Source organism: Euwallacea fornicatus, chromosome 15 (assembly GCF_040115645.1).
Source record: "Euwallacea fornicatus isolate EFF26 chromosome 15, ASM4011564v1, whole genome shotgun sequence".
NCBI lineage: Eukaryota > Metazoa > Arthropoda > Insecta > Coleoptera > Curculionidae > Euwallacea > Euwallacea fornicatus.
This window is the reverse complement of record NC_089555.1, coordinates 1854038-2094174: the sequence shown is the minus strand read 5'-3', so window position 1 is coordinate 2094174 and position 240137 is coordinate 1854038. Positions and strand designations below refer to the sequence as shown.

Sequence of the window (240137 nt, the reverse complement as noted above, 5' to 3'; positions counted from 1 at the left end):
AAGGACATCTTCGATACTTAACGTCATAAAGATTTTATCTATTTAAATAGATTTGACAATTGTGGCATTACTCTGGGTCTTGCCCAATCTGGTGCAGCCTCGGCGGTGGGGGTAGGGGTAACAGTGGCGAACAACTATGGCAATTGCGCCATCTTGTATATTTCATGACTTTCATTTAATGCCAAAAAATCTCAAGTATAATAAGAAAACGCCAATCGAGAACGATAAACTATGAAAAATTCATGTGTGTATATATAAAGATCTCGTTATTTGAGAATACAGTGAGCCACATAACAAATATGTATTACATAGATAAGAGCTTATCGCATCCACATCACCACTTTGAATGAAACACGAACAAGTGTGTGTGTGGTTGTGTGTGTTCAATAACAAAACAATCTTATCAACACTAGTGCTTTTTACACGAAATCCACTCCTTATCCTAATAAAAATTAAAAGTTTCCGATACTACAATTTATTAATAATCGATCAACAAATAAAGTTGAAGACGTTAGGTTGTAAAAAGTAGTCAGATATGTCATACGCGGTGTCCCCAATAGTAGAAAAATTGTAGATAACTTTGCTCGTTGAGAGTCAATAACTGTCGCTTACGTAAGCGAGGATGATGTGAAGCACTCCAAACGTTTCCGTAATTTTTGTAAGTGCCTTCATGTTTGCTCTCGAATTATCTCTATGGCACATTTATTAATGTATAGTCATAAACAACAACTTTTACGTCGGTCTAGCTATTTATGTAATTATCGGTATTTTTGAATTTATTTTTTAAAGTCCAAAGTTCGTTTAGAACTGAAATTCATTGTAATTGCGGATGAAGTTTGAACTGTAAACTAGAAAATTTCTAAACTTGCTTGACAAGTGTTTTCTCAAAACGGCACTTCCTGGCAAGCACGTCGGTTAATATCTCGAGAACTGAGTGCTCTTGAAACGAGAAGTGGGTGAATAGATCGACAGACGGAGGAAGAGAATGGTTAAATGGAAATATGATGGGTTTGCCGTGGCAGCGAGGCAATAAATTTAATGGCGATGACTGTAAGCTGTGAGATTGCTTTACCTGACCTTTGACTATGGGATCATAAATCTAAAAAAAAAAAAAACGTACTGTCCATCATATTTTTGGCCTCATTTGAGTGGGGTGAGCTAAAATTAGACTGTTGAATTTTATTTTTAAGCACTGACCAGTGGGAAAATAAAACTCATACCGTCGAGCATATTTTTCGACTTAAAAACAAACGCCAACGTGTCAAATCACCTTCTCAATGAAAACGCAAATTACATTTCAGGAATTTATTCTAATTTTTAAATCAACTATTTAAACGTCATTAGTATTCAGCAAGGGACGTCCCTCAATGCTTTTGCAATTCAACGGCGCACAAGGTGTGAAAATGAAAATGAACCAGAGGTTATTTCCCAACATAAATACATAATTACAATCCAGTTAAACGCGGATATTAATAGAATGCATAAGTCGGAGTTTGTTGCGTTGACTTCTTGGAACTGTGCCAGGCTTGCATTGGCAATGTGCCAACGTGCATTTTTTCCGGTCCCGTCAACCCACAAACTTAATTTCGTTTAGCAGCACTTTGTTTATAGTTTTGAAAGAAATTCGAAAAGTTTCACCCACGTCCCAATACCGAGAAGTTCGAGCGTTATTTATTGGTTCAAATCGCGACTTATAAACCATTAATTCGCTCGTTTTTCATAGAACGAAAGCAGGGTCACTGCCGTATACCGGGTGATTCGAGATAAATGGGGACAGGCAAATATCTCGAAATCGAGAAGATCTACAAAAACAATTTTCGAATAAAGGCTGTTTTATTTTCGGGAGCTCGACTTTTTTCCCAAGGTCACCTTCGTCTGTCTTTTGGGGTCAAGTTCGTTTTTTCAAATGGAACACTCATTTTTTGGGGGATTCCCATTTTTTGTTGACAATAAAAATGTCATTACTTGAAACATTTATCACTGAAAGTGATAAAAATCACAATAATACTAGATAGAAAATAAACGCTTTATTAAGCTTCATTAAAGTATTTGAGCGATTTTATAGCAAATTTTACTTTATTATCAAAAAAATGGTTCAACAAATGTTCGAAGTGGCGCCTTTGCTGTTCCAGGCACTTTACAATTGTGTTTTGAAATGATTGTGTGGTATTTTCTAGCATTTCAGGTGTGATGTTTCGACAAGCGCGCATAGCGTAGGCTTAGCATAAGTATTCGTTACAATTTAATAATATCGAAAACTTCTTGATACAACAATTACGAGAAATTTGACGGAACTAAACGCGTCTTTGAATCTAAAATTTGAATTTGGATTTGTCTCTAGTAACAAAAATTTTAAGAAATTGAACTTGTATTACTACCTATGTAAGAGTTTATTTTTTATCTAGAATCATTACGAATTTTATCGCTTTTGGCAAGAATTGTTTCAAGTAAAAATATTTTTATTGTCAACAAAGAACACGCATTTCGAAAAAAAATTGAATGCTCAATTCGAAAAAACGAAGTTTACCCCAAAAGACAAGCGAAGGTGACCTTGGGAAAAAAATGGACAGAATAAAAAGTTGACCTCCCGAAAATAAAAGAAACTTTAGTTGAAGATATTTGTTTGTCCTATTTATCTAGAATCACCCGGTATAATATTAAATAATAATGTGCAATTCTACTGTTATTCCTATACGTAAACAAATCTGGCAACATTGAAATATTACTCTTTTTCTCTTCGCTTCGGACTCTCTGGCCGATACAAATAAACAGAGGCTTTGTTTTCTGTTTTGAAACGCAGCACGAGACACGCCACGAATTATCCGCATTAATAAATTTGGCCAACACATTATAAACAAATTATACTACTGTTTATATGGAAACCAAAAACAATAAAACTTTAACTTTGCGTAGAAATTTTCGGTTTCGCAGAAATCGACAATACGGTCATGCGTGTGGCTTACTTTCTTCTGATCGAGACCAAGATTTTGTTTCTACCGCATTTAGGCAACTCGCATACCCAATAAAGAGTAACTTTCACACACCCTTGTGAAAATAAGAATCTGTAAGTCCGCCATTTTATATTAGTATTTTCGTGCATTGTGTCCTGACCCTGATCAATAATACTGGTCAGGGTTAAGAGATGCAATACAACATCGGAGAGTATTTAGATGATACATGGCTCTATCTTAAATTTGGAAACGTGCACATTTTATCTTCAAAACGTCCTCGACCACATGAAAAATTTACTTTAAAATTTGCGTGTATTTCGTGACCCCAAGAGTTCTGTAGTGTGACGTAGAACTTTTAACGAATTTAAGTCCCTTTGAGTTCCGTAATACAGTCGAATGCGGTTATAAAGTGCACGAGGGAATCAAAGATTTTGTTCGCTATAGTCCAACGTTCGTTACATCCGATTCTAGTTGACATGTACTTATGTATATACAATGTGGTAACTTTAACTAGAACAAGTTCGATGTCTACGTGGCATTTGATTTTTAGCAAATTTGCTTAAACACCCCCAATTTTCACTTTACCCGATACATTTTTTGATGGTGTTATGATGCTACAAATACTGACCCCTTAGCTGGGACAACAATTAGCCTTAAGAGTTTAATTGGAAAGGGGGCTCAAGTGATACATCATTTCAAAGATCTTTGCAACTTGACTTCATGTGACATATTACTTTTCATCACAGAACAAGATAACACTAAAAATAATCAAAATTTTAAACAATAAACTTATTATTTCCTTTAACTTAGCAATTGTTCGAAGCGTTCACTGTTGGCTTCTTGACACAACCCTAAACGGTGATAAAACTCATCTCCCACATTTTCTAAAATATTTAAAGTGATTTGCCTAATTTCTTGTCTTATACGTTCTTTCAGCTCATCGGTATTATGTGATTTCGTATTTTAAACCTTCGATTTCAGGTATTCTCATAAAAAGGAATCGAGGGGAGTGAGATCGGAAGATCTCTCGGCGATCATTCTATTGAGCCTGTCCTTCCTATCCATCGATTTGGAAAAGTTTCATCTAGATATGAGCAAGCATTTCAAGCAAAATGTGGTGGTACTCCATCTTGCTGTAACCAAATTCGTTCGTCCGCCATGTCTGGATTTACATCACTAGGAAACACAAATTAGATAATGTAGGAACTAGTTCGTCTTCAAGAAATTCTAAACATCACTGACCATTTATATTTTTATCGAAAAATATTTGTCCAAACATTCGGTTTTCTATGATACTCGTCTAAACATGTGTTTTCGCAGGGTACTGCTTGTCATTTTCTCTGATACATTGAGGAATCGCTGCAGCGCGATATTGAAAATTTTGTTTATTGACATATGCAATTAATGTAAAAGTTGCCTTATCCGTAAAAAAATCAATTCCATAAATATTTTTAATTGCTGAACGGCATTCATAATACTTTCGCAAAATTCAATTCGTCGATCTCCATCATCCTCAAGCAATTCTTGATGTATTTGCATTTTATAAGACCGAACATTTGCATTTTTTAATATCTTTAAAACGGATTTATTACTGATTAAATTTTCACGAGCTATCTGCCGAGTCGGTGGAATCCAGTTTTTTTCTAATGCCAAAAATGCGCTAATTTTCGTATCGTCATCAATTTTTTGCTGTCTGTTGGGGCAATTCTCACATGACCACGATCTCTAGGTTTTTTTTCTATTTTACTTTAGCCCCTTTATTAATGGGTGGCAAATCAGGATACTTTTGTCGAAAAAATTGTACAACCTCATTTTATATTCGAACTCTGTCGCCATATTCGATCACTATTAAAATTTCGATTTTATAAAATTCAGTTAAGTAAGGCATTTTTCCGCAATTTTATAACTTACGTGATGTACTTCTTTTCTGTATTAAAAGAAATGAACTAAATTTTATATTGGAGGAATACTGAGATTAGTGTGGTATTTCAAAAATAATTCGTAAACAAAATTACAAGTAAATAAACAACATTTAAGTATGAAAGCAATTTATTTTTAGTATTATTTTGCTCTATGATGAAAAGTAATATGTCAGATAAAGTCAAGTTAAAAAGATCTTAAAAATGATGTCTCACTTGAACCCCCTTTCCATTTAAACTTTAAAGGGTAACTGTCACCTTAACTCGAGGGTTAACATTTGTAGCATCAGAATACTGCTAAAAAGTGGATCTAGTATAATAAAAATTGACGTGTTTAATCAACTTTGCTAAAAATCAAATGGCATGTAGATACCAAATTTACTCCAGTTAAAGATATCACAATCTATGTATACATATTATGTTCGCCTTAAAAATTCTTATATCATGAAAATAATTTTTGTTCGAAATTTGTATGTACATAATTAATATTTACACACAAGTTGAAAGGAAAGGAAAGACAAAAAGAGCACTTCTGTTTTATTTGTACTTGTCTAATACTGATGTGTAATAATATATCATGATACTACATACAAGCATACTATTTACACATGTCGTTCGGTAAAGTAGTCACTCATTTTATTTTGCACTTATTTTTAATAAGAAAATGTCTTTCAATACAGCCACATATTTTATCGAAAATCGGTTGTTAGCAAATCGTTATCCATTTGAGTGTATGTTCTTCTAGATCAACATTATTACGCTTTTTAGACCACTTTGACAGTGGACCGTTTTCTTCATAATCTTGATGTAAAAGTTCTTCCTGCTGGCCAAAATCCAAAATCGCCCTAAATCGACTACGATTCCCACGTATCGTCGATACGTGGGAATTCCCCGGTGTCCAGATCACCCTGACAAAAAAATACCCTAAAACTAGCCTGATAAATTCTTGAGGATGGTCTTCTCAATATACATTAGTTCGTTATAACCAATTGGACCTGCAATGTCAGCCTCGAAGCGGGTTCGCTAAAACCGATCGTTCGGTATAGAGGTGTTCGTGGCATCCAAACAAGAATTAAATAGTCATTTTGCACAATCCTGATATTTAATTCGTTAAAGACGACTATTCATTATGATCCAAATTCGCTCTAACGGAGTCTGAGCGTATTTGAAATCGCAGACCTCTTGCAAGCACCAATATGAGCAAGTAATTTCCCATCCTTAATAATACCAACATTATCAATTAATTTCAATAGCAAAAACCAACATTCTACAATTGTAAATTATCCAACGTAAACCTTTCTGAAGTTCCTGTAAACACCTCGTGAGTTTGGCATTTGTTCAACTTGTAGTGGTAAGGATAATTACTAATCTAACGGTTATTGTATAGTTGACCTTGTTACAGATCCGTGCGAACTATCTTGTAGTGATAATCAAACTTGTAGTTCGAGTTTGGTCACGAGTTTGTAGCTGCTACAAGCAGCCTTTAACGCGCATGGTCTACGCAGTTTCTTTTGAGTGTGTTTGTAATTTCTGTTCATGCTGGCAGTACAAAATGCTGAAGTAAAAGATTTCTCAAGCACCAAGTACTGTTTGTGCGTTCCTAATTTTCATGTCCTTAAACGCTTTGGCCCTTGATCCACGCAGAGAGAGAGCGCAAATTTTGATGATACGGAGAAAAAAACACTTCGGCTGCAGGATGCCAGGGAGGGTATTAAGTTAAATTAAATGCTTTGATGAATTATCTCTCTCAACATCATTAAGTAAGGTAAATAAATAACCCTCCAGCTAGAAGTGTAAATTGTTTCAGATTACGCTGGTTTATAAAATTCCACGAACGTGATTCGTGACTGCTATGTAAACAAACCTTTCATTATTTGCACTGCTGGCGAATGTGTGAAAAATAATCGGTTTACCGGAAGCGGGGAAAAAATAACGTATTTTTAACGGATTTTTCGCTTTCCTCACGGTTCCGCGAAAGAACCTTTAGAGGAGTTCATCTGCAGGGTAAACACACATGAAAGAATCCGCGTAAAAAAACCAGTTTCACCGTAATAAAATCGGCAATCGGAATGTTGCTCCTTTATACTTTGGTTCGCCTTTTTACAGCCTAAGCACATCTTGCAACAGAAACAAAGACAAAAAAGGTGAAAACTGTTTTAAGAACTGGTTTCGGGGCAGGAACGTCGTACTTAAGATATCATCGAGGCATTCGGAGATGTGGATCAATAAATGCCTTCTTTTTTTTCTGTGTAATTCTTCGGATTTAGGTGAGTGAACTTGAGAGAAAAACTAGGCAGAACAACATGCTGTTACCGTGAAAGATCTCTCTTCAGACCTGACAAAGGGAGCAGACCCTAATCAGCAGGTGCTCGAACGTAATTAATCGCCTAAATGGGGAACAAAGTTACCAGAATCGTTTAAGGGCCGGCACCGGGGTCAATAATAAGAAAGGCAGCTTCTTGTAGTTTCTAGGGAAACGCTTAACAATCACCACCAAAGTCAATTTTTCCTACAAGATCTTTTAACCTTATAAGATGGTATAATAACAAAGATGGCGTCAGCTGCCTGCCTCGCATGCACTCGTTTATTTTTACGAGAAGGTAAACAGATGTTTGAGTGGAATTGAACAGATGTTTTCTACGGTGCAGTGGTAAGAAAATAAATATGTAAAAACCGGAATTTTTATACCATCTCTGGCGTATATACAATTTTTTTATTGCCTCCTAGAACACAGCGAATTGCTCATTCGTCAGGCTTGAGTCTCAGAAAACTGTAATATAAGGTGCGTCCAAAAAGTACAAATCCCTCTTTAGTTTTTTTTTCTTAAGTCGAATAAAAAGTATTTTTAAGAAATATTATTCATTTGAGCAGACTTACAGACAAACGACCATATACAAATAATTAATAAATTTTGGGTCATTTCATAATTTAACATTTTTACAACGGCAAAATACCCTCACAATCGTATGATTTCCCCTTTCCTTTGTGTGACAGTAAATACACTTCGCACTTTTGATTGGTCTTTGACAATTTTCAGGGAGAATACCATACCGCTCTTCAGCAATACTTTTCTTCACATCCTTAATGCTAGTAAACTGGCACCATCCCTGATTGTAGTCTTAGCGAGACAAGTATCCCTATAAATTTTCCATCGACTTGAGATCTAGACTATTCGCGGGCCTCTTCATGACGCGACGCTGAGGTCGGAAAACCATTGTTTCGTTACACGAGCCATCTGAACTGAGGCATTACTCTGCTAATGGTAGTTAGGCCCCGTTAAAAAGTCACCAACGGGCAAAAATTGGTCTTTAAGGAGAAACACATAATTGTCGACGTTCATTTTACTCGATAGAAAAACGATATTCGTCGGACCATTGAAAGAAAATTGTCCAAGTCATAAAGGAGCTTCCATCGTGTTGGCGCTGGGAAAACTGTTTTTCTCTTTTCAAGTCGTGTCAGTAGTAAGCCCAACCATCTGGTCCGTCGAGATTGAACTTCTTTCATCTGAAGAAATGACCGAAAGCCACTCGTTGGACCAGGACATGATTGGTTTTGCAAAAGCCTCTCTCGCATTTTTACGGCACTCAGTAAGAGGTGATTTTCTTTGTTTTTCCTTGTAAATCAACAACTTGGAGCGCTTTAATATATTACAAATTGTTTTTTGCATACGTCTAACTGATATTCCAATGTACAGTCACAAAAGTATTCATATAGTCGGAAAAAACCGTAATTTTCGACTGATTTTGTTCTAATTTAGTACAATGAAAATTCAAACCTAAACTCAATTCACGTGTTTAAGAAACTTTCGAAAATTTAATTTTTTGGATGTTTTTCAGTGCTTTAAAAAACTCCGTTTTGGCGCTTTTTCGTGCGGTGAAAATTTTTCAGTATGATTTTAATAATCGTGTAAAGGGGATTTTTATACATATATCTTGAAAACGTGATCAAAGCCAAACCACAAATAAGGAAGTTGCGGCCTTGTAAAATCGCCAAAAAGTGACGCTTTTTGCGCAAAATAATGAAATTTAGAATTTTTTTTTATCTCGCTTAGATAGTTTTCTTGGGGGTCTTGTTTTTTCCCTTTTGACACTTCTACAAACTCTGTTAATAAAATTATGAGGGAATGTTTTCGAACGGCTTGCTTTCACAGCGATTTTTCTTTCTGCCACGTCAATGCGCGCAAAATTTTCATTTGTCCCTTTTCTTCAGGAGTTACCAAATTTCCGCGCGTCATTATGAACCGACAAAATTATTAAATGGGACGTATGGAATCGAAACCGGTACTGAAGAAGAAGCATAAGAACTAAACAAGTATACACAAAGGAGACAACTGAAGAAAGAACGTAACAAGTGGTATTATACTATTGGGCGAATAAAGTAATTAAGTTTTTGTTTATTTTTTTCTGCACGCATAAGCAAAATTGAATAAATAAACGGAATGGGAAACAACTTCCACGAATTCATGTTGTAGGCAAATGTATTAGATTTATGCCATTATTTCAACTTTGTGATCTTTTTAACGTTTCAAGGGAGATCCTATACCTTTTGGGCGCACCTTATTACGCAACAAATATAGTTTCTATGTGTACGACCGTTAGCGTCTGGCACCAAGTTAAAATTTCCTGTTAGCACAACACGGATGAGGAAACGTTTCGCTTGTAAAAACACATAATATATGATTAAATCGATGGTACCATGATGGTAATTGAAATGTTAGCGGTACGATTTCCTGCACAAGCGGCGCCTGAGCCGTCGGCGTATCGGGGCAACAAGATCAAAATTATTATTAAAACTATGCGGTAGCCATTAGCGAATTTAACTGTAATATTTTGAAACCGGCACTAAAACGCTTTCTATTTATTTTAAAAACAATTATCCTTAATGAATTCATTGCAAGACGAGTGAGAGAGAATGGAAAAAATGCATGCACCCAGATTAAAATTAAACATTCACGATCTTATTTAAAGTCAAACTGAGGCTTTGTTCTCATTCCAATAAAGCGAAAGCTCTACACCAAGCAGTCATCCGTTGAACCGGTTTCGTGCATGTAACCACATTTTAAACGCGATTAAGTGGTTTATTGTATGTTAAAAGATAACAGGGTCGTTGTTCAATGTTTTCGTAACCCGTTATCATTTATTACCGAGTCTCAAGTAGGTCAACAGTACCCGAACCGAACAATTCCACATAACATTGTAATTTGTATGACTAACGAACCGCACTTGAAGCGATTTTCAGATTAATTTCGTTACGCAAAAGCGATTAAAGTCGAGAGCATTTTGGACTAATGGTGCGAGAATCTCGCTTCCCGGCTTTGCTCCAAAGTCCCCTTATCACTCACAAGTATTAAATCCGACCGCAAATTCCAGTGACTTTCAAGTGACATTGAAGCGGATTTAATTAGTTTTGCAGGTGCTTCGGACGCGCATCTCTCCCTTTTCCCGAGCTCTAAGCCCAAGCACCTGCAAGCGCCCAGGGTCGCTTATGTCCAGGCAAGACCGAGCGCTCGGTAAAACGTTTAATGGAACCTAGTTCTTGGAGGTGTACCGAATAATTTCGAAGTTAATGGCCGAATTACAAGTAAGTAAGCCAGACAAATCGATGGCGAACTCGAATGCGAAACCACGAGGAGAGTTTCGCCTTCCATTTATCTCCTCCGGTCCTCATGACTTATTTATAGCGAATAATGTTTATCTAATGTACGGCCAGACCGTTGAACTCCGCGCAGTGTCAGAGAGGTTGTGTCCCAGTTAAAAGCGGACTGAAATTGCTTCGTAATTGCCAGCTTAAAAATTAACATGTCTGACTGCTTCGACTTATAATTAATGGAATGTTGTTACGAAACGACAATAAATAAACAGGTTTCGTTGTCGATCTGGAATTACAGGTTTTCGTGTAAATTTTGTTGATTTACGAGTCTGGTGAAGGCTGAAACGCGTTTCTTTGTTAACGTAAATACATGAAACAGCGAACTGTTTTTTTTTTGCTAACAAAAATTATCTTTTATTTTATTGCAATAACGCCTCACATACTAGTTGGGGTGGGAGCGCGCACTATTCACAGCTAAAACTAACTGAGAATGGCATTTACCCCCTACTACTAAGGGCTCGGATAAGCACCCTTACGAACGTTTCGGTAGACCCGAGGAAGCCCGGACGGACCCTGGAATTAAAAAAAAATCATTGGGAATTTGACCCAAACTAACCTGGCCACGCAATGTTGCCAAATCGATTAGAACATAACGGTTAATGAGTAGATGACGGGTCAAATAATAGAAATAAGCGTTTCCCGTTTCTAGCCCTGATACAGTTCCATCAGATTTTGCTCCGAGGGAACAGTTTTACGAATCCCGTAATGAATCTTTACGGTTGTTTTCGGTACCCATTACCTAACGGTACCTACTTTTACTTTCTAGTTAAACTGTGGTTTTAGCACAGTTAAGGGTCATCCTTGCCCGTTGATGTTTTCAGGCGGATTCTCTTGACTGAATCTTGTCTCGAGCCATCACCAATTTACAAAACACTGACGGGTCTCACACAAGATTTCTCTATCATTTTTTATCCATACCAAAATTTCACTCTCGAAACTTCACAGTAACCGAACTGACCTGGACCTTTTAAAAATGTGCGAGTCTTCAAAACTGACCTTTCATTCTTTTCACTGGGAGCTTCACAGCAATTCGGCCTGACTGTGTCTCCTTTAAAAATTTTCAGTAACCAGAACTGATTAATGAGACCAGATGGATTGAAATCGCATTAGAAAATTGACATTTGTAACCTAAACTGATCGGAATCTTTGTTGAAACTTGACGGTGATCCAGATTGACTTGAACTTCCTCAAAACTCTCTTAACAACCAGAACTAACGGTAATTTCTTTCATAATTTACACGCCGACGATTTGGTTCCAATACCAGTACACCACGTTTCCACTAAGCGTTTCTTTCTTTATGAGGGTCTTTTCTTAACATGAAGCTGCCTTCAGTCCTTTCCAGAGTGTAATTGATTAGTTCAGAGTTCTGCTTCTATTCGAAGTGACTCGTAAAGAAAGGTAATAATTCTAAAACACTTCCACAGAAAGAAGTTCAAACAAGTATTTCCCAGTTTTATTTTTCTTTGGAGTGTCTGTCGAGTTTTGTTATAGCTTTTCCAGATCAGCAACTGCGCCCCGAGCTGTGTTTGGCTGGAGGCCAAAGCAAATTAGAAAAAGAGATAAAAACAACTGGCATCGCAGATAACGGATAGGCATCCCCGCTGAGATGTCTGAAAATAAAAGTGAATATTCGTTTCGTGGTAGTCACGAATAACGGTTTATTCCGACCATAAATCTGCGTCCTGACCGGACTGTTTACGGTTTCGCGATTGTATCTTTTGCATTTATTTTTTAATTAGAAACCAGAAACCTGCTCGCGTTTATAATGCATCTTAATGAGAACTTCTATACGTTTGAAGCGAATTGTTCGCCGTTTTCATTTTTTTGGATATAACGCCTCACATGCTAGTAGGGATGCAGCTGCACACTATTCTAGACTAAAACTAAAAAAAAAAAAGAAAAAAGGAAGAAGAAAAAAGAAAAACAAAAAAAAGATCCCCTGCACCAGTGACCCCGTGACGTGATTTCGTCGTCAGCGATGCGCCATGCGCCGACGCACGTTTCCCTTCGATTTCGCCGCTATGGATTAGTGTTGCGTTTGCCGAAAACGGCCATCGAAAACTGTAAAAAAAAAAAATCCAGGTTCCAGATCTTCTAGATCACCGGGTTTGCTATATTCTGAAATGACGCTGCCACGGCATGGAATATCTGATGATGAACGCGTGCGATGATAACAAACGTGAGGAGGAGATGAGAGATTTGCACTTCTGATTGATACCCCTCGTATCTCAAGCCATTAATAGATGAGTCAATTCGCACTCAATTCCAGCAGAGCTCAATCCTCACATTTGCAACAGAATGACACCTCCTAAGCAAATACATTACGAACGTAGCCACCCACACGTAGAACATATGCGCCATTAGCGTTGAGATTAATGACAAAATAACTTTGAGAGAACAGGAACTAAGTACATAGACCTCAGGCTCGTTGTTGCTTTTGTAATGGCGACGAGCATGACTCACGGTTTCTCACTCACATAAACAATTGAATACATAATTAGTATTGTTGGTGTTCTATTGTGCATGTTTTATTATGCTTCCAACGTAAAGCGTGGGCATGTGGCATATCTATGCGCGACTTCGCGGAATTGATAAGGCGAATTAATTTTCCCTTTGCATAATCAAGATCTATCTACTTTCAAGGTTGGAGGATGATTAGCTAAACCCACTGTGGTTAAAAGTAATTCGCACCTGCCGGTTGTGCAGACGCTCAGGTAAAAACCTTCGCAACCACACACTGCCGGCGATATACGGGCAGGTATTCATGACTAATTCAGTCAATCAATTAAAATCGAGGTCGGCTTAAGGCAAAATTTATGCAAATGCGGCTATTAATGGGAAAAATCACCAAAAATACAGTAAACGAATTGCCAAGCCTTGGCATATTCAAGAATGGAAGTGAGAGAAACTTATTATGGAGATGCAGCACTTGTAGGTAGGGACAACTTATGCAACTACGGAGGTCAGAGTTCCACCTGTAATTCCAGGGAAACTGCACCTCACCTTGATTGCTGGCTAACGCAAGGAGATAAGAAAAAACATTATTAACGTAATCATGATTTCAAAACACTCGATCATTTATTTCTAGGAACTGACGTGACTAATTGCATTGGGATATTTATTATCAATCTCTGAATGGTCATCCAAGCGTGCAGTGAAACCAGCAGGCTGGTGAATTAGAATGCGACTGCTGAACATGATGATCTGGAGGTTTGATTCCTGACGAAACCCATCTTGTATTGAAAACTTGTTTGTATCATAAAAATGCAGTCAGCTGTTCCTCATATCCGCACTTGCCACTTTCGACCCTCATAGCACCCCAACAGCTGACTGTTTTATACTCCCAAAGCTGCAGCCCGTAAATGTAAGGGGGAAGCGCTACCCTTTTTCCCTATATCGATTAAAACTTCCTCCCTATATCGATGTTAGTGCGCCCGGAGTCCGCCCTACTGTGTCATGACGCGGCGGAATCACGGCGATCAATAACTTGCACTTTGAGGCAATTTGAGGAGGAAGTCATTTTCGGCTTTAATGGGGCGCCCTCGAAATGATCAAAACAGAGGCAGCGAGGTCGCCGTAGCAGGTAGTTTTTTATGAGGGCGACAGAAAAAAAGGTCTGAAGGGCGCAGAATTTCAAAATGATAAATATCTCGTGAACATGTGGGGACATAAAATGCCAGAAATTCAAGGAGGTAGATTAGAATCTGACCGTTTTAAGTTCTCGGAAGACCTCAAGGTGATATCAATGTCAACGGTTTTCTCCACGGAATTTTTGGCCATGATTCCATTACGAAGCACGAAAAACACTCCAATTTGATCTGGATCAATTTCTTTAACTCGAGTAGAGGTGTGCTTAAGAAAGGTGATTTTCAAGACGAATATGTGAGGCCGCATAATAACAGAAATTCAAGGAGATAGGATCTGACCGTTTTAAATCCTCGGCAGACTTCAAGGTGATTTGAATGTCAATGGTTTTTTACGGAGGTTTTGGCCGCAATTTTTGTTTCTATTACTAAAAACAAAAAAAAAACACATATGTATATGTGGTTCAGACCACTTTCTTTAACTTACATAACTGCGTGCTTAAAAGGACCGATCCTCAAGCCGAATTCTCTACTACCTGCTGGTGGAGGACAATAGTGGTAGGATTCCAAGAAGGACAATGGCAACCAAAATTTAATAGTTCAAACTGGGCCATAATATTATCATTTAAATATGCTTTCACAAAGAGGTGTTAGTCTTCGGAAATTGTATTCTTACGATTTTGGTTTGCGGTCAAGGTTGTTTAAAGGTCAAAAAAAAACCCAATCAACTCTTTTTCAACATTAATGGAATTATTGTATCGAGCAGCAACAAGGAAAAAAGTCGTTTGAATTTCTAGGACTAGACTCCTAATTAATCGCGTGTTGTAAATGAGCGCACCGGAGCTTGAAGCAACTGTTCAATCGGTTCTTAACAGTTAACAGTTGCTTCACCGCTTTTGAACAAAAACTGAATAAATTAGGTTGCGTATTAATGCACTTTGCATTGTGATATTGTCTGTGAAAGGAATTCCCAATTAGGCTTGTCTAACACGTATAGGAAATATTTTATTTAAGGTGAGTGAGTATCGCTTTCAAAATATCACTCCTCACTAGCCTTAACAACAATGGAAGGGAATGAAGTGTGAATACGTGATGCTCGAGCACCGATGCAAATCATTTTCGACCGGGTTCAAGGCCCAAATATGTAACGCAATAAAAAGGCGCATTAATTACCGATTGAAATGCGCTATTGGTCTGAACAACCGTAAAATAACAAAAAAATGAGATTTGAGCTGGGATTCGAGTCACGGAACGCGTCGTTTCCTAACCGCAGGCAGGAATACAAGTTTACTTATGCGATTACGCCTCTTGAATTTATACGGGGCCATTACGAATTTTCAATCAGTATTGGGAATATTGCCTTCACCGGCTGGATTGATTTCTAGCACGTAAAAAACGCATATCACGTAAATCAGAGCGTTAAAACCGAGAAACTCAAAGACATTAAAAACCGAGAAAATATACCTTTTTCTTTGACTGTCGGGGCATTGCGTTGTTACCGGCTGAAAAATAACATCGAAAAACTCTGAATTTTCGTATACCTTCATTTGATACGAGCTGCGCGCGCAAGTATAAGAAACTAACTTATTTCTCGTGGCTTTCACAGGGGCATGCGTAGCAACGAGCAAATGCAAACATCAAGATGCATCGAATTTTAAAGTTTTAAGTAGCAAATTTCGTTTATTATTCACAAATTGTTGTAAAAATATTGTCATATACAATACTGCAAAAATTATCAGTTTCGCTCATATGAGTCAGCGCACTGCTTTGCGTCTCATGCGCAAACGTATTCGATGACTAGCATTATCGTGCTCGTTGTATAATGCATTATTATTTTCTTATACGAGATAAAATTATGACCTCCATTATAATTTGTATGTTTTGAAAGTTTTTGAAGTACCTCCTATTCATAAAAAAAAACCATATAAATCAACATTAACTTAATTGGCACATAATACTATATAAACTTTACAATACCTGATAATACAATTTAAGCTTAAATTGACATCTACATTGTCTTTATTGTAAAGTGTGAACAATAGTTATTATCACACATGTGTTCCCTCTTTACTGGAGATCTCGGAACGGCTATGGTCATTTCTATATTTAGAATATCACTTTATTCTAATCATTTCGCCCACATTTTTGTGTCATTAATATTTCATAAACTATTCATTTCTTGCCACTCCAACGAGCAAGTTGCACCAAGTGAACCCATATAGGGCTCCATAGCTTGAACCAATTCGATGGACTCGATCTTTTGGACCGGTCCTATCAAGTACTTCAGAAAAATTAGTTAGAATTAAGAACTTTTTACACACAGGCCCCAATTTATGATGTTCGACGAATACATACTTCCTTCGTCATTCCAAAAAACTATACCGAGTGATTCGAAAAGGTAGCTCGCCTTTATAACTTTTTGGTTTTTAAACTTAAAAAGTTGAAATTTGGAGGGAAGCTATATGAGAATAGAGCCGATTGATTGCCATTAATGCCGTTTATCCAGCACTTCCGATTTAAACAGAAATGACATGAACTTTCGATTTTTAAACTTAATGCCGTATAAATTTTTACTTTTTTGGAATCTGGAGGTTTTTTTAGTCGAAAAATATATTATTAAAAAAAAATTGTGAACAAATTGATATGATGTCGGTACTTGAAGAATGTCGTTAACGGTCTTCCGATGCTGCGCGACTTTATGCGTAAAGGTTTTTCGCATAAAGTAAAGGAAGTTTTAGAAACTCTTTTTCGGCATTTAAATTGCTTATGAAAGAAAAAGTTCTCAGTAAAATGACAAAGTAGTATTTTTCCTCTAAATTTGGACCTAAAGTTTTACTTAATTCGTATGCCTCAGGGGCGTAGCTCGACATGAAATACACACAAAAAAACTTTTTTTTATTACATATCTTTAGACTAAAAATGAATACTAGAATCTAAAAGGGAAAAAATGTATAGGGCGTTACGTTTAAAATCGAAAGTTAAGGTTATTTTCGGTTAAATCAGAAGTGCTAGATACACCCCATTAATGTCAATCAATCGGTTCTATGCTCATATAGCTTCTGTCTAAATTTCAACTTTCTAAGTTTAAAAACAAAAAAGCTATAAAGGCGAGAATCTTCTTGAATCACCCGGTATTTTAGGTCAAGAAATTAAATCAATTTCATTTTTTTTAAATCATCAAAATCATTCGATATCGAATTCTAATAAAAATCTTCAATTTTGCGTGTTCATTCATTTAACACGTACCGTTTGTATCTCTGACTCCATCCATCCTTTTGCAATCGGCGCTTTCAGACGGAGCCAGAAGATTAACGTATGATTCATCCGCTTGCAAGGCATTAAAGCAAAGGTTAAGAGTCGACAAAAGCAGGTAAATAATAATAGAGTTGCGAAACTTATTTAACTAATGCTCGGTGACTTTCCAAAATCCCATTAAATCTCGACCCATTTTCGCAAAGTGCTGAATATTTGTCATGTTATTCGGGCGAAACTTTGTTCCGAACTCCCGAGAAAACAGTTTACGTACATAGAAAACTTCTTTAAGTTGGAGAAGTTTCAAGGGTTTTCTTCAGAATCTGGGAAAACAAAGTTTAGATGAAAGCCCCGACTCGAAGGAAATTATCCTATTTGCACGTGATAGTTTTCCAAGTTAAAAAACAAGAAATTAACCATCTGAGAGCTTAATTATTCGGCTTGAATTGGCCTGAAAGATATCGTATTAAATTTGAACTGAAACAACGTTCTGAAAATGAAAACATGAACATCTGGCCATCATCGTCATATCCGTCCTTCTATTGCAGTTTTTCGAACTTTCCCGCTGTATATAAAAGTTAGAAAGTTTATTAAAAAGTTTAAATTGGTTTTTACTCCTTTCGAAGTTGCCGAACTTTCGACCGCAAGCAAAGTTTTCATTCCATTTTAAATAAGCCGGGAGTGTAATGCGAAAAGTTCGCCCGGTGCAGTTAACTTTCGAAGTTCGCTCTTTGTTTCCGCGAAACTTTATATGAGTCGAGGAAACTGTGGAAGTTTCGAAGTTTGGTCTCATTCCGCCCGGGATAATGGAGAGTTCCTGAAACTGGTTATCTGCGGGGAGGCATTTAATAACTTCCGATTAATTTATATCAAAGCGCCAGTTTCGGGTGGGACTTCGCCCTAAGCTTACCCGGGCATTGTGTGAGTCGTTGGGTCAAGCACCTACCTGAAACAAAGAATACCTCAAGTTAATTACCAGGATTAAGTGAAAAAATATCAAGAGAAATAATGGCAAAGGAACCGAAACGAGTTAAGTGATGCTTCTAATGGCCGAGCCTGCAAATTGAACAATTTCCAACGCCTTTTCTGGTTAATTTCCATGAAAACCTGCATGTGTGCATTCGAAATTCATTGAAGCAAACTCGTTAAAAGTTGTAGCTTTGCCCCTTATAATTGTTGTCAGAAGTGCATGGTCCTTTTTTTTTGTTTATTTCGACAAATATTTAGGAAGTTTAATTGGGTTCAGACTCGGAGCAATAATATGAAAGTTCGATGTTCCGATCGGATAAATGGAGTTTCGCCGAAGGGAAATTGCGAAAAGTTTCTCTGCTGAAAGTTGAAAACTCGCTCGATGTTTCTGTTTAAACAGACGGCAATACAACAAAACGATATTTAGATATTTATAAAGAAAGATGAATGAGGAACGTTGATCCACATTTCAGTGTGTTCGCTCGACCCACGCCAAGTCAAATTACTGTATCTATTTATAATATGACGTCTCTGGCCTCTTGCTTTGTACACACAAAACATCTAAAAATACATGAAAAATCTATATTTCTCTGCGAAGCATCTCTAACTGGAAAGTTTCTCCAGCCACCCATTTAACTATCGAGTTGCATTCCACCCAAACACGCCCCATTAAAACGAGATTCATTCGCCGGATTGCCAGCTCGGTGCTGCCGCAAAAGCAGTTTCTATAGCAACAATGCGAGGATGCAGCAGACGTATTTATTTTAGGGTAATCGCCTCCCCTATTTCCCTCCCTGGAATCCACGAGACTCGCTTCCCTTTCCCCACCCCGGGTTGTCGCTTTCAACTACCCTCGGGGGGCGCCTTTTGATGAAATCATGTCATCGAGGGGGTAGAAGTTATGTGCACTGTTGCCAGTTGGGTTAGTTTGGGTTAATAAGTTGATTTACACAAGTCAGCGAGATGTAGTTCGCGGGACTCGCTCCGGTTTCCCCGTCTGGGGACTGTCGGCTCCAATTACCCCCCGGGGGCATATTTTGACGAAATCATGCCGCCGAGGGGAGAGAAATTATGCATTCTGCAGCCAGTTAGGTTAATAAGTTGACCTTCACAAGTTATTGAGGTGGAACTCACGAGACTCGATCTCCTATCCCCCCGGGTTGCCGCGTTCAACTGCCCCCGGGGGGGCCTTCCGGCGGAACCGTGTCATCGCGGGCGAGAAGTTATGCACACTGCAAGCAGCAAAGTTAGTTTGGGTTAATCGATTGACCTTCTCCAAGTCGTTGATGTGCACATTGCCAGGTAAAGGGAACTAGTGCTGCGATCCGCGTAAATCATCAAAAGCCGGTTAGTCCAACACAAAGGGAGAGTGGCACTCGGTCTAGACGCCCTCCGAAACAATTTATTGCGGAACTCCCTTATTCACGAAACGCCCTTTTAAGCCGTCCCCTCGAGTCACGAAGTTTCCATTATAAAGGGCCGAGGGAGGTAGATGAATTGCGGAATTTTTCACGTGACGTAAACAACACAACTAACCCAGAAATGTTGCCACGTTTAGAGAGAGGCAATGACCGTCAATTTACGTTAGTTATTAGCCTTTATCTGGATAATCTCGTTAATTAGGTTTACAAATCATGTGCGCTTCTGTAAACATTGGGCTGATTCATCTGCGCGCTCGCAATCGAGAGTGATTAACATATGCATGGTAATTAAGAAAGTTTCAGTCCTTGAACAAACAATGTTATCATGCATGTATGAGGCGGGTAAACAGTGCACAAATTAAAGTAATTAGATACTTGGAAATATATTAACGTTTATAAAGTATGTATTTACGAGCAGATACGACCCACGGAGCTCTATGTTCATGAACGTAATGACAATGGCAATTTATTGTTGCTGCGGCGATGTTACGCTTCAATGTCATTTGGAGGGCAAACAACGTTCATTGCTTATGGATTCTTTCATAATAAATTTAGCCTTGATATCCCCTGGTTAAATTTAAATTTACCATAACACACTCCTCATTATGCAGACCTCTAACGCTGCGTGAAAAATTCATACGGTTTCATTGGTTTCAGGGCCAGTTTTTCAATCGTTTGTTTATAGACAAAGCGAGATTTTCCATGCTTGGTGACGGTGTAAATTTTAGCTTATCGGTTGTGATTAACCTACAGGCAAATCTTATCAGGAGGTTGTAAACGCGGTTATTAATAAACGTGTAACGGGGGAGATTTGGCGGCAGCCCTCGGTTTCTACTGCCTCAAAGGGTATCTCCTCCCCTTTGGGAAATAGTACATTCCTAGCGAGGTTGCTCTTTGCCTCAATGTGCTTTAGATTAGCAAGGATTTGTCATCCGGCAGGATCCCTTCTTGGGGTAGAATTCCAGGGCCACTTTCCCAGAAGGACAATGGTTAAGCATCTTCACGTTTAGGCCTTTAGGATGGCAATTCCGTCATACCCGCAAATTCTAGTTGATTTCTCAGGAATTTTTTTTGGACAAAGTCAGTTAGAGGACACTGGGAAGATACTGCGAAATAAAACATTAATGCACAGACTAAAAGTGGAAAATGCAGTAGCGTTAAAATATAATTTATGTAAAATTTAATTATTTCACATTTCCCTTCTTATTAAAAAAAAAAAAAAGAGGAAAACTAGTCCATTATTCTAAAACAGTCGCTCGCTTTTAACAAAATTAAATTAGAATTCGAAGTTTACGTCTCGAAATGAATATTATTTTTGCGTTGCCTCAGTTTCGCCCCTAGGGGCGTCATCAAACGCAAAATATAAAATAAGCACAATTAAACAATGAAAATCTCGACACATAAACGAGTTAACGTCGGATTGGCAGATGATTGAAATACGCACGCAGTGAGTTACATATTAAAACTGAAAGGTCTCGTCATCGTTCTAAAAAATACAGGGTTCGGCCTTCGCTAATCATCTGTTATCCACTCGCCACTTTTCTCCAGGTAACAACAAAGCGGAGTTCATCCGCGAATATGGAAATATGTTCGAATCTCACTTGTCAATCAGTTCTTTAATTGACAACCGCATTTAATATTTTGCAAATTAAAGAATGATAGCATGTTTGAAATCAAAATAACATGAACATTCTCGGTATTGTTAGCCGCTTGATAATGACTAGACGTGTGTATTTTAACTACCTGCAAATCAGATTCTAATTTGTTTACATGTTCATGTTTTTATTGCACGATGTACATATGTCTAAATTCTAATATACGGGAGAAACTAGAGAAAACCATCCGATAGATTATTTTTAGAACTCATTTTTGTGATCAAATATTGAAATTATTAAACGACTTTTCTATTTGAGTTACGGACACATTGACTTTCTTCTCCTTCGTCCCCTCTGCACCACCAACTGCTCATGGACGGATAAAATTTCATCTACTCGCAAACAAAAACACAAATGCAGGATGCGGCAACGTCGCCTACCCCCCTCGATTACCGGGACAACCACCCACACAGTACACGTGCTGACGACGGGAATTTCGCCCGAATCCCCTGCGCCCCGGCCGTCCCGCAACCCCGATCTGTGACCTCGGGATCGCGCTGTGGAGCGCTAACTGTTGCCCGGGAAACCTGTTTAGCTGGCTGGCTGGCTGTTTGCCCTGCTCAGACCAGGGACGTCCTTGAAAATCGTTTAAATTTAATAAAGGGACTCCTTTGTGTGTGTTTTCGAAAGGTCTCGAGTTTTCCAGGTTTTGGATGCGCGTTTTTGTCTTTAGCGCGTCAGTCACAGGGACGTCGGTCGAATGGAACACGACGCACGAAGGTTCTTTGTCGTCAAAAAAGTGATTTATCACAAAAAGTGCACCCGACCTGACCTACTTAAATCATTGACATTCTTATGTGATAAAGGTTGAAATTTAACAAAATTCTGTAAATAGGTCATGCGACGTTGTTGAACGTTAAACAACTACTTTTCACTGCACACTTCAATTTAATTAAAGGGTGCGTACTAATAAAATTCGAGGGTTTAATCCTTTTCCACGCATTCAATTGACCCGCAGCGCAGCCCTCCGGCACTGGGTCTTTCAGCGACAAAAGAAACTCATGACTAAGCCAATTTGAATACAAAATTGAATCATAATTCATTTACACAACTTTGAATGTCACCGGAAGAAAAGAATGAAATCGATATTTTATATTGGCCGTAGTGAAAGCTGCTAATTATTCATGCTGTTTCTAAAAGTAGCAATGGTATCTAGTGGATAATCATAAAGAAACATCTGTGAGTATTACTGTATAATTTTCTTGAAAAAGTTAATTGGTTCGCATTATCAATCGAATTCAATTCTTCTTTGTAGTGTGACGGGGAATTTAATTAATTGTGCAGAAGCATCCATGCAATATACAACTTTATTACACGTAAACTATGTGACTTGATTGAAAATCGGGTTGGTGGAATATTCTTGAGGTGATTCACTAAATTAACGGCAGAATGGCCCACCCAATTTTTTTCGCAATCAGGAATCGATAAAAATTCTTGTGAAATAAATACAGGCAAGAAGCAGAAACATTTTCATGGAGGTAAAATCGGCAATAAAAGTAAATCTAAAGTGTCTTGTTTTGGAAAATGCACCGTTACAGTAGAAAGCCTGCCAGGCCATTGATGATTTTATAAGTTAATTAATTAGTTCCACCTACTATTACCGTCAAAACCCAAAGGCGTACCAGAAGATTTACCGTAAAATATATGCGCGAAAAGGAAAAAATTATACGAGGAAAGTTTTGAAGGCATTTCTGCAAAATTCCGTGAGCATTCGAGTATGAAGAAAGAGAATGTTGGGCAACCCGGAGACAAGTGTTTCTACTTATGGGTTTCATTAGGCTTTTTTCCCTATTTATTTCTTCATTCCTCATATATCCAATCATCCGCGAAAACACTTCCTTGTTAGATTATCGGAAACGACTCATTAAAACAGAATCGTATTAACTTCTGGGTTAACGTTCGTGCAGGGCAACCGCCGCTCTTATAGCGCCGTTACATAGAAGACATCGGTAAATTAGGCAGTTGAGACTCTTTAAAAAACAGCATCATAACTGATTTAGATATACAACAGAATTGCTTTATACCGGCGCTGATTCTGCGTTTGCAGCTAATAAGTTGTTTGTCGAAGGGTTGTGACCATCATGAGGACATCCCAAAGTCTCGCCCACGAGTACTGCCCGCTCTCAAAGAATAAAACTTTTGGCAGGTTTAAACCCACTTTACCATGTCTTTCTCTTTCACGAAGCGAGCTCCGTTAACGGGCAATGTCAAATGAAGGTGAACCGAGCTGCGGGCAAAATTGATGACTATGCACTATTATGCGCTGCTGCGATATGTCCCTCGCCTTGCAGATGTTCTTACGTTTTACGACCGCATGGCACGAAAGGAAACAATAACACCGAGATGGAGATAACAGTCTCATGAGGCACTTTAATGCGACCATATTTACCAGAGAACAATCTTTGCACTATTTTCGGGCTCAGAACGCCAAGCAAGCTGAGACTCAGGCCGTTTACCTATAGACCGCAGGAAACCACACTCGTGCGGTAAGTGTAATAATTTTACGATCCAACGGGCACTAAACAAAAGCACGAACGTCGCGTAGCGTAGCGTAACGTCGCATATTATTCGAACGCAGCTTTCGGTACGTCGGGAAACGGTCATAAATCCACGGTAATGGACGGCAATATACCGGGTCCGCCGACGTTTCTCCCGGAGTTATATCGGGCAATAAATAACCGGGGAGGTTCGCCCGGTTTTGGTTTCTTTTTTTGTTCGCGGCAGTGCTGCGCTGCCCTTTGAAAGGGAACATTGCCTGGAGACATGGATTGAAACAAAGTACATTGCACACGCATAAGAGTGAGATCACGCCGGTTAAAGTGTACATTTTGATGGCCTTAAATTGATGCGGCTCTGACTGCCCACCGGAAAAGAAAAACCAGCTCCCAATCTACATAATAGAATCCACGTAGAACCAGTTAAGTCGGTCCACGTACAACCAGAGGAGCTGTAACTTTCAAATGACCTCTACAACTTGAATGAACGTTTAACGGTACGACCAGTTTTCCCACTTGAAAAAGGCAGCTCTCGCATAAACTTGATGGCACTGATGCTTTTTATTCACTGTTGAAATTATTGTATCATAGCCATTTATATATCTATAATTAATTCCCAACGAAATTTACATTAAATGAAACAATAAATTTATACTCCTATTATTCGCGGTTTTGTGTCCATTCGCAGAATCAATTAAACCGTTGTTTTTGCGAACAAAGAAAACTAATTAAAAATGTGCGGCTAATTAAAACCGCTCAAGACGCCAATAATACATACGTCGATTTCATCGTTTAAAAGTTTCCAGCAATTAGGCAATCGCGTCTAATTGGACTTTTTCTAGCAACCGACCAGATGACGCAGATGCCAATAACAAAAATGGAAATTCCTTACTGTTAAATTAAAAACAGGTTGTGTAAGCCGTATACCCTTATATACCTAGGCTGGTAATGTCGTGAATAATTTACTGTAGGTATACATAATGGTTATTTATGCAGGCGACATTTAAAATGTAAAATAGCCGGTTTTACTGCGTTCTTTTTGTCGTTTCCTTTCCTTTCTTGTCGAATAATTAATGTCGGCGACCGTTGATAAAAGGAAGTTTGTTGGATGCGGGTTTGTTGTTGGTCATCAAGAGAAAAGTCCATTTTTTTACAATAAAACTGTGTCAGTGAACTCGGTAATTGGCGGCTTACACCTAAATTAGGAGCTTTCAAAGCCAACAAAGACATTTCGATACGAACATTGCCTGCATTCTTTGTTTGCGAAATGTTAATTTATCTAATTATGCGTACCTTCTATTTTCACGTTATCTCGTGTATTGAAATAACCTCGACTAAATATCTATGCCGATAACACTTTAAAATTTAATTAAACCGTCTACATATAGGATCACGTAGCGCAAACAACAAACAAACCATTTCGTGGATATACAAAATTTTGACGAACCTTATCGGGGCTCGGCTAATGGTATCAGGTGGCTGCAATAAGCCCGAAAAGTTCCATATTAGGAAACGATGTTGTAATTATTATTGGAAACACGTTAATAAATATGCGCCTCAAAAACATAATAAGAATGATTACTGCGCGATATCAACATGTTAGCAGAGTTGAGGAATATTTTATTGTCAATAAAAGTGCATAAAGGTTAACATTCATACATCAAAATGTGTAATATGTGTCTCTGTTGTTTGGATGAGATTTTATCTTATTTGTGTTAGGGATATTTTGCCCTCATTTGTGCGGCTCAAGTGCAATGAATCCGGATGAAATTTCGTTTTGATAACACAGAAATAACGATAATGCAACGGCGGACTCCAAACGAATTGCCTATATGGAACAAGAAATATTATTTTATTGTATTAATCATTTCATTGTGTTGAACGTGTTATTGTATTAATTTGTTGTTTTATTATAAAAAAAGACAATAAAACAACAAATAAGAAGTATTCAAATTCTTACTGTATTTTTTACCGTCGATCTCTCAGCAACAAACCCAATTCGATGCCAGATAGTCCCTCCAAATGATTGTGAAAATATGTACTTAACATCAGGCATTCCTTTCAGAGGAATCGAATCAAGCGGAATTAGTTGCATTAAAATTTGTGTCAGAATGTTCTTTCCATTGGAAGACTCCCTCGAATGCTGATTAACTGAGAAGAGACCCACGTACCTCTTTCTAGGTCCATAATAACCGCTCCTGCAGGTTTTGCATGGCAACTTTCAAGTCTTTGTTTTGTGTTACCGCTGAAACGCTCGTGGACAACCTCATTTCGAAAAGCAACAACGCTCAATTTCGGCCCCAATTATACCCTGCAGCAGCCTTAATTCAATAAACTAAAGCTTACATCTCGGGCGGTTTTGACGATCACATCTCTTCGCGTAATTAATTAGTCAACCTAAATTTAATCCAGACTCAGTACAAAGTAATAAAAGTGGTAAATTATCACGAGAGAGGATCCTGGAAACGATCCAACTTTCCCGTCTCAGAGGAAATTCCAGCGGTAGACTGCGAGGTATCGGTTTACATGCCCGAGAATACAGCAGTGCAGTTAAATTTAGAGCTCTAATGTTAGTTTTAGTAAAAACAAACACTTTTGATGTGTGCCAAATGGTTCGGATGCTTTTTCCTTCGAAAATAAACCGGCAGTGATTAATAGGCTAGATCTCGTTTGATTTGTTCCAATGGGGGTTCTTGTATAATAAGTTAATCAGTACGTGTGATGGACTTCTCTAGAGAACTCGCGAAATGGCTCAGAATTAAACAGGACATTTACTTGGTGCAAGATTCCAAATTGGCCTTTTCGACGTTCGATGCAGGAGCGTGGCCAACGTCAACCGAGGTAGAATTCACCTGTTTGTCCGGTCAACTCGTTTAGAGTCTGTCGAATCTAGTGTACAGTGTGTCCATCTTTGGAACGGGGGATTAATTAGAAAACCTCGCAGCGGGCGGTGAGACGTGAACGCAGGGCGCTGATTAAGCAATTTGCTATTTACCATTAAACTTCTGAGGTCCAGACAACCGCCGACAAATTTATCTCCGACATGCCCGCGATATTCCAATGCCTGCCCGGGATTTGACAACACATTTTTCCCATCATCAGCAGTAACAGCGACGAGGCCTAGATGCCGTCATCCTGTGTGCGCGAAAAAGCGATAAGCAACTAACGATACAACCGGTTTATTTTTGAAATTACGAAAATGAGAAACGACAAAACGCCTGGATATAAAAACGTGAAACTTTCCGCGTTAAGCAACAAAACGGTTGCGTCAATTCGATTGCTAAATATAGAATAGAATTATTTATTTATCAATTTATTTACTAACCGTGCCGCTTTAAGCGAACTGTAACCTTGACGAAATGCCAGCGTTAAGTAGGCAGGCAAAAATAATAATTAAAGCGAATTTATACAAATTGTATTAAGAAATTGTTGCATAGTTAGCAGGCTATTGACCGAGGTTACACATTTTTATAAACGGTTAACCAACTACTTTCTCGGTTAATCGGTTTTACTCGCGAAACATTTCTATCTTAACGATGCTATGCGGGCATCATTTATGAGGCTTGTAAATTAGTCAAGCCTAGATGATTTTTTTTTATTTTCATGTTCCGCAATCAAACGCGACCTTTCGGGTTATCGAGAAGGCTGATTCGGCGAATCGCTCTCGCAGTCATCAATTCGCGATTAAAAGCGCCGGGTAAGCAAAAGCAAACTCAGCGCTTCGATGCCGTATAAATAACTTAGCGTCGACGTTGCAAAAACCGTTCCGAGAGCGATTCATGGGAAAACTGAGAACGTAATCACGTATTACCGCGATTGTAGGGAACAGTAATTGGTTTTAAAGCAGACCTACCAGAACGAGAGCCGGCGTTAAAACCGATGGCTCGTTCCGATGGAAAGGTCTGACTTTCAAACGACCTCTATGGAAGCAGTTTGTGTGTGGTTTCGTATTTTTGTAGGCTCCGCTCGACGGGCAACTGCCGCTGGTACGACTACGAATCGCTTGTTATTATTTGTAGAATTCATTACATCGAACGCATGAATATTGATAGGTAGGCCTTTGGGTAATTTAATGAATTATTTATCGATTCCGTGGGTAATTTACATTTTTAATTATTGCCGAACACGAAAGCCATTTCCTACGTTATCATCTGGGTATCGGCGGCACATCTATACGATGACACTCGGTACAATTAATACGAACCAATAAAACTACATCGTGGAAATTTGCAGGCCTTGTCGGGGTCTGCCCTATTTTCCGATGGGAAAACTTTTCAGTCACGCATTAGTGTAAGAGTTTCGCAGTAAGCATTTCTCGCCGAAAATAAGCCTTCTACTCAATTAACGTTTTAAGTTATTACATGTTGGTTTCCGTGGCAACCGCCTAGCGGCTACCCAAGTTGAGTGGCACGAAGGACGAGAGAATGCAGCAGAGACGTCATTTGCAAAAAAAATTAGAGAAGGGATGGGCAGTCCGCCTCAAGCCCACGAAACATACAATCAATACCCAAAATGTTGGGGAGGACGTTAAACTATTGCAAAATAAGGCATTTCTTGATTAAAAGTTGTTAAACAAACACAGATTTTTTTATAATAACACCTTGAATCACCAACAATAAACACTTATAGTTAAAGTTTTCAAATATTTAACAACAAAAATTTACAATCAACAAATAAACAAAAGGTAACCTTTAAATAATCCAAAAATAGCGAAACGAGTCCGTTACATACCCTTAGAATGACTCATAATGCTCTTGATATCAACAATCTGATTTTAACAAATAAAAACTTGTTTCGTCTTATTCATGCTATGCCAGTTCGTGCTATTTAAATTTAAAATTAATTACAACATGAGCGCAGTAAAAATACAAGTTTTGATTTAACACAATTAGTGGTGAATCATTATACGAAAGGTTGTTCCTATAGTCAAATTACTTCCATATTAAAACTTAGTAAAAGTACAGTGGGAAATATTATTTTACGATTTATTTCACTGAACTTTATCCTAAAAAGGGTCCACTCAAAACTTTTGAATCAAAGGGACCAACGTCTTATTATGCGAAAAGTTAAAGAAGACCCAAAAATTCGTGCTCCAACTATCCAAATTTTCTTAGACCAACATACACAGAAAAAAGTATCTTTTCAAGCAAAACGCCGATGTATCTATTCTCATGATTATCATGGTAGAATAACACGAAAAAACCAATGGCTGAATGAAAAGAATAAGAAAATATGACTAGCATCTACATCTTAAAAGAAAATTACTACCGATCAGATGTAATTTTCTGCGATGAATCCAAATTTAACATCTTTGGCTATGTTGGGCATCCTAGAGTGTGGAAAAAGGCAAATGAAGCGTTGAAAACGGATAATCTACGTCCAACTCTCAAACAGGGTAGAAGGTTTGTTATGGTTTGGGGATGCATATTAAGTGCGGGAGTTGGAAAAATGGTTATCATAGAAGATATAATGGACAAAACTTTCTATCTCCATGTTGATGTAGTGCTGAAAATATGAACATTTTAAACACGTTCAAATGCTATCAAAACAACGACGCTGAACATAGCGGTCACTATGTTTACGGTTGTTGTCTATGTCGACTAGTACAAGAATAGCTACTGTGTAATTGTCCTAAGGTTAGCAAAACTTCTGCCCAATCCCCAGACTTAATCCCATTGAGAATGTATGGCATTTTCTTGAGACGCAAATAAGAAATTATCAAATTACTAATAAGAACACTAAAGCAAGCATTGCAAAAAGAACGAAATAAATTGAACAGGAATATTTTTTTTCAATGCTAAAGCAGTTGAAAAGTGTTATTGACCAAAAGATGGCCATACTAGATATTAAAAATATCTATGTTTCCCGTAGAAGGATAAAAACTATCGTTCCAATATTTTTGAATCATTAAAATGTTATCATTTGGAACATTTGTTCGTTGCATATTTTTGTTGTTAAATATTTCAAAGCTTCTAATGTAATTCTTCATTATTGGTGATTTAATATAATATTATTTTAAAAATCTCTGTTTATTTATTACTTTTTAACGGAGAAATATCTGATTTTATAAGCGTTTATCCTCCATCCCAAAATTGAGCGTGCACGAACATGTGCTAAATTGTTTCTTATTCTTTTGTTCATAGTAAGTATTTTCGCCAAATAATTTAAAGCAACTGTTATTATATAAATAAAAACGTCAACAACGTTTTAAATAAAGAAAAACATAGAAATAATATATGTATTTGAGTCAACAGGGCAAGGTAATTTAATCATTCTTGAATATTTCCACACACAATTGAGCATACATAACCAAACAATAACAAAAAATTAAAGAACACCAAAAAAAATTGATTGGAATGTTGATGATAAACAATTTGAATTTATCAGTACCCTATCGGCAATTCAGTTTCGGCACAGTTGTCAGAAGCCTAATGAAAATTTTGAAAATGAAAACTCAGCAATGTGAATCGGAAAGGAAAATAATTTTTAAACTTTTTTTACAAGGAAAGAGTATGCGAGAAATCAATAAAATTGCAGACAAAACGCATTCCAGAATTCAGAAAATTATAAATCAATTTCGATACGAAAGAACATTTAAGAATAATACCGGGAGAGGAAGAAAAATACTTTTTAGTACTAATGATGAACGTTTTATGGTGCGTCAAATTAAACAGGATCTCAAACACAGTGTTCCGAAATTGACTACGGAGGTGAGCTCAAGGATTGAACAATCAGAGTCCACAGAAACAGTTCGTAGAGTACTTAGAGAAAATAATCATAATGGATGAATAGCTCGGAAAAACCATACATCTCTAAAGTAAATAGAATCAAGCGTTTGAATTTTTTTTCGGAAATACATTAATAAGCCACTGGATTATTTTTCTGATAAAACAAAAATGAATTTTTTGGATCGGATGGAAAACAATTTGTATGGAAAAAATCGAATACAGAACTGAAAATGAAAAACACGGTTGCGATTGTTAAGCACGGTGGACAATCTGTGACGTTAAGGGGGTGTATGTCGGCCGGCGGTACCGGAAAATTGTGCTTAATGGACGAAATAATGGATAGATATGTTTTCATAAATATATACATACGAAAAATTTGAGAGCCTCAACTGAAAAAACGGACATGGCAAGGACATATTATTTTCAGCAAGATAATGATCCGAAACATACGGCATTAATAGTTCGCGAATGGCTCTTATATAATGTGCTGATATTGCTGAAAACACCCCTAAAGAGTCCGGATATATACCCCATTGAAAATCTACGGCATCTACTAAAAACTGAAGACTAAAATAAACACCCTCAAATTAAAAAAAATTAAAAAATGTAATTTCTTGCTGCATGGGCGGAAATATCACCCGATTACACACTTAAATTAATCTAATCCATGTCACGACGACTTCAAACCATTATTCACTCCTAGGGAAACTCCACAAAAATATTGAAGTTGAACTTTATATTTACTTTTAACTAAATTGTGTTTTTAATAATATGGCGTACGGTCAATTTTGTGTCACAATTTAACAATTTATAATGACAATTAGGTGCGTTAAATCTTCATTTTGAAAAATATGCAAATATTTTGTTATTTTTATGATTTAAAATATCACAAAAATCAATGTTGACAGTAAAAACTCGTTAATTTGTTCATCTCAGATGATTATTTAAGGAATAATATCATTTTGACATATGTATGCACAATTTTATGAGTAACTATATATTCATATGTATGTGTTCACTAAATATTCAACAACACGCATATACTAGCGCTAAAAAGTATTTGGACACCGATTATTTCATAGGAATTGATACTAAAAATAATGAAAAAGACATAATTACTTTTCGGTAATCTCGTACAAATGTTAATTAACTCAAAACATGTTAGAAAAAAGAAAAAATACTGCATATACAGTGACAAGCAGAAGTACGTGGGAGTTTTTTTTCCATTTGAATTTATCAGAAAATTTTATTTTTGGTAGAAATTTGTATATCTCATTTTATATGAGGGAGATTCGAAAATTGTGAAAGTGACCCATCAGTAAAGTACCTTAATTTTTAACTTTAGAGGAAATATATATTATGAAAACTTGCTTGGAATGAAACGAAAAAATAATATTATTTGTATTTTTTAATCTTATCTGAAACGAAATTGGCTTATCAAATAAATGTTTTATTTTCTCTAAGGGATCAATCATAAATAATTCGGAGAAATCGTTTTATGGAATAGAAACTTGAAATTTCATTGTTGGGCTTATCTTTCAATTCTAAACAACTTTTCATAATACATGTTTCCTGTAAAATAAAAAAATAAAGGTACTTACTCATGAGTTATTTTCATAATTTTCAAATCTGTCCAATATCAAATAAGACATACACATTTTGTAACTTGCGTTTTGAATTTGCGAAAATGCACGAACTTTTACCAATAATAAAATTTTCTGATAAATTCAAATAAAAGAAAGACCATATGGTGCGTACTTTCTACCGGTCATTCTATTTATTTACATGGACGCTTCATCAATACATCCCGCTCGTGATTGAATAATTGAACCGCATAATCGAGGCATCAGTGCCACAAATTTTTTGAAGATTTGAGGTGCTATTTCAACCGAAGCTGCTTCGAAATTGTTGTCTAAGTCATTGGTTGATGTGAAAGCCAAATGCCGAACCTTTCTGTTTGTTTTGTCTTGCAATAATTCAATCGCACTTTAAATCCGGACTCTCATGAGGCCAAGCCGTTAATTTAACACCTTCCTTTTCTACATCATGTAAATATTCTTTGAATAATTTAAGTTTGTGTTTTGGATCATTGTGTGATAACACGAAATTCTGACTCGTAAACATCAGTCCAGAAGCATGAATTTTTAAAATGTCGCAGTGTTCTTTTCAGAAAATCACTTCGATTCTCACGTTGCCACCCAAAGCCGTGTTAGTAAAACAGTTTTAAACCATGACTGAATCGTCTTCATGTTGAACAGTACGCAAGAGACACTCGTCTCTTGACATTCACACACCGCTTTACAAAAACACGCCTTTGTGAACTAAACAATTCAAATTTGGACTCGTCTCTTCATAGCAGTTTGTTCCAGTCTTCTATCGTTCAATGTTAGATGCTTTTATTTATTCCGATTGCGTAAGAAGGATTTCTTCATAGCTTTTCGCCCATGAAGGCCGTACTCCTGTAGGCAACGTTTTACTGTAGAAAGTCTAACTGCCTTTGATCGCCTAATATTTATTTCTATAGTAATTCCTAAAGCTGTTTTACGTCTATTTCTCTTACTGATCAATGCCATTGCGCGATCATATTCAGATGTAATCACTCTGGGTCTTCCACTCCGTTCTTTGTTCAGAAAATTAACAGTTTTTTCTCGTTTTTTTTTTACAATATAATCAAGAATGGAATGAACTAAATTCAATTCTCTGGCAAATTATCGGTTACTTTTGCCACTCTAAGCTCACGTGTTTCGATGTCTAGTTCTCTTCTTTTCGACATTATTTTTAATTTTTTAGCACTTCATTTCACACACGAACTTATGGCTGCGAAAACATATGCATACCAACTGAAATGTTGATGTTTTTTGCCAAATCGTCAACAATGCAACGTTATTATCAGGATCTAGAATGACAACAAAAAAAAACAAATCCGAATTTTCCCTCTGAATAATTTTAAGTTGTTACACCTGCATTGTTTTCAATGTCCCATAACCGTTTTATGTAAATTTATGATTTCGGAAATAATAACGTCCTCAAGCTGATGGTTTTTGTGAGAAAACACAGAGCTGGGTAAATGCATTCAAAGGGGATATTTACGCTATCTTCTTATTTAAACAATACAACAAAATAAGGATGTCTAAATACTTTCGTGCGATCGTGTATGTCGACGATAATTATTTCTCCATATATGCTCACTGACAGAGTAATAAATAGTTTCTAAAAAGGCGCTTTGGTCATACCCATGCGTAACACCTCCATCACTGACTATTACCTGTCCCTTGGAAAATACCCGATAATGACTAACGGTTTTCTCATTAATTCTCATCCGAAGAATTTATTTGACTACTGAGTACTGATTCTGTTAACATCAGACACAAACTAAAGTTGCGTGGGTATCCGTATATGTACACATGCCAACATATCGGTTTGCTTTTGTTACGAAAACCAGTCTGGAATTAAAGGAGATCATTAAAATGCTGCACTGCAAGACCTCCTCTCAATGCCAGTCCATTATTCATCGGCTCGAAATGTAATAGCTTCAGGGCCCAATGGCGTAGCAACTGATTTTTTTTTTCACATATCAGCCCCACGTCTACGCCCACATCCGAAGAACCGTTAAGGCCAAGATGAAAGCGGAGATAAATTGCGGCCCTTTTCTTCGATATTGTTGGTACTGTCCATTTCAGGTTTTTTCAGATTAAACGGCTCTCTGGGCCTCCGTGTTGTAAAAGCATTATTTCTGTGTGGGTAGTTACGCGAAACCATGTGATCATTTTGGGTCATCAGCAAACAAATTGCATACCTCTAGTGCAGAAATCCGTAAAGAATTAACTACTAGGCCACGGAAATTCCAACATCAAAGCAGTTTAGGATTCAAGGGTCGCAATGAAGGTTTCCAGCCCTAATTAATTTCGAAACATTAAGCCTCCCTGCCACCATTTGTCTTCATTAAAGTCGGACCCGTATCGATCACGTACACGTATAGACCTACAAAGGAGAGGAGGAATATGGCCGGTGGCGAGGAGGGAGAGGCCTTAATTGCCGAACGACCCAGGGAGACATCACAAACAGGGCTTAATGTAGGGTTTACAGTCCAGTGGAATAAAGGAAAGGTTATGTGTTCAAAAAAAGAAGTCATTTTTATAACATATGAATTCACAAACCATGGAAAAACATGCATTAACGCACACCTGTGTAATTATTGGGCATATTTTGATTTCGCAAGATCCGGGTTAAATTCTTTATCGACCGCAAGTTTGGAGCGTTGGCAGGCTTCCAAATCCCCCGCCATTTATTCGGCGCTGCTGCCGCCGTTCGGCATGAATATAAATAACGCCCCGTTAACCCGACAGGTAGCTGAGTGTTTTAATTTATTTTTGTAATTGGATTCTTTATAGTTTAACACAACGTTTTGAGTGGAATTTATTGCTTGGAGTTCCGCGGTGTTCGAGTACGCTCTGAACGTCACCCAAGGTGTTTAAAAAATGTAAACAACGGCTTGTGCCCGTTGCAAATCGTCGGCATTTTGTTTGTTTTTTTTTTTAATTTCGAATTTGATGACTATTATCACCTGTAAACTATGCACCGACTGACTTTACAGGCAAGCTCTTTCAGTAATGGCATTAACGATCGCTTTGTAACTGCCCTGAAGCCTCGGACAGCGTAAGGACTGCAAAGAATCGGGCTGAAATTTCAGAATAAACGTTTCACAGGTCTGAACGAAAACATGAAACGGGTCGACCGTAATTATGACGGGACCGGAAAGTCTCGACAGGGCCCGGTCACGAAACAAGGCCCGGTCATGCGAGAAAATGGAGTAAGATCGACGATCTTACCTCGATTATGTCTGCGTGCATGCATGGACATTTGATACGCAGAGGGTCAGGATCTGCCGCTTAAAATTATACCGTAAATCATAATGCGCATTCGAAGTGCAACTACCGCATAGAGGCCACCTAAAGAAAAAACTGAATCGATTTTTAATGATTTCAGTATTTCAGTATTTTCTCTCTTCGTTTTCAACATTAAGGCGAGGGTTTCGGACAGGTGATGTCCAGCCAGCGTTACCGAACCGAAAACATAAAACAGTAGATGAAAGAAACGAGTTTTTCGAGCAGGAAAGGAAGGAAACTATCAAGCTAGAAAACATGTTAAACACCATGGGTCACAGCAAACATTGATGTGATTTATTGCAAACAAGGTATACTGTTAGCTAGCTAGCACAATATCATCTGTTTTAGCTGAAAACGAACTTGCTTTTAAAATCGTGTAATCTAACACCTATGGACTTTTTGCTTGGGATTGATTGATTGACTGCTTGATCTGAGCTGTGTCCCATTAGCACACCATTAGGTGTATTTGGTTAACATAGCCTTCTTAACAATGCCAATGCGAAATGCAGGTCGTCACTGTACTGAACTTAACGCTTCAACTTTTCTATGCCAGAGATCATGGTTTATTGACTTCTTCCCGTGTGCATATTATCCAACTTTATCTGACTGATACCATATCAACCAAGGAGACATATTGCAACGGGTTTAAAGTCAAATTAATCTTATCTTTAATATATCGTAAACAAAGCAGTGCAAGCCGAGCTGTAAGCAAGGTCAGCAAGTCATATTACATCCACATTTTGAAACCGGTAATAAACCCATAACAGCGCATTATTTTTATTCGCGAAGTGCGGAATGCGCCCATGATATTACTACTTTCACCAAGCCCTGCATGATAATACTTCTGAGTCACGAACGCTCGCCACGGAATTAACAAGCCGATCTTCTCGGTTTTATGACTCTTTCTAATTTCTAAACACGAGATTAATGCGGATTAATGCTAATGCTAAATAAAATAACTGATCTGCTTCGCGCTTAAACTCCTCTAGTCTAAGTGCAAAACTTTCTCGCTTGAATAATCCTCTATCCCAACGAAACTTTGAAGTTGGAATTAAGCCACGAGACCACGGGACTCGATGAAATCGATAAACTTTCTTCGTACAATCTCATTTAGGCGTGGAAAAGTCGCGTTATAAATAACCCATCTAGTTACGTAAAGGCACGAACCAGCCCAAAAAAATAACAAACAAACCCATGACCGAGCCGAAACCGGTTCCCGTCCGACATGCGAAAAAATCGCAGCGATAACTATTAACAAATAAATAATGCTGTAATGGAGGCTTATCGCATTGTTGTGCTGACCTCGAAGAAGTTGAATAACTGTGGGTTTTACGCATTAATTATATTTGCTCCGGTTACGTACATTAATCATGTCTTTTGTGTTGTTTATGGTACGAAAAAAAACTGTAATGGAATTTACAATAATTTCATACACCAGTTGGCATGCGAGAAGGGACTCGATGAGTCATAACTGCGGCAAAAATAACTGAATTATGCAAAATAAATTTTGGGAAACAAGATTCTATTAGAAAAAACCTACCAAAACAAGATGAAACGTGCAAAAGAGAACAAAATGGCGCCTTCGTGCACTCAGCCAATCAGCAGCACTTGTTTTTTGTTTCTATTATACACACATGATGGTTATCCAAAATGGCAGAGGCACTTTCGGGGAAATTAATTAATTTTTACAGTTTCCAAAATTAAATAACGCCACATTGATAGAGGTGATGGATGGGGCGCAATACATAACAAATTACATCGGCGTTTAAATGCATCCACTAGTTCGCACTTACAGAAAAAAAAAACTTTCTATTTGTTTATATACTTGTGCAGTTGTATGAAATTTGAACACCTACCTGGTAATAACAGTGGCTCTTATGGAACTGCCATTCCTGTTCTTATATATTAAAAATCCTATTTAATCATATACCTATAAATAGAGGTGTTAAAAAGTCATTCCCTCTCGGACCCCAGATTTCACTTATGCGACAACCTACAACCCGCACACATTCAGTACAAAATTTCTCGTTGACACGCACATTTCAGTTCAAAATTGCACCTTAACTGTGTCTAACCTTTCTAGTTCAAACTTTCTAATTTCTAAATCCTTTTGGTTGAATTGTTAAAAATTTCACACAAGCACCGCACGGCCCAAAAACAAAGCCGTAATGGCGTCACGCGGCTTTGCGCTTTCAATTCTTGTGACGACGTTGCCACCGTCTCGATGCTACACGCTTCTGCTTCGCCTAAGAAATATTTACATTTTCGGTTGGAAACAGGGAAAACGACTGCGAGTTGACAACATCGCATTAAGGCCCGCAGTATTTAGCAATCCAGCTTCTGGGAAGTGGTGGTGTGGGTGAGGAGGGGAGCGAGGGAGGGTATCTCACTGTCTCGGAGAAGCGGCGAGTCAGGGCATCGCGACGGCGCACAAGCGGATTACATGACTGGTTTTAGTCTGCTTGAATGGGTAGTTACGGTGGCAAATGACAAATAGTAGTAATTTAATTGGTGTTTCGGTTCCTTTTCGAATTTCCGCACTAATTAATTCTTTGGAGCTCGTTTATAACTCGTTCGTTTGCTGCATTTTTACCAACACTATGACGTACCGATGTGCTGTAATTGGTCAATTGAAATTGCACTGCGGCCATTTTGAATGTATTTTTTTATATTAAGAATTTAATACTTTATTTATTAAAATTAAACATTTAATTGGTTTTTTATTACAATGATCAATAAATATGTACAAAAACCTCATAGTTGGCCGTGGAAACCTAGGGCTAATTCACTATTTGCCACCAAGCATCTGACTAACAGATAGAACGTTCCCTGACAAACGCCTCTCACGTTTCAACGCCGACTTGAGGTTTTTTTAATCATCCCCATTTACTTAATAACTAATTAACGTTGATTGTTTCTCACATTTAAATAACGCCATATAGTTATCCCCCCAATGATAGCAACTGCCAAACCAGTTGCAATAAGTTGGCCATTCGATGTCTGGTCTGTTTGAGTCGATCTCCTTTCCCTCTCATCTGAATCACGCTGTACATTAAGTAATCTCTGTACCTGAAACACGGTTTGATTGCCATTCACTTCACAAACGTTGTTTCTTTCGTTTCCATAGTCTTTCATAAACTGTAGGTACTCTTTACTCCCCTCCTTGAGGATTATCTTAGCGATCTCCAAAGGATTATCCATATTCTTCACAAAATGTTCTTTTTTTTGTTTAATCTCATTTTTATGGTTCTCTAAGGTAATCGGTTTAACTTCTTCAAGTAAATTGAGTTTTTTATTCCAGAAATATAGAGTTTCTTCGCGTCTACAGTCTTGGTACTTTTCCAGAAGTCCGAGAAACACTTCAGTCAAAGTACTAGACGTTTTCCAGGTTTCCAGGTTCCACAAAACTATAGTCTTCAAAGCGTAGCTGAAAATGGACACATGTCCCAGATTGTTCCTCATCTTCTTCAATAAGCGCAGTGCGGGCTTCAGTTTCTCTTTCCCAGATATTAACTCCCTTTCTTGGGCCTGAAAAGATGCCCGCCAGTATCTTTCTCCGTGTAGAATTAACTTTAATTTTTTGGGCACAATACAAAAATCCGTTTTAGTTGTGGTGTTTTCCCTATAATTTCCTTTGGGCCAATGTGTGGATCCGAACTTGAACGACGGTACCAAATCAATGTTTATTTGACCTATTTCACTGACAATTTCAAGGACCAGTGCCGGTCCAGACTGGGACTTTAAAATGGGCCTCCCAAATCTAAGACCTATATCCTCAACATTTAAAACTTTACACACTACGCTTTGCAGCCAGTTAATCACCAAGTCAGTTTGAACATAGTCGTCCTTAATAAATTTATTGAAAGGGCTGTAGAAATCCTTTTTCACCTTGAACCAAAAAAACCCAGGTTTATTGCTAGGGATCATTTCCACGCAACCACAGTCTTCGGATTGGTGAGTCTCGCAAACTTTTGGTAGGACTAGCAATAAGTCCATGTCAAATTCATTGGGCTTTTCTATCTTAAGACCATCGTAAACGCTTCCCCCGTAAAAAGTCTTCTCAAAAAGGGTTTTAAAGAGGGTATCTTTTTTCATGAAGAATATCATCTGGTCCAAACATTTCTCCAGGTCAGCCTTGGCCTTGGACACTTCTGGGTTTTTTAAACTCACATATTCCTTGTTTATTATTTGCAGGACATTCTCGACGTTAAGAGGCATATTTAATGTTTCGAAAAGTGTCTGGAAAGATCAAAAATTGGGACTAACCTGCGAGATCAGACTTCAGAGCACATATTTACCAACGACTTGTTCACTAATAGGTTAATGGAATAAATGTGTTACTAGGAAACGAACGAATATGCTTTTTATTCAATCGATAATTATTATAATTAAACAATTTGATCTATTTGATCCGATCTCCAAAACTTTATCTGACAGAAGGTCTGATAAGTTAATTTTACTGTATCAGCTCAGCAACAAGTGCTGATACTGATAATCCATTACCATCTGCAGTTCCTTTGTTTTGGTTTTTTACACAAAGAAAGTAAAACTTTTCAAATAGACCCATATGAAGGGGCACCTATAGGCCATAAATAAATCAACCTTCGACTCAAAAAAAGCCGACCTACTTGGAGAATGTAAAAGTAATGAATGGTTGACATAACAAAGTGCTTCGTGTAGGCGAGCTAAGGCAGGAACCTGGGCAATCAATAATAAATACATTTACGTAGGACGTGTAGGTAATCTTTTCTTTTCCAACATGCAACCGGTTAAGTTTGAAGCGTGTTTGTGTTTCATTATTACACGAAGACAGGTTTCACGAAAGGTCAGTGAGTCAGAAATTAGAATAACAGCAGTGCGAGGGGACATAAATTTTCAGGAGAGTTTCAGGAGAAGCGCCCCTGGGAATAGGCATGGGGTGTAATTAGAGTGAGGGCAATTTAGCACAAAGATTATTCAGCAACTGGGGTCATATAGGGCGTTATTTGAGCACCATTATTTATTGGCATTAATAAACGAGTTGTCTCGATTTCAGTTAGGCTAGGTCTGGAGGTCGGGAGCTCCAACAACTAAGTATTCGGGTGATACTGATATTTTTAACAAAGTTTAAGCTTCTAAAGTTGCAAAGAAATAATAAGAAAATAAATATAAGTTCATTAAAGTTGTACTAAATAATATATTAAATAATGTAAAAAATATCTCTTAATGCCAAGAAATCCTTACAATAAGGAATATCGACTGTTGTTACTTAACTCTTGAAACTTCATGATTAACGCGAATTAACCTTAACAACATACCCATTAAGGTCATAACCCCAACTCCTCTAAATAGCTTAGAGCAAAGCACTAAATGACCTTAATTGGTTCTTGCTCTCCGTTGGGAAGTCATTAGGACATAAAGATCAGAAATAGATCAATTCGTGTCAAAACTTCTGATGACCGTACGTACCAATACGTAACGTGCAAAGATAAAAGGAGGTACTTTACGAGATATTTAAACGAGGTGACATGTGGAATTGGCCACAAATGGGTCTGTCGACTATTACAGGCAGTGAATATGTGTAGTAAGATTTTTGTTCGGCAAACACAACGACGTTGAAGTAAATTCGCAAAATTTAGATACGTACAGCTTTCCATAAGTGAATATGCCTTATCATCGAATAAGGTCAGCACTCAGTATTTAGTTTTTTTTTCGGAATTTTAAAGAACAAATACTCTGTAATCACAGACAATAAAGTGTTGACCTGTTTATTTGTGTCTTCTAGTTTTAGCCAAGGCCAGCCTTCACTAATGAATTATTCAAAGCCGAGGCTTCGCTCGAATAAAGCTAATGGAATTTTAATTTGTTCTGGGAACTTTAAGTTTATTTTTAGTCAGTTTAGAATAGATAATCGTTACTAAAAAAATCAGCCTAGAAGGCTATCATCAAAGCATTATAAAAGAGACAATCAAGGCAGTTGGAAACTTTCCATTGCTAAACCTGCGTTTGTAGCACTATATTCTATCCAATTTAAAACAAATCTGAAGAAAATGGATGATCATCACTGAATGACACCAAGTAGACATCAGAGAATAATTAAGCATCAAGAAGAAACAATTTATTGTCATTGCTACGTACCCATGATCAACTTGACCAATTAAAAATGCGAATTTAATTAAGAAAACTGCAAGCCTTCTACTCATGCACAGGCTAGGCCGACTATAGTGACCAGTGGTCATGGCCACTGCCGACGACAGGTTTAATGTTTGGCCGCAAGAGACCGCCATAAATCAACCATCTTCACTGGTACGTAGCCAATTCAAAATGGTTTCCATAGTAGGCTCCACCTTCTATGGTGAAATCCCGCCTTCATACGACGAGGATTTTCCATGCGCGCCATCATTCATTTTTTCCGGGAATATGGAAGGTTGCCATAGTGACCCGTAGATGGATGTAAACAACTTGTGGTTTGGTGAAATTTAGTACCAAATAATAATGGGGGCAATAACAATGGAAAAGCACTACAGTGGTTTAATTTGTTTATTTTTAGACACTGGAGCTAATCTCCCGTTTTCATTTTCCAGTAAATTACTAACGACAAAACAACATCGAATGTTTAAGTTCTTCTTACTAATAAATATGTTACTCCAAAAACTGCTCGATTGCTTTTAAGCTTACTCCTTAAAAATGATGAAAGTAAGGTCGAATTTACATGGAATCTCTACAAGCTCCCTGTAAACGAACCTAAACATCAGACATTTACTGCGGTTTACGGAACGACTTTCCGGCGTATTTGGCAGCGGAACCCAACTCTTCTTCAATGCGCAGGATTTGATTGTATTTGGCCAATCGTTCCGACCGGCAAGGAGCCCCGGTCTTAATCTGACCAGTGGAAAGACCAACGACCAAATCCGCAATGAAGGTATCTTCAGTTTCACCAGATCTGTGTAACAAATAAATCTCAGCCAGTGAAGATATTTTATTAATATTTTCTTACCTATGGGAAACCATGGTTCCCCAACCATTCTGTTTCGCCAATTGATGGGCCCTGATTGATTCAGTGACACTGCCGATTTGATTCACTTTTAACAACAAACAGTTACAGGCCTTTTTTTCCACCGCAGTCTGTATACGTTTCGGGTTTGTTACTGTTAAGTCATCACCCACAATCTAGTGAAAACAATTACCATTTTTACTCTATGCAAAACTAGAATTAATATAATTACCTGGATATTGGTAGCAGCAGTAATTGATGTCCATGCATTCCAGTCGTCCTGATCAAAGGGATCCTCGATAGATACAATTGGGAAGTCCTTAATGAACTCCTGGTATAGTCCCTGCAATTTTTCAGAGCTAATCCATTTGCTCTTGTCAGAGTTGGGGTTCTTAAAGTCCAGATCATATTGTCCTAGAATGATTTTTGTTTAATTTTTTATTGACCGTTTGGTGGATTCGAACCTTCTCTGTAGAATTCAGAAGCAGCAACGTCCATTCCAATTTCAATCTTTCCAGTATAACCAGCCTTAGCAATTGCCTCATTGATCAAATCCAAGGCGTCTTTGTTATTCAAAATATTGGGAGCAAAACCACCTAAAATTTACTAACATAAAATTGCCTTCAAATTGCGCACAGCGGCATGCCCACCCTCATCTCCTACTGCAGTAGCATCTAATCCAAATTTGTCCTTAATGACCTTCTTCAAATGGTGATAAACTTCGCTACCCATCCTCATTGCTTCAGTGAAGTTAGTCGCCCCGGTAGGCAAAATCATGAACTCTTGCATAGCCAACTTATTGCCAGCATGCGATCCTCCATTAATCACATTGAACGCAGGAACTGGCAAAATAATATTTGTATTGCCAGCTAGATCTGCTAAATGCTTGTAAAGAGGAATGCCCTTTTTGGCGGCGCCTGCTTTAGCTACTGCCAAGGAAACACCTGTAAAACACAATAAACTCTAAATTAAAGTGGTGACAAAAGTTCCTGATCATACCCAAAATTGCATTGGCGCCGAATTTTGACTTATTCTCAGTTCCATCTAGTTTAATCATGAACTCATCAATTTCAGTTTGCTGAGTCACCTCAAGGGCAGTTTTAATTAACTCAGGTGCAATGATTTTGTTGATATTGTCAATGGCTTTTTGAACACTCTTGCCATGGTAGCGTGACTTGTCATTGTCTCGAAGCTCTAAGGCCTCATAAATTCCTAAAATAATGGAATATTGTTGCCGTGTTATGGAAAGAGAGGCAGGTGCTTAATTCTACTAACAATTTTTGCTTATGATCAATTTTAGTTTTTAAATTTAATATATGCATAGCATGACGTAAATTATTGCACCATTATCACTTGAAACCACAATAACTAAATTGACAATAATAAGATTTGCTAAATATATAATATTGCACAATTTTATTTTCTTAGATTTATAAACGTCTACAAATATAAATTTTTTTCTCGCAAAAGAAACCAATGTTGGGAAATCTGTTACAGCAAAAATTGCTTAAAATTGTATCCACTTACCAGTACTGGCACCTGAAGGAACAGCAGCACGAAACAAACCCAAATCACTGACAAGATCAACTTCTACTGTTGGATTACCTCTGGAGTCAAAGATGTTACGAGCAAGGATGCTTTTGATCGGCATTTTAACTGGCAAAAGACTAAGCATTACTTAGGGAAATTAAATTAGCAAAAATAATTATAAATATGGGTTTTTTAAGTATCATTAAAGGAAAAGTGGCTAAAGTATATCATTGTTTGGTATATTTCATTAACAAGATTTAAGAGCCACAACTAAAGATCCATCAAATTTAAAAAGGATATGAGTGATTAGTCCATATATGGTGGGTGTCACTTATTTTCAGATCTCAAATACTTCTTTACTATCATAGTAGGAGGTTCTAACAATAAAATATAATGAAAATCGATACTGCTGATTTTTTGGCACTCAATAAAGGATCTCTTGTGTAAATTTTCTTTTAACACCAAATTACTAGAGCATCCATGAATCCCTCTCCAACATAATAAGGCAGGGTTAAAGATGTAAACAATAAAAAATATAAACTGGCCTACACTTAAAAGGTTTTTAGAGTTTTAGTCTTCGTTTTAGATTAAAAATATCCAGTACTTTGGGGCTAAGCCCTACCACTGTACTTCTATTTTAGGAGATAAACTCAGACTCTCCTTAGATACCTGCAACTCTTAAACTTACCTGGAGAAGGTATATTACGTAATAGCTCAGAAATATAAGAAATTTTCACTAAATTGGGAAAATTCTGCAAAAATCCTTGGAATACCGGCAGAACAACGGGCGGTAATCTAAATCAAAGTCTCAATGGCATGTAAAATTGGGATTAAACAGTCATATTCACTAATTTCTGTATTTATAATAAATGTGATCATGTGACATGTAGTCTACAAATTTAATAATGGTCACGTGTGACGTAGGAAATTTTCAGAAAACTAGCCTTTCTTTGCCCTGAAAGTTTAACCTTTCCAAGGGCAAATGAAGGTCAAGTGAGCAAATGTCATTGTTAAACCATAAACGTCAAATTAAAGGATTTTCGTTAATCAATATCCGGCCCAGAGTACAGAGAGCTGTCTATCAAAGTCTACTCTGAACGTTCAAAGAACTCGAGAAAATTGATATCCCAATGGCAGTTAATTATGCAACGAAAAGTATAACCTCAATTTTTTCTCTAGGTTTATGATTTTTGGACATAAATCTAGCTAAAATTTCTTAAAGAGCTAGATTTTGGTATCAGAAGATGGGCAATTCTATGGGTAATGTTCCAACGAATACGTGGAATCGTTACACACATCCGGAAGTAACACCTGGCCCTGAGGAAGAACCTACATTTGATGCCTTATTGGGATTTCCTAACGGAAGAAAACTCAGAAGTACATTTCCCTTATAAGCCTTGTCCTTCTCCCTAACTTAATACTCTTATTTTCTTCCACTTTTTAGCACCTCCTGTCCGTGAAGCAGAATTAATATCAGCAAAAATTGCTTTGGACCGTCGAGATTATTGTGCAGATAAACTAATAGAATTTCACACATGTCGAGCCAACAACTATCCTTTTGTTGTTAAGTGTGCTCATGAGAAGCATGCTTATTTGACTTGCAAACATGAAGAGTAAGGATCAAAAATTTAACATAACTTACGTCGCAATAACTAAAATATTTACAGTTTTATAATAAGAATGAAGGAATATGAAAGGGAAAGGCGACTGCGAGTAAAAAAACAGGAGACTCTTAAAGAAATTGCTGCCCAAGGTGCTTGAAATGAATGTTTATTATGGTTTTCTAGATATATTTAATTAGGCCGTGGTAGAAATGCCTGTGTTCTGTAGCATAGAGTAAATAATATACAGTTTACACATTAAATTTTGTTTTTTTTTTCGACCAAAATTCGGGACAATTTTCTTAGAAACCTTAAAAGAAAGCTTTAGTATCGGTCAGATTCTGTGTTTATATGGAAATTGGTGAAATTAACCAATGCTCTGTTTCAGTTTTTTTAATTTTTGTATGCTGTGTGCAAACCACTTAATGTCAAATGATTTGCGTAGTATAATGCTCTAAAACTATGAAAAACACCTGCAATTTTACATACTACATTATTACATAAACTAGATATAAATAGGACCTTTGTATAAAGATTTTTAACCCAAACTAACCTGATAGAGATAATGATAGCATATATGCTTCATAGCAATTGAACAGCCACTCATAAAACTTATGGCTGTAATGATACTGGTGGCATCGTATTAAAAAAGCAATTTAAGAATATGACTTTTTTAAAGTTGCCCTTAATCCTTAAAAATCTTTTTGTGATATAAGATGGCACATTTAAAAACGTTAATGTAGCACGTGTTATTAATATTTTGTTATCTCCAGTTTAGAGTATACCCTGTATAAACATAATGAAAATCTATAAATGTATTGGTGGGGTCACAAAGGACTGATATAATTTTAGATGTGTTGAAAAACATGTATTGATAATGCCCAATACTCTAGTTATGTGAATCACGAAACAAAACGCTCCAACAAACTGCTTTTCATAATCGCGCAATGGCTACATTTCAGGTTAAAGGAAAAGCAGCCCTTGTAACTGGAGGTGCCTCAGGACTGGGCCTAACTTACGCCAAAAACCTGCTGCAAAGGGGAGCAAAGGTGACAAAGTTTGTGTGATTTGTTTGCAAAAAAGTTTAACTAAAACGTTGTAGGGTGTTACCTTGGCAGATGTGTCTCCAGACTTGGGAAAAGAGGCAGTTAGGCTACTGGAAAATGAATTTGGAAAAAATAAAGCCACATTTATTAAAACTGACGTCAGTAATTATCATCAGTTTGAAGGTAAGAATCTATTTTCATCTGCATGATTAATCTAATACCGGATTTCTTTACATAGAGGCCTTTAAGAGAACCATAGCAGAGTTCAACAACATCGACATTTTAATTAACAATGCGGGAATTTTGAACGATTCAGTATGGGAACGCGAAATTGAAATCAATGTGGTATTGCAAAATCACCTTGACGTGAATTATTTAAGAATTATTACCTATATTCCAGAATGGCACCATCAACGGCATGCTCCTGGGCTTAGAATCTTACATACCCAAGTACAAATCCGGCCCCGAAGGAGTTATACTAAATATATCTTCCGTGGTTGGCATTGCTCCTTTGGCATGTCTGCCCATATATGTGGGGAGCAAATTTGCAGTTCATGGAATGACCCTAAGTTGGGGCCTGAAGTCCCATTATGACAGAACTAAAGTACGGGTGATGGCTGTTTGTCCTGGGGTCACCATGACTCCTCTTATCACAGAGGCACATGGCAGAAATTTGGGGCCTGCCTATGAAGAGCTGACTAAAGAGATTGCGACCTTGCCCTCACAGACGTAGATTTCTGATTATTTCTGCCGAATAAACGAAAATGAATGCATGTGTTTTAGAACTGAAGATATTGGTCCTCATGTAATGACGGTGATTGAGAAAGCACCTAGCGGGACTATGTGGGTAATTGAAGGAGGAGACAGACCCTACCAGTACACGATCCCGAATAGATTTGATGGGATTGATAAAGTCTTCTTAGAATAACAAGTGTTGTACATATTGTCTAATGTTAGCCGTAGATTGTACAGGACGTAGTAGGCACTAAATATACCCCGTAAATGCAAATTTTAAAGCTATAGAGCTAATCAAATTATTGTAAGAGGTATCTAATAATTTATAAATAAACAACTTAATAGATCCATTTCACAAAGACACGACTTTATCGTAGAGAGGTCAAGTAATTTCTGATAAAATAATCAAAATCATTAATAATGCTAAAAGATTATACCAACGAGAAATCTTTGTTGCCTTTACAAGTTTTACTCAGTATTTATCTTTATTTCGAGCATTTAGGTTTAGTACCATGGAGTAAGTACCGTAACGTGTTATTCGAAGTATACAAAATATTGAAATAAGGATTACAGAGTGTTCAAAGAATCGCTGATAACGCTACTACAATTTCAAAATTTTCAGGGTCAAAGATCTGAAGCAAGGCAAAGGTCCGTTCATCAAACTATGCATGCTAGTAACAGGGATAGTATTAATTAGTAGCGGATTAACTTTCGCAACGTTCCTGGTTTCCGTATATGAGTATATTTTAAGGGATCGACTTACGTTTACGAAAAACTCTGGTGAGTACTTAAGAAGATTGAGAATTAGAAAGATTAAGAATAATTACCAATAAAACATATAAGGTATTTCGTAATAGTATGTCAAAAATCCAGGGGGTGACCCTGCGGGTGGTTTTGAGAAAAAATATTTATATAAATATGGATCTGTTCTCGCTTCTTGTCTGAAATACCGGTTGATAAAAAAATATAATATTATTAGTTTTTTTTTAATAGGTTCGTTCCGGTATTAAATAATTTTATGTAAATTGGGGAATATAAAATATATGCTGAGGCACACCTTTTCAGGAGAAAACAATGTTTTTAGCTTCACTAATGACATCGTCATGAATATGAGCCTGTACATTTTAAACGAAAAATACCATAAGCCACTATTTTTTCTGAAATGAAAATAATTTTCTAAATGTTTAATATTTCTGTGAAAAGAGTTCTCTGGAATATTTATCATAACATAATCGTTTTTATCGAAAAAATTAACCGCAATAATCAGCAACCGCAAAATTCCATAATTCATTAGTTTAACAAAATAAAAAATGCACCAGGGATTGTTCAAAAAGTGCGAGATGATGCAAAAAAGTGTCGAGGCATGCATTCTTGCAGATTAAGGGTATTTTGAGCACCTCATGTAATTGTTCTTTTATAGGTAACCTAATGTACTTAATTTAGCAGATTAGTTTTAACATTAGTTAAAAAATGATATTTTTTCTTCTTTACAACGGTCAACACACTGAAAAATATTCAAAAGATCTTTTTTCGCAGAAATATGTAGTATTTAGAAAATAATTTTTATTTAAAAATCAGTGGCGTATCATATTTTTCTTTAAAATGTACAAGGTCATATTACCGCGAATGCCACTTATAAAGGTAAAAACATTGTTTCCCTTTAAAAGATATGTCTCTACAACTATTTTCCGCTTCCCAATTCTCATAAAAATATTTAATGCCGATAAGGACTTGATAAGAAAACATTTTTTAAACGTTCTTTTATTACCCTATATTCCAGACAGGAAGGGAAAACAATCCGAAACTCATATCAACTTTTTTCCTTAAAATCATCCACAGATTCACTTTCGGAATTTTTGACATTATGACCTATTATGAGACATCCTGTAAATTATATTTGCTTTGCAGAACCATTTAAAGCATGGATAGCGAATGATCCCCCGCTGGATTTGAATTTATATTTGTTTAACTGGACGAATCCAAATGAGTTAAGACATAAGGGCGTTAAGCCCCGGTTCCAAGAGATAGGACCTTATCGGTAGGTTAATCGAAAACAACTGGAAAGGGGCTATAACGTTCCTTATTACTGCTTAGAATTAAAGAAGTAAAAGAAAAGGCCGACTTAGTTTGGAACAATAATGACACCATAAGCTATAAGGTTCGGAAACTTTATTACTTCGACCCGGGCTACAGCCCTCGAAATCTGGACGATGACCTAATTACTACAATCAATGCCGTACCATTGGTAAGCCAGAGAGAATTTTTAAGTGTCCTGTTTAATCATATACAATATATATCAGACGGTGGCATATCAGGCCAAAAACTTCAACTACTTCAGCAAAAGAGTGTTGTCCATGTCGATGTCCATTCTCTCCCCACTTTACGTAACCAAAACGGCACGCCAAATTCTCTTCGATGGATACCCTGATGGAATTCTCAATGTCCTGAGCAGGTTTCCCGGACTAAATGTCCAAGATAGGTTTGGAATGTTTTATGGTGTAGGTACCTGCTTTATAATACGTTAGCCTGCGATTTACGTTCAAATTATTTGAGTATTTGACTAAATTGCACTCGGAAATTTGAATGTATTCAATTTGAATTTTATATTCTTCTCTCTCCAACCTATTTCAAAGAGTATTCTCTTCCAGAGCAATGGGACTGTCCAGAATAGTGTCTTCAACATGTATACAAAAACCGATGATAACTTCGGTCGCTTATTGACGTGGAACTACAAAAATCACTCAGGCCTCTATCCGGGTAAATGCGGGGATATTAAAGGTTCCGCTATGGAATTTTACCCTTTGAATATCAAAAAGACAAAGTTGATATTTTTCTCTTCGGAATTGTGCAAATTTGCTGAGCTAAGGTTCGAAAAGGAGGAAGTTATTAAAGGGATCACGGGGTACAAATTCACAGGCGATAAGATTTTCGACAATGGTTTGAATATCATAAAATAGCCTAATTTAAACAGCAAAATATATTTTTATGTAGGGTCTACAATCCCAGAAAACCGCTGCTTCTGCGAAAACACTCAGTGCCTTCCTTCGGGGGTCATGGACGTGTCTAAGTGTAGGAAAAACTCCCCGACTTACTTATCTTTGCCCCATTTCTATGCTGCAGATCCATACTACTCAAATCTAATTGACGGAATGCACCCCCAACAGACCAAGCATCAACTATATATAATAATAGAACCAAAATCCGGCATTATAATGGATATTGGAGCCAACATGCAAATGAATATGCTGCTACAACCGCTTCAAGGCTTTCTCTTATACCAGGACGTCCCAAAAATTTTCTTCCCCATGTTTTACTTTACGCAACATTTGGAATTAAAAGACGAATTGGCTGAAAAGCTTCGCTTGATCCAGAGATTACCAAACTACTTCAATTACGCATCTATAGGGCTGATATGTTTTGGTCTTACTTTAGTAGTTTGGAGTGCTTATAGTATATTTTCAGTGTGTGTTTCAGATAAGAAGCAAGTGCGCGAGAATTGTTACGAAATTGTTCCACTGTCTGACAAAAACCTACAGAACACGTAATAAACTTACTTAAAATAGTCTTGGTGTTTGGAATATGCCAAATTGACTTCCAAAAACTTATATCTACAGGGGTTTATCACTTTACGTGGAAAGTGAGAAAATAAACACTTATTTAAATTATTTTCAAAATAAGCAAAGTCAAGCGAATTTAGTTGTGATGCAAACATCTTAAAAAAAAGGTTCTTAGCGTTTGAAGTTTTCTTCACTTTCGCCTGTGCATAACTATCTTCTTATCTAATATCCCTGCAACTTCTTAGATTACAGTTGGTACGCCGAAAGGGCTTCAAAAATCAAAACTGTCCCTCTAGCGATTAGCGGCGATGGGGTAACTATCCGCTATTAAAATTACAGTAAACCGTTATGTTCTTGGTTTAACTCCCCCTATTGTATAAAAGACTTTACGTTAATAAAACGTAAAATAACAGGGTAGGAAGCTTACCCGCAGCCTTTGTAAACCCTGTGAAATCCTGCGATACCGATGAACACAACACTGAAAGTTTCTATTACCACTCGAGCTGTAAACCAGAAGCGGAACCTCTAGATTCATTTGTGTTCCGACCAATAGCTTTGATCGTCAACTCGACCATTTCATATGGATTTGCTGCAGCCTATTTCATTGGAACAGTTTAGTTATATTTTAACACAATTTACTGCAAAAATTAACTTAGGTGGCAACGACACAAGCTGATGCTGCTTCTGCATGTTCTCTCGTTCCAAGGTCAATTGCAAGGCAAGTAACTCCTGATTCAGATCACCAACACTGGCGGCGACTTGACTCAAAATCAATTCGATTTATCTAACCCTGGGGATGAAGTGGGCCTTTATCTGATGTCATGTGCTGAGGAATAAGGTACTGAGTTCATTAGATGAGGTGAGTAATACAGAAGAATCAGTACTGAGTAGATACTGTATGTTTTGAGTTTTGTATTACTTCCTGCGATAATTATTCTAGGAGTGTGATGAATTGTCGCCTGTCCTGCAGCCAGGCTGCAAGTGGCGATGGGAGTTTATGGAGGGAGCACCAAACCCAAAATTAACTTTTGAGGAAGTTCTATGTCCACAAGAGTTGATTGATATTATTAGAATGTTTCAACAATTGGTAAATAAAATGAAAATCTTTTATTGAAAAGCATTTCATGAAATATTTTTACCTTAACAAATTAAAATGAAATATATTCAGTTGTTAATCAGCATTCATCTCCACATCATTTGCTTTGTAAGTCAACTTAAGTATCACAGATGTTGGGGTGGTGATATCAGCCACAATGATCTCCTGCCCATCTTTCAGCCCTAGTTCTAAAAGACTTTTATTTAAATTTGCTCTTGTGCGCATCTCTATGGCAGCAATAGTGGGAATATATAAAGTTTTGTTTTTCCCATCAATAGTGGTGGTAAGGCCTGGGTTTTTCATTTGAAACCTTTTGTCTTCACAAAGGTAACTAATTAAATCTTTTAGTTTCATTTTTGAGGGATCCTCCACAGAAATTTGTTGGGGTATATTGGAGCAAACACTGCAATTTTTTTTTTTTTCTGCCTCATAAGTATAAGTGTAAATACCATCAATATCATTGAAAATCATAAAGTTGTTTAATGGGTTGCAACAGCTGGTAGCTAGTTTGAAAACCTGAATAATAAAAGTTTGCAATCATATCATTTAAATAGGCAACATTTAACTCACTTCAGTAGCACAAATTGCAGCTATCACAGCATTAGTTGATGCAACTGCTGGTATTATATTCTTCACAACCCCCTGCACTAACCTAAATGTAACTCCTTGAATATTAAATTGACTAGCTCGATCTACAGATTTTTCATGAACCCACGCCAAATGTTGGGCATCATCGCCGTCTAATGGCACCCCAAAAGGGTTTTCTAAGAATAAGTGGTATAAAATAAATTGGATTTTTGGAGAAAGAACTTATTGGCACCTTTGTCCCACTGAACTACTTTAACATATTCAATGCAATGTTCTGGAAGTCTGGGAGTGTTGGCAATGGTACATAAAGGGAAAGTCATTTGTGGTGGGTATAGATCTAAAGTACATTCAACACAGGCAGTCATTCCTGGAAGTATGACTCTGGCATTTCCTTTGAAACCTTCTGTCCCTATTCAAATGATGCTGTGTATGTTTTTTTGCATTTAAGGTATAGTGAAGCAGACTTACCTCCATCCACCAAAGGTATTAGACTAGACTGATCCAAAACATCATTCTCATCATAATTCAACAATGACACAATCATGCCATTAATCCACCTCCTTGCTAATATGGAATCTAATCCACACGCTATAACATTAAATTGTCTATAAAAATCTTCATTTTTATCCTGTATAGCACAAAAGTGAGGTTCTACTTGACACCCTTGTATTCGGTTAATAACATATTTTGCAGCCACCTGTAACCTTCGTTGATCAATCAAATATCATCAGCCACAGCCCACCTCACCTCAGCTTTAGACATTCCAATGTCTTTATGCCGAAACAAGAATTGACGATTCAAGTTAGACAAATCAATGGTGTCCATGTCTATTATATGAATGTGCTTGAATCCCATCATTGCCAGATCCTTAAGGAGCTCACAGCCGAGGCCTCCAGCTCCTATTATTAGTATTTTGCAAGTGGAGAGTATAAAATCCAGGATATCTGGGGATGGTTCGAATTCTGGGTGGCTGAAGGGTCCCGGTCTTTCCAAGACTTTTCTTAGATGGGTCCATCTCTTTTGAGAGGATTCTTTGGCTGTTTCGTCCATATATAACTGAATATTTTGATTTTGTTCGGTTGAAATAGATATAACAAAATTAATTTTAAAAAACAACTCAGTAAAGGAAGATGGAGGTTATTCTTATTCCACCACAGGATAGAAAGAGGTGACAGAGATCACCCTCCTTTGTCTATCTAAAACAGCAAATAATGAGCACAGAAAAACAAATAGCATTTACTCCTAAAATATGAAACGAACGATTTAATTGGGTAAATTTTAAGTTAGGTTATGATCAGAATTTTCTTTTACAATGTCAATTTAACTTGAGTATTTTAATTTTTGTAATTTTTAAATTTTTAAGACATTTAAGATAAAAAAATGAGCTTAATTCGTATACAGCGAAGCCTTAGATTCAATTTACTACCAAAGTCAAGATGTTTTTCAACTCCAGTAATAAAAGAAGAGGAAGAGTACACAGCCACCCCACAGTATCCGCCAATTTTGGATTTATCTTATGAGAAAACGGTTGAACGGAGGAACGAAGCCCTATTTGAGCAAATCAGAAATGTTAAGACTGTCGAGGAAAAACAGATCAAACTCAATATGCCTCGGTAGTGTGGAATTTCATTCAATTATTTGATATAGAAAGTCCTTGCATATATAGGTTCTATAGATCATAACTGCATCTATTTAATATTACACTAGATAAAAAATACGCATTCTCTATATATTATAATTTTTTTAAAATGAAGTATATACAACATGAATTTGGATTAGGCAGGTTGCACTGTACATCAAATTTTATAGAAAGAAGGACCTTCTAGTATCAAAATATTCAAAATATTCTTTTTCCGTTCAAATTCTCATTTTAATTACTTGTAATTTATTCAGATATTATGGTTTCAAAATTTATACACTAAGAGAGGAATTAATTCCATATGATGATTTAACTTTTGCCCAACATGTAACCAGAACCCATTTAATTGAAGATAAAGAATTACCAAAGTTTTACCAAAATATTCCTGTCAAAGAAGATACCTTAGGATCCATTTTAAAAGCTGTTGAGGAACTGGTGTTGATGGAAATTGAGGGAATTAAGTGAGTGCTGTTTATAACTGCCTGAATATTTCAATAATTTCTGGTACAATGTTTTAGAAAATTTTATGATTTAAAGAGTACTAAGTTGTCAAATGTAGAGCGTGAAAACTTGCTAGCATCTAGCATAGTAAAAGGTTTAAATAGGGTTTTGACTACTACTTTAACTCATGAGGTTCCTCACATTAAAAACACTGAGGTTTGTATTTATTAAACCAAGTCCAGGCCATGGTAATGTAACAGGAAATTTATTAGGAACATAGAAAGATGTCAGGAAAAAATTTGTCAAGGATTGTAAATTTGCACAAATCTGTTAAGTACAATGATAGTTGTAACAGGATCTACTTTTTGGTACTATTTTAACTGAGAAAAATAAATGAAGGGTACGCCGCGCCTTGAATGAATCACAATATTAAAACGTAGAGTCAATAACAACAATGATCTAAAGAAATATGTAACTCACAGTTCGAATATTGACATAATAGATAATGCTCGAAGTTCCGTTCAAATGCAGGATTCATCTTATATTGCATGTTGTCTGGACTGGGTCTTCAACATTTATTTATCTACTGATGAATTCGTTACTACATTAAGGTTGATATTGATGCAAGACTAGAGTCCACTTGGGCAGTAGGAGGCATGAATCCGCCCCAGAATGTCAAGAAAAGTAAAGAAGGTCACGAATTCTTTAAGAAGTTTGCTAATGATCCTGTCGATCGCATTTTCTGTTACATTGGCTCACCTATACTAACTTTAAGGTATTAGTCCAACTTTGAATAAAAAAATTCATCATGCAAAGCTATCATTTCACAGGTCTGATTTACCACTTCCATATGTGATTTCTCCGTCTGAGGCTGAAAATCAGGATTTTAACGTCCCGTTTTTTCATTATGATCCCACAATCATTGGAGAGAAATATGAATATAGACGGATAACAAATATTCCTGGCAAGTTGTTACTTTTCATATAAATCCTGACAACACATATTATTCAATTTATCAATCCAGGTTTCTGGCCGGCAGATTCTCATACTTTCGGTTTAATCTCATATCTCAAAACTGGCCATATGATTGAGAGAAATAACTACTACACAGATCTAGAAGATATCAAAAACGCTACCCATAGGCAAGCAGTATTGTCTTCTTTTGCATGGTTACATGGACAGGCTAATTACTTAGGTAAAATGTAGTTTTTGTTATAAAAGTGAATAATTGTAATTCTTTATAGGTTTTACAACTTATAATGATATCACATATCCCTTAATAGCTCAAACGGTTCTCACTAATGGAAAAGAATTTCAGTTCTATGTTTATCAAATGAATACTATTCTTGTGCATGGTAAAAATTGCAAAGAAAACCCCAAGAGAAATGTCTGCTGGGCTAGCAATAAGATTAAATTATACGAGGAAGTAAATAATGGGAAAATAGTGGGACTTAATGAAGAAGTTTTGATTAATTTGATTAAAATGTATAAAATTGAACCTAAAGAACGATTAGGTGTAAATTTGAGGCCTTATTTAAATCAGGAAGAAAAAGTAGTAGCCGATTATCAGGTGATTTACTTAAGTCTTTAATATTTATCTTACCTGTTTATTAATACAAATATTTTCCCAGGATGATGATAAACGAAAATGGCTTGAAGATCAGTACAAGTTTCTTACGTCCAATAGGCCTAGGCATATTGAAATGGATGAATATTACTCTTGGGAGAAAATTTATAAAATTGACCATAATACCAGACAAATGGACAAAAAGATGCGATTCTTTGAATTCTTTGAGAAGCCCTGGAATAGGAAACTAAATGATATGCTTCCGGTATATATTCCTAGGGCTTTGAGACCAAATTTGCCCAGGCATAAAGGTCGGAGGGCTAAGACCTATTGGCCATGAGTTATTTACTTATAATTTGTTGTTTTAATAAATATAAATTTTTTGCGTTTCGATTTTTAAAATAAAAATCCACTATTGCCAAATTTGTTTATAATAAAAACAATTTCAAATAAGGAAAACAAAACTTTGCTTGCAAGAGCTTTCATATTTCAGAAAATATTCTTCTTTCTAACAAAAATAAAAATCACAGAAAGACTAATTTTCTCTATACAATTATATAAAACATTTTTTGTAGCTGTTACCCCGAATTTTCTGTCATATTGACCAAACTTGGTTCACTTTCACTTTTCTTTAAGCTTTCAGGCTCATTTTTTGTGCAAGTCTCTTGGTCCTTCAATTCTTTTTTGATATCAGGTACACTGCGGGTTACAATGTCCTCATTGGTTTGTTCCACTCTGACATCTTGACAATTGCTCTTTAACATTTCTTCATTTAAAGCAGCATCCTTTAAATCCACAGTACTGTTGGCGAATATAACTGAGGAGGCACCCAAATCATAGGGAAGAGACGCTATATCTAAGTCGCTTTCAGCGACTTCTATAAAGATAAATGTGTGAGGTCCACCAAGAGGATGAAATTTTATTTAAAGATTATGAAATTATTAGAGAAGGGTCATAGAGGATTATTTGTGTAATCAGTTTGTTTTAAAAATGATTATTAAAAGAGACAACCAACTATACCTAAAGGGACAAAACCATTTTTATGTTGAGGACTTGTGGCAAAGCTTCTAAATTTGGGTTCTCTTGACTGGTTTACTGGGCTATTTTGGGACATTTTTTCAAGTTTATGCTGATCGATAATACTGCAAGCTTTGCCGAAAATTACAACAGTAATCAGAATTTTCCAAGTCCATACCCAGATGTACCTAGGCAGTAATTAATAAGATCCAGAACCTATTACTCAGGTTACTTACCCAATTAGAAATATAAGTACGCTAGGAATGCTGCCTATATCAACAGAGGCGAAGAAAACCCTGGCAAAAAGTATACTTAGGGGTAAAGCTATGAAACCCATCCTTCTAGCTACTATGTCTGAATGACCGGAAAATGCTTGTTTTTGCAACATGTGAGTCAAATCATAAGCTATACTAGTTCGGTAATCTTTGTATACATCAATATTCAGTTCGTTAAACCTAGAGAATGATTTAATAGTCGACGTTAACTAAAGAATGGTAATCAAGAAACCTGGTAATAAAAGCATGTTTAATCCAGTCTACAAACACTTCTGCCACAAGCACCCAAATGGCATTAGAAACAAGTGGCCACAAAATATCAATATTATCCCATTTGTAGCCTTTCATTGTTTGCAATATAACAACAAACAGCAAAACCACAAGATGGAATCGTTCTCTGATATCACTGCAGGATACTTGGAACAGGTTGTTTTTATCAAACTTTTTGAATACACTGCCCTTCAGCTCTACAAACTGAAATAACTTTGCATAATTCACCAATAAAAGACGTAGTACTAGCGCAATCAGTGTGCAAATTCTTACTGTCTAATTTCACAATCATTAATGTTTTAATTCAATCCTGAATTCAGTTACATGCACAATTCAAGCAAATCCAAACTGGTTATTTGCCAAGTAACCATTTTTAAAAATGTGAGAAGCATATTTTTGGTTACCGCATCTTATAAAATCCACATACTTGTTACAATTGCAAGTTTCTTGGCCAGTCTAAGGCATTCATCAACAATTTTATACAATCAAATGCAATTGGACTGCAAGTTTTGACTACCTAGTGAAACCCCCTTTAAGAAATACTTACATTATTTGACATCATTATTGTCAATAAGGCCTTATTACTGGCATTTATAGCCACATTGAGGGTTGTTGCTTGGAACAGTAATAAAATACTGTGCATAACTATAAAGGAAAGTTAAGGGGACTTTTTTTCTGAATGTTTGGCTATGAGAGAAATCTGAAAAGGATACTGACATATACAATTCCAAGAAATAGATGAGGGATTACACCCAGGTGCTCCCGTTTCCTTCCTTTAGGCTCAGTAGCTGTCCATAATAAGGCATCTAATGTGTCTTGTCCCAAGGATATCAACAGTTTATCACCAATATCCAACATGTTATAGAAAATATAAAGCTTTATTACTGATTGGCTTTTTATGAGGTGGTAGAGCATGTTGGTGTCTAGCAACCATAAAACCATAATGCAGATTATTAAAATGAGGGTTTTCAGGAGATCACAAATTTCTGCAGCTGACAAGATTTTCTTTGATTTATCATCAGGAAAACTGTGAAATTTAATAATAACATAATTTGATATTCATTTAGATGGCTTCATTACCCAAAACATTTTGAAAATGACCTTATTATGAGTGCTACCAATGCTAGAACTACTCTGACAGGCAAATAGGTATAAACAAACAAGAAGCTGTCTACACAATGCAAAACTCCATAAAGCATGAACTTCTCCACTTCCTTTGGTATTTTCATAAATAAATAAAATTTTTCTCTGCCCACACTGAAGCGCTCCTCATCATTTTCCAGCAAATATTGTCTGGTTACTTCAGACTTTAGAAACGAGACTAAGGAAGGCCTTTTACCTTCGGATAGTAATATAGATTAGATTAGAATGTTATTTAATGAAAGAATTTTACCAATGGTTTTGAGATGATCATTATAATCACCATCTTTCCATAAGTCCTCCACATGATTGTCCTGGTTAAACAATTTTGTAGGTTGTCCGAATCGAATTTTCTTTTCTAAGGTGCTAGCCGTTTTCTGTTCCATTATCAAAGGTGACTATTTAATTGTAATATTTTAAAATATGGTCAAAGATCATTCTTGATAAAGTTGTTTTCATGATCAATTTAACAATTAGTAGGGCTGCTTTTGCCCCTTTGGGGAGTATTGATGATTATTTTAAATAACACAACAATAGAGTTAGTAAATATACTTTGGAGTTGTTAAAATTACGGCTGCTTTGGACAATTTTTTGCTTTTTTTGAGTATGATTAATCACACGTCTAGAATCATTATGGTCAGTCGTACACAAACGTCAAAAACATATGTTTTCTTGTTTGCCGGGTTCAATTAGACACAATGCCACCAGATGGAGACCCGTACATACAATTTGTTCTGCCAACGTATTATAGATCCTAAAAGTATCGACGTAAACCTTTTATATACAAAATCGTTAAACAATGGAGATGAAAATCCTGATATACCTATCCCTTCATAGTTATATTTTGAAATTGGCTGAATGCCAGTCGGTTAAAACCATTAGAGACGAAAGAAAATGAACTCTGTTATTTTATCCCATTTTTATTTAATAAACTCTTACATCGTTGAATTAACGGAAAAACTTCAGACTTATACAGAGAACTATTAACAGAATGCGTAATTTTCAAAATATCTGAAGCTTTTCTTAAGTGGGAGATGCCATCTACGGTTTTATCCTTGTACAGCAATAGTTTGCATAGCTTCAAGTGTAATAGTCCTGTAAGAGGATGAATGATTGGATAATATTTGCTGAAATTAATCGGTTTTGTAATCGTGTTGAGGTTTTACTTGAAAGTCTTACTTATAACTTTCCACCAGTTCTAAGCCATATTCCAGCGCACTATCAAAATCCTCCAAATCAATGGCAGCTTCAAAGGCCAAATCTAAAATTTTCATGTGCCTCACATGATACTTATTCAACAACCCTTTCTGCCTCTTCAAACAAATTTTACAGACATCTAAATCTACTGTGTTTGTTAAAAAACATTCTTAACATAACATTGCAATAGAAATAACAATAATAAAGGATACAACTTATGTTTTTCATACTGCGTAAATGCATTTCAGTAAATTCCACAACTGATTTAAACAGGTCTATAAATTCACTTGAAAATATGGAGTTACATTTTTGACATTTAAAGCCTTTAGTGTCATCATCAATATATACAACATTATCACATGTTGGATTTGAACAAACTGCTCCAAACACTTCCTTTTTATTTTCTGGGATCAAACACTTTGGGCAATCACACAGAAAATAGTAGGTTTCCAATAGTTCCTTCTGACGCTCCTCTATGGACGCCAAAACATCGATATAACTTATTCTAATCTGCAATAATTAAATCATCCACCACATTTATGTGCATCAACCTCAATCTCACCTTAAGCCAGTCTAAATATGGCAGCTTTTCTACCGTTCTAATTAATAAAGTAGTTCCCTCAAAGATTGCCAAGGCATTTGGCTGGCATGAATGGTCAATTATTGACGCTCCTATGTAAATGCCTGTTCCTAAACTTTGTAGTTCTTGGTTGCATATATTGAAGCTGTTGACACACATCTAGAGATCAAAGAGAAGAAATGTAAAGAAATAAGTAGCAAATGAAGCCTGCTCACTCTGCCATATAAACCCATAAATTCTGCAAAATTTGGCATGAGGTCTTCATTTAAGACATCTGAGAGTATTGCATATAAAGAACTAATATGATCCATTCTTCCCTTGTCATTTTTTAGTTCGGTGTAGTCTAAAATTGTTTCTTGACAAGAATTAATAAAGGGATTGTTACCAATACTTACGCGACATTAAATCTTTCCACATCCTATACTTCTTTTCAGAATAGTAGCCCTTATATGTCAATCCACCATTTTCTAATTTTTTTATCAGTCTGAAATTAGGCATTTCTAAGTATGTAGTGATTGAGGGTGTAAATTGGATTATACCTAAATAACATTCTAGCAGCATCAGGCAATATCCTTGGACTTATCTGTTTCAAAGTTTTGCATTCCTGCTTGTGTAGGGGCCATGCATGTTTCTGGCACAATTTATCACAATAATATGAATATTTGCAATTAGAACATTTCATCATTACCACATTCCTAAAATTTTAATGAAAATTTTACCCAGATGTCACTGATCCTTTTGAACTTACTTCTTAAAACAAAAATCACAGCACTCGGTACGAAACTTGCAACTCAACACATAAACAAAAGGTTTTTCCATAAGAATCGTAGTTCCCACAGGAACTGTCTCTTTTTTAACAGGCATTTCCGAGCTGTTAGTGCTGCTTTCAGCTAAAAATTAATAAATAAGGCTCAAGTACTGAGACTAATACAAAAATAGATTGCTGGTTTTTGCCAATATGACATAATATCTCAAAACATTGTATTAATAAACTGCAGCATTATTTTTAGTTTGAAATGTCTTTGTATGATGAATAGAGGTATTTTAAAGCGAAAACATGTTTTGATGAACGTTAATTGAGTAAACAAGTTGGTTTAACAAGATGTTATGAGAATGAAGATTATTCGGCAATATTGCTAGAACTAAACAGAGGAAGTACCTGATTCTTTTAACTCTTCCATAGTTAGAAATATTGCATTACTTTATTAATTAAACAATTCAAACGAAAACGGAAATAAAACATAGAAGAATTAAAATTTAAATATCGGGAATATTTAGATCTAACCTAACTTTCAGCAATGACACTTACTTTCAGTGGGAATTTTAAAATGAACAATTGAATAGACGACCTCCGTGTAAACAATGTAGAAAATATATATTTTCTTACAGCGCATGAATTGTTTTTGATTCAAATGACCTCGTCGGAAAATTTAAATTATATATTGAATACATTTTTATCAAATACAAAAATAAAGTTTACCACTTTTAACCAGCATTTCAAGACAACGGCATTAAACGTTGGCTTGGTTCACTAAAACATTGCAAATCTCATTAAAATTCGTCACAAACCACTTGGCCTTGGCCTTAACAGTAGCCCGAATAACATTGCCTCCATAACCAATAAAGGCGTCAGCTGGAGGTGCAGCCTCCAAGTCCGTGACCCCATCCCCAATCAGCACCACGTTTTTATAACCACAAGTCTGCTTCAAATGTTGTATTACTAAGCCCTTGCCCCCTGACTGAGATGTGGGCTGATCTTCATCGAAACCAGCATATTCTCCTGTGAAATAGAATTTCAGGCGATTGGCAAAAATATGATTGTGAGATATTTTAAGCTGGTCAGCTATAGGGATGATAATGCACCTAAACCCCCCTGAAATTAGGTAGACTGGGACTTTCCTCCTGTGTAGCACATCTACTAAAGTTTTAACTCCTGGAGTTAGGGTGGGTGGGTACATTCGAATGAAATCCTGCACTTGCCCAATGGTTGGCTGAATGATGTTAAGCCTTAGTTTCAAAGCCTCTTGGAACGTCATGGACCCGCTCATTGCCTGAGAAGTCAACTTGGCTACTTCCAAACCCTTTCCACAAAACTTGGCTAACTCATCAATGCCTTCTTCTCGAATAACTGTGGAGTCCACATCAAAACAGACACAGTCCACTCGTTTCAGGATTGCAAACACCTCTTCAAACATAATTGTAGCACTAAGCATGAATTGTTTTTGAATGATTTGTTATGTTTGTGGGTTAAATAATCTTTTGACCTATTGTAGTTAGTAAAGGGAGATAGTGTCAAGTCAACATGCTGTTGCGTTTGATGATAATGAGTTGATGAGAAGGCAACTGCATTTTATTGGTTTGCGTATTTATTCATAACTGTTTAATAGCCATGTTAATAGTGTTAAGAAAGTGGGGACCTATGGAGCCTTGATCAAAGCTTAAAAATGCTGATTCAAACATCCACGTATATTTAGCTGATTAGTAGAGTAGAGGGGAAAAAAGCCTTCTAAACTGTAGACAGGGCGTTTAAAATCTCAAACAAATTTTGTATTTTGAAAAGGATGAAGGAGACTAACTTGATTAAATGGAGAAGTTGCGCGTTTTTATGGTCTGTGGGATATGACACCGAAAGCTAAAGAGTTTTGAATACTTGGGAAAGTATTTGGGAAAAATCGAATTTATTTATCTCTCTTTTCTAATTAAGTTTTGGCAAACCACAGTAATTAATTTACATCTCTAATTTTAACTTTTCATTTCCTGGATATCTCTGAAAAATAAAGCGATTTAGACAAATTTTTTGCTTCAATTCGAAAATTGACAATTGCAGACCTATAATGTAGCAAAATTACGATTTAAAGCTCTTTTTTTGTTATTATTCTTAACCCAAACAATATGTCAACGATTCTCATGATAATAATAGATGGCGTGATATATGGTCAGCCATATTACCTAATTAAGTTTGTTTAGTTGCTCTTGTCAGGTGACAACTGTCGCTGTCCCTTGTCTATGTCACTTAATAGTTTGTTAATTTTTGGAATATTCTCCAATTTTCTAATTATTAAAAATTGATTTTCCTCTCAGATTTCCAGCAAATATTCCTAAAATGGGGGATGAAGGCGAAACACAGACGAATAATTTGCCTGAAAACAGCCAACAAACTGGCAACCAAGACGAACTTATTTTAGCTCAGCAGCGGCAAATTGAAAAAGAGGTAGATAAACGACCACACAGGTTAAAGGCTCATACTCTAAGAAGTTGTTGTCTCTGCACAGAGGTCCATGGTGGTTCAACAAATTAATGAACATATTTTCAAGCATCTTTGATATTTGTCTAATTTCATTGTCACTTTCATACACCAAAGTTTGTATTTACAATGCATGTAAGAATTGTTAGTTCTTAGGTTTTACCTAGGAAATGGAAACTGTTCTTTTTCTAACTTTCGCTTTCCACTTTTGCGGACCGCAGCACTTTCCAGCTGGGTGGATGCCAAAGATGCCATAAATACAAATTTGATTTGTAGATCTCAGAATCCATTCCTCTGGTGGGCGAACTGGATGCTATAACTTCCCTCAGATCTGAATACTCTGGAGATCAAGTCTACCTAGCCAAAGTAAAAGACTTAGCTTCGAAATACAGTTACGTTAGAAGAACTCGCCCAGATGGTAATTGCTTCTTCCGAGCATTTATTTATGCCACATTAGAACGATTGTTGGACAATAAAGAAGAGTTCAATACCTTTTATAAATTAGCAGAAAATAGTCGGAATGTTTTGGTGGAACTGGGATTTCAACAGTTCACTGTAGATGATTTTTATGAGACTGTAAGTTATGACATTGGTGTAAAATTGGCAATATAGCAAGTGAAATTTTAGTATATGGAAGTTTTGAAGAAATTAGCTGAAATAGAAAATGTTGATGATGCTAAGAAAGAGCTGAATAATATTTTTAATGAGCAAGGATACTCTGACTACATGGTGGTTTATTTAAGACTTTTAACCAGTGCTCAGTTGCAGAAAGACCAGGACTTTTATAGTTGCTTTATTGAGGGCGATCGAACAGTATGTTTTTAAATCAATCTATTGCACATGTTAAGAATTCTTTACCCAGGTAGCGGACTTTTGCCACCAAGAAGTGGAGCCCATGTATAAAGACAGTGATCACATCCACATTATGGCGGCCTGCTCGGCTTTCAATACTGGAGTTCGAATTGTTTACATGGACAGAGGAACAGGAAGTACCGTAACACAACACGACCTCCCAGAGGGCTCCACGCCTACCGTTCATCTGCTCTACCGTCCCAGTCATTATGACATTCTCTATATTTAACGCTAAACTCATTTATACTCTGTTTACTCGGTTGTTTATAATAAATTGTTATCAAGGCAACTTCTGGTAATAATCTTGTTTATGCAACTTTTATTGGGGGCTACAAAAGTAATTAATTACTTGCTGGAGGTATGGATAAGCAATGACATTTGTGGTTCTTTTAAATGAGTTCTTCACTTAGTTTTTATTTTTAATTATTGCGACTTTGCAGTTTTTTCTACTGTTTTGATGCTTTCTGGAATACTAGCGTCTGATCATTAAATATTTTTTAATCCTTAATATGAACAAACTGAATCAACCATGGTTTAAATGTTGGTTCGGTGGTGGTTCACATCTAAATGTTTTCTTGATGATAAATTTTGCAGTTCACGTTGAAATTATGAAGAACACTTAAAAATAGTGGGACCTATGGTATTCTAACAGGTAAGCTAGATATCTTAATGCTGAAGATTATTAAAATCTTAAATAATTAAAATGAAATAACCTTGGCTATCAGCCGCTTCTGAAATGTGGTAATTAAACGGCAATAATTGAGTCTAACGTGAGGAAGTTCTTATGTAGGTATTAGTAAGTAAATATAGGGTTCCCCATATTAAGCAATGCACTTTAAAAGTCAAATAAAAACTTTCTAATCAAAGTAAAAGAATCTTTTAAAATCTTTTATTGGATTAATATATAGCTAATTCTATGGTATTTATTATTAATTTAGATAAATAATCAATTTTTAAAAATCATGCCGTCTAAATGCCTTTCATCAATTTCGATGCAACTTTTATTTTTAAGTTCAAAATTTTGCATCACCTGGTAAAGTAAATTTCAAATTATTCTTGCAGTTTCATTTCGAATTCGCTCTTTTAGCTTCAGGATTGTTGCTACGTCGCACCAAACAATTACTTTTGGTCTGTGGAGTTTTTTGGTAAACAGTTCACGAGAATTTTCAAGTCAATGACGAATAAGTGGAGATAATTTTTTTTTTAATATTTGTTACAGAAAAAATATAAATCTTAAAAAAAATGATGAATGTTTCTATTACGGATCAAGGTCAAAAAGGAGATTCGCTTCGCTGAAATATGCAAAATTTATAATTTAAGATTGCATTGTAGTTGATGAAAGGCACATAGAAGACATGATTTTGAAAAACTGAATACGTATTTAAATTAATAGTATATCCTATAGAATTAGCTATGCAGGGTATTGTATTATCAGACCGACCGTAAGAAATCCCTTGTAAATTTTAATACCACTTAATATTATCTTCTTTGTTCGTTTAAGGGCAAAATTGTATTAGAATTTTTCTAAGGTCCTCTTAAGAGAGACATGTATGTAAAATATGAAAAATGTTCTTCACGCCATTTGTGAGATATTTTGAAAATAACTTCTCAAATCTGCAAACTTGTAATGCAGCTCTGATATTTTCCTCAATTAAACTGCCAATCGCAAAATAATGTATCATTTAATAGTATTGATAAACAATAAATAAACTTTACTAATTATGTTTCTAATATAGTAAATGTTTGAATAATTACAACTCTTTCCAATGTATTACTATTTAATCATAGTTACTTTGTCTGTTATTGTGCAAGACATTTTATTCTTGAGAAATTTTAATAGGTAGAACCGCTTTGACAAAATTAATATAAATAATGTAGTAGCAGATAATAAAGCGATAGTTGCTAGTGAAAATATCAGAAACAATATGAGAGCAGCATTATAAGTTTGGAGGTTTTAGAAAAGCTTTTTTAAAAATATATTGTAAATGGTGCGAACAACATTTTTCGTATTCTATAAGCCGGTTCTTTATAAAATGACCTTTAATAAAGTCTAATATATTTCTGCCCTTAAACGAACAGGGAAGATATTAGATGGTATCGAAATTTACGTGAATTTTTCTATGCTCGGTCTAGCGAAGCAATATCTTGTATATTAGTATACTAAAAGATTTTGCTATGTGGATTAAAACATTTTTAGTTTCGTTTTAAAGTGCATAATGTAATATGGGCAATCCTGCATTTCCCTGAGTAAAATTTATTATTTTGAAGCCTTTCTACTATGTTGGCTTAGTTTTGCGATTAAAGGATTGCGCTTTAAAAGAAATATCCTTTTCATTATAAAACATCAGGATTTTTATGCTTGAATTTTAAATGACGTTTTGGCTAGTATAATGCATAGTTAACATAGGCTAAGATAAGTTTACGATCATTACAATTACCATGTTATGCAGAAATTAGTTTAAATTCTGGATAATCTGGTGGCAGGTAATTTACGTAACTGACTGAAATTATATCTGGGGGTCACTTACCCTAAGCTTCTCCTAAAATGTAATAACTCCGAAGAAAAATTCACATTATACTGAATAGAATCAGGTTCTCTGGTTGAAAATACTCATTGTCTTTTTCGAAAGAGTATTCAAAGATCATAATTCTAACGAATTTCTCCATATTTCGAACATCTCCTTTAGTCTGTAACTAAAGATATTTTATTTTAGTCAAGATTATATACTTTAATATATCGGTTAGAAAGATAATTTGTTAAAACAGCTTGTTAAATAAAATTTTTTGATGTGATAGTGGTTTGATTAAGACCCTATTCGGCATTCCATGTTGAGTCGATCTCGTGCAGGTGCCATGCATTTGATTACATGGATATTTAATATTGGTAAGGTGAAATACAGGCACAAATAAGCAAGGTTATGACTTAGATAGGTTCCTTTGAACCAACCAGTTCCGAGTACGCATTCAAATTTGCAATAATATTTGTTAGATCAGTGATATTTATTATTATATTGTGTTGTTCAATTAAAACTTCTAAATAGAACCGCTTCGATGAAACAGCAAATTTTGGTTAAAATGAGGCGTTTAATTCCAAATAAATAAGTCACGAATTATATTAAGTATTACTCTGTATCAAGGATATTTCTCCTTTTATCTGTGTCTCGATAGCATGTGTGTTATATGTTTTATTACAGCAGTTTCCTGAATCTAGGATATTGATCCAGACATTTTCCAGCCAAACTGTCGCCCCCATACGGTGAATACTTGCGAAACAAACGCTCTCTTTTGGTATCCAGAAGCAGCTAAGTTGTTAATGTAACCTAAAAGAGAAAAAGAAGTTATATGCTTTAAGTAGGTCACACTGTATCTTACTCCATTTCCGTCGTTTATCACTGAGTGTTTATCTAAGATAAAATAAAGGTTTGATTACTAATTTATTATAGATTCATACAACCAACATACACGTTCTCTCGTTGGATTTCAAGTGCAGCGGGGCAGCGCAGGATGCTCGCAAGTCCCAAATTTGTGGAAACATGATGAAATTGAGATATGTCTCCCTTGTAATAACACTCTCTTTATTCTCCGTGTTCATTCTGTTGCTGACCCACATAGAAACTATCAGAATCGCCAACAATATAATCCAGGACACCAGAGGAACCCCTTTTCGCTCACCTGGAGGTAAAGGTTTTAACGTTTTTAATGCCAAAAGTTTCATTGGTTGGTTTATCAGCTTACTTGAGCGCTCTGAAGCCGGCGCAATCAGCGAAGGGCTATTGCCACCTGAATTTTGCTCTGCCAACAGAACTGATTTACAGTGAGAAGAACGTTTCAGGGACTCCAGAACTGGGACAGGAGAGCCCCTTTCGCGTTCTTTATAACGTCGTCGAAGGACGATTGGGAGATGCGGAGCCTCAAGTCACTTATGTGACTCATTTGACCAATGATTTTATCTTTTACCTGCCAGAAGTGGTGAGGTATGTAATTTTGTTTTCCTTGATTTGTCTATAGGTATTGACGTGTTAATTTTTAGTTATTGGGAGGGCCCAATTAGTGTGGCCGTTTACCTTCCAGATGGCGACCCCAATTTTATTCTGGAACATATTTTGCATTTCTGTTATTGTGTCCCTGGAATGTCCCGCCTGTCTTTACATTTGGTTTTTAGGTAGATACAAAACTTCAATTAATTTGAAAATTTACAAGTTTTTCATTCTAGGAAGGATTTTCGGCCCACTTACCACTCAAATAAAATAATGCCCCCTTTAACATGTGATACCAGGGGCTTGAACAAATTACAGAAATCTCTGAAAAACTCAAATCACAATGGTAATACCAATAAAGGCAAAAATGAAGGTTACTTGATATTTTTTTCAAACTTAAATTTTATTAATTTTTGTTGTTATTCAGCCTTAGATAATTGGTATCCAATCAACGTATGTCGCAATGCTGCCAGACAGAAAAGTTATACTGATTATGTGATGGTTTGTGATACAGAATTAATGCCCAGTCAAGGTAGAATTTACTTGACATCCATTAAGCAACATTACCTAACATTAGCCAACACCCTTTAAGCAAAACTATTCAACATTAGCCAATATCCTTTAAGCAACATTATCTAACACTCCTTAAGCAACATTAAACAAAGTATATCTTTGCTAGGCCTTGCTAGTCGGTTTATTGACATGACTGAAAGCTATAAATGCCAGGAAAGTCTTCAAGAGTGTAAGAAAAGGGCCTTTGTGATTCCAGTCTTCGAAGTTGAGAGCACTGAAGCGATCCCTAAGGTTAAGAATGAGCTGGTGCAGCTCATAATCTTAGAAAAAGCGGTGTATTTCCATCAGTTTATCTGCGGACACTGTCAAAAATTTCCAGGCTTAGAGCAATGGATAGAGAGTGACCCTGGGGATGTAATCAGGGTACTCACTAACCCTTCTAACCTTAACCTGAGCCTAATTCTCCCCATTTCAGCCTCTAATAGAAACCAAGAGGGAATTTCCATACCAACGCTGGGAGCCTATTTACATCGGCACTAAGCATGAACCCATGTACTTTGAGAAGCTCTCCTGGGAAGGCTTTCAGGATAAAATGCTTCAGGTTAGTCACCCATATGATGATTTTTTATTTGAGGTAGGAAATTTTTCAGATGTTGGAGATGTGCCTGGCAGGGTACAAACTTATAGTACTTGATGGGGCTTTCCTGGTGCATTGGCCTGGGATCAAAATGGCCAAGAGGAAGGACGAACCTTGGAGGCTGCCTTACGTGAAACAAAACCAGAAGTCATATAATAAGCTGTTAAATAACATTACCAAGAAGTATCATGAAAATTCTAAGTGCCATTCTAAATAATATTGGTCGAATTTGAGGATGTGGAAGTAGTCAATCCATCCAGCTTAATGCGAGTTAAATGATTGTGTTCGTTTGGTGTGATAAGTGAAATTTGTTGAAGGTTTGTACATATTCTATATAGCGGATAACCCGTTCATCGTTGACTAATAGTTGAGACTTGTTAATGCTGCTAATGAGCCAATGCGAATAGTGCTATATTTAAACATTTTTATCCGAATCAGTCGTTATTAAAAAAATTTATTGTAATAATTTGGTTTATTTGGGAGTGCTGAACTTTTGTAATCAACTGTAGTAAGGTAAGAATGAAAATCAACCTTCAGCAAGGTAGGTTTTAAGGCATTTTAACGAGAACTATCGTTTCCACTTTCTGAGAGTTTTACGTAATAATCCCTAAGGCGAAATTCGGAGATTAAGTGGAATATAATATTTTCGTATCTATAAAAATATTCAAAAATAGATAATCTCTACTGTCAATTTGCTCGTTTCCTTATCAATTTGCCTCGGTGTACTGTCTGACTTTGCACAAAACGAATTGATAGAAAAGATGTGACTAGCTACCGAATCACATTTCTAAAGATGTTTTTGAAGATCTGGGTAAATGGCGATTAAGAAAATGTTTTTCCACGGCTTCAGGGCCTAGAATGAGGTACCCAGGGTTAGCACAGGACTTTCGTTTTTTCGCACCTGTAAAATCGCAAAAAATAGGCATCAATGTGAACATGTATCTCGGGAAGCGAAAGAAATTTTGCATGTCTGCATAGGGTGATTGAGAGACATTATCCTTCCAAATTGAGCGATTTTCAAAGGCTTCACCTGTTCTCGAGATATCGGCGTATAATTTTACGGTGCAAAAATCAGTTCCTTTCTTAGCTCTTTTTTTATTAATTGGATTGGCTGAAGTTTACATACAGGATGTTCCAAAAAGGTTGTGCCAAACTTGAGGAGGTTATAAGGGCCATTACGGTGAACAGTTTTTGCATAGAAACCCCCTAGTCAAAAACGAGCCGTTTTAGCTGCAGAGTCGTTTTTGTTCAAAAGACTTCGATATTCAACTTAAGTGAATAGAGAAAAAACAACAAAATAAACACTTTTTGCCTCCTCAAATAACTTTATTAATCCCTTTCGTGAACTTCATATTTGCTGAAATTTGCCTTGATTTTAATCGTAATCGCAACATTGTTGTGTTAAATTGTGATAATGGTCTAGTTTATGTTTAAAAAGTGTGCAGACATGCATTTGGCTTATAGCGAAATAAGATGCAACACTACAGAAACTGAGCGAGCTTATGCTGAGTGGTTTCCGAACCGTTGATTACGAGAAATAGGCAGTTTTAGATCAAATCACAAAACAGGGTGGTAAGTATACAGTAAGGCAGCTCTTGCATCCTTATTATTTTTAAAAAGTGCAAGCACTAGGTCTGCAAGATTATCAGCCATTGGTACATTTTTGCCAATGATTTTTGCAACGCATCGCAAACCAACGGGGTTTTGATTCGATAATTTTATTTACCAATGAGACTTGTTTTACTAAGACATATCGGATGGAACGGAGCTCATCGAAACCAATTTGCCATTAGCATGTGGGCGGGTATTATTGGCAACTTTTTAATTGAACTGTTACTGCTTCCACGTTGGTTAACTGGTAATATCTACCTAAATTTTCTGCAATGCGCACTGTTTGAGCTATTGCACAATGCACACATTCATGTGGGTGTAGGGGATGGAATGTAGTTCTAACATGACTATCTAAATCGATCTTTTTATGGAGACGGATGAAAAAAAGTGGATTTATCCTGTGGACAGTGCGATGTCCCGATTTAAGGTCGTTGGATATTTTCCTTTGGCGTTACATCAAGTCGTTGGTGTATGAAACTCTTTGACCTCTCAAGAGAAACTATTGGGAAAAGTGTTCGCACCTCTCTTCATATAGTAAGATACGCACATTTTACAATGGATGCGCGATTCAATGATTCCAAGAACAAATTTATGTAACCAGAAGTGTTTATTATAATTTTTTTGCGACTTTTATCTTAAAAAAAATGAATTAAGTAGCGAAGTTTTTTGATGTCGACGAGCTAACATTACATTTTTGATGAAAATTGACTCTGAAGTCAAAAGGGTTAATTTTTGAGAACTTTCTATGTAATAATTGTTTATCGCAATATCGTCTATAACCTCCTCAAGTTTGACACAAGCTTTTTAGGACACCCTGTATATCACAAACACAGTGGACGTTGGCGTATGAACGTATATAAAAAAAATTAATCTGAAAATTCTAATAAATAACATGTTATTTTTAATATATCCGCTTTAGTTTTATTTGTAGCACTTAATATCATTGTTTTAATGGTAAAAACATTATTTTAATATTTTGTTTTATGGAAACCACATTTGGTACCAAAAAGGAACGGATTTATATCGTATAAACAAATGATGAGTACTCGATATTAAAGTCAATTTACGTGAATATTGAGCAGCATGGATTATTATTCGCAGTTTATATAAATCATAGATTTATAATACACACACAAAATGCATACAAATTGCGTGCACGAAAACTTCCAATGACGTATTCGGACGCCTGCACCATTGTGACGCATCCAATGCGGCAATATGGCCTACTTTTTTGACTGCCCCGGTTTTATAATGATGTATGGTATATCAGGGGGACATAGCCAGAATTCGTAGGCCATGTTTTAACACACTTTTTTTGAATTTTTTCATGCCCAAATGCGTCATTAACGCGAACACGTACTGCTGGAAAATTTCGCTTCATTTTGTGATATTTTTAAATATCGAGCGATACCTCCTCGGTTCCAGATTCTAAGCCTCACTGGTAACTACGTGCTAGGACTTTGGGATCTCAAAGGTGCCAGAAACCAGATAGATTGATTGATTTTCTTTAATCTCGTTTGTGTACACCTCCAGATCCCTTGTTTACACTTATAAATACCTGAATCTGTAGGGAATTCTCTGGGCTTGATAACACCAAACGTCTGTATTAAATAAATGCCATAACAAAAACGTATCAAGTTTAAAGCGACACACAGTACATTATGCTTCATATTCCTCAACAAAACCGCATATCTTCAAAATTTTCTTAAATCTTCGTACTACTGTCAAAGGAGTAAATTGTTTCAAAATGTAGGTTTATGCGTATATCTGGTTGCCTACACAAACTCATCTGTAAGTTGTCTGAAATGGAGACATGGGCCTGTACGAGGGCGTATTAAGAAGTTCCACTTTTTTACTTTTTACGTTTAATTTAAGTCATTTGTAAGTATTTACCACATTAGAATATTGGAGAAATTCCTGATTTGCTTTAAAAATTTTTTTGCGATTAATGATTGATTGATGTTTTTTGAGGGACATCTCCGTACTTGTAGCTTGTGAATCGGTAGAAAGGCGAAGCGCCACCAAAGGAAAACTAGCTCACATAGGGGAAGAAAGTCATAATTTTTGTGAGCAATATGATGTTGTCCAGTGACTCATTAGGTCATAAAGATAATAAAGCAAACAAAGCAAATCCTCACTTAAAGCGTTTAATTGGCAACATAATACCAGAAATATTAAATAGATTATCTTTATTTGAAGTATATAGTCGTGTAAATTTTCATGCATTTTCCAATTTCTTCACTGGTTGTACCTTGATTGGTGCTTTTCCAGCTTCCCGCGAAAAAGAAAATTGGCATTACTCCCTCCAAAACAATCACACAATCAAACCCACCTCTTTTCCCTATTAAAAACGCCAAACCCTGCACCAAAGGTGCCTCGAAGAGAATTGTGAATAAAAACCCTACAGCGACCATCAGGCACAAATCCGCCATTGCTGCATGAAGCTTATAAAGCCCCGATTTAAATGAAATTTTCTTTAATTATCATCAAACCTACTGAAAGAAAATCAGAGAAATATCCGGGTGTTTTAGCCGCCCCGCTCATCATATACTGGATACCCATGTGCAAGAGATACATTCCATAACTGATCCTGCCCAAAATTCGAAAGGCGTGGAGCGATAAAATATCGTTGATTAATCCTGAAAGTAAATATCAATTACGGGATTAAATTAATTGTTCCTGAGTTCATTTAAGACCGAAGATGATCTACACTGACCCCCATATCCATTTACGCAAGCCCACACAATCCAAGCAATGCCCAGAGTCCAGGTCGATCTGGATATGGCAAGGAAGAGCGAAGATTCCAATTGGTTGTATACATGGTCCTCTAAGAAAAATATGTGACACCCTGAAAAGACTTTTCACACATTTATCATCAAACGAATATATCACTATCACCGATTAATGAGGCTAATATTGCGATTATAGAAGCAATCCAGCCCGCTGCAGCCCATATTTTCCGAATTTTAACCCCCTCACGAGGCCTGCGATGCAAAATGTACCCAAGTCCCAGACCAATAATGTAGGTAGATGCCCTTACATGAGGGGCTATGTAGTGAAATTGGAAATACTTGGTCCCAAACAGCTGATTACTATTTTTCTGATCGTGAATGAGCTTGTGTGTGATATGAGCAACTTACGTTACGGGTACTGCACCATTATACTCATTAACCCAGGCAAGGTAGAAATTTACCATGACAGAAACGGCATAGATCAGCGCCAAGTTAATTAGACCCAGGGCCTTATGGTTCTTCAAAGGGATCAGGATTATGGGGGATAGGAAGTAGTACTGCATGTCACAGGTGAGATACCAAGTTTGAGTGAGGCACTTTAAAATTCGGTAGTGTAATAAATTGTAGAAAGCATTGATGGTACCTACCAAAGGGTAGGGGTGAATGTAGTTTTGAATATGTAGCACTGTAGCCCACCAGTACTCCTGGCAAGGTTTCTGCACGATGTCTAGCATATCATTCCATAAAGGGCCGGATCCAAAGTGCTGGATTACCATGCAGTGCCTTGTGACGGTGAAGCACATATTGCACAAAGTTCCATACAATATAGGAATTTACCATAAAACGACCACGGCTAAAGGTGGAGTAATTCGTAGGAATCGGTAAAAGTAAAACATGGCCCAATTAATGTCCCTCTTGGAGCTCTCGGTGAAGTAACCGGTGCTTACGAGCATGCCACTGATCATGAAGAAGGTGTCTACGCAAAGCGTCCCTCCAGTTATTGCTGTGCTCCTGTAGTACAAAATCCACTGAAATAAACACTGGAAATCAATATCCAGAAATTTGAGTGATTTCAATGGGTTTACGTCCATGATCTGCAAGCTGTTAACCACTGGGAAAAACATCATCATGAGGTAACGATGACCTATAATGACGTAACAAGTGCTAAGGACGCGCAGCCCGTGAATGCAGTCCAAGTCTCCTAAAATTACGATTTAGAGAAAAATAAGGGGGAAATTTCGGGGGAATATTCTACGACCTTTAGAGTAGTTTTGGGCGAGTATTTTCCTGACGCTGTTCCTCAGCGAGAAGATTTCCAGCACCCCCGACTGAAACTCTAACAAAAAAAAAAAATCAAACTTAGTTATCTTCTTTCTAGACCAAACCCTTACTGAGGGCGTCAGCAATAGTGAAAGCTCCAATTCCCGCCACGTAAAGCAACGATCCGAAGCTGAAAAGGCCTTGCAACCCTTCATTTCCCCAATGAACTCATAATTACTCACATAACCACGAGTTCTATGCTGCTAAAACTTTCTCTATCCTCAATGAGGCAGTCTGATTCCCTTAGACTGACACTTAGGTTCAATCCCTCCGTTAAGCCTTTGATTAGCTTCTGAAAATGGGGCAATACATCCGGGACTTCACAGGAGTCTGGGACGCAAATGGACCAACTTAAGGTGGAGTTTTGTACGAATACTTTAATCTTGCTCCATCTCTAAATATTCGTTAGCGGTAATGGGCGTGAAGGAGGAAAAAAGGGAAACTTGCTTTTGTTGAGACGCCCCTGAAGCTTAGCACTTTTTTTAGCAAAAATTCGTCTGGATGGAGTTTCAGGGTGCAATGCTTGCCCCGGAGGGGTCTCGATAAGTTTACTTGGGAGATTGAGATGCATTGCCTGTAGTCGCCAAAGTCAAATAGGTTTCCATGTAATATACCCGCCTGAAGTTTCGAGGACGAATCGAACACTGCAACAAAGCCCTTTTTGCACAAAACGCTTCATTTTTTTTTTAAATAGCCACTTTTTAAGGCCCATTCCTCCAAGTTCCTTAGGGCCATTGCGAGCTCTTGAGAGTGGTTCCTGCAAGGCTCCCCTAACGCGTCCTTGAGGGTATAAATTTCAACCACCTGATTCATGAGCAAATTTTGCTTTAAATTCAACTTCACGGCTGTTTTAGCTGTTTCAGGGGGCACCATCTCAAGTCCATTGTTTTTAGTAAAACAACACAAGCTGCCACCGGAAAAGAGCAGCACAACTAAAATGGAAATATCGCTTAAGTTATGCATTCTCAAATTAATGCAGATGTCCTTTGGCTGGGTTGCTTTATATGCCTTCGCTAAATTAGATCTTGCACCAGACGTCACCTTAAAAGTTCTAAATTGAGGGTTTTTTCTTTGCGAGTTTTTGAATATTTAATAGCGGTCGTTAGTTGAATGACTGGAGAAGTTTCTAAGTGGATTTGTATAGAGTGAAGGACATATTACCGGACAGTTCGGCGAGGGTGTTCGGGGACGTATTCACTCCATGATTCGCCGCTGACTACACGACCGCGCCAAAGGAAGAAAAAAAACCAACCAAGATCGTATCGAAGGTCGATGGAGGGAGTCGAGTAAACAGTCGAACTTGTGAAAATTACGATGTACGCCACTGACGTTCCTAAGTATTGGCCTCAGGGTCGACCTCTTCTGAGTACGAGCTTGATAAGAGGAGAAAAACTAGGTCGACGATATGACCATTTTCCTTCCATGATAACTGAAAATCAGGGAGAACGAGCGACTGTTCATATATAGGGAGTCCCAAAAGGTAGTAGGACAAAGGGGAACAGTAGATTTCTGCCATCGAAATATTAAGATCTAGCACAATTGTTATGTCCCGAAAGTTAATATGACCACAGATACAGAGCGTTAAAGTAAAATTTTTTTTTAGTTCAGTTCATACCTTCACAGCCTTCTGATCTATGGTACTAAAATTTGGTATCCGGGGGTTTTTGGATGTCTCCAACAAACTAGTCCTGTCGGCTTTATTCTAGCTAATAGGGGGCGCCACTTTAAACTGTCATGACTAGTTAAAAGAGCCCTCATTTTTTTCTATACAACTTAAGTAGTCCTATTAACAAAAAAATATCATTCTGTTCAACATTCTAGATGATAAAGGTACATATATACCTGTTAGTAGTCTCGACACTTGACAGTTTTCGAGGTATTCACATGATTTACAGGGTATCTCACTTTTGAGAGAATTATTAAGAAATCTCGCTTAGAAATAAAGATACTTAAAAAAGGTTTACGCAACACTGTGCTACTTTTTTTTGCAATAAATAATGTTATAAATAATTTTTCATAGACCTTTTCTTGCGATGGAGAGTGACATTGCAATTGTTACATTCGGGAACCCCTTCTGTAACATTTTTATTTGAAAGGATTTTGTAATTTTGAAAATGGATTCTCATAGATTTTTTTGCATAAAGTTCAGTGGTAATATGAGATTTTTGTATTCATCTAACCAAAATGCAACAATTTCTATTTTACTCTTTATTTAAAAAAATAGAAAACAAATAGACCTGTGAAAAAATTGTTTGCACTGTGATTTAGTTTTCGACAAAGTAGCACAGTATGGCTTACTTGGTTTAAATATGTTCATTTCTGAGCGAGATTTCTTAATAGTGCCATGAAAAATAGAACACCCTGGACATTATGTAAATATCTCGGTAACCGTCAAGTTTTGAGACTACTAACAGGTACACCTTTTTTTATTTAAAATATTAGACAGAATAATATTTCTTAATAATAGGACTGCTGAAGTTACGAAGAAACAAGGTAGGGCCCTTTTAATTAGTCAAGACGGTCTCAAGTGGCGGCCCCTATTAGCTGCAACATAATCGATAGTACCACTTTGTTTTCCACGTCTGAAAACGCCGCTGTACCAAATTTCAGTACCACAAGTCAAAAGATTTGGAACATATGGAATAATATCAAAAATACAATTTAGACTTTAACACTCTGTATCTTTGTTAATGTTAACTTTCGCAATAAAGCAGTTGCGCTGGATCTCAATATTGTGATGGCAGAAATTTGTCGTTGCTCTTTTCCTCATGGCTTTTTTTTTAAAATAGAAATTAATTTTTGGCTTTAGATAAATGCGGAGCCCCTAATGGTGCTGCATCTACTTTAAGCCCTTTACCACCTGGAGAGACAATAATATGGCAAAGTTTCACGCAGAGGTCTCGGAACGCCTTTCCTTTTAAGCAAGATTAATTGATTGTAACCGGGATTAAGGGCAAGACACAAAGCTTATATTATTTTAATTAAGGCTGATCCCAACTGAGACTCTCGATATAATTGTTCCACATATTTTAGTGTATTGCAATGGACATAGAAGGGCCGGACTTTAGCACGCAAATGCCGGTGGGTCGTATCCTATAAAATTATGAAAAATTGTTGCACCGCTCCCTCGGGAATAGTTAACGTCTTGCTCACGTCACAATATCCACGATTTAACGATGATAATATGGGTCATAACGAAGTCCATCGCGCAAATTTCCCATTCTACTCAAACAAACATTTGCTGGAATTCCCAAAATTGCTTTCCTGCACCGACATGGGGATGCCAAAATCATCCAAGCCTCTTTCGAAATTATAAGAAGCTGTATCGTTATCATCGCTGAAAAAGTTACCATATGGCAGTGGGTGTGATGCTGAAAACCGCATGCTCTCGGTACAGCTTTGGGCGTCCCTTAAGCGTCGCCTCGTCCACAGCCCTCGTCCTTCGTTCACTCGGCGTCCCGACGCTTAGTGCGCTTTCAGGCGTCTTCCATTGAAGACATGAAGATCGCTTGGCTCGTGTTGGTCTCTTGCGTGCTCGTCCTGGCACATGCAGCTGTGCCATATTTCGATGATGGTAAGTGAAATAAGACGCTTTTCATCACAGTTATTATTGTTCACATTTACTTTGGGCCACTTTAAAAGTCAACTTTTGGGCCAACTTGTGATACAACTTAATCTTAATGGGTGCTCATGTCTCAAATTGCGCTCAGTCGTCCGTTTTCAGCAGTCGATTTAATGTTCTATCATCCACGTTGGAAAACCGGGGATTTTCATTTTCGAACTCGAAGATTTTTCTGTAATTTTGCGTCTTTATATCCACACAGACGGAAGAAAAACTGAGGGGACGGATTAATTTGTCCCACTGGAAATCCTATTAAGCCTTGCTTGGTGGTGTCAATCGAAGCAAATGGAAACTCAATCTTTCAACTTTTCCATTTCGTTAATCTGCCATGGAGATCCATTCATCCGCGTTCAATTTAAGCAGAAGGGGCTTATTTAAATTCCTTCAAAAATTGACAAATGAACGATGCAAATTATTATTGTCGGGCTTAACCAAACGTGACACGACTCTCCATATGTTCTTCATCCATGAAATCAATTTTCCGGTTATATATGCATGTAATTGAGGAACGTCAACATTCCCATATTGTCCCGAGTGTTATTCCTGATATGTTATATCTCTAATGGCTTCAGTCAGGCTCTGAAAACGTGGCAAATAGATCATATTAAAATACTCAGAGAGCCCAAAAAATTGGGAAATCTTCTCTAAATATCAACAAGTATCGACTTGTTTCTGGCTCTTTTGGCAAACGTCCAAACTGTTGCTGCATCACCGGCTGCAGAAACTAAATCAGAGCACATCAGGACCAGAATGGCTTTTTGCTGCGCTGTGGAACCGACAAGGCAGGAACAGAGTTCAATGTGTAATATGAAACTTTCGTTCTAGATTAGGTAACAATCGATAAAGTTCGTGGTTGGTGAATGGATTTGTGCACAATGCACGAAAAGACATTTTCTGAAAGGGATAATGTGGAAAACAATTTGTTTAGCAAGTCTGTATGGCTACGGGGTTTTGTCCCTTTTGTAGGCTCGAAAGCAATTTTCCTCCATGCAACACCTTTTACTGTATTTTTTTGGCAGTGTACTGTCCCTGCAGAATATTTTGCTATTCGTTCCCTTGCAGGGATTTCTAATTTTTTTTTATTTTAACAAATCATTTTCCTTACATTTTGGGCGCTAAAGTTCTACTTTTCACATAGAACTTCCCGTATGTTGCGCGATTTTTTAATTTTGCTATCCATTAAGGTTAATTCTCCCATAGAAACCAGTATACATATTTTTGTTAGCTCTATAAGGGCATATTGTTAACGCTTTTTAAAGGGAGCCTTCAACATGATTCTTTTTAAGAATTTGGAACTCCATTTTTCCTACGCGACACTGTGTATATTGACGAATTTCTTAGTTTTCTAGCAATTTGACCCTTCATGAAGGTACTCTTTAAAATTTTGGGCAACATCTTCGGTAAAACTCGAGCACAAGAACTGCTGTTCGCATAAAACCCCCAGTATGTTGCGCGAGTTTTTTAATTTGCTGCTTATTAACGATAATTTCCCTTTGGAAATCCTTATTCCCATCTCTCTTCGTTTCTGAGTGCTGTAAGGACTAATAAGGGCACGTTGCCAAAACTTCGTAAAGGGAGTTTCCGACATGATTCTTTTTAAGTCTTGGGAATTCGATTTTTTTTCATGGGACATCTTGGAAATAAGCAAATTTTTCCAATCACCCAGTAATTTGACCCTGCACGAAGGTTTTCTTCAAAATTTTGGAAAATAGTTTTAGTGAAATTCAATGAGTGAATACTATACTCTTCACTTGTAACCCTCGGAACTTTTGTTTAATTCTGTGTCTTAATTAAGGTTAATTTACCCATTGAAATCCCTATTTTTCCAGCCCCCGAATCTTTGAGGAATATAGAAATTAATAAACGCACCTTTCCCCTGTTAGTTAAAGAAACTTTTTCGCATAAATCCTCTCAACCCCCTGTAGTTATTGTGTTAGAGCAGTGCTCGTAACCTTTTTTTACACCTCAGCACTTCATCGATGCTGCCGATTCGTGTGATCGGTCGGAAACCTTCGAACTAACCTGTACTAACCGAAACGAAGTACTGACTATGCATCTAAATTATTGCTGAAAATTCGCACTTCATGCGGTAATAAAGTTATTACCTTCACGATTGATATGGCAGAGTTACGAACGATTTTCTCTGGCTTCATTGATTAAATTGAACGAGGCGAAGAAAATAAACTCGCGCCTAATTATCGACACGAATTGGTACCCGACAGGGGCGCAAATTTCTCTAAATTGGCTCTATATTCCCGTTTGATTAACCAGTTAATAGCTGGTTGTCTAGAGTCATAAATAAAGAGCAATAAAAATTCAGCCTAAATTATCAGACCGAACAAATCTCATTAAAACTTCGTTCGTACAAATATTGAAGACACGTCTGAGAATAAAACAAAGTTATAAGTATCCCGACCCTCATCAGTCTGTTTAATACTTCTTGTTGGTGATTTGTGTATGTTACCAGTAATCCATTTCAAGACAGGAAAACGGGTTAAAAGGCAGCATATTTTCCAGGAAACTCTAAATTCCAGCAAAGCTGAAGGCGGACGAAGTGTAATTAATGAAAATTAGTTTTTGCATATTATATGTTTTCTGGAGGCATTTTCCCGCCTCAGGGTGACATTAATGAAATTTATGTCTGAAGATTAAAATTAATTTTACGAATTTCTGTTTTGCAATTTACCAGGAAAAATGATTTGCAACGTAGTGAGGATAGCAACATCTCGCCCAGCCCTACTTGAATACGGCAAATTAATAGGTCTTGACATGAAAAGTTAAATTAACGATTTCTCGTCGGAATTAATCACCATGGACCCTCTTGAAGTTTTGTTTTCGCGGTCGTTAACATGATAACGAGCCATTTTATTGAGGTTTAATGCGAAAGGAATGCCATTTTGTTGCCTCAAATAATTTTATTCAAAAGAGTATTGTTCATCTAGACCATTCGACTGCCTGCTTGAGACACTTGCTGAATTTTAATTTCAACTTTCAGACCAGGGATATCCATCGTCAGAAGATGATTATTCTGAAAATCCCGTCGACAGGCTGCTACCGCCTACGCAAAAGTAAGTTTGGAATGGTGCACACACGAATGAATCGAATTTCCCATTAGGTTTATACATAAGAAAATGGGAAATTCTAGCTGAATTTGTAGTTAATTATGTCTAGATTTTTTAGTTTAGTTTAAACTGAAACATTTAAACACTAAATGACTCTCTTGATATAAACTGCCTCAGTGAAATAGGGGAGACGCGGCGCTACGAGTAGACTCTTACTAGCTCTTTTTGCTCTGCGGTCTCCTACTTTTCGATAAAGACTTTTTTTCAAATTTTTGTATCACTTGATTTTCTGTGCGACTATTAAAAACAGCAACAGGTACTTCACGAGTAAGAAAGTTTGATCAGAGTGCTCTTGCTAATTTCCTTAAGCTCCTGAAGACTTTTTTTCGAAAGCGGCCAATCAGCGGCTTCAGTTCTTAAGGCGCTCATGATAGTGCCTGTATGGGCACTCAGATAAATATTAATAATTTTTGGACAAATCTGACTTGATCAAGTTCATCTCCCCCTCATAAGAAAACTGAAATCCATTATAACCACATCCACCACACTTATACCTTACATGAGCTTAGTAGATATATAGAGCGATGCACGTGTTTCATTCATGTTCTCTGTTAGTAATATAGTTAGATGTGGTTGTAAAAGTGATTTCTAATTTCCATTTTGCAGACGTCAGAGCTCTTCAATAATTTACCTTTTCAGACGAGCTTGTATCCGAAGAGGAGGAAATTGCGATCACAGAGGAAGCGATTGCTGTTATAACAGCTCATGCAGGTGCAATTTGTGGGGTTCCAACTGTCGGTGTCAACGAATGGGCCTCTTCCAAAAATGGGGCTAACTTTTCTCGTTAAAATTGTAGCTTTGAATGGCCTAGCTCACTGTCTAATTTCCCCTTATCTCTGCTCAGTTTGTCACTAAACCAATCGTTACATAGACTTCGATTCTGTTCACTATAGCTGGGTCATTCAAATGAACGGGACTTCTGAATCGGACCGCGGTTTCAACCCTTAATCGAGAGAAAAAAGTTATTTTTAATAATTTACTTTTGCAAGACTGACTTTTAGACTATTTTTAAGAAGCTCCTGGAGGGGGTTGAACGCGATGGTCCAGACCTCTTGCTTCGTATCTTGGCTGACGAGAATATCAGTATTTAATATAGCTATTTCCTTTGATTGTTATTCGTGTGAATTGCGAGCTATTGTCTAAATTGGACGATTAATTTTTTTCTTACTGATGCCGCCACGACAAATCTCATTTTGAATTGAACGGCTAAATTCGTGGCAACATCAGGATTAGCCGCCTTTCTACTAAGAGTTAATCCAGCCACATTCTCAGTAGATGAGGGCGTGTCTAATTTCCCTAATTTGCGGCCCTGGGGCTTAACACTCCTCAAAGCCGTTTCGAACATCTCGACAGCCCCCGCACCGCGAAGGAAATACGTATTAGTTAACAAATAAATGTATAGTTTATAGGGGCATTAAAACGTGGTGATGGGAGCCACAGGAGAAAATCTTGTCAGTAGCGATTAATAAAACATATTTTAACATAAATTAGAGACTATTACATAAGCATATTTATATGTGAGAAGGGTACAACGTTCAGGATTCTGTCAATATAATATATCAATTGGCCTAAATGTAAGTGTTTCATTTCCGTGTTCCTAAAACTCCCTTCATTAGACTTCAGCTCATAACATCATGAACATTCCCGATCTTCCCATTGAAAGTTTTCAAATCGGCACACTTGACACCTCGCATCTCACTGTGACCTTTCAGGTATCAATTTGAGCACATCAGACTGTAACTGCCTCTTCGTCTGGAGCATTGAAAATTGGGCAATCGCACGTCTATTCTTGATCAAACTCAAATAACCAGTTTAACGAGGTGCGAATCCTACAATATCAGACATACAAAGATTTCGACTACATAATATTTTGAATTGAGCAGTTAATTTGCAAATATCTACGAAGTCCACTCCTAATTCCCTTAAAAGCACTAAATCCTTTCTGGAAATCTATTCAAAGAGCTGGTGGCGTGACCTGGAAAAGAATCTCGACGAATGCGCTTTAATTATTCAGTATTAAATTATACATTTTGAACTATGGCTAATACAGGTGCTTAATATGCAGCTTTGAAAATTTCCAGAGCGAAGATTATTAATGATAAAGTATATACATCAATTCATTTAATGATCTGATGAGGGGGGGAAAGGATATTCAGAGACACATTGGGTCCCGGGTACAGTACTGAACTGTTCAGCTATGGAATATGTAGTACATCATTGGCATACTTCAATATTTCAGAACTCAAAAAATGTTCTGCTTTTTTTTCAAGTCCACCTGTGGTCAGTAACATAGGTGCATGGTCTCATAAAACTTTTTCTTTAGATTAATTTATCAATTTTGGTATGGCATGATTTTTTTTTGTTTTGGTTTAGTGAGAGTAATGCCTCCCCGTCAAGGGCAGATCGAGTGGTAAGAGGGCCATTAGGAACTGGCTTCAAGTGACGTACTGCGGATCTAAAAAAAATTATTTCTTATATTAGTACCATAAATATATAACTACATGGCAAAGTCATCTCGAGACGGACCTGCTCTTTCTAGCAATTAAATCTAAAACTATTGTAAATAATGGATTTTAATACGGCTTAAGAGAATCCCCAGAGATCTGAGTCAAAGGAAATTCTCTTCAGTATTGAATAAAGGACATATTTCTTTTTATAACACACAAATGGTTAGCCCTTTTCATGTTAAATCCAACATCTAAGTGCGCCGAGCCCTGGAAAAACTACAATTTCTTTCGGATGAGACGCGTGGGAAGTAAAAGAAAAACTTTCTAAAGAGCTCTCTACATGAAAGATTAAGGCGAATTTACGATATTTCTAGTTCACGCCATTTATTATATTATTGTGCGATTGTGTACGTGTATCGTGTAGGTATAACATAAATTGGAATATGAGAGAATCAACAACAACGGCAAACGTGTCATAATGGCGAAATGCAGAGTGAGAGTGGAGGGTGTCTTTGTCGTCATATCGTGAAAGGAATACTGTGTATTCTATCCATAAGAGATGTAAACTTAAAGCACTCTGAAAAGTATCTGACGGTACAAGGGAGCAGAAATTTTTGTGACAAATGATGAATCACTGAGAAATCTCCCCGTCTCTGGAGAAACAACAGAATTTAATTATTATCTCCGCTCTTTAAATGTCCCTACGGCAAATTTTCTCTGAGAACTTTTATTACAACATTTGAGCGTGATGAAGAAAGTTTGTCTAACAGTTTTAATTTTTTCTACGTTACCACTGGCAATTATTAAGCCTTAAAAAGCACTGGATACTGTATCGAAACCTGTGGCATAAATTAGTGTTTATTTTTCAACGGAGAAGGAAATAAATACAAATAAAGAAGTGCAAGAGGCGGAGGAGAATTTACAGAAACTGTAGATGGCAATCGAATCAACCTGGAAGCCTTTAGAATCCCTTATAGGGAGAGCAGAATTATTTACTCCCGAGCCTTTTAACATTTTATTTTCCCAGCTTATGAATATCAATTTGCTTTGAAAGTTTAATTGGGTTGTTGACGGAGAAATTGCTCAAAGAAACCCATGTAATGTTATTAAAACATCCCTCCTACTCGTATTACATACGTTACATTTTTATTAAAAACGAATAACATTCTTTTACTAATTCAAGAATCTCATATTGCTAGTTTAGCCAAAGGGACGACTCATCCAAAGACATTTTTTCTGTGACCTTTCAAGTTTCAATGAAAAATGGACGATCTTTTATCTCATTTTTCTTGATGCGATTTCGTTGTTACGCACGCAAATAAAGAAACAAAAAAGCAAGTTAAATTAGTTAAGTTTAATGTATATTACTTTATACTTTATAGCGAGCCTGAGCTTTTTAAAACTGATCAATGAACCGGTGTCACGCGAAAACTCTCCCATTTTAACACATCTAATCTAAAGACTTCGCGCTCTCTGTCTGACGCATTGACATCACCTTCGAAGATATCAAAACGTATTTCTAAGTCATAAATGTGTATTGAACGAGGTCTGAGAGCTTGAATTTCTTAGGCAACGAGTTCTAGGCACGGGATTATTTTTATGTAATTAATTACATATTGCTGGCCGATCAAAATATGCAGTGTCCAGGTGATACAACGTCATAGCACCTACTGCACCGAAACCAGTCGGCGTCGCCACGCTTACGTGGTTCTTCCGTACCGACGAGAAGGCGAACCCGAACGAACCATCATCGCGAACCCAGCAGCAGAACCGCAGTTATGTGAAGCCGACAATAGTTCCCCCCTCTCATGGGCACACCTTTCAAGGTAGAACCGACTTTACTAGTTGACTTTAGTCGGTTTAAATGCGGTCCTAGTTACCGTAATAGTTTTTTCAACTTCTTCGGGCCTGGGCGGGAATTGTTCGGTTTTCCATAGAAAAACTCCCGGAAACTCGAGTGCGAGAATCGGGAGTTTGAGCTGATGCTGCTTAAGAAAACAGCGAGTGCGCAAGTCCGTGTTAAACCCGATATTCGTGATGTATTCATGGGAATGCATTTGAATTAATTACTAATTATTAGCGTCAATTTTTTGTACTTTGATCCAAGCATATCACATGAAAATCTGTGATCAATGAGGCCTAACAGAAACTCACACATTTCTACTATTGGTCAATCCATTAATGGACCCACCTGTGTTCTCGCGTGCCCATTTCCCCATGGGGAACTTAGACGGCAAATTATTGATCCAGAACTGGCGTTTTTCCTGTAGTAACCAAACTCTTCGGCCGACCATGCGCCAGCCCTCAAGTGCAGTGTTGTTATTTGTTTAAAAACTTGTTGATGTTTTGTTTATGTTGATTGTTGTCCCGAAAGTGCAATAAAAGTCTCCAAGATGGTACCGTTGTGATAAAATGGCAGCTAGTGAGGTGAAGCCTTTGTATTCGACATGCGTCGCAGTTTTGGGGTTCATCTGCTTCGTAGTTGGGGCCACCGCCGTCGGAATACCCATGTGGGGGTACTTCGACACTCCAGGATGGGGTAAGTAATTGAGTAATCCACCTGCACAATAAACACGACACTCTTGACCCTATTTAGAGAAGTCACTAGGGCACTAATTGGCGCAAATTTGTTCTGACTCACATCGGATTGGATGGCACTTTACCGTAATTTTCATAGGCTTTGTTTGGTCATACAGCTAAATGAATTCCATTTGCTAATGGACAGATGGATAGTCAGTGTAAATTTAAACGTAACGCATTAGCATCGAGTATCTGAATTCCGTGAGCATTTATTAATGGAGCCCTTGAAATGTTACTTCTGTGGAAACCACCTTGAGCATAACAAATAAAAATTTCTCATAAGTATGTGCATATTATAACAATATGCAATAAAGAAAACCGCAATTGGCGATGAATCATTGTATTTCTGCACTGATGAAGAAGCGTTTTGATATTCCGATGAGGTTGAAAGTAAGAATGCCCATTGACTGCGAATAAAAGAAATTAGAAGGTCATTTAACGAGTGAAACATCCGACTAAAGATTTGAATTGACCTTTAAGAAAACTGCAAAACTCTCCCTAAAAAGGACTGTAATGAAATAACTGGCACTCCTCCTTTAATGAATAAGTGACGACTTAACTGGAGCAAACATCCTTTGTAAACGGCTTTGGCCTCAGTGGCAAAATAAAACTTTACAATTCGAAAGGCTTTTTCAGTCATTTCTTTTAACGAAAAATCAAGATCGTTCTAAGACGAAAGCGAATTTCCTTTCCTGCACGAAGAAATGACGACTTCTAAAGTCTTTTGTAGGTTATGGTGCCGGTCGCTCATTCGGCTCATTAGTAATCAAAGAGTAGTACGAAGTGTTATTTTCACTTCCTCCTTCTCATGTTATCAGTAGGACATGGAATTTCAATTGTGTTCGGAATTTTCATGGCAGATCCTTTTAATGTAATGATCAGCATCATGATGCGGCAAGAACTTGGGAAGTAGTCTTATATCAGTTTCCAAACGATGCTAAAAATTTCCATGAAACATGGCATGCATGAAGACCCTGGCATCGTAATTGCAATAGTCTTTATATACCTGCCATGGGTGTCGAAGAAGCTTCGTAATAGAGTCGTTTATTAAAGTGTGATAAAACAGAAACAGCTCAGACCTTAGAAAGTAAATATGTTCAGGTTTGCAAAATAATTACAATATCCAGAAGACAACGTTTATATTAAAAAATAAACAAATAAATGTGTTTATTTCATATTAGGAGAATCATTTTGGTGAAATTTCTCAAGTTGGCAACAGAGCGCTCTCATATCGGTGGGGGCCTTATTTGCTTGTCTCTGTCGCGCTTACGTGTCGGTCAAATGCGGTGGCTACCGTATTTTGACAAAAGAACGTCGCGACGTTGTCATTTACTGACTCTCCGTTGTGGAATTCTAAATTCTGGTTGATAGACCTGGGAATATAATTAATCGTAAATAGATATAAACTTAATAAGGAATTATCCTTAATTGACTGGTTTTATGGTTTAAAAGAGAAATATTTTGACTTAGATTGGACTGACCAATAGCCAAGATTGGATTAAAATCGATGTCCGGAGAAACCAATGGTGACGGATGTCGCTAAATATGAGCATGATATAAACAAGGTGGGAATCACGACGGGGATGATGAAAAGAGTTCATGTATATCAAGTAATGAAAAAAGTTGCGGAAGAATTTGCGCGATTTAATAGAGGCACAGGGTGTTTCTAAGTAGTCTGTGTGAAATACTCATTTCTGAGGTCGATACACGGCGACTTAGCCCAACTCGTCGTAGTCCGAAAGTTGATAGTTTTTGAACTACGCGTAGAAGAAGCAGAACTTGGAAAAATATTAACTAGAAAAATCGGCAATTGAACCCATAATACTCAATTCCTCAATTTGCTCTTCCTGCTAATATTACAGGATGAACTTTCCAACAACATGCTTGTAATAAAAAGCATCAGCAATTTCCGTTATTGATTTCCCTTGTTTCTACACACGAGGCAAGATCTCTTTCGCAAGAACATTCCGTGCTCTTAGCAGACAAAAACTCATTTGTCATTAGTAGCTAATTGTTTCTTAAAAATGAGTTTTCTCCTGTTATATTATTTACATCGACAATGACGAATGGACGCAGTCACAACCGGCGTTAGAAAAAGGCAAAATGAAAATTAACCCGCTCTTCAATGAGTTCGGTAACTTTAGCATTATTATTCAGGGCGACAGTTTGTTGAGTTAACACCAAATTATTGGTAAGCAACTCTGGTTTTATTTGCTTTTTCAATTATTTGGCTCTGGTCTAGGCAGGTAATTTAAAACTGCACTCCTGATGAAAGCCGAGGCCGAGCAATCTGTGTAGTTTTGATTTAAATTGGCCTCATTGAATGCCATAATTAATTAACGAAATCGATGCCGAGGTGAAGTGTTCCCATTTTGTCGATGGCACGTTTCCAATGGTGTCTCTTTTGCTAATTTTCAGATCAAAATTTGATTAGCAAGTGAACATTTCACGAGGAAAACCATTATGAATTCCGCCCATTTTGTGATCCTATCGATATTCTAAATATGATACAGGAACAAGTATTGATATCAACCTACACCTAATTAAAAATCGGAAGCGGACGATCTAAATAAAAAATGTTTTCTTTAATAGGGGTTTTCCTCATACTCAAAACTAATTTCCCCCGTACAAAAGCTAATAAATTATATCATGCCCAAGCCATTTTATCAGTCATTCACTGGAACCAACAACGTAATTACTCCGTCCTACAAACAGAGCTATGCGGCTTTAATCGCTCTGTGATATGCATTTCAATTGAAAGATTATTACAAAAACCACTTGAGATAACGTTTTATGGTGCATGTTTTCACAGCATATCAGCATTACACCTGAACCCATCTTTTCAATACATTAAGCGTTGAATATCAGCAAAAAAAACTGAGAGTGGCGATAAATCGCAAATGAAAGTTTAAGATTTGATGGATTCCACATAATTTTAGTAGGTGTGTAGGTACAGTGCTATTTTTCTTCACGCCCTGTATGTTATTGAGTGGGTATTTAGATCTATCAGTAACACGGAACATTTCGTTTGTACTCTCCCTTTCCCCTCTACGGGGTGGAATAATCTGCACGGAGATATTTTTAGGAGCGACAGTAATTTGCAAAATAATAAAAAAATGCTGACAAATCTATGGTGAAAAATGCATCGTTTCCGATATAGAGAGTGGCAAAGTTTCACATTTTTTCTCATATTTTGCATTTTTCGCTTTGCGTTATATTTTTGAAATTACAATCACAAGATTATTCTCTTGGTGTCACGGATTCTTTGAAAAATGACGGGTGTATTTCTAATACCTTGACAAGCATTTACAGTTTTTCAACGACGCACCACCTCACCGTTTTGTCATACCTTTAAGTCAACTAACGCAAATATGGTTAGACAGTTTTGCAAATACCTCTTAAACTATTGTTCGTAAGAAAACAAACTGAAGAGGCAAAAAAGTTCACAAAAGACATAAGAGATTGCACGAAGTTAATGGATAAAATCTAAAAATGTCTTGCAAAAAGCTCTGATGTAAAATTTTGAGAGCGACCGCGACAAAAGTAACTCTTTATAGAGTATTTTATCTAATTGTTATTTCAGTTTCTTCGTAATGCCAAAAATTATTCCTGCTGCCAATTTTTAGTTAATTTTCACTACAAATAACAGAGAATGAATGAAAATCAAAATGAGAAATGAAACTTCAACGCCCTGTAAAGCAAAAAGGAAGCAATTTAGAACATGCCTTAAGATGAAGTTTTTATCTTAATTTAATCGCATGATTCATGCATTTAATTTTTACCATCCATTAAGAAACACCCTGTATACAAGGTATTCTCTTTCTGGCTGATGTACTATTTTATATTCTGTATCGTTTTTCGAAATACCCTGGGCAAATTTTGATACCAAATTCAAAAGCTTTCTTCATTTTTTTGTTGTTTTTTGATCTATTGCAGTATTTTCGTGTCTTTTTCCGTTTGCGTGGAGTCCGCAAAAATACCTATTGATACAATTAAAGGACGTTCAGCGTAGATACCCCGGTCTGTGATCTAAGAAGCCATTGCTGAGGTTCAGCCATTTTAAAAATGTTTTGATTTTTGACGTTTTGCATTTTTTTAAATTTAACTCGATGCATACGCGAGGAAAACGCAAAATATGAGAGAAAATGTGAAATTTTACCACCCTGTATATAGAAACCCGTGCATTTTCCACGATAAGTTTATTAGTATTTTTCATTTATTTTGCCACGGTTCGTGGTCTCTTCCGTATCCGCACCCGACTTTAAACGAGCGAGTCTTCGGATTTTGACCAATGAATGTCGCGCTGTTGCCATTTACCAATTGTTGCCGTTACGAAACCAGGTAGTTTTTTTTTAATAGCGAACCTCTTTCGCCCTTCATGGGAGATCAAAAGATCGACACTTCCTCTCATTTAATACATATTCTAAACGATTTCCTGAGAGCAACTTCGAAATTGCCGCAATCTCATACTTCCAATGTCAAATGCTCCCGTATATTTGAGCCTTGTTCTTGAACTTTATCTAAATGTAAAATAATGCTCCCCACGCGCTTTCGCTGTGAATTTAGTGGGTTGGGGTGAAAATTAAATTCACACCCCTTCGCTTTGTCAGAACGAGCGCCACTTCCCTGTTCCAACTCGAATTCGTTTAAGTACTTGCACTATTTACCGTGATAAAATGCAAAATGTAAGCAAAACATTGTTATAATGAATTAAAGTTTCGGGAAATTTCATGGGCGTAGGCCCTCGTTGTTGTGACGGATTAGGATTGCTGCCCATGGCTGTAGTGAACCGCTCGGGACATGGACAGATAAGTTCTTGCAGAATCACCTTTCTCATTTTATGAATTTGTGTTCTTACATTGTCCGTTACTACTGATCTGCATCCATACAGGCGGAAAGCAACAATTGGCAAGACTTCCGCTCTATTACTATCGGATAATGGGAATCCGTTACATTCCACAGGAATTTTCTGCGTAATCATGGTCAATTCCTACTTAAATCTTGACAAGCCATAATGAAGATGGCATAACTAGATCCCCTTAACTGTATATCTTGCATACAACCGCTTCTATTGTGCAATACTGCACTTAATATTACGAAACGCGTATAGCGGTTGTTTGCATACATCAGTACCCAAACTTTGTTGGTTCCTCGCTTCTTGGACAACAACCTCTGATGGGAAATGGATGAGCTGGGGTACAACGAGTTTTCAAACATAGAACTTTAGTTCTTGGTCGAACTGGCCCGTAATGGTACTCTTTAAAATGTTCTAAAGCTCCAACCTCATGGCTGACGCTGGTAAAAGTCAGAGTTGGCGATATCAAACCTTGAAAATATCTGCAAAGGTTTATGACCCAAACTTTGCTGGTTTCATGTAGCGGTATAGCTATTTGCCGTATTAAATTCTTTGTGGTTTTTAAAAACAACGCTTTGGAAGATCCAAATCTCTTGGTGAATGCTGAATTTAGAAGAAGCCAAGTCTGCACTAAAGTCACAATGATGGACTGGAATAAATAAGTGGGATTTGTCAGGTTCCTGAAAGGCTTTCCATGTAGTGCGAATAAATTTATAGGGTAAAACAACTAATTCCCTCTAGGTGAAAAACCGTAATGCCCGTTACAAAGGCTTATTACGAAGTCCTCAAACCACATTTAAACTAACTTCAAAGCATAAGAGGATTTGGTGTTTTGTAAATGTCCTTGATGTCGGTCATCTTTGCCTTTACCCGAAACCTGTCCTACCTCGTCTTTAATATTGCCTCGTGGATCTCTCTACAGCAATAAGCTTATTAGTACTTTGTTAAGGAATCTTCCCAGGGACTTCTCAGATGGAGACAAACTGCCCTCAAATTTCCTCTAGATGCACACGTAATTTTTAGCTCCGACTCAATTTTTCCCACACTGATCAGGGATATAAAGGGATTTGAGTGGTAAAATATTCCTCCTTAGGGCACATCCGTCGACGTCCATTTGAATTAAGCACGCTCGAGATGCCGAGATTGAGAGAGTTTCGAATTAAATTCCCCCTGCACCTATCGGACCTCAAGACGGGGCTGCACGTTTGATGCCTCTTTTAGCCATTTTTTTAAATAAGTGTTTGGCCGATTTGATTTGGTTTTGCCCACTAAACCGTTTTCCCACGAGAGACTTTCTTTGAAATTTATACCGCAATTACGAAATTCAGTCGCATTGAATTTCATATCTTGAAACTCGAGACACACATTCCATTTGCTGGATTCTTAAACTCTCCAGAGAGGTTATTTTTGTTATCTTTATCGACCATTCTGCTGAAATGGAACTTCTGTTGCAAACCACGTTAATTTCACCTAACTACCTATCTATTGTAGTTAGGGAAATCGCTTCGGCTTACAAACCGCTGATCCGTGCGATTCTCACCCATCAGAACAATCAGAGGCACAAGTCTGATGTTTCTATTCGCATTGTTCGTCTAGAAAAAAATTCAGAGCGAGGCCAGAACCATCATTTGAAGTTGCAATAGCTACGAAAGTAACCTTACAAATGTTCTCTTACAGGAGTGGGTGACGACAAAGGCTATTTCGGACCTTGGAAGACTTGCAAACTGCTCCTATACAACAGGGAACGATGCGAGGAGGATGTATCTCGTTTTCGATCAAGTGGTAAGCTAATTAAGATCAACCCCGATCTCAATTCAGCACACGCTAAGATTAAGATGTAACCTTGAGTGCTAACCCTTGTTAAAGGCCCTTAAAAATATTGCCGTCCAGCTATCATCAGATTTAAGGGCAAGCCCTTTCGTTAATCCCTGAAATAAACTTCCCGGGAACGCTATAGCCACTGCGGATTATTGGTCAAGTCCCCAACAGCAACCGCAACAAACAAGGGAATGTTGTAGTTAGTTTGCAATTGCCGAGTAACGAAAAAATGCCTCGTGAACCGGAAAACGGGCTAATTATTACGACACTGTTTTGCCCGAGCGTTTGTGTTACAATGACCGCATCGGTAAAACAAATTTTTTCTATAAGAATGTGAATTGTACTTTAATTTTTTAACAAATTTTCTCTGCAAAGTGGTCCAAACAAGAAAGAGGAATTATATCTTGCCACTACTGTACTAAGTATATAGTAAAAATAATAAAAGTGAATAATAAAGTTTACATTATTTTGTTTAGTAAAGGCGCTTCAGTCTGTATATTGTAAACATACGTGTCCAAAATTGTAGGTCCAAATTACAAAGTTTGGCAACATATGACAGACAAACTTATAGCGGCCACATCTGGTCTTCTCTGTCGCACTTATTATCATTTAAATAGTTCTGAGGTTAAGGTTTGACAAAAGAATGTCGCGTTGTTGCCATTTACTTAAATTCACTAGTTCCATTTCTCAACAGGAGTAGCTCCACACGAATACTCATAATTTTGCGGTTGAGAAAGAGAATTTTTAATTTACGGTTTAGGAGTATTTGCTTCAATTTTTGCACTCTCTGATGAACCAACTCTCTCTTTTTTTAGTCGCTGTTTGGGTATCAGGGCTGGTAGCCTCCCTCTCAGTAGTGGTTTTAGGATTCTTCTGCCTTCTCAGCGTTTTACAGCTCGCCATGATCAGTTCCAAAGAGAAGGTGGTCATGAAATACAGCGTTACAGTTCTCAGTAAAGTGGTGCTGGCTTTCGTTTCAGGTATAGTTGAACTACATCCCTGTGAATACCGAAAATTACGGGGGTTTGTGCTTTTATTGCAGCTCTTCTTGCCATTGTGGCAGCTAGTCTTTTTGCCACTCAGATCGATGACGAGAGGAACGGATTCGAAATAACTAGAGGACCAGGGTTTTATATTGAGGTGAGGGTCTGAGAAACGAACGGTTTTTATGCATACACCAATTAATTCGTCACAAAAGGAAGGTACATATTACAAAAATTCGTTTTTGCACTTTTCCTTGATTATATGGGAAAATTGATAATTATTAGAAATATTTCAAAGAGATAAAAATGTGGTAAACAGTATGCACGAACACGTTATACGTAAACTCTATATGCAAAAACGAAACCAACTCTAATATTTGTTGCTGTATTTATAATTTTTTCTGTAACACTGGCTCACGGCCTTTTTTTGCTTAAATATGTTCAAGATAAGGTAAATAGTTTTCATAAATGCTTTCAGTATTTAATCATCAGAAAAAAATTTGCTTGGAATAAGTGTAAACATTTTTTCTTCATTTAACCTGTTTGAAAGAGTATGACCATGATAGCTTTACTAGTCATGGGGATATAGCTCAGTGGTAGAGCATTCGACTGCAGATCGAGAGGTCCCCGGTTCAAACCCGGGTGTCCCCTATTAACTTTTTTAATTACATTTTTTTTTTCAAAAATATATAAAACAAACTATTATTGTTTCTATTTTTTTAAATAGATTTTAAGCATAGTACTAAATTCCTGCCTCTTCGTAATGGCACTCTACGACATGTTTTTTGCCAAAAGAGAAGGAGGCGACCCAACCACAGCTGCAGTTCCTGTTGAGGCCACCACTTACGGGAACCCCGGATTTCGCGATCGAAGCACCAACGGTCAGCCCCCTTATAAATCTGGCCTTACAAAAAAAATGACATAAAAAACCTTGCAGGTATATCAATGACTGATGCCAGTGGCAAACCGTACACCGCCGCATCAAATGGTTCCATGGCTTCCATGAACACTGCTTCAACTACTTTGGGTTCCACGAACGGATCCACTGTAGCTTCTTCCATAGGCACTGCAAGGTATCTACCAGGCTCATAATCCAAATTAACATTAAATCAAACGAAATCCTTTAGGTCGCCATTGCGGAGCAGCCTGAAGAAGCCTAAACCCAAAGATGGGTTGGGCATCCAGAATCCAGGTTTCAGCGGGACCTCGCCTACGTTAAACCGCAATGGCAGTACCAAGAAAGTTCGGATACAGACTCATAGTACTGAGGTATAAATACCGTGTTTTGTGTGTGTCTTGATGAATGACCATATTTTTATCTATCTATGTAAGTACCTATGTGAATGTTTATATTATTGAGGACTTAGAAGAATCTCTTATTGTCGAGAAGGAAAAGTTCTGTTCTATAGTTGGTTCTAGTCCATTTTAAAATTTAACTTTACCGTTTTGGTGTTTTAGTAAGTTTTATAATATCTGCAAAATTTTTATTATTTTTGTATTATTTGATTTTTTTTATTATTTAAATTTTTTCATATTATTTCAAATGTTTGCTAAATTATTATAAATATTAAGAGCTATGAATAATATTACTAAGGTTGTACAGATTAAGTTTCTACATTCCTTACAGCACTCCGTCCATTTCCAATTTTAGCTTGAGGCTTGTTTTAATTAATGTTTAAATTACATTACCTAAACTAGGAAAAGTGAGATTTAAATTTCACAATAATCTTTAATAGGGGTCACTTGTGATATTTTTTGTCCTGGTTTAAACATGTTAATTTATTGTTGTTGACCTGTACGTTATTAATGTGAATGAAGTGATCAGTACAATTTATTAGGATAATTTTGTAACAACCTATAAGTGTGTACTATAATGAAATAACCTACAATAAGTGGCTTTTTCGTGTTCTAAATTATAAAATATTGTTGTTGTTGCTGTATTATTTCGGCGTTTCGAAAATCAATTAAACATTTATTATATTCGCTTATTTTAGTCCCTCCATTTTGCAATGTTTGCCTAATGTAAAACGTTTAACAAGTCGAGTCTATATTATATTGTTTATAAGCGTGTTATGTATGTATTTTATCATTATACATAAGAGATTTTTATAATTATACATATTGTGATACAAATGAAAATAAATATCATATTGATGCAGAGCTAAAACGAAATTGTCCAGTCAAACCTATAAAGCAACATGTTCTGTGAATATAACATCTATGTTATATTCACAGGTACAGGTCACAAGGTATAGGTGTTCCAAGAAGGTGCGCCAATTTAAGGAGGTTGCAGAGGACATTACGGTGAACAGCTTTTGCATAGAAATTCTTAGTCAAAAATGAAAATTTTTAGCTCCAGAGTTATTTTTCTTAAAAACACTTTGATATTCAACTTAAGTTCACAACAAAATAAACACTTTTTGTCCCCTAATACAAGTTTGTCTATCACATCCGTAAACTTGATTTTGTTCAAATTTTATTTCAATGGAAATCGCAGGAAAATTCGCTTTTCTGACAACTTTTGTGTTTGAACTGTGACAAGGATCCAATTTACGTTACGGAGCTGCGAGGTGGCCAGCGCGAATTCCCGATATAAGTCAGGTGGATTTTTTCCTCTGGGGTTATATTAATTCGTCGGTGCATGAAACTTCTGTAGCTAACCAAGGTGAACTGTTGGGGAGAGTGATGGCGGCTTCTCTATCCGTGCCGCAAGGTCCGCAAATCTTACAACGGAGATTCCATGATTCAAACAACAAATTTACGTAACCAGGTTTTGAGTCGTCATTTTAAGATTTTATTATATTTTTGTTTGTGTTGTCCCCTATAAGCTCCTTTAGTTTAGCATGACCTTTTTGAAGTATCCCGTATAATAAATGTTTGCTACGGCACGCCCTATGGATGTACCGTTAGGCATCGAGCAGCTTTCCAAAGGACACGAATGCAAATATTCACCAATATCCCTTTGGGGAATTTTCGAGAGACGCCCCTCAAGCGACCTCGGCATACGAGTTTACTCATAAATATATTGATTGGCTGCTGTTACATACCTCTAGTATTTCTATGACATCTTTTCTTTCGATAGAATCGGATTCTGGATTTCCTGGACCGGATTGTTTGGAAAACATTTAAGTAAGATTCTCCGTGATCCATTTTCGTCCGCTACCTGAAGCTTGAAATAACGCATTGCAAACATACAAAGCAGATGAATGAACTTTTTTAAATCACCTGGGAATGCACTACATATGAATATACAGGGTGGCCTAAAAATATACTTTCCACCTCAATTTTCAGGATATAACATAAAAATGTATGGAAACGTTCGGACCCGTCGATTTTTTATTCGAGGGGGACAATTTTTTATTGCAATTTCAACTTTTCAACTTCAACCCCTGAACAGGGGTGACAGCTACACCCCAAATGTTTAATGGGAAGGGGCGTCGAGTGATACCTCATTTCAACAGTAGTTGTTCTTTGATTATAATCTTCAATTTTAAAGTCATTACTTTTATCCCCGTTGATGTCACAGTCTGGGAGGATAATGACAGTGAATTCAAACTTAGAGGTTACAGTCAAGATAAAAATACCATTAAAATGGAGAATCGCTCGACGCTCCTTTCCATTAACAATTTTAAGGGTGATCGTCATCCGTGTTAAGGTGTTGAAGTTGAAGGGTTGAAAATACAATTAAAAAATTATGCCCCTGGGATGAAACATTGACCGGTCCGACTGTTTTCAAATAGTTTTATTTTATATCTTGAATATTGAGGTGCAAAGTTTTTGTTGGCCAACCCTGTATGAGGCTGCATGAGGCGATGCGGCACGCTTGCCTAAAATAAATTGTATTACAGAAAATGCCAATAAGGCATTCCTCATCTGCTTTCAAATCGCCGTGGTGGGTCGATGCAGCACTACCTTTGTAGAAGTACGTCCAGTGTTGCCATATGTCGGAATGAGCTGGAGGTTTGAGAAATTTTTTTGGGCTCATTTATTTTAGAAGTTTTTTCCTCGTCCCGCAAAGCTTCGTTATACGAGATGTGGCTTGCATGCGTTAACAAAACAACGAGATTATTATATGGAAATATTTACACAATAATTTATTTTTACATTAAAAGCCCTTTTTACAATACGACTTTTAAAAAATACCCATTGCTTACACGTAAAACATCAAAAAATACTTCTGACTAGAACTCAAAAAAAAAAATATATCGACCACAGCTCAATTTGAACTTTATCCATTGTCATTTCTATAAAACCTAACAACGATACAAGCGACTGTTACCTTCTAAAAACCGTTTTTTACAAAAATATACCATTATGTTATAAAATCAATTCACAGTTTATTTGTTGTGGACGCTTGAAATGAGCTCCCTTCGCTTATACACAGGACCGGCTGTAGCTCCTGCAGGGGCCACAATTTGCTCCTTCTTCTCCAAACTCTCCGAGTCCGGAATATGTCTCGTAGGGTGCCTAGTGTCCGTATATCGTCTCTTTGTATATTTTTTCTTGTCTGAGACAGTGCTGCTGACCTGCGGCGCTACCACTGCGGGCGTCACCTTGGGCTTGGTCTCCACATTGATAATCCTTTCAAAATCTGCAGTTTTTGATTTCAAAACAGCATTGCCGATGCTGGTAATACTGGGAGTGAACCTGGGTTCCCTTTCTTGGAAAGTGCCGGCGCTAGCGCTCTTCATTATCTCCGCCCCGGTTCCGTACATGGCCTTAAGGTCTCTCACTTTCTGTATAGTCTGAGGACTGGGACTTTGAGTGAAGGACACCTTTTGGATCATTGGAGCTTCTCTGAATATGCTTCGGTCTTTGGGGGCGGGTTTCAGCACGTTCACATCCTCAGGGATGTAGTTGACGGAGGTGTGGACGCTGTCCGGCGAGGTCGGAGGACTACTGGTCCAGCTGGGAGGGGAACTGAAATGACCTTGATCGGCTATGCTGGAGGAGACTGAAGTGGGAGTGTTCTGGAGAGGAGAGGAGTATGTAGTGGCTGCTGAGGAGCCTATCGCAGAGTCGTAACCTTGGCCTAGTAAGAGCAGAACATGAAAGATTTAGCGGATTACCTTTAGCGTATAGACAAACCTAAAGATAAGGATCCTGTGATTGGTTGAATGTTGGAGGCAACCGAGGAGTCGCTGCCAACGGAGGTGTTTCGTCGTCTAGGAGGTACTGCAGGGCCCTTTACCACCCCCACGGTCATATGTTGTCTACCATTCTCCACATCTTCAATATAAGGAATGTCGTCATCTAAAATCGATAAAAGTTATCAGTGAGGTTAATCACTGGGAAGTTTCCCACTGTACCAATGTTGTAAGAGACCCCCGGCTGGACTGGTATGGTCAAGCTGGCCGTCAGCACGCCACTGTCGTCCAAGATATATGGACTGGATTTTCGTCGCTGTTGAAGTTCGGCCTCGGACATTCGCAGGACTCTAGTGACGTCCTCATTTTGGACAGATCCACTACTTTCCAAGGAGGAAGACCTGGCTTTTGAATAATCATCATCTTTTTGAGAACCGTGGATCTTGGAGAGTAATCCATCTTCGTACTTTTCACGTTTGCGACGGAGGCTCCGCTCCCGAATTTTGTCTTTGTGTCTTGAGAAAAAAGGGCTTGATCAGAATGGAAGAGCTTAAGAGAGAACGAAATAATTTTTTCTGCAAAAACTCTCCGTTTTTGGTACTTTTCCATACAAATTTGAGATTTTGTCTGATCGATTGAAATTTGGAGGTATGGGGGCGTTTTTCCAAGGAACAAAAGTGCATTCAACGAGGTTTAAGAACTCTACTTTGTGATCACCTGCAACTGGCTCTTACCTAATCCTCATGCCAATATTTGGGCCACCAGTGGCCGCTGTTTCATGCAAACACTCCTCTCTCGAATAAGTCCTCTTGGGCTCACTATTTTGGGATTTAACATCAAAAGCGTATTCCGTGGATACCTCTGAAGTAGGATGAGTCGGAGTCCAAGGAGCTGAATTGGACTCCGAGTCCAGCTCATCAACAGACCTAATTTGCAATAAATTGAGATTCAGAATTTCCCCAAATGAAAAAAAACTCACTCATCGGCCGCTCCAAAGACGTCCCTTTTGTTCAAGAGCTGCTCCAGAGCCTCTGGATGCGAATCGACCATATGAGCGTAAACTTCGTCTAAAAGTTCAGCGGACAACGTGAACACCTCCTTGTAATGATCGATGAGGGTCCTCACTACATTAATAATGTCGATTCTGTCTTCGGTCCGGTCCTGGATTTCCTTGGATCCCGGCTTGATGCAATGCAGTATATTAGGAGCGAACACCGTGGCTAAATTATTAGAGTCCATCTTGTTGCCGACTACTTCTTCTCCGAGTGCGTTTTTGCCATCGTTAGCGTTCTTGGCCACAATTGCCAAAAAACTGAGCAGGACGTACAGAGTGTCCCTGTTGGAGGGCGGCAGCAGTTGCACCAAATGCTGAAGAGCCTCCAATTGTAGTCTTCGATTGCGTATCCCTGTTCATTCTGGCTTTAGGCAGAGATACAAAATTCGGAATTTTCGCTTACTTTGAGTCTGGATGAACGCGTGATACAATTCCCTGCACAACAACGGGTCTGGCAAGTCCCTGAGAAACTCTTTCAGCAGATTGGCCACGTCGTGGGGACACTGACTGTCGTCTATGGTGGTTTCTTTACCACAATCAAAATCGTCTCTCAACTGGAAATTGATTGTGAAATAGTGATGCTGATGATGTAAGTCGCTCGAGACTAACCTGCCTCAACCGCTTCTTTGAGGCGCTGACCCTAAAAATACCGAAGGTGTGCAGTCCGTGATGCTCCAAATGTCTTATGCACTCCCCAAGGATGTTCGGGACAGCTGTGTCCTCCTCGGACACTGTCCCAGGTATATCGGCGGCCGAAGAGCAGGATAGAGTGTCCAGCAGGCCGGGCACCGATCCAAGGATCCTCTCCCTGCCCATGAGGCTCTCGCAGGAATCAGTCTGGAAGCAAGCTCGTTTGTATATTGATGACGCCCGTGTCATGCCCGATAAAAATATCGTCAAGGTATTAACCTCGGTTATAATTGTTATGTCTTTCTTATTTTTAGATACATTTCAACTAGACAAACTGGCCACAAAAAAACCTGTTGCTAGAAGCTCACTGGTAGTGATGGTCACCGATGGGTCGCTCGAAGCGAGTCGAATTAGAAACCTATTAGAAACTCGTTTTCATTTTGCTCGCAGTTGCAAACAGCTGCCGCTAATCCAGTTCGCGGGCTCTAAAAGTCATAGAAGAACTTGCAACTATGCGTAATTTGATCAGTTTAAATATTTTCGTTTTGACGTAGAAGCGGTTAAATTCCTTCGCACTATTATCATTAGCCCAAATTCAAAATTGGAAATGTTTGAATAGAAGCCAAAACAATGAAACTGAATGAATTCGGAGCGCAAATGTACGCGGGGAAAGAATTCCTAATTTGCCGATTTATCCTGATTCTGAAGCAAAGGCCTCTCGCCGTAATGCTAAAATTTTCCTAATTGGCGCTGAAAGTGGCGCAAATGCACTAAAAGCCACGTCATCTACAATGTAGACAACGTTTTACGTAGTTTACATTGTAGAAATTACGTAATTGATTATGTGGAGGAAGAGCAGCGGAATTTCCCGGTCAGGGGTTTTTCTCACGGGTGGCGGGGCGACGGTTAAAGATTCCGTGCAGGGGCTAAGGCCGGCCCCGCTCGCAGGGGATCTATCGCAAAACCCTCATTGCCGTGCTCAAAAACGTGCATGTTCACTTTAGCGAGCTTCAGCGTAATATTCGCGAAAACCCATAATAATGTGAATTAACGCACATGAAGGCGACTATAAAGCTTCGTCTAGCGGAAATGGATATTTTCAATAGCAACGAAGCTACGGGCCTCTAGAGTAGAATTAAATTTTTCGCATTTCCTCCAATAATTCTCGATGGCGGCGGAGTATTCGATTGGATTCTATCAAACTGCAATAAAAATTTCTTTAAATAAAACGTTTTGAGGGGCGTCGATCCGTTTAGCCGAAAGCGAACATCAAAAACAACGTGCACGTCGCCACGGCTTTGCTCCCCGTCAAGATTGGGGCCCAAAGTGGCCACTTTAACTCTTTTGCTTAATACTTGGATAAGTTTCATTTAAATGTTAATATCCAGAACTTAAAGCAGGCGAAGTTTTCGGCGCTTCTACCAGACGCGCGCGAGAGAAATTCCGACTTTTTGCCTCGCTTAATGTGTCTTCAGGTAATCGCTTTAAAGCACGCGAATTTTGACGAGAATCCCAAAAAGTTCCTAAAAAAAATCCACAGAAGATTATGTGGAAAGATAGAGTTAATATAACAGGGATGAACTAGCTGAGCGTAGAGCGGGGGCCAAAAGTAGGGAAACTTATTATTTCTTAAGCAACATGACAACAACGTTATTATTTAAAATCTTGCTGTGCTCAAACTTCATACGGTATAGATCGAGAAAGTATTTCTTGAAAATATTCGTGGTACGTTGGCCATTTGGGCTTTTTTAGAAATAAGACGTAAATTGGGTCGGTCAAAAGTACGGAAACTAAAAGCAAAATGGGTTCTATTTCGTTTTACTTTGACTCGAATAGATCTGTTTGTGGCGAATGTCTTCGAGTGCTACGGGCAACAAAAAGTATTTTTCATCGGGCTTCAGAAATAAAATAATAGAGCTGCAAAAGGCAGGAGCAACGCAAATTTGCCCAAGTCGAAATTGAAACATTTTAAAGGGGTCTATTTCAAAAAAAAATTCAAAAACACAATCGAAGAGGCTCAACTGCGTTTGACTTGGAGCCAGGAAGACCTACAGTGTGAACTAAAAGAGCAGAAAAAAATTATGAAACGACTTCCGTTGGCAGATCCAAGGAAGTCTACTGAAATCGCTAGAGAAATGAGCGATATGGGCATTTTGGTATCGTCACAAACTGTCGAGCGACGTCGACATGCTCAGGGATTGTTTGGAAGAATTGCAGCAAAAAAATCTTTAATTTGATTAAAGAATCGAATGGCGCGACTTCAATTTGCACGTGAACATCTATCCTGGTCACCAGCCAAATGACACACTGTTCTTTTTAGTGTTGAAAGTAAGTTCCAGCCATTTGGAAGTGATGACAAAAAATATGCCAGAAGACCAAAAAGTGAAATATATGATTGTAAATATCACATACCTACTATAAAACGCGGAGGGGGCAGCGTAATAGTGTGGGGTTGCTTTCGAGACCTTCGGTACCGGGCCGATAATTCAAATCAAAGGTATTATACAGGGTGAGTCGGCAGGATCGTGCCAAACTTCAGGAGCGTGTTGTACATGAAAAATAAATATAAAAAAACTCAAATGTTGTTATCTGATTTTCGTTTGTTTACAAGTTATAGCGTAAATAAAATTAAAACATAAAATTGAAAACATTTATAAATTTCATAAGAAATTCCATAAATTAACGTTTGGATATCGTAGTAAATGTTCAAAAATATCGCCATTAACTTCTAAACATTTTCGGCTTCGTCTATGAAGAGCATTCGTTGCGCTCCTGATTGTTTCATGTCTTTCTTTGATAGCAGCTTCAGCATTTCTAATGCGTCGAATTAGTGCATCTTGAGTGTCCACTTTTACTCTGTACACTTCAGTTTTAAACCAACCCCACAAACAATAGTCTAGTGATGCGAGGTCTGGAGACCTTGGAGGCCAACTAATAGGGCCACCACGATCAATCCAACGTCCAGGAAAGGTACGTTTATGGTAAATAGAATCCTAGTTAAAAAAATGTATTTACGCTATAACTTGTAAACAAACGAAAATCGGATAACAACATTTGAGTTTTTTTACATTTATTTTTCAAGTACAACACGTTCCTGAAGTTTGGCACGATCCTCCCGACTCACCCTGTAGATCGTTTCGTCTGTCGAGACGTGTTGAAAAATAATATATACGTTGCCTTATGTTGAAGAAGAAATGCTGTTGCTATGGGTTTTTGCAGCAAGATAATGAGCCTTAGCACAATCCGTATTTAGTTAACAATTGGTTAAATCAAAATGCTGCCCCTCTAATGGATTGACCGTCCCAGTCACCAGATCTAAATCCCATAGAGAATTTCTCGGAGCATTTGGATCGACAAGTGCATCGAAACAAGGTTAGTAGCGTTAATGAAGTATTCAATAGTGTATATTAGATGAAAAATTGAAAAATATCTCTGTGCAATATTGAGCTTTTCTAGTGGATTCTATGTCACGACGATGTGCAACGGTCATTAAGGCAAAAGTTATTAAAAAAAAAAGAGTGCGACTATTTTAGTTTCCATACTTTTGATCGGCAGTTTTTCGTTGAAGAGTAATAGAGGCAATGTGGAGCGTTTTGTTATTTAGTATTGTTTGACATTGTCTTTTCCATCAAATGTTAATTGCTTTCTTTCGATGCGACAAAACTTGAAAATTTTAAAATAAGTAAAGTTTCCATACTTTTCGCCACCACTGTACATTTGGAATTTTTCTTATAACGAATATCATGTATATTTTGCGTATACCGGACGAACATTGGTGTCCCAGTTTCCCGTTACGCAATGACACTTCTGAAAATATCCCACATAGTCATGTAACCAACACTGTTAAAACCAGCACGTTTCGAAACGAAATCCAGTTTGATTTGACAAGTGGACTCAAGAATGACGTCAAAGCTACAAGATGAAGCAAGCAGCGACACGTCAGCAAATTAAGTAACCGAACATCATGGAGTTTTCTGGATGTCTAATTCGGTTACTTTTATTCAATTCTGCCATGCAAATGACAGGATTACGCGGATTCTTACGTAGCATAATGTTTCTCCATAATCGAGTGTTTGTCGGAGGGCTTGGGAAGTTTCCGCGTTGGGATCAGCGTGAATGAAGCCAAAATGAGTGGAGATAAATTCCTGCAAAAACTCTCCGTTTGTCGACGATTTCGAAATTCGAAAGCTCGGGACGAGAGAACATTTGGACCACTATAAAATACAAATTAAATTTTTAAACAGGCCACTAAAATTTCGGATCGTGTTTTTTCACAAAATAAATAAGACGTCCGATAATAGAACGAGAATTATTTTAAAATCCATGCAGGAATTTTTCCAGATTTTGGTCAGGAAGGAACGTCTTGCGCAGTAAAAACTCACCGACAAATCTTATGGCTCAGATTGCCTAAACTTTCAGCGAAATGGCAACCCCGCGACTGACGTTCTTTTTTATACGTGACACGTCATTCTTTGACAGCTTCGCTGGCAACTAAGGGAACAACGTTGCCGATGCAACGAGAGGAAATTGCGGCATGAGCACAACTAAGGGCTGCAGATGACGAGGACGGTACCTACCTCATCTCCTCTGAGCGAGTCAATAAACGAGTTGTAACTCGATCTAGATCGGTAACAACTCACCGACAAATCTTATGGCTCAAACCGTCTACACTGTCGATGAAATGGCAAACTCGCCATTGACGTTTTCTTATGTGACACATCACTCTTTGATAATTTTGTCGGCAGATAAGGCAACAACGTTGCCGATGCAACGAGAAAAAACTGAGACTTGGGGACAATTCGGGGTCGCAGCTGGCCCAGGGTAGTACCTACCTCATCTCCTCTGGTCGAATCAATAAGCGAACTAAAACTGGATCTAGATCCATGCCTGGCAATGTTCGTCCTCTCTTCTGGAGAACTGACCAAGTCCGTCCTGCCTGCACTTCGAAGCCTGTCATTTTCCACGCATTGCGTTAAAGGAATGCCGAACACTAGACCTCCACTTGGATTGTGGCCATCTGGAATTTCAGTTACATCTCAAGAACAATGTTTTAATGAAAGGGAACTTGTTGAGAAATATGTAACAAGCTGTGTGCCACAGCGCACTTCTTGCACACAGGCCGACCCGGATAACGATGCACTTTACAGGGATCTCGTAAACTATAAGAGATAAGGAGATGGTTAAATTGCAGAAAAATTGCGCCTTTCTGCGTTCCACCAAATCGTATTTTCAAATTTGAAAAATTCCGAATGGATCCGAAGACATTTGAGAAAAACCGATATATCGCGATTTTTATTGTTTTGCGATTTTATTAAAAAATATATTTTAGAATAAATTTAATACTCTCGTTGCCACTTTTTCGCATCTACAAGATGATGTTTTCATGTTTTCGATCCGACGTTTCGTTTCCTCGAAACCATCATTAATTTTGTTTTAATAGTCAACAAATTTTAGTTTACGCTCAGTAAATTCTACTTCTTTTCTGAATCCAACGATATATATGATACTTCCGGTTTATTGAATGGTTTAGTCCAAGAAATCTGATCTTCCGTTTTCTAACATAACCTAATTTTCATTTGACATCATGAGAGGGCTTTGAAGTAATTTGTCTAGATCTGTCACCTAGTTACCGTCAATACTTGTCAATTACGTATATTTAAGTATTGTTACTTAATAATCGTCCATTGTTGTCATATTTTCGTGCAGTAAAATTTAATGCACTGGAAGATTATTCCAAAAAAGGGGAATTTGATGTGCTTTGTCGTTATACTAAAAATCATAAAAAATTATTGCTAAACCGAGATGCAACATTTTCAAAAATATCCCGAACAACGTCAACTCAACTGGTTGATTTTTAAGCGATTAATTACAAATTTAAACAAATATGGTTCGTTTAATAAACCGTTATGGCCTCGCCAAAGAAAATTTTAAACTTGAACAGGAAACTGCTGTTTTGCTTGCGGCAGAAAAAAATAATAACGGAAGTTTTTGAAGTATTGAAAATGATCGTGCTGTTGCTAAAACGGTAGCAAAGAGAATTCCTCGTAAACAAAGATACCACACTTATAAGTATCAAAGCTCTCAAAGTTCGTTTCCTGGGGACTTTGAGCGTAGAAGAAACTTTTGCGAACGGTTTAGGTGACAATGTCACGAAGATTATCATTTCTCTTATCAAATTTTGTCGACGCACCAGGGTTATTGCTCAAAAAATGGCATTTTTAATGGAAAAAAATTATCAACATCGGGCAACGAAAAATTAAAATCACACTCGAACATCCAGATATCAACAGCGTTTGGGATTTAATGTGCGGCACGGTATTGGCGGAACACGAAATATTGGATCCATAATTCATGAGGTAACTATAAATTCGGAAAGGTATGGACAGTTTTTAGAAACTAAACAAAAAATAAAAAAGAAAAAGAGGATATTCTGAACGACCCTCCTTTAGCAGTAACCCGTAACATGTGGTTCCACCAAGATCGGACTCCCCATAACTCTAGACGTAGTAATAGTGAATATTTAAGAGGCCGGCTTCAAAATAATTTACTTTCTACTAAGGGTACCGTAAACCGGCCTCCGCGATGTCCCGATAATGCACCAATTGACTTTTTCTTCTGGGTATTGTCTAAAAATGAAATTTGCCGTAAGACGTTCGAAAACTATGTATTGGAGGTTGCAGGTCGACTTGCAATACAGAAAACAACTCCGGTAGATGCTAAACAGCGTTATGGAGGAAATTGTTTAGCGCTGTTATTTGCGTTTGCCTAATGAAAGCGGAATATTTGAACATAAAAAATATTCTTAAATGGTTTTTTTATGGTTTTTTGTCGTTCACCAAGTGGAAGATCTGAACAAGTTACTTTTAAAGCTACTCACAGTGCCGAATAAAAGCCATGCGATGTTGGAAAGTGGAAAATAAGATTTTGGGAATAAATTCTAAGTATGGCATATCGTTGGGTTCAGGAAAAAAATTCAATTTACCGAGCGTGAAGTAAAATTTGTCGACTAATAAAAAAAAAATAACAATAAAGTTGATGATGGTTTCGGAAACCTGAAAACAACGTCTTGAAGAGGGGAAAAAGTGACGATATCGGAATTGTTCGAATTGGAAAAACGTGATTTTGCCGGACACAGAAAGGCGCAACTTTTCCCCGATTTAATCACGTCACTACCTCGCGCCGCTTACGAGATCCATGGGGAACGCACTCTCATCCGGGACAGCCTGTATTTTCTGGATGCGATTGCACCCGTTGGAGTAACACGAGCCGACAGTCTGGAAAGTATTTGTCAGTTGCATGGACAAGGATAAAAATACAATGCATTCATACGTGTACGACCAATGCCAATAAAAATTGCGGAAAATAACACGCGGTTTTGTTTTAGGCAGCTATTTTGTTATATTTCGGACCGATGCTGGCAAATTAAATTGCTCGAATTTCTCTGGAGACGAAATTAATGTTACCTGCACAGTTTTTGATGCACACAATCGAGATATTCTAGGAATGCTAATAAATACATATTTAAATTGACGTCAAGAGCTCTCCCTCGAGCTAATTGATAGGTACACATGTTATGCTGTTTTGGAGGAAATTAAATTTATTCCGATAAGTGAAATTTTTCAATTCGTGCATCACGTTAGAGAGCTCTTTATTTTAGAGCCCTCACGAAGCTCCGACGGTCGCTAAGCGGAAATATGCCTCGCTCTTTCTAATGTTTTCGGAGCTTCTATGAATTGTGCTGCTATTAACCTGAGAGAAAGCTATTTGAAATATTTCCCGTCTAATCGCCAGGAAAACAAATAAACAGTGCGAATATTGGCAATTGAAAGGCCACGGTTTAATTATACATTACTAGCGTGGAGTACTCAATACTAACACGAAAATACTGGTAATTGTTTCTTTATGGTGTCACGGTCTGAGCGACCGCAAAAATATGCCGCGCTATTTTCGACCTGCAAAATATTTTCGCAGTCTACCTGCGAAAAGTCACATGTTGCACTCGTTCACGTTTGACAAGAATGACAGCACGAATTCCTACTCGCCCGATCAAGAAATACCCCCCCTCACCTTTATCCAAATCCTTCCTGCCGCTGTCGAAGATGCTGGTGGTAAAGGACTTCTTCTTCAGCCCGTAAGGCCGGCGCTTCTTCGCGGGGACCGAGCCGACGTTTTCTGCAAATTCACCGCTGATTTAGAAACTTCACGTAAATTTAGCTTAGGGTACCTGTAGGAACTTTAACGGTCACGCCCAGGTTCAGGGCCTGCAGCTTCGCAATGGCAACTTTCTGAAGGACCTTCCTCTCCACCTCGGTTAAATGCAATAAATTGGTGTCTTGGAGGATCACCTGTCGGCCCGAGACGCTGTTCCACACACAATTACCCTGGATCAGAGGAAAAGTTGCTGTAAAAGTTGAGACATATCTTTTCCGATCGAAATCTCCATAGACCCAACAAATGTTGATGGGGCCGTTTTGGGGCGTGGCGCTGTCTACGCGTGATATGTGATTAGAATAGGGACGTCGCTGGCATTTCTTAAAACTCGGAAGAGGAGATTTTTTACTTTGCTTGGGGGTTGTCTAAAGGGCTGAGGAGGGAAAGAGGTTTTACTCCTTAAATTTAAGGCCAAATTAATTAAAAAATAATTTATTTTATATTTTCGCGGCTCATTTTTGTTTGAAAAAAACTTTCTCTACAACCTATTTATATTATCCCGTAGAACCCACAAAAATCCCTCATTTCTCTCATTCAAAAGAAGCTAAGAACGAGTACATTTCACCTCAGGTGTCAGAAGAAATCAAATTTCAAATTTATGCGTGAAAGTTCCGCATTTTCCGTCAGATTTCAAACTTTCGAACCCTTCGCTTAGTTGCACCTCCATCTTTTACCTCCTCTTTCGCAGACGGATCCATCACTATCTCACGACATTTTCAATAATAGTCACTGCCACTGTTAGTAATTAAACAGAAATTAAAAATAAATCGTTTGTTTCCGAGAATACTGAAACTCAAGAGCCGACGACTATTTATATCTGAAACACATTGTACGTGTACCAGTTTCCCTTTTCTTTTTTTTAATTTCCAAAAATTATTCAGTATCAAACAATAAATAATCGCACAAGGGCATTAATGAGAGTGGTTAATTAACGAGACATAAATGTAGCGAACGCGTTAATAAAGTCAAGATTATTAATCGCCCATTAATATATCTGTAGGAAAAATGGCATTTGTCAACGTCAAAACTTTTGTGGGTATTTGACATTGACATGCATGAGATATAAAAATATTCTATCTACTACCGCACTTGATTGTTCATCGAACTGCGTTCGTTGACATTCGGTCCACCGCAATCATCGTGCGATGTAAAGCTTTATTTAACGCACTCGTTAGGTAAATGACTCTTGAATCTAATCCGCTCTAGTGCTATAACGAGGGCCTCACCCGATTGGTCCAACTGCAAGGTGTCTGAGCAGGCCTTGTCTGGCTCTTGGACCTCGACCGAAAGATCTTCTTCGCCAGACTCCCCTGTTGCATCACACTCGACGATGATTTACTCTTCTGCATGGCTGTGGCTGTTACCGCTGCAACAAAGAAACCCTCAATCAATGTATATATGCAACTCAGAAACATGCTGAAAAAGGACAAAATGTTGTTTAACGAACCTTTATCTTTGTTGCCGTGATGCAACAAGTGGCTCAAGAACCCGTGGCTCCCAGATTTAACACTGGGGGGGCTGCTGGGGCTACTTTTGGACTCGACAATCCCAATGTCAATGCTGCTTCTCGCACTGGACACTCTGCTATCATCGGAAACGTCGTAGACCTCAGTAAATTTGAGGTCTTTATACGTGAGTATCCACTCATCATTGGTTTGACAGCCCTTATTCAACCCATCATCATCCCCTGGCTTGGTTATCTCGCCCTTGGCCTTGATATTGCGCAAGTTTCGATCATAGTTCACCCTCTTGAAACCTACAGCCTTCTCTGAGTCAACGCTCTTTTTCCTGGCCATCCTCAAATACCTTTTGATCGTGTCAGAAACGCTTTGAGATACATCGTCATGGTCCACGCTAGATCTTCTCCTGAACCGAAAGTCCCCTTCTTTGTCTCTCTTCTCCTCCTCCTCCTCTGCCTGTTTTTTTTTAAATTCGCTTTCGCATTGTACCAAAACTATCTCAGGCACGGGAAGAGTCTGAATCCCCCAATCCCGATAAGTGATCTCTAAAGTCTCACTCTCAACCTCAATCAAAGGAGGAGGGTGCTTGGGGGTGTAACCCCCCTTTTCTCTAAATCCTCCTCCCAAAATTGACCGGGAATTGAAGCCTCTGGTAGGCGACGAGTGATAATCCCCAGTAGCATTATACCCGGTCCCCCCTCTTCTCCCTCTAAACCCTTTAGCCCTCCTGAGGTCAAAATATAGCTTCTCCAAAGCTTTCCTGTCAGTCAAGAGGTCAGAAATGACCTTATCTCTGTTGCTGTATTGACCAAAGTACCTGGACAAGGTGTCAGTTCTTTGAGCGCTATCTCCTTGGAAGGTCACGTGGGGATGCAGAGACTGGTAGCTGGAATGAGGAGAGACACTGGGGGAATAGTCCCGGCTCGAAGGAGAGTTGTTGCGGCTGGAAACTATGTTCAAATGAGTTTGAAGCTTGTTGAATAGTTCCTCGTAATTGAAGTCCCGAGAGCCGGTCTTGAGGGATGTGGGAGTGTTCGAAAGCTTCAAATACTGCTCCAGCATTGCTGCCAGTTCGTTTTCATCGGAATGTGCCCGGTCGAGAGAAGCTTCAGAGGTGGATGGTTCGGTGCACAAAAAGTCCTCCCTCATCTTCTTCAAGTCGAATTTCCCCTGGATTTTCGGCTCCAAGAACATTAGGTCCTTAGGACGTTCAGGCCGCAAAACATCCACCTCTCCCTCGGACGCCGCCTTCCTGCAACTGCCCCCCTTCCTCAAAGCGTGCTTGCGCTTCTTCCTGAACCCCATTGCTCCGGGATACGAGTTTTTCCTCCATAGCAGGAATTTCGTCTCCTTTTTGCACAGCTCTTGAAAATGAGCCTCGATCTTGGGGATGTCCTCGACGCAGTTCTTCGCACCGTCGGGTATCAGCTTCCTGCCAGCATCCGCCATATATTTCCAGGTTTTCCTGGTGAGCAACCATCGTTCTCTGGGCTTTTTCCTGCGCACAGATCGGCCCATCGTCACGGAATATTCGGTGCTCTCGGTGGAGGCGCTCCTGCCGAAACTCTTCCTTTTGGAGCTGGCCCTTTCTGCCATTACAGAGTTTGCCTAGAAGGTCTGGCAGAAATGCATCGTGACGGATTTGCATAAGGTTCGTTTTTATTATGGGCTCGTGTGTCACCGCCAGTGGCAAACAATCGGATCAGATAAAAAGTGGATAATTTTTGGCAACACTCTTTAGATAGACGGGCGTAGGTTTTTCAGTAAGATTTTGGGCCGGTCAGCTGACAACGTGCTCGTCCGAAAGTAAATAGGCTATGACAGGTCAACTCGCATTATGGACAGTGTTTAGATGGGAATTATTTAGTACAATTCCCATGAGTGAATTTTGTGAATAAAGTCGGAGCGCGGTGTGCGACTATTGAGGGAACATTCACCGATTCACTGCTAATTTGTCCGCACTAAAAGACACCTACGGGCACTTCTGCCCCCGCGAGCGGGGGTCGTTTGCTCCCCTGTTTTTCTCGGCGTGAAAATTTGCACGGCCGACCGCCCGGCTGACTCAAAAAACTGCGAGACACCAACTTGGAAAAGTGGAATTACTTCGAAACAAAAATATCAGATTTTGGCAAGAGATACAGAGTAGTTTTCGCAATGTTGCCACGTAAAAATAGACGGAAATATTCAGCTTCGTCTAGAGAGAGAAAACGGCGTTGCAACCTCCAATCAACCACCCGTTATTCGTTTACCGTTGCAAAGGTGACCATGAAAATTTTGAGATAACCATAACAGGACCAGAAGCTGCAAGAGAATCAGCAGCCCTTCAGAGTCCGTCACGAATTTACTTTGCGGCGGGCAATATCCAATCTTAATATTTTATAAAGCAAAATAGCTCCGTGCCTGTTCGCTTCAATCTGAAAACCATTTCTCACGTGTGACGCCTCTGATTTATAAAAAAATATCTGGAGAATGCGAAGTCGAACTTTCCATTTGGTGCGTAAGAAGCTCATTTCACGATCAAGCATTCCTCAGATATTGGATTGGTTCAATAGGAGAGGCACCGCACGTATGGCTTCCCAGCTCGCCCGACTTGAACCCTTCGGATTATTTGTGTAGGGTCCGCCGGCAAAAAAAAAACCAGGATATAATTTTTGTTTTAATGTCTGTTGCATCGTACCAAAATTTTTAAATTAATAAAAACACATAATAAATTTTTCCATTTTATTCCTTCTCAGTTTTCCTAACTTCCTTGTTCACACAAACCGCCCAACTTATCTATTTAAACAAAACGTTGTTGCTAAGATAGACCGCAATTAACATCATAGCGATTACATCGAGCATATAGTACTTGCACAAGGGTAGGTGCAGCTCTGCCACCCTCGAATGAGGTACCTCCTTATGCCTAGCCGCATAATTAATCCGCTTGTGCTGTGGGTTTAAATGGACGATCCCTAGGGAGGTTTCACCTCGCCTCGGCTCTCCCTTTGCGCCTAAAAACAGCTGTAAACATTATCTTGATAAAAAAAATGAATTAACTAGATCTCACTTTGCATCTTCCATAACGAGTTTGAGACCCTTAGTAAGTCGTGTCGCAACCGCCACCCCTTTAGCTACTACCCTAACAGCGTTCATCTTATATTTTCCTATTATCAGAAGGGCCAATATTGTTGCCCCAAAATGTACAGTTTCGGTAGTCTTCAGCAGTTCCCCGTGGGAACTAAAAAGCTTGAAATTTTTGTGAGCCAAAATGGTTTGTTGCGGAAACCACTTTGAGTCAGGAAATTACTCAGGTGATTCTCCAAAGTCTCTCGTCCGACTTCCCCAAAATCTTCTTTTTCCGCTCTCCTAAGGTCTTCAGCAAAGACACCTTCATTTTGTTCGACATTATCAAGGGTTATATGTTAGACCTCAGACAACGCTAAATAATCCCTTCAAACACATTGTCCAGCAAATGATTTAAATTTTTAGGCAAATATTTGGGAGGATTCACATGAAACCCTCCAAAGTCCATCATATTGGACACATGAGGGACTCTCTCATGACTATTGGTCAGCGCTAAGGGCACATTATGCAACTATTCAACCTCCGGAGCATCAGGGAAATATTTATTCAGTAAGGCATTCTCCTTGGGGCAAAATAATTTGTAAAGCACCAGGTCATGCACAGAGCTAAACACAGCATTGCAGAGCCTCTGAAAAAAGTCGTTCCCTCGTTGAAGTTGGGCCAAGCGTCTGGAATGCAGCTCGGATTCTCTGAATTGGCCACCACGTTGCTCACCCATTTTTTCAAACCAATGGTACTGGATACTATGAAATGGGGGTTGAAATGATGGGCAAACTCTTTCATGAAGTTGTTCTAGAATTGCTTCATTATCACTGCGTCGAAATGTTACTTGGGTTTGAGCGATAGCTGCGTTTTCTCTTGGGAAAAAGTGACCTCTCTGCAATAGTCCAGGACAGGGTCAATTATTCGATAGAGTTGAAAATACGGGGAGTGTGGGTGGAACTGAAAGGTTTTTTGCTTCCCTAAAGCTCTAAAAGTTTCTCTTAGGCCAGAAAGAAAACTCGCGAGTGGCACATAATCTCTATAACGGACAATTTCGTTTAGAGTTATGTGGAAGTAGTTTTTACGAGGACTCCCGGTAAGCGGAAAGCATAGTGTCTAGGACGGACCTGCCCTTTCCCCAGCTCATTACCAAGAAAATTGTGACCCTTTGCCGGGATTAGAAAAACCAACCACAGCTTCACAATTTTCCTTTGTCCCAACGTAAGACAGCCATAGACCAAAAGAACACCCAGTTTTCACATTTTAACAGGTAATCTTGATCAGAGGACGGTTGATAAGGAAACTCACGTATGAGATATCACCTAGTGATAATTGTGTACCAATAGTTGTATACCTAAGGCCATGATATGTTTAAATTGAAAAACCGTTGAAAATGTCTATTTGTTACAGTTTAAAAAGATTGCATAAGGATGGTTGCATAGAGAGATTCCTATATCAAAATGGAAAACAAAGATGCACATAATTTGTCGCAATGAGTTTGTTGTACTTAAGTAGGCTTAACAAACAATCTTCTAAATATTTGAGTTTAGTATTAATATTTGTGAGTAAACCAACCGGTTAGGCAACCCATAATACCCCCATTTTAGCAAGCGGAATCTGGCCATTGACTAGGTTTGTCAGGGACATTTCTGACGATTTGAAGTGGGAAATCATCACTAGGGTCTGGAGAGACAAAAGAAGATATCATTAGAGCTCCCCCATTAACGCGTGGAACAAAGATAAATAATCGCTTATATCAACACACACCAACATAAACTTTTCATAGAGAATATTTTATACTTTTGGTTTTTTATAATCAAAACATGCCCGAACATTATGAAAAATAATATTTTTCTTTCCGTTATTTTTAGAGGCGTTTATACTTCGGCCCGGTAATCGACATATTTCGCGATGGAACCGTCTGTTTTACGGCTTTTCGCTTTATACGAGTTTTGTTTGACTTATCCAGATGGTATGCCAGGGATTATGCAACACCGGTCTTCAAGAGGAAATCTTCAAAGCTCTTGTTTTTTTATATACACAAGAGAGTCGTTTATCTGCCGCATAGTTTAAGAGGAAACGCTTTCATTTCGGTAGGTAGTAAAATTTCCAGGTAGTCTTTTTTAAGTCCGATCTGCTAGTACATCGCATAAAGCTTATTACTAACAGGAAAAATAAACTCTTCCTGGTATTTTTATTTTCCAATGAACTTGAATTGTGTCGTTTTAAAGCTATTACTGCCTAACATTTCCAACATTCGTGTTTCGTGTTACTTTACAGCGTCTATGTCTTTGTTTACACAAACGTTCCTTTAATACGAAACAGGCTAAAAAGTGCACGTTAAAAAAAATGACGCACTACTTGTTTACAAATCGATTCTTTAAAAATTAATTTATTAACAACACCCATCAAAAACTGAGCACATCGTAACTCTTCGTACTTTGAAGAAATAAATGCTTTTGAGCATTAACAATACATACTTCAAAATAACTTACTGCTTGAGAGACATATTCAATGTCATTTTATGCGATATTTTGAAGGAAATAGCTCATAAATTTATTATAGATTTAGTGGCGAAAAATCCTGAGTATTTGGATATTTGTTACACCAATTCTTTTCTACACGCAATGTACGTCTATAATCAAGCCTCATCCATTCGGAAAATTAGCACTATGTGGATATAGCCAATTATGTGCTAGTTTACTCCTTAATACAGGCAACACGTAGTGCCCTTTCGTTTATCAATGGACATTGATGCACATGATATCCATGCACTTTGATATTTTGGTGAATACGCCGCGATGAACTGTCCGTTACATTCACCAGAATGTCAGAATGTATAAATTTTAAGATGCTTTTTCATAAAAAGCTCAGATAAAAGTAGGAAAATGTGTACAGAGTAATACAAGTTTCTCCATGACGTGGCGGAGAGGCGTCGCGCTCAAAACTCATTCTATTCGTTCGAAAAAAGAGACGCACCCTAAAATCCTCTATCCATTTTTCTACATCGCTTAATGTCCCTAAATTGACGATTCTTCAAGTAGAGAAATATTAGCGAGCATTTTTGAAAAAATCCCCATATCAACGCTATGTAACTTATCAAATTCATACGTTTCTCTCACAACCTATAGCAATGTCTGCACAGCGGTTTCTCATTCCAACAATATGTATTAGAACTTTCCGCGTGGTCTAAATCAATAAACGATCAATTTTATTGGTAGGTGTGTTGTAAACCACTGTTTACACAGTCTAGAGTAAACCGCCCTCAGTTTGAATAATCGTACAATCCTAAAATATCCGAAAGCGCGTGTAAAGGTACATGCCATGGTCACACTTACATGCTTAAGGCCGTTATAAATAAATTGGTTTGGGCTGAAATAAAAATTGCTCCGTAACCTTGATAGCAGATTACAATAAATAATCAAGATTCTATTTCGGTATCAATAAGTAAACGGGTATGTTTAAAACAGTCTTGCTAATAAAGATTTATTATACAAAAAAAATATATATATATATATGTATATGTGGACTCTGGCTGGTAGTGGGCACTACTTTTATACCTATGTCTGTAATTTTATTGACTTCAGTAACAGTATCACTTTCTCGTCTACTGGGAATTTTCGCGGCACTCGGCAACATCGCGCTTAACATGACAAACACTGACAGATCCACTTCAGGCGCAGCTTAAACTGAGACTAAAAAAAGTTGCGCAGTGTTGCCAGGTCCTCCTGAAATCCTCGCTTTATAATTGCGTACTGTAGCGTGAGAAAAAAGCAAATAAAAAGAGCTCCTAGTCATAACGTCATCAGACGCTTTCTCATAGTAATCTGCCGTGGAAATCAGTCTAATAAAAAGGCTTGGCCGTCTATTTAAAGCGCAAGCATGACGTAAGAGAATTTTTACACCAAAATTAATAAACCGGGCTAAATTTAGAGTCTGGATTGGTACCCCGTGTTTATATCGGACCGAGGCCTCTCAGACTCGAGATTTATTTTTAAGCTCGGTCAGATGGTGGCTGCCTGTCCAGCTGTGCATACGGGGGATAAATGTCGGAAAAAATCTTTCCTCAAATTCATGGCAGATCTTTCCATCATGATCTTCCAATTATACACTCGAACTTAATAAAAAATATAGATCAATCTTGTAAAGAGAAACATTGCATTTCTAAGTACGGCCCTGATGGAGTCCTGATGTACTCTCACCTTTGCTCCACTTTATCCAGGTCTATAAGGTCTCCGCTAGTTTTATTTCTGGATAGATGGGGGCACCACCTGCTTGCGAGCGAATCCACTTACTACAGATCGCGATTTCCAAACTTTTCAGAATATCAAGGATTTTCGCAATGTTTCCGGTAGAGGCCAGCAGGCATTACCGTTCCAGAAATAATGTGGTTGTGCTCTTTACAGTTGTCTATCCAGATGGTTATCTAAGGTGATAGATGGCGAAATACCCCTGGACTGGGAATTAAGCTGGATAAATTACGCATATTCACCGATTTTTATTTTTAGTTTTTGCATCATAATATTACCGTTACCTTTCCAAAGAGCTCTTGCCAACATTTCAAGGTGTAACGTCACCATGTAGTGTTTAGAACATTAGCCACGACAGATTGCAAAGCAACAATGCACCTTTTGAGGCAATAACGTCACGCTACGTTGTTGATCCAGAATCAAGTCCAAACTTGATAATTGACGGGGTTTTTGCGTAACGGAGTGGCGAAAAATCGCATTTCTGGATCAATAAACAATCCGAGAAATCTGAAAGATCCACATGCATCGGCAATTAACCTTTTTTAAATCGGGTATTGTTTATCAAATACGGTTGGAGAGAAATAAAGCATAAAAAGGCATGATCTAAGGCCGATTTGCGCGCACTTTTAGCACCTATTTCCATCAGAGTTTGTTCGTTTATCATGTAGAGAGAGACATTTAATTATAAACGTGCACATGTCGCTGCCATTTGGAAACGCATTTAACCAGGAAATAACCTATGGTAACCTGTGCGTATTGACGTCATCAAATTATCGCCAACACATTTATTTTCAGGATGGAGGCTGTAGCATAAATTGCCGGAAAATTCCCGAACAGTTCCAGAAGAGAAAATCTCATGGCTGGGGGAACACACCTGTTTGTGCAAATAATTTTATTTCAGCTCAAATGTTTTGACAAAGGAAAAATGAAATGATGCGAGTAATTTTTGGAAATTTGGCAATATGGACTGCACGATTGCAAACCATGACAGCGCTATTAAACAGGAAGTTTCCAAAAATGCGGGCAATATTCTGGAAATGAAAACTTTTTGGCTAAAAATTGTACTTATGCTTATAAATTGTTTTCGAATAACTTACCCTTACGAAAATACAGCTCTTCAAAATTTCATGGTGAAAGTGATGTTACCTAAACTTTTCTTCCAGTTGATGAAATTTAATGAATTTATTTCAGAGTAATAAATTTATTTTGCTTTATTTGAAAACAATTTGAATACAAGTATATTGTGGATTTGGTATCTAGGTGAGACAGTAAAGAATAAACGCTAAATTCCATTATTTCTGTAAAGCGTGTCGACAAAATGGCGTTTTCTGGTAAACGGTTTGGTTCCCGTACATTAACGCTGGGTACCTTTTTTTCTTAAATACTTCAAACATCTAATAAACCACATAACAGTTAAAAACTCCAAGACCTTAAAGGTTTACTGATAAAGGAAATGAGGCTAGCCTTCTCTCCGCCTCCCTGAAGATGTAGAAAGAAGTGTTAAGTCTTGTCTTATTAACCTTGGTATGATACACGAGCGCCCCAAAATTAATTCATTTTCTTCAACTGAAAAAAAGTTATTTAAAAAATACAATTATCGCTGTAAAATTTTGAAGAGCTGTATTTCCGTAAGGGTAAGTTTTTGGAAAACAATTTATAAGCATATATATAATCTTTTGATAAGAACTTTTCAATTCCGAGAAATTGTCCACGTTTTTGTAAACATCCTGCATATAAAATATTATACAGTCTGTCTGAGATGATGAAGAACGGCATGAGGATCTCAGAAATACTCATAGATGCAAAATCGATTAAATTAGGAAAAGATACGCAATTTAAAGCAAATTACTAATCTGTTTTTATACCGACTAAATTTCGAATGGTGACGAAAATATTCGGAAAAAAAACGAATTTGGCGGTTTTCGTCGTTCACATATTTCTTATACGAATACAGTCAGAGGAATTTTGCATTATTAAAACACTTTTTTGAAAACTTCATAGTAGTGTTGCTAATTTTCTTGTTACGTCCTTACTTTCAGAGATAAATTGTTAAATTTTTTATTTTCATATAGGCGCAATACCGAATACGTACATATTTACATTTTTAAAATCGTTACAAAATTAACTTTTTAGTCATGTATTGGATTTGGTATTTTTCTTAAAAATTCTAAAAGTTATAGTCATTAAAATATTTTTTAATATATCGGCTACGATTTTGACTTATAGGAGTGGTATACAATAAATAAATAAACGCTATGGAATTGAGAAAAAAAATTTAAATTGTAAAACCTTAAACTTCTTTGACATATGCATAATTATATTGGCTTAAATGTATTCCTGAAATTAGCATAAAATAAGAAAAAAAAGTTAATTTAATTATGTTTTTAATAATTACAACACGGCTAAATTTGAATAGAATAGAAGTTTAAAATTACAACTGCTCAAAGCAACCATCATTATATCATTGTCTAAACATAGGTAAACCCTTTTCACCGTTTTCATAGGGTTTATTTATTTGCTGCAATGTTTTAATCGCTCTAACTCAGTTTCTGAGAAAAATACGAAAAGTAATACATGACTGAAAAGAACAATTTTGATGATTTTAAAAATGTAAATAATTATTTTTTTATCTTCGAAAGTAAAGACTTAACAAGAATACTAGCGATACAGCTATGAAGTTCAAAAAGTATTGGCGTTTCCGAGATCTCCACGCTCTTCATACTTTTCTGGGACAGACCGCAAAAAAATAAAGTTTTCTAATCGAAAGGGTTAAAGCTTGAAGATAGTAATTGCGAATTATCGCGAAGCTTGGCAACATTGAAAGTTCCCTACGCTGAGTTAAGAAACTGAAGAGTAAATAATTAAAGGTCTGAAGCGAGGAGATGCTCGATAATTTGATACTCAAGACGTCAAAACTTGACACTTCTCTATGAATCAACACATAAAGAACAGCGCTCTGTTGCCAGTTGCTCGACTCTCACAAATTACGTTTAACGTTTTAAGTAAATATCAATCCTGCCGAACGAAAATGCTGCGAATGTTGCCTTGCAGCTCTTCTTCATTATTTACTTTCGCGCTTCCTTGTTAAAAAATCTATTCTAGAGAAAATCACTAAATTAAGATCCTGATCTAACAGCACTAGCACGTGACTAATATTTGATAATCCCTCGGGATATTCCAAATAGTAATCACGAAATGGCCGAACATCGCGGTGTGGATTTCGACGAGTGATGCACCCACGCAAATCGGGCCTGATGGCGGGTTATTTTGACCATTCGGTCGATCATTTTCCAGAGCTGGATGCGATTCCCTCGAGATTTAATTAATTTTTAGAGCAGACATAACAGCTAAAAGTTTCATCGATGTCGGTCGATTCATTCGGTTCGTGTTTGAAATTTTATTACTGAGTTTTGATGGCTCGGGCTTTGCACCGAAATGTTTGTTTCGATTCGGTCGATTTAATCGTCATTATTTATTTTAGATTCTAATTAGTTCCGATTTGCAAAAATTGGGATGAAATTGAAAACGTTCCAGACGCACACATTTCATAGATGATGAAATTCATAAAGCCAGAATGTTTGGGATAAAAACTGAGCGATAAAGAAGACAGGGGCGTCCATAAATCACTTGAAACCAGACTTTTTAGTCATAATCTAGGTGTCTGGTCGATTATCTTCGTTTAGTGGCACTGATATTTTTAGGATCTCAATTAGATTTTTGCGTATGTTTTTTCAAGATCAAATTTTACGATTCGCGATTTAATATGACGTTCGGCGTTTTGGTTAAATTTAGCGTTTTCAAGGAAAAAAGGAGGGAACGGTTTTAACAGAGTGACGATTCTTTGCGCCTTGGTAACATCCTGTAATGCGATAAGAGGTTCAGCGTCAATCTCCTTTGTGGAAAAAATTACGTTCTGGGGACGTAAAAGTATTTATAACAATAGTTAAATTGACGATCATTAATTAACTTGATGTACAGTCTTATTTTCAGGGTCATGTTCCTTTCAACGCGAGACATACTTACATGACAAAATAGTTGGCAACATTTCTAGGAAATTCCTGTTGTATCTGCGTATAGGATTAGATAAACTAGCTTGTTTTTATGATTTTATCCAGACATTAGAACTTTTTTTAATAGTTGCACATAATCACGATTAGTTTTCACACGAATTTCGGCTGAGATTTTGTAAAAAATTGCTAAGTTGGACGTAGCATCAGGCCAATTTCATAGAAACACAACGAGTGTTCGAGATCATTTCGAGCTGAAAATCGGTGAAAAACCATTATTTTGACAGTTATGGGAATTATTCTATAACCTTCGGGTCGGCCGAAGATACACGATGGTTGATTCGAAGACCTGTATAGGACATTTCTGGTGTACGTACGTATAGAATTAGGCAAACTGGTTCGTCTGCTTTCACGATTTTACCTAGGTATAAAATTTTTTTTTAAATAGGCACTCGCACTTAAACAATGTTGTTGAAATTGATCGTTTTCATTTCTTCCTGTTGAAAGAATTAAAGAATTTGGGTTAATTAAAAAAAAACAGGTAAATTTCAAGAAGAAATACATCTAAACTACTCAAAGTGTTTTTCAAGTTGTATTTAACACCAGGTATACCACGTCAGTCAAAATGACAGGCTTTAAAATTGTATTTTCAAATTCCTACTTTACTTCTTTTTAAAGCAATATCGTGGTATTTGTAGCGACAATTAACTAAATAACACCATATGGTAGTTTCACTTGTTTTTTGTTTAAAACCAAAAAGTTTTTGATCATTATTGGCTTTTTATACCTGATCAGTCGAAATGTCTGTTACATATTTCTAGGTGATGGAGTAAGTGTTGTGCAGTTATGATAAATACTGCGAAATTGCAACTGGACCAAAACGAATGATATTCGGGTTGATTAACTTTTGAGGGGTGGCGTTCGTAAAATTTTGTTGAGAATATTGGAAAGAAACATTTCTTTGAATACGAAAATACTCGAAATTAAATACCTTGGTAAGAAAATTAAACACAGAGAAAAATATTAACCTATTGTTAGTTTCAATTCGTGTTTATAATCATCGTCAGGTACCAAAAATGGCCAAACGAAAGGAATCTTCTATGTTTTCGAAAAATATAACCGACAGGCTTATTGAATGTTCGAATGTTAAAAATTAAAAGTGTTCTAAAAGCGAAGGCGAATTATCGGATAACCAAACTGATCCACTCATCAGAAACAATAAGAAAGCAACACAAAGCAAAATCTCCGCATGTAAGAATTGCGAAAAAATTAATGTAGTTTATCATTTTTTTAATTAATATGTAGACTAGCAACTCGATCAACCACTTTTTTTAACACTAGTCACTTTTCTATCGGTAGAAATAAGAATAGTGAAATTGTTAATATATCTAGAGTTGAAGGGGGAAATACATATACAGGGTGTTTCCTAACCACGTGTAAAAAATTTAAAGGCGTAATCCTCGACTGATTTTGAGTCAAAAATATCAAATAAACATATGTCCGCAAATGCCTTGTTTCCAAGATACAGGGTGTTGACTGAAAGACGTTGAAAAAGGTTTTAAATGTTTCTAAAGGTTTGGTGGTATTTACTAACTTGTTTATTGTTAGTTTTTTTTGCTACTTCCACTACTATAAACAAGATAGTCAGTGTTATTTTGGTGTTTTACTCTCTAAATTGAAAGAATTTAGTTCTGTGTCCCAAAAATCAGATTATACCTCAGTTTTGAAAATTTTTCAAATGCCTAATTACACTAATCAAGAAATGGCCGATATGGTTTTTGTTTACGGTCTTGCTGATGGTAAGTGTTTTTCTAAAATTCAAACACCCAAATTGAGTCATTTTGGAAATAAAATCTCTTTTTCTTGTCACATTTCAACACCCCGTTTCTTGGAAACAAGGCATTTGCGGACATATGTTTATTAGACATTTTTGACTCAAAATCAGTCGAGGATTACGCCTTTAAATTTTTTACACCTAGTTAGGAAACACCCTATAGATCGTTGGTTCTTACGAATATTTTTCTCCGAAACTTAATGGGTCGTCTAATTTGCAATTATATATACTTATTGTTGACTATAATAACCACAAAGTACTTTTTTTTGTTCATACTTATTAAACGTGAAACAATGGCGGATTAAAATATACATATCAAAAATCTGCGGTATATTGTGGAGATCGGTAAAATAATCTGTAACAGAGGTACCAAAAAAAAATCGTCAATTTATGGATGCGTACTTTTGATGAACCTAAAAATTATGAAAATTCCTAAAATTCCAAAAAAGGTAACTTTTAAAAAAAGGTCATGTTTCCCTTAGAAATTATTGTTGATCATTTTTTTAAAGCGTTAAACAAGAAATATTCGAGCGGTTCGCACAAAGATCAATAAGTTAGCAACATTCTTGCAAAATTTGAGAGAAACTGGTTGTGTAGTTTTTAAGTTATCGCGTACCGCGTGCCAAAATTCGGATTTCGAGAAAAACGCGTTTAAAGTTTTAGAAAGAGAAACGCCAAATGTAAGCGTTCAAACTTTCACTGGTGTTCTGCGAATAGCCTCCTACACACCTTTCAAGCATATCTTCCCTTGGCAAGTCCTCATATGTCGGCAAAACGTTAATTTACAGATCTTTTTGAAGAGGAAGCGGGTGGTTGCATTGTTCCAGTCCCAGCGTCTCCACCACCTGCAGGCTCCGCCCGACCCGACGTCACCGCACTTTTAACGAGAGATAATACAGAAGGAAACCTGACATCGGTTTCACGATTTTCCTAGAATATTCTAGAAATGTTTTCCTATTGTTTTACGGAAAAAAATTCAATTTTTTTCTACACGTATTTTCCCCTTTAAGAGAAAAAGCTGATTTCTCCATTAAAAAAAAACCACTTCTTCCATTAATTAAACATTTCAGTTGTACATCTGCCATCGGTTTTGTCAAGTAAACCTCGAAAACAAAACAATATCGGTTCCGTAATGACGACTCCGCGTCCCTATTAGTTTTGCTCGTGAAAAATATCATATTTCGGGCAAAATTTTGAAAAGTAATTGCTAGTTAAATCGGGTCAATTCACAGGAATCGAATGAGTGTTCGTCCGAAACAGTGCCAGACTAGAAACAGATAAAAAATCGCGATATCAAAACTCAGTTTAATGTGACAGTTCTGTGAATTGTTAGATCATCAATCGGGGGGCCGAAGATATACGACGGTTGCTCGGAGAGCATTTTTAGAACGTGTCTGCCATTCAGCGTGAGGATGAGATAAATTGACCAGAAAACTTGGTTTTCATGACTTCGTAGGTGCATGAGATTTTTTAAATAACTACACACATTCACACATATGGGAGACATGATAGTTTCCAATTTTCCCTGTTCCATAAATTGAAAAGCATGGGTTATTAGGTAAAACGAGAAAACTTGAGGAAAAATATCTCTAAAATGCTCGAACTCTCTTTCAAGTTGCGTTTAAGAAATGTAATAAATTGTTTTATTTTAAAGAAGTTTCATTTCCTCTCTAAATGAAACATTCTTGCCGTATATTTCATGACTATGACCCATCAAAATATTCGTTCGATACTACTTTTTCGTAGGGCCAATAGATGAAAGTTTGGGCGAAATTACTAAGAGGGCAATATCAATGGAAATCTTTAAATATAAAGACAAAGTATTTCCATGGAGTTTTCATGGAAATTATCTTCCAGGTAAACTTGCCGGTAAGTGGATCCAGTGGCTCTTGGGGGCTCGTTCTCGATTCAATACGATGATTTTTTTTCATGCTTCCTCAAACGCACATTTTCCTCCTTTCTAACCGATAACAAGGTGACTCATTACTTGAAACACTCGCGTGGAAACATAAACAAAACCGATTTCAAAACTCCACTGCAACCTGGTCCCTTCCTACCTCTTATAAAAATTCCTCCTATGGGAACATCATTTCTTCTAATTAGGCTTTAAAAACCAAAGAACATCGTTTCGTTAATTGTGAATCGGCGGATCAACGTGTTTTGGTTTAGTAAAACATTTAAACAAAAATTCTGGGAATCGTTATATTATCCCATTCGAGTGGTTTGAAACGAACGATGGTCAGTTGGGAAATAATCAGAACAGACCTGAATTATCAGTATCAATGTACAGGGTGTCATATTCGACTTTGAACATGGGGATCAGGAAAATCGTAGGAGATAGAAAGTATTGAGGAACTGAAACGTCATATCTCCGAGAGACTATTTTTATGTTGGAGCGCAGAAGAAAAAGCTTTAGGAAAGCATTCTCCATTTTCATAATTCTATGTAATTTGAAATCGAAAAAATAAGACGAAAATTGTAATTATCGTTATTTCCGGATATCTCCAGAAGTGATTGATCCTTTTTTTAATTCAAAAGGCAAAACACTTCTCGCATAAAACACAACTTTGCCTTCGTTTAACCGACTCTGCATCTGCTACGATTTCCGAGCACCCCATGTTGAGAGTCAAATATAGGACACCTTGTACCTGTAGTGTTATCAATTTAGCTTATGGCTTATAGCAGTTTTTGGGTTTACTGGGATATGAGAGTAAATAACATAGACACGGCTTGTAGTGGGTGATAAAAAAATTATTATTTTTTTAAAATTAAATGCTTGTGTATATTTGCAGCAACCAGTAGCAATTTTGAAATATGTTTTATTTATTTTTAAAAAGATACATTATGCCACATGTTAAGCTCTAAAGATGCCTTACATATAATCACATTTTCATGTAGTATTTAAATGGTTTTCCAGGATTGTTCCTCGTTTATGTTTCTGTGAGGAATTGATACAATTTAAACCTCGTTGAAGGGCATGATTGGACATTTAAACCGGTAAATTACCAGTGAGTTATGGACAATTTCAAATAATGTCATTCACAGGGATAATTTTACCCGTTTGGTTAGGCAAATATCTTAGAGATAATTTATCAAATTATCTTACAACCTCAACACTTTTTTGACATTTTCTTACAGGTATTTGTACTAGTATGAAGATTGATATTGACAACAACTATTAGGTACGTTTGCCAATACTAGGGTTAACATGTGTTTTTAGGTGTTATTGTCCCTTGGCTATTTTAAATTCCCTCTCCGCGATTGAGAAAAAATACATATTTTTCAATGAGACATAAGAATCTACTGAGATATGAACGTTGCAGAAAACTGCTCAGGATCGAGGCATCCACTGCCCTATTTTAAGTGTTTTCCCATTAACTTAACTCGATAGAACTGGAATATTTTTATGAGTTTATTTGCCAAATTTTACATTTTTATTTCTGGCATAATGACAAAACTAATATCCGAAAACTGGGCATATGCCTCGAAACGAGAAAAAAAGACACTTTTTGCTTTATTATATTAAAAACGGCAATAAATACTTAGAAGACACGCGAGAGCCAAATTTCTTTAGTCACGGACTAAAAATGAAAAAACGCGTATAGAATGGATGGCCACTTATAGCGACTAAAGTCCGTTATTTCTTCTATAAATATTACTATTATGTCTGTGTTCGGAGCCAGAGTCATCATTGAGCAAAAACGCTTAACGCGAAACTTTAAATACGCAATTTAGATATTTAAAAAAATCTATGGTTTCATGAAGTTTAAACATCTCATGATATAGAAGTCTGTCAGCTTGAAATCACCCAGATTGAAATAGATTTTCAAATCGATAAATCAAATTAATTCTCCTGTAAAACGTTCAATACAACTGCACTTAACAAGATCTATTTATAAGATATGAAACGAAAATTTGGGTTATTTATAATAAGCGACTTCCTGGATCTCAAAACGAATAATTAAATTTGAGATTAATTCGTGTTTTTAACGGCTAGTTCAGTCACACTGCGCACTCAAATTAAGAACAGATGTTGAGATTTGTTTCAGGAAAACGTTTAATATTAATATTGCTCTAAACTGTTCTGTTTCTCTAAAAAAATAACTGACCACTATCAGCCGCATGGGCAGCGCTATTGCATGCTGATTTTTCTTTAATCTATAATCGACTTCAATCGGCGATTAAAATACGGTTTCGATTAAAGAAAAAATACGTAATATTTATTTTTGTTTATCATCAAAGCTTATTTTGTGCTATAAACGAGACTGAGACGTCCCGAATTTACCACTTCCATTGACAGGCATGCAAAAAAAAAAACGATTTTATTTCGCACCTAGTTATAAAATGAGTGTTTTAATCTGACCACATCCTCAGAGGAGCAAAATTGTTTATCGGGCTTTATCTGTTTTCTGTCTCGATTTCCTAAATGAAATATTTTTACCCAGCGCTGTTAATTTAGGCTAAGTATGACAGACAGTAAATTTCTCCAATTTATCGATTTTTTTGATCATATATGTAGGCACTTAACTGAAAAATCGCTCTGAAAACAAACTTATTAAAAATCAAATTAATATACTTTGTGTATGACGCAAAATCGCCTTTTTATTGTTTTGTATAACATGAATTAACATAGTAGGAAAAATAGTTGATTTTGGCAACGGCCGACTAAGTTCAAATGTGGCATAAAACGTGCTAAGTGAATTATAAAATCCGCAATAAACATCGCTTTTATATTATTAAAAATCTGTTACTACAGCCAAGTCTGCTAGTAAATTCTCATTTTATTATTTATTATGCTTTGTACTTATAAGTTTCCATAGGAGCACGGCCGATCAATTTACCATACAACGTAGGCGTGAATAAACACGAAAATACTTACTTATGGTTTTCGATCTGGTCACAACCTTGTTTCCTGTAGACTCCATACCCATATTTGCTCGAGGTTTTAACGAAATTATCGTCCGCGAACTTCCTACATCACTGCTACGTGCCACAGAGATCATTGATGATTACCACGATCAGGCATCACAGATAATCACAATAATTCTTCAGTTTTTAATTTCTTTCTTAAACGCACTATCTGTGGAAGAAGGAGATATTTTAGTTTTTGGTGTGAGAAATATCAGGATTGCTTTACAATTCAAGATTCCAACTCTCCTTTAAATAGTCATACCTCTAAATGTCCAGCCAATCTTAACGATTTCTTCAAGAAATTCAACGGAACTAAAGGAAAATTGTCTTTGCAGTCACCAAATCTGACCTCGCGTGTCCACAATTCGCGCGTCGAAACTCAAAAAAATTATTTTTGGAACCGCCGATGCACTTGCTGTCCGAGAGAGTGAAAAGATACGACTAAATGTTTAAGTTTAGCTTTTTGGCTCGGTTACCGGTATATTCTTTTCGGTTTTTCATACGGAAATAGAATCGACAATTTTCGAAGAAGTTCTCTTGTTCATCCCTCCAGGCCTATAAAGGAAGGTTGAGGAACTCTTTGCCAGACAAAGTAGGATCCAAGAGTCATTGATCTTAGTTCTTTTAAGTTTTTTCATAACGTTCATCCCAGAAAACGTTTTTGGTATATGAAGGAATAAGAAAACGGCCAATTTTTTTCTGGGTGTGCATTTGGACAAGCCGTCCTGAAGTAAACACGTCTCGAGCAAGTGCACAATATGGACGTATTAAAGAACATTCACCTCTATCTGAGATCTCGACCTGATTCCTGCACTGTGTGTGGATGAGGAACATTCTTCCATGTCCTGGAATCACTGATTGTGAATACAGCTTCCATTAGAGCCCTTGAGGTGATGCTCGGCCTCAGCATCTTGGACTTAATGTTTAAATTAGAGGCGATATTCAGCTGGACTGCTTGAGGGATTAAGTTGGTAATAGAAATTGAAAAAACATAATCGTAAGAATCCTTGCACCATAATTGTTCAGTTTTTAGTGTGTCAAATCGCTTATAAGTTAGTCTTTTTCAAGCGTGTAAACCTCATACAAGTGAACTTCACTTGAACCAGTTTAATCCATGAATATGTCGTTTCTATGTATGTTTGGTTAAAAAATGAGACTTGAATAATTTAAAGGTGATATAGCCGATTTTTAGAACTTTTTCGCATATATGACGAATTTGGAATCCCAGTGCGTCTAATTCCCTATCACAAAACTGCATGAAGTTTACTTGATTGACAATAGGAACTCGATTTTACACAAACTTACGGGATAATCTTTAAAATATAATATTAACATTTATAAAACGGGGTGACGTAGATACATAACTATAATATTTATCAACTGGCCTTTCCCTCTAGTATTTGTGTTATTGTGATTGGCAACGGTGACTGTTTGAATCTGTGAATGTCACTCTCCTCAAAACGGGAACATATGATCGAGGGAGCACATGTTTGCTTGTATATCAATAAACAACACAATATCTATTTACTAATAAATCTAAAATTCAAAAATTGAAATCTTGGCACCAGCATGAGTATCGTGCTTGTTTAAAATTTTACTACTAGCTGTCGCTACCAAAAGGCTGAAGTACGGACGTCTTAGAGCTTTATCAGCTAATGAAATTTTTCGTAGTAACTGACGTCAATAGCGAAACAGTTTATCCAGAATCCCGAATAACGGCTGTCCATTACGATCGAAGGTATTTCGAAAGTCATAAAAACCCCAGAAACAAACATGATACTGTTTACACAATTGACTGGGTTTCGATGAACAGCTATTGTAAACTTAATTACCAGCACTGTTTTAAAGTTTATTTTGTTGGTAAATTAGCGTTGCGTTAATGAATGCGAGAAATACAATTTTCTTGGAAAACTCCAATCTAATAGGATCTCAATGTGATTTTTATTTATTACAATACATATTTACAAAAAGAAATTATCCCCCTTAAAAGTTTGACTTAACTACTGCGGTCCGTATCTTTGCTCTCATCTGTACTTGCTGATTCAGAGCCCAAAGACTGTTGTTCAGGCGTTTCCCTTGACTCAACATTTAGGCCTACTGCAGACTCCACAGCATCAATTTTAGCCGCAATTTCCGCATATTTTTTTGTCCTATAGGCCTTCTTTGCCTCATCTAACAAAATATTGTGAATCAGATTTTTGTTTGCACTGGTATCTAATAGCAAAGATGGATAAGGATTGCCTTTAAGTTCTAAGACAACTTTTAGATTCTGGGGTCCTAAAACAAAACAATTAGAGTTCACCCTAATGTCCAGAAAGATATAAAACAGTAAAATTATACCTGGATACGGTCTTGGAGCTCGAAGAAGTCTTGTATAAGACACATTGTATTGCTCAAATCTGGGAACTAAAACTTTGAATAATTTATGAATTAGCTGTTTCTCTATAAGCCAGTAATCAGCCATTTCCATTGTAGGGGTATGGCAATCACCATAACGAATTGCATCTGATATAAGCTACAATTCTGTTGGTCAAACATCAAGAAATTAGACGAAAGCTAAACTTACTCTTTCTGCATACATTCGAGCCTCATGACCTCTTGGAAAATTCAACTCCAATCTCTCATGTTTTACTAGGGCAGTAACAGTTTTGCGCATTTTATTCAGTCTTTCTTCAGGGCCTTTAGGGTTTCGAAACTTTCGGAGACGGGAAGGGCATTGTATTCTCAGTTGGGAGACTAGTTTTGAAACGTCGGCTTGGTTCATTTTATATAGCTGGATTTAGTTCAGGTATGTGTGATTAATTCGAAGCTGGATATTTAACAATAACTATAAAATGTGTCGAGCAGAGATGAAGTAATAAAGGCGAAGTTTGAATAAATTTCTTTAAATTCTTAAGCCCTACTATCCCGAACAAAGTAAGGTTAAGAACTGATGTTAAAGTTTGAAATGAGTATTTTCGAATAGTCGGTGTAGTAAGTGGAGTATAGAGAGTGCTTGAAGCAGATCTATAAGCTCACAGGAAACATTCTTTATCCTGCTTCAGTCTCAATGAAAGAAGAGGAGACGAGGTATTAAATAGTTAGGTTGTGTTGGTGTTTATTGTCTTTTTTTAACAGTAGAACTATAAATCTTAAAAATTAAAACAATTAGCAGATTTAATAAGCTTTATTATGACCGTACATAATATTTATATATTTGATAGATTAGGCACCTTGTTGTATTACCAGGAATGGAACAGATTGAGGCATTCTGGTATAACTCGAGATGAAGTAAGAATAAAAATACACTTAGCAATAATTTCAGTTCAATTTCTGTAAATTTCTCTCTAACTCTCTAAAATTTCTCATTTGCAACATTCAAGTTATCCTAGTGTTCTACCTTTTCTTTTCTAAACGCTAATGAAATAAGTAGAGACAGTCGAAACCCTCTGCAGTCTCACATCCTTTCACATTATATCGCACACACTTTTTCTTTGCAATCGTAAGCAGGAAAATTCATATTCTTTCTACCAATTCGTTGATTTTCTTAACTAAAGCAGATACTTCTACTTGAATAAACCTTAACCTTCCAGTACTCTGTCAGATGGGTCAGGATTTTATAAAAAAAACAGAGAGACATAGGTTGAATTTTTCATAAAGTCTACAAATTTTTACATAGTAATACTTTTCCAGGAGGCAAAATTAATGTATGGAATGATATTTTCCTTAAAATCCTTTGTGAATAAAATATCTCCAACTGACACCAAAGAAGGCTTTCTCTTTTACAAAACATCAAAATACACTCTGCATTATTTAGAGACCCCATCGGGGTTGAAATTCATCTTGAACACTGACAACCATTCCCAAGGAGTTAGAGACTTGTTGCATCAAATTTACAAGGAGGTAAGTTCATTCTTTGCCAAACTTGATTTTATGGCTAATTAAAGAGGTTTCTTGTAGATTTTTGTGGAATACGTTGTGAAAAATCCCCTCTGTAATTTGAGCCAACCCATTCAGTCAGAGCTTTTTAAAACGAAGTTAGATGCTTATATCAAACAATCTTCAGTTTATATGACGAAATCAATGTAAATTCTTTTTATCTTATTCTAAGCTTTTTGTTATTGATTTTTTGAAAATAAAATATAAAGAAATATATTTTTTATAGCAGATCCTTTCGATGCACGCCAAAAAAAGTCCCTTTATCAGTGATACAATAAATATAAAACGTTCAATATTACGAGTTATTTCGTGATATGCGTCACCATAATAGAATGTTATAGAATTTTTATGGTGCCAAAAGGAGGTAATATCAGGGTGCCGAATCATGCCTTCGATAGGAAATAAAACGAGAGCAGGTGTGGTAAATTTATTTTCTACATGAAAATTTATACGCAGCTTTATTTATACGACTGAGTAAAAGACCCTCTGTGAAGGGAAGTTTTAAAAATGTTGGCTTTCCAGAAGCGATCATTAATAATTCTCCTGGTAGTGACTCGAAAAAGACCAAAAAGCTTCTTCCATTAAGTAGTAAGTTGCTCCCTTTTGAACGTTTTCCATTAACCATGCATATCTGAGTTTAAAGTTTTCGGGGAAGCAAAATTTCCATTAAAGGACATTTATCACAGAGGGCGGATTGCTGTGATTTGAAATATGCTACGTTCAGATGAATTAGGATTTACTGCAGAGTTTAATCAGGTAAACAAACGAATTGTGACCTAGTTTTTTAAAGGGTTCCTATTACTTTTACAACCTCGCGACGTCTGCATGGAGTAATCATGTTTTAAGTTAACAGGGTGCAAATTGCGTTTATTGTTAGCAAGAAGCGGTGAAATTACAGTCATGATCAAGTGGTGTACAACATACAAAATCATATAATATCATGAAAAATTCATGAGGGATGTGCAATTTACATTTCAACAATCTACCCTCATAAATGCCGTCTAGAATTTCGTTTCCCGAATAGTCGGTGAATAATGCATGGAACACTAGCAAGGAAAACAAGAGGACTCACTCTGATTCAGTTAAATGTCGTTTGTCAGCATTATCATATCGCATGATAAAGTATCGAGGACTAAAAGATTTTGTCCTGAGAACTTGAGAATGTGAACAAATGGCTTCTGCCCCTGGATAACGCACCACGTACTTTAGCATTTGGGGAGCTAATTTTAAATATGTATGAGATGCAAAATAGTTCCAACAATTCCATGCTTTTGTTCAATTTTAAGGTCAAGAGCACAGCTCCTGTGGTCATCTTCAAATTCCATTAATAGATTTCTTTATACAGGGTGTTTAAGAATAAGTCTGTCTGGTATTTACAATAGGTGCCTATGACGGAAATAAAAAATAAAGTTCATGTAAATAAAGATTCTTTTTTACCTCCCGCCTGAAATATGGGGTGATAAAAATTTATTGTTTTTTTCGTTTTTTCCCAATAAGTTCGTTCCGGCATTGAACGTTTGTATGAAAATGGGATGACGTAAAATAGATGTAAAGAAACATTTTTTTTTAATATTTTTAATTTCGTTAGTGGTGTCCCCATTGATGTGAACGTTTTTAACGAAAAATAGGATACGACACTAGCTTAAAAAAAAAAGAAAAATAATTTTCTGAATGTTTAATATTTAAGTGAAAAAAGGTTTTTTGAATATTTTCTATAATGTTAACCGTTTTCATGAAAAAAAAAACATTATTTGGTAACTAATATTAGAACTACAAAACTAAATTAGGAACATTGCATTACTTACAAAAGAATAATTTAATATGATGTTGAAAATGTCCACCACCCGCAAGAATGCGTGCCTCGGCCCTTTTTCGCATATTATTGCGTACTATTTGAAAAATTCCTGGTCTATTTTTTATTGTTTTTACTGAATGCATTATGTCGTTTTTCAGTTGCAGATTGTTGCGTTTAATTTTTTCCCATAAAAACGGTTAACGTTATGGGAAGTATTCAAGAGATCTTTTTTTACAGAATTATCAAGCATTTAGAAAATTATTTTTTTTTAACCAACGGCGTATCATATTTTTTGTTTAAAATGTTCAGGGTCGGATCTATGGGGACACCACTAGTGAAATTTGAACCATTGTTTACCCCTTAGAAAATGCGTCCCTGCACCTATTGTACGTTCGCCAATTTTCATAAAATATTTAATGCTGGAACGATATCATAAGGAACAAACTAAAAATATTATAATTTTTTTTATCAACCTGTATTTCAGACAGGAAGCAAAAAGGGACCTATATTCCCATGAACCTTTTTTCTCATTTCGCTTCTAGGCACGTATAGTAGGTAGTTGGAAGACTCATTCTGTTACACTCTGTATAAATGTAAACGAGCGTAATTTAAATTAATTTGAAAACTCTGTAGGTTTTATTGATTTTGTTCTACGAGGGCCAAAGAGAACTGCCCTGGAGAAGCTCCATTGCCAAATAGAATTGGCTGTGTAATAGAACAGGCATTGTTTAAGTGATGGATCTGTAAATTGGGTCGTTATTTAAGTAAAACGTGACCTTTAACGAGAATGTGATGGCAAGGAAGGCGTAACGCAAAACTTCTGTGAAACCCGTCTAACACAATCATACTACATTTATGCAATAAAATTGCCTTCCCTTAGGACGAAATGGCGAGGAAATCGGAAATGAAATGGCATTTTTAGATTTACAAAACGGGAATCCGCTTTATAAAATTAGACTTCGTCACGAAAAGGGGCTTTTGCTCCTCGCGAGCTCGGTTATCAAAAATTCTAATATTAAAATTTAGAGGTGTTGCAAAGTGTTATTGAAAAAACGAGGCTTCCTGAAATTTATATCTAAAACGTTATACGCAGTAAATCTTTAACCAGGGTTTTTCGTTTATGAACTTGAACCTTGACAATACCGATACGACGCATAGCCGGCGCTTGAACCTGGTGGTGCGGCGTCGGAACGCCTTCCTACCCTTTGCCAGTGCGTCTCGACGTCCTGAACGAGTGTCATGTTGTGGATATTGCGGAGAACGCGCGTCGGCCTCACGTCTGCCGCATCTCTTTTAAACGGAAACAGTAACGGTGAGTCAACCCTTAAAACGACTGAGTTTTTGGAATTCATTTGAATGATTATTCAAGATTTTTCCACAAAGTATCTTTTGCTTCATAATAGTTATTAAAGCCAAATGCACCACTAAATCCGCTACTAATGAAATTTTAATTCTTTTGGAAACCCACGGGATTAGGACGTTCCAACTTGCGTAATTACAAAAGTTTTTGAAACAAATTTCAACCATGTGCAGTGAACTTCCAGTTTTAGCATTGTTATATCTGCATCACTGTGGTCATATTAATTATTCCATTAGAGTCTTGTCGACTCACTTCCTGCATATATCGTTTAATCATGCTTTTATATAGAGCAAATATAATTTCACTCAGCTCGACGTAAACACTTCTCCCAATTGCATATAAAGAACCTTTAAGAAGGATGAAAAGCCCAGCATAAGACAGATTGAAACCTGTGGAAGACTGATTGAGTCCCTGATCTGTTTACTCTTTGTCAGAAGCTGGCCAGAATATGAAGTGAGGCTTTGATGTACCTTCGAACACTGTAGTTAGAAGATTAAGAATGAGTTTTACGTGATGCTTGACAGACGTTTCTTACGCCTTAGCCACTAAACTGGAATAAAACGCCTCCTATTTCTTAGGAGTGTCCATTTCATGGTGCGGGTAAACAGGCTAGCACAAAGTTTCAAAGTAACAAAACTGTCGCTTTCACCATTTCATTAGTAACTTGGATTATTCACCACAAATATGCTTCGCCGTTTTATTCAAAAACACTTCCTATAAGGAAATGGTGATAAACAAAAATAATTACTACCTTCTAATTAAAATTTGAAGAATTTACTCAGCTTGGCGTAAATAACATGACTTGCAATTGCATATAAGGCGTTTTTAACGAGAGAAAACAAATCAAGATCAGTAGAGACTGATCGGGTTTCTGATTTGTTCGTACATTATTGTCTGTATGCGATGGTCACATCACGAACTGAAGTTTTGAAACCTGCATATACTCTTTTAATATTTAATTAAGTGAAAATGTACCACGAAGATCTAAAATATTGAAACTTAGCTATGGTTATTATTTCATTGCAATATCCTTCACCATATTGTCAAGAAAATACCTCATAGTCTATATAGTTTTAATAATTCCATTTGTGATAAACAGCATCAGCTAAGAGTTCGTTCAGCTCGGCATAAACACTTCTTGCAATTGCATATAAAGTAGGTTTGATGGGACGGTAATAAGGAATATAGATTGAGGCTTCAGGAAGATCGATCAAGTTTATCCACTATCAAGCAACTAGAACAAACACTATATATTGTAAAGCTCGTTTTCATGGAACAAACGGACACGTAGGGTGTCCCAGAGAAACGTGTCTAACCTGAATATTTTTTCTGTGGTATGTTAAAAAAAATTTAAACAGGTCAACTTTGACAAGGAGGGGAACATTATTTGGTGAAAAGTGTGTTTTCAAAATGTCATCCCTCTAAGGGTGACTCCTAGAAACCACCCTTTTAAAACTTTAAAATTGAAAGAGGGGTTGTGTGATGCTTCGTGTGAAAGGTAATTTTATTTTCTACACGATAAAGTTTTTATTTTTAATTTTTGTGCGTGGGTTTTCTAGAAATTAAACAAAAACCAAATAACTCGATTTTAATCATTTTTCCTGAAATTTTATTTACTTTACTATAAGAAATGTTGAAAGTGCCCGCCATTCGAAAGCAATGTCGTCGCGCATTATCTAACATTTCTGGTGTTATTGACCTGTACTTTTCGACGATTCGGGCACGTAACTCCTCGAGGGAATCAGATTGTATGTTATAAATTTTGGTCTTCAAATGCCCGTATAAGAAAACATCCAGGGGAGTAAAGTCAGGGAATCTCGCAGGTCACTCAACTGGACTTCGTCTTTCAATTAATCTTCTAGGGAATTCTTCATCTAGAAATTGTCGAATGGTAACGGTGTAGTGTGGAGATGCTCCATCCTGTTGAAAAACTAATTTTTATTTTAAGAGATGAAGATGTTTTTCAAGTGTTTCCGTTATTCTAGGAGTTACGACGTCTTGTAGAACTTGTAGATAGTTTTCTTTTTAAGTTTCCAGAACTGAAAAATGGTTCAACAATGTGATCACACAAAATTCCTGCACAAAAATTTAATTTTTGAGATTGTTGAGTATGGATCTTTCAGAACAAATGAAAATTGACGTAATTTCAGTAATGACGGTTATGTCTGTTTTATTTCTGGAAGACTTACGTACAAAAACACAACATAAAAGCTTGACCATGTAAAGAATAAAATTACTCTTCAAACGATGTGTAATACAACCCCCCTTTCAATTTAAAAGTTTCAAAGGGGTGATTTTCAGGGGTAGAGGGATGATATTTCGGAAACAACTTTTTCACCAAGTGACGTACCCTTCCCTATCAAATTTGATGTGTTTTAGCTTTTTTTTAACAAACAACAGAAAATATTCAGAGTGGACACTATTCCAAGGACACTCTCTATATGGAACCTTGTGAATCTAAGCGGGCAGTATTTAAGCAATATTAAACTTAGTTCTTGTTATTAGTTACTTGTTTTTCGCTTCAATCTTAAGGAACGTTAATTTATAAAAGGCTCTACCTCATAATTTTTGCTTTGTCGCGAAGAGAGATAATTTAATAAATCGAGTTTACGCTATGTTGACGACATAAATCCAGCCTAATCCGGCAGGTTGAGAAACCCGTTGGAGGAATTAAGAGCATTAGCCAAATAGTTTTAGTGAGCTGGGACGTTCTTTCGAATTTACCAACAACGCAAAGGCTTTGGCCGAATTATCAAGGCGAGACCTACAAAAACTGGACAGCTCTGCTGAACAGTCACCGTCCAAACCGGACATAAATCGAATGGAAAGCGGCCGCACGTATCATTTTAAAAGCTATTATGTGGAATGGTTTCCGAGGCTCGGGGCCTATTAGTTATATAGACCTGGAATTGCGGTTTTTACGTCGTTTGGAATGGGATTTTTTTCATTGCAAAAGCGGGATTAATTCAAATTTTTCAGTTTTTTCGGTTCAAAAATTTTCTTTTCAAAACTGTCCGTTACATTTCGAAATATTTCATTTCAGAACTGTGTTCTCTTTGTGATCTAGTTTTTGGAAAATTAGGAAAGTTATTACTCCTCATTGTTGGCAATAATACTATAATGATTTATTACGTCCCTCATTTCATTTTCAAATGCCTTTACGACATCAAAACTTTTTTTTTGTCTGAATAGGCTGAGTCTCGCGTGAACACAATCGATCACGTGAGTTCTAACCGGAATAAATCGTTTGTTTTTTTTTTTTATATAAGAGGGAAACCTTCATAGGTACCCGGTCTGCTGGTATGATGCCCGGGTTTTTTAGGATTCAACGACTCATAATTTTGTTTTCCATATCGCTTATTTGTGCCTCTTCCAGCGCTTATGAATCTCGCCATCATTACTAAACACTCAGGCTACAATTGTCTAAACTTGCTGTTTTGCAGACTGCAAGCCCTTTTCCGTCCTCGGTTACGGCACAGAAAGTGCCCTCCTCCATCATTTCCAAATATTTGTTCTAAAACCCTTATCTTACGACAGTCTTAAGTATTTGATCTATAACCCGCCTCTCCGTCGGTCAAACACTATATTACAAGACTCCCATCCTCCATCGCTTTAAAATATCGTTTCAAAATTCCCATCCTCGATCGGCTTAAAACATTTGTTCTAAAATTCATCTTATCGACCAGAAAATTGTGTTGCAAAACTCATATCCCTTATCGGTCTAAAACTTTGCAGCAGAACTCCTCTCTTCAATGGATTTAAATTATTTGTTTAAAAACTCATTCCCTCCATCGGTTTGAAATATTTGTTCATAAACTCTTATCCCACGTCAGTCTGACATATTTCTTATATAACTCTTTTCGCCTGTTGGTGTAAATTTTTTTTGAAACTCCCCTTTCACTTGTCCAAACTTATTTTGCGAGAATTGCAATCTTGTATTCATCAACAGGTTCAGTTCCTCCCGATTCCCTAACACTCTCGAAGTTTGTCTTCCTACGGTGTATATCTTCCGCCGTCTTACTAACCATATTCCATCCCTTTTCAGATGCCACTATTACATGTGATACACTTGTCTCCGTGACCTTCCCATCGCAAAATCTCGGTGCCGTAGCTCTATCGGATCTGAATTCCTCACAATAAAAGATGGCATAAGCAGAGTCATCTTCCTCCTCACAGTATCAGCAGCCAAGGTCCTCTTTCCTATTCTGTACAAATATGAACCAAACACCCCGTGGCCCATCATGGCATGAGTTAGAAAACAATTCGCTTCTCCCCATTTCTTGCGTGTCCAAGGTCTTATGTCCTTTATGAAGATTTTCGTAGCTTCCTGATACCACTCCCATCTCAGCTGCTATTCTTCCATTCCTTCTTTTCTAATCTTGACCTTTTTTGCTGTCGTTTTTCCAAAAATTGTTTCCCCTGATCAGCAAATCGATGGGTGGGAGTACGGAAATGGCTTTCACCGTCACTGCAAATGTTGTTCTAAATATGGAAGGAATCATGTTTCCCACCTGAACCAACCTGAACTAAACTTTTGCTCTTTTTTTAGAAGAGGAATACTTTCATAGGTATCCGACCTGGTGAACTGCCAGTCGGATTATGTGGGATTCGTGCCAGACGAGACGGTTACTCACTATAAACCTCCCCTTTCATTCTTGATTCTCCCCAGAACTGTCGCCAAGCATAGATTTGGGGGGGCTTAGTCTGAATCGATCTGTTCAATTTTGCAGTGAAAGTACTAATAAGTTTATAAATAATCAAAACAGTTAATGATTTCTTTCAAAATATTCCAAAAGTAGTAACACAATGTGGGAAATCTTATTGTTCCCTCGGTGACTTTAAATCAGATGGTTAAAGTTAAAATTCTTCTCTTCACGTCCAGATAAATTTTACTTTTATTGCTTCACCAATTTTCTTTTATTATTTTCAACTAACAAATGGCATTGCGGGAACTGGTCATGCAGGATTGGCGAAATCCTGCACTGCCGCTGGTTGGATATTCCCAGTTTTGGCGCAACAGCCATAAAGGATAAGCTGAGTTTAGGAACGAGCATTAATATTTACAATTACATTTCTAAAACATGTGCCCCGTTTGTGAGCTAATTTCATACTGGAGGGTAGGTCCATTTACATTTCCAATAAATTGCTGCATCTAACTCATTTTTCTTAAAAGTGGAAAACGCGAGTTTTTGAGGGAAATGGAGCGCCTCAGATATACCTGCTATAATAATTCTAGAAGATGCTAATGCTCTATTTTTGTCTTGATATTTGCATGTTCTTTAAATTCATGTCCGCCCTAGGCTGCTTTAAATATGAAATAAGCGCAAGTCTTCAAAGCTTTTTAAGACATTTTAATTTTATTTCCATGACTTATTAATCACGCATCGCTTTCTTTGGTAGCTTTAACGCCTCTGCAGGCAAGAAATGCTAATATTTAAGTAAATCTCAGAGTTGACTACTGGTGTCTTGTGTATTTACTCGCACTTAGGTACGTGACCAGGAACTCCTTCGCAAATGAACAAACAACAAAGCATAAACAGACAGACCCGCCCAAACCGCTTCGAGTTTGATAACCCTCGTTTGTAAAAATTAAATGTATCCCCCTTCGAGGTAAAAAACGCTCCACACCCCACAAGCTGGCTTTCCTTACCCTCGTAAAAGCGTTCTGCATTCTCCTAGGGGAACTCGTCTAAGATGAACTTTTTTTGCTCAAGTGCCTTTTAAATCTATCGCTCAATGCGAATTTAATGGCTCACAATCTAATTAGAGAAGAACTGCATTTATTAAAGTTGAAGGTTCCCCAGGAAACATTAAACCTAATTGGATTCTCGATTATCTCGCTGTAATTCCCGGGTTAAGTTCGTCACATCGGAATTTGCCTGTCCGGAAAATTTGGCTCGGTGTTCCAGGGCGGACTTTTGGCTTAATCAAATTAAGATCCGAGATGACTTGATACCGAGGAGTTTTGGCCGGATGGTCCCAGCCCTTCCAGTTCAGGTGGCGAAATGATTTGAAACTACCATGTCCATCGGTCAAAGAGGTTTTTTGTGGCCTTGGCAATTGAAGTAACAATTGTATGTTGACAATTTCTCTTAGATTTATTAACAATTTTAAGACGAGTTTAATGGAATTTCTAAAGTTTCTTGACAGTATGGTGAACGAGATTTCACGTGAGGTTTTGTTACGCCTCTGCATTCACAAAATTATAATAGCCTTGAAAAGGATTTTGTTCAGGTCTGGCAATTATTCCCAAGTTTTCCTTAATGGGCCCTTTCTAGGGCATTAAAATGTGCCGAGAACATCTTTAAAGGCGAATTTCGCCTGTTCGGTTCAGGAGTTTAACCCGATTGAAAATTCGAGGACTTAATTAGAAATGTGAAATAACCGATAGGCAATGTCGTGGGATGCGATCGATGCTTATCTTGTTCTGTAATGCTAGAATTTTTCTCCCAATGAAGGCAAATGAATCTCTTTAAATTAAGGAATCGTTTTCACAGGGAAACAATATTCATTGTTGTGTCCCAAAGAATGTGCTTTGTGTCAGAGGCCTTTCTGATGAGAGAGATAATAGAGTCGCACCTCTGAGAGCATGAATTCAAATGACTTTGATACCCGCATTTCAGCAAGGGCACAATTTGGAATCTCTAGATATCCGATGTCACGTTGTTGGGCTGTACGTATTAAATTACTGCGTGCTAAAGCAGTTAACCCGAGAGTGAAACTATGAAACCGCTATATTGTTTGAAAGGTCGCAAGAAAAGACCCTTATAATACCAGGAATTATGACCTTCATGGCTGAGTTTAATAAGCTCAATATTGGCGCAGTTTGGAGAAAAATATGTAATCTAGCAATGGCTTCCAAGCAATTTATTACCTGGCACTATAACATTTTATTTCCATTTGCTCTGCAAATTGCACGCTTCCACATGAGGTCACATAATTCCTCAACAAATAAAATTCATTGCATCAGGAAATTCCTCCTTCCAGCTAGGAATAATTGCCGCTGCCTAGTTCAAATAAAATATTCAGGGCATAGGGCCGAAAAATGCTTTACATCTAAGGGGATTGCTCTCGAGGGAAATAATTTGTGGAAGCCTTGAATGTCACTCGCAGACGCCCCGCTCATGTAATGCATTTCATACGTTACGTCCCTATGATGCAAAATTGCATGAATTACTCATTGAAAATTCAATTCGTCCGAAAAAAGCTACGTATAGAATAGCCACCAACCTGCGTTGGCACAAAACCGTTTAAAATTCCTTTGTAACTCCGATTAATTTTGCCTTAAAAGTCGGAAAAACTAATTTCAAACAATGCTAAAAGCAGTTTTTAGCATTAAAAGCAAATATGGAAACTGTTTACCCGGCAAGAACAGCAACATTCTACATGGGTGAAATGAGTTTGCCCAAGTTGTTTGTTCTTCTGTCAGGCGCGTAGTCTCGAAAGCGGGATTTTAATAAAGGAGAGTTGATTAAGTACATATTATCTTTACAATTATTATTTCGCTGGTTTCATTTAACAAGCATACGTGCCTCCTGTTAAATTTGTTTAGTTTAAATTCGCAGAACTGTTTGCCGAGGTAAATTGGATAATTACTGACTGGTTTCCAAGCCTCGCCAGGAAAAATATTATTTTTTAATTTATATATATATCCCATGCTGCATAATAAATGCATTCCTTTTACGCTCTAATGTCTAATAAACGGAATATCCCACCGACATCGACATGAAACATGGACCTTAGTGAAATGGGACCGTAATGACGTCCTCATTTTTAATAATTGTTATTCGTAGTAGGCGTCGAGTTTTTAATGGAAAATTTATGGACAGCTTATATTAATCCCATAATCCATAAAGCAAAATTTCCGGTAATTTATATTCATTGTTTCCGTCGAAAGCTGATTGATGGAAAATTTGATTTGGAGCTTAGTGAAACGGTGTTGCCCTATACGGAGCATTGGGAACTTTGTACGTGTTTGAACCAGCCATGCAAAATTTGGAGCTCGATTTTAAGCGACCTGGAAATATTTAAAAAATCGAAATTACTGTGCCCTTTATTTGCCACCCCATTTTCTTATTTCATTTTCGTCGATTTTTGCACTTGGAACTAATTTTCTCTCTTTGTTATCTGCACATTGACACTATGATTCTTCATTCACCATTTAGTCTGGAGTTACACTTTTATGTTCTATTGCTTGGAGATTAATTTCTACTAGCGTCGCAACTTGAGAAAAAATTTCATTTAGAGCCCAAATCATATTTTGAGTAATTAACTTTAAAGTTAACGAAAAAGTAGATTTTCGATAATTTCGTATGGAAGTTTAAATCAAAGTTTAGTATGTTGCCGTTTTCGCCGTGTATTAATGGTTGCATGCTTCTGGCTTAGTGAAACCGTATGGCCTTACACGGAGCACTGGAAACATTGTGTGTGTTCGAATCAGTCATGCAAAAACTAACTCGATTCTAAGCGACCTGGAAATATAAAAAAATCGAGGTTACTGTGCCCTTTATTCGTCAGTCCGTCCTCTTATCCTATTCTTGTCGATTTTTGCCCTTGGAACGAATTTTCCTCTATTTCTTACCGTATACCTGCGTCTTGACGACATGCACCTTCATTAAACAGCAGGTCCTGAATCACACTTTTATGCTCTACTACTTGGGGATTAATTTTATTAGCGCTGCAATTTGAGAGAAAATTGCATTCAAAGCCCAGATCACACTTTGAGAAATTAATTTTAACGTTAATAAGAAAAATTAAAATAAAATCTTTGATATGCAAGTTTATATCAAAGTTTAGTATATTGCTGTTTGCGCGTTGTATTAATGTTTGCATGCTTTTGGCTTAGTGAAACCGTATTACTGTACACGGGGCACTGAGAACACCGTGCCTGTTTGAATGAGCTATGCAAAATATTTAGCTCAATCCCAAGCGACTTGAAAATATAAAAAATTTAAAGGTTTCTGTGCCCTTTATTCACCAGCCCATCCTCTAATCGTATTCTGGTTGACTTTTATCCCTAGAGCGAACTTTCCTCTTCATCGATTATCAGATTTCCTTATTATAGTGGTCTTATGCCACCTTCAAAATCGCTCAGTCAAAACCCTTGAACTTTTCTAAATCGGAAAATTTGCCATTATTTCCATATTTCCAAAGTTTCGATCCAGCGTGAACAATCAAACCTTTATCAATCTCGCTTGAGTCGATATTTAATATTCATAACGGAGCTTCGCACGAGACGCACATGTTAACAAGCATCATCACTCCGACTACATAAACTTGAATAAGCACGGAACTAAAACATCCCTTATCACAATTCAATTTCCCTCGCAAGGAAATTATTTATTTGCAAAATGTCGGGAGTAATTTCCTGAACTTTATCGTCGAAAATTGCGTTTTAAATAAGACCGATATCGAAAGTAGTGTTTCGTTTATTTACATCGAAGGGAGCTCGGAGGAATTGCAGTTTTGCACAAATTACGTATTCCAGCGAATTATTATAACAAGACTCGGGCGTATTTTACATATGTATTAGTTTTATGATAAATAAAGAAACATCGAATAAGAGAAATGAGGGAACCAACGCAGTTTCATTCACCAAATCGTCGAGAAAATGACAAAATTTAAATCTAGATTTGGCGCATATCTTGAGTTTAGTTTCAGGTAGAGTATAAATTAAAGATATATAGCTAGGCATCTTAGCAGGTGCTAATGGTACAAATCCTTGAGTAGATCTGACCTCTTAAAGAACCCTTTTCAAAAGTATTGAAATAATCTTCTGTTACCTCTTTTCCTTCCTCCTTCATAAAGTAATTACTGAAAAAACGTTTCGAAATGGGCATCTCTTGCTCACCAACCCTTTACAAGATATTTCAATAAAACCCTTATGCAATTTAATATCGATTTAGACACAGCCTTCCAATCCTCCCAAAGCTCTTGTTTGCAGGGAATGCCACGAAAATGCCGCTGGAGAAGTTTTCGGCGTATTAAAACACACCCACATGGAACAATGCCTTTGATTCCTTTGAGATCGAAATTTGCCGAACCATTAGACCCAGATTCAACATCAATTCACAAATTAGCTGTGGATATCTGTTTCTCTGTGTAGTTTCTGCTAAGCTGACTAATTAATAACTTGCACGAAAGTTGTGAAGCTCAAAGATTTCCGCTACCATTGTGAAAAGATCGCTCCACTGTTAAAACAATAAAATAAAGGATTATTATCAATGGGAGCGTAACTCATGCGAATAATGGCTTCAACGGCAGGTGCCTTCTGGAATCTGTTGAATAATAGAATTTCAGTGACGCCTTTATAATAAATCTGGGTTCAGTGTTGTTACATATTTAGAATTTAGATGATTAGTCCCTTTACTTAATTAATCTCGTAACATTTCAGCTATTCGAGACAGTTTTACATGAAGATTCACTTGACATTATAACTATTATTTTAATAATGTGTGAGAAAGTTTAAAGTGCTTTACTGCCGTAATTATATTAAAAACGTAATTTTCCTTGAACCACTGCGGCACACTAAATTGAAATTGTGAAATTGAAAGGAAACTGTTATCGTGGGAACTAATAACGGTTTATAAAGTTGCCTGAAAGCTGATAACTTTTCCGAAGTGAGTTCCCAGATAATACATTGAAGAGTTGTCAGGCTCAGGTCTTCGTTAACTTTTCTTGTATTTAAGCAAATAATTCGATTGGGGATTTTTCTTTCAGAAAACCGCCCGGCGCATAAAGGTTACGACAAGTTGTCTGGCAAAGATGACAACAGGGTGGAAAATCCATCCAGGCAAAACGAGGATGTTCTGGATAATGAAAACGGAATGGCAGCCGACAATGGAAACTCCAATCGTAACACAAATCCTACCTTGATTGACTCTGATAATGAATCAACCTTCACTGACGTGGATTATGATGATGCGGGATTTTCTGATGATTCTGATTACGGTAAGATTAAACCACTAGACCTGTAAGTTGGGAGGAAATTTCATTTAAAGCGCAAATCACACTTTGGGTATTAATTTTGAAGTTGATAAAATAAAGAATTATATCAAAGCTGAATATGTTGGCATTTACATTATGCACCTGTAAGTTGGGCTCAATATTCTTAATTCACCATTTAGTCCAGAGTCGCACTTTTATGTTATGTTATTTGACACGGAATCTCATTTAAAACCCAAACCGCGTTTTGAATAATTAATTTTGAATTTAATTAAAAAAAAGTGAAACCAAAGTAATGCGAAATGGTAGTTTACATCAAAGTTTAGTTTGTAACCGTCGACATCATGTATTAGTGGTGATTTGGCACCAAACATTTTCATTCACCATTTAGTCTAGAATCAGGAATCACTTCGTGCTCTACTATTTCCAGTTTTATAATAATTATTATACTGTAAAATGATCTACATTTCGTTTTTGTTTTTTTTTTTGCGAAGATGTAGAAATCCTTAAATGTGATGAAATGTTATAAGCAATATCCATTCCTGTATGAGGCCAGCCACAAAACCACGTCATGTCCTAAGTATTCTCCAGGGGATCCGGATAAAAACAAGAAAAACAAAAATACCAACCCAGCGCTTGTAACAGAGATATAAGAGGATATTCCGACTATAGCGGTCAGATTTTCAGCCCTTACTCATTATAATTTATAAAGATGTATCTTCTCCACAAAATGCGATATTCTCCTTCTAAAAGCCACTGAACTATTCCCATTCAAAGCTCGTTTAAACAAACTTTTCCAATATAGTGCAAAGACCATTTGAATGGGATTCCACTCTATTATATGCTGCTTTGCAATTTATCGGATTGGTAATATGCACGCATATTGGAACTGGCTCGAATTTCACCGAGCAACATTTTTTCCCTTTCCTGCAGTGAAATTAACAGAATTTATCATCGGCTATGAGAGATTCTTTACATTTAAACATAGCCCGTTCTATTTTTCTCTCTGATCCCATTATTTAGTTTGGTTTACATTAAGTCGAAGCATTGGAGAAACTGCCAGAGCAATGAGCAATCAATTCAGATACCTAACTTAATTTACTGAATAAAGCGCCTGAGGATATGCTAGACATCGCTCTAGTCCCGACTCAATTCCAATTATTCGCTAAACAGAAAGGAGATGTCTTTGATTTATTCAAAATTAACCGAAACTCTAACGATCGGCATCCACGTGGCATTTTAATCGATGCAATAATAATAACGATACGTCTCCAAAGCGTTTAGCATTTAATCACTTTACGGACAGTTTAATCAGTGCAATCCTTTTATGCTAAACCGATCGAACATCAATTGGGGGGATAAGGTTAAGGAAAACAGGGGCGTGGAGGTCTGGGTGGGGTTCGAACAGAGAGAACTCTCTGAAAGTAAAACAATAATTTTCAGAACTTGCCGCACTCGTTATTAAACGAGGGGAACTTGGGGCCAAATAACAAAACGAGCTCGGTGTTATTTACAGTTTCTAAAGTTCAAAACTTCCTCGGTATGACAATAATTAGTTGTATTTCAAAGCGGACTTATTCCGGATGCTCTCTGTGTAGAACTTAAAAGTCGGAATAATTTCCATGGTGAATCGCATTACATTAAGGCAGTAAATCATACGCCCTTAAAGGAACTTGGTTCCTTAACAATTCAATGAGGTCCGCTTTCATCTATCTAAAGCCTTTTAATTTTACTTTCGTTAGATTTTCCAATTAAGCAAGGCGCCCCCTTAACCGAATCAATATCAATTAAGCCCCTTGAGTTGAATTTAATTTCGGTAAAAAGCTCGTGCAACGGCGAAACTATTTTGGCAATATATTTTAAATTGAATTAAATATTTCCATATCAGCATCGACCCAGATTGCCTCCGCTTGGTATAGGTAAACTGTCAAAGCTGGTATATTCCTACACGAGCACAATATGAGTTATCCAACAGACCATGCGTTTGTTACTAAACGGAAGCTTGCCTGACGTAATGAAGTGCTTGTCCAACAAGCCCCTTTCAGAGACGTATCTCTTTTATCAGTATTTTTAACGGGGTACAAGAGAAAGTTTAAATTTAGGCTCGTTTGCTTTATGTTTGGTTTATGTAAATGGGGAATTATAATAAGTAAGGGAGGAATATATTTTCAAAAAGGAGACACAGTTTCTATAAGATCACTGCAGCCTCACAATTATGGCCGGGATCGTCTGGAATATGTCTACCTTCTTTTTCGCACCTATAATTTGCACTCTGCGTTCCTATAAAGTTTTATGTAAAATCCCGATAGCAAGCCCTAATTAGCAGCTCAATAGACGAACGCAAAGTGCTTCTTTGGGAGTATGTCTTATAGCGAACGTGAACCCAACTTTCATAATTTTTCATTTGGGCCCGAAAGACGATCATCCCGAATAAAAAAAGGAATTTTTCTCAGAAAGCTTTACGCTGATGGCGAGCCATGTTGCAAAGAGAGAGAGGGAAAGAGAGAGAGCCTCTTTGAGCAATGTCCGTTTTTTAGTTGAATTCGCACCTCTGATGTATAGCAAACACAAATCGCAGCTTAGCACCCCATATATTACTTGTACAATGGCCATATCGCGTCTCGATAGCAACCATCTGGCCATATGAAATATTGAGCTCGGTGTGGGCTCTAATTAGTAACCATATATTCGCAAAATAGCGGAACGAAGTGTGTTGTTACTTTACCTCGAAATAATGAATATAACGATGATTCAGGTAAACTAGTTTGGTGCATTAAAACAACCCCTGTGTGGATTCGTATTAGTCAATACATTTGAATCTCAACTGATTAATTTTATTTTTGCCCATATTGGTAAAAAAAAGTAAGTCATTCATAATATTGCATTCAATCAGGTAATTCCACCAATTAGTAGAATATATGCACATTTTTTTAGTCTTCATTGCTTACCTGTAACTTTTCAGAATCACTGAATTTAAAAATAGCGCAAAAATGCTCTACACGGCACGTTGAACTATGACCTTCTAGATACTAATAAAAACATAGATTAAACATGAGTTGTGTAGCGTAGACAAACGATGTTGTCAAAAAATATAAAAAAAAATAAAAATCTTAGGATTTCTCAAATTCCGGGAGTGTCTGTTAATCTCTATTAATGTTCCAACGATTTCTTGAGACTTCTACCAAAAGCGCTTTAAAAATACCATACAGCCCAAAAATCTCTTAAATTATTCAATAAATATCCGAAAATATCTACAAAATCTCTCACGACACTTGTTTTCAGTCCTCATTGGGCAACAAAAGTTAACTCACCATATTCTCAAGAAAACGAAAATATAAACCTACAGGTTGTTAAACTGTGATCTTCTAGAGAGTGCCAAAAACATTGATTTGACAAACGTTCTCAGCAAAAATAAACGGTGTTGTCTAAAAGAGTCAAAACATGTATTAAAATCCTAAAATTTTCCACATTCCGAGTGCATCCATCAATCTCTAGTACTAATCCAACAATTTATTAAAACTCCCAGCATTAGTTCCTTGAAATTCACAGGTAACCCAAAAATCTATCAAAAGCATCAATAAATACTCGAAAATCCCTATAAAATCTTTCACAACCAATATACACCCATTTTCAGTATTCATTGTTTCACTCAATTGAAGTCACCAAATTATCAAGAAAAGGCAAAGATATTCTATACAAGGTGTTTTATTGTTAATTTATGACTTTTAGAGTGATAAAAAACATTAATTTAAAACACATATTAACTAAAATGATCGATGTAGTTAGAAAAACATAGAAGTTGTTTTATTTCAACAGTACCTGTCACCCTCTAGAAGGATACAGATTGCAACTGAAACATGAAAAAAAGTTCGAATTCAGAAACAAAGAAAGTAAAAAGATTAGATGGAGTCTCAATAAAAGATTTAATTTTCGGTTTGGAATGAAACTCTTTGACTAGACGAAGATAATTGATTGAAAGTCGAATAATTGTCATAGTTCCTTCAGCAAATAACATCCAAAAGCAGTTTCCATTTCGAAATCAATTTGCATGCGTTTCTCGTGCGAGTACACATTAAGCTCAATTTGCCATAGATTGCAATTGTGGCACATGCTGCAATTAAAGGGACTACTATTAAAGGGACACGGGGGGTACGTAATAGTCTGTGATTGGTTTATTGCTAGAATTACAATTGAAGGAAACGTGCCCTGAATTCTCTTGCTGGGATTGCGACACATATCCGAGGGCACATTAAATTAAAGTAATTAGCTTTTGCGTCGATCTCAGAATTAAATTGAACCTTCACATAAGGTGTTAGATAAAAAACAACTCTAAACTCAATCTCATCATGCTCCCGTTTATTAATGCTAAAGGGCATCAATGATGTGAAAATCAATTTACTGAGTTAGTGGAGGAGAGAAGTTTTTTATTTCATAATTAATTTTCTAAGGGTTTTAAGGGAAAATTGGCAGTTTTTGACGAAGCAACTAGTTTACGTCGTCACCTCGTTAACCTGGAGGAATTTGTTTAAAGCGATCTGGTGCCGCTAATATGAAACAGATTTCCCGGTTGTCGTTTATACGCAACATAAATTCCTCTTGAAAGATCATTTTCTCACTTACAATTCATTAATAACGTTTGTTTGCTATTCACATTTATAGCGCTTTCAAGCAGATCCATCTCAGGCTGATTGTGAGACGAATCCCGTTTATTTTGATCCTCTTCACTAAATAAAAGCTCTTTCACGGATGATATTCAATTTGATTAAAAGTAAATTAGAGACAGGCTTTGCAGTGTGTGTTTTAGAGCCCGTCATTTGTTTTCGATCTGAGGCTGTCCCTTGAGGACCGAATTAATAAGTACCAAACTAATTTGCAAGAATTCGTTTTGAAGGGATTGTTTACTTTTCATTGAAGGAAACAAAGGAATTGAAAACTGAAGAAAACTTTTTGAAAAATTACTTTGACCTTACGACTTTGTGGTCACAATGACAACGACGCCTCATGCCTGACTCGATACGCAACGCACAATTGAATCAACTGCGAGACACGCTTAGTCACTAATCTGCAGTACGACGTTGCCGGTGCAACAGGAATTAGCGAAATTCCCAAAACCGTGATAATCAGTTCTTGCCATTTCTGTCGGTTATGTGAAGGTCTGCTTTAAGCCAGCCTTCGAATTCAATTTCTCAAACAAGAAAATCTCAACTATGCCCAGGTATTGCATTGCATTCCATAAATTCAACTTCGTCTAGAATATGCGTCCATATTGGCAATTTGATAAATCGCAAAGGCTAATAAAGTGATTCAGTTCCGAATGGTCTCTGGGATATATTGGAAAAGTTTATTTAATGAGGATTTAATGGGAATAGTTTGGGACTCTTAGAAACAAAATGTCGCGTTATGTCTCGTCTCGAGACCCCTCCAGGAACACCTATAAATAAGGGCGAAGGGCGGAAACCTCTCAGTGGCCCCCGGAATGAATCTCTGTTGTACTGCGCTTATAATTCTTTTGAAGCATTCTCCTTGACAGGATGGTGGATGAAAATTCGGGATAAACTGGTTTTCAAAGAGCTGGTCCCCAAACAATTAATACCCTAATCATAGGCAAGTTTAAACTAATTTCATCTTGATGACAAAAGGGAATTGGGACATGGTGTGAACGTTGTTATCTAATTTGTTCGTTAATATGCCGTTCCGAAAGTTGGTTGGCTGGTAGTTAAACTTCGCCAAACCGAGTTATACACTGTATATTGGAAGCTTGTCAGCATCACGCCTACAAATAGCTGTTGCTAAAATGAATTTTGTTTAACACCATACAGTCGATTCATTAAAAGTTTATCGCTTCGGAAGGTTTATTCGTGCTGGTTTACTTCAGCTCATATTGATCATCAGAGACAACTTAATTGGCCTCAAATCTTAATCGAAGAAACGATTATTTGAGACGTTTTCCCAATAATTTATAGACGCCTCGGGCGAAATTTATTATACCTATTGTTTCAATTGCTGAATCTGTAGGTTAGATTTCGTTTTGGACTTGATTGGGGAATTGAGGAAATTTATCGCAGCACGCGATGGCCGAAGAATGGCGAGGCAACAAAACCCTTATATAATGCCCGTCCCATACGTGTAATTTCATTTGAAAAAGCTTTTAGCTTTGTCTGAAGTTTGAGCCAATAAAATCATGATTCGAAAACAAATCGGTGTCCGCGGAGAAAGCCCTTTATAACACCCTTTATGCTTTAGGAGCTGTTTTATGCACCTTCATATGACCCTTTGTCCTAAATTCATTTATAGGGAGATTTAAAGGGATCCTTAGCGCCTCTATTTACGCGGATTTCCAGGAGCTCGCAGCCTTGGGCCTTCCCTTTTCTGATAATCTTTGACACGTGACCCAAATTGTGCCCTGCTCCCGATACTCCCATTAAAACTAGGTACGGAAGCCCCGAAATCAGAGGAATTGATTTTTATTTAATTTTGAAGATCATTTGCCAGGGAGACAAAAAAGAGCCCGTTTTATATCAACGAAAGAGCGATCCCTCTGATCCTACCAGAATTCCATTTAGCGGTAAAGGGATTAAGGGACATTTTAATGGGCTTTATCGACTTGGTGGCGATAAGAGGTTACATTTGAGGTGATATCGCGAGTGATTTATTGCTCAGTTTTTTGCCTCAACAAACAAAAACATGCACATTTGACGCCAAAGACAAATTTGTAATTGCTATTGGCAAAGTCGTTCCCAGGACAGATCACGCAGTTAAGGTACGTGTATCTGTGGTTGCCTAGCAATCATCGCCAACTTACACACAATGTTGCCGCTGCTTATGATATGTCCTCGAAAACGAGCAAATTCCTGTCTGCCCGAAAAAAGCGATAACGAAATAACGAATATCCCTTATTGGACATCTTAAAAGCGAATTCGCACGCTAGAATCATAATTTCTTGAAACAAGTTCTTTTTTTACGGTCAAAATGGGGTTCGGATCTGTTCAGCGTTCAGCATAATTATATTTGACGCCCGAGGGGAATTGCGCCCGCTTTACCCCGACAATTGATTTTTATGTTATGCAATAAAAACGGCTGAATATAAACGTGCGTTATAACGGGCCGAAATTAAACAGCATTTCGAATGAGTCCGAAATATTTAATCATTGTAATTAACGCTGTATCGCGCAATCCGAGCGTTATTTGGGGAATATTTTGCTGAAATATTGGCACTATATCGATTAAAACTTTGTGGGCATTTTGCAGAAGAAGCTCTCACATGCAACGTATGCGACCGAACGTTTTCATGCCCCAAGCAGCTGTCCTCTCACAAGCAAAAGAAAAGACATTTCGGGTGAGTTACTATAGGCTAACAGGAACTTGTTCCAATTTAATCCTTTATGTGTCTGGAAGTTCGCGAGTAATCTCCAATGTTACCTAGCCACGGGGTTTTGCCAGGACGTTGGTGCCAGTCACAAACTTCTTCGGCCAGCAAATCAATTAAATAGAGAGTTTATGTACCGAACTATTTAAACAAGCTTTAAACGCGCTTGTTAGAAATAGACTTCTTTTCACAAAAGAAGCAGTTACCAACCCCCCCTAAATAAATTATGTATGATATACAGGAATTCAGTAGTTGTCAAAAGCTTTCACGGGTCAGGGCTCGTCGATTTAACTTTCAGGACTTATTTAGAGATTCATGAAAATTTTATTAACTCCTAAGAGCGACCTTCTTGACACTAAATTATAACTATTTTAAACAAATAATCAAGGATCGATGCTTTACATCGGCATTTTTTGAAAACAACGTAACCGACTCCTGGTAACTAAGCAGAAATAAAGTTCTTATAAGAAGTTGCCAACTTTGCCTGCAAAGCTTTTCAATATTAACTTTTAATGCTATTGCAGACTTAAGCCCTAGGAACTTTCCACGAAATCAAAAAGTTCGTCTTTTGAATAGTTTATGCTCAAACTCGGTCAAATTTGGTATTATGTTCTGCCTGGGGGGATTTGCATTGCTATTTTTGAGTTAACTGAAAGAGGACTTAAGCCTCATGGTTAAATTTCAAGTATAGAAAATAAAAGAGAAATAGAAGTGATTTTAAAAGACATTTGTTTCCAACTGCGGAGATACCTTTTATCGATGGTCGAGAGTGTGAAGTTTCCGAGTTTAGAAATAGTTGCATCGATCCTTCAAGGCTCCCATTTCTTACTTAAATGTGTAATTTTTTAGATGTTCGGCCTGCGATTCTTTGTTCCCCTCGCTAATGGCCCTAGAGCACCACAAAGAAGAGTTCGAGCATTGGTCTGAAGAAGATGACATCTGCACGGACGATTCCGATGAAGGCGATGACACAGTTATCAGCGAGGAATGCGAGAGACTGCTTTAGATATTTATTTCATCGTTCATTTGTGTATGTAGCCTTTACCACATCAATGACCACGTCATCATCATCATTATTAGCGATTTATCCTTCAGATGTACCTACTATGAAAAGAGTTGTGAATTGTTGTGAACATATCAGATGTAAATTGAGATAATTTTCACAGAGATTTTAGGCCACCTAGTGTTTAATTTATATACTTTCCACATACATATCTGTGTCCGATGTCTAATATATCCATGGATCATCATTATAATATAACAGGCTAGTCGGACCCTCATTTCAAAGTATAGATATTAATTTAGGTCTTTACGTAACGCACTTAATAGTAGTGGTGTACCAGACAAGACGTGTACCTTTTTAGGTAGAAAAAAAATACCTGTTGCGTTATTTTATTTCTTTAGTTCCTTAATAAATATATTTTCAACATAAATGCTGGTTACTTGCTTATTTTTTTTATCAGAAGGGTGAAATCACAGTTTTTAAACTCTTAGTACACCTTAATCTTCCTAATTACTATTTCCAAAAAGTAACATCTGTGCTTGGACTATAGTTCTGTTCCAACTACACTTCTAGGATAATGTAGAGCAATTGGTACATGTCAAATTTAAATTGTCATTGTCGAACTGTCAGTGGATGTCACTGATATCATCTTTTGAGGTTAAGATTTCTATGGAATAAAATTTTAACTCTCAATCCTGACGTGATTTCTTCAACAAATCGAGAAAAATAAAGTAATATGAAATCTTGAGATGGAAACTGACGTCCCTACTTTAGAGCCCAAACGTGCTCTCACTGTAGAAGACTTGAACATTGAAATTTTGCCCGTAATCTACGAGATTATTCGAAGGTAAGAGCGTGTGAGTGTCTTTCAAAAGTTGCCTAAAATAGTAACTAAAAATCTCTATTACAAACGTTGCGTAACTTCAAACTATAAATTTTTATTGTCACTAAAGTGTCGAAAAAGACCACCACGATAACACAGCCAAGACCAGGGAATCTGCAGACTGTAGCCAAAAAGTTCTAGAGCTGCAAAAGCGCCTAGACCAAGCCAGATCAGAGGTATTATAATTGTTCATACTGTCAAAATTAACTATAAATTCTTAAACTTTCCACAGATTAACCTACTTCCTGGAATAGAATTTAGCAAAGAGCAGCAGCTGAACCATTTAGAAGCCTTGAAGACCCAATTGCGTCTTAAGCAAGAACTGTTGCAGAAATACCGCTACCTCTACCCTTTTGATTTCCAGAAGCCTTAGTTGAGTTTATTAAATACACAGGCATGGTATTTCGATTCATAATTAGATTGTTGGCCAACAATGAACATTTAGTGCAGAGACTAAGTGAGTCATATCCTATGAGAAAAGCTGCACAGGTGGTTGTGCGGGCTATGTTCACTGGCAAAAACTTTATACAAGAAAACAGGTTGCATGAAAAGTTAACTCCTGAGCAGTTTAGAAGTCTTATGAAGGATATTTCTGTAACTTTGCAAAAACAGGTGAAACAGGCTCATGAGAACATTCAAAAGAAAATGAAACAGTGATATTACTACATTAAATTTTCTTTATAATGTCTTCCTCAGTGATATTTATTGGCTCACCTGATCGTTCAATTAAAAAGTCACATAAGCAATATGAGAATTACTATGGCCTCTTTATGGTTTCACCTGCAGATTTGTTGTTTAGGATCTTTGCCTCTTTTATGCCACCTTTTGGTTCAAAGTATCGAAAAGTTCATGTAGACTTCCTAGGACCCTTATTAGCTTTATTTTCCTTAAATGCCTTGCTGATTTATGGATACTCTTTCAAAAAAATTAAAATTGCACTAACTCCCTTAGAATCTATGTTAACTTATTATACCTGTGTGCCTTTATTCAGTTTCATTTTAGCAAAATTAGGCAGATCTAGCGTAAATTTTTGTGAAACTTTTTCCCTTTTAGGTTACTCTCTGTATGGTCATCTGTTTACTCTTTTACTCTCTTTTATATTGTTCCATGAAACGAGCAATGCTTTCTTTTTTAGTTCTCTAGTAGTATTTGCAGGTGCTAGTTCTTTGAGATTAATTCTAGTATTCCTCAACACCATACCAGTGCCTGCAGCCAGATTGCTGGTTTGTAGCACCATTTCAACGGTAAATATTTTGTTTTTGATATATTTGCATTTCGGATTCATGCATAGGACATTTTCTTGATGTGAAACAAAATTATTATAAGAATTTAAAAGAGTATGGAAATTTTGTTTTCGCAATAAACTCATTATAAATTAATTGTGGTGTATTATTAGTGACGTTTACTAAAATTTTTCTGTGTTCCTAATGTAGCAGTACACGTTTGTGAAATTTATTGCATACTTGATGACGTTTCAATAAAACCCACCAATCGTAGCGTTTGTGAGAAATAACCGTTGACGTCTTGACCATCGATGACGTTTAATGTTTGGATTAATAGAAGCAAGTTTAAATTTTTTTAATATTTTGAATTTTTTAAACAAATTACAGGGTGAGTACGATAAAAATTAAATAATGTTAATAATCAGAAAACCGTATATCGGCACATCGGAGCCCTTAAAATGTCTGTTTAATCTTAATCTATATTTATTTAAATTTTTATTTACTGTATTATAAAATTTGCCTCTTCAGAAATTTCTTATCTTAATGAATTGCGGTTTAGATGTATTTTTTTATGATTAGTCCACCAAGTTGATACAAACGATTCCACGTGTATATAGACACATATTTCAGACAACTGATTATTAAAAAACATGAAAACTCTACTTTTGGTGCTTGGCATAAGCATGATTCTCGGGCAGCAGCTTGAGGAGGAATCTTGTTTTAAGTATGCAGGTGGAACTGTATATCCTCATACAGAATCACTAAAAAAAGCTCAACATAAATTACAATTTACTAAGGCTGTCAGTAAGTGAATCATAATGCATAACTATTACTCGGACTTGAAATAGATTTTACAATTTAGTTTCCAGACATGCTCCATATTGGGAAAGCACTGCAGTTGTAAATGGAGAATTCACCAAATTACAATCCACAGACTTCCTTGGAAAGTATTTGGTGTTTTTCTTTTATCCTCTTGATTTGTGAGTAGCACTACTCACTTTTTCTTTTCATTATCACCCTGTTTTCAGTACATTTGTATGTCCAACTGAAATATTAGCCTTCAGTGACCGAGTAGATGAGTTCAAGCAAATAAACACTGCAGTAGTAGCATGCTCTGTTGATTCTCACTTCACACACTTGGCTTGGATCAACACCCCAAGAAAAGAGGGTGGTTTGGGCAAAATCAATATTCCTCTCTTGTCTGATTTGAGTCATAGCATCTCCAAAGATTATGGAGTGTTCCTGGAGGATGCTGGGCACACATTACGGTGAGCTTAACAAAAGCTTCTTCAGTGTTTATCAGTTTTTTTTTCAGAGGTCTTTTCATAATAGATCCTAAAGGCATCGTCAGGCAAATAACCATGAATGATCTGCCTGTAGGTAGAAGTGTGGATGAGACTTTAAGGCTAGTACAAGCATTCCAGTACACAGACAAATATGGGGAAGTGTGTCCTGCAGGTTGGAAGCCTGGCCAGGATACTGTAAGATTTGTGGTTGTGGGTAGAAAAATTAGTGAGGAATTGCTATTTCTGTTTCAGATTATTCCAGACCCTGTGGAGAAACAAAAGTATTTCCAGAAACATTAGATTCAATGGGGAAATATTACAAAATGTGCGCATTCCAGTTTTTCGACGTAAATAAGGACTGTTTGATATTATAATTGAAATTTGTATACTGAAAACATCACAAATATGTTTAATTGAAAACTAGTTTATCTATGACTGATTTTTGTATGTTGTACTAATTCTGCATACTCTATTATTCAATTTAAGTGTAATAATCTACAGTTGTTAGTTCAAAAACCAACTTTTTTGAATATATTTTTCTTATGATTATATTCTAGTTATAAATGTGGGATGAGATACTTTAAAAATTCTCTTTGTAGAGGACTGAACTCTATGTTTCAATTTTAATATATACTTATTTGAGGCTTCTTTCAGAGTTGCCTTTCTTACACTGTTTTGCAGAAGTGCTCACATGGAGTCAAAAAAGGGGTAGGGGGTTCGCCAGGACTCAATTACAAAGCTTCTGTATCCGTATTATATATAACTTTATTAGCCAGTAAAAACCATAAGTTAATACATATATTGAGCAACTTTGTCAAAACATAGAGCCAGGCAATTCCTAGGTAAATACGAGCAAAATGCAATAAATTTATCAATACAAAAGTATTTAAATAGGTAAATAACACCCATGTAAAATGGAAATAATTCTGTGAATATCAGCTTGGTATAATGGACTTCTTTAACCATTATACATATTAATATAAAACATTATGGAATGTATCAATTACAATAGTAAGTACTGGGGAACAATAGTTTGTTACAAAACTAAGTACCTAAAAATATATTTTTCTCAATCAATTAGAAGCAGGAACTAGACTCCAAACAGAATTTACTATATGGCATCAACAAGAATCTAATTCCTATCCACATTTCTATAACAAGAACAGACAACATTTAAATAATTATGAGTAGTTAGTCAACAATCACAGGGTCTATTCAATGAGAATTAAGACACTTAAGGGCAGGACTGAATGTAAACAAGTCACACAATTTTCTTAAGCGTGTTTTTGGAATGCTTTTAATAGTTTAAATCTGAAATTACCTCTATTTGCTATTATCATTTTTTTTTTTACCTGACAAGGTAATATCACCAAGTATATTTATTATACCTAAACCTTTAAGGGTTTTAGTTGCTTAAGCCAGTCTTAAGAAGCCAGGGAAATGGGGAATACTTTCATTTTGACATAATCATCCACGATTTCTTTAAATTTATCCAGAGTGGGTTTTGGAACGTTCAAAACAAAACCCAAATTTTTAAGTTTATTGCCGTCTAAATTTAAATGTTTATGTTGTAATAGGCTTGGATCCATGTGGGGGGTAAGAGGGGTATTTTCAATGTGGTCTCTTCGGCAAGCTTCTGCCCAAGGAACCTATTATAGAATTTTTTTATGAAACAAACTTTTGAAATCAACTAAACTTACTAAATGTCTGTCATTAGCTTCCTCAACAGCACTCTCAATATCCACACAAGCTGATACTATTTTTCCATAATAGTCAACTTTTACATTAAATAACTCTGCTAGAATATTAGATATGAGTCCTTGTGTGGTATCTCCATCATCAACTAAATTGTAAACCTGCAGCAATACTCCCAATTAGACGCAAAACACGTTATAAGAAATTAAAATGTACATTTCCTAAAGTGTCTTCCCTTTCATATAAAAATAAAATTGCTCTGCAGACATCTTCTACATGCACTGTCTGCATTTTTAAAGCCTCATTCCATAGAAGCTTCATGATTTTGTTCAATTCCTTGTAAATAGCCGCTGCTAAAATTCGCGGCATAATATAGTTTTTATCACCAATACCATATACCAAGGGCAAACGTATTATTGTGTAACGTAGATTTGGAATGTCGGCCAGCTCTTTCTCTACCTAGAAGGTTTAATGAATGCATGAAATTTAGTAATTGCATGGAAAACTTAAAATAAACCTCAAGTTTCCATCTAGAAACAAATCCCCAAGGTTCCAAAGCGTCGTCTTCTTTGTGCGGCGTTTTTTCAGATGAGCTTACGTTTCCGGAAGACAATTCAATGTATCTACCTACATTCTGGAACAAAATCTGTAAAGTTTCTTTAAGAGATAGGAGAATGTTATACAATACTTGCAAGGCAGCTTGTCTGGCACAATTGATACTCAGTTTCAGGATACCTTCTTTATAAACAGGGTCAGTTTGGCTGGCTTTAGTCTCTCCTGCACAATTTACCACTAAATCCCAAGTGGACCCATCTGGAAGACTAAAGGCATTTTTGCAAGATTCTGAAATTAAAACATGAAATTCCGGCAATGATAGTGGATAGCATTTCGTTTTATAAGAAATTAGTCCAACGTTGATACATTCATCAATGTCCTCAAATTAATTACAATGCAAGTGATATGCAGCAACATGTTAATAACTTTGAAGAATTATTGATAAATGTGTTGTTCCTTGAATTGTGTGTCCATTAACCTTACCAGGATTGATAAGATTTGCACTTTTAAAATGAACCAAATCATTCTTGAAACTAGCATTGTGGATGTCATTGAGCCATGCGACTTGAGGGGGCACTTTGTCAACTACAGTAATTGAACTTGCTATATTGTTATCGAGCAAATGGGTTACAAAGTTTCTTCCAATGAATCCGCAGCCTAAAATAGCAAATAAAATAAACTGAAATAAAGCAATGTTATATATCAAAAACAACATATGAAATAAGTTTAGAGGCTGCTTGAAGGGTAGGTATGCATGGGATGTTAATAAGTATATATAAGAAAGTTAGGGTCACTGCAGGCAGGTTTACAGACTGCAGTTTTGAATTCCTCGCATAAGGTTGTTGATTGGGAAATAGTGGATACTTATCAGCATTCGTTAAGTTCATCTAAAACATGCAAGTTTTAGTCAAAAAACCCATATTTACCTCCCAAAATGAGAACTTTTGGGTGAACCATATTCTCAGAAGAAATCCGTGCAGAACCAATAAAATATGATTGGAAGTGGAATGTTTTACGTTATAATTTCTGTAGAATTGATGAGTCACAAATCGCTCGCCGGATACGACTGTGATTAAACTTATTCATTAATTTAACCCGCGTAATAACATTTGAAAATTGAAAATTACGAAAAATAAGTGGAAAATGGCCAGCAGGAAATCTCACAGCGTTGCCACTTATAGAATTGTTTTCAGCTCTATCCTTATCTTGTGGAAACATGCGTATCTTGTTTTGTCTGTAAAACTTCATTCGAAAGACAAGGACGAAATGATACTCGACTAGGGAATTATTAAGATAATTTCTAAATAGGTAAGGCTAGGTTAGGTTTGTTTTTTTTATTAGCCGGACTAAATTGTTGGTTTTTTAAGTCCATATGGATTTAACTAGTTTACATTTACATAACATTGAAACTGATAGCGATATTTCGTTTCTACTCTTTAAAACAGATGTGCTGGATGCCTTTCAAAATGGCTTAAAAGTAGGTACTTTTTTAAAATCAAACATGGCGAACTAGCTCCTGTCAGATCTTAGCGATAGTTACGTCCACCTAGGGTTAGGCTGTGAAAATCTGTTTAAAAATCATCCCAGAGTGGTTTGGATACACTGCAGGACGCGATGGGAAATTCTTTCGCAGCCTGGATGCAACCAAGACTTATCAAAGCCTCGATACAATCTTGGCAGCTGTGCACTCGACGTCGGCCCCCAAGGGCGAGACGCAAAACACTGCTCCCTTAAGAATCGCTCGAACCTGATGAAAGTACTTGCTGATCCTTGCCTGGTCGACGAAGTCGCATAAATGCCTCCTAACTATGTGTGTAGACGATTTAACTTTAAAAGTAGAGACCCCGTTTTTTATTTCTTGCTTGCCTTTCCTAAAATTGACTGACACAAATCAGCTGCTTGGCTGGAATGCCCTTTTTCTGCTATTAAAAAAGTCCGTTTTTTTAAAACTGATTTTATTTGTGTCGGTTGATTTGTGCTCGCTCAGCACTTTGATTGAAAGTTAGATTTTTAGCAGTTCATGTTTCATGTAACGTGGTGTGTTTAAATGTAAGGGCAAATAAGTAACGTCTAATACTTTTAAATAAAAAAAAATAAGCTGGTAAGTTTGATTGCAAGTAGAATAACTCTGCTGTAAAAAAAGCAAAGTTTTTAGTAACAATTTTCCAGAATCTATTATTCTCTCTCTTTATTGTTACCACATTTAAAATTTGGTTATAGAAAGACAATTTCAGATCCCGATTCAAGAGGCTCGTCCTGCTATCGTATCACATAGCAAATTTTTAGGAGTTGCAAAAAGCTAAAATGGCACCCAAAAAACATGGAAAAGCTAATGCGTTTATACTCTTTTCTCAAGAGCTTATGAGTTCACCTGGTCGGAAGTATAATAATTTGAAGGACGCCATTGCTGCAGCAGGTCCACTTTGGACTGTAAGTTTATCTGTAATACATATTTATCCCAGGTATTTCTGCAAAACGACTCCTTCATATTTTTTTTACAATAAGAAGAAAATTGAATTTTTCCATCAACTGTGATGAATTAAAAAAAAATTAACTCTAGTTAGTGCATACTCATGCAGGATTAGGAACATTCAGTGGAAATAAGGTCATTTAATCTGATTTTGTTAATTCGTAAAATCTTAGGAACCAAAAATGGTTTGGCAACGTCGTTTAAGGCACATTGAAAGCCTTTAAGAATTGCAATTTTTTATGTATTTTACCGGTTTTACAAACACAATCGTTTCGGACATACCAATCCTGGTCACGTGCAAGTACAGCTTGCACGTTTTAGTTTTTCAAAGTTATTTCATAAACTCCCGTACTTTTTAAGCAAATGTCCAAAGATCAAAAAAGGCCGTATGAGGAAAGAGCGAGAAGCCTTAAAGGCGGCCAACCAAAGCTGACTTGTGATGGTCGCAGAGTGGATGAATTAACTCATGAAATGCATCTAAAGCAAGAAGCCGAGAGCAATGCTAGACAAGAAATTAGAAACTTATTGACATTAGCTCATACTAGAAACGGTAGTTTTGCCGATTTTAGCTACAGCTTTGATCAAATTATGTTTTGCTTAATTTTAGAGTTGGCAACAGGAACATTTTTCCTGGTGCACTGCAATATTTTCTGCTATTTGGGGGCGGAGGACCGTTTCTGGCCTGCCGAAATAGCGCTGTTGGCCTTCGATCTTAAAGACGGCGTGAAACCTGAGAACGTGTTTCACCGCATGGTACAGCCAGGTGTGCTAAGATTTATGAATTTATTAGCCTTACTGAGTGTAGGTTTTTCCCCCAGGTCCGCTTCCGATCGGGTATAAATTCGATGCTAAAAAACATTCAGAAGAAACGCATTTGATCAGCATACCGTTCGATGATGATAAAAGTAATATGGAGACGATTTACTATGAGTTGAAATTATTTATTGAGGTATTAAGTCTGTTTGTTTTTAATGCAGTTTTAGAGCGTAATTTGTAGAAGAGCAAACCGCAAGGAAGCAAAAATATGCCCATTTTGTATGCCCATAAGACATACTCCAAGGTTGTTCAAAATATTTTGAATACGTGGGCAGCAGATTATGAGGATGCCCCCAACATGTTTAAAGTTTATGATTTACAAGTGAGCGCTAAAAAACAGAAAAGTTATATTTTTTACATTTTCTTTTGCAGGTGATGTTGTATTTTTTAAGAAATATTGTAGCTGATGACCAAGTGTGGCCATCTCTGACTTTTAGTAACCGAGAATTAGAGAAAGATATATATGCTTATGAACCAGGCATCGCCTGCAAAGTACGTCTCATGACACAAAAAGAAAACATTCTAAATTCAAGTTTTGCAGTACCATTCTTCCTCCAACTCGCATCCAGTGTACTGCAGCAAATCCTTAGTGCACAGATATGCTTACGTAATTTGTGATAATTGTTGCACTGATCTAAATATCGAGCTTATCAGCGGTCAACATGTCCCCAAAGAATCGAGAGTTCCAAAGGCTGCAAGTTCGCATGACGGTTTTAGCAGTCGCAGCTCTCTGTCGAGCCGGCATTCTCGAAAGGTATAATACATAATTGAATGCTGAAAGTGTAAGAAAATTTATGTTGCATTGTCCTGGAGCAGTACGACAGTGAATTTGATTCGGATGCCAATTCAGAAGTGTGGGAGACTGAGTCAAATACGAGCAGCGTTTTTAGTGTAAACTCCTTAACTTCGAATTTTGATGAAAATTTCCCGTCATTGGACCGACGCGCAGTAAGAACTTTAAAGCCCTACGGACGTATTAGTATATAGTGGTTTATATATTTTTTTGCAGACCTCTTCCAATACTTCAGGACAGCGCTCAGGTTTTGCTCAAAGTTACGTGGGTGCTGTTAATCCAAGTTTGTGTAAGTTCGTTTTTAATAACGTATTCTTGTGTGTGTATATGCAGCATGAAATATATTACGCACTACTGACTTAATGAGACGTTTGTAAGCATCAAAAAGGCATTTTAAGGGCTTTGAAAATAATATAAAGATAGTAAGATGTATATATTTTTTAATTTGAACCGTATGAAAATAACGTTCGCGCATATTTAAATTGTGCTCAATAAACAGAAATTCTAAATGTAAGGTATGAATATAAGTGTGTTCTAACGATGCCCCTGCAAATGATTGGCTGAAACATTCGTGTGATTCACACGCCGCTATGTGAGCTGTCAAGACTACATCAAATCAAAAACACGCCTGTGCGAATATCACTTGGCTATTTTAGCAAATAATTCACAGGAACACCGTTAGAACGGCATTCATTTACGTATATGAGGATTCAGTATTCACAAAATTCATGTGTTGATTTAAGCATTTCTCATCATGTTTTTCCAGCAAACTCCTTTGAAAATGATTTCTCGGAATTATCACTGAGTCAGGGCAGAGGTACACGAAAATTGGCCTCTGGGAGCGCCTCTCAGACTCTACCAGGTACATAATTGTTCTCTCATAATTTTTCAAATATCACATATTTTGGTGTTTAGAGGAAGCTGAAAACGTTTCGACCCTGGATTTTCCAGCTCTAGGAACAGGCAGAGGAGTTCGGCGACCTCAATGGAGGAAACTCGGCTCTCATGGTGGGCAAGAATAAAGTAATGGTGATGATATGACAATGCGCTTTAAGGTAATTTTTGCTAATATTTTGTAGACTTCGAATTGCTTTCGGTATTGTTTTGGGTTAATCTGTCGTTTTTAAAGTTCTATTATTTGATATTAAAGCGTTCATTGAATGTCTATACCCAAAATACACTTAAAATGAGCACTGTCATTGAATCGGTATTTTCTGATATAAATTTTCATAGTTATAATCAACGCAAGATATTCGATTATACCACAGTGTTTATTAGTAGAAAAAGTTATATATACAGGGTGAGTCGGTTTGTATTAGCGGAACGCGTGTACCCGCTTGAAAATTTGATTTTAAGGTTTAGTGCTGTTGATTTTACAGCAGTGCGGTGTTTATCATTTCACAGTGGTATGTTGGAATTTTTTCAAGATATATCGACACTACCAATAGTTGCTATAATAAGTTAAAGTAAATTCATTTTTTTGCGTATAAAAGATGATTTTCGTTAATAAGAAATAGGAATAATAGGTATAATTTTTAGTTCAGATGCATAATGATTCACTAGGACGGACGGTAAAGAGTCCTTGTATCCCCACTCTGTAAGGTTGTAAAACTGTATTGATCTCTGTATCCAACAGATTTGCCTTAAAACACGATTTCTTGTTGAACACCAGCGTGTTGCTAATATAAACTGACTTGCACCAGATGTTTTTACATGTTTTAATTCCAGGTGATCGCTTACCTTAGTATTGATTGGCGCTGCTGCTCTTAATCTAAGACCTCAGTTAGTATTAAATATTTTTCTTAAGTTTCTGCAAAGTTTGAAATGTGTTTTCGTTTAAGAGTTCTCTCATTACTTTCGTTCTTAGTGTAGTTTGAAGCTCGAAACGTTTCTCTTCTTCGCAGAGTTTTGTATGTGTTTGTTACTTCTGTTCTAGGTTAAAATGTTTTTATCGACCGTTAGTGGTTATTTGATAAAATATATTTTGATACACAACACTAACTGATTTAACTTATTTGCATACTAAAATCCTCTTTAGTGCTTCAGGCGTGTACTACTGCCCTGTAAGCACACGTTTCCGCGGTATTTCGTTGAATAACTTTGCAGGCGGTTTCCCTGAAGTTTTCTATGCTCTCGTCCTGAAGTTGCTGGTCGAATACCTGCAAGGAAGTTTTCACATTTTCTTCAAATTTTCCACTATTTCTCACCTCGTTGTAAACCACTGTAGGGACAAATCTCGGGCCGACCTTTCTCGTGTCCTCCTCGGCAGCTAACTGCAGACGAGTCCCTTCTTTCGTTTGATAGCAGTTCCGCATAAATTCTTCAAAGACGAGCCCCAAAATCTGGGCGCACTTTTGTCCTTTTTCCTCCTCATCAATCGTTGCGTATTTGTATACATCCATGAAACACCGCAGATATTGGACTTGTAAATCCTGATCGGGAAGTCTACTCAAAGCGCAGGAAATAATCCTATTTCCTTTGCATTCATTAGAGCCGTGCTGGCAGGCAAATTTAGTGCCATTTTCTAAGCTCTTAATCGAAGTTGAGTGGTTGGGTTTACGTGCATTTTGGTGTACTTACAGTACTTTTGCCGAAGGGGACAAACCGAACATTGACGTAGTCGCGAATGTCGTCCCAAGAAGGGTACAGCTGGTTCACTATGAAGTTGTGGCTGTCGGGGCAGAGCGACTCGAAGTATACGGATATGTTCACCTAATATTTGGTGCTTGAAGGCCATACTATTAAGCTGCTGTTAACTTTAAGCTAAAGCTATTTTTCGTAGGAATTAGGGTAAGATCGAGGGCTCTGTTTCTAACTAGCTTGCAGTTAAAATTCGCAGCGTGCAGTTTACTCTTACCTTAGGAATACGGTCTTGTACCGAACACACCAAGTTCGCACTCAAAGCGCATAGAGTGATAATTATTTGCTCGTTTGTCCACATGATGCTAAGACTAATCCGCGTTTAAAAGCAGAAATGGAATTTAGTTTGAAAAATATTGCCGCCTTTTGCAAACGATCTCTCCGCTTGGTTTAAACCACATTTGCGCCACAACCGACGGGCCCAATTCACTCAGAACCAGCAGCTCCATTGCTGTGACTTTGTTGGTCAATACTTTCACTCGTTTTACCATTTTTAAACCAAATACTCATTGCTATACGTTCTTGATCCGCATAAGGTCCCACCCGATTAACACGCAAATTGTCATTACGAAAGGATTGTTAATGATATCGCTTAACCTCGCGAAAGCGGATTTTGCATCTGCAAGGTTGGGGATTAAAAGGAGCATGTTTATGAAATAAAATTTGTATTTTTGTTAATGGGACATCTACACATCACTGATGAACATTCTTTTTTTTTTTTTGATTAAGGACAACATGTTTTGATTGTTTGCTACATTAACGATGTTTGTGGGCTAAATGTGCTCCGGGTGTTGCTATACTAACACGACTAAAGGGGTACAGTTGAGATGCTTGTGAGTTTGCCCCAATTCGGGAAATAATTCGTTTGTACTCCTGTTAAGATTATTTTTGTACCTGTTACACGAGATAAATTATTGTAAACTAATACGTAACCCTTGTTTCGAATGATACGAAAATACCTTTTTGTTTTAGAAATACGCGTACAGAGTCGGGCAAATATCCGAGCCATTGCCACTGTATTTGCGCCCTGTATATAATTAATAGTTTACCCTGTATCACTGACTGGCCGTGCCGTTATTTCTTCATAAGCTTTCATATAACCGAACTCTGTACACAACGATTGCTCTAATAAACTAATATACTCTTTGGTCAAAAGTAACTTTCAACAATAAACATGGCCTAACTTAAAGTATGCCACACGCGTTATTTTGCAGTTTGTGTCTGTTTGACGAACTAAAGCCCGAACAACACTGCTGATGGTGTCTGCTGTGCGACTTGCTGAAGTTCGGTTGGCTTTTGCTGGTGGAGAGACAACCTGTTACCTGAAACAACTGTTGTACGTCTCTCCTTAAGGTCACAACTCACGGGCTTACCAGATTTTCGCTCCTTTTAATGTCGCTATCGCTTTTGGACTCCGGGATCTCTTTGTCTTTGTTGTGCTTTCCTAATCTCTTTGCATATTTGTACATGGCCCTCCCGAACTCTGGAGTGTCCAAAGGACTGCAGCCGCTCTGACAAATGAAATTATCATTTTTTCCCTCCTGATATTCACCAACTGATTTTACATACGCTTTTTTGCGGTTCGATCTCAATAGGAACGTCGTCGATTTCCACTTTCTTGATAGGAGTCTCTTCCTTTGCATTGGACACATGATTGATTTCCTTGTGTTTTATCAGAATTCCGGAAGTGTGCGTGGGAGTGGGAGAGTCGATAGAGCTGTTGCTGCTGCTCAATGGGATATTGAGTTCCATGGCTTTTTTATGGCTGAAAAATCAAACTTTACGGTTTTTTACTCGCATGGCGTGGAACAAGAGCTACCTATCCTCGAAATTGATACTCAGCGTCGAAACAGATTTGTACAGAGTGGGAAAAGCGGAATTGTTGGAGGAGCTTGCAATGCTTGGTCTGTTACTACCACCCTCATCTTGCCATTCTTCGTTTTCTCCGGTTTCCCTCCTGCTGATGGGGGAGCCAAAATATTGGGCAGGGTCCCAGGAGGCTGTAGCCCCCTCAGAGTTGGATCGATTTCCTGGGAAAAATTGTAATTTGCCTCCGAATTTCTGGTCAGAAATGTGAAATTGTGGATATCTTTACCTCGGCTATTCAACGTATGTTTCACCGGCGAACTAGCAATACTTCTCCTGGCCACATCCTGGAAAGTTATGGGCGAATACACAGCCGCTCTTCCTAACAAATCCTTGGTACTTCCAGTCGTCGAACTGGGGCTATTGGGTTGCTTGAGAATGATTTCTTGCGATGTCGGTATAGTATTTTGGTGCAGCCTGGGAATGGGCGTCCTGCACTCCCTGCCCAGCAACCAATAAGTTTTCATCGCCCCCTTGCCCTTAATCTGAATTTCCCCCCTCTCCAACACTTTGTAGGAGGGAGGCAGACACTGTCTTGTATACTCGGAAATGTGGATTTTCATGGTTTCGCTCGAGGATTCCATCCTTGAAGCTGTGTTAACGCTGTCTCCGAAGAGGCAATATCGTGGCATTTTTAGACCGACAATTCCAGCGACCACAGCTCCTGAATGCACTCCCACTCTAATTCGCAGGTGCTGGCCTACAAAAGATTTTTTGATTTTAAACGGTTGGAATCATTGAGATTTACCAGTAGAAGGGTCCTTCAGATCAGTGATAGCTTCCACCATATCCAAAGCCATGTCGCAGACCCTTTCGGCGTGGTTGCCCTCTTTAGCGGGCGCTCCGCTGACCACCATATAAGCATCTCCAATGGTTTCCACCTGGACGCGGCAGCGTGTAAAGAGGGATTGCAGTTGAATCGCCAGGAAAAGCATAACAAGCAAAATAGTGATTCTGTGCTAAAGTTAGTTGTATTTACATAATAAGCGAACTTTCTTAGATACTTGCAGGTGCCAGAGGTGCTTGATCACGGGCTAATATTATCAATTCAAGACACTCACTTTGTAGACGCGATTTCGTTCGGTGAGTCTGTCGAAAATGGAGTACATGCCGTTTAACATTGACACGACTTCCATTGGGGTGATTCGACTGCAAATTTCGGTAAAGGTGACCACGTCCGAGAAGAGGATGGACACGCTATCGAACATCTGGAAGCAAAAAGTGTTTATTTTCAACTTCATTAATTGCAAGTTACTCAAATTCCCACTGGAGATGTAGGGGGGGAAGCGTTAAAGTGCGTCCAAAAAGTATAGGACCACTCTTAGTTTTTCCCTAAGATAAATAAAAAAAAATATATAAATATAACTTATCTGAGAAGACTCGAAGACAAGGAATATACACAAATACTTCATAGATTTTGGGTCTTTTTATAATTTAACATTTTTTTAACGGCAAAATGAAAAACTCTTGTTAAAAAATATAAGACCACATAAAATTTTGGTTAAAATACCCTCACCATTCCATGGTTCCCCTTTCCATTGTATGACGTTAAATATTCGGTCCTCCATATTTTCGATTAACCCTTGGAAAATTTTAAGGGGAATATCATAACTCTTGTCAGCAGTTTTTTTCTTTGGGTCTTCAGTGCTACTAAACTGGCGACGTCCCTGATCGTACGTAGATCTTGCGAGGCAAATGTCCCCATAAATTTTCCATTGGGTTTAGATCTGAATTTTTCGCGGGCCACTCCGTAATATTAATGTCGTGGCCGACATACCATTTTTTGGTTTTGTTATACGAGGATCCTGCCATAAATTCGCCTAGGGGCAAAGGGTTGCCTTTGCGGAGAGATATACCGGGTGATTTAAGATGGTGGTCCGCCCTTATAACTTTTATATTTTTGAACTTAAAAAGTTGAAATTTGGAGGGAAGCTATACGAAAAAAGATCCGATTGATTGATATTTGATGATTGATGACGTTTTTAATAAGTTAATGGTTCAGTTCTGAATGAAAATACGTTGTGTTTGATATAAAAAAATTCAGGAAAAAATGGGAAAAGGTGTCATTTGGTATTTCAATTGTTTATATCAGAAAAAGTACTCAATCAAGCGACGAATCAGTATTTTTGCACATAATTCTGACGTAAAATTATGCCTAATACTTGTGCCTCAGTGGTGTAGTTCGACATGAAAAAACCACAAAAGAAATATATATATATATATATCTTTTAAATTACTTATTTTTAGACTAAAATAACTTATAGATTTCAAAAAAGTAAAAATCCATAGGGCATTAGGTCGTTTAGAAATCGAAAATTGATATGCGGAAATGCTAGATAAATACCGTTAATGTCAATCAATCGGCTTTATTTTCATACAGTTTCCCTCTAAGTTTCAACTTTCTGAGTTTAAAAACAAAAAAAGTTATAAAGGCCTGTATGATTGCGGGCGCTTATTTTACGCGATAGGAAAGTGATATTGGCCCAGCTCTTGAGAGAAAACCCTGCTCAAGTCATAACTAAGCCTCCACCCTCTTGGCACTGGGAAAATTGTTTTTTTCTTCTCAAACCGCATCAGTAGTAAGTTCGACTATCTGATTCTTCGAGATTGACCTTTTTTTTCGAATCTGAAAAGTAACCAGGACACGACTCGTTTTGCAAAAGCCCTTCTCACATAAAAAAAAAAAAAAGTGTTCTTTTTTTTCTTGTAAATCATAAACTTGGAGCACTTTAGCACATTTCAAACTGTTTGTTTGCATATGTCTTACCGAAATTCGTATATAATTTCCACTGATTTTCTTGTACAACGTTCCTGAAAATTCTTCTTTCATCTCGCTTAGGCAGTGTCCTGGAGTGCCCAGTTTTTTCTCTTTTAGTAGGTTTTGCAACCTCTGCTAATGAAATTGTCAATCAATATTTCTAACGGCCTAGTTTTTTTACAGCCATCTTTTTTTCTTACCACTTCAATTCGTGTGAAATTTTTATTTGTTCGCCTTCTTCAGGAGTTAACAAATTTCCATTATAAACTGGCAAAATTACGAAATGGAGCGTGTGGAATTGAAAACGGTACTGAAGTAGAATTATAAAAACTAAACAAGTACGAACAAGGGAGACCATTAAAGAGAGAAAACAACCAGTGATCTTATATTATTGGACGAATAAAATGATTAATTTTTGTTTATTCTCTTTTGCGCCCATAAGCAAAATTGAATAAATAAACAGTGTGGGATATAATTTGAACGAATCCATGTTGTAAGTAAAAACGTATTAAATATATACTGTTCTTTCAACTTCATGTATTTTTAAAAATATTTCCTTGGAGATTATATACTTTTTGGACGTACCTCATGAGGCTCAATACGGTTTAGGCTCGGGGATGAAGTTGGAGCGGATTGCGTTGAAACAGCAAGAACGATTATCAAAAAGCTGTGGATTATGTCAGGGCTTAGCAGGGCAGGAAGGTATTAAAATAGATAATGAAACATGTTCCTTTATTAGATCTCGCGAACGGCTGCAGGCTTTTACTAATATTGCCTCAAGTGTCCCAATTTTTAATATTTCATGAGGGTTTCAGCCAAGGACGAATAAACATTTACTGACGCCAAATAAGGTCTAAATCGATTTAGAGCAGAAAAGAATTTATCTCGGACGTATGTGTGTAGTGCCCAGAGATTTATCTGGAAATTATGTTCATGGACAGATGTATTTGTCTGAGTAAATTGAGATTTTAGCATGCTTAAGGGACTTTATATAGGATAACGCGACATCAATATGATAACAAGAAATTTCCTTGAATTCTCGAGAGGAGCGCCTGAAAATGTATTAAGACCCTTAAACCCGGAAAAATCGCGAAAAATTGCTTTTAAAGCCAGGAAATTAATTTTAGCTTGCTCCTTTGCGCAAACAAATTTAATCCTGAAATTTACCTCGCAAGTGTCTATAGGATTTTCCCCTTTCCTGAGGCGATCCGCCACCTGCTTTGGTATCATCTGATACAATAATTCATCAGTTCTCTTCATCTCCTCGTCCAACTTCCTCATGGACTCCTCCAATTTCTTGCTTTTCTGCTGCTCCTGATCTAAGGCCAGCTTCAGTTCCACCGATTGCTGAGTGCCTGCCAACATGAGGTCCCTGAAACACGCTTGCCTATGAGCTCAGGCTAAGGCCCTCAGGTGCAATTACCGGCTAAAATCGTGCATGGACAGGTCGTTGATATACAGCCCGGAGTTGATGAGGGAGTTGAGATCTGGCATCACAGGGGTGCCCAAGTACATCATCATTTTCCAGTTGTCCATGTAAATCATCTGACCTGGAGAATAAATTGGCGGGTTAGGAGCGGACCGATTTGATGATGGTGGACAGGAAAATCGGTTTAGGGCGTGCGAGTTACAACGGGATAATAAATGAATAAAAGGAGAGATATCAAAATTACCGCTGCGAGGCATAGGACTTTGCCAATTTGGCCTTTATGGAGCTGCAAAACCACATTCACTGGTCGCTAATTTTACCCCAACCTTGATAGATTGGCAATGTTAATTGAACTGTGAATGGGGCTGCTGTTAGAGTAGACATATAATCACGCGGTTCAACCCTTTAAACGATGAAAATTGCACGGCGAGTTTCAACCCTTCTTAATTAACTATGAAAATCGAGAGTAGCAACGAGCGCATTTTTCCCTCGAAGATTCAACAAGTTTGTCTCCGAACTTCATGAAGTTTGTGCCGTTGAAAGTTTCCGGAACACACTCAACAGGAGTTGCGTTTCTCATTATCTAAAAGTTAGAGGCTGAAAGTCTCCATCTGGTTAGTTATGAAGTGATGAATGGCTTGAATTAAACTATTTTAAGCACATGAATTTGAGGCAATTTTAAATTTATGAAGTTGAGTTAAATTGCATCAACACAAAATCGCGAATTTACAACAAGAGTCTGGCTCTGTGACCGGAAATATTGTTCGGCCTTCCTTTCAGAAAATCCCAGTTGCAATTCATTTCACAATTTATTAAAGTACGAGTGTAATTTCCCTTTTGAGAGATATTCCCTTCAATTTCCGTTCCCACTTAGTCTTGAATATTGAAAGAAAATTATATATTTCAGATTGTGATGGAAAAACTCGGCAACGATTTCTTACACACGCAGGCATCTTTATCGGTTCAATTCCTGCAAGAGCCTCAGCTGCTACGTTTATACGCCTGTCTCTAATTGTTGTCTCTTTTGAATTACTCTCGCACACGAATTCCATTTAAATTGCCCCCAAGCAAATTCAGATAAGCGGCTTTGTTTGCCTTTCCCGCCCAGAAAGATTCGTTGAAAATCGAAGATTTTCTTTTGCCGAAATGTCCACGGGACATTGCCGAACATCGCAATGAAATGTGCATCAAGTTTCATCTTAGATCTAATTGTTCACTTCTCTGCCATGCAGATACATTAGGTATTTTTGTCGAGCTTTACTTTCCGATGTTTCTCTCATTTTCCCTTCGTTGCCTGGACCTTCCTTCGGGCCGGATTTTATCGTTGTTTGTGAAGGCTTTCGAATTCCTTGTTTACCTCCCAATCAATTCATGGTTAAGTTGAATTTTAGTCGTGCGACGGCAATTTTTGCCGAAGCCCGAGGTGCTTAATTAATGTACAAAATTCGCTTTCGCTGATGTGACCATTACCGTAGCAACATAGCAAGCTACGTATTTATTGTTGAACAAAGTTTGGGGATTTTCGACCCTTTACTGCTGGCGCAACAAAACACGCATTTGCCCTCTAAAATTTCCAGTTGTAAAACGTCGGATGTGGGCAGAGATAATGCTTCAACGTCGAATATAGAAAATACGAAAGGCAAAGAAGCTTAAGGCTCTCACTGATGAAAACAACAATCTGCGGTGAGAGCAAGACTTTGATGTGGAATTTAAATAAATAATAAACAAACCTGTTTTCTCGAGTTTTACCTTTCAGCCGGAGATTTTTCTCCTCGTAATACGAATCGATTTCCTCGCTAAGCATCAGTTCTTGTCTGTCGGAGGGTCTGTCATTTAATATCGGCTCTACAGTCACCAACTCGAAAATATTGTTAGTTCTGTTCAGAATCTGAAATAAACTTTAAAATCAAATCGGAATTTCCCAGTTTCTGGGCCCCTACGGGATAAATGTGAAGCCATTTTGGCTAATGAAATATCTACTCACCGAACTGAATTTAAAGGCCGTCAAGGGCCGGACGAGATCAAACCAATTCGTTATCTTCTTACCCAGGAGATCGGGCAATATTACCATTAATGAATTTCCTATGCTGCGTACTATCATGTCCGATCTGAAACAAAGCTAATTCTTTTTAATCCCCCGTGTTTTAAAGCGACCCTCGCCACGGAAAAACCAGCCGCCCTTTGTGTGGTAGACCGGGAATTTATTGAAATCCCAAAGCGGGTTTCGATTTTAGGGTTAATTAGCTATACACGTGTTTGGTTGGAAGCTGGGATTTGTAGAGGAAGTCTTCACGGGACGAATGTTTAATTAGAAAAATGACTGGCTAAGTCGGTCGGGTTTTAATTTCGAAACGATAGTAATTTCCTCCGGTTGCTAACTTTATTCCTTTAAACTAGAATTCGTTTAAACCGGATGCCCCACAAAATTAATAATATATATTGGTTTTATTGGAGTAATAATCGTTTAGTAATTATTAAAACGAGAGTCTCGGCACGAATCTGGATTAAATGGCGAATGCGCCCAGTGGTTTCTTACCCGAACACTATGCAAAACGGGAATATCTCGAAGAGCACCGATGCGCTAATGGGCAGATGCTTTTCCTCCCGAGTCATGGTGAGAGAGGCCAAAGTGAAGGCCCTATTGTCAAAGGTCAGCTGAAAGGTCACGTGAACCATATCGAAGAGCAATTCCTCCCGCACCAGCTCGATTTTCATCTCTTTGTGATAGAAGTGTCTGGCTACCTGAAAGCCCGAATATGATTTACGTTGATTGTCGAGTAACAGTGTGTATGGGTGTGGTAGTGAAGTGAAGGTAAACGTACAAATTACTTGCTGGCGAAAGGTTTTTTTATTCGCAAAAAATCACTTTATAGGGAGGTTTTCCTCTTTTTTTTACATCCTATCTCTGCCACGATTTGCTGTTGTAAGGAAATTTATTTGCCTCGAAATTGCGTTGAGTCGCTTAAAATAAATTTGTCTTTTTTTCTCCTTCCGTTTTCTTGTTCTAGTCCTTCATACCTTTACTGGAGTCGGTACAATGAATGATCTTCATAAATAACCAATTAAAAGACCTCTTTTGCTTTGTACCGCTCCTACACATAATTTTTTTTTATTGCCGATCCCTTTCTATCTCTTTTTCATCTTACAACGATCTACTTTTAATTATCTGACTTTAACCTCCAGGTCAATAATATTAATTAATACTTCGTAATAATTTGATTTTTAACATCGGCCACGGTGATTATTAACTGTTATCTGAGAATGATAAATGTAGAATACGCACCTCCCTAATTTGCCCCATTGTGTAGTAAACGAAGCCCCTCCTCTTGCTTCTGTAATGCAATGTGAGCCCGTGTTTTGTCTCATTTTCGCAAATAAAGCTCGGCGCTTTCATCCTCGGATAAGAGAACTTGAGGTATTCATGCAAATTATCAAGTCCATTGAGAAAATCTCGCATGTGTCGCCCCAAAACCGAGAGAACGCGGTCGTAACCGTACTGGCTGACGAAACCAATGAAGAACACTCCCATTTGGTCGAAGAACTCCTTTTCGCTGACCTTTAATATCTGAAAGATTAGATGTGAACACGTGCCTGAAAGGAAAACAAGCTGGAAACTTCTAAATCGGCGGTTCATTAGAAGTTTCGCGAAAAGATGAAGTTTCCAGCTGATGCATGTTCAAATGTCTTCTAAAGAGAAAAGAACTTAAACCGACAATTTCCTTCTCTTTAGACTCCTACGCGAATAGAGCAGCCGACTCAGTTCGATTTCAGGATGAATAGGGCCATCAACAGGTGAAATGAAGGTTAACAGCGCTATTTTCGCATAAGCTTTTCGAGCGCACATAATGCAGACGTAAGCTTTCAGACACTGTAAATTCCTGGTTTGGCATGAGTATTTACCTGAACAGCCTTTTTGGATAACCTGGGAATTAGTCCTTCTGGATAGACTTGGTGGGTGCTGAAGCTGGGCTGGTCTACGCCGGCAGCCCTTCGAATTTCCTCCCACTTGTCTTCGCCGTACGTGGCTTTGATGTACTCGGACATGTTTTCTATTAATAATCCGTACATCGCTCATTTGTCTGGAGAAGAAAGAAAAAAGTGGGGTTATTTAGGTCATGATATTTTCGTTAAAAAAAGCCCCTCGATGGGTTTTTGAAATTATATAGTCGGAACATGAAACCGTCTTTGGATAAAAAAAAACCTCCTAAGTACGGACAAAATTTTGAGATCCACATTTAGATAATCTACGATAGGACCTTTATTTAGGGAACCAACTTAGAAAGAGAAACTTTATTAGTACGAGAATGGAAGTCCAAAAAAGTTAACAAAATTTCATATCAAAATTTTCTTGTAGTATCACCAATTCTTTATTTATCTTCGAGACATCGTTTTGATTTTTTCCTAATATCTCGTAAAGTAGATAAAAACTGGCAACGTTGTATCCGAACCGTATTAAATTTGGCGGCGCTTGCCTGATTTAGCTGACCATCAAGCTCTAATCTTAGAAAACAATGTCGATTTTCCTAATCGCCCTGTATATCGCAAACGCATCAATCTGGCCGTGCCCGGTGAACGTGCAACCAGATCTTATATTTCTTTTATTGCTTGGCCAGTCTCAATAGAGATCATAAATCTGCACATAATCCCACCTCGGTTATTATTACCGATCGAGATTCCAAGTTTCGCACAACAATCCGACATGCAACTAAGATTTTGCCGATTCAGATGTAATTTTACGATTGGCCGGAATATTCCACACCCAACAAATGAGGATTGTTTTGTTATATAACAAAGTATTTTCGCGTGTTTGTAGACAAAATGGTGAATGCGCCTTTTACGTTTTTTCAAACTCAGTTCGCCCTATTGGGTCAAACCAATTCCTTAATTGCTAAAATATGTGATTTCTTGGTAACTAGGGTATACACCTAGGTATATCACCGTTTATCTCGCCTTATTATTGGCTAAAAAGTTGAGTAAATAAGCTACACGGCAACGTGATGTTTTGTAACTCTCAGTCTGTATAAATGTGGCTACGCATTATCCTCGCCGAGTTGTAATTTAATGGAAAAAATAATCTCTAGACTTATCTAGCCACACAATTGCTCAAACTTTCACTGGCCCTCAGCTCCACTCTTTCGACCCGTTGGGACCGATACACCTGATGAGGGTCAGGACTTGGGGTTTTCAGGTGTGTTAGTGCTTCAGTCAGTAATGTAATTTTTATCTAAAAGTGTCTTTCGGCCTTCAGGTGCATCCACACATCAAAGGTCTCTTATCGAAAGTAAGGAAAGCTCTTTCGCTTTTATACTGTAATACAATATACAGTGGCAACTTTATGTGCCGCAGGAGTAGAAGGAAAGTTTCCTTGAAGTTGAAGCAATATTTCGGACTCGTGTTTTCGATCGTCGTGCTGAAAGTTTAGTTTATGGTTCTGTTGTTTTAACCTTTGGGCATTGATGCCGCTGAAAAAAGTTGATTCTCAGGGACGATCCCACCTTTTCCATCTTATGTGCAGTGATTTCCATTTGACGTGCTTCCTATTATCACAGCCCAAGAGGAAAACAGGAGTATCAATTTCCTCTTAAATCCTTATCTGTGTATTGAATATGCTTGTGGTATGCGTATAAATCCGTTTCTGTGACAAGCAGATAAGGAATATTGGAGGTATTGGATTTTGCACGCATTTACGTGCATAATAGACACCCTGAAAAGTATTCGAAAACTCGCAGCCCACATTCGACTGTGACATGCCCCCAAGGCTTGTTAACATAGGTTTCCCCGCAAACAATAAATTCATTTTCAGCTATTGTATCGAATTTAATCCCTGAAACTGAGAATGTGAATAAATAATCGTTCACTCCAACCTTTCGTTGACACCGGCTCAGAAACTAATTTAAAGTTTTTGCCTTCAATTCGATTTTCTCGACCAGTAAATTTGCAGGGTAAAATTCGCCCAATCTCGGTCCAGTTATAACATGAAAAATTTGATTGAAGTTCTCTGTAGGACCATACACACATAAATAATGATAAAGTTACATACGATTCCCGACCGATGAAAGTTTCACGGGGCAGGCCAAACGGTCCGGAAACGTGAAACCAGGGGGTGACAAATTAAATTTTTGAAGCTCGCTTTTGTTGGTAGATATTCCAGATTTAGCTCGTTACGGTGGTAATTAAATAAAAACTGCAGATAATAAGACTTAAAAGGGAAGTATTGACTTTGAGTGAGTTCGAGTCGGATAGACGGATATCTCATAAAAGCCCGCGAGCAGCTTAATGGAAAAAAGAAATTCAGAGATTTTACACTCTCATTGGCTTTATGAAGCTTTGTTTCGAAACCCAATCTCTTTAGAAGAAAATCGCTTTCATCCATAAATTCCTAAGCGATGCAGCCAGATTTCCCACCTTAACGTCTTAAATTCCTCTCGTTTCCTTATTGAGTAAAGCGCGCGTGGGACCTCACGCTGATCAAACACAAACATCGCCCTTAATCGCCCTTTTTCATATTAGTGTTCAAGGGCGCCAATTAGTCCTATTCAGTGAAGTTTGAGCGAGGTAAAGGCACTTAAAGGAGACACAATTCGCACGCGAGAAATTCGTGACAAAACACTTTAGAGACAACATTCTGAGGCGAAATTAATTAGATTTCATTGTCACTTTTTCCGTTTATGAAAGCGATCGGACAATTGAGTTAAGAGCAGTTTTAACTGAAATTTTAATTTTAATGTTACCAAATCGATTCGGCTTTAATGTCCACGAAAGCGTTCCGTCTGATGTACTTGGGATAGAGCTCAAGCCGCTTATCGGCACGCTCTTAAATATCGGGGTCCTACCTGGGCCTCGAAGGCCCTCGGTCCCTTGAAGGGTTGCAAGACATATTATGTTTCCCGAGAAAGGGCAACAAGCAGTTTTTTACATTTTTAAAATCACGCGTAAATTGGGCCCGAACACATACTCAAGCGGACCTACGAAAAGCTCAAGGGAATTTTTTTTTTTATTTATAGGGAGGAAGGAAGGAAATTTATTTTATATATAATTTGCACTATTGCCGATCTCCCAGTGGCTAATACTGTAGTCAATGCGCATCTTCCATACGTATCAGATTTTAAGTTTATATAACTTTTGATTGTTATTATTGTGCGTCAATCTGAGCACGTCCAACCCATTATCCAACGAAAACGTACTTAATGGCCTGATATTCGCGTCCATTCATCAACCAACTGATGGCTAATTGAAAATTAAACTATTATGTGTCTTGTCGGTAATATCATGAATCAAAGGCCTTTGTTTATGTTTATCGAGCCGATATAAGTTCAGGTGATGGTATGCACGGAGCGAGTGTAGCGGATATAAATAAGTCCGACTTGTGAGGTGCAGCTTAAAGGTTCGGTTCTTAGCAAATTTCGTATATTTTTGTTGAATCAAAAATCTTTTTGAGATGCTGTTTTTTGCTTTTACTGACTGATCGAGATCCGATTGGGAAATCGGTAAATGTGGCTGTAGGAAAATTTCGAAAACTCCCTTTAAAAACAGTTAGAAGTGCTCTCATTATAAACCTGAAAACCTAAAATTACTAATAAGGGATAATGCGATAAATTGCATAATATGCTGGGTTTTCTATTGAAAACAGCTGTTCTAGCGCCCCACACTGAGCGAAAATAATTTACGAGAATTTAACATCATAGTCCCACGAATGCTCAGATCACTCGGAAATTGATGGAGACAGCTTCAGGAAAGAGTATTACAGAAATGTTTCCTTGGATTGCTAGGATTTTAAGATTCAATAATATATGGGGTGTCGTGCGAACAAATTGGATTTTCGAGGCCTAAAGAGGATCATGTCAAAAACTCCTTTTAAAGAACGTTGAAAACGTGCCCTTGTTATAAGCCCCGAAAGCTAAGATGACTCTAATGAAGGGCAATTCAATAAACCGTATAATATACTGGGTGCTCTATATAAAAAAGGGGAATTTTGAGCCCCGCATTGAGCGAAAATAATTTAAGAAAATTTTACGTCATGGCCTCATGAATGCCCAGATTACTCGGAAATGGATTGAAATATGATGATGAAGCTATAGGAAAGTGCATTACAGAAATGTTTCTTCGGATTGGTAGGATCTTAAGATTCAATAATATATCGGGGATGCTGTGAATAAATTGGATTTCCGAGGCCTAAAGAGAATCATGTCAAAAAGTCTTTTTAAAAAGCATTGGCACAGGCATAGGAATTGCTATAATAAAATAATCTTGATGAGCAACATATTCAAAAAATTGCACAATCCATAGGGCGTTCCATGTGAAAAAGTCAACTTCGTAGCTTCAAAAAATCGACAAAGATAACACTTAAATTTTGCCTTTAGAGGCATTTTTTTTAAAGCTTCAAATTACCGAGTTTTCCATTATCTCAATTACATTTGTCGAAGTTTTCAATGAATCTTTGCAGAAGGTGCACGTCGTGCCTTATTTGAAGGAAATATGTCCGAAAACGTATTTGAGATGTGTTACTCCTGACGAAACTAATAAATAGTTTCGGTTGTAAACAGTTCGACTTTTGGAAAGTTTTCAAAGTATCGTGAAGAAAAGAGAACATGTGGCTGGCAAGTCCACTTTATGCGACCAAAGCAATCCGTAAAATAAACGAGATTGGAACCGGCTAAAGAGAGATAACTTACACTTATCTAAGTCTTGGATCGTTACGGGAAATTGGTCATAATTTGATCGAAAACTATTGAAGTTCCCATTTGATACTTGATTTAGGGCCGGAAATTTCCTTAAGGTTCATAATAAATTCATAATAAAATATTTGCTCTCAGTCGAGCGCGCTTTAATGGCAAGACAGGGGTGCTATCAAATCCAGTAAAACCAGCCCTTGTTCAGCCACAATTGAGCTAAAACTATACCATTAACGGGAAATCAATTGATGAATGGCTGCAAATTACGAGATTAATCTCACTTAGCTCTGATTTCTGAACGAAAAAGTGTTGGTCAATATTAGTCCCTTAAACGGGAATTAGCGTTGGCGAGATCTCTGAGAGAATAAACTGTAAGAAATTCACGGGAAGTATCACATTTTCACTCACCTTTTAGATATCCCTCCTGATAGTGAATGAAACCTAAATGACCACTCAGGGCAGTCAAGTTTCGACACCTTCAAAGTTCTTCTAGAACGAGAAATTCAAGTCGCGTTTGAATAAAACAAAGAAGTGGCAGCACAGATACGTATCCGCGTGTTTCTGGCCCTCCATTAGGGATTAGCTCAGATGTGTTTCTCACACGAAATTCGGACGAAAACTGACACTGAAAATTTGGTCGGAAAAGCTCCTGCCCGCAAGCTGAGCGAGCTTTTTTACGAGGAGAGCGCGCGCTCGCATTCAGCAAAGGCTCCTTTCCACCCCAAGGCATATCGCTAGCCTTGTCTAACGCGCATTCGTCGGATCTTCCCTCCTTGTCAGCCCTGAGTTTGATCAGGTGCTGAAAGCCACATGCAGAGTTTTTTTTTTAGGAAGTTTCAAAGCGGTGGCTGATTTTAGTATTTGAGTTGGTGCTAAATTAAGTTTTCGACTCATAAAAATGATTTAAAAGTCCTGATTTCAAATAGCTGAAAGTGTCATGATTAAACGTAATAACCCTTAGGCCAGCTATAAAGCGAACGAACGTGGCTTCCTTGACGTTTTGAAATAGGGGTCCCTTTGAGGTTGGATGAGTCTCGATGTTGCGAGCGTTGCAGGTTTACGACCACTTTTCAAATTTAATTGCTCTGTGGGAAAGCCAATCTGGCTAAAAGCGGCTGCCGCTTACCATAAACGTTGTAGGTTTACTGTTCGTGCTTGGTGCGGTGTTAAACAAGAAAACATTTATGCCACTTTAAAGGCAATTCAGCGAAACGATCGCAAATAGAGCTTTATTCGAGTTATCACCATTCATTATCGAGACACGGAGCTCAGCAGCCCAGAATTTGCCGAAATTCCTATCGACATCGCTTCTCAAAGTTAGAGGCAAAGTTCGCGTTAACCGGGAGCATCAGCTATTTTAAATCCATTACTCATGCTCAAATCCACTTAAGCTCTGTTTCCCAATTAGCCTAAAGACCCCAAGTACATAAAGTCGCTTCTGGATTAATTTCCTTTATATGCGGCACGATAAGGGGAAGGAAGGCCATGTCGAGGGACAAGTCCTGCGGCTTGGCGCCTTCTTTCGCTGTCCTTATCAGTGGTTTCAAGCTATAAAATTATTCAAATCCACCAATAATGTGCTTTTAATATTCAAATCTTAAGTCCAACTTCAATTATCCTCTACACCGGCTTCGCCTATTATAAATTTTAATTTCTGCTGTTTTTTATTACGTGATGAAGGTTTCAAACGACGACTCAATTTAGATGGCTGCCACTGTGGAATATTAATGCTAATTTTATTTCTGTCATAGACCCATCTGATAGCACGTGTACCTTAGAACTAGGGGGGACTTTATTGGAGGAACGTTTTTCCAGGACTTAAATTTTTTTCGAGTGCTTCCGAAAGCTATAGAAATTCTCTTAATCTTGAATATTCCTTAGCTCTAATCGCTGAATTCTGTTCGTGATTTGATGCGATTTTTCAAATTTTGAAACAGCACATTCTTAAACTTGAAAATGCGCAATTTTATGCAGTTCTTGCGCATTTTTCAACCTCGGAAAGGACACATTCTTGAATTCTATTTGCTCGGTTTGGTCCGCAATTTTGGCAGTATTGGCATTATTTTTCAAATTCTAAAAACGATTTTTTTCAGCTTCAAAATGCGCGATTTTATGCATTTTTCAACTTTCGAAAATGTACATTCTTGAACGCTAAACTGCGCTGCCCCCAGTTCAATCGACCTCGTATCTTTTATGGTCGCCCACATCCCTACGCTTGAGCCCCTAAAATGAGCATCCTGTACATAGTCGATGGTCCTAGGGACCTAAAAAACAAAAACCCGAAATAGCAGCCAAAATTATCCTGGTAAAAATTCATTAAAATTATATCTAAACATGACTTTATTTTGCGCACTGGTATTTTTAGTCTCTCTTATTTTCAAAAGAAATATTCAAGCTGCCCGATGATGGAAAAACGGCACCTTTTGATCTTCGGTCATTAATTGAGGGCGCTTCAAAATACGAATATCGATACATGGGAAATTTTATTTTAAATCCGCGTTTCCGATTACTGGCACGAAAACATGAACGATTACAACCTCCGCTCATTGAAACTCGGTACTGGAAATGTGTCTGTTCACTCAGTACCATAACTTAGGCACTAGGTACCATAGCAGAATTTCGATAACGTCACCTGGTCTAATCGGCTCATAATTTATCGATTATTATTCAGGCAATAATGCTACCATCAACTACCTAATTTGGCACCTAATTAACCAAAAATCGGTTAGTCGTTTATTACGTCTTGAGGTAGATAATTTCAAGTGCCTGGGTAAATATGTATGTGTCATCTAGGTAAACTATATGGATTAATTTAAAATCATTGAAATGAAAATATTCGAAAAATGTTGCTCTAGAAGGCTAAAGCTCCCATGGACTGACTATCGGATAAGTTTGCCAGACAGGAATAAATCTGATCCTTAAATGACTGTAACCACAAGTTCAGATTAATAAAAATTTATAGCATTTCCTCGGAGATTTTTATGCAATTTCTCGATGTGAGAAAATCCCCTAATCGCAGATATCTCCAACATTTTCTTGCTCAGTCAAGTTCTTTCGTCATATTCTGCCTGTTTCTCCTTCGTTCCGCTGCTACTAGCTCTCGTTTTGCAGATTATTGACCCTTTCCAAATATCTTAGGACAGATCTCATTTCCAAAACACTGAGTTTTTCCAATATCCGGAAATTTGCAGCTCTGTCTGACGATAAAGATCCGCTTTAAAGTAAGTACTTTCCTGTTCTTTTTCTTCTATCCATTGAATGCACGTTCTCTCTTAATATTTAGCGATCTGTTTGAACTGATTGTACAGGGTCCGTTTCTGAAGCTCAACTTGTGAGAAAACCATAAAACATATCAGGTAAGATCACAATGTAACTTTTTCTCTTAAACGATATGGCGGTGTCATATTTGAAATACGATGTTTCGATTTTTGGCAACCATCATCAAGTCTTGTTTATTTTTATTGGCGCAATCTTGAATTTTCACATTTTTCTTCAAGCTTTTCCCGATCACCGTGGTGTTAATATTTAGTCGAATACCAAATACATATCCTGTTTTTTCAAAAAGTGCTCTGCATGTACAGAATTTGCATATTTTCGAGTAATGTTAATCCAGATTATCTCTTCGACAATATCGCACGCATCATTTTCGCAAAAGTTTATCTGCACCCAACATAGCTGGACTGTCGAAAAACATCTTAGTTTAAATAAGATTCATAACTAGAAGTGTTTTTTTTAAATTAATTCGGATCGGACATTCGATATTGCATATAGTTGATGTACAGGATGTTTCAAAAAAGTTGTGTTAAACGTAAGGAGGTTATAGCGGACATTAGGGTGAATAATTTTTGCGCAGAAACTCCTAGTCAAAAATGAGCCATTGGGACTCCAGAGTATTTTTTGTTTGAAAACGTAATGTTTTTGAACCAAACGTAACAACTCTTTAATGGCATATTTAATTCATTTTTATTGAAGATCATGCAAAAATATTGTATATAATAAATGGACGAAATGCTGATCCTTATCCTGATTATATAAATTTGTTCTTTAAATCGTTAAATGGCGCACCCGTCGTTAGATATACGGATCTTGCTGCACGAAAAGAAAAGCTGCCACCACTCGTCTCAACAATTCCTCTTAAGTGGGTATAGAAGTTTCATGTACCAACAACTGAATTAACCCCAGAGAAAAAAATCCAGTGTGCTTAAATCGGGACTTCGAGCGGGCTACCTGATAGATCCGCTGTTTTTGATTATTCGTTCATAAAAATGTTAGTTTAGATGATTCTACACAGTACAGGCAGAATATGCAAGTGCACTTCCACGGTAGAACCACATTTTATATTGGATCTCCATAGAAACGTCTCAATAAACATCTTTAATAAAATAGAGGAAACAAAAGAGTGTTTTTTGCTTTTATTCTATTCACTTAACTTGAATATCGAGGTCTTTGGAAGAAAAATGACTCTGGAATCAAAATAGTTCATTTTTGAATAGATACCTATAAAGAAATTTTCACTACAATGTCCCGAATAACTTGCCTAAATTTGGCATTTTTGAACTAACTAATCTTTTTGAAACAGCCATATATAGTTTCAATGGAAATAATGAGTGTTTTACTGGCATCATCTTCAGCTTACTATCTGTCGTTCGAATATTACACATGCATTGCGAATGTAAAGGGTGATCATTTAAAAACACCTCGCATCAGGCGATGCACTGTGAACGTAGGACGTTAATTAAGCTTCGAGTCAATTCATCATTTATCCAGGACATGCTCTTGTAATATCAACGCCTTCTTATATTGGTAATGGGAAAAATCAGGAGCTCTAATGGTTAATAGTTTAAAGTACGAGTAAAGTTATCTGGGAGATAATTTTCCTAGAACCCAAGAAGATGGATTTCCTTTAATCTTACGGTCCCTATAGAAATTATCTTCTCGACAAGTTTCGGTAACAGGACATTGTAACCAAGACATCATAAATCTGCCCTAAATCACGTAAGAATTGAGTGAACCTAATGGAATTTCAGGGTCTTTGATGTCTTAGTAATAAGACAGATGATTGATAAACGTACCTGGGCAAGTGTCTATGATGTTTCGTTGGAGCTAAAACAAGAAAATAGCGTGGATTTATTTATTTAATTAAAACATTCGTTTGTGTTCCCCTCTTTTTTAATAGCAAAGCAACATTTAATTATACAATAATCTCTCTTAAATTAATTAAAATACAAAACAAATAAGTACTTCGATATATCTAATTAATATTTAACAGCATATCATGCAAAAATAGGTGCCTTCAGTTATATGTACACACATAGTACATCGGAGTCGGTAATATACAAAAATTGAACTACACAGTTACTAAAACCTACAGCTACTTAATACTAAAAATTTACTTTATACGAAGCGAACAGATGACAGAAAATATCCATAATAAAACAAAATTTTATTCGAAAACTAGTGATTAACACAAAAACATTTCTGAGAAAACAATAGTTCCAGTGTTGACATGGAATAGGATGAAATACCCATAATTACGTGACTGAAACGAAATCGAAATGTACAATTGTGATTATCGTTACTCTCAAGGATAACACCTTTTTCTACAGCTTTTTTAGGGTAACGTAGCACTTAATATGTGCTTCAAGCAATTACCTTATCATGTGGACTTATTTAATATAAAAATACTTAGACGTACTTGATTTACAAAGACTGAAATTGTTTCATTGTAAAACACCAACCCAGGCGTTCGATTCACAATTTTTAAGTATCCCAAGATTACATTGGCAAAAAAAATATCACAAAATTATGAAATGCTTATAGACTTATGTAACTTATAATATAATATTTATATTTACAGGCATATTTATTCTCTGACACAATGAACTAAAAAATATATTTTAAACATACTGTGTTAGTAGTATTTGAGGCCTAAACAGGTTTTTTCTCTTCCTCTGCCTCGCCCAAATTTGGATCGATAAAGAGTGCTGAGAAAGCGAACAACAGGAACACTATACCGCCAATAATGGTGACTAAATAAGGGAAAAAGTAATAGCATCAAAAATATTTTGGTGTCAGAAAAACTCACCAGTTCTGACTGAAATCTTTTGGGCAATTATTCTCCCTCCTAAAACGGCCACTCCCGTACAAATTGCATGCCCTATCACACCTCCTAATATCACCCCATACACATTCTGCAGAGGAAATATTTTGACTGATCAACATATTTAAACAAAAAATGGTCTAAGTCCCTACTTCTCTAGCTCCTAAGAGAATTGTTGTCAACTGAGAACGGTCTCCCCATTCAGCTAGAAAAGTCATGGTGAACGCCTGCAGAAATATTTTTATAGTAGCAGCAAGGGCGCTTGATTTTTTAGGCCTCCTATTACTCGTTGAAGCCACCTCCACATCAGTGTTTGAACCTCTCTCTTCCTAAAGCAGTATATTACAACCTTCAAACACCACCTGTTTCCTTTGCTAATACCTGTTCTTCTCGGTTTCGGAGCTCAGTTTGTACTTCCTCCATTTCGCCCTGGCCTTCATTAGGAGACATGGCACAGCCATCTTTCAACATTTTAAGACCAAATATGGCAAATAAAGCTGTGCTTATGTAGAATGTATAAGCTCTTGGAATCACGTTTACTAGCCATCCAAAGACAGCTAAAAAAAGCTGTGTAAAATTTATTTATTTACCATTGCAAGATATTTTGTTAGGTCAGGGACCGTCAGTCTGCATCATATAAAAACATTATCCTGAGAATCAACCGGAATGATTTGTTGGTGAATAAAATTAATAGGTTAATGAACTGACATTTCGCTAGTTTAAATACAAATACTGTCATCCTCAGGTCTATATCTTTAAACAAACAAAAATCTTAGATAAATCAAATTTGCTTTTGTTATCTACTACATTCATAAGTTTATAATCTCCTAGTTACCATTATATTTATGCAGAAATTGAGAATCTATGCAATTACCTGACAGAAGAGTCATCAAAGCTAATGCACTAATGGCACCCCCAAAAACTGTGATTCTTGGGTGTCTCATAGCCATAATTGCAGCAATGAAAAACGTCTTGTCCCCTATTTCTGAAACAAGGATGACCGAAAAACTGGCAATGAAGCCATGAAGGAAGCCTACATCTTTCACATTAATGATGCCCCCTTTGGTCTCTTTGGTATCCGTTGGGACCTGAAGGATAAATTGAGGTGGGTAAAAAGATTATACATAAGGAGTGATCTTACCGGTGTGGCGGCTTGCTCATTGTTAAGTATAGGTTCTACATCACTTTTGCCAAAATATAAGCACATAAAGAATGTTGCAAGAAAGAGAATTGATCTTTGGTACTTCATTTTTGGCAACATTTTGCTTGCCAAGTTGTACTTCAATTGGGGTTAATTAACTGCAATCAAATCGGATTTTCTTTGTTAATCACTTCAGAAATGAACAGACATCTGTGTTTACTTGTGTTCTTCACTATATACTTTAACACTGCTTATGCTTAAACGGAACTACAATGTTAATTAAATATTTGTTCAGATTTAATGAATAATTACTTAGTTACGAAACAAAATCATATTTTTTCATGTCTTTAAAACCGAATGTAGTAATACTGAAAACCGAGAAAATGAAAAATATGACATTAATAAATGTATAAATAACCCTAAATAGATGAGTAGCAACGTCAAACATGAACGTCAGTAAAATTTAGTAGTGGGGGAAGGTTATCTAATCATAGGCATAACTGGCGAGTCTGTCTTTATCTGATTTATGGGAGACTTTGTGAACTAAAGAGGAATGCAGGTTATATCGTATGTGATTTTGAGGTTAGACCCGATGGTAGCAATAATGCTGGTGTCAACAGTTTACCAAGGTTAACTTTTTTCCAAATGAAAGTAATTAGTTTTTCCCTATCTATCAATTTAATCTGTTTGACAGCTGAGCTGTACTGGGATAATGCAATTACTTGTTCAAGCACACCAAAAAAACATAAAGATACAAAAACTTTTATTACTATTAACCTAAACAGTTAAAACACCTTAAATTTACTCATAGTACTCCTAAAGCCTTTTCCACAACAGCATGGGGCTGCGCTGCAACTTCTGAAAACTCCCCAGTATTGAAAATATCCTCAGGAGCTATTTCCAAATCTTGTCCAGTCAATGACTCAAACATTACATTTGATGATTTTAAAAAGGGCAAATGCCCAATTTTCCTTGCATACTTCAATTCCATTCCTATCTTCAACGGCGCATGGAGCCCTTGTGTGTTCCTAAGCACCTGCATGTTCATTCTATTTATGTTCTGGCGATACTACAAAAGTACAATAATTTAAAACCTGCCTCTTGGGTAGATATAAAAGTGATTACGTTTCTTTCTGACTGTGCTAATGGGTGCACATTTTCTAAAGTGCTCTTGGCTCCCCCCAGACCTGTTTTTAGTAAGTCAGGGACCCCGAATTGGCCCTCATCAAAGCCAAATTCGCTGGGTTGAGTTGGTTTAGCCTTGAGGGAAGGTAGTCCAAAGCTCTAGGAAAATTAAAAGATTTATGGAACTTATTTATATAAATTGAAGCAACTTACCATTTTGATTTTTGTTGAAATTCTCTGTTTTAGTTTTAATTCAGTTATGAGTCGGCAAAATGTACAAAAATTTTGTTTAGTTATAATCACCTTCAAAGTTTGATAATCAGCTGTTCGCTATCAGATATGTCAATGTCAACTAGGGTAGTCGAATTTAAGACAAAGACAAATAGAGCAAGTGAGTCTTTTAATAGCTTCGTAGGGTGAACAAAGAGAGTACTATGTTGAATTGCACTTTATTGCGCTTTTTCAGCTCTACATTTGTAGTTAAATGAAAATGCTTATTGTGTCGTAATTTGGATCTATATAACAAGTACCACTAGGGTTAGGGGGTTCGAACTTTGAAATTCTAAACGGGTTCGAAATCGTTTAGTTACAAAAAATGCCATCATTCACTAAACTCATAACGAACGTTTCTAAAGTTAGACATCTCTCCTCAGCCAAAAGACATCTGACTGGAGGTAGGGTAATCTTCAACAAATCTCAAGCTCCTAATGCACCTTCAAGCACCGTGCCTGATGTTAAAGGGCTAAGTGAAAGTGTAGTTAAAGTACCCAAGGAACCTGTAGGTCCAGGTAAGATAAGTTTGCCCTTATAAATTGAAAATTTTCATTTAATCACATTCTTTTACAGGAGCAAGCAAAAGCTCAAATTACCCAAATCCAGAATATTTCTGCTATGACAAAACTAGCTACTATGAGGCTGAAGTAGAAATGCTGAAATTTAGATGCCCTCAGCCTTCAGTATTTAGACATTATGAGCATACCAATCCTAAATAAGAATTTTTTGCATGAAGTAGAATTATTCCAAGTTGCAATAGATTTTAATTGCTTACAGGGTTCACAAATTTGGAAGTATATATAGGAAATCTCAGTAAATATTGGAACTGCAGTCCATTTTATTTATCTATAAATGTAGAGATCCTCTATCTTCTGTACATACCAAGATATCCTTTATCAACATCAAAATTTGCCTACCATGTACATATAATTGTTGAAGAAGTAAATAAAGTATTAACAATGAAGCAGACATTTTTAATCCACTGCCTTAATTGTAACAAAACGCGACAGTATGATAACCATGACAACAGCTGAACACACTAAGCATGAAAAGAAAATGTAAAATGTCTCCTCATCAAATATATCTGTGAAGGCAGGAAGTTGATTGTAGATTGAATGTACTATTTTGGCGCCTGAATCTTTAGATTTGTGGCCCATGTTACTTTCGTTTCTTTGCCTTCTGGAACGAAGTTTTGCCTGTTTTTGTTTGTACAACCTTCACTTCTTCTTCCTTAACTTGGGAACTAACGTGCTTGTTAAAAAGCTGTAAGATTTCCAGTACTGTCAAATTATTCGCGAGGAATCTAATGCTCCTAGAAACATCATCAAATATATGTATATTTCCATATGAGATTCAAATTATACAAACCCAGAGTCTATCAAATCAATTTTGATTTCTGGCTCACTCCTATCACATACTACATCAGCTCTTATGGCACAACTTAAATTGGTGTCTTGCACAAAAGGAGTATTGATGGTGTAGAGGAAATCTCTTAAATTGGAATGGGATTTAGGAAGTTTATAAATAGACCCGCGCCCAGTCAAGTAATCTATATGTTAGTGAGGTTAGATTTACCTGGCAACTCGAGCTTTTTCGTGAAATGGATCAAATTTTACTTTGATCCTCTTTACGGGCTTCAAATTAATGAGCTTCAGTTGCTTAGAAATTGCGCTTATAACTCCGGCGGATCTTTTAAATGTACCACTGTAGGAAATTGACATTTCTGGAATTAAACTAAAATCCAAAATTGAAAAATATCAAATAAACTGGCCCCTAACAACATTAACCTAAATTGGAATCTTGACAGTTATACTGCGCAGTGTTACCGTGTCATGGAGCAGTCATATTCTACACTGCTCGTTGAAGAGATGAGTAAGAGTTCAGGGTTAGTTATGTAAAAGTGTATGGTACTTGTATCATACACTGCAACGGGTGAGTACTAAGGAAAAAGCCTCTTGCTGATCTGAATTCAAGGGCGGTGGCAGCATCAACTTGGATGCCAAGTGAGTTTCCATTGGGGGAACCTCGGTTGAAAATTTACATCGAGAAAATTGATTGACGAAAATCTATATGTAAACCGTTATATTTCCCTAGTAAATGCGATATGTCGCTTCACTACTAAGCGCTAAGGACTATTTTAGCATATTCGTTGAAGGTGGATTTGGAATGCCATGATGGTTGTCAAGGATTAAAATTTGCGTTTACGCATTCGGCTTCATAGTAGAATGACGCATCAAACATCTCTGAACTTCAAGCAAAAGAAACTTGCCTAAAGAGCGTTTTTTTAAATAAAACATCCTATATATTAGCAAATGTGCTAACGAAAGACATTTTAATTTTCTTTGAAACAATGTATCATCCTACAGCTAAACCATCATATTCCACTAATAAATGCTGTTTTGTGTACAACCCCTGAGCGTTGGGGATTATTTTGTAATTTTTGCCGAAGGTGGCTCTGGGACGTCATAACCGTTGAAAACAATTGAATATTCGTTTGTGCGTTGGCGTCATATTGAGGATTCTCACCCAAGCTAAAAATGATGGTCGAGCTGCAGTTTCCCAATTAAACACGAAAAGTACAGCGGCTCGAATCCCGGTTTGTTGTGCAGGAAACAAATTAAGTCTTATGGCCATATTGTAAAACAAATATGTTATCCAGCATAGAGTCTATTCCTTTTAGGAAAAAGATGCACAGACAAATAGGTGAGAAATTGCACGCTATAGTATGTGGAAATATACAAGGGTGCGACCGGAAAGCCCATGTTCGCGGAGCGGAGGCCCCTGGCGGGCCGAACTGCCGCAGCCGGCCCTGGATAGCCCGGATTCCCCAAACCTGTCGAACGACCTCAAAGCCATTTTCAGGCCTGTTTCGATGATATCCTCCATCACACCCCTAATACCAAAATTTCCCTTTCCTGCTGATTTGTAGATGCGTAATAATTCCCGGATAAAATTATGTCTATTTTTAAACTGAGCTCACTTCTCAGGTGAGTGTCCGACAAATCATCATTATACGAGTACAAATAATTGAGGTAAATTGGTGCTCATACGAATTTGCCGCGGTAATTACATGTTCATTTTGCTGAGAGAGAGATTATATAGGGGATGATTGAAAGGGGCCTGTTTCTGTCCATATGTATCAAACTAAAATACGACTTTTTTATGCCTGTGCCGTTTCGGTATGATAGCCGTTAAAATGGCCTTATCTACGGCTGGAATCTTAAAGAGAAAACATCTAAACATAGAAGAAAGGTAGATTGGGTTGATTGAGTTCTGAAAGATGTGCCAATATTATTAAAAGACGGTCTTAACTTGGACAATGGCAAATACTAAAAAAAAAGAGCTAGAGCGATAATTTCATAAATTAATTTTGTTTATTTAGGAATTGTCTCAAAGTTCCAAGGATAATGGAAAAACCTCTGGATTATGGAACATTGGAGTTGGTAATCCAGGAATCTAGCCTCGTGTTAGGCCTAGAAAACGTGAATGGTAAGTTAACTAAGGAAACTTCCAAATACCGCTGCATATAACTTTAAGGAAATAACGGCTGGAACGTATATTGCCTCGCTATCGACGTTAAACGTCTCAATTACAGCCTTAAAACTATTAAATCCCTGTTAAAGTAATTTAAGGTTAATCCCATCAAGTTCTATTCTTTATATTTTTAGCTTCTAATTTATCCTCAAGCAGAAGAAAGTTTAAGGCTTTTCTTGAGATACCGATCGGTACCCGTCAACTGGTTGTGCAACTGCTCCATATTTTCCCGGGATATCACTGTTTCATATTTAAAAACCGGAAAAAATGGGTACCTTCACCTTTTGGAGATTTTCAGAAATATTTCGAAATTCTTGTTATACTGATTTTCGGGTTATAGGAGTGAAACCTCATTTGAGGAGCTTTAGAAGGATAACGCTTCCCGGAACACCTGTTTAGATCTTTTGTTGTGGGACATAGTGGCCGGGTTATTGCCTAGTTAACTAAATAACCAGTTTGACGAGGGTGATTCTTGCTTACAAAATTGTCTCAAATTATCAGACTATATGGGAGTGCTTTCCACACTTTTTTGACTATTAACTCACTGATTTTCCTCTTTTTGGGAGCACATAAAGAAGGCCATTTACTTGTGTGAAATCACAGCAGTCAGCAGTGATGCTGGTAGGGCCTACAGACTTTGGAAAGGCAAAGACAATTGTTATTTTATCCGTCAAATAGCCCTCATTTCCCTGATTTCCTGCATTTAACGCAATCTAATTTTTAGTTGTTTTCATGCCATTCGCTTCGTTCTAACTTCATATCGCTGAAAGCCACTTAGCAATAAAACTCTTTTAGAATAAATTAGACTCTTTTAGCATTCTTCCATTGTACTCGCCCTGCAAAATTTTAATTCCGATAAGAGCTTCAGATTATAATTCAGCATCATAAGACCTTTAGTGGAACTTTAATATTTTTTCTGTTGGTCAACAGACCGAGCAACGGGAATTATAATGTTATCGAGATTGACATAAATTAAAGACTGTTTACTCATACGCGTGAGTTAAAGTGTTTGTGACCACTCCAAAGAAAACAGCATAGGGTGGCTTCTTGGCAGCAGAAATCTACTGCCTTAATCCAATAGAAAGTAATTAGACATGGGTAAACGTACGTTCTGGCAGAGGGTAAATTGCAATCAATCAAGGTTATTCGAAGTTCGTTAATATGTCACTTAATTCAAGGGATTAATAAGCTACTTAGGCATGTTCGGAACGTGTTTCGTTTGATCCGAAAGTAGACTGAACCTTGAGCCTTTTAGGTGGAAAATATTTAAATTTCAATTCCGCTGTGATTCATAAGTAAATAAATCTCTTTATTGAACCGTGGGCATGATTTGAAATGCCTTTATTTGCCAAAAGTTATATATAGAAAGTAATCCAGGTATGGCCACGTGATTGACGGAACGCCACAATTTCAATCAAAATCGCTTTGTGAAGGATTTAGGGCCGGACTTATGAATCATCGGGTATTTATTACATTCGTCGTCTACAGCTCATATGTATTTTTAATGTATCAAGAAAACTTCTGCATACAGGACGTTTGCTAGACATACGGGGCGAATTTATTAGGACTGTCTATGTATAAACATGTGTCCGGCATCCTTTTATTTCTGAAATATATTTCATTCATGAATTTGAGCTTCTGACCGCTTCCTTGCCCTCCATTCGTTGTCATTTCTATGTAACGTCAAAGGTGGTTGATGTCAGACAATGGTACAGTGGGAGGAAGTCTATTTTACGGGACATGTTAGGTGTTTCTCCACTGAACTCACGAAATTTATTATTTTCATTATTCGGTGACAGATCTGGAGGCCTGGGAGGACATTAATTAATTTTGATCCTATAGTTTTTAAAATTTCTTTAGTCTCGAAGATAGCCCAATCGATATTAATCCACACATCAAAGCGGAGACGCCGGCCGGGCCGTCTCAACTCACGCACTTGGTCTTTGTCGCAGGCATACTAAATGTTACGCGGTCCTTCTCTCACTTGCACAATTTCCTTGTTTCTACTTAAATAGGTTTTACCTGTAGAATTATTTAGCAGTTTTTTGGGCAATTAATTTACCAAGTTTTTTCTGTTTCTAGGAACATGGTTTTCCGGAATTTTACCCCACTGTCCTCAACACCATTTCGTTCTTTTAAATTCGAATTATTGAGAGTTTATCTGCATTTACTACTTATAACTGCTTGATCTTTTTCGGTACAAAACATGCAAGATTCCGGAGATATGTTTATAGGAACTTTTTTCTTATGTTGACTCAAAGTATATCCGTTTAAATTTGCGCCGTAAGTATCGGAAAAACCTCGTACGCACAACGTAAACGCCTATTCAAAAGCGCCTTGGAAAAGGGCCCACAGCCTACGCAGCCCTTCTAAAAAGGGGTCGCAGCCCCGAAGAAACATTTTTTTCAAACAAATTCGGAATGATTTGCCGCACATAGCATACAACAAGAAATTTATGCTGAAATTTGTGTAGTATAAAAGCATGGCGAATTGCTGGCCACACCAGAGATATTCGGGAGCCTGCTTATTCCACAGAGTGAAACCGAAATAGATCGCCAATCGAAGGACGTAACTGAAACAAAGAGGAACTTTATAAGAAAATTTCTCTTCGAAATCGCTCTGAGTTATATTCACCTGGGAAAATTAAGAGCTATGAATACTGAGGATATGAGCAGCAGCATTTTGTTTATGTTGTGCTGAACCTGCATGCTGGTAGAGCGGGTTTGTCTGTTACCTGAAACACAAAAGAGCAATTCAGGCTTCTTTATAACTAGTCCACATTAATGAAAGGTGACTTATGTATTTACTGTATAAGACCTAGTTTTTGTTAGATTCCTTATAAAGCTTTTCCAGAAGGATAAATTCAACGTAACAAGCACTATGTTCATCCAATTATTCTTTGCGAACGGAAACGTTTGCTCTAGAAATTGGTCGTAAAGGCGAAATATTTATTTGTCATTTCTTAGTTAAGTAGTTTGTTTACCTCTGAAAATTTCCCGTTAGTGATTTTTGTCCTAAAATAATCAAGAAAATGCATTTCCTAGAGAGAAAAGTGTCATTTTATTTTTCACCGCTTTGGATCTTATGATGACAATTTGCAAAAAGTATTCTATACTATCAGGGTGAAAGAACAAATTTGAATCTTGTTAGTGAAATATCCGATGGCAATAAGGCAATGGGTGAAGAGTCCTCCTATTCTTGATGATGATGACTGCGGCGGTATTTTTTTTGTCTGGGGCGTGACTCCAGACTAAATAAATTTTCTAGGTAGGATGATAGTAGAATCACATACTTTCAGCCGGCGTGAGGTTTTTACCCGCTAACAAACCCCGTGGGTTGAGGATTACGGGCCTGGTGCCTATCAATCTTTGATCCCTCGACAATAAAAAACTTTTCATATCCCAGCAGTTTTAGTGCCTGCAGCATAACATGTCTTACGAATTCTTGTGACGGTAACTGGTGTGCTTGTCGTATTTATATTGTGCGTAAGCGCGCTTATGTGAGTATGTGCATATTTTACTTACATGAAGCAACCGTAAATTATGTGTAATTAAAAATTTAACAAGTTGAAGTAACATTACCAGAAAGGCAGTAACTAGAAATTATTTTCAAGGTCTGAATATATATCTAAAAAATGTTACTTTAAGAAGCAACATTTTTAACCCAAATTTAAGAAATTTATGTGCCGTAAGGAGCCAAGCTTCTACTAAATTTCACTGCCCCGAAGAGACTTGTCTGAGATATTGAGAATTAAACTTATGAAGACTTAAATAAGAAACTTACGTCTCAATGAACAATCATCGTATTTGACCCTCCTAGAAGAAGTCGAACATTCCTGGTCAGAATTTCTGGTAGAATTGCTGCTCTGAAAAAACTTTAAAGCAAATTCGAAGAACAGAAATAAGGAGACGTACTTGAGACCCTACAGGGTAAAATCGCACCCCTTCCGATGAAAATCGTTCTTCATCTTGCAAACCCAAGTTGTGCGACCTGAACACTACCCTTGCTATGATAATATTCATAAAAACAATGAGGATAACTGGTATGATTAATGTGAAAAAAGTATCTAGGCAGTTTGTTATGTTCCCCCACAGGACGTAGTCCTGTCTGACTGCACAATCCGCTTTCTTATCATCGTGAACAAATATCAGTCCTGCTACCTGAAAAAAGTTCTATGTACAACTCATTTATAGCCATACTAAGGTAACTTACCCAAAAATAATGTATTTGCGACAAAAGGGCCACAACAACGATCCCACAAACTATGGATTTAGCCCTTGATACTGTGCAAATGTACTGCCTCCTCAATGGATACCTCACAGCAATAAATCTCTCAGTAGTAAACGCTACTGTCAACCACACGCTGAGGAACCCAAAAACATAGGTGAGGTATACAAACAGTTGACAAAACCCTTCTCTGTTGAACAAATCAAAGATTTCATTGAAACTGCAGTAGACCACGAAAACCATCATGAGGAACCCGAAATCTGAAACCTATGTTTGGCTTACTTGGAGTTATTGACGATCAAATCAAGGCTTACAGCGAGCGCTGCCAGATAATAGCTGGAGCTCCTCATTTTGAGGTGTGTGGTGCTCAGCACCAGGAAGGAGAGGATATTGCCCACGAACCCAATAAAGATGATGAAGGGGGTGTAGAACGTGTTTATGGTGTTCATGCATGTCTCCATGTAGCCCATCATCGGTATGTAGTCGACGCTGTCATTGTAGGACAAGTTCATTTTGAAATCATACACATCGTCAAAGAAGTTGTGTCTAGATGAGTTGTCGGGAAGAATGCGCAGCATCTTTATGAGCGGCTGTCCATGATTTGCTGAAATAACAGATAGTTGGGGAAGCTTTTGAGAAAATTACTAGAAAACGAATACCCAAGAAAAATGGGGATTTCAAGTCTTTGATATTTGATAGCTTCTCGTTAGATTTAAATTCTTAAACGTGCGAATTTATTCCCTAACGCCGATCTATAGAAAGATAGATTTGCCTTTTTTTACGAATTATTATCGAATTAATAAGAGCTGTAATACGAGTTTGGAAGTGAAAGCCACAAGAGCTTTAAAAAAGTTTACAAATTCGAAAAATGAACTGTTCTATAGTATAAACGAGTTTTAATGCTGAAATTACTGCTATTATTGAGGCGATTACCCTCTCAAAAGTTTTACAATGACTGTGTTTTGAAAGGTTCTTTATGCAGCTTCCTGGAAATTTCATCAAGCACTCATCTTTTCGAGTTTTATGTATAGCTTGGCAATTTTTGAAAGCCTCGAATGCTTTAAATAAATCCAGAGTTGGAGCTGCGTCAATTTTTGAAATTGATGAAAACCTTCAAAATTTCACAAGGAATTTGAAGGATTTCATATCGCTTCATAGATGATTATGTGGATTTTTAGGAATTTTAAAAGCCTTCCTAGAGATCTTGAAGTACCGTCTGGCGTGTCTAGAACTAATTATTAACTTCCTTAAATTTTGAAAATTCCCTGAGAGACTTAAGGGACTTTTCTATCATTTCTGTAATGGTTCTGGGGAGCATCGGCAATTTTTAAATTATTATTCTACCCGATAGGACTTAATAACTTAAAGCATATTTAATTTTGGCCTGACGGCCTTAGAATTGATTAAAAAGTGCTCTAAATTCGCCAATTTTTTAAGTAAATTGAGGGAATTCTACGATATTTTTGTAATGCTAACGAAATCGCTACGGATTTCTAGTGACCTTCAGCGATTTCATCATATTTTATCATGCGACTGAAGAGATCTTATCAGAGCAAAAACTTTGTCGATGTTGACCTGGCTTCCCAAAAATTGTAATTTGTAGGGATCTAATTAAAATTATTTGAAGGAATTGAAGAATTTCATCGAAATTTTTGAAGATTTTTCAATTACATTGTTGCCAGATTTTAAATGATTTTATACACCTCAGAACCTTCTTCCGAAAACCTATAAACTATTATGCTTTCGACTAACTAAAACTGGTTAATGACTAGCTCTCCAAATCATTCCAAAGATAATTAAAGGACTCTGGCGTATTTTATGGACGGAAGACGAATTTCTATAAGTTTTCTGAAATTTGGAAGTTTGATGAAAGATGAAATATCGGAAATTTATATTGGAAAAGTTACCGCCACGTCCATTTAACTTAATACTGATATTAACCGTTTCATTGTAAAATCGTCCCTCTGCAAGATCTTTTATGAGCATATTCCTCAACTTTTCTCTCAACTTAGATAATTTTCTCAAGAATTCTAAAAAAGTTTTTAATCAAATTCCCTTTACGGGAGCTCAAAAGAACTCTCAGAAAACTTCTCACTTGAAAATCTATCTCCGGTGAAACCTTTCCCTGGTCAATATTGCTTTGGAAGTCTTTTCTTTTACCAACCTTCACATCTCCCAATTTACAGCTGATGTCGACTTCTCTTATTTCAATGAATCTGCACTTAATTCCCGAAACTGAATTCGCGCTTGAAAACTCGTGATAATGGCGACAGGCTTCCTCGCAATGGGTGAACGCGACTGGATCGCCGAAGGGATGATTTTGGATTTTATCCAGACTTTCCCATTGCGCGCCAGGATGGATCTTGACGTCTGAAGCGTGTCCCTCCAATAAAATCCCCACAGAGTCCATAACGAACTTCCATTCGCACCTTATGAGTGGCTTTGAACGAAACAAGTCATCCTGGATTATATTCAATTTTCTGTCAATTCGGAGATAAAATTTTTTTGTGCTATGGGATGCTAAAGCATAACGCCACTGAAGGGCCAACACTTTAGGGGTTGTTCAGACGTTTTCAATCCCAAATAAATTGCCATGGGACAGCTCTATGGGGTTCGATTCGCAAATCCAGGAATATTTACGGATTTGATTGAATGAATGAAATGCGTTAGATGTAATCATCAAGTTTATGCTAGTTTAATTTAAAGGTGGTGCATCGCAGATCGAGTTGTTAATAGCGTTTTTCCATGGTGGAATTGGAAATTTTATTTGTCAGCTGTGTTGTTGATTGAGAGTGCCGCAGTGTTGACCCGTCACCGGACATTTTAATTGAATGTGTAGATTTCCTATGTGTGACTGCAAAGTCCAAAGTACGCGCTTTTATCACGATTTGTTTTTAGTCTTATTGCACGATATTCTACTACATCGTTATTTCAAGTTAATTTCAAGGTTGTCAAACTGAAAAGTAATTTATCCTTGTAGTACACTAGTGAAAATTTCGCTTTTGAAATTAAAAAAAAATCTATTACATTGTAAAATGGACAACAAAGTATGTCTCATAAAGCCCAAAGTTATGAATGAACTGCTGAATTTAACAAATCATTTAATCAATGGTCCAAATATATGTAATATGACGTGTTTTAAATTAAAAATAATCTTTTTGGTATTTTCATTAAAGAAAACATTGGCTTTGCATCCATTTAAAAAGTTCTTATTTGCTTTCTTTGGGGAATAGTTGAGAGCAAATTATTTCTGTATTTTCAAGATATTTCGATCTTGTCTGAAATTATTCCAGACGGATTCTCTGTTCTGAAATAGTTCTCAAAGTTTCCGAAAACATGTTTACGACTGGAAAATGCTTGTCCCTGGAGAGGAATAAAATTCAAAGAGGCTTATGAGCTATTGCCTGTTTCAGTGTGAGGATAACATTTATTACGAGCTGTGAATGATAATTTTTATTCATAATATTAGCAATTAATATATTAATTAATGATAAAAATTAATGGAAAGCTCTAATTTGAGAGCTTAGCGAAAAGCCTAGACCATTAGTCTAACTATGAAAAAACCAGCCATAAATTCTCCCAAGAAGGGCAAACGACGGTACATTTTTGATGATCCTGACGACATGGAATTGAACACAGTCCCGGATAGCGATAAACAGCTTTGCCTCAATTCTGGAGAAATAATAAAGTTCGCAGATTTGGCGATAGCTTCTTCAGTTATATTTTCCAGGTTACACCTTGAATACCGAATTCACGACATTTAGCTTCTAAATTTATGCAGGGTAGGATGGTATATTTAGAGCCTGGAGATCTGGGTTTAACCCCGTTTATCAATTGCCGGATAAAGAGACTTTCTCAAGTAAAAAAATGTATTTGGAAAGATTCTTTCATCGAAAGCGCCAAATAGGAAATTGTTGTTTGTTTGTGAAAATTGAAACGGCAGACACCTCTAAGCTCGTATATTATAGAGGTTTCAACGGGAAAACTTTTTTTTAATAAGAAAACTCTTCTTTTTTTAGATCGAGTCAACTTGTAATTGCAAATGTCAGTGGATTCGAATCTGCTACCGTTATCTCTGAGGCCGATGGGCTCCTCGCGGGTCCTTTGTCTGAGAAAGATGATAAATCCCCTCCACCTCCACAGTTCCTAGCCCTAATATGTAAGCGTTATTAAAATTTTATACAAAAGTGACTAAACACAAAAGTAATTTCGATGGTAGATCCATTTGACGTGACAATAATATAATGAAAAAGCTTTGCAGAATTTCGAAAATATTTTCCATTTCTAGCCAATTTATTGCTGTCTTGGTTGGTTTTTAGCAGGATTTTGAGCACTGGAGATACACGGGGCAACGCCAACAGGGTGGTTTTCGACCGATGTATAAGGGAGAAAACGAGGGATGCCGGGCACGGGCTTTTATTCCCCGGGGGCAGTTTAAGCTACGAGTTCAGATATCTATTTCATAATCCTTCACGGTGTTAGTCCGTTGCTTGTTTATTAGTTTACATGATGAAGGATCTGGGAATCTTAGAACAGACGGAGAACCTGCGTCTCAGATGGGGCATGGGCGATTGGATAAGGTTGGTGAGTATGAGATTATAGTAGATAATATTCAGGTAAGATGTCTAATAGTAAGATTATCGTAATGCTGGTGAGTTTACTAAATACAGGATTAACGTTGTAAATCACGCTTCGGAGAATTTCAGTAATATATCGAAACAAACTCTTCATAGGGATGAAATGTATAACATTTTTGGTCACAATATTACATGGATTTACGTATAAATCGGGATAGATCGCAGCATTGAAAAATCCAATATATATTATGTTAAATTCAGACGGACAGAAATCATCCGTTCTAGTACAACGAAAAAAAAACGACAACCTTGCAATAGTTTTTTGTCCAGCGGCGACGACATGCTTTACTGGTATGACGGCATGGATAGAGGATTTCTGATTGCGAACCTCGCCAAATGTATTGAATTTTTGACTGATTAATATTTATCCATTGGTAAAGTGGCTTCATTCAAACCCCTTTACCAAATTCGTAATTTTATAATCAACTTTCCCCGTATACAATACAAAACTATTCTTACTTTAAAGTTTTAGAGGAACTTCGTTTATGTTTATTCATTTAAAGTGAAACAAAAACGAAACTTCCTACTGCTGCATATATCAAGATTACGATCATCGACAACCTAGAATGCGGAACTTATTGAAAATTTGCTCATGAACGAAGACAATGTATCGTGTATAGGCCCTACCCGGACGGGAAAAACTTTGACAGTTATTAAAAACTAAGGAAGAACAAGTCTATTTGCTATTTTATTAGTTTTTCGTTCAACACTACGATTAATCCAACAAGTATTAAATCGACATTTTCAGCGAAAAATTTATAATTTTCATTCAGTATTTGAGTGACTTGAATCTGAGCAAGGGGCGCAAAGGAGTATTTTCTGTTAGAATATGTACCATTATAAGGTTCTAATTTTAAGTTTCGTTAAAGCTCACAATATTTTTATTTTACGGGATTTATGTAGTTTTCCAAGGTGTCCTCAAATTGGATTCTGTCTCGGTGAAGGTCAGGAACGTCCATTCCATCATTCCAATTTTATTTACAATAAAAAGTCGTAAAAAAGTAAGTTAATATATTACGCCAATTAATAATAGTGAACTGCTAATAACATTAGAAAGAGGCTTTGCTCTGTTATTATTTACAGCATTGTGTTGAAGAAATAATCAAAATGGAGTTTGTGGTGGGGGGTAAGTTCAATTTGGAACTTTTAAAAATCAGTTTTTTGATTTTTGAAGCCCTCTAAGGCAAGGCAATTCTGGCTCTTGTAGCCTTAATGCTCAATGTGGTGGAATTCCTAATGGATTTTGTTGCACGGTGAGTAATAAGAATTATCTTTATATGCTTGCTTATAGGATATTGAACTAACAAAGTGGTTTTTAGACTTAAGGGAATTTAGAGAAAGCAGCAGCTGCGGCTCTCTCTTGTGGTGGTGAGATGTACTGTTGGCAGGAGGATCAAATATGGTTTTTAAGATAACCCTCCAAGAAAGTCCGCAATACACACATAATAAGACAATTTTCCGCTTTTATTTATAGTTACGTAATACAATATATTTACCAAAGAAAGTGAAAAATAGAGCCACAACTTGTGATAAGGATTAAGTTGAGCTTTTGGCTAAGTTTTAATTGACTTGGTCCCCAACTGAATTCATTTATTGACTGAAATGTGGCTTCTTGGTAAAAATATTTCCAAGGGATTAGGTTTACTTTTAGTATGTACAAGAATAGCGCAAGGGAATTATTTATAAAATAAAAATGTATTGTAAATGAACAACCCTAGAAAGGACTTAGCAAAAAAAATCCTCACGCATATGTAATTTAGAATCGCAAAAGTACGTCCTCATTCCACTTGCAAGTTTGGGAGGAGATATTGGGCATAATTAAAGCTCTATAACTCTAAAGTCTAAACAAAGGAGAAAATTTATCCTCATCTAACCTTGATCTGGTTCTCTTAGTAGACATAACTTGCCACTTCTCTTACTAAACACTTTTTATTCAAATGATAAGACATTCGTTATACAAAAAAAAACGGAAATCAAATGTTGTGTCCATTGGAAACCTGTCTAAAGCAAAGTTAATTAAACGGCCGTAATTCTCTAACGTCTCAAAACTTTAACTTTTCCATAAATAGGAACAAAATTTGTTTGAAATAAGCAGCTTTAAATAATCAAAAGTTTCTTTGCTGACATTTTTAATACTTTGCCATACCAAGGGAACAAAATTTGCAGCAAAAAGACCTTTATTGTGACGAAAAATATTAGAGAATTCCACCCATTTGGGAATACCTACCAAATACTTTTGAAACATGGCGAAATTGACGTTTCAATTCCTCCAATTGCGACCGCTACTTCTAGATCCTCTACCCCTACCGCCGCCTCTGTTCCAGGTTCCTCCGCGACTGCCTGATCTTCCTATTAACCACAAATTTCATTATATTTAAAATCGTTTAAAAGATAAAATACTTACCAAAATTACTACTAAACTTTCCACTAGGGGGTTGGTACAACTGCCTATCTTCGCCTGCTTTATTGGATTTCGGACGTTTACCTGACGTTCCATTGCTTGAGTCGAAAGTAATTGGAGTATGTCGATTTGGAGATTTTCTAATATTGGGTTTAATCTGTTTTAAAGTAAATAAAATAATTCCAAAGCTCTCTAAATACAATCAATTACTGCTATTCTTACCTGAGGAACTGTCATAACCTCATCCTTGAAAGACAACCTGACCTGACTCTTATATAAAGGTGGCTTGTGGAACAAATCTTTAATCAACAAGTTTATGTTTGCAAACACCAATGGAGCAATTTTTACTTTTTCTTGGTCAGTTTCACTAAGGTCTTCAATACTTCCCAACTTTCCTTGCATGGTCCGTTTTAAGCCGCGCTTACATCCCTGAACTCCCCTCGCAAAATACTGGAGTCTTAATCGAAAATCTGCAATCCTTTCCTCATTTGTTAAAAATTCTGGGCATTGTGCTGCTAGTTTATGAAAAGTGTACAGCAGGCATTCAACAACTGTGAAGTTGAGATTAAGGATTTTGTTTACATCCACATCTTCTGAAGGCAAAGGCATGTATTCCTATAATAAACTGTTTATTAGAGAAGTTGACATACTATGTTAGTAAATAATGCACCTTGAGTTTATCAAATACTTGCTCAACAATTTCAGAAATGTTTTCAATTTTCCAAGAACAGGCACTCAGTAATGCAAACTGCCTTAGTAGCCTTAATTGATACTGTTCTCCATCATCCAAAGTTCCAATGGTGTGCCATTGTGATAATACTTCCTTGCAGTAATAGACCAGAAATTTAGATGACTGATTAACCGCCTAAGAATTAGTGGAAAATACTAACTTGAAGGGGTAATTAGCATTATGACTTACACTAAACAGTGGCAGGATAGTGTCAACGCACATGATTAACCGATCGGTGTTATAAGTACCTTCTTCTAATGGATCAAATTTCTCATTTATTTCAATTTTCTGCTCTACCAGGTTAATCAACTCCTTCTGACCTTCGGATGTTTTAGCTATTTTTAAGCTTACCAGATAGGGCATTACAGTCATAAATTCCTCTGCTGTGCAATCCTATAAGGAGAATTAAAGAGTTGGTTTTGCTAGTAATAAGAAAAAACAACAAAAGATTTTTATTAAGGATGGAAAGGGTTGTTAGTAAGAATTGCAAAATTGAATTGAGGATATAAAAGTAAAAAACCTTGAATTCACAGAAAACATTAGTTTGTAGTTATTGTGGAAATAAAACCCCACCACTGTTGATGGTTGTGAGTTGATTGAGATTGAACTGTATGTGATATGGGAGTTTGTGTTTCAATAAAATTCTAGAAAACCCCTTTTATGGTTCCATCTAAAGTTTTTTTTTCCAGCAGTTTTTAACTGGTGGCAACTTACCAATAAGATCTTCTTTCCCACACTCTCGAACAAGTCAGAAAGCCCGGGCACATCTTCATTAGTTCCATTTCCAATATAGACCAATCTCTTGTATACAAAATTGACAACTTTGTCTCTCAAGCCCTCAACTTCTGATCCAAGATTAGATAAAATTCCTTTGGCAGCATTTAATCTGTCCTCCTTGAAAACTTGAATCAACAAATTACAGGCAACTAAGTGGTCCTGATCCTCCAACTGGAGCAACTGAGTTAAAACACTGGCAATATTCATGACATTCTCTTTATTCTCTTTGCAAAGATGTGGCAATTCTTTCATGGCACAAATTCGCACATCCCCATCAGTCTCTTCACAAAAATCCAAAAGGGCATTTAAGGCCTGTTCTTGTAATGCTGGAAAATGCTTGTAAAACTGGGAAATTATTTTTGCTGTCAGTTTCTTTTCTTTGGGATCCTCTTTGGGGCTATTGATGCAGTCCAAGTATTCGGCAGAGTGCTGCAGAATGAGAAATAATTAGAAAAAAAAAACAGTAACAAACTTACATTAACTACCTTTTGAATTATGTTGCATTAATAATTAGCAGTTAAGAATTAGTCATAAGAAATTAAGAAAGTGCATAAATTTTAAGCATAAATCAGGTGAATATTCTGTATATGTTTGGGAAAAATGCCTTCATATAGAGGATATTGCAGGTTGTTAAGGTTCAAGTGACTAATTCATCAGTGAATTGTTAGCAATAATTTTCGTACTAGTCCTTAGTAAAGGGTGAATGTTATTTTTAGGTAGATTTAAATAAGAATATCAAGAGAATAGTGTGAAAATTTTTATTGGTGGGTGAGGCGTTACTCCCAAACAGAATACTCCAGATACTAACCTCCGAAATTTTGTTATCATATACCGCTGCGGAGAGGACCATATATTTGTCATACAGCACATTTAATGGATCAGCCATTTTGGAAATTGTTTCTTTATTATATAGGCAGTAAATATTAACTAGATCTAGCGAAATTGTAATAAATCGATTTATAAAGAAAAAAAACTTGCACCGCAATCGACAACCGTCATTTGTACAAGAAAAGACATGACAAGAAACATGGATTCTTGTATGACAAAATCAGTATTAACTTCCGAGTGGACCGATGACAGTTACATTTAACTTTCTGCTATCATTCTTTGCAAGTCAGAGTGAGATGGATAAATGTCTGGACCACTAAGAGTGACATACCGAACATATGAAATCCCTTTACTTTGACTTATTGATTTCTATCAATAAAACCCAAAATAGGTAGTAATGTAGGTGACCAATTATTATGCAAACTGTCAACAATTGTCATACAATTTTTTTTCCTTTGCAAGTGCTAGTCGTTCAACCACAATAATTCTCGTACTTATCATCATGACACAGAAAAGTCAACAGCAAAAGTGTATTCTTTCACTTGCGTCAGAAATATTTTAATTTCGAAAAAGGGCCAAGGTAAACTTGCACTGTTGGGACTTTAAGTAAGGTTTCTTCGTACTCTCGCTTTTCTAGCGAAATGTAGGTATGCAGCTATACATATACTTATTTTGCGACACAGCTCTTGATTTATGCAATCATGCAAACACATAGGCGGTAACTTTGAATTTTAGTAAAGTCGAGAACTCGGTAATTGACGTTTTATAAAGCCAGGAAGACGACCAACGAAGTTGTTCTTTTCAAAGTATTGCTTAGAGGAGTTGGTGCGCTCCTCATTGAGGTTACCCCTTAAATTGGTTATTTGCTCGGAGACTCCTTAGGTAGAGCATTGATAAGTGACTCATATTTAATCCATTAAGTTCTTGCTTTACGCGATATAGTAGACCAGATATTCTTTATATTCTGGATTTATCAAGTTCGGTGGTATTCAAGGCTTTCATATTTGACCAAGAGGGGGATTTGCCGGAGTATGGAGAGGCATTCAAAGAATATTGGGATTTTTATGATATATATATATATATATGTAGCTATCAAGTGCATAGCTATGAGTTGCTGTTTGAGCCTAGGAAGGGGAAGAAACTGATTTTCCACAGCAATCCAAGTATCGGCTTGGGTTCTCCTTCACCTCCTTGAACTACAATTTGTGTTATATAATCTAAAATTTCTCCCTCATGTAAAAAACCCTCGAACCTCATATAACACTCTAAACACGTTTCTCTAGCATTCTCTTAACAAATCGTTCTAATCATCGGAAGAAATTGCGCCCATTAAGCTGAGAAAAAGTGAGAGGCGCGTTAATATTCATGGCTCATCGCGGGCTTTACGAATGCGTCTTCGAGCCTCCGCGGACGCATAAATCAAAAAGCGACGCCGACCGACGCTAAGCGGCCTTAAGGGACGCGTTTCGACGCCCGAACCGATTTGATCGATGGGGCGGGGTGGTTATAACTCGATAAAACTGCGAGAATTGTCCTCGTTTTTAAAGGGTTTTGGTGACAATTTCTTCGTGTAAATTAACTCCAGGGCCTACACGCAGCCTTATCGTTTAAAGATGTTCTTTGTTTGATTTACTGCAGCCAACTTTATCTAAAACATTAAATCTGCTGAGATAAAAATAATTGTGTCGGCTCGTTTTGAATGTTAATTTATATGTGTTTATCTATGACTAAAGTTTATCCTTTTATTCTGGAGTTATCATTGGTGGCATATGGTGACGTCCTAAATCCTGAGTCATATATAAAATTTTCCTAAACCAGCGAACTTTTGGAGGGAATGAAATCAAGACCTTCATAGAACTGGTGTGCAGCCATAAATTTATTATAAGTCGGTTGGTTACGGTTGTTTCGCTTAGTCAAAGCGTCATTGTTTGCAACTTGTTAAACATGTCCAATTTAGAGAGACTACCTGCAGGTATGGACGCTCAAGTAGTCAAAAGAGGGCTTAGCACCCTGTGCCAATTTCTGAATGAATTACAAGCCTTTTGAGAATAACCTATTTCTTACAAAGGGGTGGGTACCAACGGTCTCCATGCGGAGCAAACATTTTGGGACAAATTCGCGCCTATCGTTATGCAGGCATCCCCCAGTGGGCCTGTTGAGTTCACAATGTCGACGGCGCGGCTTGAAGTACACCGAAAGCTAAATTATACCTCATCATGTGGGTTCTGGTACTTCGTACTTAACACCCTTTATTTGTTCTTTACATGATCATAATCGCGAAAATTGGAGGCCTCCTTGCGTGCAAGGCCTTCGACATATGCCGAATTTTGATTTATTGCCTCCATATTGCGGAGAATATGGAGCGCTTTAAATGATATGCATTTGGGGATATGACCGATGGTTGGTTTAGCGTAACAGGTTAAGGAATACTTCCTGAGCTTAAGAATTCAATGTGTTGCGTTAAAAAAAAGTTTGATTTATTCTGTGAGCAACGAGAGCATAGGTGTCGATTTTTCGAGTCTTTTTATTTATGTTTCCTTCGATTTTTAAGGGTTTAATTTCAAAAAATTCGAAATTTTTAACTATTTCTTGCCGGTTTTCAATTTTCGAACGTCAATATCTCGAGAACACGTGGCGCAATTACCCTAGAAAGGCACTCAAATTAACCGACTAGACGTCTTCTATAGCCCTACGAATTTGTGCTCGGACGCCTCTGAGCCTGAAAGTTGATTTCTAAAATTGTATCGTTTTCTGTTTATATTTGAGAGTATTGAAAATTCTAAATAGGCACTTCATAGCACAAAACACTCGGATACGGAAAAAAAGCTGTTTTGAACTCATTTTTTGTCTTCTGTTGGGAACGTAAATATGCGACTACAATAGGGCTTATCTTCTTCGTTCTGCAAAATTCAACACTTCACTGCAAATATTGAGTTTAGTAGTGTTAGTTAAATGTGAAGGTCCAATAATTTAAAAGTTATGTTAGCCTGAAATTCATACAAATGAATTTCTGCCGGCCTGCCGATCATTAAGTAAGTATAAGTAGATTCTCCCTTCATTCACATTTAAGTGCATTGAGTATGCACGATCTGAAAATACGTATTCTCCTCATTCGGTCCAGCTAGGCATTCGTGTGAGAAATAACAGAGGGAAGTAGGTCTCTGCCGTTATGAATGTTCATATTTTAATCCATGTTCGATAGGTGGTCTTAAGGGTAATCTGCACCTCTTAATGTACAATTTCATAAGAAGCGTTCTAAGGCTCTTACTTTAAAACGTGATGCATTTAATAATGTTGAATTTTCTCATGAGAAATCTCTCTGATATGGTCCATATCTCGAGTACTGAAATGCGCCTCAGGGACATTTAGCCCCCAAAGGGTTAGACCCTTCAACTTCTTCCTTAATTGTAATGAAAGCTGTGTCATCGGCAAACAATACAGTGTTGACACCTGACACCCCTACATCCGCATCTGATGTCGTTAAGAAGTCATTTATCACAAATATCATAAAAACAGAGGTTCAAGCAGCGAACCTTGAGGACCTGCCTGCTAAATATCCCTGACCTGTGAATAAAATTTAAGTTTAGAAGCTAAATTAGAATGAGACACGCAATCAAAAGTTTATTGCACGTTGCACAAGATAACATTAAAATCCTTCTTCAAATCCCTAATCTTATTGCATGGCGAAGGAATAGTATCACTGGTATTCAGGTCTTTATGGAATCCAAAGAGTTAATAACAGAATTCAAGGACGTGCTACGTCTCTGGTTTTCTAAGGGAACCGAAAACCCCAAACTTATAACAAAGTTAAGACTTAAGTTGAAAAAATCCCATCTAAAACTCAATGGCGTATCAAGCTCATGATTCCCACTAACAGTATAAAAAAATAACGTTAACAATTTCTTCAAAAAATCGTATTTGCGTTAAAAGACTAATTGCGCCACTGTGGGTTAGGAGAAAAATGACTGAAGTTTCAGAATTTTATTTCTTGGCTTGAAAATCTGCCACGACACTGGCTGGGTATTTCATTTCTAATATCTAAAGAAAGTACTGGTTTCGATAATTTTGTGGTCACATGCTGTTTTTACAAATTCCAAGAATTAAAGAATCCTCTGCAATTACTCAGCGGCGTGTCAAAATCAGTTTCTCTTAGGACTACTCAGGAAAAAATGTAACCGAAAAACATATATATTTTTAAATTAAATAATTATTGTTCATGCCACTGATATTTTTAACAAACCAGCAATTTTTTAAATCTTCAGAACGGGTTTTAGAGAGACTCAGTGGTGTATCAGACTGACTTGTAAATAGGAAAATGCGGGATGAATTTGTCTTTAATCAATTATTTTAAGAATGTGCGTACGGACCAACTACATACGCGACTGATTTTTTATAACAACGCAGTGGCGCAGATGCAATTTCGACAATTAATCCCTAATATTTAAAAAAGTAAGAAAGAAATTCTTATTTAAGAGAGGGCGGCGCGGAATCGGACCTCGATTCAATGAAATAAATTTTAATGAAAATATACGTATTAAAATTGGAAAATATATACTAGCAAAAATCGGCAAAATCAAGAAAATCTTCTAATAAAAATGCAAACAATACGTACAATTTCTTGGATGTTCCATGGACGTACCTCCTCCTTAAACCTTGAAATTGGTTTATCGCCTTGTTTCTATGGAAATTACACTCGTGTTAAACTTACAAGTAGTCAATAATTTGACCCTTATAGGGTACCTGTGTAATGGTCAACGTTCAGTAAAAGAAACTCTATGGTATCACAGCAGTTGAATTTACAACATTAGTCATAGTGGTAATTTTACTTTTCTAGATTGTGGAGCAAATAATGGAGGATAGAAAATAGATAAAATAATTAAATAAAAAAATCATCACAGTGGTCAAACTTATGTGATCAAGTTGGATGAGAATCAATTAGAAAAGTTTCAATCAGGCCCTGTTTAGGATATTTTATTAGAGTATCATAATCGAGAACGCTCCTAAATCTTAGTTGTCCCACGTTTAGTAATAGGGAAATTAGGTCACAGTGGATCATTTGAAAGTGGCAAGTCAAAATTGAGTTTAGGGAAATTTTAGTTCATATTCAAGGTACATTCTCAGGTATTTTCTCTTAGTATGGAACCTTGTGTTTCACGTTTTTTCTGTTAGTAGCTACCCACGTGTTTGACTGTGTAATCGCACTTACTAGTTTTAAAGATCTGATTTTGGCTTTACTGCTTATGCTCAACGAACTACACACTTATACACAAGTATGGATTAGGTAGTGAGCTGACGTGAATCCCCCGTCATTCTAATCTGGCCGCCTTGGCTTTTGACGTTACTCACACGTATAAAGGACGATCTTAGATCACTTACGTCAATTGTATGAGGTCATATTTACGTCATTAAGATGACTTCTTCGAATTTTAAAATTCGAAGCGTGTCGCTGCTCAAAAGTGCAATTTTGGAAAACTGCCAGGAGAGATTCCAGCAGGAATATCTGCATTGTTTTACTGCATATTTCGCGCAAAATTCCTCATCGTTCCAACTGGAGTGTGTAGAAATTCTTCTTAACATGAAGTAAGAACATACAGAGGAAAAGTGTGAACATTTTCACAGAGGCACTAACAAGAAGCCTTTTCGATCTTTTCAAATTACTGACTGTCGTTAAACGTAGGCGGGTAGTTTTAGGAATTTGTGACCTGCAAAAACCTGGGCTTTTGTTGACTAATGCAAATATAATAAAGTTCCAAAGAATCAGGCGTAACGACTTTTATATATCCTTTCAAAGCTTGTCTGTCCTTGGATGCCTTGCCCTTATTTGAGAGGGTTTGTTTAGGTGGAACTATCTTAACGTACCGTCACGGCTTCTTCATGAAATTATGAATATCAATTTGTCACGGGTCCTTCGTTCCAATGGTCCAAAACGAGCGCAGAATAGGATTAGAAGGATCGAAGTTAAAAGAGACTGCAATGTGGAATATGGAAAATACGTGAAATGGTTAAGAAAAAAAACCCTGCAAGTCCGCCAGTGTTATGTTTGTTCTCAAGGGCTTCAAAAGTAACCTGAAATACATACGTAGCTTGCTTTAACCTCATTTGTCCTCTTTTACGCCTCTGTAATCTTTTCGCGAATTAAAGCAGTACTTCCCGTAGTTCCCAAAATTGTCAGTTTCCGATGAAGCGGCCAAAAGTATGGAAACTTATTACTTCTTAAGCTACATGACAACAACGCTATTATTTTAAATCTTTCTGTACTAAAACTTCATATGTTATAGATAAACAAACTATTCCTTGAAAATATTCGTTCCATTGTGGCTATTTAGTTTTTCTTTGGAGATAAGACATAAATATGGTCGGCCAGAAGTGTGCAAACTAAGAGTAAAATGGGTTGTATTTTATTTTATTTTTACTTGAATAAATCTGTTTGTGGTATCTCCAAGTGCTATAGGCAATAAAAGTATTTTTCGTCGAACTTAAATTATAAAATAATAGAGATGCACAAAGAGTTACGCAAATTAACATGAGTCGAAATTTAAATATTTTAAAAAGGACTGCGCCAAAATGATTTGAAAGTAAAGTCAAAGAGGCACAACTGTAATTGTTTTAAAGTCAGGAAGACCTACAAGTTGAGTAAAAGAGCATAAAAAAATTTACGAAACGAACTTCCTTGGGTGATCCAAGAAAATCTTCTACCGAAATCGCAGTAGAAATGAGCGATATGGGCACTTTGGTGCCAACACGAACTGATAGACGATGTCTAAATCCTCAAGGATTATTTGGAAAAGTTTCAGTTAAAAAACTTTTAATTTGAAAAAAAAAAAATCGAAAGGCGCGACATCAATTTGCATGTGAACATCTATCCTGGTCACCAACCATATGGAATGAAGTCGTTTCCAGTGGTGAAAGTAATTTCCAGCTATTTAAAAACGATGGCAAAAAAACATATCAGAAGACAATAAGGCAAGAGATATGATTATAAATATTGATTACTTAATGTGAAACACGGAAGGGGCAGCGTGATGGTGTTAAACTGCTTTTCTATATCTGGTACTGGGTCCTTAATTCAAATTAAATTTGTTAGGGATCGTTTTGTTTATCGAGACGCGTTGAAAAATAATAATATTGCATTATGCTCAAGAAGAAATGCCGTTGCGATTAGTTTTTCAGCAAGATAATGACCCTAAGAACCAACCGCAATTAGTTAAAAATTGGTTAAATGGAAATAACGCTCCTCCAATGGATTGGCCGTCCCATTCGCCAGATCTGAATCCCCCAGAGAATCTCCAGGAGGATTTAGACTGACAAGTTCCTCAAAACAAGATTACTAGCGTTAATGACCAATTCATTGACTAATGAATGGAAAAACATTTCTGCGGAATATTGTGCTTCTCCGGTGGCTTCTATGCCATGACGATGCGAAGCAGTCATTAAGGCAAATGGTCATACAACAAAGTACTGAATGTTGTTAAAAAAAAACTGTATCTATTTTCGTTTTTCAGCAGTTTTTCATTAAACTGTAACAAAGCCAATGTAGATTATGTTCTTATTTCCATTTCCGTTTTTATTTAGTATTATTTAATGTTATCTTTTCCATTAAGTACTTATTATTTTCTTTTGATGGTACAAAACCGTAAAATTTTAAAACAAATAAAGTTTCGATACTTTCGGCTGTCTCTATATTAAATTGAAACTCTGACGATCTGAACAAGGATTTGTTAAAACGTTTTTTCGGGATTTACAGCTACGGTTCCTTTTCTGGCCTCAGGCTGCTCTTGCCGCCGCAAACTTTTTCATTGTGAGCCGCTGGTCGCTCAGTTCTTGAAATTCCAATTCCCTGTTCTCTTTAAAGACTTTGCCGTCTCTGGCTTTCTTTTACCATCTTTAATTGTTTACGAGCTACTTGAGAAAACTGCAACCACTCCACGATGTTTTTCTATTGATTAGGTGCAATATCACACGTCTCTCGTATAGATCTGCGAATACGGGCAGATCGGGGCGTTTTGTACGTTATTCCCGAGATGGCAGACGGTTACTGATACGAGAAACGTGTGAGAAATGAAAAACCTGAGAATTGATCAAGTAATAGATTTTTTTGCTGTCGACTGTGTTGAATGTACACCGTGTTCATTTCATTTTGGTGCACTTTTAATCGACTGTAAAATCATTGTTTCTTATGATAAAGATGTTTCAAAAACGACATTAAATGTTTTTTTTCCAATATTTTATGTCGTAATTTTAGATATTTTCTCTTGCGTTCGATTTTAAATCTGTCATAAAACCTCATTTTTTCACATGGGACACCGTCACATTATGGTACTTTTCAATAAATACCCTTCTGATTTCGAATATGTGCGATAGAAATATGTCAGCGTTCGTTTTTTGGCTTAATTGACAATAATTTTCAAAAAGAAATGAACATTTTGGAACAGTGCAGCTGTTCGGTATAATTAATTTAATACTTGATACGATAATTAATCGAGGCATATTAACAAATATATATAAACTTAAAATTAAACAATTATTAGTTTATTAACAAGAAAAATTACAAATTAAGTTTAAAGCTGTGATTAAAGATTACTCAAAAACCTTAATAATTAGATAGGGTCAAATGTTATCAGTCTTGACAAATAGGCTCTTTAATAAGGAAATTTTGTAGTAGTTTGGATTATAAGGGCGTAAACCATTTTTATTTCTTACTTCGATTTCCTAATCAATTTATTTTGATCCTAACGTGACGTTCATGTACAATAAACCGACTGTTTGATGCAGATCATAGTAATTTGAGGTAAATTGGTATGGAATGCGTGCTACCAATTTTCTTAAAGACTAAGTGTCCAAATTTAATAATGTCGACTGTTTTTATTTATTTCAATGCACCGAAAATACACCAATTACAGTGAACAATTGAAAAACAAAAAATCGTATATATCTTCAGAACGTTAACACTTCGTATATGATTAAGTTTGGTTAAATCGATTGAGGATAATCTCTTTTCCTGCTCGCACTTCTGCCCAATTTCTTTCACCGACAACCAAGCACTCTGTATATAAGTCATTCCTCAAATCTTATTGTTATTATTCTTATAATTATAATGGAAAGAAGAGTTTAAATATAATAAATGACTTTAATCGAAGTGATATGTTAACAAAATGCCTATAAAATTTTGATAAAAGATATCGATTATGTTTTGAACGTAATCAATATCGGTGGAAAGAACTTTAAAGAATGTCTGTAAAATACTAACAAAAATATAAAAATAAGTTTATTCTGCCTTATAGTTAACGTATTCAATTTTATATAGTTTTAATTTTTATTATTAATTTTAATTATACTCTTACTGAAAAGTAGATATTGGGTTTAGAAAATAAGAAAAATAAAAATATATTCGGAAGCATTTTTCTCATATTTTAAGTAAATTGACAAAATTTAGCATCTTTCTTCTTCAGTATATACCATTTTTCATAGAAAATATTGGTCTGTAGAACATCGCCATCGAACTACATATGTCGCAGGGAAGTAAACTTTTGTGAATATTTCAAAAATTACAAGATTTGAGGTATGACATATATATGTCGTTGAATTTGTAATAAGACTCAGAATTAAATATGTAAAAAAGTAATGTTTAATTGTTCAAAAAATGCAATATTGGGTTAGCGCACTTTTATTAGACATCCTGTATAAAACTGCTGACTATCTTGAAAAAGTAGATGAACTTTCCAGTACTTTTTGTTAATTTTTTTTTCCTGTCTTCATATACTAAAGAATTAGAAAAGGGGGAGGGGTCTTTTCGTGTGAACATCCTGGGCAAGTGGGTGACACTATATATATATATATATATATAAAATGATATAAAACATATCACTGGGTAAAATCCATGGAGAAGCAGCCGGGTATCATCTGTAGTAACATCTCAATGGCTTGAAAATAAATGGCCAAGTATTAGAACTACAAAAGAATAAAAGAAAAAATATATATATATATTTTAAATAATATATTTTTAGACCAAAAATGACCTATAGGTTCCAAAAAAGTAGAAATCTCTAGGCCATTATATTTAAAAATCGAAATTTGACGTCATTTCCAGTTAAACCGGAACCGCTAGATAAACGCCATTAGTGTCAGTCAATCAACTCTATTCTCGTATAAGTTTCCTCCATATTTCAACTTTCCAAGTTTAAATACAAAAAAGTTACAAAAGCGACTCCTTTTCTTGAATCATCCGGTATAGATCGATTAGGTGCACATTTTCTATGATTTATGCAAAAAAAAATAGATAAACAATGGGGAGTATGGAGGGTCGTGTACTTTTCCCCTCCCCTTTTTCGCGCACGCCAATGGTGCATTTGTTTAGTTATTCAAATTCGTTGTTTCTTTATCTGGATTTCTTCATTCTTCTTTAGAGGATATCTCAGCTTGTTACTCCCCAATACGTGGCTTTCATTTTTAATTTATATTGAGAGCATATTTCAAAAACATACATGATTGTTGTTTTAGTATTTATAGATTTTCCATTTGAAAAGCAATCGTTCTCGTGCTGATATCCCGATTTTTATGAACATTTTGTAAAATTTTGTCTTCCTGGTGTAGTTAATTAAATAAATAAATAATAGAAGCCACGTATTGAGAGGCAATAAGGTGAAACATCTTCTAAATTAAGCTGTAAACCGAAATTATCCGATAATGCAGAAATCTAGACAAAGAAACAACTAATTTGAATAACCGAACAAGTGCACCATTGGCGTGCGCCAAAAAAGTGGGTGGGAAAATGTGTACACGGCTCCTATTTTCCTCATTGTTTCTTCAATTTTTTTTTCTCAAATCGTAAGAAATTTGCGACTAATCGAACCATACATCACTACAAAATTTTTATTAAAATATGCTAAGAGACCCCCGAGTTATTAACAAAATTTTTTTTTGACTAACTTCAACACTCCGTGTAATGAGTGTAAAACGCCAAGGAAAAAAGTGCTATAAGGAGAGTGTAATTATTTTCACATAATTAATCTCGGGATAGCCGATTGGCCTACTAATACGAAACACTCCGTGTATGCTCTTTAATCGTTAGCGAAACTTCTCTATTATTTTTCACTTGAAGTATCGCAGTCCTAATACGAAAAAAATCAAAACAACAATACCTATTGAAAAATGTTGAAAAAATGAGGTGAGCTTGAAAATCGAATGCGATGAAAAAGATCTAAAATTACGACATAAAATTTTGAAAAAAAACGTTTAACTTCGTTTTTGAACGACACTTTTATTGCAGGAAATACTGATTTTGCAGCCGATTAAAAGTATGCTAAAATAAAATGAACAGAGTATACATTTATTATACCTTGTATAATAAATGTCCCGACAAAGGAGACCACCCTGCAAACCACGGATCCTTTGGCAATCTAAAATTTAACGTCTGTTCCTCAAAGTTTCGAGATATTTAGTGTTAAAGTTCAATTTCAATTTATTCCCCTTGATTCTGATAGTTCCTGAGATATTGAAATTGGACGTTTGCCTCAGTGCCATATCTTATATGTGTTTACCAATACTTACGGGAACTAAAAAGTCTCTTTGAATTTAACGGCCAAAATTAACGTAAAAGTGAATTGAAAATTGTTAAAAAATTATTAAGTTTTTTCTTTGAGGCGATTCGCTGGAAGCCACTTCAAGATGGAGGTTTGAGGCGACGGTATCTAATGGGCAATGCGGCATTTAAAAGTGTTGTACATGTTAGACTGTAAATGATGGCCATTTTTTGCGGAATACCTTTTTGATGTGGAAGTTCCGGCTATCAAATTTTGTAAAAACATAGAAGGTATCGGCGCTGGTGCAGAGATTACAGCGATTTCTTGTACCTCGGTACCTGCGTTCGGCGCCACAAAAGCTTTTCATGTATTAGCGCGCTTGAAAACGCCTTCAAGTCTGCAAATCACAAAATTTGCATTCCTAATTCATAGAATCATAAAAATTGTTTTGATGCACTACACAATTAAAACAAACTACTTTTGCTTGAGAGAACTTCAGCAAAATCACTTTATTTCTTACCTCCCAACATCCTGTATTCATTTGTACCATTGTTTCTGGAACACCCTTTAGAATTGTTAGGAGGGATTACTGGCCAAAGGCTTTGAATAGAAAATCGTTTCGGTTTTTAATTGTTCGCCCTTAATTTTAAGTGAATTTATTAAATTAAGGAGAGGGCCTGTAATCCATCGGATTCATTGTGGGGATTTCCAGGTTTTATGGCTCCATAATTCTAAGTCACCGGGTTCTCTCCCTTTCAAGAAGAATAAAAGAGCCAGGCAGTACCTGAATTGGGGGCCATAAATTATATATTTTATCTAAAAATGAGCTCGGACAGGGTCTTCGATGTCTTAAACCTTGATATTTTCACCATGTCTAATTTAGTTTTGCGAACAAAAAGATAGCGTAGGATGCATAATTTACCATTCTGTTAGAAGGGCACAAACCTAGCAAACGAGAAGAATACCCTTTTAATGCACAGGATGTTTACTTCTTAAAGTGCTAAGACCCACAGGTATTAGTCCCTAATTTTAATTTTTCTCAGCTCTTCCCTCAAGGCTTCTTGAAACGTCGAGAGGGAATCTGGGGAATTTGCACTGACTCACTGGGGTCCACATTGATTGAAATAGCTTTAATAATCTAGTGGTACTGGGGAACCCAACATGTTTGTACCATCGAAAATCAAAGTCATGTTGCTGGTAGTGTAAACAGTCCTAGCTAATTTGGCAAAAAAACTAGAAAACGGTGATGAATACCGAAACGGCGGAAGAAATAAAGACGTTTGTATATTGAATAGGAGGCTGAAGTATTGACCAATAAGTGGGCATTGGCTAAGCAACGCGACCAAATATCGAGCATTCTAAACTGTACTGCGGCCCAATTTGCAAGATTAGGAAGATCAAAATTGAATTTAAGAGGATTCCGAATCGACAATATTTTGCGGTCAAATCAATTCTTGCGGTCAAATCAATTCTTGCGGTCAACTCAATTCTTGCATGTAGCAAATTTAGGTCAGTTCGCGTTAGTTCAGGCTAACTCAGGTTAGCAGTAAATACAGAACATTTAAATAATGGAGCATTTGAATGAGTTTCTTGCGAGTTTTTCCTAAGATTTTTGATTCCATCACAGATTGATGCATTTTTTATTATCTAACGCTCGTTTGAAAGGTGTCGCACGTGGCCATATATGGTGCGAAGACTAAAACAAAACAGAGCTGTTTTCTCGGTTGATAAAAAAGTAATGCAAAAATGCTCGGATAAGTCAACTTCAGTGTGGAGGGGAAAGGGGTTTCATTAGATATTTACGGTGATTGCCTTCACTCCCTGAGTGGGGGATGAACCACCCCTAAAATTTTAAATGGGTAGGGGGGTCGCGTGATACATCAAATTAAAGGTTTTTTGAAAGACTTCATGGTGTTATTAAGATTGGTTACTTTGAAGCGATCGCTAATGAGTAAATCGATTATTTCTTTATGAACCAAACTTGATGCTAAAATTATGAATTTTGTTAGGTACTAATAATGGGTTTTATGAATAAAGAAAGAAATTAAATACTATGATCAAATTAGCGTTCTTTCATTTTCTCCGTTCAAGTCAGATTCGATCTAATCATTTTTGATCGGTAATTCAAAATTGGCAAAGTTTAATGTTTTTTTACTCACAATGAAAATAAAATCATCATCAACGTGTTTTTGCCTGAAAGTATCGATAACAGCTAATATTAAACCCATTTGGTTTGTCAGTCTCGGGTGACCTGGTAATTTATCGTCTGTGTTAACTCTTAAAAATGGCTCATTCGACTGCAGAGAGAATTGAGATTATTGAATTATTTTTTGTAAATAAAAAATGTACGAACCAAGCAGTTAATATTTCCAATCAATATCAATGGGGACAAACAGGTAAGCCGAAAGTATGTGTCGGAACTAGTTCAAAAATTTAGAAAAACTGGTTCAATTCTTAACGTAAAAAAGTATCATAAACGCTCGGTCGGAAATGAAGCGGCGGAGGTAGGACCTTTAGGACAAATGGTTTTAGAACCAATAAATGGTACAAGAGAGTTGTTGAATTCCACTGGAACACGCACAACCAGCATTCGCCAAATTTTAAAATCATATAAATTTCACCCCTACAAAATGAAACTTGTCCAAGAATTAAACGCGGACGATTTTGACCACCAACTACAGTTTTGCGAAGTCATAAGACAGAGAGCCATTGAAAGTCACACTTTCATTTTCAATATTTGCTTCTTGAATGGAGCAAATTCTTCCTTAAATGGTATTGTTAATCGTCACAACTGTAGATATTGGTCAGACATTAATCCAGATATCTTCCACGAAGTGTATACACGACATCCTCAAAAACTAAATGTTTAGGCGGGTATTTTTGGGATCACATTATCGGTCCATACTTTACTTCAGGAAATCTGACTGTGGAGACTTCAGTTGCTGGAAGACTTCACTTACCTCCAATTAGTAGATCTTGTGGAAAATAATCCGGATTGTTCAGAAAATCTACTGACATTCCAACAAGATAGTGCACCACCGCGCTAGGCGTTAGCGATTCGGCAATTTTTCAATGAAAATTTTCCTCGTCGTTGGGTTGATAGAAAGGGCTCAATTGAATTGCCTGCAAGGTCTCCAGATTTTACTCCATTAGATTTTTTCTTGTGGGGTCAAATCGAGGCGGAAGTGTGCTCCACTCCTCCAGCAACTCTGCAAGTTTTGCAAGAACGGATTGTTAATGAACGCCACCAAATAGCCCCCCAAGATGCTCCAGAAGGTACAACAGCGATTCGAAGCAAACTTATTTCACTGTCAGGAAGTTAACGGACAACATTTTGAACAATTGGTTTAGGTGCTTTTGTGCGTTATGTATTTGTAGTGTTCGTAAAGAAATAATCGATTTACTCCTCAGCGGCTGCTTCAAAGTAAGAAATTTTTGTCAAACCATAAAACCCTTCAAAAAACCTTTAATTTGATATATCACTCCACCCCCCTTTCCATACAAAATTGTAGGGACAGTCCATCTCCTGTCCAGGGAGTGAAGGGAATCATCATAAATGTATAATAAAAAACCTTTCCTCTCCACATTAAAGTTGGCGTGTCCGAGGATTTTTGCATAACTTTTTTATCAACCGAAAAGACAGCTCTTTTTCGTTTTAGTTGGCGCACTCTGTATAAAGGGACAATGTACCGTATTTGCTATATTTACCTTCGTTAGTCACATGAATTGTTTACATTCATTACAGAAAGAGGCGTTATCGCTAAGAATCCATATTGATTTGTCCAATTCTGACGATGCTCTGTATTTTGAAATTTAATGTTGCAAATATATAGGGTGTTAGTGAAATAAGTTTCCTAAATTTAACCTTTGATTAAGAACATCGTTTTAAACAAAAAAGTTCCTTATAACAGGGGTCCTAAATATAACCATTTCCCCAGAAAACCAGAAAAATATCTCGTGATAATTGGCAACGTCGCATCGCGTTTATTTCATTTTGATATCTCGTGAAGTAGCCGGATAAATTAGATACGGTGCGTTTGCACGGGTTTTTTGGGTCCGATGAGTTTTATGGTAAAAACGCAACCATTATGTGATTCTTCTTTTATTGTTCCGCAAAGCCGCTTACCTTTAAATTATTGTAGTCATCTTTAATTAGCATAATGTGTTATGTTCCACATTTTACACCACTCACATCATAATCAAAAAACGCAAATTTGTTATTGTTTTTACTTCATTAAATATTCGGAATGTCAACCATTTGAGTCCATGAATGGACAAAAGGGTTTTAACCCATTTTCCCTTACACAATAAAAAATTCCTGGCATATTCCGAATATGATCAGCGACAGCGAAAATATGTTGTCATAATTGATTTTCATCCCTTATTTCAGCAGCGTAGGCCAAATTTTTCATGAAATCCCAATAGAAAAAATCCAAAGGATTCAAATCCGGAGATCTGACAAGCCAATGATTGGGACTATTTCTTCCTATTCATTTCTCTTCAAAGTTGTGATTTAAATGCTCGACAACTAGACGTAAAAAAGACATTTTCACGTGGGTACTGTTAATAATTCGACATGGATTCACGTAGGGCTCACACAAATTATGTTTGAGGGTGAGGTGTTGCGCGTAATGACAGAGGAAGCATTCGAACAAAGAACGAGGTCACACTAAAATATTAAAAGAATGGAACAACATGCAGTTCGTGGCAACTGTGAAAGCTAAGGGTGGTTTTATCTTGTCCCTTCTCACTGGGCTCTAATGAGCACTACTATACTAATGGGTGCCAGGCGTCTTTGTATAGAAAAATATGTCGGATGAGCTGCGATAAAGTGCAGAAGGTCACAGAGTAACGCGACGCAAATAGCTACATTACATATTAGCACAGTAACTAACCGGAACTAACCTGTTTACAGCGCATCCAATGCTTTATCGCTTTACCTGCCAAATTAACTTGGCCGACCCTTTAAAGGGATAGGTTTCAAGGGTTCAGTGTGGCGTTGCCGCTTAAAGTTACTTTTGCCGTTTGATCGTATTGTTAGTTTTAATTAAGTTTTAAAGTGCGTTTATTAATGTTAATGCTGAATAATTTAAACTTTTTTCTTACACACTGAAACAATTAACAACTGTCAAGTGGGGTTTTCACCATTTTTCTCAAATTTTAAGCTTATCATAGTTTTTTGGTTACTAATTAAAATTTGTTTTTTTACTTATTAGGTTTTCGAACTCAGTTGTAAGGAACTTTGTTGTTTCCAATGATGTTCTTAATCATTGGTTAAATTTACGAAACTTATTTCACTAACACCCTGTACGGAGTAAGTGGAAATGAATTACAAATGGATTTGATGTGGTGGGTCAATCGGGAAGGACTAACGGTGGTGGCCTCACGTCCTGCTTTCTTTAGCAAAAATGAGATTTCCGTAAGAACGCTACAGGGGTGCGTCCTAGAATTGTTGCAGTTCATCGTTTACATAAATAACTTTCTTGATTTGGTGAACATAGATGAATATTACATTAACAGCAAACATAGTAGATTTTGTTCACAATTAGAGGTACTGCGTATCTGTTGAATTTACCATTAATAAAGGACAATTTCCGCTTATCAACATCGGCCAAGGTTTTGGAACTTTACATTGATAACACTGTGCTATGGAACACTGAATGTTAGTGAAACTTCGTTTGCTATTCGATAAGGGCTTAATCAAGATATCCAACGTTAGATAATCTGCAGATAGTATGTCGCGGTAACTTTGAAAATCACTTGCGACAAACTCTAGTTTTGTATGAAAAAGATAAAGGCCTTAACGAGTTAGTGGTTCGCCAGAAGATGTTAAATTTATCTTCTGGAACGCACATCGTTTTTCTTTCAAAATAAGAACCTGGAACATTGGGGTCCCTCTTTCAGACTTAGAAGGCCAGGATCCGCTAATGAGATCTGAATGGTGGAAAATTCCATGTCGGGATTGGGGGGCCCTTGGAAATGCCTCTTCAAAAAATGCATAACTTCTTTCTCAGTCCATTTACGTCAATGATTTTTATGTAGTTTTGTAGGATAAAATGTTCTCTATAACCACTGATATTTATAAACAGACTTTTACATAAATAATGGGATCCCAAACAGGATTATAACTGAGTAAAATATAGGTATAAAAAAGAAATTCTGCAACCTCTTTTAGAATCAACTCACACTGTCACAATTTGGTGAGTTTGTAGAGTACCATGTTTGTTACAAGTGCTGAAATGCATAAACAATTTGCTATATGAACAGTGGCGCGTTAAGCAGCACTTTAACTAAGGTAAATATAGAAAAATAATGAAAGTCTTGAAAAATCAATGGGGTTTTTCATACTCGTTTTACTTTATACATTTGTGATTTTATAGAGTAAAATGTACTTTACAAATCTTGAAATTGATAAGCATATTACAAAATACATGGTGGCATTCCAAGCAGGATTCTAGCTGTGTACTGGGTGTCCGAAAAAAGCGTTTAGATATTCTGGCAGGTAATTCTAGAGATTAAAATAATAAAAAAAAGTTCTAATAGAGACACCCCGAAAATTGTTTCTTAAACGAGCTGGAATCCCTTTAAAAGACACGACAAGATGTTTTTTTCCGCAATACTTTCGAGACAGTTCACGCTAAAATTATGAAATTCACTATACCGTAATAAGATGGGATGGAAAGACGTTTTTTTGCGTTAATAATTGTAGATTTTAGTCACGGGAGTCACATATAGGGGGCTCCTATGTAAATGTCGTCCTAAATTTGTTGTTTGCGCCATTTTTCAATTTTTGAAATCAAATTACTGAATCCCAAATAATTTTAAGTAAAAAAGGTTATCTTATTTTATTTAATTAGGATACGCCTTTTTCTAGAAAAATGTTTTTTTATGAATCGAAGCACTATTACATGGACATCGAAATGCATCTTAATGAACATAGTAAGCATCCTTCTGACAGCAATATTTTTTTATTAGTCAGCAATGGCAAGACTAAGATTATTACGAATTTATAACTTATTCATAGCAAATGTTAAAAATGATCTCCGTTCGTTGCAATGGATCCTCTAATTCCTTTCTTCACAGATTTCGAAGTTCATGTAATCGGTTTATAAGGACTAATTTTTCTGGAAAATGGTATATCCTAACGAGATGAAATAAGAGAAGCTTTTCACATAAAAATGTTTGCAATTCATTAATTTGATGTGAAAAATTAAGAAATATTATAAAGGAAAAAATGTAGGACGGCATTTACGTAGGAGACCCCCTTTATGTACCGCCCGTGACCAAAATCTGCAATTATGAACATAACACAAGTTTTCGCATCCCATTTTAATACGATAAACTGAATTTCATAATTTCAGCTCTAACCGTTTCAAAAGTATTGCGAAAAAACCGTCATCGGGGTTTCCCCTTTAAGGAGTTCTAGCGCCTTTAAGAAGCAATATTTGGGATATGTTTATAAGGGCTTTTTAAAATTATTTTAATCTCTAGAATCACCTCCTAAGATATTTCAACGTAATATCCGGACACCCCGTACATTAATACATCTTTCACATATATCACATAACATTAATAAATGCGTGAGGTCATCGAGTGCTGCATTGGCATAAAAAGCGTTTATTGAATCTATATTAGCATGTAGTCCACGGGCGTATGGTACACGACTTAGGAAGGTGCTAATTTTCTAAGGAAAAGCTGTTTTTGCCGGCTTAATTTCACTTTACGTTCTTACATAATTTCCAAACAAAGATTTATTATTACTATTATTTTTATTGTCAATTTTTGACTACATAACGATTTAATTTCATCTCTTTATAGTCAAAAATCAACACCGGCCATATAAAATTACGCGAATGGCATTCCTTAATCGAAGAGATTTCCATCGGTTCAACCGTCACACATACATTAACACCTCCAGTTAACAAAAACACCATTCAGGGCACCAGATTAGACTTTTCGATTAATTAAATATTTCCTAATAACAAAGTTGTAACGCCAGCTTGAAGGTCCGCCTTCTGTATTGGCTGCAAGGGGTCCTCTGCAGCCATGTTCCGAAGCAGCTCCGTTGATTGGTCGCCATCACCCTCCGAGTCCGCCCCTCCATTCTTTTGGTCCCTATCAGGACCTGTGCCCGTTAGATTTTTGCCGTCGCCAGCTTGAGTGTATTCATCCGTCGTTACTTGTTGACGATCGGCGAAGCTTAAAGCGCACACGGTACCAACTTGTGAATTTTTCGTTAGTTCGGGAATTAAGACTATTTAGTGTTGCATTTTGGGTCTTTCGTTATATCGTGAACTGTACCATACGGAGTGTGAAGGAATAAGGACATTAAGTGCTTTTATACATTTTAGTCCGCGCCACATGGACAAAGATGACATCTACGTACTTTGACCACCCTGACATGTACCGCCAACAAGCTGTTCAGAACTATAACAATAACCACATGCATTCGTGGTACGCTCCAGCCGCGTACTCTCAAGGGGGCCAATTGAACACTCATCCAGCATTTCTACAGCAAGAGGAGTCCCGACAAGTGCTTCATCAAGTCGATTTCGCCAATCATTGTGGTGAAAATGATCGTGGAGTGGGATTTCACATTCCACTGCACGATCATTTTCTACCTTACAACGATTGCGGGATGGGCATGCCCCATTTTCATGGTGGTGCCCCAACTAATGGAAATGGCGAACATCCCCCAACCTCTCCGATGGGATCTTCGGGTAGCAGCGTCGGGAGTAGTCCCAATAGATCCTGCATGAATTCTACTCCCCCGCAGCAGCAGGTGGCGACCCATGTGAGGCCGCCGCCGGCAAGGTCGCCGTTCGAGTGGATTAAGAAAAATGGCTACCAGAGTCACCCCAATCCTGGTAAGTAATGAATTTTTTTGTTTCGTAAATTATAGTAAAAGTTGTGATTTTACAACTTCATTAACCACTCTATAACTCTTACGGCCCACATTTTGGCCCTTCTCCACCGCCTCCTCCACCTTCTCTATATGCAGGTGTAGACAAATTTTAGAGAACTGAATAGCGCTATTAATCAGTTTAAAGAGGCTGCAATTAAACTCTGTTCCGTTCGCGGTCAATCAGTTCAGGGCAAAGACTCAATGCCAAATTGGGTAGTCGAGAATCTTCTATTCTTCAAGCCTTCCAGCTCGAATAATCGAAATAAATCATTAGTCAAATCAAATGATTAGATTTTGTATGCATGTGGTGCATTTATGATCATTGCTCAGGCTCACGTAAACCGATTTTCAACAATGATGATCTTCGCAATGAAACTGTTTAAATCGGGTCTTTATGAATTATTTTCAACTTTTATAGATCAATTACATATTTTTGAACGTAAAAATGTAATTCAGGGATGCGGAAAATGATGTCTTGGTGGGGTCTTCATTATTCTTATTGGAATTTTGATTATTTAAATTTATAATTTTATTCGATTTGTTCAAATTTTTGATTGCAACTTACCTGGACAAATGTAACATTTTAACGCACAAATTTTGCTAATTTTCCTTATTCAAAGCTCGATTTGATGAATTTGGCGATTTAGGTCTGTTTCACATTGATCGTATAAATTGAGCAAAGGAGATGTAAGAAAGTTAAAACAGCGAAAATTCTATTTTCAACTCTGGAATTTTAATTGTCTCGTCTAAATCAATCAAATTGGACATAGATCACGCGATGGCTATTTTAATGATGATTTTGCCCTAAAACTGAATTTCTAACGTTTATGTTCGGTTCGTAATGGCTACTTAAAACACTGGTAAAAACCGGCGGACCTAACAAAAATATGAACGATGAAAAACATGGTCTTTTGCAAGTCAAAAAATGGCAAAATGCATGATAAAAAACACAATTTTTAGTTAAATTAAAAAGTTCCCTCTTGGTAAAAACTCCGCATATCTCAAAACGGGCTCTGGATACAGTTAGCCACATCTACTATTCGTCTATAAACTGTCTGATAGAGTATGCTTCTTCATTTGGGTGATTATATCTTGTGGAGGTCTCCCATATTTTCAAACAGGAACTTTCTTGATGAAAATGTTCTAGTTTTAAGAGTTAATGAGATATTGACAAAGAATATACTTATTTTCCCCGAGATGCGAGGAACTTTTATAGTAAACTCCGGCTCTATACCTTCACTCCACTAAAATCGTTGGTCGCCTATATTTTCTCTCATGCACATGTGAAATTCGACAAATCCACAAATCTCCGAATATGATAATAAAGGATTCAAGAATATAAATTGCTCTTAGTTCATAAATTTTATTGTTTTATGAAGTTTCTCCATATATACTTTTATAACTCTCACACAATCTATTTGCACTACTAATATTAGTACCTTCAATTCAAAGTTATGATGCCAATAAAGGCGCTTAATTTATTGCTATTTTTGGTAGTTTTTTCAAATTCATAATTATGATACTTGTGATTTGTCTATCCTACTCGCTTAACAAGGTAGTAATTTGGACTCTAAATCAATCAGATTTAAAATATTGTGAAACCTTCATATTTTTGAAAATTCGCAAGTAGCGACTTAGCAATTAACACATTCTTACCTGTCCATCTAAAGTATTTTTGTGGCTTTTAGTACCAACTGCGTGTGACAAATTGCTCATCCTTGAATGATGCACTCTCTCACTTTCATTGCACTGCAGGTATAAACCATTATGCAAATGGTCCAAGACATTCATCCATCATCTCACAATAAAAAGGTTGGGCCCTAAAGTCAAAATAAGACATGAATATCTACAACAAACAGTTTTATTGCCAGCCTTTGTCAAACTAGGCGTCTGCCCTTTGATAAAAGCCGAAGGGATAATAGTTGTAAAATTTGTTGACGGTTTGGTCAAAATCGACAAAAAAAACCAATAGAGATGTCTTTGACCGATTTTCGTCATGTTTAGGGTAAATGCGGAACGACCCCTAAAATAAAATTGGGCCTTTTTGGCCTAACGGCGATTTGGCCCTCACTCTAAATTAGGTAAAAACACATTGAACATGTGATTTGACAATCACAGATGGCAGACAGATCATTATTAATTGACAGCCCGTGCTTGACATTCTTTTTATCATTTGAGAGTGCACAGGTTTTACATGGTAATCAATATTGCCTTTTGCGCACAGGTTTATAGTCGCCTTTTTACCACATATGTGAAGTCACCAAATCGTCAGTTGTCAAAAGTTAGTGCCAACATCAAAAATATGATAAAAAATCTTTTCGTCACGATTGTCAAAATTCAGTACCAACATTGCCGAATGTTACAACATCTGCCGAATACTGAATCCAACGAATCTTCCAGTCGACGAGTTTTTCGTCGGTAAATTTTCCTACATTTAATTAAGGCAATATTTGGAAACCACAAACTTAGCTGTAGCTAAACGTGTCTCAACACAAAAGCAAATTTGCTAAAAAGCAACGAACACTGGCTAAACACGAAACTTTATTTGTTTAGTCTCAGGAAGTCTATTACAAGATGTTCAATGTTGTCCTCGAGTTGGTGCTGTTATCATACCGGATGTAACGCAAATATGTTAAAATATTTGGGGACAAGGGTGTACAGTGTGCATACCTGTAATGCTTTGTTTTTATATCTACAGCTGCTACGCCTAAAATATCAAAATATTATTTAATTAGCGCTCAATCGCACTTTAACATACGTCACAAAATGGAAACTGGATCCTAAAGTAAAAAAATAGAAAAAAAAGTATTCCTGGTTGCCTAAGATGAACTACTGCAATGTCGCGGTCATATCTGAGGTTACGCTAGGCTCCATTAATCCGACCTAAAAAGCAGGAGTGATGCTCATTTTTGCAAAAGACTTTCTCTGTAGCATTAAAGGTGATTTTTTTCAAGGAAAAAGCTCAGCTGCATTTAACTAGAGAACGTAGCTCCTATCCATGGAGTTAGGGACAGGGGCCATTTGACCTAGATCTCGCACAGCGGGAGGAAATGTCAATTCGGTAGGGAAAAGCTATTATTCGAAGGACTGTTGATGAATGTTGCGTATTGTGTGTTTCTGACACTCTGGATACTATGCCATACTTTCCTTTTTGGAGTCTATGCGCTCGACCATTCAGTCGTATCCAAAAACCCGCACATTGAGGAGAATCACTAATTCTGTAGGAAAATGCTTTCGTTTACAACGCTATTTATGAATGTTGAGCATAATGTGTTTCTGGATACTATGTCAAACTTTTTAATGTACCTGGGTCAAATGCGCTCAGCCCATCACTCAAATCTTAAGCCTCTATTCTCCCAAATCTTTGATCGTGACATATTTATTAAAATGTCTGATTAAAAGCCGCAGCATTTCAACTAACAATAAAAACCGACTTAATAATTACGTGTTAAAAAACATAATCACGGAATTGACCCTCACAGTAAGAAATAACCGTTTTATGTGCCACAGCCGCTCCTATGTACAAAACCTCTTTTAACATGCAAAGCTATAAAAGTTGAGGAATCTGGCCCCTATAAAATTCCGGGCCGGGTATCAAACGAAGAGATTGGTCCGGGCTAGCGCCATAAAGGGCCAACCAGAACGCTTTATGGCCCGGACTCTAAGTCTTCTTAATGTCTATTTGGCTTTTATGGTTACCTCGAGGCGGTATTACGCACTCTTATTCAATAAATCAGTGTTGTCAAAATGTGTTATCGCTAATTAACGGGAATTCCTTCGTTAATAGCCAAAGATTCAGAAAATGTTAAGCAATAGAACATTATTTGCTGTTATTGGTGGTTACCCTGTCTGGAGTAATCGTTACTAGGTCTTATCTGAGATTAATTAACTTAACGCCATCCAGAGCTTAAGGTTGATTTACAAGGAGATCCAGCCAAACCAGGCTCTAGGGGATAGAGAGGGTATTTATTTCAACGATAAGCAACATACCAATTAAGCACAAATTAATAAAATTAATATTAAAGTTTTTTTTTAAAGATGTTAATAAGGCATCACGTATTTTTGCAATGTTCATTCCCGCGCACACTTACGAATTTTTGCTAATCCCCAATTTTATTCGTTTATTGCCATTACTGAATGTAGATTATTAGATAAGATCAGATAGATCATGGTTTTTGCCTATCAGGTGTCGATATGTGCCAAAGTTTAATCTGCACACGAAAATAACAAAATACCTTACTGACTCAATTTCAATTATTTTAGAACGTTTATAATCTACATATTCCCTGGTTTTGTGGCATTATTCAATCTGTTATTTGTGCATTTCGGTGATTTTGAAATGTGAGACAAAGTCAGCACACGGAATGGTGACGATAACTTTTTTCGAGTTTCGTAAATCTCGGTATTAGTCACCTATTCTCTCTAACAAATATAACAAATTTCTACTTAACGTATTTGTGATGAGTCGCAGAATTCAACTATCAAATAATACACGGGGTGTTTCATCGGCGTAGTCCATTTATGACGAGTTCAAAATTGATCAAAAATGTGAAAACATTCTGGAACTACTCGTATATTCACTATAAGATATTATATTGCAAATTGTAAATTTTTACTCGAAATATTCGTAATGAATCGCAGATTTGAATCATCGGATATAGTGGGCTTCTCATTTGAAAGAAATTTGAGTTATGAGCCTGTGAATACAAGTGAGACTTCAAAACAATCAAAAATGTAAATGTGAAGATTCATTCTTTCTGGGATTACTTGCTTATTCTATATAGGAGATATAAAAAAAAGCTATTGTTATACGCATCACACATATGTGAGTATACCCCCTGATAGGTACTTTTTTCAAAATTCTATTCTAATTTAGATAAACAATATATTAGTGATTAATGTCGGTAGGGATATTGAAGTATCTCTGCTCCTCGTCTCAAATTCTTCTTTGTCTTATCTTTTATGAAAATTAGTGGAATGGCCGCAAAGCAGATTTATTTCCTATTTATTGTACTAACTCCTGCATAAACGATAAATATTCTAAATTTAAACGTAAATTAAACTAGAAAACCCTTCGTTTGGTTGTTTTTTGTGTGTTGCTTGGTTTTTGATTTGTACGAGAGACACGAAAATGCAATTTTCCTCTTTAGTGTGGAAATATCATTGATAATGCACACCTAGTGAATGAAGTAGTGAATTCCTACGTTTTGAAATGGCAACGCCGCAACGATCATTTGTTAAATTTATCCCATTGTTTTGCATAGGAGTGACGTCGAGGAAACTTGTTAGGCAACAAAGTCATGCCACCAAATATTATTTCTTCTAGCAGTAAACTGATCAAGAAAAATGAATTCGATTAAAGAAAAGATGGCCAAAACAGGACACGTTAATCGTGAACCTACCCAAAGTCATGATAATGGCGTTTAACGGTTCTTCTAAACTTTCCGTGAACTTCGTTTGCAGCAGGTCTGAGATTATTTTATCTCTTTCACAATGGTATTGGTCATGAAGAGATGGGGTGCACCCCACTTAATCTGTCAGAAGTCTCTTTTGTGTCCTGTGTGGTTTTTCAATCAGCCGTAATTTTCAGCTACTAGTTGTGTTCCCACTAATAAATCTATCATTTTCTCTTTAGCTTAGCTTTCAACAAACTTCTTCCGTGAACATAATCCGTTCCTTTAACAGGTAAAGAACAGCATGCCCCCAGCAAGAATATGTAAACACTGGATTCGCCACAGTTACACCCCCTAATTGACTGTTTAGCGTATCTGACATGAAAAATGTGGCTTGATGTTTGGCTAGCGTGAAATCCATTGAGAGATGGGCTGACAGTGTCGACAATGGCTCACAACTTGTGTTCGACAAGATAAATTACAATGCACGAAAACATAAAACACTGACAAAGATATGATGACAGGATAAAAACAAGCTGAAAAGTAGGATAAGAACAGGAGTTGAAATGCACCCCCGAGGTAGCTAAGGAGATTATTGAACTAGAAGAACTTTACAACATCATTAAAATAAAACATAACAAAGCTTTTGTTCATGTATGTAGAAATATTAAACGAGATTTATCGGTTGGGCTGAACGAAGGCATAAAATCACGAAAACCTACTACTTTTATGATACCTTTGATTTCACTTTAATGGTGATTTTATTTGAACTAACGGGTTTATAGTGGTGGTGTTAGTTTTATTTGAGACAATAATGACCAATTATTGTTTTATTGAGTTAAACCTAGAGTTCAGGTTGGATAAAGGTTCAGCAATAAGCATTATCACTTGGCGACATCAAAATTTCTAGGTCTGTTTTAAAGGGAAAAAGAGGAATCTCAGTGGTTGCCCAGACGACACAAACATATTACATAAATCGCGAATGTGGAATTAACAGAGGGCCGTTAGAGCCAGTTGCCGCCACAGAGACCTGAAACGACACAGGATAATAGCGCCAATGGAGCCCTAGGGACGCATAACCTCAAACTGCGGGGGCTGAACCGCACCATGGCAATTACACAACGATACAGGATTGCTCAACGACGCCTGGCGCCGAGTTTTCTCTTCGCTTAACGTCTCTAACTGTCCTGAAAAATTGCTCTATTTGATTCGGCCAACTGTTCGGATTTAAATAGTAATTTTTTCAAGGGGATTCCAAATGAATCTGCCACTTTTGTGTTATCGAAATGGGCTTCAGATATTGTCTGTAATCTAAAAAACAGGGTGGCGGATTTTCAGAAAAACGTATGTTCCAGACATTGTTTATCAGCATCTCCTAGCCATAAGTCAGTTAATCCTCTTGAATTATGATTCCCATCCTGTAAACGTTTCGCGTCCATATACACTCCCCAATTTAAATGGGATTCTGGGTACTTAATTAAATCCACCTTGGCCCTGAAGAGAGTGTAGTTTTTGACTTGAATTTTTTATTTTTGCGAATTTTGATGTCCGTGGGTGTGTTTCACGGAATTTCGCGGACACCGCCTTTGGCTATGCAAGGTGATGACGCTGTGAGAGCCAAACCATGAGCATAATCTCCGTGGTGCATATCGAGATTTTCGGTACGTCATTTTCTGGATTTTAATGATATGTGATGGCGGCTGGTCACAAATTCATAATTTAGCTCCAAATGAGGGTCTTTCCTCAGCTCTTATTCATGGATTTTATCGCTCTGCCTCTCCAAAATACAAACAAATTGACACGTGGTTTCTCGAGAGCGACGCTTTTTGTCGAGAAGGCTTTGTAAACAAAACAATAACGCTTCGGTTGTCAGCGGTAATGGCGTCTCCGTGTTTGTTTCCGCTTCGCTCGCGGAAAATATAAAATTTCGAAGGAAAACGTAGAAGAAATTTAGAGAAGTTTGCGCGGAATCGAGGGTAAATTCCATAAAAACGCAATGGATGTTCGTTGGGGATGGTGCCCCGCTGAAATCAGGTGAAAATCGTAGTTTTAAAAATCGATTTGCTTTGACAGGACCGGGAATTTCGCGTCGTTTTCGTTCGTGTTTCCGAAATGGCACGATGACGAATCAGCGGTCTCAGATTGTTGCAACGCGGAGAAAAGTAAGAGGCGGACGTGCGATTTTTGCCGCAACGTCGAGCGCTACCAAATAACAATTTTTAATTATATTTCTTTTATTGTTTTTATCAGTTATTGCGGTACTAGAACGAACGTTTTCTCCAAAGCTTAAGGTGTAACCCAGTTCGAAGTGTGATGGTACAAAATTCAGATGTATATCTAAAACAATACTCAGCTTTATAGTTCCTCCTCCTGAAATCACCACGGCAATTCTCACTTCTGATTGGTCTAATTAATCTTTTAAAGATTAATCGGGAAGATCGAATGCGTGCCTGAACGATTTTGCGATAGCATTACTGGGACTAATCATTATTACCCTCCAAGACCACATTTCTGTGGCACAACACCTTGTAAATCCTCGTAACTCTCCGGCTTGCACTGCAGTTCACTTTTAGCGATTTTTAACGGTTGCAAGAACCTATGACCAGTGAAAACCTGGGAAATATTTAGCTTGCGACAAATACATTGACATGTCACTACATTAACAGATTAATGGAAATTTAATTGGAATTCGCCAGATCCGAAGTCTGAATAATAATCGGTCTCGTACTAAGCACTTAAAATGCGGCAAACGGGGCTTTAGTATCATTTACCTTTGATAAGAGTCGATAGCGACGATTAAAGGGGATTAGCCGGCGGTGAGATGAAAAATGTCGGCAAATGTTTGTAGAAGGAGATAACAAACCCTTCCAAGCACCTGACAACGTGAATATTGTAGCAGAAGTGCAAATACACCATGAGGGTAAATCTTGGGTCGGAGGAGAACGATGGGGGCGGGCAGGGGCGTTGCGCGACATCTTCAACCATTTTATAAATAGGTTACGTGCAATAGTCAATGTTGATTCATTCATAACCAAAAAACGGCCATTTTGTCGGAAAAGCCTCCATTTCGAAATGTTTTGTTACAGGAAAAACTAGGACGAAGGACAAATACCGCGTTGTCTACACAGATCATCAGAGAATGGAGCTGGAGAAGGAGTTCAATTTGGTTAACAAATATATCACCATCAGGAGGAAGACTGAATTGGCACATGCTCTTGGTCTCTCAGAGCGTCAAGTAAAAATCTGGTTCCAAAATCGTCGTGCCAAGGAACGCAAGCAGAACAAGAAAAGAGTAGAAGAGAAATCCCAGATTGAAATGTTCATACATTAAACAGTTGATTCATTTATAATCTTCACCATAATCTAGAATTACACATCATTTTGGATGATCCTGGATTATGATGAAGATTATGATGATTATCTAGGAACGCTTCACCTAATCGTAATTTAAGATCTATTATGCGAAGATATATATCATAAGGTGAAGTGTTTCTACATTATCATAGGGTCTGTAGGTGTTTATGGAAGCATAGCAAACCAACACCATTGTCTCTCTCAGTGGAAGGCCTCATAAGGCCTGTCGGACAATTGAATGTCTGTATATTCAAATTTCACTATCTTGCATGTTCGTAGATTATATACACGACCAACTATGGTATACAGTAGGTCGTGTATATAATCTACCAGCACGCAAGATAGTGAAAATGCACGTGTTTATCATATTGGTTGGGATTGTTAGGGGGCATACTAAACTTGGTTTTTGTGTGTGCCATGAGAATCTAGAATTTTGTAATTATCAGAAGGCCTGCCGGTGTTTATGGAAGTGAGGCAAACTAATAATGTCGATCTCAGTAGATGGCTTCATAAGGCCGGGCGGAAAATTGATTATATACAGCAGGCCATGTATTAATCTGGCCCCATGCAATATAATGTAATGCACGTATGTTTATCATATCGCTCGGGGTTGTTAGGGGGCATACTAAAATTTATATGCCCCCTAGAATTTCCGTTATTATCGGAAATCTTAGGTTCACATGGGACCCACAAGAACCAAGTTTTAGCATGCCCGCTAAAAGTGCCATGCAATGTGCTAAACATGTGCGCATTTCACCATATTGCATGGGAGTAGATCATTACACTGCCTGTTGTATATAATCAATTTTCCGGTTGGTCTTAAAAAGTTTTCTACTGAGAACGAGAATGGTATTGGTTGGCCTCATTCTCCTAAACATCAGCACGTCTTACGATAAGCTAGGACCCTCCTATGGGTTCCCCTATGGAAAAGACCCCCCTAAGAAAATCTACTATTTTCTTAGAGGGGTCCATAGCGTAGAATCACTAAACATAGTGATTCTACGCTGTGGACAAGTCAACGGTCAATAATTTGTATTTTGTTAAAAGCACTTTCATGCCGTTCATCAAACACGTGTATTGATCCATACATGTGCTCGATGAACGGCATGAAAGTGCCTTTAACAAAATACAAATTACCACCAACTTCGCGGAGTTGGTGGTAATTTGTGTGTCCAACTCTGCAAAGTTGCTAATAATTTGTATTTTTTTTTTGTATTATTAACTGAAGTCCACGGTTAGGTAGTTCATGCGAAATTGAAAATCTTCATTTTAACATGAACAACCTGACATGAACGATAGTCTGATTCTGGATGATGATTCATGATCAGGCTGAAAGAAACAATAATAATTATTGTTTAATCCAACAATAATAATTATTGTTGGATTAAACAATTTTTTTAATTTTAGTTCGCGTCGTCCTTAGGACTCTCATGGGAGTGTAAAAATGTGCTCCCGTAAGAGTCTTGTAGATGGCTTATGATTATCATTTTAAAAACAAACTTACAACATTTTTTAATCAAGAAATGTAAGTTTGTGTTATTAATTAGTGGGATTATTTTTTATTTATAGTGCAATTATTTTTTTCTTATGAAAACATAAGAAAAAAATAAATGCACTATTGATACAATATACAGCAACCACTTGTACAGTTGCTGTATAGTGTAAGAATAGTTATTGTACTACCAATAGCTGTTACCATTGATAAATCGAAGAGAATTTAATGTGGACAATGTGCTTCGATTTTTCAATTATTGATGTTTTGTTATTCGGCATTTTCATCCGGATATTTTTTCGTAAGTATTTTTTCTTTGTTTATATAATTTGTAGATAGTAGGGATAGCGTGTAGTGTGAATTTGTGGCCTTCGACACGTACTCGTGGTCACGTGAGATTAATTTTATTGCTATAGCGAATAATGAAATAAATGTATTTCACATACAACTTATCGCATTTCTTTTCATCATTTCCATGTTAAAATGTGTTTGTTATCGCGCCAATTATCGCAGCCAGGGAAGCTTGATCATAATTTATAGTTTATTTGTTCTCCGATCTTCTGATTAAGTTCAGACTGGAAGAAATCCGTTAGTGTCAACTGATACTCAACTTTGAAAATCTTTTAAGCTTTTTGGGAGGTAAATTTTCCAGTGCGTGGGTCGAT

General features: G+C 37.0%; 34 protein-coding genes, 2 long non-coding RNA genes, 1 other non-coding gene and 1 pseudogene across 58 annotated transcripts; 20 read left to right on the top strand and 18 right to left on the bottom strand.

The window, feature by feature from the left end:
- Positions 1-38178: 38178 nt before the first annotated feature.
- LOC136343488 (cyclic GMP-AMP synthase-like receptor) lies at positions 38179-41703 on the bottom strand. 2 transcript variants are annotated; one of them, XM_066290244.1, is made up of 2 exons: positions 41628-41703; positions 38179-39749 (listed from the first exon to the last, which is right to left on the bottom strand). In XM_066290244.1, the coding sequence occupies exon 2, from the start codon at positions 39726-39728 to the stop codon at positions 38412-38414; it is 1317 nt and encodes a 438-aa protein (XP_066146341.1). In that variant the 5' UTR covers positions 39729-39749; positions 41628-41703; the 3' UTR covers positions 38179-38411. The 2 variants fall into 2 exon arrangements, with proteins under 2 accessions (XP_066146341.1, XP_066146340.1); XM_066290243.1 differs by lacking the exon at positions 41628-41703 and adding an exon at positions 39809-39899.
- A 312-nt stretch (positions 41704-42015) lies between these two features.
- Eno (enolase) lies at positions 42016-44859 on the bottom strand. Its single transcript, XM_066290245.1, has 8 exons — positions 44702-44859; positions 44011-44139; positions 43483-43695; positions 43134-43427; positions 42948-43079; positions 42716-42897; positions 42487-42659; positions 42016-42432 (listed from the first exon to the last, which is right to left on the bottom strand). The coding sequence occupies exons 2-8, from the start codon at positions 44132-44134 to the stop codon at positions 42249-42251; spliced, it is 1302 nt and encodes a 433-aa protein (XP_066146342.1). The 5' UTR covers positions 44135-44139; positions 44702-44859; the 3' UTR covers positions 42016-42248.
- A 281-nt stretch (positions 44860-45140) lies between these two features.
- On the top strand, positions 45141-45877 carry ND-B18 (NADH dehydrogenase (ubiquinone) B18 subunit). Its single transcript, XM_066290250.1, has 3 exons — positions 45141-45390; positions 45458-45626; positions 45681-45877. The coding sequence occupies exons 1-3, from the start codon at positions 45258-45260 to the stop codon at positions 45772-45774; spliced, it is 396 nt and encodes a 131-aa protein (XP_066146347.1). The 5' UTR covers positions 45141-45257; the 3' UTR covers positions 45775-45877.
- A 602-nt stretch (positions 45878-46479) lies between these two features.
- Positions 46480-47754, top strand: LOC136343491 (15-hydroxyprostaglandin dehydrogenase [NAD(+)]-like). Its single transcript, XM_066290248.1, has 5 exons — positions 46480-46663; positions 46717-46843; positions 46899-47005; positions 47061-47389; positions 47444-47754. Exons 1-5 carry the CDS (start codon positions 46562-46564, stop codon positions 47586-47588), a joined length of 810 nt encoding a protein of 269 aa, XP_066146345.1. The 5' UTR covers positions 46480-46561; the 3' UTR covers positions 47589-47754.
- A 26-nt stretch (positions 47755-47780) lies between these two features.
- On the top strand, positions 47781-50958 carry LOC136343481 (protein peste-like). The gene is made up of 7 exons (XM_066290229.1): positions 47781-47912; positions 48018-48175; positions 49304-49433; positions 49490-49640; positions 49696-49893; positions 50044-50332; positions 50387-50958. Exons 1-7 carry the CDS (start codon positions 47908-47910, stop codon positions 50938-50940), a joined length of 1485 nt encoding a protein of 494 aa, XP_066146326.1. The 5' UTR covers positions 47781-47907; the 3' UTR covers positions 50941-50958.
- Positions 50959-51532: 574 nt separating this feature from the next.
- LOC136343764 (endoglucanase-like) lies at positions 51533-52079 on the top strand (annotated as a pseudogene).
- Uba3 (Ubiquitin-like activating enzyme 3) lies at positions 51786-53808 on the bottom strand. 2 transcript variants are annotated; one of them, XM_066290240.1, is made up of 6 exons: positions 53384-53808; positions 53105-53333; positions 52869-53045; positions 52619-52812; positions 52092-52564; positions 51786-51927 (listed from the first exon to the last, which is right to left on the bottom strand). In XM_066290240.1, exons 1-5 carry the CDS (start codon positions 53684-53686, stop codon positions 52124-52126), a joined length of 1344 nt encoding a protein of 447 aa, XP_066146337.1. In that variant the 5' UTR covers positions 53687-53808; the 3' UTR covers positions 51786-51927; positions 52092-52123. The 2 variants fall into 2 exon arrangements, with proteins under 2 accessions (XP_066146337.1, XP_066146336.1); XM_066290239.1 differs by lacking the exon at positions 51786-51927 and having other exon boundaries at positions 52045-52564.
- A 76-nt stretch (positions 53809-53884) lies between these two features.
- mRpS30 (mitochondrial ribosomal protein S30) lies at positions 53885-56670 on the top strand. Its single transcript, XM_066290227.1, has 8 exons — positions 53885-54249; positions 54530-54736; positions 54794-54932; positions 55328-55491; positions 55547-55680; positions 55741-55911; positions 55961-56286; positions 56348-56670. Exons 1-8 carry the CDS (start codon positions 54017-54019, stop codon positions 56621-56623), a joined length of 1650 nt encoding a protein of 549 aa, XP_066146324.1. The 5' UTR covers positions 53885-54016; the 3' UTR covers positions 56624-56670.
- Positions 56671-56696: 26 nt separating this feature from the next.
- On the bottom strand, positions 56697-59648 carry LOC136343478 (protein TAPT1 homolog). Its single transcript, XM_066290225.1, has 8 exons — positions 59239-59648; positions 58926-59184; positions 58559-58872; positions 58393-58490; positions 57808-58049; positions 57537-57755; positions 57304-57488; positions 56697-57160 (listed from the first exon to the last, which is right to left on the bottom strand). Exons 1-8 carry the CDS (start codon positions 59369-59371, stop codon positions 56862-56864), a joined length of 1749 nt encoding a protein of 582 aa, XP_066146322.1. The 5' UTR covers positions 59372-59648; the 3' UTR covers positions 56697-56861.
- Positions 59649-59887: 239 nt separating this feature from the next.
- Smyd3 (SET and MYND domain containing, class 3) lies at positions 59888-62382 on the bottom strand. Of its 4 annotated transcripts, none has more exons than XM_066290237.1 (9): positions 62243-62382; positions 61511-61652; positions 61302-61457; positions 61158-61246; positions 60978-61105; positions 60745-60921; positions 60395-60692; positions 60165-60330; positions 59888-60112 (listed from the first exon to the last, which is right to left on the bottom strand). In XM_066290237.1, the coding sequence occupies exons 1-9, from the start codon at positions 62256-62258 to the stop codon at positions 59890-59892; spliced, it is 1395 nt and encodes a 464-aa protein (XP_066146334.1). In that variant the 5' UTR covers positions 62259-62382; the 3' UTR covers positions 59888-59889. The 4 variants fall into 4 exon arrangements, with proteins under 4 accessions (XP_066146334.1, XP_066146332.1, XP_066146333.1 ...); XM_066290235.1 differs by lacking the exon at positions 62243-62382 and adding an exon at positions 61922-62070; XM_066290236.1 differs by lacking the exon at positions 62243-62382 and adding an exon at positions 61922-62070 and having other exon boundaries at positions 60165-60327.
- On the bottom strand, positions 62187-63312 carry LOC136343492 (phosphoserine phosphatase-like). Its single transcript, XM_066290249.1, has one exon. The coding sequence runs from the start codon at positions 62973-62975 to the stop codon at positions 62274-62276; it is 702 nt and encodes a 233-aa protein (XP_066146346.1). The 5' UTR covers positions 62976-63312; the 3' UTR covers positions 62187-62273.
- Positions 63313-63740: 428 nt separating this feature from the next.
- LOC136343490 (ubiquitin thioesterase otubain-like) lies at positions 63741-65147 on the top strand. The gene is made up of 4 exons (XM_066290246.1): positions 63741-63973; positions 64283-64582; positions 64634-64819; positions 64869-65147. Exons 1-4 carry the CDS (start codon positions 63866-63868, stop codon positions 65085-65087), a joined length of 813 nt encoding a protein of 270 aa, XP_066146343.1. The 5' UTR covers positions 63741-63865; the 3' UTR covers positions 65088-65147.
- Positions 65148-68040: 2893 nt separating this feature from the next.
- LOC136343494 (uncharacterized) lies at positions 68041-68460 on the bottom strand. The gene is made up of 3 exons (XR_010732792.1): positions 68321-68460; positions 68231-68262; positions 68041-68178 (listed from the first exon to the last, which is right to left on the bottom strand). It is a non-coding gene; the product is annotated as an uncharacterized lncRNA (long non-coding RNA).
- LOC136343483 (beta-1,4-glucuronyltransferase 1-like) lies at positions 68392-70451 on the top strand. Of its 4 annotated transcripts, none has more exons than XM_066290233.1 (8): positions 68392-68536; positions 68589-68832; positions 68889-69020; positions 69072-69181; positions 69269-69367; positions 69515-69771; positions 69824-69949; positions 69999-70451. In XM_066290233.1, exons 1-8 carry the CDS (start codon positions 68392-68394, stop codon positions 70200-70202), a joined length of 1317 nt encoding a protein of 438 aa, XP_066146330.1. In that variant the 3' UTR covers positions 70203-70451. The 4 variants fall into 4 exon arrangements, with proteins under 4 accessions (XP_066146330.1, XP_066146329.1, XP_066146328.1 ...); XM_066290232.1 differs by having other exon boundaries at positions 69072-69208; XM_066290231.1 differs by having other exon boundaries at positions 69072-69208; positions 69263-69367.
- A 3278-nt stretch (positions 70452-73729) lies between these two features.
- LOC136343762 (nose resistant to fluoxetine protein 6-like) lies at positions 73730-76521 on the bottom strand. The gene is made up of 13 exons (XM_066290688.1): positions 76347-76521; positions 76096-76292; positions 75831-76042; positions 75720-75778; positions 75587-75664; positions 75166-75529; positions 74976-75111; positions 74737-74924; positions 74495-74688; positions 74313-74444; positions 74093-74235; positions 73929-74040; positions 73730-73867 (listed from the first exon to the last, which is right to left on the bottom strand). Exons 1-13 carry the CDS (start codon positions 76519-76521, stop codon positions 73815-73817), a joined length of 2043 nt encoding a protein of 680 aa, XP_066146785.1. The 3' UTR covers positions 73730-73814.
- A 2552-nt stretch (positions 76522-79073) lies between these two features.
- LOC136343691 (U8-agatoxin-Ao1a-like) lies at positions 79074-83965 on the top strand. Of its 2 annotated transcripts, none has more exons than XM_066290580.1 (3): positions 79074-79222; positions 82266-82338; positions 83032-83965. In XM_066290580.1, exons 1-3 carry the CDS (start codon positions 79147-79149, stop codon positions 83165-83167), a joined length of 285 nt encoding a protein of 94 aa, XP_066146677.1. In that variant the 5' UTR covers positions 79074-79146; the 3' UTR covers positions 83168-83965. The 2 variants fall into 2 exon arrangements, with proteins under 2 accessions (XP_066146677.1, XP_066146676.1); XM_066290579.1 differs by having other exon boundaries at positions 82999-83965.
- A 2702-nt stretch (positions 83966-86667) lies between these two features.
- LOC136343688 (uncharacterized) lies at positions 86668-97063 on the top strand. Its single transcript, XM_066290576.1, has 7 exons — positions 86668-87378; positions 93952-94056; positions 94908-95072; positions 95135-95232; positions 95803-95956; positions 96013-96148; positions 96203-97063. Exons 1-7 carry the CDS (start codon positions 87252-87254, stop codon positions 96348-96350), a joined length of 933 nt encoding a protein of 310 aa, XP_066146673.1. The 5' UTR covers positions 86668-87251; the 3' UTR covers positions 96351-97063.
- On the top strand, positions 95655-95726 carry TRNAC-GCA (transfer RNA cysteine (anticodon GCA)). The gene has a single exon. It is a non-coding gene; the product is annotated as a tRNA-Cys (tRNA).
- RhoGAP102A (Rho GTPase activating protein at 102A) lies at positions 96926-130004 on the bottom strand. Of its 2 annotated transcripts, XM_066290574.1 has the most exons (16): positions 129827-130004; positions 129533-129733; positions 111505-113134; positions 111284-111423; positions 110071-110227; positions 109914-110018; positions 106679-106863; positions 101826-102053; positions 101620-101770; positions 101142-101568; positions 100897-101088; positions 100385-100677; positions 100164-100328; positions 98301-100107; positions 98123-98238; positions 96926-97798 (listed from the first exon to the last, which is right to left on the bottom strand). In XM_066290574.1, exons 3-14 carry the CDS (start codon positions 113111-113113, stop codon positions 99413-99415), a joined length of 4347 nt encoding a protein of 1448 aa, XP_066146671.1. In that variant the 5' UTR covers positions 113114-113134; positions 129533-129733; positions 129827-130004; the 3' UTR covers positions 96926-97798; positions 98123-98238; positions 98301-99412. The 2 variants fall into 2 exon arrangements, with proteins under 2 accessions (XP_066146671.1, XP_066146672.1); XM_066290575.1 differs by lacking the exons at positions 129533-129733; positions 129827-130004 and having other exon boundaries at positions 96926-98238; positions 111505-113690.
- A 1479-nt stretch (positions 130005-131483) lies between these two features.
- mRpL17 (mitochondrial ribosomal protein L17) lies at positions 131484-132502 on the bottom strand. Its single transcript, XM_066290577.1, has 3 exons — positions 132131-132502; positions 131905-132079; positions 131484-131841 (listed from the first exon to the last, which is right to left on the bottom strand). Exons 1-3 carry the CDS (start codon positions 132326-132328, stop codon positions 131561-131563), a joined length of 654 nt encoding a protein of 217 aa, XP_066146674.1. The 5' UTR covers positions 132329-132502; the 3' UTR covers positions 131484-131560.
- A 122-nt stretch (positions 132503-132624) lies between these two features.
- Positions 132625-133698, top strand: Bet5 (blocked early in transport 5). The gene is made up of 3 exons (XM_066290578.1): positions 132625-132834; positions 133237-133446; positions 133504-133698. Exons 1-3 carry the CDS (start codon positions 132736-132738, stop codon positions 133630-133632), a joined length of 438 nt encoding a protein of 145 aa, XP_066146675.1. The 5' UTR covers positions 132625-132735; the 3' UTR covers positions 133633-133698.
- A 2795-nt stretch (positions 133699-136493) lies between these two features.
- Positions 136494-156380, top strand: LOC136343665 (uncharacterized). The gene is made up of 4 exons (XM_066290545.1): positions 136494-136589; positions 147357-147587; positions 154830-154917; positions 155797-156380. The coding sequence occupies exons 1-4, from the start codon at positions 136517-136519 to the stop codon at positions 155951-155953; spliced, it is 549 nt and encodes a 182-aa protein (XP_066146642.1). The 5' UTR covers positions 136494-136516; the 3' UTR covers positions 155954-156380.
- Positions 156381-156597: 217 nt separating this feature from the next.
- On the top strand, positions 156598-157206 carry MED9 (mediator complex subunit 9). Its single transcript, XM_066290546.1, has 3 exons — positions 156598-156797; positions 156904-157009; positions 157066-157206. Exons 1-3 carry the CDS (start codon positions 156700-156702, stop codon positions 157204-157206), a joined length of 345 nt encoding a protein of 114 aa, XP_066146643.1. The 5' UTR covers positions 156598-156699.
- A 23-nt stretch (positions 157207-157229) lies between these two features.
- On the top strand, positions 157230-157521 carry LOC136343667 (protein NCBP2AS2 homolog). The gene has a single exon (XM_066290548.1). It carries the CDS (start codon positions 157230-157232, stop codon positions 157488-157490), a length of 261 nt encoding a protein of 86 aa, XP_066146645.1. The 3' UTR covers positions 157491-157521.
- LOC136343664 (protein YIPF3-like) lies at positions 157517-158212 on the top strand. The gene has a single exon (XM_066290544.1). The coding sequence runs from the start codon at positions 157517-157519 to the stop codon at positions 158135-158137; it is 621 nt and encodes a 206-aa protein (XP_066146641.1). The 3' UTR covers positions 158138-158212.
- Positions 158213-158343: 131 nt separating this feature from the next.
- Prx4 (Peroxiredoxin 4) lies at positions 158344-159891 on the top strand. Of its 2 annotated transcripts, XM_066290541.1 has the most exons (6): positions 158344-158444; positions 158687-158860; positions 158919-159036; positions 159085-159324; positions 159372-159537; positions 159595-159891. In XM_066290541.1, the coding sequence occupies exons 2-6, from the start codon at positions 158707-158709 to the stop codon at positions 159640-159642; spliced, it is 726 nt and encodes a 241-aa protein (XP_066146638.1). In that variant the 5' UTR covers positions 158344-158444; positions 158687-158706; the 3' UTR covers positions 159643-159891. The 2 variants fall into 2 exon arrangements, with proteins under 2 accessions (XP_066146638.1, XP_066146639.1); XM_066290542.1 differs by lacking the exon at positions 158344-158444 and having other exon boundaries at positions 158561-158860.
- A 235-nt stretch (positions 159892-160126) lies between these two features.
- Positions 160127-162786, bottom strand: LOC136343659 (uncharacterized). Its single transcript, XM_066290531.1, has 7 exons — positions 162519-162786; positions 162076-162249; positions 161726-161880; positions 161555-161671; positions 161254-161496; positions 161043-161198; positions 160127-160991 (listed from the first exon to the last, which is right to left on the bottom strand). Exons 1-7 carry the CDS (start codon positions 162547-162549, stop codon positions 160767-160769), a joined length of 1101 nt encoding a protein of 366 aa, XP_066146628.1. The 5' UTR covers positions 162550-162786; the 3' UTR covers positions 160127-160766.
- A 302-nt stretch (positions 162787-163088) lies between these two features.
- mael (maelstrom) lies at positions 163089-167668 on the top strand. Of its 4 annotated transcripts, none has more exons than XM_066290529.1 (13): positions 163089-163348; positions 163827-164022; positions 164423-164612; positions 164670-164825; positions 164881-165011; positions 165060-165200; positions 165251-165370; positions 165420-165632; positions 165692-165826; positions 165888-165960; positions 166438-166533; positions 166587-166726; positions 167400-167668. In XM_066290529.1, the coding sequence occupies exons 2-12, from the start codon at positions 163897-163899 to the stop codon at positions 166691-166693; spliced, it is 1488 nt and encodes a 495-aa protein (XP_066146626.1). In that variant the 5' UTR covers positions 163089-163348; positions 163827-163896; the 3' UTR covers positions 166694-166726; positions 167400-167668. The 4 variants fall into 4 exon arrangements, with proteins under 4 accessions (XP_066146626.1, XP_066146625.1, XP_066146624.1 ...); XM_066290528.1 differs by having other exon boundaries at positions 163089-163402; XM_066290527.1 differs by having other exon boundaries at positions 163089-163693.
- On the bottom strand, positions 167637-169471 carry LOC136343662 (GILT-like protein 1). Its single transcript, XM_066290543.1, has 4 exons — positions 168529-169471; positions 168252-168383; positions 167879-168202; positions 167637-167830 (listed from the first exon to the last, which is right to left on the bottom strand). The coding sequence occupies exons 1-4, from the start codon at positions 168610-168612 to the stop codon at positions 167714-167716; spliced, it is 657 nt and encodes a 218-aa protein (XP_066146640.1). The 5' UTR covers positions 168613-169471; the 3' UTR covers positions 167637-167713.
- On the bottom strand, positions 168960-184025 carry Gyc88E (Guanylyl cyclase at 88E). Of its 3 annotated transcripts, none has more exons than XR_010732827.1 (16): positions 183445-184025; positions 178265-178443; positions 177648-177929; positions 176901-177106; positions 176349-176472; positions 176114-176252; positions 174359-174485; positions 174103-174307; positions 171239-171385; positions 170926-171058; positions 170407-170877; positions 170131-170341; positions 169881-170076; positions 169685-169822; positions 169271-169633; positions 168960-169205 (listed from the first exon to the last, which is right to left on the bottom strand). XR_010732827.1 is itself a non-coding variant. In XM_066290522.1 (15 exons), the coding sequence occupies exons 2-15, from the start codon at positions 178430-178432 to the stop codon at positions 169496-169498; spliced, it is 2685 nt and encodes an 894-aa protein (XP_066146619.1). In that variant the 5' UTR covers positions 178433-178443; positions 183445-184025; the 3' UTR covers positions 168960-169495. The 3 variants fall into 3 exon arrangements, 1 of the variants encoding a protein (XP_066146619.1); XR_010732828.1 differs by having other exon boundaries at positions 169361-169633; XM_066290522.1 differs by having other exon boundaries at positions 168960-169633.
- A 4435-nt stretch (positions 184026-188460) lies between these two features.
- On the bottom strand, positions 188461-190710 carry LOC136343524 (putative divalent cation/proton antiporter TMEM165). Of its 2 annotated transcripts, none has more exons than XM_066290292.1 (7): positions 190498-190710; positions 190278-190455; positions 190011-190224; positions 189518-189693; positions 189289-189465; positions 189122-189227; positions 188461-189065 (listed from the first exon to the last, which is right to left on the bottom strand). In XM_066290292.1, the coding sequence occupies exons 2-7, from the start codon at positions 190395-190397 to the stop codon at positions 188965-188967; spliced, it is 894 nt and encodes a 297-aa protein (XP_066146389.1). In that variant the 5' UTR covers positions 190398-190455; positions 190498-190710; the 3' UTR covers positions 188461-188964. The 2 variants fall into 2 exon arrangements, with proteins under 2 accessions (XP_066146389.1, XP_066146388.1); XM_066290291.1 differs by having other exon boundaries at positions 190278-190435.
- Positions 190711-191894: 1184 nt separating this feature from the next.
- LOC136343526 (uncharacterized) lies at positions 191895-192639 on the top strand. The gene is made up of 2 exons (XM_066290294.1): positions 191895-192190; positions 192249-192639. The coding sequence occupies exons 1-2, from the start codon at positions 191998-192000 to the stop codon at positions 192392-192394; spliced, it is 339 nt and encodes a 112-aa protein (XP_066146391.1). The 5' UTR covers positions 191895-191997; the 3' UTR covers positions 192395-192639.
- LOC136343527 (uncharacterized) lies at positions 192629-192832 on the bottom strand. Its single transcript, XM_066290295.1, has one exon. The coding sequence runs from the start codon at positions 192830-192832 to the stop codon at positions 192650-192652; it is 183 nt and encodes a 60-aa protein (XP_066146392.1). The 3' UTR covers positions 192629-192649.
- Positions 192629-193493, bottom strand: mRpL53 (mitochondrial ribosomal protein L53). The gene is made up of 3 exons (XM_066290293.1): positions 193251-193493; positions 193044-193166; positions 192629-192987 (listed from the first exon to the last, which is right to left on the bottom strand). Exons 1-3 carry the CDS (start codon positions 193394-193396, stop codon positions 192834-192836), a joined length of 423 nt encoding a protein of 140 aa, XP_066146390.1. The 5' UTR covers positions 193397-193493; the 3' UTR covers positions 192629-192833.
- Positions 193494-194527: 1034 nt separating this feature from the next.
- On the top strand, positions 194528-208939 carry LOC136343473 (uncharacterized). Of its 2 annotated transcripts, XR_010732790.1 has the most exons (4): positions 194528-195164; positions 203456-203595; positions 203756-205326; positions 205393-208939. It is a non-coding gene; the product is annotated as an uncharacterized lncRNA (long non-coding RNA). The 2 variants fall into 2 exon arrangements; XR_010732789.1 differs by having other exon boundaries at positions 203756-208939.
- cass (cassowary) lies at positions 197365-208996 on the bottom strand. Of its 2 annotated transcripts, none has more exons than XM_066290207.1 (7): positions 208790-208996; positions 207919-208410; positions 207394-207597; positions 207145-207339; positions 206697-207089; positions 206474-206631; positions 197365-197398 (listed from the first exon to the last, which is right to left on the bottom strand). In XM_066290207.1, the coding sequence occupies exons 1-7, from the start codon at positions 208865-208867 to the stop codon at positions 197380-197382; spliced, it is 1539 nt and encodes a 512-aa protein (XP_066146304.1). In that variant the 5' UTR covers positions 208868-208996; the 3' UTR covers positions 197365-197379. The 2 variants fall into 2 exon arrangements, with proteins under 2 accessions (XP_066146304.1, XP_066146303.1); XM_066290206.1 differs by lacking the exon at positions 197365-197398 and adding an exon at positions 205984-206422 and having other exon boundaries at positions 206478-206631; positions 208790-208994.
- On the bottom strand, positions 197410-201719 carry CNMaR (CNMamide Receptor). 2 transcript variants are annotated; one of them, XM_066290208.1, is made up of 7 exons: positions 201601-201719; positions 199751-200040; positions 199422-199703; positions 199124-199369; positions 198993-199074; positions 197844-197943; positions 197410-197781 (listed from the first exon to the last, which is right to left on the bottom strand). In XM_066290208.1, the coding sequence occupies exons 2-7, from the start codon at positions 200012-200014 to the stop codon at positions 197532-197534; spliced, it is 1224 nt and encodes a 407-aa protein (XP_066146305.1). In that variant the 5' UTR covers positions 200015-200040; positions 201601-201719; the 3' UTR covers positions 197410-197531. The 2 variants fall into 2 exon arrangements, with proteins under 2 accessions (XP_066146305.1, XP_066146306.1); XM_066290209.1 differs by lacking the exon at positions 201601-201719 and having other exon boundaries at positions 199422-199696; positions 199751-200023.
- Positions 208997-211692: 2696 nt separating the features above from the next.
- Positions 211693-239920, top strand: cad (caudal). 2 transcript variants are annotated; one of them, XR_010732788.1, is made up of 4 exons: positions 211693-211841; positions 228680-229195; positions 237713-238133; positions 238430-239920. XR_010732788.1 is itself a non-coding variant. In XM_066290210.1 (3 exons), the coding sequence occupies exons 2-3, from the start codon at positions 228700-228702 to the stop codon at positions 237955-237957; spliced, it is 741 nt and encodes a 246-aa protein (XP_066146307.1). In that variant the 5' UTR covers positions 211693-211841; positions 228680-228699; the 3' UTR covers positions 237958-239920. The 2 variants fall into 2 exon arrangements, 1 of the variants encoding a protein (XP_066146307.1); XM_066290210.1 differs by having other exon boundaries at positions 237713-239920.
- The last annotated feature ends 217 nt before the right edge of the window (positions 239921-240137 follow it).

Coding starts and splice junctions, on each gene's coding strand:
- LOC136343488 (XM_066290244.1), bottom strand. CDS start 39,728: ATGCCTCTTAACGTCGAGAATGTCCTGCAAATAATAAACAAGGAATAT.
- Eno (XM_066290245.1), bottom strand. CDS start 44,134: ATGCCGATCAAAAGCATCCTTGCTCGTAACATCTTTGACTCCAGAGGT. Junction 43,428..43,482: donor CGGCGCCAATGCAATTTTGG/GTATGATCAGGA, acceptor TGTGTTTTACAG/GTGTTTCCTTGGCAGTAGCT. Junction 42,433..42,486: donor GGAACCATGGTTTCCCATAG/GTAAGAAAATAT, acceptor TTTGTTACACAG/ATCTGGTGAAACTGAAGATA.
- ND-B18 (XM_066290250.1), top strand. CDS start 45,258: ATGGGCAATTCTATGGGTAATGTTCCAACGAATACGTGGAATCGTTAC. Junction 45,391..45,457: donor TAACGGAAGAAAACTCAGAA/GTACATTTCCCT, acceptor TCCACTTTTTAG/CACCTCCTGTCCGTGAAGCA. Junction 45,627..45,680: donor TTGACTTGCAAACATGAAGA/GTAAGGATCAAA, acceptor AAATATTTACAG/TTTTATAATAAGAATGAAGG.
- LOC136343491 (XM_066290248.1), top strand. CDS start 46,562: ATGGCTACATTTCAGGTTAAAGGAAAAGCAGCCCTTGTAACTGGAGGT. Junction 46,844..46,898: donor TAATTATCATCAGTTTGAAG/GTAAGAATCTAT, acceptor TTCTTTACATAG/AGGCCTTTAAGAGAACCATA. Junction 47,006..47,060: donor GCGAAATTGAAATCAATGTG/GTATTGCAAAAT, acceptor CCTATATTCCAG/AATGGCACCATCAACGGCAT.
- LOC136343481 (XM_066290229.1), top strand. Junction 49,641..49,695: donor CAATCAATGCCGTACCATTG/GTAAGCCAGAGA, acceptor AATATATATCAG/ACGGTGGCATATCAGGCCAA. Junction 50,333..50,386: donor CGATAAGATTTTCGACAATG/GTTTGAATATCA, acceptor ATTTTTATGTAG/GGTCTACAATCCCAGAAAAC.
- Uba3 (XM_066290240.1), bottom strand. CDS start 53,686: ATGGACGAAACAGCCAAAGAATCCTCTCAAAAGAGATGGACCCATCTA. Junction 53,046..53,104: donor AATACCTTTGGTGGATGGAG/GTAAGTCTGCTT, acceptor TCATTTGAATAG/GGACAGAAGGTTTCAAAGGA. Junction 52,813..52,868: donor AGTAGTTCAGTGGGACAAAG/GTGCCAATAAGT, acceptor ACTTATTCTTAG/AAAACCCTTTTGGGGTGCCA.
- mRpS30 (XM_066290227.1), top strand. CDS start 54,017: ATGAGCTTAATTCGTATACAGCGAAGCCTTAGATTCAATTTACTACCA. Junction 55,912..55,960: donor TGGACAGGCTAATTACTTAG/GTAAAATGTAGT, acceptor AATTCTTTATAG/GTTTTACAACTTATAATGAT. Junction 56,287..56,347: donor AAGTAGTAGCCGATTATCAG/GTGATTTACTTA, acceptor ATATTTTCCCAG/GATGATGATAAACGAAAATG.
- LOC136343478 (XM_066290225.1), bottom strand. CDS start 59,371: ATGGAACAGAAAACGGCTAGCACCTTAGAAAAGAAAATTCGATTCGGA. Junction 58,873..58,925: donor TCATTTTCAAAATGTTTTGG/GTAATGAAGCCA, acceptor TAAATTTCACAG/TTTTCCTGATGATAAATCAA. Junction 58,491..58,558: donor TCTTGGAATTGTATATGTCA/GTATCCTTTTCA, acceptor TTTCCTTTATAG/TTATGCACAGTATTTTATTA.
- Smyd3 (XM_066290235.1), bottom strand. CDS start 61,943: ATGGAAGAGTTAAAAGAATCAG. Junction 61,653..61,921: donor GGAAGAGTTAAAAGAATCAG/GTACTTCCTCTG, acceptor ATTAATTTTTAG/CTGAAAGCAGCACTAACAGC. Junction 60,922..60,977: donor TTATGGGTTTATATGGCAGA/GTGAGCAGGCTT, acceptor TTTGATCTCTAG/ATGTGTGTCAACAGCTTCAA.
- LOC136343492 (XM_066290249.1), bottom strand. CDS start 62,975: ATGCTTAGTGCTACAATTATGTTTGAAGAGGTGTTTGCAATCCTGAAA.
- LOC136343490 (XM_066290246.1), top strand. CDS start 63,866: ATGGGGGATGAAGGCGAAACACAGACGAATAATTTGCCTGAAAACAGC. Junction 63,974..64,282: donor AGCGGCAAATTGAAAAAGAG/GTAGATAAACGA, acceptor TTTGATTTGTAG/ATCTCAGAATCCATTCCTCT. Junction 64,583..64,633: donor TAGATGATTTTTATGAGACT/GTAAGTTATGAC, acceptor GTGAAATTTTAG/TATATGGAAGTTTTGAAGAA.
- LOC136343483 (XM_066290230.1), top strand. CDS start 68,392: ATGATGAAATTGAGATATGTCTCCCTTGTAATAACACTCTCTTTATTC. Junction 69,021..69,071: donor TCTTTACATTTGGTTTTTAG/GTAGATACAAAA, acceptor TTTTCATTCTAG/GAAGGATTTTCGGCCCACTT. Junction 69,368..69,514: donor AGAATTAATGCCCAGTCAAG/GTAGAATTTACT, acceptor TATCTTTGCTAG/GCCTTGCTAGTCGGTTTATT.
- LOC136343762 (XM_066290688.1), bottom strand. CDS start 76,521: ATGGTGCCCCCTGAAACAGCTAAAACAGCCGTGAAGTTGAATTTAAAG. Junction 75,530..75,586: donor CGCCCAAAACTACTCTAAAG/GTCGTAGAATAT, acceptor TCGTAATTTTAG/GAGACTTGGACTGCATTCAC. Junction 75,112..75,165: donor TTAGCCGTGGTCGTTTTATG/GTAAATTCCTAT, acceptor CACCGTCACAAG/GCACTGCATGGTAATCCAGC.
- LOC136343691 (XM_066290579.1), top strand. CDS start 79,147: ATGAAGATCGCTTGGCTCGTGTTGGTCTCTTGCGTGCTCGTCCTGGCA. Junction 79,223..82,265: donor TGTGCCATATTTCGATGATG/GTAAGTGAAATA, acceptor TTCAACTTTCAG/ACCAGGGATATCCATCGTCA. Junction 82,339..82,998: donor CTGCTACCGCCTACGCAAAA/GTAAGTTTGGAA, acceptor TCCATTTTGCAG/ACGTCAGAGCTCTTCAATAA.
- LOC136343688 (XM_066290576.1), top strand. CDS start 87,252: ATGGCAGCTAGTGAGGTGAAGCCTTTGTATTCGACATGCGTCGCAGTT. Junction 94,057..94,907: donor ATCTCGTTTTCGATCAAGTG/GTAAGCTAATTA, acceptor CTCTTTTTTTAG/TCGCTGTTTGGGTATCAGGG. Junction 95,957..96,012: donor TCGCGATCGAAGCACCAACG/GTCAGCCCCCTT, acceptor AAAACCTTGCAG/GTATATCAATGACTGATGCC.
- RhoGAP102A (XM_066290574.1), bottom strand. CDS start 113,113: ATGGCAGAAAGGGCCAGCTCCAAAAGGAAGAGTTTCGGCAGGAGCGCC. Junction 110,019..110,070: donor GACCGTTAAAGTTCCTACAG/GTACCCTAAGCT, acceptor GTGAATTTGCAG/AAAACGTCGGCTCGGTCCCC. Junction 100,108..100,163: donor CACAGGATCCTTATCTTTAG/GTTTGTCTATAC, acceptor TGCTCTTACTAG/GCCAAGGTTACGACTCTGCG.
- mRpL17 (XM_066290577.1), bottom strand. CDS start 132,328: ATGAACCAAGCCGACGTTTCAAAACTAGTCTCCCAACTGAGAATACAA. Junction 132,080..132,130: donor CTCGAATGTATGCAGAAAGA/GTAAGTTTAGCT, acceptor ACAGAATTGTAG/CTTATATCAGATGCAATTCG. Junction 131,842..131,904: donor AGCTCCAAGACCGTATCCAG/GTATAATTTTAC, acceptor GTTTTGTTTTAG/GACCCCAGAATCTAAAAGTT.
- Bet5 (XM_066290578.1), top strand. CDS start 132,736: ATGACCGTACATAATATTTATATATTTGATAGATTAGGCACCTTGTTG. Junction 132,835..133,236: donor CTGGTATAACTCGAGATGAA/GTAAGAATAAAA, acceptor ATACTTTTCCAG/GAGGCAAAATTAATGTATGG. Junction 133,447..133,503: donor TGCATCAAATTTACAAGGAG/GTAAGTTCATTC, acceptor GGTTTCTTGTAG/ATTTTTGTGGAATACGTTGT.
- LOC136343665 (XM_066290545.1), top strand. CDS start 136,517: ATGTTGTGGATATTGCGGAGAACGCGCGTCGGCCTCACGTCTGCCGCA. Junction 136,590..147,356: donor TTTAAACGGAAACAGTAACG/GTGAGTCAACCC, acceptor TTTTTCTTTCAG/AAAACCGCCCGGCGCATAAA. Junction 147,588..154,829: donor TTCTGATGATTCTGATTACG/GTAAGATTAAAC, acceptor GGCATTTTGCAG/AAGAAGCTCTCACATGCAAC.
- MED9 (XM_066290546.1), top strand. CDS start 156,700: ATGGAAACTGACGTCCCTACTTTAGAGCCCAAACGTGCTCTCACTGTA. Junction 156,798..156,903: donor ATCTACGAGATTATTCGAAG/GTAAGAGCGTGT, acceptor TTGTCACTAAAG/TGTCGAAAAAGACCACCACG. Junction 157,010..157,065: donor TAGACCAAGCCAGATCAGAG/GTATTATAATTG, acceptor AACTTTCCACAG/ATTAACCTACTTCCTGGAAT.
- LOC136343667 (XM_066290548.1), top strand. CDS start 157,230: ATGGTATTTCGATTCATAATTAGATTGTTGGCCAACAATGAACATTTA.
- LOC136343664 (XM_066290544.1), top strand. CDS start 157,517: ATGTCTTCCTCAGTGATATTTATTGGCTCACCTGATCGTTCAATTAAA.
- Prx4 (XM_066290541.1), top strand. CDS start 158,707: ATGAAAACTCTACTTTTGGTGCTTGGCATAAGCATGATTCTCGGGCAG. Junction 159,325..159,371: donor GATGCTGGGCACACATTACG/GTGAGCTTAACA, acceptor TTTTTTTTTCAG/AGGTCTTTTCATAATAGATC. Junction 159,538..159,594: donor GGAAGCCTGGCCAGGATACT/GTAAGATTTGTG, acceptor TTTCTGTTTCAG/ATTATTCCAGACCCTGTGGA.
- LOC136343659 (XM_066290531.1), bottom strand. CDS start 162,549: ATGGTTCACCCAAAAGTTCTCATTTTGGGAG. Junction 161,672..161,725: donor CCAGACAAGCTGCCTTGCAA/GTATTGTATAAC, acceptor ATTTTGTTCCAG/AATGTAGGTAGATACATTGA. Junction 160,992..161,042: donor AAGCTAATGACAGACATTTA/GTAAGTTTAGTT, acceptor ATTCTATAATAG/GTTCCTTGGGCAGAAGCTTG.
- mael (XM_066290529.1), top strand. CDS start 163,897: ATGGCACCCAAAAAACATGGAAAAGCTAATGCGTTTATACTCTTTTCT. Junction 164,023..164,422: donor CAGCAGGTCCACTTTGGACT/GTAAGTTTATCT, acceptor GTACTTTTTAAG/CAAATGTCCAAAGATCAAAA. Junction 165,827..165,887: donor CGTCATTGGACCGACGCGCA/GTAAGAACTTTA, acceptor ATTTTTTTGCAG/ACCTCTTCCAATACTTCAGG.
- LOC136343662 (XM_066290543.1), bottom strand. CDS start 168,612: ATGTGGACAAACGAGCAAATAATTATCACTCTATGCGCTTTGAGTGCG. Junction 168,384..168,528: donor TACAAGACCGTATTCCTAAG/GTAAGAGTAAAC, acceptor ACCAAATATTAG/GTGAACATATCCGTATACTT. Junction 168,203..168,251: donor TCCCCTTCGGCAAAAGTACT/GTAAGTACACCA, acceptor ACTTCGATTAAG/AGCTTAGAAAATGGCACTAA.
- Gyc88E (XM_066290522.1), bottom strand. CDS start 178,432: ATGTACGGATTATTAATAGAAAACATGTCCGAGTACATCAAAGCCACG. Junction 177,930..178,264: donor TATCCAAAAAGGCTGTTCAG/GTAAATACTCAT, acceptor CTAATCTTTCAG/ATATTAAAGGTCAGCGAAAA. Junction 176,253..176,348: donor CGGCCTTTAAATTCAGTTCG/GTGAGTAGATAT, acceptor AGTTTATTTCAG/ATTCTGAACAGAACTAACAA.
- LOC136343524 (XM_066290292.1), bottom strand. CDS start 190,397: ATGTTGCCAAAAATGAAGTACCAAAGATCAATTCTCTTTCTTGCAACA. Junction 190,225..190,277: donor ATGAGCAAGCCGCCACACCG/GTAAGATCACTC, acceptor TTTATCCTTCAG/GTCCCAACGGATACCAAAGA. Junction 189,466..189,517: donor TCCGAAACCGAGAAGAACAG/GTATTAGCAAAG, acceptor ATACTGCTTTAG/GAAGAGAGAGGTTCAAACAC.
- LOC136343526 (XM_066290294.1), top strand. CDS start 191,998: ATGCCATCATTCACTAAACTCATAACGAACGTTTCTAAAGTTAGACAT. Junction 192,191..192,248: donor CAAGGAACCTGTAGGTCCAG/GTAAGATAAGTT, acceptor ATTCTTTTACAG/GAGCAAGCAAAAGCTCAAAT.
- LOC136343527 (XM_066290295.1), bottom strand. CDS start 192,832: ATGGGCCACAAATCTAAAGATTCAGGCGCCAAAATAGTACATTCAATC.
- mRpL53 (XM_066290293.1), bottom strand. CDS start 193,396: ATGTCAATTTCCTACAGTGGTACATTTAAAAGATCCGCCGGAGTTATA. Junction 193,167..193,250: donor GAAAAAGCTCGAGTTGCCAG/GTAAATCTAACC, acceptor TTCCAATTTAAG/AGATTTCCTCTACACCATCA. Junction 192,988..193,043: donor ATTGATTTGATAGACTCTGG/GTTTGTATAATT, acceptor TGATGTTTCTAG/GAGCATTAGATTCCTCGCGA.
- CNMaR (XM_066290208.1), bottom strand. CDS start 200,014: ATGCTGCGCATTCTTCCCGACAACTCATCTAGACACAACTTCTTTGAC. Junction 199,704..199,750: donor ATTATCTGGCAGCGCTCGCT/GTAAGCCTTGAT, acceptor AGCCAAACATAG/GTTTCAGATTTCGGGTTCCT. Junction 197,782..197,843: donor ATAGCTCTTAATTTTCCCAG/GTGAATATAACT, acceptor TCTTTGTTTCAG/TTACGTCCTTCGATTGGCGA.
- cass (XM_066290206.1), bottom strand. CDS start 208,867: ATGGCTGATCCATTAAATGTGCTGTATGACAAATATATGGTCCTCTCC. Junction 207,340..207,393: donor CTATCCTGCCACTGTTTAGT/GTAAGTCATAAT, acceptor ACTAATTCTTAG/GCGGTTAATCAGTCATCTAA. Junction 206,423..206,477: donor AAAGTTTAGTAGTAATTTTG/GTAAGTATTTTA, acceptor TGTGGTTAATAG/GAAGATCAGGCAGTCGCGGA.
- cad (XM_066290210.1), top strand. CDS start 228,700: ATGACATCTACGTACTTTGACCACCCTGACATGTACCGCCAACAAGCT. Junction 229,196..237,712: donor CCAGAGTCACCCCAATCCTG/GTAAGTAATGAA, acceptor GTTTTGTTACAG/GAAAAACTAGGACGAAGGAC.